Source organism: Phlebotomus papatasi, chromosome 1 (assembly GCF_024763615.1).
Source record: "Phlebotomus papatasi isolate M1 chromosome 1, Ppap_2.1, whole genome shotgun sequence".
NCBI lineage: Eukaryota > Metazoa > Arthropoda > Insecta > Diptera > Psychodidae > Phlebotomus > Phlebotomus papatasi.
In genome coordinates this window covers 74,080,923-74,369,280 of record NC_077222.1, presented here as the reverse complement: position 1 = coordinate 74,369,280, position 288,358 = coordinate 74,080,923, and the positions used below count along the sequence as shown (strand labels likewise).

The 288,358-nt window shown below is 33.8% G+C and overlaps 23 protein-coding genes and 1 long non-coding RNA gene across 55 annotated transcripts; 15 read left to right on the top strand and 9 right to left on the bottom strand.

The window, feature by feature from the left end:
- Positions 1-12,617: 12,617 nt before the first annotated feature.
- LOC129801973 (Golgi to ER traffic protein 4 homolog) lies at positions 12,618-13,793 on the top strand. Its single transcript, XM_055847491.1, has 2 exons — positions 12,618-13,039; positions 13,109-13,793. The coding sequence occupies exons 1-2, from the start codon at positions 12,695-12,697 to the stop codon at positions 13,721-13,723; spliced, it is 960 nt and encodes a 319-aa protein (XP_055703466.1). The 5' UTR covers positions 12,618-12,694; the 3' UTR covers positions 13,724-13,793.
- A 177-nt stretch (positions 13,794-13,970) lies between these two features.
- On the top strand, positions 13,971-33,451 carry LOC129801986 (mitochondrial fission process protein 1). The gene is made up of 5 exons (XM_055847516.1): positions 13,971-14,165; positions 14,258-14,271; positions 14,333-14,446; positions 14,526-14,626; positions 32,826-33,451. The coding sequence occupies exons 1-5, from the start codon at positions 14,078-14,080 to the stop codon at positions 32,941-32,943; spliced, it is 435 nt and encodes a 144-aa protein (XP_055703491.1). The 5' UTR covers positions 13,971-14,077; the 3' UTR covers positions 32,944-33,451.
- Positions 32,480-37,398, bottom strand: LOC129801978 (omega-amidase NIT2-like). Its single transcript, XM_055847504.1, has 4 exons — positions 37,257-37,398; positions 36,715-37,188; positions 33,279-33,566; positions 32,480-33,214 (listed from the first exon to the last, which is right to left on the bottom strand). The coding sequence occupies exons 1-4, from the start codon at positions 37,264-37,266 to the stop codon at positions 33,117-33,119; spliced, it is 870 nt and encodes a 289-aa protein (XP_055703479.1). The 5' UTR covers positions 37,267-37,398; the 3' UTR covers positions 32,480-33,116.
- A 3,675-nt stretch (positions 37,399-41,073) lies between these two features.
- On the top strand, positions 41,074-48,240 carry LOC129801969 (pickpocket protein 28-like). The gene is made up of 5 exons (XM_055847475.1): positions 41,074-41,718; positions 41,775-42,116; positions 45,586-45,951; positions 46,012-46,103; positions 46,185-48,240. Exons 1-5 carry the CDS (start codon positions 41,102-41,104, stop codon positions 46,415-46,417), a joined length of 1,650 nt encoding a protein of 549 aa, XP_055703450.1. The 5' UTR covers positions 41,074-41,101; the 3' UTR covers positions 46,418-48,240.
- Positions 48,241-48,617: 377 nt separating this feature from the next.
- On the bottom strand, positions 48,618-49,830 carry LOC129801960 (omega-amidase NIT2-like). The gene is made up of 4 exons (XM_055847463.1): positions 49,764-49,830; positions 49,229-49,699; positions 48,882-49,169; positions 48,618-48,814 (listed from the first exon to the last, which is right to left on the bottom strand). Exons 1-4 carry the CDS (start codon positions 49,777-49,779, stop codon positions 48,717-48,719), a joined length of 873 nt encoding a protein of 290 aa, XP_055703438.1. The 5' UTR covers positions 49,780-49,830; the 3' UTR covers positions 48,618-48,716.
- Positions 49,831-53,433: 3,603 nt separating this feature from the next.
- LOC129801810 (mucin-5AC-like) lies at positions 53,434-92,559 on the bottom strand. 24 transcript variants are annotated; one of them, XM_055847297.1, is made up of 8 exons: positions 92,166-92,559; positions 81,913-82,277; positions 71,419-71,875; positions 66,103-66,259; positions 65,795-65,978; positions 60,370-61,476; positions 60,105-60,268; positions 53,434-55,546 (listed from the first exon to the last, which is right to left on the bottom strand). In XM_055847297.1, exons 2-8 carry the CDS (start codon positions 82,256-82,258, stop codon positions 55,292-55,294), a joined length of 2,670 nt encoding a protein of 889 aa, XP_055703272.1. In that variant the 5' UTR covers positions 82,259-82,277; positions 92,166-92,559; the 3' UTR covers positions 53,434-55,291. The 24 variants fall into 24 exon arrangements, with proteins under 24 accessions (XP_055703272.1, XP_055703293.1, XP_055703192.1 ...); XM_055847318.1 differs by having other exon boundaries at positions 65,795-65,975; XM_055847217.1 differs by having other exon boundaries at positions 66,103-66,289; positions 92,166-92,413.
- Positions 91,883-112,028, top strand: LOC129801932 (transport and Golgi organization protein 2). Of its 5 annotated transcripts, none has more exons than XM_055847445.1 (5): positions 91,883-91,950; positions 107,902-108,080; positions 108,151-108,273; positions 108,356-108,476; positions 111,494-112,028. In XM_055847445.1, the coding sequence occupies exons 2-5, from the start codon at positions 107,936-107,938 to the stop codon at positions 111,921-111,923; spliced, it is 819 nt and encodes a 272-aa protein (XP_055703420.1). In that variant the 5' UTR covers positions 91,883-91,950; positions 107,902-107,935; the 3' UTR covers positions 111,924-112,028. The 5 variants fall into 5 exon arrangements, with proteins under 5 accessions (XP_055703420.1, XP_055703427.1, XP_055703410.1 ...); XM_055847452.1 differs by lacking the exon at positions 91,883-91,950 and adding an exon at positions 107,272-107,521; XM_055847435.1 differs by lacking the exon at positions 91,883-91,950 and adding an exon at positions 107,272-107,568.
- Positions 95,964-99,235, bottom strand: LOC129801923 (uncharacterized). 2 transcript variants are annotated; one of them, XM_055847409.1, is made up of 5 exons: positions 99,143-99,235; positions 97,414-97,842; positions 96,709-97,339; positions 96,393-96,642; positions 95,964-96,333 (listed from the first exon to the last, which is right to left on the bottom strand). In XM_055847409.1, the coding sequence occupies exons 2-5, from the start codon at positions 97,617-97,619 to the stop codon at positions 96,146-96,148; spliced, it is 1,275 nt and encodes a 424-aa protein (XP_055703384.1). In that variant the 5' UTR covers positions 97,620-97,842; positions 99,143-99,235; the 3' UTR covers positions 95,964-96,145. The 2 variants fall into 2 exon arrangements, with proteins under 2 accessions (XP_055703384.1, XP_055703376.1); XM_055847401.1 differs by having other exon boundaries at positions 97,414-99,231.
- LOC129801801 (RRP12-like protein) lies at positions 111,907-124,160 on the bottom strand. Its single transcript, XM_055847148.1, has 4 exons — positions 123,914-124,160; positions 123,627-123,846; positions 115,013-118,588; positions 111,907-112,162 (listed from the first exon to the last, which is right to left on the bottom strand). Exons 1-4 carry the CDS (start codon positions 124,053-124,055, stop codon positions 112,048-112,050), a joined length of 4,053 nt encoding a protein of 1,350 aa, XP_055703123.1. The 5' UTR covers positions 124,056-124,160; the 3' UTR covers positions 111,907-112,047.
- Positions 124,161-124,299: 139 nt separating this feature from the next.
- LOC129801916 (something about silencing protein 10) lies at positions 124,300-125,653 on the top strand. Its single transcript, XM_055847373.1, has one exon. The coding sequence runs from the start codon at positions 124,300-124,302 to the stop codon at positions 125,599-125,601; it is 1,302 nt and encodes a 433-aa protein (XP_055703348.1). The 3' UTR covers positions 125,602-125,653.
- Positions 125,640-130,905, bottom strand: LOC129801918 (histone deacetylase 3). Its single transcript, XM_055847387.1, has 2 exons — positions 129,827-130,905; positions 125,640-126,068 (listed from the first exon to the last, which is right to left on the bottom strand). Exons 1-2 carry the CDS (start codon positions 130,714-130,716, stop codon positions 125,666-125,668), a joined length of 1,293 nt encoding a protein of 430 aa, XP_055703362.1. The 5' UTR covers positions 130,717-130,905; the 3' UTR covers positions 125,640-125,665.
- A 5,735-nt stretch (positions 130,906-136,640) lies between these two features.
- Positions 136,641-175,247, top strand: LOC129801794 (14-3-3 protein epsilon). Its single transcript, XM_055847135.1, has 5 exons — positions 136,641-136,881; positions 157,490-157,644; positions 157,761-158,075; positions 158,262-158,442; positions 172,836-175,247. Exons 1-5 carry the CDS (start codon positions 136,818-136,820, stop codon positions 172,889-172,891), a joined length of 771 nt encoding a protein of 256 aa, XP_055703110.1. The 5' UTR covers positions 136,641-136,817; the 3' UTR covers positions 172,892-175,247.
- A 3,855-nt stretch (positions 175,248-179,102) lies between these two features.
- On the bottom strand, positions 179,103-190,868 carry LOC129801778 (VPS35 endosomal protein sorting factor-like). Its single transcript, XM_055847098.1, has 8 exons — positions 190,750-190,868; positions 190,593-190,683; positions 190,212-190,527; positions 187,107-187,431; positions 186,705-187,050; positions 186,050-186,649; positions 180,331-180,497; positions 179,103-180,267 (listed from the first exon to the last, which is right to left on the bottom strand). The coding sequence occupies exons 1-8, from the start codon at positions 190,761-190,763 to the stop codon at positions 179,220-179,222; spliced, it is 2,907 nt and encodes a 968-aa protein (XP_055703073.1). The 5' UTR covers positions 190,764-190,868; the 3' UTR covers positions 179,103-179,219.
- A 502-nt stretch (positions 190,869-191,370) lies between these two features.
- Positions 191,371-219,433, top strand: LOC129805063 (uncharacterized). The gene is made up of 11 exons (XM_055852895.1): positions 191,371-191,608; positions 191,899-192,023; positions 198,213-198,754; positions 201,256-201,792; positions 207,203-208,081; positions 208,247-208,316; positions 208,523-208,696; positions 208,776-209,019; positions 212,983-213,091; positions 213,154-213,691; positions 218,850-219,433. Exons 2-11 carry the CDS (start codon positions 191,912-191,914, stop codon positions 219,125-219,127), a joined length of 3,483 nt encoding a protein of 1,160 aa, XP_055708870.1. The 5' UTR covers positions 191,371-191,608; positions 191,899-191,911; the 3' UTR covers positions 219,128-219,433.
- Positions 202,035-208,470, top strand: LOC129801785 (uncharacterized). 2 transcript variants are annotated; one of them, XM_055847111.1, is made up of 2 exons: positions 202,035-202,281; positions 206,817-208,470. In XM_055847111.1, exons 1-2 carry the CDS (start codon positions 202,137-202,139, stop codon positions 208,085-208,087), a joined length of 1,416 nt encoding a protein of 471 aa, XP_055703086.1. In that variant the 5' UTR covers positions 202,035-202,136; the 3' UTR covers positions 208,088-208,470. The 2 variants fall into 2 exon arrangements, with proteins under 2 accessions (XP_055703086.1, XP_055703097.1); XM_055847122.1 differs by having other exon boundaries at positions 202,051-202,281; positions 206,854-208,470.
- Positions 219,434-227,712: 8,279 nt separating the features above from the next.
- On the bottom strand, positions 227,713-230,893 carry LOC129801764 (uncharacterized). Of its 2 annotated transcripts, XM_055847086.1 has the most exons (3): positions 230,373-230,873; positions 230,097-230,159; positions 227,713-229,994 (listed from the first exon to the last, which is right to left on the bottom strand). In XM_055847086.1, exons 2-3 carry the CDS (start codon positions 230,154-230,156, stop codon positions 228,966-228,968), a joined length of 1,089 nt encoding a protein of 362 aa, XP_055703061.1. In that variant the 5' UTR covers positions 230,157-230,159; positions 230,373-230,873; the 3' UTR covers positions 227,713-228,965. The 2 variants fall into 2 exon arrangements, with proteins under 2 accessions (XP_055703061.1, XP_055703052.1); XM_055847077.1 differs by lacking the exon at positions 230,097-230,159 and having other exon boundaries at positions 230,627-230,893.
- Positions 230,894-234,200: 3,307 nt separating this feature from the next.
- On the top strand, positions 234,201-239,312 carry LOC129801742 (arrestin domain-containing protein 3-like). Of its 2 annotated transcripts, XM_055847045.1 has the most exons (5): positions 234,201-234,302; positions 235,758-235,870; positions 235,933-236,487; positions 236,553-236,948; positions 239,016-239,312. In XM_055847045.1, exons 2-5 carry the CDS (start codon positions 235,771-235,773, stop codon positions 239,099-239,101), a joined length of 1,137 nt encoding a protein of 378 aa, XP_055703020.1. In that variant the 5' UTR covers positions 234,201-234,302; positions 235,758-235,770; the 3' UTR covers positions 239,102-239,312. The 2 variants fall into 2 exon arrangements, with proteins under 2 accessions (XP_055703020.1, XP_055703028.1); XM_055847053.1 differs by lacking the exon at positions 234,201-234,302 and having other exon boundaries at positions 235,539-235,870.
- Positions 239,313-239,747: 435 nt separating this feature from the next.
- LOC129804974 (uncharacterized) lies at positions 239,748-249,081 on the top strand. The gene is made up of 10 exons (XM_055852807.1): positions 239,748-240,414; positions 240,523-241,077; positions 241,137-241,646; positions 243,523-243,609; positions 244,418-245,299; positions 246,402-246,518; positions 246,583-246,738; positions 246,891-247,105; positions 248,108-248,660; positions 248,731-249,081. The coding sequence occupies exons 1-10, from the start codon at positions 240,309-240,311 to the stop codon at positions 248,964-248,966; spliced, it is 3,417 nt and encodes a 1,138-aa protein (XP_055708782.1). The 5' UTR covers positions 239,748-240,308; the 3' UTR covers positions 248,967-249,081.
- LOC129801757 (arrestin domain-containing protein 2-like) lies at positions 243,612-246,241 on the top strand. The gene is made up of 3 exons (XM_055847064.1): positions 243,612-244,360; positions 244,418-245,299; positions 246,106-246,241. The coding sequence occupies exons 1-3, from the start codon at positions 244,243-244,245 to the stop codon at positions 246,147-246,149; spliced, it is 1,044 nt and encodes a 347-aa protein (XP_055703039.1). The 5' UTR covers positions 243,612-244,242; the 3' UTR covers positions 246,150-246,241.
- Positions 249,082-249,412: 331 nt separating the features above from the next.
- On the top strand, positions 249,413-257,314 carry LOC129801734 (arrestin domain-containing protein 17). The gene is made up of 4 exons (XM_055847032.1): positions 249,413-249,710; positions 249,889-250,044; positions 251,999-252,817; positions 256,581-257,314. Exons 1-4 carry the CDS (start codon positions 249,596-249,598, stop codon positions 256,730-256,732), a joined length of 1,242 nt encoding a protein of 413 aa, XP_055703007.1. The 5' UTR covers positions 249,413-249,595; the 3' UTR covers positions 256,733-257,314.
- Positions 257,315-257,356: 42 nt separating this feature from the next.
- LOC129801726 (uncharacterized) lies at positions 257,357-263,085 on the top strand. Its single transcript, XM_055847021.1, has 3 exons — positions 257,357-257,566; positions 257,650-257,791; positions 261,634-263,085. The coding sequence occupies exons 1-3, from the start codon at positions 257,501-257,503 to the stop codon at positions 263,007-263,009; spliced, it is 1,584 nt and encodes a 527-aa protein (XP_055702996.1). The 5' UTR covers positions 257,357-257,500; the 3' UTR covers positions 263,010-263,085.
- A 4,393-nt stretch (positions 263,086-267,478) lies between these two features.
- On the bottom strand, positions 267,479-267,935 carry LOC129801719 (uncharacterized). The gene is made up of 2 exons (XR_008751725.1): positions 267,873-267,935; positions 267,479-267,803 (listed from the first exon to the last, which is right to left on the bottom strand). It is a non-coding gene; the product is annotated as an uncharacterized LOC129801719 (long non-coding RNA).
- LOC129801712 (sorbitol dehydrogenase-like) lies at positions 267,900-277,143 on the top strand. Its single transcript, XM_055847000.1, has 5 exons — positions 267,900-268,220; positions 268,275-268,473; positions 268,541-268,786; positions 275,569-276,133; positions 276,198-277,143. The coding sequence occupies exons 2-5, from the start codon at positions 268,386-268,388 to the stop codon at positions 276,385-276,387; spliced, it is 1,089 nt and encodes a 362-aa protein (XP_055702975.1). The 5' UTR covers positions 267,900-268,220; positions 268,275-268,385; the 3' UTR covers positions 276,388-277,143.
- Positions 277,144-278,573: 1,430 nt separating this feature from the next.
- Positions 278,574-286,462, top strand: LOC129801703 (FAM172 family protein homolog CG10038). Its single transcript, XM_055846989.1, has 7 exons — positions 278,574-280,211; positions 280,287-280,386; positions 280,448-280,563; positions 280,636-280,823; positions 280,883-281,078; positions 285,932-286,093; positions 286,159-286,462. Exons 1-7 carry the CDS (start codon positions 280,182-280,184, stop codon positions 286,342-286,344), a joined length of 978 nt encoding a protein of 325 aa, XP_055702964.1. The 5' UTR covers positions 278,574-280,181; the 3' UTR covers positions 286,345-286,462.
- Positions 286,463-288,358: the final 1,896 nt, after the last annotated feature.

Sequence of the window (288,358 nt, the reverse complement as noted above, 5' to 3'; positions counted from 1 at the left end):
CGAGCCTCCCTCTTGGTAAATACATCATAATGCAGTGGGGTGCATTGGGACACCCTTGGGTATTGATAATCATCCCTTTTTCCTCATTGTGTATTCTCCCTCAACGCAAGAGTATTCAATATTGGGGCAATATTGGAGGGAGCAACACTAAGAAAAAAATATCACCTTACATCGATATCACCTCCTTTCCGACCCACACATCTATTTTAGCGAGATATTTTTGCCATCGTTTTTTCTCATTGATAATATTGAGCGATTTTAGTGGCTGAATAAAAATGAGAATGAATCATAAATATTTTTGATCTATTTCCTAAATATTTTTTTTTGTTTTTTCAAATGATTGTGGAAAAATATCCCTTACAATTGGTCAACAATCAGAGTATATAATTCCCTATCCAAGAGGTTGTTGAGCATTTTATTGGATGAAGGGGGATTTCATAGGCTTAACTGTCCGGTGTGATTTTTGCAGTCTGATAACCCATAACAACACATGAAACATTCTTTTCAAAGTAGATCCCCCCGCATATACCTCCTTATCTCTGAGGTGAAATCGTGGGGAAATATCGCCAATATAACCTGCGTGATCACATATATGTATGTTTATGTGTAATTGGCGCTTTTATATTATCATCAATTGCATTTGTAACAAATCTACAAGACTATCGATCGATGTGTGTTTTCGTGTTGACTGTCTTATCAGTAAAGAAATACAAACTGAACAGGTCTAACACTGCTGGGACATTCTCTCTTTCCACATCATCCTACACCGCGAAGCCCTGTGACTCTGGTACAGGTGATCAGACAAGAGAGATTATCTAATGTTTGAATTGTGACTCTATTGAAATCATTCGAGTCAGAGAATTGAGATTAATTGCTTTGAAATATATGGGATACGTTTTTGCAAAGAAAACTTCTAATGCCGCGTAAAAATTGATAATTGGCTCAAATTATATAACAATTGTGCCTTATTTGGGTTATGTTCAGTCACCAAAGTATAATTTTCAAGGAAAATGGTCAAACTTTATTTAAAAGAAAATTAAAAATTTGTACAATAAATTTAAGAATTAAAAAATTTTAAGCAACTCATCCTGTCCGTAACCTCTCGGCCAAGCCTTGGTCTCTTTTGTTTATATGAGCTACAAAGGGTCATATAGACCTCAAAATATTTAAGGCAATTTACTCACTATTCCCTTAATTATATATATATTTATTTAATATGCACCAGACATACATGTCATTTTGTACATTATTCAATACCTTAAAACTAAAACTTAAATAAAAAGCATTACCTATTATATTTCATTAATCAAATTAATCTTATCTAGGTATTCATAAAGTTTTTTCTCAAATTTAGCGCTAAGAATAATTTTTAAGTCACTAGTTTTCAAAATATTGTTTCTCTCATTTTCAAATTTTTTACATTTACTAAGAACATGCTCCACAGTTAATGTGGAATTGTCACAGTCACAAACAGGTGGTAGTTCTTTCTTCATTAGATATGAATGGGTTAATCTACTGTGCCCAATTCTAACTCTATTGAGAATTACTTCATGTTTTCTAGGCACATCATCACTATACTTATATCCATAAGGTACATCACAGATTCGTCTAAGTTTATTTGTTAAAGGAGTTTCCGTCCATCTAAAATTTCGTTGTTTTTTGAACTGATTACTGATGAACAAGGCCATATCCTGATAGGTACACAAATCTGTATCAACTTCATATTTTTCTGTAGACTCTTTTGCAGTCTTGTCTACCAATTCATTATTGTGGATCCCAATATGACTTGGAACCCACATAATTGAAATATTTGGATAATTATCGGTAAGAACATCCCTGATTTGAGAGATAATACTACAGTTAGTAGAAGTGTGGCATATAGCATTAACTACTGATAGGCTATCTGTTAAAATCAATCTTCGTTCAAACTCATTCAACGGTATTGAACACGCTTCAAGAACTGCCAAAGCTTCTGCTGAGTATACTGAACACACTTCAGGTATTTTTTTACTAATAACTATACCATTTGGTCCAACTACACCATAACCTACACCAGTTTGCGTTTTCGATCCGTCAGTGTAGTACTCGGAATAGCCTTCGTATTTAGCTCTTCTTTCTTGAAAAAGGGCTAGAAAAGCTACAGGATGCGTATCGTTCTTTTTGTGAGATGACAAACTTAGATCAATAATGGAATTCAAACTTTTCCAGGGTGGGTTTCTTGGGGTTTCAAAATGGATTATTTTTAAGTGTGGGGTATTAAGTTCAGATGATAATCTTTTAGACATATTAATAAATGGTTCTGGATGTTTCATATCTGTTCTATATGATGAATTATGACATTCATTTGACAAAGGGAGTTTAGGAAGATGGTTCAGTCTGTTTAAATATTTATTACAAATTACTGATCTTCTCTCTTCTAGGGATGAAAAACCAGATGCAGCTAAAAGACTTTCGATGGGGGATGATCGAAAAGCTCCAAGAGCTGATCTAATCCCCGCACGATATGGAGATTCTAAAATTTTAAGTGTGTTTTGATTAGCTTGCGAATAAGCTTCACAACCATAATCTATACGGCTTAACATAAGGGAGTTAATAATCAAAAGAGTTTGTTTTTGTTTAGCTCCCCAATCTTTGGAAGAAATAGTTCTGATTAAATTAGTTACTTTGAAAATGCGTTTCCTTAATTCTAGTAAATGGGGTCGCCAAGTGAGCTTGGAGTCAAAAATTACTCCAAGTATTTTTGCTTCTGTAACTACTGAAATCGGATTGTTATATAGAGTTAGGTTTGGGTTTTGGCAAGATCTTTTTCGGCAAAAGTGTATAACTTTAGTTTTTTCAGATGAAAAAACTACACCGTTATTATTGGACCATTCTTCTATTTTATGTACTGTACTTTGCAGTGATAAATTTAACTGGTCATTTCTTGGGTTTGAAGAAAAAACTACTAAATCATCCGCGTAGAATAAATATTCCACGTCTACGCATCGATCTAAAGTTTCAGTCAAGCTATGTATCGACACTAAGAACAAAGGAACACTTAATACAGAGCCAGTTATCATTCCATTTATTTGTTCATAAAATTGGGATTCATGCTGACCTACCATTACCCTAAAAATTCTATATGAGAGAAAATCCTGAATAATATTAAACATTGAGCCTGAAAGTCCCCATTTCGCGAGTTGATGTAAACAAAGAACTCGCCAGGTTTTTTCATACGCTTTTGTCATGTCAAAAGTGATACAAGTAGTATGAGATTTATTTTGAAGATTATTACTGATAAAATTTTGTAAATATACTGTATTGTCAGCTGTAGACCGTTTATTTCGGAATCCTGATTGTCTGTCTGATAAAAAATTATTTTTCTCCATCCACCAAGTTAATCGACGCACTATCATTTTTTCCAATATCTTACTCAGACAATTTGTTAGAGCTATAGGCCTATAACTCTTTGGATCCGTAGGGTCCTTACCGGGCTTTAGAATTGGGACAATATTGGCTTTTCTCCACTCGTCAGGATAGTGACCGGAAATGAAAATTGAATTAAAAAGTTCTAATAAAGTGATTTTACTATTAAAATCTAAATTTTTAATCATTGAATAAGTGATTGAATCCGGTCCTGGCGATTTGCCTTTTGCATGTGCGAGTGCATGTTCTAATTCATCATATGAAAATGGTTGATTTAGCTCTAGAACGTCAGGTGCATTTCTTAGTTCTATTACCGTTTGTTCTAAACTTTGTTTTTTCTCAAGGAAAGTTGCATTGTCAAAATTATTATCACAATTTTTATGAAATTGTTGAGCCAGTATATCGCAAATCTCCTCTGGTTTGGTGTAATAAGAATTTTCTCTTTTAATTTGGTGGATTGTGGGTGATTTAAAATTGCCAGATATTTTCTTAACTTTATCAAATACATCTTTCACTGGAGTCGTATTTGTAATGGTACTGACGTAATCTGTCCAAGATTTCTTTTTTGCTTCTCTAACCAAATTTTTAAATAAAAGTTTACTGTCTTTGTATTCATTATAATTCTCATCAGAACAATGTCTTTTAAATTTCCTAAGTTTTCGTTGACAATCTTTGTGAGCTTTTTCTAAATCGTCGTTCCACCATGGGACAATTCTTTTTTTGGGTTTTGCCTGAGATAATGGTATATTCGCTTTGGCTGCGTTAGTAATAGTATCAGTTATAACTTGAACATTTTGATCAATTTGCAGATTATGAGAGTAAACTGATCGAAGATCTACCTGGTTGGAAAATCTGGACCAATCTGCCAGATACTCCTTCCACCTAGGTCTTCGCATTGAATCTGGTCTATGGTCTGGTAAATTGATAAAAATTGGAAAATGATCGCTATAGTGATGATTTTCACTCACATTCCACTGCAAGAATGGAACTAGTGATGGACTACATAGAGATAAATCAATCGCCGAAAAAGATTTAAAACCAGGATGCAAATAAGTAAAAGATCCATTATTTAAGAGGAATAGATTGTTAGAATAAATGAAATTTTCTATCGAACGACCTTTTGTATTTGTATCTGAACATCCCCATAAAGTATTATGGGCGTTGAAGTCTCCTAAAAGTAAGAAGGGTTCAGGCAAAACTTCCAAAAGCGTGTCCAATGCCGAAATGTCAATTCGATTACTAGGATTTAAATAGATTGAACATATTGTAAGTCCTGATAACAAGGAAGTTCTGATAGCAACTGCATCTAAATTTGAAGGCAAAGGAATTTCAGTGAATTGTATTCCATCTCTAACAAAGATACCACAACCACCGGCAGCCGTTGTATGTAGATCCTTGTTAGAGATCAAAGTGAATCCTCTTAAGGATATGGACTTGTTCATAGTTAGATGTGTTTCTTGTATACAGAATATTAAATTATTATTATCTTTTGACATGGATTGAATATCAACAAAATTATTTTCAAGACCATTAATGTTATATTGAATAATTGACATAATTAAAGATTAATTAAATCAAAAAAAAATATATATATATATAAAAATCAATTCAATTATTATATTTTATTTGAAAAATGACTCGGAACCGCACCCATGCTCACACCATCAGACGGGGAATCCTTCAATAGGATACACTGTGATGAAACACATTGCATCCATCCGGAGGAACCCCACCCAAAGTCGTGCAAACACAAATGCGATTCCGAATCATCCTTCAGTTTAGCGTGTGTCTGGATCATCCATGTCTGAATCACTATTATATAATACCTTATTTGCTGATGCAAGTAGATTTGCTGTCTCCCGCATCGTTTCTTCAATACCGGCGCCCTTCTGAGGGACGCCATCTCCGGATCCGGAGTCGGAAGGAATTGGTGCAGAGTGATGCTCTGTCCTTTTCTCAGTTGTTTCAGGCTGGGTATTCGTCTTTCCATGGAAGATGAATGGGCTAGATCTCTCCGCTTCTGCAGTGTCGGTCACATAAGGTCCCTCAGATGATCTGGATTTGAATGCAATTCCGGTTGCCTTGTTGTTCAAGTTTCCAATGGACTCATTCTCCATGTGCTCACCCTGAATAAGCTTTCTAGGATATTGCGCTGGGGGTTTTCTATTGCCACTATTGTCTGGAGAAACCCGGGAGTTGCTAGACACGACGTTGGCAAAAGAGGAGTACATCCTCTTCTTCTCCTTGAATTCCTTCTTGGCTGCAATATATGACACTTTTGTCATCACTCGGATTCTCTGGATCTCAAATTCCTCTTGGAATACTCTGCACTTCCTGTACCAAGAAACGTGTCCCTCACCGCAACTGGTGCACTTTACTGGATGTGTACATTCTCCATCGTGTTTGATTTGGGAACAGGATCCACAGATTGCTTCTTTTCCTCTGCATTTTGAGTCATGATGACCATATCTTTGACATTTCTGGCACCTCATCGGGTTGGGGATATATGGCTTGATGTTCAATGCGTGGTAGTAAGCATTGATTGTCTTGGGAAGTTCTGGCTGGTTGAAGGTCACTATAAACGACCCGGTGTCTTTGAGCACCAATTTCCCTTCCTCGACGATTTTCCTTTTTATTCTCTTCACTTCAGTGATATTGAAAGCTGCCAGTTCCTTTTTCAGTTCCTCATCAGCGAATTTCGTAAATGCAAAACATGAGATGACGCCTTTGCTCTGATTCAGGAAAGGATGCCAAGAAAATCTCACTTTTTTGCCATCGATTTCATTAATTTCCGTCATTTTTCGGCCCTGTTCAATACTGTTGACCTGAATCAACAGACTTCCATTGGACAGGGGCTGGAAGTGAGGGATTTTTCCACAGACAGTGTCGAGAGTTCTCTTCACCTTGAAGCACGAGATGCTTAAGAAGTCCGTCTTCTCGAGGCTTTCCGCAATGATAAAGCGCTTCGCTTCATGGCTATTCGTGAAGAGTTTGTTCAAATCCATTGTTATCGTTGCTCTTTTTCTTTTCCCACGCGAAAGCACGGGAAAGGACGCATCGTCACTCGGCAACTTTGACAGCTCCGAGAATTGCCGATTGCTTTCGCCGCGTTCGCCGCTGCTTGCGGCCGCCATCGCTGCTAACTTCACTCCTTCTCCTCCAGAAACGCGTCTGGAATTTTCACTTTTTCTCAACAAAGAAGCCTCCAAAAAGGGAAAATAATGTTTTCCACTGTTTAAGGGCTACACTGAGCAAATGTTTTTGTTAATTCTCACTCGAGATTTGCACTAAAATTGGCCAAAAACTTGTCAAAACACGGAGCGTTCAAGAACACGTCTGATTGCTTCCAATGTCAATTTGACACTGATTCCCTTAATTAAAATTCCATATGTGCTGAAGAACCTATAAAATTTAATAATTTTTAAAAATTACTTCTTATTAATTAAAGTCCTCTATATATTGTGAAACATTTTTACGTCAAAATGGAGTACTTTGAAATAAGTCGCATCAAAAGTTATATAGTATTTTGACCAAATATTTTTGCAAGAAGCCATAAAACAGCTGCTAATTCAAAATAATTAGAAATTCGTAATAATATGTAATGAGGTATTAAATTTAAAGAAATTTAAAGCATCTAAGGATTTCTTTGAGGTAGCATCTAATGGTGCTAATTATAAATTGTGTTATTAAGCAAAGAAATAAGACTAAAAATGTTAAGATAATATTTCGGTTATGTAAATTTTATTCTTACATTAATAATCCGAAATCAGTGTAGGGGGAGATGGCGCTATTTTGAGCATATATATGATGTATGATGATATATGAATTTTTCGCATATTTCTTAACGAAGCTTATCCTTACATTTTTCTATTTAAATCCACAACTGTTTCGTGTATCCAAATTCCATTATGCACTGAGAGAAATCCGAAAAAGTTAAAATAACATTCCGGAAATGTTTATTTTACCCTGTATTATTGATCCGAAATCGGTGTAAATATTATGCTTTTTAGGTGTATTATGGGTTAAAGTTACCCTTTTTCATGTTAATTTTACGCTTAAAAAGATGTAAAATTAACATTAAAAAATGTTGATATATTTTTACAACTAAAAAGTGTTAAAGTTACCAGGAAAAAAAGTTAATCGCACCCTCTTTTTTCTCAGTGTGTTAAAAACCCAGTTTCCTTTAGAAATATGCGAAAAAAATCATATAACAATGTAGACCCGTAGCTCAAAAGAGCCCACCTCCCCCTAAATTTCAAAATACTCTTTTAGGTATTCGGGATTACAGTTGCTCTTATAAAAAAATTAATGAAACTTAAAAAGCAGTAAAATGATAATGAAACATGGTGATATATTTTTACATCAAAAACTGTAACCGTTTGACGATATAAATTGAATTCTACTCTACTCTCTTTATTCTCAGTGTATGGGTGTATTACAATCCATAAGATCATTGAATTTAAATATCTCTTGTTAGACAGACAACTAGACTTTTTTTCTAAAGTTATAAAAACATGAAAAAGTTTGTAAAGTTTTACTAATTTCCAGAGAAGTAAAATTTACCATTTATTTTATTTTATTTCCAATAACTAAAATCAATGAAAATTTAAAAGAACGACAGAGAACAAATCCAATTGATTACTTACGATTTGCGATATCATAATGCACTTTTGAATATCATCTTAAAATTTTTTATTCCACCAAATAATCATGCCCAACACCAATTTAGTAAAGCAATTCCTAAATATTTTGAATTCACGAGACAAATTCGAAAAGATAAATTTTTTGTGGACTAGATTGCACTTACTTTTCCTGATAAAGTCAAGAGAAATGTGTAATTGATCATTAAATGAAATTATGGTAGCAATCAGCTGAAGAGGCACTAAAATTATTGAAACTGCTTAAGAAATTTAGAGATTTTTTTTTCAGAATGAGCAACCAGAATTGTTGAGTTTTATACAATTCCCCTCATAATTTTCCTGTAAAAACATAGAAGTTCAATATAAATTTGTTATCAGCAGCAGAAATTTCCATGCGATTTCTCATCTATTGACACAATCTTTCACAACAAAATTGCTACAATTCTTCTCGATTGCATCGAAGACGAGACAGCAATCCCAATCAATTGGATTACTATTTACAGAAGTCTTGACCTAAAAAAAATCACCTGCTTTAGCAACGGTAGGTAATATTGCATAAAAAATTGAGTGCCATTTCTACTTAATTGTCGTCCCTTTTAAATATATTTTTTTTAAATAAACATAGCAGATAAGAAAGTGTGTGCATAGAGAAAAGAGCGTCTCATAAAAAGTATCACACCCTTTCGACGTGTTATGATGTGGAGTTTTGGTGTTTTTTTCTCACCCGAGAATTCCACATGAAAAAGACATGGATTTGATTGGTAGAGTGTGGGGGAGATTAAATGGGTATTTTAGAGGACAATATTGACTGCTAAAATGTGCGATAAGTACAAGTGTGGGAGCTTGTCGCAGAGAGACAAAAATTACACACGAGCTCTGATAACAGTGATAATGGTAGCAATTATTTCAAATGCCGCGATCACTCAGGAGAAGACTTCGTGCTACTTGGAGTTTTTTTTCTGGAAACACTCCACTTTATACTCTCTTGACTATTGTTTTCCCACTCTGATGGTTGGAAGTTGCTATATAAATCTGAGATGACTTACGGAAGTTCTTAAAAGTATGACTGGAGATCCTTCTTGAACAAAGGAATTGCTAGTAAATGACCTCAAATTTTTTTCTCTTTCTTTAAATTTAAATGAAGATCAATGAACTATATTATATTTTGGCTTATAGCTGAATACTGAAGAGGAAAACTTCTCAAAGAAAAGCATAATTATAGAATGGTGTGAAAAGGCACATAACTTTCATTTTCAGTCATAATAATTACCACTAATTCGTTGAATAATACTGTTTTATTGCAAAATAACAATATTTCATATTTAATTACCACTAAATTTAGACAATAGATAGGATACAACAGGGTAATTTAGAATTGACCTGAATTGGAATAGACACCTATCACCGGAAAAATCGCCATCTTAAATTATTTAAGGTCAAAGGTCAACCACCCTGGAGGGCCTAATTTTCAACGGATTTGGTTAAATTTGGATCTTTTTGAAAGATTTTGTAATTCTGAACCCGACTGTATCGGTCATAATCGGTGATGGATCGGAAAAGTAACGGTAATAACTACCGTAATAGCCTGTAATAGCCTGTAATAACCGTTTAAATACTGTTTAAACGGTAAGAGATATCAACTTCCGGTCTTCGATGACCCCCCATCAAATGACCTTATCTCGAACCCAACCTCTTTATTTTTTGCCCCTCCCCTTTCATGCGTTCCCTATCCCCCAAAAATAGACCAAAAATTAGGTTTTTCTAACTTTGCAAAAAATTGGCTCTGACGATTTCGTTCATTTTGGGAAATATTTTGGAGGTAGTCCAGCTGAACATTTCGTCCTTAGACACCTATCACCGAAAAAATCGCCATCTTGAATTATTCAAGTTCAAAAGCATAATTTCCACCCGATTTGGTCAATTTATTAATTAAAAGGTTAATGACTTTTTGAAATCCTCTTCTTGAACAATTTTTAACTTCAAGCTGGTTTTGAGGTGATTTATAGACAAATTTAATTCGAAAATAATTTTATATGCACCAGAAAAATTTGGTAAAAGGAATATAAGGCAGAGCTCCTTCTCGGGAGTTTGCACAGCTCACAAAGCCTCGGACGCTTTGCCACCCCTTTTTTATTATCTTTTAGATAGGCAAAAGAAAGAAAAACTACTAAAGAAGTACTCTTCAATTCAGAGCTGTGACTTTTTCACGTTTTTCATTTTTACTTTATACTCATCTGACACGGTGACAGAATTTGAAAATTTCTTTTTAGGTGTGATATTCCAAATTACCCCCATGTTTAGAATATGTGATTCAACTGGCAAAAAAAAATTTTGACCAATTTGTTATAAATTTCGCAGCATACAATATCTTGTCATTAGTATATCTGAACTACAAGAATTCAAAGAAACTGATAGAGATCGGAATATAATCATCTCACTCATACTAATGCCCAACGCACAATGACGTTTGTTTTGTAAACATGTTTTCAAAATTTTACTAAATCTAGACTTCATTATCACGGAAAAGTCAAAAACTTTAAAAGCAATAGCTATTGTGAGCTGGACATAATTCAATTATGTTTAAAATATGAAGTGAAAAATATTTAAAAAATTAAAGAAAAATATCAAGACGTTAAATATTAATTAGAAATACTGGTTTAGCGTTCCTGTGTAACTATTAGATGATGCTAATAAAGAGTTTGGTTTTCAATGATCGATGTTTTTTTATAAGGCAATATCGGCAATATTGATTATATTGACGATACAGTAGACTCTCGCTAATTCGGCTCCTTTAACATCGGGCATTTTTTAATTCAGGCAGCAGTTAAATTTGAAAAAAAGTTTGTTGACATTTTTCAAGTTCGATTATGATTATCGAATGAAGCAACATGCTCAAATTTGCCATGCTTTGTCTCAGTTGTGAAGTGATTTTGTACTATTAAGGGGCTTTAATGAAATTTACAATTAATAATTACCCCCAGCACCATTTTGTAATAACTTTTATTTGTAAACATGTTTTCAAAATTTTATATGAGAGTCAGCGAGATGACTAGATCTAGATCTCATTCACTCTTATTGAAATATCAAAAGTATGTTTACAAAACAAACGTTATTGTGCGTTGGGCATTAATAATAACAAAAAATCGTTGCATTACAAACAATTTGATGCCCGAATTTCTGTCTAATCGCCGATACGGCTAAGTTTGCCACCCTACTGTTCGTAGGCTTTTCCTTTAAACCTTAGAAATTAAGAGTAATCTTCATCGATCATACACCATATCCGATCGGTAAAGACCATCCTTAAGTGCTAAAATTATAGAAAAGCTTACGCATTGCAAGCAGAGCAGTCACCCGCATCTACGGATTATTAGTTTCACTTTGTGCGTTTATTAAAATTTTTAATTAAAATTAGGTTGTGGGGTAAAAAATTTATGAGGTTTTTAAAATACATATTAAGAAATAATGAAACTATTCAAGATCACACTCAGGGGCGGTGACATTAGTTCTGAAAAATGCGACCAGTTTTAGTGTAAATTTTTCCCTGCTTTTGTACTCGTTTCACTAGATATCTCCAAAACTACGTAGGTTGCCAATTTGGGGTTTTCGGTTGTCTATTCTGTATTAAATTGGCTTTTACTTTATATTTGTATTATTTGCTAATTCATTCTACAATGACAAAAAACAGCTAATAAACTCAATAGTGTTTTCGGCACCCTAGAAACATATGGGAAACACAGGAAACGTCATGCCCCTGATCACACTAATGACTTTCAAAAATTCTTATCAAGATTATTTCAAGGTCATAAGCTTAATTCTCTCAAAAATTAGTATTTTTCATTTTTTGATTTTCAACCGCTGTTTTGATCACAAAATGAATTAATATGTATTTATTTATTTGATAGATTTTTGAATCCCTGGGTAGTCTTTGCTAAGCCAAAATTACTGATTGTATTAGAAAATTGAAATATAAGAAAATACAAGGTTTAAAATTTCTTAAACTTTCCACTAAAAATCCGTTTAATCGTTTAAGGATAATTGTATCATTGGTGATGCATAAAAAAATTCCTATACAACCATCTAATTATATTTAAAGTCATCTCTATAATTCAGTGGTGTGCAAGAACCGTTGAAACCGAATAAACGTCAACATAAATTTGTTCAAACAGCATTTTGACCATTGACGTATGTACAAGGTTCTGCACACCTCTGCGTGTAATTTAAGGTTTTTCTCTGAGAAGCCGGAAAATTCTTTTTTTTTCTCTGAAGTCAGATAATAAAAAAAATTCCTGACTCTTTTTAGAGAAAGGCACAACTTTAAATGGTCAGGAAAAAAATTGTTTAGAGCCACCGGTAACCCAATCGTCCTTCAAGGGTCAAAGGTTAAAGTAAAGGACTATTCATTATCACAGAACGCACAGATCTCTATGCCAGAAGTTTTGTGCTAATGTGTTTCTGAATTTGTCCCATTTCCTTCCGCGGTAATTTATAATTATCCTATTGTCAGTGAGATGGCACTATGCTCTGTCCCAGATTCCTGAAAATGCATCAATGTCTCACCAGATGACTCCCCTCTGAATCATTAAATAAATGTCAACCTTAAAATTCTCGTGGGAGAAGTTTTTCGTGAAAAATTAAAAATATTTTGTGGAATGTCTGAGCCAAAAAGTGTACGTGGAGTATCGCGAATAGTGAAAAAACTAGACAGTGCCCTAGAAGCCCAGAATTATTATGAGGCACATCAGATATATCGGTCAATATACTACAGATTTTGTGCCCAGAAAAACTATGAAGAACTCTTAGGATTGCTAAAAAAGGGGATCCAGTACTTTATAGACTACGGTCAGAAGACTATAGTGGCAGATCTCACATCCCTTGTGGTTGATGTGCTGGAAAAAACCACTCCCCGCGAGGAACAAGATCATGTGGAGTGGATTAAGAGACTGGGTGCAATTTTGAAGGAAATTGGACCAATTGTCGAGAGGGAGGCTCTTCTTGTGAGTAAAAGCATTATGGACTTTAAGGAGACGTGGTCGTTCTGAACTTGTATTCCTTTTGTCTTTCAGGCCAAGATTATCAAGTGGAGCAGTAGTGTGAATACTGGAGGAAAACTAGGCCACCCAATGGTACACAAAGTCGTCGGTCAAATTATGTGGCTAGAGAACAACCTAGAACAAGCCAAGCATCACTTTCTTCTGTCCAAGGATGGCGAAGGATTCGCTCAGATGCTCATTCAAATGAGCATTACAAAGGCCTATCGGGGAGAAATAGACCTCATCATTGCCCAGGTCATTCTTCAGCAGTTGTGTTTAAAGGAAGAACCCACAGCTCAGCAGACATTCAAGACCTACACAAAACTACATCCCAAAATTCTGGCTGAGCAGCCTCCGTATTCCCTGCCACTGCTTAATTTTCTAGCCTTCCTTCTAAAATTGGCAAAAAGTGGCAAACTGGAGAGTTTCAAGACGCTCTGTGACCTCTATAAACGTTCCACTGACCGAGATCCATCCTATGAGAAGTATCTACAGAAAATAGGGACACTTTACTTTGGAGCTCCAGTTCCGCAACAACGCTCTCATCATGGACTATTTGGCGATTTGGTCAATCAGTTCTTCCAGGGTTTGGATGATGAGCCTTCTTCATCCACAAATGCCTCAAGTGCAGTCAACGACCTGGATTAATTGGCATTATTAGCGGGTGATATTTGTATTTGGTTGCAGCAATGAAAATATAATGACATTTCCCGACAAATCGTTAAATTACTTCCAACTTTTGAAGGACTTATTGGGGCTCTTTACCCTTTTTAGGACTCTTCCGGAACTATATACTTTTGTTTTATTGTCCTTGACACGGCTACTTGCAATTTGTTTCATGATTTCGAGAAATTATAGTTTCATGTTTCTTCCTTGTTGCACTGTGCGTGCAACATTCTCTGCGCCACGTGAACCGTCAAATTACCCTCGAATGATTTCCATTTGCAAGTTATTGTGATTTCTCGCATAAAAATAAGTGTATATCCTGTGAATTGCATAAAAATGACTCTTGAGGATGTTGGAAAAATGGTCAAAGAGTCCTTTTCGAGTGACAAAGATCTCTACCGCGACACTCCTGTTCGCTATTTAGGTAAAATCTCAAATGATTTTCAAAACGCAGCTCTCACGTGTGTTATATAATTTTGTTTACATTTTATTACTATTTTTTTATCACCATCCCAGGCTACTCAAACGAGGTAAATATATTAAAATTAAATATGAGATTTGTGATATTCATTAGTTCTTGATGCTACCTAGGTTGGGGAGGCTTTCCGGCCGCTCATCAAGAAAATTTTTGTTCATCTCTCTTACGGACTTGCTGTAAGCTACGTCTGTGCTGATGTTTATGACAAAACTGTCAAAGTTTACAAGGTATCACCTTTAAATCCCTTTAATTTACCTTTAATAGACACCAGCAAAATATCTAAAATTATTTCTTGGGACATTTTAGAGGCCTTCCGGAGGTAGCAAAGCTGCTGCAATAACTGCAGGAGATGTCTTCATTTGGCAAATGCTGGCTTCTGTGATAATTCCCGGATTCACAATTAACAGGTACAGTTGCTGCCCAAAAATAGCAGTACTTAATTTTATGCATGTTGGAGATGTTTAGGGGTGACTTTATTTTACTGTCAAGGGTATATAATTCCTAGTTTCTTGAGTTTCGTAAAAAATTGTAAACTTATCTCAAATTTATTGGATAATTTTTTCTCTAGCTAATAAAAAGTTGTTCTTTTAAATTTTTCAAAATTTACTTGCGACATTTCTCGGTCAGTGTATGGGAAAGTGGGGCAGCTTTGAAATTCGGATTTTTCACCTATTTTTTTTTAAATAGAATTGAGCTTTATCATGACATTATTTAGCTGCACAAACAGATTGAGAAACTAAGATTGGCTCAGTTCCATTTAAACATAGGAAAAAATCACATTTTCAAAGCTGCCCCATTTTGAAAGGTAAACCTCCTCCCCCCTAACAATCAAATTTGGTAGGGGAAGATAGGGCAATTTCACATGCCTTACATTTTTTTTTCAATAAATACAACTAAGAATATATTTAATTTAAAAAAAAGAGATGGCAAAACGTTTTTTGTTCATAGAGTTCATTTCAATTTTCTACGGATATAAATTTGTTTTGTTAAATAAATTTGTTTTCTTTATTTGTTAAATAAAGAAAACTATTCCAATATTGAAAACTGGCTAATTTTGGGATGTTTTCACGATATACTTTAAAAAGCAACATTAAAAAATATTAGCTGTGAATTAATTTGTTGGGAAAAATCTTTTATCCCTCTCTTCTATTCCCTCCGTTCCTTCCTTCCTTCAGTTCCCACGTTCGGGGCAAGGACTATGTCCCACACTCCCCTGTGTTCTCCGGTGAGAACACTCCCACGGAGGTTGAGATGGGAATTTGGGAGAGGTGGATGTAGCAGAGGTTACTCCGGAAAGCTCAGCACTGGGCTTGGTGTTCTTGGGGGCTCCCGGTGGCTTCAGTAGCTTCAATGCTTGGTGGTGATGATGGTGTTGCTGCTGGGGATTGGGCTGGTGGAGATGGGCGAGGTGATTGATGTTGCCTCCTCGGCGGTCAGTGGTGAAAGAGACCGATTGGCGCTCTTTTACTTATCAGCTGCTGCTGATTTTTCTACCTCCTCTCCTCGTCGCTAGCGCCCTCGTCGCCTCAGCAGGGCAACACACTCCACAGTTTTAAATTTAAATATGTTGCGCTCGCAACACACACCCCGGGGTCACCAAAAAAAAAGAGAAAAAAAAAGATTTCGAACCCCCCAGGGGGCAATAAGCCACAATCTCAAAAAAAACAAAATATAACAAATCTCATTAATAACAATAACAATTAATAAGTAGTAGAGCAAAACAAAATGAGTAGTATTAGAGAGTAACAATTTCGAGAGAAAAAAGTAAAATTTAGAATTAATAGTTATAAGTCAAAAATGTTAAGGATTTCGCATCGATAGGCCGACCTAATTATTAGCGCCAGCGAAATAACTTAACTATAAGTTTAAAGTGTGTGTAAATACTTTCAAAAGAATAAGATTATTATTACTAAGGACCACCCCATTTCGATCACCAAGGCGGATCATTAATATACATGATCTAATAGGGAATTACTCTACACGAATGGTCACGATTTTATCCCCCCAAATCTCCCGCCTCAGCACCATTATAATCCGATCAGGATTTCAGCTATTCCGCTGAAGAGCATTCCGCGTAAAAATGTAGAAGCGGGAAGGAGAGTCTCAGCCGAATTACAATGTTGGGGAAAGAGAAATCCTGAAGGGCAAAGAGAAAACCCCTTTTTCCACCGACACTGCCCTATTGCCTCGAATATTGAACATGATAAAATTTTACTCGAGAAACTACATCCCGATCAGAAAAATGTGGCTGCCTCTAACTGCAGAGAAATGGGAAACAAATCGCGACCAAATTCAGTGCATCCCAATCGAAAAAAAAGTAAAATAAAATAGATAATCGAATTAAGGTGTCCGAAATTATATGTGACGTCAAAACTGACGAAGGAGAAAAATAATTAAAGTGTTGGCCAATAAAAATTGATTGGTTTTGTCGTCTTGACGAAATACCGAATCAAAATACTAGTGACAGCAAGAAGTGCTACTCACTTTAAATTCCCAAGGGACACTGCTAGCAATGTGTCTTAAAAGGGGATAACAGTTTGATGATTGAAATAGCCGAACATAGTTCGCTTCAGCATAAGGCTGGGCTATATCTGTATCAATCATCTCGATCAAAATGAACACCTAAAGGCGAACGACCATAATTTTAATTTAGGTCTATCCATAATGAACGATGGCCTACTTATGAATTTCTCCGTTCACAAGAAATAGAAATTAAATAAAATTAATAATATGGTCTCTCTACGTTACCCGCTCATACACCCGTACAAAAATCAAGTTACGTTAGATACAAAAGAAAGTTCCAGTGACGATGCCGATATTGTTGCCAAAAAAATAATCCGTCCTGCTGGCAAAAATCCCTTAACCTGGCTTGATGTCCTTACGGTGGAATACTGCCTTGCGATGAGTGTTCAGGTCTTCCAACTCGTAAGTTTGTCCGTGAACGGACAACACCTTGCTCTTCACCCATGGACAAAATTTCGCCTGAATCTTTTTATTGGCATCAGACAACACAAAGGATCGCCTGTAGACCACGTCATCCACGGAAAATCTACCCGGCTTCTTACGTAAATCGTATCGCTTTTTAGACGACTCATGGCATTTCTTCGACCTATCCATGGCCTTCTGTCTGGCCAATTTTAACTCCTTTATCCTCTCTTCGATCGATGGAATCGTATTAGCATCGGAATGCGTATACTCATCCCCATGTGAAATCATATTTTGCCCAAAATTTAAATAATACGGAGAAAATTGTGTAGTGTCGTGTACCGAGGATCGCATAGCCATCCCTATTTCGGCTAAATATTTTGGCCAATTTGTGTGTTTAGACCCTATATACGACCTGATAGCAGTAACAATAGTCCTATTTGCTCTCTCAGTAGGATTGGCTTGTGGGGTATACCCTGAGGTAAACCATTGGGCAACACCGAAATTTCTCAAAAAGGACTGAAGTTGAGCGGATTTGAAACTACTACCATTATCGGTCAGAAGGACACGAGGGACTCCGAACTGTGGGAAGACATTTTGAGACAAAATTTTGATAACAGAGTTTGCAGTAGAATTTCTAAGAGGATATAAAAGGACATACTTGGTCAGCTTGTCGATCAAGACCAAGATAAAGCGATGGCCCATAGTACTAGGTACTAAAGGTCCGATAAAATCGGCTGATAGATGTTCCCAGGGACGTGATGCAACTACATGATTACCCATCGGAGGTGTTAAATCATAATTCGGAGCCTTAGATTTCTTACAAGTTTCGCATTTACGGATATACTTGCGCACGTCTGTGCGAAGGCAAGGCCAATAAAAATATTCCGTAATTCTGCGGAAGGTTTTAAAGAACCCGAAATGTGCCGAAGTGGGATCATCATGGTATTTCTGCAAAATGGCCTGACGTTCACCCTTAGGAACACAGCATCTCCACCTAAAACTATAAGTTCCTAAAGGAGTTTTATAGCGGATATACTTGTAAAGCCGGCCGTCTTCTAATTTATACTCCGGAAGGCTGCTCGGGGATTTCGAGACTTGGTCATATAGGGACGCATACCATTTATCTTCCCGGGTCGAAATGGTATTAACGTTCCGTGAAAGGAAATCAGCTATCACGTTACTTTTACCGGGACGGTGGACTATGTCAAAGTCAAATTGCTGAAATTCCAACAACCATCTTCCTATACGACCACGGGCTTGCTTCTGGGATAAGATCCACTGGAGTGCAGAATGATCTGTCTCCAAAGTGAACTTGGTATGAAGCAAGAATTGCGAAAACCTTCGAAGACAAAATAGACAAGCCAAGGCTTCTTTTTCCGTAGTAGAGTACTTCTGCTCAGCCGCCGTGAACTTTCGCGAAATATAGCAAATAACTCCTTCCTCATTACCTACTCCCTGAACAAGGACTCCCCCCGCCCCAACATCACTAGCGTCAGCACGCACTATGAAGGGTTGAGAATAGTCGGGAAGTTTTAAAATAGGGGCAGATACAAGGAGCTGCTTCAATTCCGAAAAGCCACGGTCGGCCTCCGGAGACCATTCAATCCTTAAAGGATTACCTTTTAAAAGGTCGGTTAAAGGAGCCGAAATACTCGCAAAATTTGGGATGAAACGCCTGAACCATCCTGCCATACCGAGAAACTGACGTAATGCCTTGGGTGTTTTAGGGACAGGAATATTGCAGATGGCTTGGACTTTACCATCGTTTGTAGAGACCTGCATATCCGACCCGCACCCGACCCGACCCGCGGGTACCCGCGAAAATTTGCGGGTCGGGCGGGTTTTATCAATAAAAACTGCGGGTCGGGCGGGTCACGGATAATTATCTCGAAATTTTCGGGTATTGTTTAAAAAATTATCCGACCATTTTTTTTCGTGGAAATAATCAAATATAATTGTTATATTATTTTGACAAAGTTTGACAAAACGAACCGACAGAAAACATGCTCTTTTCCAGATTTTCCTCAAATCTTTGAATATCTTTCAAATTCATGAAAAGAATCACATATAGCATTACATATCCTCTGTACAGACATATTCTCCTTGCAAAACGAGATAAATTCTCTGGAGATTCTCATAAAGCCATTATGCTGTGAACTTGTTAAAAAATTCTTGATAATGGTGCGTTATTCGACCCTAAGTATCAATTCGAATTCAATACAATTCATTAGGATCTTCAGTGGCCCTAACTCTTATTTCAAGGAAAATATTTTTGTTAAAAGGATTGTTGTCATACTTTTTACCTTTTGAGAAAAAAGCAAGTTTCATAAAATAATTCTACAGATTTCTTAAGAGCCTCCACCTCAAGATATCACAGAAACTTGGCGTAATGGACTAAAAGTTTCTTCTGGAGATATCGTCAGTTAAATCAGCATTTGTCGTAACTTCCTTTTGACAACTTTTTAGGAGACGAAATTTTCAGTTCAATATTATTTTTCTTAAAAATGATCCCCGAATGCGATATTTTTGAGTCAAAATAATAAAAGTGGCACTAATAAACTGTAAGTTAACTCGAGAAAATCTTTAAAAAATTATTTAAAAGCTGCAATATTGAGAAATATGTTAGAAGAAACACAATAATATTTTATCGTAACTTCCATTGTTTGTAAAGCCGTAACTTCCAATGTATGAAGATTCTGGAAGTTACGACAATTTTCTAAAATGCATTATATCAATTTGAATTATTCTAGTGATAATAAGCGCCATTATTTGACTGAATTAGTCAATAATACTGTTATCCCTGTCCCTAAAAGCTTTTATTTCATAAGTTTTATTGAATAAATTTTGTGCGCCACGTCGCTTGTTTTGTTTTGAATTAATGACAGATGGGTAGGGATTTTTCTCACTTTTTTTTCTCATAAATATTGAATTAAAATGATTTCATGTTACACTATTCGCACTGTCTTTCGATATTTGGAAGAGTTTGTAAACGTTTTATTGAGAAATATTGTAATTTTGCTGCAAATTACAAGCCACGCAAGTGAGCAAAAGAAGTTACGGCAAATGCTGATTACTGAAAAATTTGTATGGAAATTTGTCGTAACTTCCCCAAAAATGGAAGTTACGACAAATTCTGATAAATTTTTCTTAATAAAGGGCACTTACGATAATTTTTGTTTAAAATAATTTTTATTGGGCTTATAAGTTTCTTTTTCACAAGTGCGTTTAATAAACAAAATTACGCTGATTCCAAATATGTATATATCTCAAAATCGCAAATTGCGCAAATTATCGCAAATTACGATAAATGCTGATTTAACTGACAGTTAAGAATTTAACTGGGCAATTCAGGAAAGTTCCAGACAAAATTGTTACTGGTTATTGTCTGTTTTCTGTGTGAAGCGAATTTCGCCATCCCGTTAAAAAGCGCGTCTCCTCGATAAAAATGGAGAGTGTGCAAGACTTTGGCTCTTGTACCCGCTGGAATTTCGGGATATATCCAGACAATTGTACCCTTCTACTCGAGACCGGGGGAGTACGTCTTTTTTTCTAAAATCTTCTGAAAAAAATATTTATTTGCATTATTTTATTAAAATAAAGATGCCTAGGCATAAAATTTTTAAGAATTTAGTAGGTTTTAAAATTTTATAAGCGTTCTGAAAAAATAGCTTTTGGGAAAGTTCATAAATAAAGGTATTATTATTAGGAACTATAAGTTTCAGATTTTCTTTATTGGTTTACATACGATTTATTTCGGATCAACTTTTTCGCCAAGTCTCTTCTACAATGATCTAAAGGGTGAAATATACATTTGTCCATAATGAACTTCCCTGAAATTCCTATGAAAGTCCTGTAGGAGAATTCTGTAATTTTCGTGACATTGTCACGCGTGAGTTTGAAACCTGACAATGCCATTCGAGCTTTTTTTGTCATATCATGAGTTCAAAAATTCAATTCATTGAATTTTTAATGAAATCCATTTACTTGATGATTTGATGAAAATACAGTATGTCTTAGTTGATTTGTTTAACTAAATTTATTGTCATTTGAATTGCCAAAAATCTCAAATATGTGACTTCTGACAATGTCACGTGAGCTGAAATGGCAATGTCACGGCTACAGAATCGCATTTTAGAAAAAACTCCTAAGATTTGAAACCAATGTGTCATATGGCATTGCCAGAGCGTACAGAATTCCCCATCCAGGGGGCCAATTCTGACCGTATCTAGTCAGACTACATATATGTAGTCTGACTACATAGCTGTACATGTACACTGCTGGTGAATGTGTATGAGTGTAGTCGAGACACATTTTTCAGTATTGCCGTATCCCTATCTAGTCTCTGGGATTCGTTAAGTTGGTTAACGAATTGAAAACGCGACAACCCCTGACTAGATAGGAGACTACATAGCCAATTTCTATCTAGGCACCTCTTGGACATGCCTAGATGGCAAAAATTTCTCTGAAATTGACCAAAAATGTCTTTAATATAGTTGAAGACATTCAGTAAATGTAAAAAATGCTAAATAATTAAAGTTTTATGAAATGTATGCACAAATTCCACATATTTAAAATTGCATTTTTTGTATGCAAAAGTCCACTCAAAATTAGAATATTTCTTTACATCTAACGTTTGAAAGCTTAGAATCGCTGTTATTTGAATTTAAAATTTCTTTTCTAAGATTAATTTTTTATGGATGTATGATTGCCTATTTAAAAATGTGCCACTCTTAAATTTTATTGCTCGAACTCAAAAAAGGGAGCAAGAATATTCTCATTTTTTTGAAAGAGAAGATTAAATTAAATTAAAAAAAAAGATAAATAAAATATTTTGATGTTTTAACTTGTTCATTTTCCTCTTTAGAAGACTTAAACATTTAAAGACTTGAGGTCTCGTGTTCACTAATCAAGATAATTAGTGAAAATAAAGAATTATAAAGATGTATAAATATAAAAAAAAGTTTTTAATCCACGAGGTTTGTTAAAAAATGACCTAAAAATTCTGCAAGCTACGTACATTTTGTCTGAAGTACTCTTACATTCTTAACACAAAAATTAGTAGAACTCTTTAATATCTCTTTAGAATATTATAACAATATTCTTGTTGTCTTTCTGAAGCATTATATCATATTAAACAATAAACAATAAATAATGATAGAGTATTTTCCAAAAAAAAAGCTTTTCTTATGAACGATGCCTAATTTTAATACTCCCTCCGTCCCGAAAAAACTCATACTTTTGCTAATACATTTTATATGAAAGAATGTACGACATTTTTGGGACAGAGGGAGCATTAGTTTTCTCATGCAAATATAATTTATAAAGAAAATATAGATAAAATTCAATCACTAATACTCAAATTTGCAATTAATTGAAAATTGTGATTTTCCGATAAATAATACAAATGAAATTAGAAAAATTATTTCTAACTTGAGAGTTTTTTAATCTCAATAATATGGTTTTAGTAAAAGCTATAAAAAGAATGCATAAATAACTATATTAAGCCTTAATGTTGCGTTCAAATTTCAAATTGAAAGGTTTCTAAAGGAAAAATCCTTTAGAAATAACAATTTGTCTTTTAAAGTTGTTAAAAAAGAAAGATATAAGAAATTATAATAGAATTTTAATAATTTTTCTCCTTGTTTTTCTCAATACCCGCAAAAGCTTTAATACCTAAATTTCCCTATGTACAGTGCAAGCATATTAAATTAACAGTAATTAAATAGTCCTATCCCATAAAAATTAATTCACCTCATTACGAATTATCGTAGACCACATTCTTGTTAACTCTAAAAAAGTTTTATTAAAGAAAAAACGTCAATTTATTAGCAAAATTTCATAAAGCTTTTCTTGAAAATAATGCAGAATTTTAGCATTTTCTATTATCCGTAAACTACCCCTCTGCCTCCATTTAACTATTGTACCACGTTCTTGTAAAAGGATCAATCTCTATTTGTTGTAAATAAATTTAAATTTAATTGAAACTGTTTTTGACTTATCAATTAGCGTTTTATTTTTTCTCTTGATATTTTTAGGATTTTTTTATAACGATTATAGCCAGAAATTAAATTATTTATCATCAAATACTACAAATATTTTGCAGGAAATAAAGGAATTATTTTTATTTCAATTTTACTTCTTTTTTAAATGAAGAAAATGGGTAATTTAATGCACCCACAATATTAATGCACCCATTCCCAAAAAAGATGCAATTTGAATTCAAATAATTACCGCGAAAATAAATAGCGATTTTTAGTCTCAATCAGTATGTCTCCACTGAATTTCGTCAATTGCGGTAGTTGTCTCAGTCACCGCCGAGTTTTCGTTGTTGACTAAATGAAAAACAACAGCTCCGCAAAAGACAGTTTTGTGCAGTTTAATCGCGGAAAAACCTATTAATTCGATTAGAATCTGTAAAATACATTTCAATAAGGTATCATCTTTTTTCCAAAGTGTTTTAGTGCCTGTATTCGTAGGTAGTAAAATCTGAAGTGGCAAAAGCTCGGCATCCTGTGGCTCACACACACAGAGACATTTCAACGAAGCTATGTAGTCTCTTACTACATAGCAAATAAACTTCAGAATTGGCCCCCAGGTCTCCAGTTCGATTCTGGGTGGTGACAGGAATTTTTCCTATCTCCACTGAGTGAGAAAAAACTGGATGATTTTTGAGTGTCACTTGCTCTAATTGACGATTTTCTGTACATAAATACAATTAACATTAAACTGAAGTTCGTAAAATTCTCACAAAAAGCATAAATTTATATTGTCAGGAAAAACCATTTTCTTTATGGGCAACTAGTGTTTCAATCGTCTTTAAAAAGTAAAATTATTGAAATTATTACTCTGAGAAGCCGAGCGCACCCTTAGAAAAGATAGGCAGTAGAAAATTGGAAACGCTTTTTCTCAAAACCATGTTTTTCAGATTTTCCCCAGCGATCAAGAAAAAAGTAATTACCAGCTAAAGTTTTCTTTAAAAACATTTGAAACGTTTTCTTGAATAATTCTTAATGCATAAAAAATGAATAAAAATATAGACATTCTTAAAAGTACTATTTTATGGACATCTTGATTGTTATTCTGAACACTTTGCTTGTAATTTTGGACAGCTGATGTTTCGTGATAGGACGCCAATTCTCTGTCATTTGTTTTCCATTAATGTCTTTTCATAATATTGCACAAAAATCATGAAAATCTTCAAATAGTGTTTCCTTTAATATCCTTTTAAAACTCTACGAAGTCAAAAATTCCATGAAAATTTTGTAGTTATCATCACTAAAAATATTGTATTAGAACTCAACAAAGTTATAGAATTTTCCGCTGACATTTACAATATATTATATTACCAATTTTTTAAGCAAAATCCTTTTGAATAGAAGGGAATAGAAAAACCACAATTAGCGGAAACTGGGGTACCACCAAATAGTGCGATTTTTCAATCGCATATTCGAGTTCAGAGTATAAGACCTATAGGAATTTATAGGCACTATAGGGATGCTTGTCCACTGAAGAAATGGTCGAGATAATCCAAGTAATTTAGAAATAATAATTAGTGTTTGGTGGTACCCCGTGTTTGGTGGTGCCCCAGTTTCCCCTACTCATATATAACATATTTCATTAGAGTGAAAATTATTTACTGGTATCGTGAGAAAAATGACTTAAATTTTTAGGCTATTTTGTCCCTATTATCCATAAAGATAAAAAATGTTTATTATTTTCTTTCTTATTGTTGATTTTCGGTCAGAAAAAAAGCATCTCGTTCTTTAAAAGTTAATCTTAGGTTTTTATTTTTGTTAAAATGAAATTTTATATTTTACTGAGTAAATTGAATGGTTTTACTTTCCAAATAGTCTAAATAATTTGTTAATCGTGTTAATGAAACAAGAATACCGTATTACTGTTTTTCGGGTTAATATGTAAAAAGACGGATAAATTTACATTTCTTGCGGGTCGGGTCGGGTACGGGTATTAATTTTTGTATTTCGGGTCGGGCCGGGTCGGATAGCACTAAATTTCAACGGGTCGGGTCGGGTACAGATCAAATTCACTGCGGGTGCGGGTTGGAAAAAACCCTAAAACCCGACCCGTGCAGGTCTCTAATCGTTTGTACTTAGACCCTGAGTGCTTAAAGTGTACCCCAGATAGTCTAACTCTGACATACAGAATTTAGACTTCTCCAGGTTGATGGAAAGATTGGCTTTTTTCAAACGACCAGCGACCTCATTTAAAATTTTCAAATGGGATTCAAAATCTTGAGTGAGAACAATGATATCGTCCAGAAAACAAAAGACATTGGGCTCTAAGTCGCATCCAATAACTATATCCATCAGTCTCGCCATCGTCATAGGACTATTTACTAAGCCAAAAGGCATTCTTCTGTAGCAGTACATCTTTCGTCCTGGGATAGCGAAACTAGTTTTGATCTGAGATTCTTCATCGAGCGGAATTTGCAAGAATGCGTCACTCAGATCAATGGATGATAGATATTTGGAGCTTTCTATACGATTAATAATGCTTTCAAGATTTGGAATAGCATAAGCATCTCTTATTGTTACTTTATTTAAACCTCGAGCATCAATGCAAATTCTAATTTTGCCCGAGTTCTTCATTTGAATATTAGGAGGTGAGTTCCATGGAGAAAAAGAAACCTCCCGAAGTACCCCCATCCTAACCAATCTCTGAATTTCAATATCCACTGCGGGAAGAAGATGATATGGGACAGGATAAGATGGTTTCCTTACGGGAGGGTTGTCACCAGTATCTATCGTGTGCTTTAAAATATCCGTGCAACCGAAAAAGTCCTCAGTAGTGATTAAAAAGTTTTTGATGGATTTTTCTAACTCCAGTCGTTCTGACTGGGAGAGCAGAATTTGATTATCCTGGGAATCAGGGTCTGTTGAAAGTGCATTCAACAAAACTGGTTGTATGCCAAGGCATGCCAAAAATCCATCCCCAAAGTAAAGGGTATGGAAATTTCAGGGACTAATAGGGTGGGAATCAATTCTGTTCTACCATTGAAAGTTATCATTAAATCGACTACTTTGGTGGATAAATAAGTTGAACCATCGGCTACACGCACAACGATATTCGAAGTTCTTGGGACTAATTTTAGAATTTTTACTAAGTTCATGCAACCACATCCTAATATACTCTGAGACGCTCCACTGTCCAATAAAGCCATAGCCTCCTCAATGTCAAAAATTTTAACTTTAATATAGGGACGATTTTCCCCGTTAGGGTATATAATAAAGGATTCTACCTCTGAGAGAGGGACAGAATCATCCGAAATTAAGGACTCATTGTCTGACTCAAATTGTATTAAATCTCCCACTGTATTTGAATTTACATTAATGGTATCAACAAAAGAAATGAGATCTTGGTCATTGGAATCATCCATAGAGAGGTTTTTTGGAGATTCCGCGACCTCAGACTCTCTGTCTACTACTGGGTCGCATTGGGTTCCCCCTGTTGAGGGTTACAAACTGGACAAAGTCCATAAATAGTGCCGATCTTACCACACTTGAAACAAAGGTATTTGGGTCTTGTTGGGCAACTTCTAACATTATGGGAATTGCTCTTACAATGTATACAAGAATTTTTTCTGGATTGTGAATTGGGGTTGGAATTGGAATTGAGATTGGAATTAGGATTGGAATTAGAAGATTGAGAAGTACCCTCAGCACCATTGGATGAGTTACTCCCCCCACCCTGTCTCTGAATTGAGGAAGAATTGGTGTTTCGCCCCCCATTCCGCCCATTATCACGTGAAGAGGAATTTCTCCCCCCACCCCTTCCAGATTGCCTGGAATTGCCCCAGGATGAGGAATTGTTCCCCCCACTTCGCCCCCTTTGATCAGAAGTCCTGGCCAGGGACTCTGAATTATTTGTGGATGATTCCTGAAAACTCCCTATCTCATTAAATCGCACATTTCTGGGACGATCGAGAAAAGCATAGGAGCGGTTCCTCTCAATAAGTTTTAATTTTTGGGATAGCTCCGCTAATGTTGGGATTTCATATAGAAGAAGAGCATTAGACAGAGAGTAATGGAGATTTCTACGGATGAGACGAACTTTCTCGACTTCCGAAATTTCTTCATCCAGCTCCTCGAAGAGAGCTAACATGGATGCAAGAAAGACTTCTGCATTCTCCCCCACCCCCTGCTTTCGATCCTCAATTTTCTTCCTAATAGCGAAATCGCTCTCAAGATTGCAAAAAGCACTTAGAAATTTCTCGCGGAACTCCTCCCACGTACAACTTAAAAGATATTCCGAAAAGGAATCATACCACGTTTCAGCCCCATCGGAAAGTAAGAGTCTTATAGACCAAACCACCTCCTGCAGAGAAACGCCCTGGATCATGGCCATTCTCTCAACATCCCGCAAGAAGATTTTGGCCTTTTTCCCCTTGCGGTCACCAGAGAACCTAATTCCCCAGTCCTTTAACTGCAGGGGTTTTAATCTACGTGGAGCTGGTGTAGGAAACGGGTAGTGGCGTGACAAATTTTGGGGTTGAGAATCCCTAAATTCCCCAGAATGGACAGAACTGGATCTGCTGGAGGATCGAGATCTTCTACCAGCACATGAGAGTCTCAATTGCTCCATCGAATCCTGAATATTTTTCAGGATATTCTCAAGACCTTTTATTTGAGCATTCTGAACATTAAATTGCTCAACCGTAACAAATTGGGATTGGGGCCTATCTTGAGGCTGAGACACCGTGGATCCAATATTTGGGATGTCGAAAGTATCCCTACGGTCTTGCGAAAGGTTCAGATGTGGGTGCTTAAGAAATTCTGGGACAAAGGACTCACTGGAGGCAGAAAGTTTAGATGTGGGCTTCTCAAATGGTACCTTCTTCTTCTCCTGGACATAACAGTCCGAAAATAGGGACTTTTTTGGGCTTTTAAGACGTTTAGTCTTTTGGACAGGTGAAGCAGGACGAGGAATAGCACCCCCCACTTTTCCCGAGGCAGCATAATTCTTCAACTGTTCCCTGAACTGTTGCCTAAAATTTGCAAGTTCAGCAAGAGCAGGACCATAAAGGGCATTTTTGGGATCTCGAGGGTCTGATGTGAATTTTAATTTATTTTCGATGTGCTGAAACATTGTGAAAATCTCAGCTTGCTTCGAAAAAAGGACCTCGATATTCCCTACTTGCTCTCTAAATTTTTTAATAACTTGTAAGGTGTCATCCCTAATTTTTTTAGCATCGCCTTCAACGGGAAATAAAGGGTTTCCGCCAGCAATAGCAACCTTTAAAAGATCGCGGGCTTCTTCTAATGAAGCTGGCCATTTAATTCCCCTGGCCTGTAATTCCCAATCCAGTTGTTCTTCTGAGAGAAATTTTGGATTGAAATCCTCCATTTCTAACAGAGAACTCCCCAAAAGAGGGTAAAAATAGCCGAAAAAAGAAAAAAAAAATCTCCCAAAAAGGGAAAAAAAGAAAGAAAAATATCCTAATACACTCCTATTCCAGAGAAAATGGATGAAAAATCCAGAAAACTACACCCAATGGAGATATAAATCACGAAAGAAAAAAAAATCTCCAACGGAAAATTACAAAGAATATTATACGGAATAAATTACACGACGACAAGTAACAAATTAACATTCTCTTCCACGCGCCAAATTTTTTATTACCCCACCGTTAGGTCAATCGCATTCACTCCTAATGAGTTGCAAAAATCACCAAAAATGCACTGATAAGAGGTCAATGAACTCTGGGGAACCGGCAAATTAACCATGGGATAAACTTGAAAATCTACTCACGATTTCCTTTTGCGTCGGGCGCCAAAATGTTGGGAAAAATCTTTTATCCCTCTCTTCTATTCCCTCCGTTCCTTCCTTCCTTCAGTTCCCACGTTCGGGGCAAGGACTATGTCCCACACTCCCCTGTGTTCTCCGGTGAGAACACTCCCACGGAGGTTGAGATGGGAATTTGGGAGAGGTGGATGTAGCAGAGGTTACTCCGGAAAGCTCAGCACTGGGCTTGGTGTTCTTGGGGGCTCCCGGTGGCTTCAGTAGCTTCAATGCTTGGTGGTGATGATGGTGTTGCTGCTGGGGATTGGGCTGGTGGAGATGGGCGAGGTGATTGATGTTGCCTCCTCGGCGGTCAGTGGTGAAAGAGACCGATTGGCGCTCTTTTACTTATCAGCTGCTGCTGATTTTTCTACCTCCTCTCCTCGTCGCTAGCGCCCTCGTCGCCTCAGCAGGGCAACACACTCCACAGTTTTAAATTTAAATATGTTGCGCTCGCAACAAATTTTAAAAAAACCTTTAAATTTGACGCTGAAAAATCAACAGAAGGAATAATTTAAAGTTATTGACATATGTGAACAAAATATTCGCCTACACCTTATCAGACAATCAAAAAAAAACCTAGAAGTCGTATTCGAAATCAACCAAAAAACATTGTCTTGGAAGAGAAAGAGGGAGTGACCCAAAAAAGGAAAAAGACTGTTCTAGATAATATTGACTTATGGGGGCATCGAAGGCCGAAAATCGATATCTATAACCGTTTGACCTTTAGCCGTGTCATAAGTTTTTAGACAAATACAAATTAAATTTGAAAAATATTCAAGAAAAATAAATCAATTGTAAGTACTTTACCTATCTATTTCCTATTAATTCCGATGCAGGATTAGAAATTTCAAGGCTTTTTCAAAAACTCCAAATTTAGATAAATTGGTTGATAAATAGGAGAAATAGGACCTTTGAAATAGTTACTTAATAGTTTACCTTTGAAAATAGTAACTTTGACCCTCGAAAATTTTATATCGAATTTTTTTCCGGCCGTAGATGTAACGAAATATTCATCTAGACTACCTTCAAAACACATTCGGAAATGAAAAAAATAGGATTCGTTGTCGAAATAAACCAAAAAGCATAGTTTTATATTGTTGTACAGGGCTCGGGAAAAAGAAAAAAATGCCTGGGGCATATTCTGCTATTCGGGGCTTTCTCACATGAGTACAAAAATCGAGAAACACACTAAGTTTACTAAAGAAAAACCAAGTCAATCTTATTAAAAAAAAAACACGCTTATCTCGATTTTCGTACTCACGTGAGAAACTCCCGAATACCAGAATATGCTCCCTGGAGATAATGTTCACTTATTGATGGGTCACCGAAGATCAAAATTAGATATCTCCTACTGTTTACGCTCCAAGGCCGATAAAAGAAGCCATAGTTTGTCCAACGCTTTGTAAAATTCTTGAACTCTGTGACTTCCATATCTGAATTATACGAAAAGTATTTTTGCATCATTTACCATTAAACAGTTCACGACCGATTTGAACAATTTTTTTGATTTGATTGAATTATCCAAAAGTTGCCTAAAAATAATTTAGGAGTTAAAAGTAATACAATAGTTTTCGGGCAATCCAAAAAACGTGACTTAAAACCTTTTGGACAATTACCACTTTCGACTGGATCAGTTACACGGAGCGGAACAGGGACGAATTTGTATGGAAATAGTTAAACCTTAATCCTTGACTATATAAAAATATATTTCACTTATTGTGGCACTATTAGAACCTGGGGCAAAATTTGGCAAAAGAAAAATTTTAAAATACAAGAATGTACAAGATTCGGTGCTTGAATTTTGAAGTGTTGTGGACAGACTTATACAAGCTTCAGACCTGAGACTTAGCCATATGGCTTAACTGCTCTAATTATTCAACAATCAGTATTTTTTGGAAAAATTTACCTTAGGATTGGATTATAACCGACTAATGACTTATTAAATTCAGAAAAAGCAATAAAATTGGTTGCTATTTAGGATTTTGAGATCTTTGGGAATTGGCCTAAACCCAAGGGGTAACTCATATTGAGAAACCCTCGTCAATTGTCCGAGAAACGCTTCGCGAAACCCGAGAAACCCACTTTTTGCATCGCGAAACCTGAGAAACCCAAGAATTGCATCGCGAAACCCGAGAAACCCAAAAATTGCATCGCGAAACCCGAGAAACCCAGTGTCTGCATTGCGAAACCCGAGAAACCCAATTTCTGCATCGCGAAACCCGAGAAACCCAAAAATCGCATCGCAAAACCCGAGAAACCAGAAATCCTTGTCAGAAAAAATGGGAATGAGTTACCCCTTGGCTAAACCTCTAGTCCGAAGACCGCTTTACGGCTTAAGCCTCTGAGGTCGAGACACTTTTCAAAATCAATGAATCGTCTTACTTTAACACTGGAAAACCTAACATAGTCTGTTTCGATGTATGTTTTGTAAGGATATGGACAAAAAATGTCCAAGAATTAAGTACTTTTTCTGATAACACCAATGAATTACAATTTTTAATCTAATGAGAAATATTATGTTATTGTGCTTTTTAATACCACGAGGTTTTTGCTTAAAAAAATTGGAAATATAAATAAAAATCATTTGTCAATTCGATAAATGAAAATTAGACACTTTTGAGTTTAAATATTTACTCTATAAGAGCAAATAGCTGGAGATTTGCAAAAAATATTCTATATTCCCACAACCTTTTACTTTACGATTACGTACATACATTAGAAAAGTAACTTGAGATACCCAGGAAAAAATATTTTCTCTATGGGGCACCGGTGTTCCAATCGTCCTTAAAGGGTTAAGCTGAGAGACGGCAATCCTTAATTATAATCAAAATATTGATTAGACAATATTCCCATCAGTTTCCTACTGAGCTGTCTCCAAGCTTAAGTTGTAAGTCTGTCTTGAGCATTACTTATACATAGTTCAGCCATCATGAACATCTTAACCTGGAGATGATTAGATCATATTATATTCTATAGAAAAAAAATTCAAACATCTCGTAAAGAAATAAAACATCTACTTTTCTGTCACATTTTGTCCCAGATTTTCCTACTCTTTAAATGTTTTCCAATTAACATTTTTTACCAATCAACTGCTCAGACTACTGTGGCTGTAGCTTTCTATAAATATTGCATGCATCAACTACCCTACCCTCCCCTTTTCTTGATTTTATGAGTTCTCAAGCTTTTAGTAAAATTTTTTATTGTTTTTTTTGCGATTGTTTGTATCCTTTGTATCACACTAGCGTAATTTTTTTGAATTTTACATATTTGAATAATAAATTCGAATGGTCAGAATATAAGTCGAATAGGGGGGAAGTGGGGCACCTTTGAAAGTGGGGTACCTTTGAAATTGGGATTTTTCTCCTATATTAAAATGGAATTGAGCCATATCACAAGGTAATTTAGCTTGCCGATCTATTTGTACACCTAAATTATGTTACGATAAGGCTTAATTTTATTTAAAAATAGGTGAAAAATCCCATTTTCAAAGGTGCCCCACTTCCCCTTAAATCGATGTTTTGCAAAATTCGTTTTTTTTTTTTTTGCTTTTCGGGTACTACTTGACACCCTCTACCTCTACCATCCCTGTGAATATTATACCGGAAAGTTAATTATTCTCAAAGTTATAGGGGTTTCAAACCTTAAAAATTCTATAGTCAGCATGTAAAATTTCAGATCGAAATCGCTCTTCTCTAAAGTTGGCCATTCGCGACATATTCGTTTTATATTCTGAGTTATCGAATTTTTAAAATTGTTCGTAAAATTCCCCATGAATCTCTCGAGTTTTGCTAAAACTTTCTTAGATAATTAGCAGGATAGCTTATGGTATGAACCATAATTGGGGGAATCATTTTTATACAACACACTTATTTGCAGGATTTGCTGGGGAACGGGAAAATTGTTGAAAATGGCTCACCAGAAAGGAGCTATAAAGAAATGGGTGCCAACTGCTGTGGGATTAGTTTCAATTCCTGGTGACTATCTCAGAATTTAAAAAAAACCGAAATGTTTTTTTGAGAATCTCTCAGATTTATATTTAACGAACAACTTCTACTTTACAGCAATCATTCATCCAATTGATAGTTTTGTGGATACTTTGATGGAAAAAACGTATCGTGTGTACATCAAATAGTGACTGGGCCAATTATTCTCGATCCTCCAGCAGTTTTACTTGATTGGGACTTTAGCCACAACCTCGTACATGTCAGTTCTGCGTTTCCTGAACACAGGGAGCTGCTCACGGGCACTGTCCGCCAGGGAAAAGTCTACAAAAAATACCAAACATTTAGTTAAGATAGTAAAATTTACAGTAAATTCTTGCCATCTCACCGAGATCCGCCTTGATGATCTCCTCATCTTCGCCAGCCTTCTTGATCACACGCGCCCAGGGATCCACGAGAGTGGTGTAGCCCCAGTTCACGAAGGGATTGGTGTAGTCACGTGATGCAGATACCATTGTGACGTAGCTTTGGGTATCAGCAGCACGAGCCCTCTGGTAAAGTTCCCAGTGGAGCTCACCAGTGTAAATTGGGAAGGCTGCTGGGTAGACGAGGAAGTTACATCCTTCATTTCTGTACACCCTGGCGAACTCATCGAACTCAATGTCGAAGCAGATACCTGGAAGGTAGAGTAAATTTTTATTAAATTTACCTATTCCTAAATTCGATAATTTCAATTGCTCATACAATTTGTGTTCTAAACGAATTTAAATATTGCTATCTTTGGTGCTTCTTAGTCAATTATTCTCAATTCTATTGTTCCTTTTAATTGGTTGTTGGAATTTATTAGTGTAATTTATTACGATTAAGGCTGAATATATCTCGAAAAAAATACAAAATAAATCTAAAATTAGAAGACAATTTTAATTCTTTAAAAAAGATGTTTTATAATATTCTTTTGTAATTCGAATGTTTAAAAAAATATTATAGATTAGGTGTTTTTTTTAGATTCTCACATAACTTTAATATTCAATGTTTCTGTTACAAGTATTTCCCTCTAAATTCAATACATATTTTTTGCACAAAGGCTCGAGAAAAAATGGTGATAATAATATGTAGCAATCTATTAAACTAGTTAGAAAATTACTTCGTTCCAAACAATTCAATTAGAAAAAATATTATAGTAGAAAACTTAAATCAAATTTATAAAAAAAAAAATGTAGAAAATAGTCAATTTAGAACATTTTAAATAAATACTCTTCTAAACTTAAAATGATTCTGGGTTTTTTGTAAATCAAATTTCCTTGTTTTGAAAGGAAAACATGGAAATAAAAATTCTTACTGTGAAGAAGTTTTAAGATTTCGCTAAATACAGATAAATACAGAATGAATACTGACAATAAATTTTAAAAAATATGTCCATAAAAATGAAGCTATTAGGGGAAGGTTTTTAGGCTTCGCAATCTGGCTACGAACACCTCATATTTTTCCGCATTCCTTTAATGAATCTAATATATTCATGGCAATACATTTCAGACTAGTAATAGCTAGATATTTCCTGAAAACAATAGGTTAAATTCATTAAAGGAATATGGGGGAAAATATAAAGTGTTCAAAGCCAGAAAGCCTTCCCCTACTTTCATTGAAAAATTTGAAGTCAAGGGGGAGATATTTGGGTGAAAATGTGTACACCACTTCCAGGCACTTCCACAATTTGTATGGAAGAGGCCTTCAAACTTCCATAAATTCGCAACACTCTTGAAAATGTTGAAATACTTCCAGCACTTCCTGCACTTCATGCACTTCTCATACTTAGAAATCAATAATTTATTTAATATGATGAAAATATATTATAATAAATATATAATATAATATATTTTCCTTATATTTTGAATTTCTAGTGCCAGATATTCTTGTATTTTTTAATATTAACTACATTTTACGAAGGGGTATCAACATATTTTGAATTTTTCTAAGATACCAGTGAAGATACTTTTGGAAAGTATTTAAAAAAAAATGTATTGTCATTTGTAATTATTGAAATTGTGCTAAAAAGTCCAAAAGTAAGAGTGCAACAACTACTTCAGCACTTCAGAAGTATGTTAACTTTTTATTAAGTTCCCCTTATTCCTTTCAGTGAAAGAATGTATTGAGCTGTTAAACATATCCAGGCTTTTCTAAATAGCAAAATACGATCTGAGTCAGGGGGGTGACATTACCTCTGAAAAATGCGACCGGTTTTAGTGTATTTTTTCCCTGTTTTCGTACACATTTCACGAGATATCTCCAAAACTACGTAAGTTGCCAATTTAGGGTTTTCGGTTGCCTCTTCATTATTAAATTGGCTTTTATTTTGTATTAGTAGTTTTTGTTAATTTATTCTACAATGACAGAAAACAGTTAATAAACTCAAAAGTTTTTCGTCTCGCTAGTAACATATGGGAAACATAGGAAATGTCTTATCCCTGATCTAAGTTATTGTTTTCCATTTAACAATCTCTTTAAATGTTATCCACAAATTTTCTTTCACTAGCCATCAATATTAGAGACAGAGATTGTTTAAAATGGAATTGATATTTCGAAGGATAGATCGAGATAGATCTTAGAGCAAAGACACGATTTAAATAAACCCCCTAAATGTTTCTTTTTTTTTAATGGAACTCCACCAGATAAATCTTTCCAAAATTAGTCTAAAATGAAATATTACAAATACACCTTTCGTTCCTCATTTTGTAAAGGTTTTTGAAGTTTTGTAAAGGATTTCAAATTCCTGTAAAAATTCAGGAAAATCATAATTCAACTGAATATTTCCTCGGAAAAATTACGACACAAATCAAGCTACAGTGCTGTCTCTCTATATGCACACTCTCTATATGCACAGCTTTTGTGTCGGTTGCATTCAAAATCAATTTGTTTACATTTTGACAAAGTAATAAAGAAAATTATTTTCTTGGTAACTAATTTTTCTTGTTTTTTTTCTCAATCAAATTCTCAATCAAATCAAAAATCAAATCAAAAACAAAAAAATCAAATTTTCTCAATTTGATTTTTTCTGTCTCATATTATTCTTAAAATAACACAGGAAATTCTGGAACAATAAAAAAATGATAATTTATTAAAAGAAAGAAAAAAACCGTTGGGAATTTCAAAAAAAGTTTTGCATATTCAGAGAGAGAACTGTCAAAAAAAGTACGCAAACTGTGCAGAGAGACAGCACTGTACAATAAATGTCATTGTCATAACCGAACTTGAAAATTTCAACAAAGCTTTCCAAATTATACTGTCGCTCGAATTAAAAATCTCAACTAAAAGTAACGTTGTCTGAAGAATACGGAGTTAGACAGAAAAGACGTTATATTCGAGTACTCCCACTTCCAAACACTTCCAAGCACTTCATTTTCAGCTGTACACCACTTCCGACCCTAATATCTCCCCCTTGTTTAAAGTATATTTTTGAGAAATACAAAATATTTTATCGTTTGCTTTATGAAAATTAATTTAGTCGTCTTTGGGTAACTCTGAACTATTCATTGTCAAGCGGTTAATTGAACCGATTAAATAATTGCCTAAATTTAATAATAAAATCTTTAGTTCAATGTGAATACATTCTTTCAATATATATTAGATAATTTTTTGAAACTAAATCTTGCTGAATCTATATAAAACTTATCTGTTTTACTTATCCAACAAAAATAAATAAATAGACGCACTTAATATGTCGTAAATCAATCGATATATTGTTCATTTACCCCGTTAATTTTTTTAATACAAAATATTAATCCCTATGATCCATATGAACTGATCAGTTAGCTTATTGTATTACTCACCAATTCCAATCTTGGCTGGACCAATTTCCACGATGGTGTAATTCTTCCCAGGAGTCATTGCTGTGGACTCTTTGAATGTGACCTTGTTGGGCACTTCAATGTCATAGAGATGTACTTTCCTGTGTTTAGCGAGAAGTTCACCCTTTGGTCCCCACACTGTACAAGTGTTGTAGAGTGTCTTGGGATTCTGAGGGTCTCGCTCAGGATATGATCCACCGATGATGTAGATACCCAGCTCCTTAGCAATTGCTGAGAGGGCTTTGCTGGTGTAACCATCGGGAATCAGCTCAGCGTACTTATCGAAGAACTGAGGACCATAGGGTGAGTTGAAGAGTTCAGGCAGAACCACTAGAATGGGCACTGAAGTCCTCTTCTCATCGGCTACAGCCGCCCGGATCTTACCCATGACATAGGTCACATTGTCCTCCTTCACATCACCGGCAGTACGGTGCTGAATGAGGATCAAACGAAGATCTGTAGAGAAATGAAAATTACAACACTTTCTCAAAATTAGTCATTTTATTGCAAATTCTCCAACGCACTTTTGGACATTTTTCCTAGCACTGCTTTTAGCACAAATAACTGAGAGACACTCTTCCCGAGAACGGATTGAAAATGACTGGCAGTGCCTGGATGAGTGTCCAAAGGCTTTATACCTTTCACTCGCCTTCGATGTGTCCGTTAATCATGTGGCTTGGGGAGATTTTGATGTTCCCTGGGGTCAATTGTTATCTAACGAGTGATAGCACCGTTTTGATTTCAATTAAAAATATGTATTTTAATGAGGCATTTTCTTTTCATTTTTTTTTGTTTTTCTTCCATTACGGAAAATAATCTTAATTAGATTTTTTTGTGCAATGAGCAAACACTTTTGAAGCCTCGGTAGATGACAATGGGGTAAAAAGGGGTAAATATTTGCCGAGAGAGAACTTATTTGCATTTACCCACAGTCATGTCATATTCGCATTAAAGCAGAGAAATTTTCACATTTAATGTTTTGGATGAATTGTTGGAAAATTATGAAGTTTTCAAAGATTTTGTGAGACAGTTGAAAATATGATAGATCTTAGTATCAGTGCCAAATCTAAATCAACTTTTTTCATATAGGGTAGAGTCAGTACTTTTTCGCCAGTAAGCACTTTTTCGCCACCTACAAATAAAATCACTTTTTCAGGGAATTATGAGCTCATGGAACTACGAAATGACTATTACTTCGTAACCTCTAGTCCAACGGATCAGAAAACCATAACTGGTGCTCCACCGACTAGATTATTTGCAAGTTAATTGAAGAAATTGTCGACAAGGTGAACAGTCACCAAAAAAATATGGAGTTCTTAATAAACTTGTGAACGTTCAGACAAATTGTCTTGCAATATTTTATGTTTTTGCAGTACAGTATTTGATATTTTTTCACTGAAAGTCACTTTGTTATTAACTAAGCTTCGCTCTAATATAATTATTTAATAATGTTTTCCAAAAAAATAAAGAAATACGGATGTGGTGAAATAGGGCTTACTTTTTTCGGTTGTGTAAGTACTTTTCGCCACTCATTTTTCCAAGCATTTTACAAGTGGCGCACCTCGCGGAATTTAGTTGAAACAGACGTAATTGTCAATTGATTTTTGTCGCAAACAAAAAATGTGCAAAAAATCATTCGAAATACTCTAATAATTGTCTAATATCGGTGTTAAATAAGAAAAGTACTGTGCAATGTACTTTTGCGGGTTTTCGAAAGCTGCTGTTTCTTAAAAATCAATTAAAAACAAGTGGCGAAAAAGTGCTTACACAGTGGCGAAAAAGTGTTTACAAAGTGGCGAAAAGTACTGAAACATGCACTGTTGCAGGAAATGTATTTTTTCAACTAGATGCCCAAAAATTCCCGGAAATTCTCCTGGTTCATTAGAGAGACAATGCTTCAAAGCACTTGTACAGAAAATTTCTTTTTATTTCGACAAAAATTGTACGAATTACAAGGGTACAAAACCTTAAGGTGGCGAAAAGGGCTTACTCTACCCTAGCATCACTATTGTGCAATCCCATTTATATAAAACAACAGGGTTTTCCTTTATTACTGTTGAAACTGGAATTTCTTGTTTATGATAATTCAATTTGTTCGCTTGTACACTTTATGGACTTAATTGTCTTAAATAAATAGAAGAAGTTTTTTTGGAATTTATTTTGTATTATATTTTTCTGCAATAAGTAGATTGAAACGTATGACCCGTATGACCATTATAAAAAAGTATCAGTTTATGCACTGAGTAAAAAAAGAGGGTGCGATTAACTTTTTTTCTTCAGAACTTTAACTTTTCTTCAGATTTCCGCGAATTATACTTTCGCATAATTTTCCAGGTATCGCTTTACTATCGATGTTTATAGATCATCAGAAAACAAATTCAAAATAGAAATTTAATTAAAAAGCCAACATTTTTTGTATTTTTTTACATCTTAACTTGAAGTAAGTTTAAAACATGGACTTGAATTTTAACTTCTGACATTAAAAAAAAAAGTAAGAATAATTGATACCATTGATTCATTTATTACCCATTTGGACCGATAGAAAAATCCAAGACCTTTCCATAAAACCAAATTTAAGCAAATCGATTGGAAAATGAACCCTCCACTCCGAATTGATTAAATTTGACCTTGAAAAAAACCCAGAATAGAGATCTTTTATGTCATATAAGTATGATAATACACTGAGAGAAATCTGGAAAAGTTAAAATAACATTCCGGAAATGTTTATTTTACCCTGCGGTATTGATCCGAAATCGGTGTAAATTTTATGCTTTTTAGATGTATTAGGGGTTAAAATTACCCTTTTTCATGTTGATTTTACCCTGCAAAAGGTGTAAAATTAACATTAAAAAATGTTGATATATTTTTACACCTAGAAAGTGTTAAGGTTACGAGGAAAAAAAGTTAATCGAATCCCTGTTTTATTCTCAGTGTATATATTTTTTTTAAGGTTACCGAACACTTGAACGTGATATCTCTTACCCTCTTACCGTTTAAGAAGGGGTTACATATGGGTCTCTCAGGTTAAAAATAAGCATATTTCTGATAATAATTTATTGTGTCGAAAATATTATAGAAATTCCAACTTTTGGGATATGAAAGAGTAAGTTTAGAACAAAATTTAAAAAATAAAATTTTTGAAAACTTGAAAATTCGATCGTTGGTAGCCAATTTTCGGAACCATTCCTCAAAAAACAGACCTTGCGGTAGGCAGGATTTCTCTCAGTAGATTCATCTAAAATCAAGAAACCAAATAATACTCTATTAGAGGATTAGTTGGACTCCTGGATAAACGAAGGGTCTTTTGATAAAAAAAAGAACAAAATTTGGATTTTTGCAAAAGTTTTTGTAAAAAAGTATCAATTTTACCCTATTTTTCAACACATTTTGTATTGTAAAAATTTTTCTAATCAAAGGGAGTGCAAATCCTTCGTTCAAGCAGTAGATAATACTTCTCAAAACAAGTATGCAAAATTTCAGAAAGATCGGTTCAGTAGACTCTGAGTAAGTTTGACTACCGCATTGTAAAACGGTGTTTTGAGAAAAACGCGTTTAAAGTTTTACAACAATATGAGCGTGCGGGCAGAATGCATAACTAAAACTGCTCTACCTCCGAGAGTTTTACTCCGATTGACTTGAAATTTTCAGAAAATATTTTTCAAATATTATACTATAAAATAAAAAAAATAAAATTTTTTTTTACCTGAGAAACTCATCATGTAACCCCTTAATTTGCTGACTCAAACAAATTGTATACCTACTGCACTTTTCATTTCATTTATTTCAAGTACTGCTTTTGAGCTAGAGCTCTTGAAAACAAAAATTTAGACAGAGATATAGGTGTACAAAGACTTCAATGTTTGTGTGATAACGGCCACCGCCGTCTTAGCGTTGGTAACCAACCTCCAGAGTAAAACGGCGGAAAACCCTTTCTCAGGTTGTATGAGCCATCTTTCTTTAAGATCAAACAGTGAAGCTCGATCAGAGCTTTACTGCTTGATCGAGTACAATCAGCAAAGATTCTGCGAATGCACATCATATTTTTCTTATTTTCAGAGTCAGAGTATGAAATCTCATAAAAATACGAAATTCTCACTGTTCAAAAATACGAAATATAGGTAGTGTAAGTAATTCAACAAAATTACGACAGTATACAAAAAAGTTAAAAAAAAAGGATATGATGGCAAAAAAAGTTAAAATGATGAAGTTCTATTCAATGGAATATTTTATTTTATTTTAAGATAAAACTTTCATTTTCCGATATGAAATTTTAAATCCTAAATAATAGAAAGTGCATTTTAATAAATCAATTTGATTTGAAAAGAGACTTCAGTGCGACTATTACTCTGATCTCAGAAACATCAGGAAAATGCTTCGTGCCAGAAAACCTATAAATTCATCCAAGGAGGAAATCATTGAGGAAAAACCAACAATCCGCGAAAATTTCCAGCATTATCTCATGAATGCTTCTCTCCATGGTCTTAAGTATATGGGTGATACAACCATGTCCTTATTCGAGAGATGCTTCTTCGTTGTGTCTTTTGTAGTGGTTTTTGTCCTGTCGGGATATTTTATTTCAAACGTCTGGCAAAAGTGGAGTGAGACTCCCATCATTATTAGCATCAATCCAATAGGAATTCCTTTGACTACTATTCCATTTCCCGCTGTTACCATATGCAATATGAATCAAGCCCGGATAAGTGCAGCTCGTATAGCTTTAAAAGGAAGTCTTGAGGATTCTATGCTGGACAGTTTATGTGGATCAAGCAAAGAATTTAAATCGAACAATAATAGTACTGGCAGGTGGAGTCAGTTGAAAAGATTTCTCATGAATGCCTCACAACCTTGCAGTGAGACCCTAATTTTCTGTCGCTTTGCTTCAAAAACAGTACCATGCATGGATATCTTTTGGAGTTCCCTAACAGATGATGGACTGTGCTGTACTTTTAATACTGTTCATCCAGATTTTATGTTCCACACAACTATGTAAGTAACAAAACAGATTCAAGAAAAACTTCAAATTGAAGGCATATTAATTTCAGAAATGACAATATGTGGGAATTAGAAGGCAGTAATGCAAATTATTCAAAGGGCGTTCCTATTGATTGGACCCCAGAGACGGGTTATCCCAAAGAGATGCCAGAAAATGCTTTTCCAAGACAAGCTGCTGGAACTGGTCATGACATGGGACTCACTGTAGGATTGAATTGTGATGTTTCTAACTACTACTGCTCCTCAACAAATAGTTATGGCTTTAAGATCCTTCTTCATGCTCCAACCCAAACACCCAAAGTCAAAAATTTTGGCTTTTTCGTGGCACCAGGTACTGAGGTGAGAGTCGTTGTGAATCCCAGAATTAATACAGCATCTGAAATGATTCGCAGGTAAATTTAAAGGAAAATTTTAAATTTAAATTTTCTCTAATGTCCTCTACACATTGGGAGCAAGTTTCGTCAAAAAAAAAAGCTTTTTTTTAAGAAAATTACCTGCAGCTGTGCAGGCAGAAAGGTCAAAATTCTGTCAAAAATGCAATTTTTGACGAAAATTGCTCCTTAACCCATTCCTTACCATGGTATTATACATCATACGCAAATTGAGTGATTTTAAATGATTTATTCCTGGGCAATTTTTATCCAAATTGAAGTCGGGAATGTATTTTTAGTAACTTTAGTTCTTCAGTTACTTGGAAAAAATTGTCCTACAGAGACGGAAATACATTTTGTTGTTCTTTTCTCGCTTCGCGGAAGTTGTGCAAAATTTTTGTTCAAAATGGCGGACGGAAAATACGACATCCAGTCGAATTTGTTAAATTTGGCCTCTTTCCTCTATCCTGATTTGAATTCTAGTTGCCTAATTGTTTTCTTGAACAGTTACTCTAAATAAATCAATAGAGATTGTAATGAATTAATGCACAGAATTTAAATTCAGTGACCGTTAAGACGTGTGTTTCATAGGGGCTTCCCGTGCCCCCATATGAGGTAAATTTTTTTTCTTTTCAAAAAATTCATCTATTAATCTGTAGAAAACTAATCCGAAAATATGAACATTCTATCTCAAGTATTTCTGGTACATTGACTGAATGGGTTAAGAAAAAATATACCACATTTTTGTACGAAAAATGTATGTGAATGCTCTGCCCTGAATTTTGCCAATTTTTCAGTATCACAAATTCAAATGTCGTAGCGACTACAGGTTTTTCCGGTGGACGCGCTAATATCTTATACAAGTCGTTGTCAAATTACTCTAACTCCATAGACAGCAAAAAATGCAGTGTGATTCTAATAGTATTCTTCTAATAGTATTATTTTAAACGAATTTACATTAACACAATTTGCATTATTGATGTCCAATACCAACAATTTTATCACAAAAAAGGCCTATAGGAGGAAGTGAGGCACTTTTGAAAGTGGGGTACTTTTGGAATTTGGATTTTTAACCTATTACTGTTCGAACTCAAAGAGAGAGAGCAGTTATATAATCCACTTTTTATCAACTTGTCACACGGCTATAGGCCAAACGGTAAGAGATATCGACTTCCGGTCTTCGGTGACCCCCCATAAATCAACATTATCTGGGGCAGTCTTTTTTATCTTGCTCCATTCCCCTCCTCCCCTCCAAAACCAGGCTTTTTTTAGTTTTTCTCGAAAACGGCTCCTATTTTTTCATTTTCGGATATGTTTTCGGTAATCAATATTTCGTCCTTGGACACCTAAGTTCGAAAACTATTTCGATATCGAATTTCCGAACATCAAAGTTTAACCACATTGGAGGGTCTATTTTTCAAATGATTTGCTTAAATTTGGATTTTTTTTTAAATACCTTGAAATTTCTAACGCGTATATAATGGACTTGATCATTAGTGAATCGGTAATTTACCCATAAATGAATTGCATTTCTCGGATTTACTTTTTTATTTGTTCGTATGCTTGTTAATCATGCTAAGATATTTTCATACCTACTTTCTTAAGCAGTTTCTTATTCCGAAATGTTTTTTTTTATTATCATTGAATTTAATCCGTAATAAAGCGGTATGTACCCAAAAATTTAGCTTCTCAATCTGTGCAGCTAAATTATATCACGGATAAAAATCAATTTTATTTGAAAATAAGTAAAAATCCTAATTTCAAAGGTGCCCCACTTCCCCCTACTGCTAGTCAAGAAGCCGCAATTTATGTTTAAATTATTAAGGGAGACCGGGGTACCATTAGCCAGGGGTAGAATTACACAATGGATTTTTCTCATTTCCCTTAAAATGTACATTGAGCAAAGTATTTTTTAATGAAAACAAGAACACATCCCCATATTCCCAGAAATATTTATAAGTCTGATCCTGTTACCCTACAATTTGATGCATTTTTATAAAATGGGTATAAAATTGTTATTTTGATGTTACAGTTTTTGGCCCAGCATTTGGTTTTCTAAGTTGTTAGTCAAAATCTCATAGTTTTACTTTATTTCTGGCTTAAAGTTAATTAAGAGGTATTTTTCACTTAGATTATAATAATCTACTTTTTATATAAGATAATAAATACTGAAACAGCCCTTGGGGCAGATATGTAGCTACTCTTCCATGGCGGGTTAAAATTATCAATGATTATTCACTAATACGCGTAATTGTTAGATGAAAATTAGGGGAGACTGGGGCAAAAAGTCACAAATCGAAAAATTCAAAATTCAATATCTTCCAAGGTAAAAAAGATAGCGGTTCAAATTTTTTTTCTATAGATAGCCTCCATAAACCTTCTTCAATATCGTAAGTTTCTTAGAATTCGAACAAGGAATATAGAAAATAAAAAATATCGAATTTTTTAGCCCTATTTTTGAAATATTTTCCTTGCCTAAGATAACAATTATTACCTACTTATTTTTCAAAATTGATGCACTGGTGAATATTTTCTAAATAATTTGCATTTTTTGAATACGAATCCGCTATCTATTTTAGAATTTCACACAAGTTCTTTTCTCCAAAAATCCTTTTAGTCGGCTAAAGTCTTTTTATTTAAGTTTAAGTAGGCTAAAATGATGTAATTTGAAACCATATACAATTTGGGACATTTGGGATTTTCTCACTGTTTTAGAGATTCAAAAGGAAAAAATCTGTTCCTTTTCTTCTTAATCGTGTTTTTCTTCTAATTTTGCGGTTTTTGTTTTCTTTTTGCTCATCTGAAACAATGAGAAAATCTCAAGTGTTCCAAATAGTAAATGGTTCCAAATTACCTCATTTTACCCTAACATATTTAGCATCAGTGGGCTTCAATGTATCAAGTTAAACAATATTTGGTATTTCCAGTTTAAAATTTCGTCGGGAAAACTGGTGGCAATTAGTACCCCAAAAGTAGCTATATCTACCCATGCCGGGTCACGTGTAGCTAATCTATCATACTTTTTTCCAATATCCTAATGCTACTTATGAAACATAAAAAAAAAACATTAGATACACCTTATCATTTTTTCACAAATCTTCCGCGAAAAAAGCTTCATTTGCTGGCTAAATGTACCCCGGTCTCTCCTATATTAATTTCTATTAAAAAATTAGTGAGAATATGAATTTATTAAGAAATCACATTATGGTACTATTTATGTTTATAATATCAACGATTTTTATGGGCCAAAACTGACTTCCCAGAATAAAACAAAATCTAAATGTTTACCGATTTTAACTGAATTCTGATGTAATAGTTTGAAAAGAGGATTCGAAACTTTGTTGGACAATTGAACTCGCGAATATATAATTATTTATTCCATTCTGAACCACAATATTAATTTATGATAAGAATTAAGTGATTTTACTAAAGGCAACAATCATCGTTACAAACCTTCTTTTCAGATTAAACTTTAATATTGATTTTCCAGGGTTCCCATAGAGCAGCGTCAGTGTGTGTTTGCTAATGAGCGGAATCTCTCCTACTTCCGCACCTACACCCAAGAGAACTGTGAAATGGAGTGTGAGTCGTTAATTGTTAGTAAGCAGTGCGGTTGTATCCTTTACTATATGCCCAAAACAACAGCGGATGCAGAAATTTGTAGTCTCAAGGATGCTAAGTGCTATGAGATGATCCTAGCTTCTCTCGTATTTAACAATTCCAGCCATTCTTGCAGCTGCCTTCCTGCCTGTTATGAGATTGATTACGAGAGACGATCCTCCACCAGTCCCCTTGGAGTAGGAAAATTTCTGTTGCGAGAGAATTTTCTCAAAAAGTACAGCAGAGATTTTGCAATGTACTATTTCTATATCTATTTAACTTTTCAATTCTCTTTATTAAGATTTATATTTTTTAGGGATAATATAGCTGTTGTTCACCTGTATTTTGTGGAAAATACCATTCATAGCTATACCAAAGGAGAGCTTATTGGATTTACTGATTTTCTATGTAAGTTTTCTATCCAAAATACCTATATAGGAGTTGTTTTGAAACAATTCGGGATTATGTGAAATTTATAAATAATTCCAGCCAGCACTGGAGGGCTATTAGGGCTCTTCATGGGCTTTAGTGTAGTATCTCTTGTTGAGATGTTTTACTACATTTCCATGAGACCACACTGTTCTAAAAGAATTCAACAAAACCCCAATGCTACCCAAAAGGTGACTCCCACTTTTGTCGCTTGGAAGCCCGATTCACTCTCTGTTAAGAGGAACCTACGAAATCGTCAGGCTGGAATGTATCTCTATCCATATTGCGAATAATTTTAGCTAATTCGTTCAAGATTTTTTTTTTCATAGATTCAATGATAACTCAAAAGAGTTTTTGCACCAATTTTCTACACTTTCTCGGACTACAACGCTTCAAAAATAACTCTGGTGAAGAGTAAACAGCATCTGTAAGATTATTTCTAAACATTCCGGCCTAATGATTTATTTTTATTTTCACTGAGAATTCTCTAAACAAGATTGAAGTATTTTATGAGCTTATCGCACCTCTTATGTAATGTTTGTTTTATTTTTGTGTTTGTTTCCTTTCTTTCACCACTGAACTTTTTTTTTAAAGTAGTACCAAGCATAATTTAAATTAGTCATGGATAATTGTGCGTTTTGCGGTGTACGAGTATGTTTTTTTTGTTTGAAAATTTTATCACAATTTTAAACTGAAAAAATAGAGTGAAGCAAAAAAATATAACACTGTTCTATGCTTAATACATAAGGGATTATTGAAAGGATTGAAAGACATGGGATATTTTCCGAAATAAAGTAATAAAGTTTCTTAGGTGGAAATTATTCATATATTCGTGCATTTTGGAAAGTTTTTTTTTAATTTAATAATTTGATTCATGCAAAATATTGTGAGATGCTGTTAAATAAATGATTTCCCTCAATTCTGAGATAAAGAACGCTTAAAATTAAATTTAGATATTCAGTAGGGTAAATGTCCTAATTCAAAACCATTTCCAGACGCTTTAACTTTGAGAAAAGATTTAACACATTAAGTTCATATTTTTTCTGAAGAGAATTACATAAATTTGCACCTTGACTCTTCTAGAATGTTATACTATTTAGTGAAAATTCTTTAGATAAAATTTGATAACTTCTTAAATGCAAGAAAAATACGCGAGCGTAAAATGTTTCTATTGGAAACATATTGATCCAAATGGAGACAAGGGAAATTTTCTAATTGGAGACAAACAGTGTAAGTGAAACCGCGACGAAAAGCTACCAAAACCTTGTTGAGTTGCTCCTGAGTGCAGGATTTGTTCTTATTCCTGATCTTTTCGCCTTTCCCATCTAAAACAATAGGAAAATCTCTCCAAAAAAATCATATTTCCGAGGTTTCCTATTGAAGCATTTGCAGACACTTCAGAAAAACCCTTTTTGTTCACGAAATAGGTAATTATTTCATTTGAAAACTTCACGTACCGCTAACAATAAAGATTAGCACTTAATTTAACTAAAATTAGCCAGAAATATGACATAAATGTTAAACAAAAACGAATAAACAACAATCACTTTATTGTGTTTTTCATTGGAAAACATGGTTGATCTATGAAAAGTTCAATGGTGAAAAGGTACACTTTTAATTTTTCTGAGAAATTAACAAATTAAAATTTGTGAATATAAATGGATTTTCCCTTTATTTGGAGTAAAATTAATTAAATAATGGAACTCAGGTATAGAAAATATATAAATATAGTAATTTAGTACTGTATTTATCATGAAAACAGTGACGTTTCCATTTAGAGTAACGAAAAATTTCCATTTGAAGCAGGTTTTGAGTTAGCTTAATTTACCCTATCAGTTAAACTTGTTCCAATTTTTAGTTAAAGACTGAGTGCTATGGTTTGAAATTTTCTCGCGATAAAGAGAGCTGCATTTGAGCTTAAAAACTTAAAAAAAATTGGCAATTTTAAATTAAAGAGCTTTATCAGAGAATATAAATTAGCTTTTAAAGATCGATTTAGAAGGGCTCAGAACTAATGGTATTATTTTAATGTATTGAGGACTTTTATATGAATTTATTATATTTTAGTAAAGCAATAAAATTGAATGAGAATAAATGTATAATGTCGTAAAATTAATTTAAATATTTTTATTTAGTTGTGCAAAAGAGTACATTCAAGTTCAGAGGAGAACAAGAAAATTTGCAAAATGTAACAAAACTACTGGCGTCGTAGAAAAACTTATTTTTTATTGGTTTAACTCTTATTTATTTGTTGATCTTACAACACCAAACAATGGCCTGAGTAACTTCTCATTTAAGAAAAAACACAGTAAAAATATAAAAAAAAAGGATAAGAACGAGATAATATGGAAATTTTCCATTTACCCTACAAATTAATGCAATTTAGATAAATTTGTATAATTGGTAATGAAACTGATAAAGCAAAAGTTGCAGAACGAGCGAAAGATCAAAAAAGTCATGAAATAAATAAATAAAAGCATTTCACCGTAAAATATCAAATTTTATCATTTTTATTGAACTTCAACTGAAATAACCAATTACATGATAGACTTTATCATACATTCTTTGCATAATATTCTTATTCCAAAAAATTTATTTGATCGGAACTTTAACGACAATATCATATAGATCAGTCCGACGTTGATGGATAACCGGGATTTGTTCTCGAACTTGATCACAAATAGTGAAATCTGCAGAAAAGGAATTGAGAAATATAAAAGATAATTGTAGATTAATTCCCATTAGTCAGCTACTCACCAACATCCGTGGCAATGAAACCTTCATCTTCCTTTAAGGACTTCACCACTTGACCCCATGGATTCACTAACATTGTATGACCCCAAGCTACATATTCATTTGCGTAGTCCCTGGCATTGGAGACCATCGTAACGAAACTCTGAGTATCATTTGCTCGAGATCTCTGATAGAGCTCCCATGACAAAGGACCCGTAGTCAGGGAGAAGGAAGCTGGGTAGATCAACAGATTGCATCCTTCATTTCTGTAGATTCTGGCAAATTCCTCAAATTGAATATCATAGCAGATGCCTACAAAATTTCAAAGAAATCCTCAGCATTTCTCTAAAATATTATAAAACTTTTCTCACCTATTCCGATCCTTGCTGGTCCAACATCCACAATCGTGAACTGATTTCCTGGCGTAAAACCGTCTGACTCCTTGAAAGTGATCGCATTTGGGATGTCTACATCGAAAAGATGTACTTTCCTGTGCTTAGTAATCAATTCTCCCTTAGGATTCCAAACTGTGCATGTATTATATAGCGTTTTTGGCTTCTGGACATCGCGCTCTGGGAAAGAGCCTGCAACCAGGTAGATACCTAGTTCTTTAGCTATTCCAAAAAGAGCCTTGCTAGTGTATCCATCAGGAATAGTTTCAGCGTATTTATCGAAAAATTTAACACCATAAGGTGAATTGAAGCACTCTGGAAGAACTACAAGGATGGGAACTGTGGTTTTCTTCTCCTTGGCCACAGCGCTCCTGATCATGGTCAGTGCACGAGTTACATTATCCTCCTTTACATCACCCACTTTGTGCTGTATAAGAATCAAACGAATCACTGTAAAGAGCGCAAAATTAGCTAAAAGCAAGACTACCAATTTTAAGTTGATGGAAGAACTAACATTTTGACGAAGACATTGCAATTCTTTTTGATAACACTGGAAAATTCTTGCTGTCTTTCACAAAGGAAAGGCTTTAAACTGGTATGAAAGATGAGAATTTACACGTATTTATACTCTTTTGATAGAGATTTAGATAACAAGTTCACGGGGTTAAATTTCTGAAATCTTTTAAAGAATATAATCGAATTGTGTTTTTTCATATCTTTCATAATTAAAAAATTGTACACAATTCAAATAAAAATATTCCGCTACAAAGTTGGTTTTTAAAATAGGCCATTTTGGTATCAACCCCCAACTGTCTTGAAAGAATTTTTTTGGTCTGTTATACAATTTGTAAGGAAATGCATGAAGTCGTATTAGACAGAATATTAAATGTAACTTTTCGTATAATTTGTGTAAAAATGTTTGCATTAGTTATGAACAAATTATTTTATTTATATGCCTTAATCTGTTAATTTTATAGTTTGTTTAGTCCATAATGCCAACTCCAATTTTTTTTAATTATTATTTTTACTATTTGATTAAAAAGAAGAAGACTTTTTAATAACCAATCCTAACAATTCAAAGTCCGAAACTTTCTTAGATCCCGAAATTACTGATATTCACTATTCGGCTGCAGCAAATTGGTAAGTATTTTGGTAAAAATGGTAAGAAAATATATGAAAAATTTTAATTAAAAATGAAAATTAGTAAGTAGGGGAAAGTACTCTCCCTTCGAACGTTCACAACTTCGAATAATGTGAATTTTCTTTCATTTTTCCTAAGAGTCATTTCTATTAAATATTAGTTTGCTTATAAACAATTATTAATAATTACGTAACAGTTATTTGTAAGTCTCTTACGAAAAATAAAAGGAATTCATATTATTCGAAGGCATGAACTTTCAACGGGAGAGCACTTTCCCCTAATGAAATATTTTATTAGCAAATTTTATTAAGAAATGAGCCATTTTCTTGCTTATCAAAATGGATTTAATTTCTTACCGCGGTTAATGAGTTTAATTTTAGTTCTAATCCATATTTTGGTCCTAGGTAACAAGGAATCTGGCGATTTAATTATTAAAAAACTCAATAGTTCTGTTCTTAAAAATTACTTAAATAAATCACGCCGATTAACAAATTTTTAGCACACAAGAAATTCTTAGCAATAATATTGTTTAAATTTAGAAAGTTGAATAAAATACTTCAGAAATCAGTCATAAGAATTTCACTTTAAATTTTCTGCGACTTTTCTTTGGAAAAAATGTTCATAAATAGACTTGGTAGAGGAAAGTATTCTCCCATCGAACGTTCATGCCTTCGAATAATGTTCATTTCTTTTAGTATTCCTAAGAGAATTATATATATTTATCACATAATTATTAATTTATTGATAATAAGCTAACTAATATTTAATAGAAATGTGTAAGTCTTTTAGGAAAAATAAAAGAAAATTTACATTATTCAGAGATATGAACGTTCAAAGGGAGAGTACTTTCCCCTAGATATTATTAGAATTAAATAACAAACAAACAACTGGTATTTTTTTTCTCTAAAAATTTTAAAATTTTTGTACAAATTAAAGACTTTGTCGGTTTCCTATTCTATGAAATTAAATTCTTTACATTAAACCATTGCAAGCACTATTTAATCTAAGAAAAGGATTTGTCACCAGGAATCCAAATCAGCAAAGCGATGGAAGGAAAATATTATGAAAGATGAAAATCGACATAAACTATGCGTATAATAGCATAATAGCGAGAAAAGGGCAATTAAATACATTTTTATCTCTATCAGGCAATGATTCAAAGATCATTGCAGGATTAAGGAATTTCTGTTCTTGTTCGTGAGAGTTTTCTCTGAATTCTTATCAAGTAATGGGAAATTGAAATTTGGGAGAATCACTTTGTGGATGGGGCCTAATAAAATTAAAATAAAAACAAATAAAATATTCAAAATATGACATTTAATCTATTTAATAGATATATTTTATTTTGGTATGTTTTCTTATAGGGGGAAGTGCGGCACTTCTGAAATGCGATACCTTTCAAATTGAGCTTTTTTCTCATATTTTCAAAAGGAATTGAGGCTTATCATAATGCAATTTAGCTTCAATATTGGTTTGTCGAGCTGAATTTATTATTGAGAAGAAAAAGCCCGATTTCAAAGGTACCCTAAAAAGATGTCCTATTACCCCAAATTCTGTCAAAGTATAGATGCAAATCTACTATGTAATCTGAAAAAAAAATGATTTTTTACCATCTCATCCTATGACCCTTACTTAAAATAAAGAACAATTGGTTAATAATACAGTATAATAAGCTGAAATTAGAACCTACTCCAAATGAAAATTATAGTATTTTTCCTTTATACAGTAGGGAAAAGTGCCCTACTCATGCTTCGTATTTATTGAGAAACATAGGAAAAATTTAGTCATTATAAAGCTTGGGATCGTACGAAGCATGGGCATTTTCCTCTATTAAATTTGTATTTATATTATATATTATCTATGTCTGATATGTTTAAATGTAATTATTAATTTCATTCTTTGCCCTCCAGATCCAGATAAATCAAAAATCCAATAAATTAAAATAAAATGTTGTCTATTGGAACAGATTCTGAATTAGGCTATTTTACCCTATATAAAAAAAATATAACATTACACTTTATCGTTGATAAAAGGGAGTTTTATTTACTGCTTCGTTTTATATTTATTCCATTTGTTTTAAATTTAATTTACCTGACTACTGATTCCCCAGAAAAGCTATATGCAAGCCATTGTGAGGAGGCGTCTACCTTGAGGCAGACCTAGGACGAGGTGGCTGAATCAAATTCAGAATCTAACCTTGGAACGCCTTGGGATCGAACCTGAACATCTTCCTGAAGTGGCGGAGGATCGACAACGTGGGCTGCGTGTATGGCATGGGCCCACGACTCCAACAGGGATTTGCCGTTGAAAATGATGATGATGATGACTGAGCGTAGGATAAGTGTGCCAAATTTCGGCATAGTTGCATGCAAGCGCCAAAGTCACAAGTTCAAAATGTAATATTTTTCATAAAAATTGATTTTTTTGTTAATTTTTCTTAAGGAGTGTTACTTAGAACCTAGTAGGCGGTTTATCGTCTTCATTTTCTCCAAAATCATTTTAAATCCATTTTAAAATGAATAAAAATGTAGACATAGCCTTGGTGGCCTATTTCGACCACCTTCATTCTTATAGTTCCTTGCCCTTCCGGAATCCTTCCAAAGTCTTTTTAACATCTTCTCGTTTATCGAAGTTACATTTTTTGTTGTTTGATTGCATAGTATAATCTCTATAACATGCAGAAACTAAAAATTCATGGAAATTTGAGGAACAAAGATGTGGCCGGAATTGCAAGCTGGCCGGAATTTCGTACACTTACCCTAAATCAATATGCAAAAAATTATCAGTAGGCAATTTTAATTTTCTGTAAAAATGGACAAAAAGGGGAAATTTTACTCTATAATTAATTACAAAAATTGATGTGATACAAAAAAATGCAGATACCTTTTTGAGGACAATCGTGGGTTATTCAAAAGAGGAACAAAACCATACTTTATCGACAGGTTAAAGTTCTCAGAAGTCAAACACCAAACAAAAATAATTCCACTTTTTGCAATCACAAAACAATAATCAGCACAAACCCCACAAAAAAAAAAACACAAAATGATATTTTTTACTTTTTTATTTAATCATTTTCTTCTTTTTTTGTTTTTCTTCTTGTTATAATATCTGTTGTGTTACATATTAATATTTATAATCTTATCACACTTCTTATGCAATAATTGTAGTACTATAGTCAATTTATATTTTTTTTCCTTAATTACCTTGTGATAAATTATGTACACATTTTTATTTCTTGCATTCTTCATTCACACATTCACATTTCTAGGCATTCGTACACTATACATTACTCCTTTTAAAATTCATAATTTGTGTGTGTGTATTTCTATATGGATATTCTTATAAAGATTTCTCTCCTTTATTTTCTCTATCTGGCTTTACTTTTTGCAACAGTACTCTGAATTTTTAGTAAGATGATAGTGCTTCCTTGTTTGACTAAAGATCTTTTTTTTCTTTCTCTTTTTATTTCACGCTCTATAGTAGAGCTATTTATACAACAATTTTAAGAACAAAAAAATTCATACTTGCTAACACTAGCGCTAAACACCTAAAATTAAATGTAAAAAATATTTATTATAAAAAAAAATTAGGTGGTAAAATGCGTTTTTTTCTCCTTGTAAGCAAAAAAAATGAGAATATAAATAAATTGTTTAGTGTAAAAAAAAGTAACTGATTTTTTTTGTAATTTGTCTCTCTCGGGACGAAAATTATTGGTATATTTTGATTTTCTGAAAATGGTTGCAGCAAAAGAAATATTGTAATAGAAATTTGTCAGTAAAATAAGATTGGACTAGAACATATTTAATACAATAATTTATGTTTTTCTTTTTTTAATTTTAAACTATTGAGTATCAGATAAATAATGTGTGCCCTACTTTTAATTATGACAAGTGAATAATTAGAAACCGCCAAGATCACCCATCACTTTTCTTCAAGAACATTGAAATGCAAAAATAAAAAAAAATGTTTGAGATTGATAAAGTATGAAAGTATAGAAATATTTTTACTGCACAATTTTTTTTAGTTAGTTTTCATCTATATCAGAAATATAAGTACAAAATATATATTTTCTAATAAAATATGATATTTACAGGTTTCCTTGTTTTTTTTTTGGATAATGAGAAACGCACCATACAGAAATATATATTTTTGTGATAGAATATTGAGAAACGCACAAAAACTTATGTCTTTTCAATTTTTTTTTAAAATACACCGTATTTGAGTGAAGCGCACATATTGTACTCCTCGCAGAATTATCAAACGAATATTTATAAAACAAAAATAATTGTGCGTATCTCATTATTCTGCGTTTATTAAAATACAAACGGAATATTTTCTATAACTTTTCTCCTTCCTCATTTTTTCTTCATTGTGACTATTAGACACTATTTTTTTCTTTTAATTTCATGCTTCTACTATTAGTATGTTCCATTTTCAAAATGTATAAAATACATTTATATTGTTATTTACAATATTTTTTCACTGTGTGGTTTTTCTCAAAAAAAAAAGAATATTATACTTTTAGTCTAAATTCCCCAATTAATCATCTTTTAATGTCCCATCTTATGAAGATCATCTTCACATTCTTTGCACTTTATATCTCGCATTTGGAATCGCTCCACTCGACCAGAAATACACTCCCTCACTGTCCATCAAACTAAAAGTGACTGTGTACTTCACAGATTACTTTCTTTTTTTTCTAATTGATATGGATCATTCTTACGATCCATTGTTTTCTTTTTATCTAATATATTCTCTTATATTTCTCTGTATGAATTTGATTTGTGATTGATTTAGAAATTAGCAAAAAAAAACTAAAAATGAAATGCTCGACAAGGAGTTAAATTTTGTGAGGAGTTACATTTTGTGTGTATGTACATAAATACCTTGTCGGCGCATTTTTAGACACCGCCACTCTCATTAGCGGCCACGGTGGTCGGAGCCGCGTGATGGTGTAGAACGACGGCTGAGGAGCTCGGTGGGAGGCCATTGGTACTGGGGGTGGCTGTGGACACTGTACAAGCTCCACTTGCCGGATTGTTGCTGCTACTGGCCATGGCGACAACCATCGGCTTCATGACGGTTGTACTCAGGTACTGAGTGCCCGGAACTAGGGGCAAACCTTGCCCATTCACGGACAGTGGTGTTGTTACGACCTATTGAAATAATCTATTATTCAAAATATTTTTCTAAATACTAATTTTCGATTTATCATTGATTTTAAATAGACTCTATAATAAAATTCAGACCATTGATAACTCTGTAACCGCTTTATCAATTGTAAATATATTTACAATTAAAAAAACTATTAAAACTTTCCCATAGATCTAAAGTTGTCCAAATTGGTTAAGAATTAGATGACTTAGAGAGGGTGGAACAAGTGATCTTCAATCCTTATAAGAATTTTTCAACGTCATTAGTGAAATACCTAAATAAAATATTGATTTTTATTTACTTGAGCTATACCGAGACATCAATTTAATCGTAATCTTTCGATTATTTAACCTTTTGTACGGGTTTCACATAAAATATTTAACCATCAATGTGGCTCAACTTCTCTAAATCTTTATTAGGCGAGATTTTTGGAAAAACTTTAATTTAAGACTGGATATTAAACCCCAAAAATAACTAAATTAAACGATTTCAATCTAAAATCAATTTAATTTTAGGACTGCAATATCTTCGTGAACTAGGCTGACCTCCAATTTGAAATAAAAATTATTAGATTTTTAGCCCTTCATCCTCCGATAACCCATTTTTTAAAGAATCTTCGCGAATCAGACGATTTTCGTGAAATGACAATCTTTGCTTACGCCCCTGTATCTTCGGAAATATTTTGAATTGGCTCCTGAAATTTTTGTGGTATATATTTGGATCCCGCTCAAAATCCCGAAAGACAAACTCCTGAAAGTCAAAATCCCGAACGCCAAAATCCCGAAAGCCAAAATCCCGAATGGGCCAAAATCCTGAATTCTTAAAAGTGTCATAGCTATAGGGGACACTGGGGCAAAACTTGTCAAAACGCATATTTAATTTATTCACGAGCTCTGAGAAAACGTAAACATTTTATAACGAGCATATTCTTATAGGAAATTTAGTGCTCTATAACATTGCAGAAGACTATTTTCCTCTATCTCGAAAGAAATGAGATTTTCGAATCATTTTCTAAAAGTCGATTTTGTGGATATTCTCAAAATTGCTGGGGCAAATTTTGTCAGTCTTCGGATAATTTGTGACGTTTTACTCTCGCAAACGTTAAAAATATCAAATAGACATATTTTTATAGGAAATTTATTCCTCTTATAACTTTGTCGAAGATAAATTTTTCTCTATCTTAACGAAAAATGTGCCTAAATTGAGCTAATCAGTATTGATATTTTCTGTAAGCCAAATATTCCAAAAATAGGGCTCAAAAATTCATTATTTTTTATTTTACATAATCCTTCCTCGAATCCCTTGAAACTTTGTAAGTTTAAAAAGGTTCATGAAGGCTATCTATAATAAAAATTCCAAGCCTCAGTCTCTTTTATTTTAGAAAATAGTGAATATTGAAATTTTCCTTTTGACAAATTTTGCCCCAGTCTCCCCTACTCCCACGATTGTAGCCGCGCTTGCTGGAGGCAAAGGGAAATCTTCTGTGTCTTGGAAAATTATTCTAAACATTTTTCCCCATATAATTTCATCCCTTTCAGGATTTTGAACATTCAGAATTTTGACTTTCGGGACATTGGCTTTCGAGATTTTGGCTGCCACCGCTTCTTAACAAACCTAGAGGTCACACGGTTATAGAGATAACGATTTCAGGAGAGCTTCCTTTTCTCAAAACTCAAAGCCCATTAATATGATATACATTATTACCCCAATCCCAATTTTTCTAACCCAAAAACATAGAAAAACTAATTTATAGAGTCGGCTACCATTTTTCAAAGAATTACAGGATAAAACAGAGGAGTGGAGAAGAATCATAGAGCTAAATAATAGCCTGGATGCATCGCTAATCTGAAGCGAAAGATTGACCTTTGTGCAAATCTTAATAAAAAATTTTAAGATCAAAAGATTTAAAAGACTAGACGAGGGCATATTTCTCAACAGATTTGCCCAAATTTGTTTTCGTTGGAAAGATTCTTAAATTGCTACAGGTTTGAATCGATTTCAGCCCTATTACAAATAATTAATGAACCGGTTAATGACCGTAATAATATTTTTTTAATACGAAAGTCAACATATTATAATTTAATTGTTTTTTAATCTTTTTTTTAGATTCCAATCGATTATTAAACGATATATAAATTCAATTATAAAAATGGCGTAAACTTGAAAAACTTCGAAATGGTCAAACGCGTGAATAAGGTATTTTTTCATAAAATGGACTGTTAAAATCATAAAAAGATAGATAATTTAATGTTAAATTATTTTTGATTGAGTAGAGGAAAGTGCCCATACTTCGTACAATCCCAATCTTCGTAATGACTACATTTTTCCTACACTGAGTGAGAGAAATCCGAAAAAGTCAAAATAAGATTTCGGAAATGTTGATTGATCAGTATTGATCCGAAATCGGTGTGAATATTACCCTTTTTATGTGTATTATGGGTTAAAGTTACCCTTTTTTCATGTTGATTTTACCCTCAAAAGGTGTAAAATTAACATTAAAAAAATGTTTTTTTTTTTTAATAATAATAATGTATTTATTCACAATAATAGGATCATCCCTTTTACAATTGTGAAAGAAAAAAAAGATAATAATAAAAAAACTAAAATAAAAAAGGATAAAAATGAAAATAAGGAGAAATAAAGAGAGAAAAGAAGAGAAAAAAAAGAAAAGATTTTCCACATCCCAAGCTTCTCAGGCCTCTATTTAAAAAAATTGGCGAATGGCTGCAGCAGAAGTGCACTTATCATTCGGTATGCTATTGTAAGCAGTAACGCCTTTAACAAACAAAGTTTTATAAAGGCAGTCACTGCCCACTCTAGGCACCAAGAGTCCCCGAACCCTGGCCGAACCCCCCCTAACCAGAAGACTCGACAGGTACTCAGGACATCCGGAAATCAATAGGTGAAACAGGAATAGAACAGCTCTCATCTTCAAAAGGGATCTTAGATCACAACCAATGAAAACGTTTCTATATGGAGTGATGTGATCCCGGCGACTTATGCCGCAAATATACCTGACACAATCATTAAAGGAGACCGTCAGACGACGAATTGTGTCACTATCCGCCGCAAAAAATAGCTCTGCTCCATAATTAAAAAAAGGAAGAAGAAGCGCTCGCGCGAGGATCAAACGAGTGTCATAGGGCGTAATGTCCCGGAAGCGTCTAAGGGTATACAGGGAATAGTTGACCTTTCGGCAAATAGAAGTGGCTTGATCAGACCAAGAGAGAGTTGTATTGAAGATTATACCTAGGTTTTTGACCTGATCAGAAAAAGGGATAGTTTCACCGTAAAGGTGCAATGGACAGGAATCAATGGTAACTCCTTTTTTAGAAATCACAATAGCTTGCGACTTTTTAGGATTCAGAATTAATCCGTTTGATAACGTCCAGCGTTCAATTTTAGAAAGATTACCGTTCATTAGGTGAAAAGCTTGGAGAGGATCAGAAGGATCACCCTCAACATAGATTTGAAGGTCATCAGCATAAAGATGAAAGGAGCAATTTTTCAATACTGAGGGTAAATCATTAATGAAGAGAGAAAAAAGCAATGGGCCTAGTATTGAACCTTGTCCAATGCCCTTATTTAAAAGAGAAGGGGGCGAAATATAATATGTTGATATATTTTTCTCCCGAAAAATGTTAAAGTTATGACGAAAAAAAGTTAATCGTAGCCTCTTTTTTTCTCAGTTTATGTTTCTGAATAAATGTGAGTCTGCAAAATATTTTAAGAACTGTACTTTTTCCCCTAAGTTTTAAAAGGGACAGATAATCCTAACCGGCTTATGTAGGTGAGATTCTTGATGTGAGCTAACTCGGAATGTATGCAAATTCGATTTAGAGCTGAAGTTGGGGGACGCCATTCACTTATCTTGAATCAAATTCGTGAAATTATACAAATTTTGTATTAAAACCAAAATATCAAGGATTTGGATGGACTGGCAGAAAAGTGATATATGGGTGAAACATAGACCAGAAAGTTCTCTATAATTTTGCCATAGAACATGATCTCATCGATTACTCAGAAGCCGACAAAAAAACACATACACATTACTATTTTATTATTTTTAAAAAGCAAATATTGTTTATTTTAAGTTTATTCAGCCAACAATTTAAAATAATTCACATTAATTGAAATGGCTGAATGAGAGCTACTTTTGAAAAGGCGTGAGTATATCCTACAAAATCGATAAATAATATTTTCCAGTACTACAGGAGGTACAAATAATGATTTTTTTCTAACTACTTTCAAAATCCCTAATCAAATTCATTGAGAATAAAGTTCACTTGCTTGGAAAATTCATTGAGAGCCCTGAAAAGCATCTCTAATATCGTACTGAATTGCTAGTTCAAATAATAGGACTTGTATTTAATCAGAGTAAATATTTATATCCCATATTTAATTGTGAAGTAAATATTTGAAACACTTCTCGAAGATTAATTACCAAAGCACATTTTCTTGAGTAAATTATACTGTCTGAGAAAATTAGAGATATTTGGGTATATTGGAAAGGATCTCAAAGACAATTAAATGAGGAGTTTTGTTTTTTGTGGTACTCACCTTTCCTGCCAGCTGTGAGGTCGAGGCTATAATGTGAGCGAGACTGGCTGCACCTTGTCCCTGAGACACCACAATGGGCGTTAGACCTGACAGTGGCGTGGAGTTGGACTGGATTGGTGTGACGACATGGACAGCTCGATTATTGGCACTGGTTGTGTCACTTCCTACGCACAAAAAACCAAAATGCAATTTGTAAAAAACAATATAAATGATCAAAAGCCCGGGGAAATTTGTCAAAAAAAAAATCTTTTGAGGCTCTTCTCACCTTTAAGTGTAATGCCATTGTTCATGATGGCCAATTTGCCACTCTGACCCCGATAGATTGTCCCATTGGGACCGGCGGGCAGAATATTGAGCTCTGCACCACCCGGAAGCCTCGCCAATTCAGGAGTCACAGATGACACTGAGGCACTGACACCGGAAGTGGATACCATGGTAGTGGTAGCTCCAGGAGCCTGTCCCGTGGCCAGCAACTTATGAAGCTGTGCTCCACCCGTCTGAGGAACTGTATGGTGTGTCTGAGCCCGTGCCGGACTTGCTGGACTGAGCTCAATGGTTGCCAGGCCATTGGGTGATGATCCAATCACCCTGAGACTCTGGGATGGCGTAAGAAAGGGAATGGGACTCACCACCAAGCTACTCCCACTCATCATTTGTGAGAGAGTAAGCTGGCTGGATGGAATGATTTTGCTCTCCTTGTCCATGGATGCCAGAGCGATGCTCCCATTGATCAATTTGATCACCTTGGTGGGTGGTTCTGTGTCCAATTTTGTGGCACTAGCAGCGGCATTTGTGAGAAGATCCAACTTTGGCTGCTCCTTGCCATTGATCACGAGACTCGGTGGGGAATTGTCCCTCAGTTCACTCTGCGTTCTAATCCCATTCTTTCCCACTAGATCCTTCCCACTCGCCGTACTGATGATCTGTAGTGCTTGGGAATGGTGGCTGGAGTTGAGATTGAGTGGCATTGTGGCATTTGTGGCTGTCAACATGCCCGGACTTAGTCCATCAGCCGTGGTAAAATTAATGGCGCCAATTGTGGCAATTGACTGGGGATTTGAAAAGGCTGTTGCTCCTGGCATGGCAATTTTCACTGCGGTCGACGTCACGAGGCCTCCTGTCGTAGGATCTGTCACCAGGGGAGCTGTTGTGGTGGAGTACAAGTGTTTCGTGGTTACCACAGTGTGAGAACTCCCTGAACTAGCCGGATGTGGAGATACAGTGGACTTTCTCGTCGGAGATGCCATCACTGGTGATCCAATCTGCCCAGGACTCGGAGATGCGGCATTTGTGATGCTAGCCAGTGAGGATGTCGACCCATAGCGTACCGAAGTTGAACTTCCCGGTGGCATTGATGGTTCAGTCGATGACTCTGTATCAAGACAAATTATCTCATTTTCATATTACACAAGGCATCCATAGTCTAACATTTTTTTTTCACTCTCTTCAGTTCATTGACGGAAAGGTGGATTGTCTGGATAAGTGAAATGCTCGACAAACAAGCAATTTGCATCGTCTCAAATATGCATTGCCATACATTATTTATGTTCAAGATGAACACAAGGCAATGTGCTCTCTACCTAATGCATAGCATTCGATTTCCATGAGTTATATCATCGCGACTCTGACGAGTTTCTCTGCAGTCGGAAAATTTAGTGATAATTCAAAAATTTAAGTGAAAACGTTAAAACATATTTTATTTGAGATTGTTTTCTTAATTTATTATTTCTCTAAAATACTTAAGTCGATTTATTACGGAAGATTAAAATATTAATATTTTGTTCTAATCCTTAAACCTCTTTACCAGTACATCATTCAAAGGCAGGCCACTTAACCCTTTAAGGACGATTGGGTCACCGGTGACCCAAAAATGAAACTTTTCCTACGGTCTTTTAAAGTAGTATTTTGCTCTAAAAAGTTAGAAAAATTATTTTTTCTGATCCTCAATTTTTTATCTTCTCGTCCTTAAAGGGTTAAGTGTCCTGCCTTTGAATGCACAAGTCTTCGAATATTTTATTTTTTAAAGTATATAGAATAGAGTTTTCGCTTTAGGATATAAGAGAAAAATTGAAATATTCAAAGATTAAATAGATTAAAGATTCAAAGATTAAATAAGATAAAAGACAATGTCGTGAAATTATTTTTCTTATCATTTCTGATAAGGAAAGTATGGCTAAATACTTGGGGGAATTCTTTTTTGAACATATCTTCGTGAATATATCATGCTATTTATCCATTTAGGACTATCTTTTCTGTGAGATAGAGGCCTTGCGGGTAGAGATAGCGACTTGGACTTTTAGAGTCCCCCTTTGATAATTCATTCTTTACAACGTGATTTTCACTTTTCATTCATCAATCATTCAATCATCCATCATACAATCATTCAAAAAAAATCCCCCAAAATAGTTTAAGAGTTCTATTATCTGTTCAGAACTCTCAAAAATTCCAAGACCTTTCCATTGAGGCCAAACATGGCACCATTCGGTTGAAAAATACCCTCTTTAGAACCTTTTTAATCTTTGATCTTGAAAAAACGAGATTAGGAATAATTCAACGGTATTTTCGTACACGATAAAAAATTTCGGCACATATTTGTTCCAAAAATTAGTTCGTACACGGACACCATAATTCTTGGCATAATCTTGTTTATTTTACGAGACTCAAAAAGATACCCAATATTAGTAACGAATTTGTTCCAAAATGTAGCTCGTCCACGGACACAGAAAATTTTTGGAACAAATTTGTACCTTCTAGGTGGAACAAAAAGATATGCAATATTAGTAACGAATTTGTTCCAATAAATAGCTCGTCTAGTATAAAATCATATCCCTCCTCCTCTCACACTCAGTCACCCATCATCGAAGCGAAGAGGATGCCAAATCTGTGGCAATTTTCGTGCTACATGGTTTCACTTTTTTAATTCAAGATTCCCTTCCCCTCCTGCTGCCAGCACTCGCATATGATTTCGTCATGCACGCGTCTGTATAAAACACTCTTAAGTTGATTTTTATTTGATGTTCCTTATAAAATTTCGCCACAGAAATCTATCTCGACTGAAGTATAGGCCTTAACAGTAAGACGAAATCACTTACACGGATTTGTTCCCGACAATGGGAACAAAAAAAATCCCCATATGAGTAACAATTTCGTTCCAAAAATTACCTCGTCCACGGACACCGAAGATTTTTGGAACAAATATGTTACAGACGTAGGAATAATATTGTTATAAAAAATATGGATCAATTTGTTCCTGAGAGTGGGAACAAAACAGCCGAGTGCAACAAATTCTGTTCCAAATTTAATGGTGCTGGCACACCTTTTCAATCGAGTGAAATTCAATCGATTGAAATTTTACCTCTTACTCTTTTAAATTGAAGTCAGATATAGCTGTCTCATTCTGTCAAATTAAAATTGAAATTGAAATTGAAAATGAAATTGAAATTTTAATTTTCATTTGACAGAAAAAGACAAACATATCTTATTTCAGTTTGAAAGAGTAAGAGGTAAAATTTTAATCGATTGAATTTCACTCAATTGAAAAGGTGTGCCAGCGCCATAAGGAACAAATTTGTATAAAACAAATTCAACTCACATTTGTAGACATTCCACAGTATCAAATGGTTCCAAAAAAACTCTCACAAAATTGTAACTGCATTTCATAACAAGACTATAAAGAAAATTTTTTGGAAAAAAAATATCTTTTCTAGGTGTAAATCGATTCCAAAAAAAAATTGTTCCAAGGAAAACTTGTTCCAATATTTTGGTCAGTGTCCAAAAATTTTTTGTTTTTACCGTGTATATGGACAAAATGTCCTCATACGACATGTTTTCGACGAATCCCAAAAAACATGATTTTGGAGTACAAGGATAGGGGCGGGCGACTTATGAGGAGGGTCCCGCGAAGGTCCCAAATCTTTATCTCTAACTGTCTAGCCTGTAGACGTTCTAATGGCCGCACGAACAGACAGGGCTAACAGCGTAATGTCATAAAATTCGAAAATTCAGATTTCTAAAATCTGCCAAAGATAAAGTATAAAGGTAGAGCAGTAAAAGAAATTACCACTTCGAAAAATTATACTCCTGGAAAACGTCTCCTAAACTATCCTTCTGTGCACGATTCGTAGACTACAAATACCCCATAAATAAATAGCCAAACATTGCATAAAAGATTCATCTTCAACATAAATGATTCTAGACGACCATAGTTTGAGCTGATCGCGTCAAGAATGCCATATTCTAAACACCAATGAGCTAAGCTTTCATACAAAAGTTACTCATTCAAATATCCGACAGCATCTGAGATATACCATCCCAAACTAGAGCCTTTGAGAGTAGATAACCTCTTCGTCGATCTTTAAAAAATCACTACTAGTGTCTCTTATCTTTTGGGCTTTTATTCTACCAAAAATAAAATTTCATGTTCACAAAATTATCACAGAACTTGAGTTTTTGAAATGTAGAATAGACACGTAGACGCAATACAACGTCAATAGCATCAACGCTTTTTATTCTCATATTCCTTCAATTTTCTATGGTAATGGTTGTTGAATGTAATGTTAAGTTAACTCGTTAAAAGTTGCTTCAGGTTCTTACTTAACAAAAGTACTTAAAAAGTTTGACATGAAATCTGGAAATTAACATTTTTTTAATTGTGTTTAAAATTTTTATAGGTTGACACGGTTAACACTAATGGAGTCGTACTGTATCTATATTATATTCTGCTTGATATTGAACAATAAACTCTTGGTGGTTTCGATCTAATTTGCATAAAACCCACAATTTTATGAAGCTAGTAAAATTTTGTGAGAGTTTTCACAAAACCGCTTTCCCATCAAATTACTAAGCACGAAACCCACGAACTGAACTTTTCCAACTTTTGATATTTTAAAATTATTTATTTTCAAAGATTTTTAATTAAAGAATATGAATCTTTAATTAAATTTCCTTAAATTGTTTCCAAGTTGGCAATAACGAAAAATTATTAGGATCTATTTTGAAAATTTCAAATTAAATTTCAATTTAAAAATGTTAAATATTTTCCAAGTATCAAAATTACATCGCAACTCTCCCTAATGGCAGGATTATATGCAGGTAGTTAAGCTTTTTAGACAATTTAGTAATGTTTTTTTTAATAATCTCAGCTAAAACATTTACACATATGTTCATCCTGGAAGGAAAGTTATAAATGGATAATAAATTTTAAAACATATCTTTAAGATTTTATAGTTAAAAAACAAATTAAAAAAGAAACAAATTAAACTACATACCAATTAATAAATATATGATCACCTGTCCAATTAAAAAACAAGTCTTATGGATAAGAAGCACGTATCCAGACGAAAAAGCAAAATCACAAGTTGTGTGCTTTTGTTAGGTCTCTCACTGAATACATCACTAAAATTTATTATTCTTAATTTTCAAATCGCGTTAGTAAAATATAACACTGGAATTATAATTTTTCCTTCATAATTTATTCAATTTGTAACAAGAAAAATCTACAGAAAATGAAAGAAAAAAAAACTATGGCTTGTAATTTTAATGTTCTTGTGTGCCTTTTAAATGCAGAGAATAGTGTGAGAGGGAAAGCTTAAGAGTTTAGTGCACTCTTATAGCCTTGAGAGGCCCAATATCACAGTAAACAAGATTGGCTGAGCCTATGAAAATGGCTGGATTTTTATAGATGAAATTACCTCGTTCACGAATACTGTTTGTAGGGGCATCTGACTCCGGAAGAATGGTAGAAAAGTCAATATTCTCATATTGTGACGACAATTCCCTCTTGAGAACAATAATCCTCTGTTGCGATGAAATTTTCTCCTTGGCCAATCTCTCCATCTCATGCTCCAGCTCCCGCTCCTTCCTCTTCAACGTCTGCTGAGTCAAGAATCAAACGAGAGAAAAAAAGGAGCAATACAGAGATTGGTAATCATATGAATTTGTCAATAAATCACTGAATCATAGTGAATAGGGGAAAAAGGTGGAAAGAGATGCAACGTACTTGGATATATCGAATAGCTGCACTTAAAATTGAGAGATTGGATGTCTTCTTCTCCTCTGGCATCTGTGGCAATTGTTTCTTCAACTGCTCAAAGCACTCCTTCAGATGTGCACGCCGATTCTTCTCCAACTTGTTGTGCACCTCACGTGTGCCCGCCCTGAGAATGCATGGGCTACGTTGGGTTCCACTGGACATGGCAATACTTTTAATTCCTAACCCGTTCTCAATTTCTTCTAAGCTCTCTTGCTCTTTTATCTTTTTTTTTTGTTCAAATTGTGCAACAAAATGTCCAATGTTGAACCACAATTCCCATAAAATTGTGTTATCCTTAAAACTATCTCAATCAGTGATGACAAAATACTCCTTGAAATTGGTACTAGATTTATAAAATATTCTAAACTTGGCCCATATCCTCAATTCTTAATCCAAAAATATTAAAGAATTTATAGGTCCTTTTTAGTATTTATGAACACAATTTCAATTGTGAATATTTCATTCAACAATTATTCTTCAGATTTCTTTCATTCTAAAGGATTTTTAACAGAAAGTTTAAAAATTACAAACATCTGATAAAATAAGAAAATCGCTTACTAACCCCGCAAGTTGCATCGAGTAAAAGTCGAGATTGTAAAGAATGTCATCTGACTACCAATTCGATAGTGCCATTTGATAATTAAAAAAAAAACTGCTAAAAAAGCAACAAATAAAAAATCAAGGTGGTGTAAAGTAAAATTTTTGTGCACTAGTAAAGAAAATATTACGCTAATATTCCTTTTTTTGCGTTAATTAAAATAACTAAATTGGCTCCAAGAGTTCATTCAACCCTCAAATAAACAATTTTCCCTTTATGTTTAATTTGGTATCAGAATTCTTATAACAAAAACACAATTTTCCGTAATTCTAAAACATTTTAACTTTAAATTTATTACTGAAAAACGTCACAAATATACGATTTTATAAACTTGGAAAATTTAGAGAAATTGCAGAGAATACAAACAATTTTTAATGAATACTATTTGCCCAAATCGAATAGCATGTCTAATGGCCTCTACACACTAGAGTAATTTATGTCCATATTGAAGTAAATTCCCTATGCTTGTGTAGGAAAAACTCTTCAATATGGACATAAATTTTTCTAGTGTGTAGAGGCCATAAAAGAAAGTGCGGTACCTTGGAACGTCGTCGCGACAGAAGCTTCGGACAACTCAATTTTTCATGTTCCTAAATTAACCTTACCCATGACAATATTTTAATAGCTAATCATGCTACACTCAGAAAAATAATCGATTAAAACTTACTCGAATCAATGTTGAATTAACTCTTTTTCGTTGTGATTTTCGATTAACTACAGTGAGAAAAAAATGGGGGTGCGATTAAATTTTTTTCCTCATAACTTTAACAGTTTTTAGGTGTAAAAATATATCAACATTTTTTAATGTTAATTTTACACCTTTTTAATGGTAAAATTTACACGAAAAAGGGTTACTTTAATCCCTAATACACCTAAAAAGGGTAATATTTACACCGGTTTCGGATCATTATTGCAGGGTAAATTAAACATTTCCGGAATGTTATTTTAACTTTTTCGGATTTCTCTCAGTATATATTTTTTTAGAGTTGATTTTACTTCTATTTAGGTGTTATATTCGGAAGAGTTCTTTTAACCTTTTTTCCTAAAATTTACACGACAAAAGAGTGTAAATAACTCTTTTTAAGACTGAAAATAACTCGTTTTCAGAGTTAAAATAACTTGTTTCAAGAGTTAAAAAAAAACTTTTTTAGAGTCAAAATATCTCTTTCAAATCCCAAAATGAATTATACTTTGCAATTTTATTTTTTATTTAATTTTATCATTTTCTTTATTAATATTTTCTTGACCTCAAGTTACCTATGTTCCGAGCGAAATATCATATATGATGTATATGATGCACTGCACGCATATGTCTTCATGAAACACTTTTAAGCATATTTTTAGTTGATGTACCATATGAATTTTGTTACACGAAAATTATCTTGACTGAAGTATATTCTTAAAATGAAAACACTTAAGCATATACTTCAGTCGAGATGAAATTTTACATCGAAAAAGAGTAATAATTACATCGATAACCGACGAAATTATTCAATTCGCACGAAGAGTTGTTTCAACTCTATATACTAAAAATTACAACGAAAAAGAGTAAAAATTACATCGATATTCGTAGATTTAATTCAACTATGCCATAGAGTTGTTTTAACTTTTTAGGTTTTTTCTTAGTGTATTAAAATCCTAGAGAATAAATTCATTAAGGGGGTCATTAACACTTCGTAGAACCCTAACTAAAAGTGTCACGGAAGGACCAAGTGGCAGCCGCTGCCACTTATCGAATTTTACATAATATTTTGATATTTTTAATTACATTTTAATATTCGGAGCTTTAGTCAGTTCTTTTCTGGTGTCTGAATCAGAAATTTCATCTCCTTGGGTACTGTATCTAAAGATTTTTAACCATTCGATGTTTTCATCTTTATCAGAATCGTGGAGTCAGGGAAAGTGGTGTGCCTTTTAATACGGCAGCCTTTGAATTTTTAATTTTTCTCTTATTTTTCAAAGGAAAAATTCTACTTTATGAACAATAGTTAATACTATTAACTATTTTCTATTAACTTCGCTTAACAAAATGGATTTTTAGCTTTGGGAAATAAGAGAAAAATTGAAGCATTCTGATTTTGACGCATTTAAAGGTATGTCACTTTTCCCTATAATTCATCTCAATAATTAGCAAAAACACTTTCAAACTGTTCTTTTAGGGCTTTTATACACTAACAATCAAGAAAATTACATCTGCAGAACGTCAAACTGCCATATAAAATGCATATGGCAGCTACTGCCACTTGGTCCTTCCGAGTGCAGTTTTTTGTTTTTGCAATATATTTACATTAATATTTAATTTTTGTTAAAAATTTTATAACGAAAAAATAGCCAGATAAATTCTGCACGCATTCAATCAGGCGTCCAGGCGAAATGATATATTCTTCACTATAAAAAATAACATTGAAAACTAAATTGGCAGCGGCTGCCACTAGGGTCCTTCCAAGTGTTAAGGAGCCGATGAGTCGGTAAAAAATAGCATATTCTCTATTTTGTTTTTTCAACAAAATAAAAAAAATCCAACTCTTAAGCATGTAAAAGTACAAATTTAAACCATGTTTACTGAAATTTTCACTTAAAAATGTTTAAAATTCAGCCTTTGTGGTAGGTAAGATTATTCAGAGTAAATTCATCTAACGTAAAAAAAACTAAATACAGTACGACTCCAATAGAGTCAACACATTTGATTATTATATATCTGCAATATTTTAAGTTATTAATTGTTGTAGTTACTATTTCACTCGTTAAAAATTGTCTCTGATTCTTACTTAACAAAAGAAGTTTAAAAGTTTAACTTTAAAACCGTAATTTTACATATTTTTCACGGTGTTTAAGTTTTTTAGGGGTGACTCTATCGGAGTCAACCATCGTATTAACAGATGGGTTAAACTTGTACTTGAATGTGGATAAAAAAAAAATAATTTGCATTTTTGGGAGACTTTTAGCCAAAAATTACCATCTTCGACGTATTTTACATTACGTTTCGTCTTATTAAATAAGTTGTGATCTGGACAACGAAAAACCCACCGTTCAAGTACGAATTTAAATCATTAGCTAATAGAAATTATTTAGTTTTGGACGTCAGACGAATTCACTCTGAGTAATTTTGTCCATTGCGAAGTAAATTTTTTAGAAAAGGGTCTTCAAAAATTAAGTCCCAACGGCTGAATTTTTAAAATTTATAAAAAAAATTCTAAAAATTATAGCTTAAATGCTGTACTTTTATATTCTTACAAGCTTGAATTAATTTTTGTTTATTATTTCGAAAAGAAAAAGAAATGAAAATATGCTGATTTTTTTAGTCTGAGAAAATGGGAGTCCGGGGCTTTGGAACGATGTAAACTTAGCAGAACTCAGTTTTTTATTTTATTTCTAAATGAACCTAGACCCATGGTAACAGTTTAATATCTAATCGTGTCATCCATATTGTCAAGGGATAGTTCATTAAGAACAAAGACAAAAGTCCTTCAAAAATACTCTATCGCTTTAGGGCAGAATCACATTGACAATAAAATGCTCGCCGTAGCCTCACCGTATTTCGTTAATTTACGCATTTTCATTGCAATTCATATATAAATTCTCAATAACCGTATTACCTTATCTCATACTCGGTGGCACTAGGTGAAAATAATATAAGAAAATTGAAGAAATAAAGCGAAAATTCGATAAACGATGAGCAAAAAAACTGTAAAAAAATTAATCGTACATTTTTTTGCTCATCGTTTATCGAATTTTCGTTTTATTTCTTCAATTTTCTTATATTATTTTCACCTAGTGCCACCGAGTATGAGATAAGGTAATACGGTAATGCAGAATTTGCGTAAGAATAGCAATGAAAATGCGTAAATTAACGAAATACGGTGAGGCTACAGCGAGCATTTTATTGTCAATGTGATTCTGCCCTTAGTCTAGAAAAAACAATTTCAGAGCAATTTTTAGCAATTTTGCTATAAATATTTTGCCTTTTAAAATTTTGTTATATCTCTATTCAAAAAGAATTAAATCAGCCTGATTTTCTGTGTATCGGGATACTATTTTCGATCAAACAATTTGAACTTAGTATTACAATATTTTTTAAATACTTAGTTTATTTTCCTCACAAGTCCAAATAGAATAAAATTAATTTCCGCATAATATTTACTAATTTTTAGCATTTAAAATCTCAATGTTAGATTTGTAGTTTTAGAATTAAGACCATTAGACAATTCTAATTCTATAGCGCTATCGATATTTGTTATTATGGATTTCTTTTCCAACTGATTGAAGAAGGACTAAATGTTTTGTTCATATTCACCTGAAAATTATAGATTTTTGGATTAAGAATTAGGATCATCGGATAAATTAAATTAAATTGTGTTATTTTACCGTTGCTACGTTTACGAAGAACAATTTAAAAGTTCTACTAAAGAAATAAGGAAAATTTATCTATCTGATCAAATTAAAATTGTTCTAGCGACTCAAATAAATCACGTTAACAAAAAAAAGAACGAATCCTTTCCCAACCCTTTATAATGAGGAAAATTTGTCTCCAAAAGAGAAACTCTCGCATGAGTCAACTTGAAATTCCGCACGCATCCCATCAGTATTAATGTAATGAAGTATATTTTGTAGAGTAATTTATCATCACAGTTCCATGTGGTGGCGGATGATTGCCCACCGAGAGCAATTCACCCACAAATTCTTACCCATTACTGTTTGTACTCGTTGTCCTTCGGCGTCCTGTCGGCGCTGCCTGAACCTGCAACTGAATCTGCTCCATGGTAGTTGTACCATTGAGTGCTACAGTTGCCACTGTCCCAGTATTGATACCATTTGCGCCAGTTGCACTGAGATTGAGTCCAGATACAGAGTTGACACTGCTACCGCTCAAATATCCACTGGATCCCCCATTCAAATTCAGGCTCGACTGCGACGAATCCTCACCACCCACCAGGACATGGTGGATGACGGCTGTTGAACCATTACTGCCGGCTACTGGGTGATTGGAGGAGCCGGATGAGCTTCGACTGCGCGACAGCTCAAACGACGACTGGGGCGAAGGGGAATGAGTGCTGCTGCCACTATGAACATGATGCTGTGGCGGATGGCTGAACACCACAAGCGGTGGGGTGGCAATTGCATGTCCATTGAGGAGTGGTTCTTCTGAAAAGGACACATCATGCATTACATTGTGACCAACGGATGAGAATGTGATCAATTGGGGAATGTCAAAAAATACGACACAATTTGTTGATATTGTTGTCAGCTCAACTATTTTCCCCTACTTGGACTCTTTCAGATAATCATGAGGAATATTTTACGCTATCTCTGTTTTAACCCTTTAGGGACGAGACAAAGAATCTTGCCAAACATTTATTTAGAAAACTTTTTTTTGTTAATTAAAATAAAGTACGAAGATTTACTGATTTTTTTCCACTATAGAATTTTAAATGTTCTGATGTAAGGGAGACCCGGGCAGATTAGCCAGCAAATGAAATATTTCTTTTGGGAAATTGTGAATAGGGAAGGACTTAATTACTCTGAATAAATAGTAGTTTGCTCAATATTCTTAATATATTCTTAATATCAATATTCTTTAGAAAAAACCTATAACTCCCCACACTGTCTAATTCTACCCTTGACTAATTCTATCTCGGTCTCCCCTATTTAATTTTTGTGTATAAAAGTTTTATCAAATAATCGTTAATGAGACTAATAATGGTCGTTTACTGCCACACTGAGAAAAAAAAACGGGTGTGCGATTAACTGTTTTTCCTCATGACTTTAACACTTTTTAGGTGTAAAAATATATCAACATTTTTTAATGTTAATTTTACACCTTTTTAAGGGTAAAATTAACATGAAAAAGGGTAGCTTTAACCCCCAATACACCTAAAAAGGGTAATATTTACACCGATTTCGGATCAATTCTGCAGGGTAAAATAAACATTTCCGGAATGTTATTTTAACTTTTTCGGATTTCTCTCAGTCAGTGCAGATATTGATTTTCATAACGAAGAGACAGCCAAAATAAACAAATAAACTAATAAATTGATTACGTGTAATTTATAAGTGAATAATATTGAAGATCCTTGGACCCTTAACATTGGTCTAAGGACAATTGAGGGTTAAATACAACCCAGTCACAACTAACAGGAAAAATTCCCATCTAATCCCCCACAATATTGCTATTAATCAAGTATGATTTCACCAGAAGTGGTTAGAGAATCCCTCTCAGCATTTCAAGGAGCGGAAGAAAAAAAAAGTCCAGTCACTTGACCTCCGTTTCCCTTGACTCTCCCCTTTCAAGTACTAGGCCAGAAATATAATAGAGACAGTGTAGAGCGCCGTCGTGAAAAATTCTCCCCAGGCACATACACACACCCAGGTCACATCGTTCATTTCCCCGCCAAAAAAGCCAGAAAGCACAACACGTGAACTCAGAGCACGCGGCTTTGGCCAAAATCAACACCACCTAGAATCAATTCTATTCTTTTTCCTCCAACACTATCATATATCTACCTTTTCTCCCACACAATTTTCACTCGATTATTTTACTTTAACAGGGATTTATGTACAAAAAAAAATTACCATGTTGCTTGATCGTACAAATGCAATATTAACTAATTTCCACTATAAGTTGCAAAAATATATGTCAATGCATTTTATATTGCACCTTAAGGTCACGTGAAGAAAAATTGATTATTATTTCCAAACTTATATTACCTCTCTGTGATCAGTGATGAAAGGACCAAGTAGTAATATATCTAAAAATATAATACCTCAAAGATTTCTTTATAAAACTTGAGGAGGGTGGGGCAGTTTCAGACACCTGAAGCCTTTTTTAACTCTTTCACGTCATTAGGGTCATATATGACCCGGGGAAAAAAGTTTTTTGACTATTTGCATTAATTGAAATCTATCTGTTTGTGCACGATATCATAATAGAAGGATGTAAGATTCTTGGCTAATTTTCTCAAGACTCCAGATATGTAGGAAAAGAAAATATTTGAGATCAAAAATCACGAATTTCGAACTTTGTGAAATGACTTCTCTTTTTCAAAATTTTTTATATTCATTTATTTTTTTCAGCAAAAAGTTCTTTAGAAACACAAAATAGAATATCCAAAGATTGTATATTGCATATTTTGATATAATAAACTACTCTCAATTTTCCAGAAAAGCGTGTAGAATTTTCCGGGTCATATATGACCCTATTGTCGGCAAGGGTAAAGGTTTATGACAGTTTTTCGTGCCAACGTAGTTGAAACAGTTGGGACATTGTTTTTCTTTGTGAAATCCAGAAGGAAAATATCTTGCTCCTGGACATTTCATCTTATATCTGACGAATTATTACATATTTTGCAATATTTTAGAGTATTCTGCAAGCGTCTTATATTGTGCAATTGTATTGTGTGTGAATAAATATGTAGATAAGTTTATTTTTGCCAAATACCACTCAAAATATTGTGACAGAGACTGTTCAAGGGGATTACCAGGAAGATTCCTTGAACACCAGGAGCACATTCATCATAACAATTCAGTTTTCCGTGGTTTTGGCCAAATTAATAACTTCAAGCAAAAAAAACTCTTACTTAGAAACCCCGTGATATAGATATTGAAAATGGTATGTATACTTCCCTTGCCGACAATAGGGTCATATATGACCCGGAGTTTTTCCGAGTTTTCACGCAATGGAAAATTTTTTTGTTCTCAAAACTATTATATTTGATCACAAAGCATTAGGAAAAACTCAATTTTACATGAATTCACTTGCTGAATAAAAGTGTGACGCGAATGAGTTAAAACATGTCAAACGTGCTTTAGCTAAATTCAAGCTAAACAAATTCAATCAGTTACTCTCGGATATTGTCTAGGGTAAATGTCCTAATTCAAAACCATTTTCAGATGCTTTAACTTTGACAGAAGATTCAACACATTAAGTATTAAGTTCATATTTTTTCTGAAGAGAATTACATGAATTTGCTCCTTGACTCTACTAGAATGTTACCGCCGTTAAGTGAAAATTCTTTAGATATAAATTGAAAACTTTTTAAATACAAGTAAAAAACACACAAGTGCAAAATGCTTCTATTGGAAACAAATTAATCCAAATGGAGACAAGGGAAATCTTCTAATTGGAGACAAACAGTGTAAGTGAAACCACGACGAAAGGCTTGCAAAACCTTGTTGAGTTGCTCTTGAGTGCAGGATTTGTTCTTATTTCTGGTCTTTTCTCCTTTCCCATCTGAGACAATAAGAAAATCACTCCAAAAAAATCATATTTCCGGGGTTTTCTTATGAAGCATTTGCAGACACTTCAGAAAAACCCTTTTTGTTCACGAAATAGGTAATTATTTCATTTGAAAACTTCACGTACCGTTAACAATAAAGATTAGCACTTAATTTAACTAAAATTAGCCAGAAATATGACATAAATGTTAAACAAAATGAATAAACAACAGTCACTTTATTGTGTTTTTCATTGGAAAACATGGTCAATCTATGAAAAATTCGATGGTGAAAAGGTACACTTTTAATTTTTCTCAGAAATTAACAAATTAAAATTTGTGAATATGAATGGATTTTCGCTGTTTTTGGAGCAAAATTAACTAAATAATGAAACTGAGGTATAGAAAATTTATATAGTAATTTAGTACTGTATTTATCATGAAAACAGTGACGTTTCCATTTGGAGTAGCGGAAAATTTCCATTTGAAGCAGGTTTTGAATTAGCTTAATTTACCCTCTTTGAAAATTTACAGTAGCTAAATTTAATATCCAGAAAAGTGTATTTTGATTGCAATGCATGTTTGATACTGCCCCACTCACTACTAAGTAAAAAAAATTAATGAGCGTTATTCTATTTCCATAAATCGATCGCTCAGAATAAGAAGCGAATAACTCGCAGTAGGTAAATTTTGAAGCTGAGATCTTACAAGTTTTGTTGAAAAGCATAACAACCCTTAAAATAGTGTTGAATCCATTTCTTCTTCGGTGAGGTAGTACAACGAACAGGCTTATTCATCTGAATTTTCGTCAAACTGTTGTGATGCTGAATATGAGCTATTTTTATGGGATTTTCAGGAAAAGTCTCCCTCCACTGAATTTTCCGATCATTTTTTAAAATTGTTGACGTTGTCATCGACTTTGTTTTATCTGCCTGATTGATCATCAAATCATCCCCCTTTGTAGCATCAACACGTTCAGCTTGAGCATACAGCCAGGAAATCTCACTATTGTCCCCATGAACGATTTTAACACCGGTTAATGTAGCCGAATTGCATTGTCTGTCTATTTGAGTAGATGCCAAAATTTCCTGTGACATCGCACCACAATCATCAACCCTATCCCTCCTATATCGATGTTCATTTCTCTTGATCACATCAGATTTTTTCTGTGCACCATGCTGATCACTAGAAGTTGTTGTGATCTTATTGAACACACTAAAATTGCAACAATTTGATATTTTAGTCACGGTCTGCCGTGTTGGCTGAGGATATAAACAAACCGAATTGTCACAATTCAAATTCACATTTCGCATTCCGACACAAATTCCAACATCAGTTATTACAGTACTCATGTAAAATGGTGAAGATGACGTCACTTCCGAGATTATTTGCGGTATATCTCGCACCAAGGGTATTGAAACTCCTGACCCTGAAATTTCAAGTCCCTTCCAAACATTTCCACCACTATCATTGTACATTTTTATATCCTCAATGTCTATTAACATCCATTTAAGTTCTCCTAAACTTCCATTGAATTTCAAACTTATGCCTATCATAAATTTCTAAGTACCACATAACTTTTCTTTAAAAAAAAATCTTCAATTTTTATTTTAAAAAAAAAAACTAACTAAGAAAAATTTAATCGCAATTATATGTCTTAGCACTAGCGATGCATACTTATCAAATGGCACCAATTGACTGATTTCACTTATTTAAAGTGACATTTCGCGAGGAAAAACTGCTGTCGATATTTCTGTGTGTGAAATTCTACAGAAGTAAGACGCGATGTGAATTTCTATACGATATATAATATATTATTGCGCACAGGCGCAAAATATTACACTCACTCATTCACTCTTCATCAGGGAAAGGCGAAAAAACCCTAAAAGAAGTTTGTCATGGAAATATATTAACCTTGATTGAGAAGTCAAAGAAGTACTCGCATCTCAAATTATATCTAAAAGTCATCATTTCGTTATTTATGAGATTTAGAAGCTAAACGATACGAGATAGCACTTTGAAATTTACAAGGAACCCCTCCATTAGTCAGTACTAAGATGATTAGCGTAACTTTTAATAGTTTTCCTAAAAAAAACTGTTTACTTTATTTTTAAAACGAATTATAACAAATAAAAAAAATAGTTTTTGTACGCATTCTTCAATGACCTTCAACTCCCCATTACTATTTTCAAGGTCATGTATCAAAAAAAAATTAAGCAATTTTTTTAACATATGGAAACAAGCTTGAAATAAATTGTAAGGTGTTTAAATTCCGCACAATTCCACATATTTTCCAAAGTAATATACACCACAGAAAAAAATAAATTTTGTAAAAATATTCGTAAATGTTTGTGAATTCCTATGAGCGAGTTATGAAATGCTCGTGAATCGTATAACCCACAAACAAGTTCGTAAAAGTTTGTACTTTTTTCGCAAACATTTTGATCATTTGACGAGCATTTTTTTACTTTTACAAACATTTGCTCGTAAATGTTCGTAAACACACAAAAATCTTCACAACATTTTGTTATTTGTTCGTAAATGTTCGTAAAATGTTCGTCAGGAAAAGAAAAATTTACGAACAAATAACAAAATTTTACGAACATTTTTTGTGTGTTTACGAACATTTACGAACAAATGTTTGTAAAAGTACAAAAAATGCTCGTCAAGTGATCATGTTACGAACAATGTTTGTGAAAAATACAAAATTTTACGAACTTGTTTGTGGATTATACGATTCACGAGCATTTCGTAACTCCCCCATAGGAATTCACAAACATTTACGAACATTTTTACAAAATATTTTTTCTGTGCACTACATTTTTTACCCGAAATTCAATTTTAGAGAGAAGTGGAAATCATTAAATCTTACAGTTTAATTTGCTTATAAATAGATAGATTCTCAAGCACTGATATCTCTAGCAATTTGCAACACAAATTTATATTGAACGCGTACGTACACGTATTTAAAATGGCTTGCGCGCTTATTCTTTAAAGTTAGATAGAGATACATGATAAGATTGACGTAAGTAATTTCTACCATTTCAACTAATTCATTAAACTCACAGTTTTTCATACAAAAATAAATGCATTAGTGTGCATGTCAGAAAAACTAGAATTTTGTACAATGTGATATCAAGGAATCAAATATATGTATAAGCATAATTTTATCACAAAGGAGAACTCTATATGTTTTTTTTTTCTTGCAGAAAGTCTCTACACAATGAAAAAGACTTTGTGCGCATTTTCTTCAAATTTTCCAAAGATAGAATATTTTAGTGAGTGGACTTTTGAAGCACAGAGAATTTCTTATGCACCAAAAAAAAGATCAATTTGAGAATGCACCTCCTTTTCACTGAATAACATTTCAATTTCAAATGCCAATCAACTGTTTGTGAAAAGAAACTCGTTGGCAAATATTATCATACTGTCAATATTGATGTTAAGTGTGAATTCATTTAATTTGCAATTTTAAGGAGATGCATTGCAAAAGAAATAAAAAAAAACATCCATTTTGAATGTTCTTTTCTTCAAATATTATAATTTAAATTTACCTCACAACATTTTCTATACATTATTTTGTATATAATTTTCCTTCTTTTCCCTTTCTCTTGTTCTCCTCTTCTTAATACCATATATATACCCCATGAGTTTATCGTACTTTTTTTCTGTCACATTTTATCTCACAAAAGCACAAAAAAGACGCCTAACAGTGAAAGAGTGTGCTTTCTGTGAGAGCTTTATCGATATGGAAAAAAAAGAAAAATCGTCGAATAAAAATATACAAAGATATTTTCTATAACATTGTATGCCTGACTAAAAAAAAAAGTTCTTGGTAAGCTGCACGCAGCAAGAAACGTGAAACGATCTGTGTCTTTTATACTGTAAGTTAGCAATTTTCCCCCTACATTACTTCAATATAATTGTCAAGAAAAGCAGTTAGGAGAAAAGTATCATTTTTTCTGTAATTTCAATTTTATCGCAAGAAAAAAAAAACAACAACACTTCTCACAAATCTATTTTTATCACACGCACACCACTACTGGCCTCATTGGAAATATTGAGAAGTGGGGTGTGATATTTATTAAAAGAAGAAATTTATATCACACAGCACAATGCATATAATACGACTTGTGGTGTTAGAGTGAGCAAAAATGGATGGCAGTACACGTGACATGAGTCTTATGGGTAGTGTATCATTTTAGAGAAATTTTCCAATATCCCACGTTTTATTGTCATTTGATAGCATAGCTCAAATGCATTTACTTGCCCCAAATTCAACTACGGAGTTGTAGATTTAAATGAATAAAACAATATGAATGCAATTGTCCTCAAAATTTCAGTATGTATAATATACACTGATATAATATTAATGTCATAATCGAGACATAAAGTTAAAACGTAACAAAAGAGTAATTCAATTCCTCCATATAAATTGACTGCTGCTGTAGACCAAAAGGTACCATGGAAATCAATAATCCTGCTTTAATGAGAGTATCTTTTTGTACTTAGAAGAATTCCACACTATTAGTATTACATAAGCTTTAGGAGCAAAAAGCTAATGAGAATTTAAAAGCATATTTATATTAAAATTTTAGAAAGGGGCACTGGTAGTAGCAAGTTGTAACAAAAGCATTAAAATATACTAATATACGACTTTTTAGCATGGCAATACTTTACTTTATTAACACCAGTGCCCAATCTACAATTGCATTGAATAATAAACCAAGTAATAAGCCAAAATCAACATTTATTTGCGAATTCGTTTAAAAAAGCCCAGATAAGCTTATGGTAGCTGAGATTCTTTACAGGTGGCTTCGAAATGTGTGCATCCCGGATTGCGTGAAAATTCGATTGTGAGTTGAATTTTGAGGGTAATGGCTCCGGCACAGCTTTTAGATCAGGAAAAATTCATGAAGTCAAAATTCGAATCTCTTTCTTGCTCACATTCTTTGCATATGTCTATCTCGTTCTTGCGCACTCTTCTTCTTCTGCTAAACATCACTCCAATTTCAATTTAGCTCAATCGAATTTAGAATACGAAAGAATGAGATGGATATATACAAAGCGTGTGAGAAGGAAATGGATGTGAATTTTGATTTCATGAAATTTTTCTGCTCTATGAAAGGTGTGCCGGAGCCACAAAGAATCGCGTCGAGCCAATTTTATCCATTTCGACCGACAAGTATAGTTTATTCGACGCGATTCTTTATGACACCTTTTAGATCAGAAAAATTTCATGAAATCAAAATTCACATCCATTTCCTTCTCACACGTTTTGCTTATGTCTATCTCATTTTTTCACACTCCAAATTCGATTGTGCTAAATTGAATTTGTTCTGATGTTAAAAAGAAGAAAAAGAGTGCGAAAGAATGAGATAGACATACGCAAATCTTTTGAGAAAGAAAGGGATTCGTATTTCGAGTTTATGAAATTTTCCTGATCTAAAAGCTGTGCTGGAGCCATTACCCACAAAGTTCAACTCACAATCGAATTTTCACGCATTCAGAGTTGCACGCATTTCGAGGTCACATGTAAAGAACCTTAGCTACCATAAGCTTATCTGGACTTAGCACTGGTTTTTCTCTGCTACAGTTACAGATAAACGATCTCAGAGGGGATTCTTGTTAAATTGTTCAAATTTAGTTAATTTTTCATGGTTTTCTCTTCTGAAGTATACGCTTAAGCGTAAATCTCTTTTAAAAAATAGAATTGATGACAACTTTAAAATATGATACTTGGAATATCGAAATAGTATACTTCAAAATAGGAATAATTTTCAACCTTTGAGCTTTGATGAAAAAAAAAACCTTTTAGGCCATGATTCTTTTAGAAGGAACCCCAGGAACCCTAAATTCTTAATAATGTGTATTCCGGTTTCATTTTTTCCAAAAATATCTAAATATTATTTAGATTAAGGCCCTTTATGCATTGTCAGGTCACTTTTTGTAGCACTTGTGGGACTTTGTTCAAGTGGTTGTATAGTACAAAATTTTGACATAGTTCCGGAGTATACAACATATTTTAAAGCAATAAAATTGATCTCCCTTACCTCGAATCCGAATTTTCTAATAAAGGACGTCTTTATAAAAAAAAACATAATTCCTAAATTCAACTATAATGCATAAGAATTTGAGTCACGAGTCACGATAGCACAGGGAAGGGGAAATATTTTTCTGGGTTTTTCATAATGTCAAAATAAGCTGGATGAATTTGGCGTTCTTCACAGTTGTTGCATAACTTTTGTAAAAAACCACAATTCAAAATCTATTACCGTTCTTTTTCCAAAAAAGATCATTATGATGGACTACACTACATGGACTACCACATTTCAATTTTCATGAATGGGGTTATCCAAAACGAGAAAAAAAGTTTTTGTTGAGGTTTAAAGGGATTGAATAGAACGTTTACTGATTAAGGGAGTCGCTTTTCCAATATTATTCCAATTTGATATCGTACACTGAGAAAAAAAAACTGGGGTGCGATTAACTTTTTTTTTCCTCATAACTGTAACACTTTTTAGGTGTAAAAATATATCAACATTTTTTAATGTTAATTTTACGCCTTCTTAAGGGTAAAATTGACATGGAAAAGGGTAACTTTAACCCATGATACACCTAAAAAGCATAATATTTACACAAATTTCGGATCAATACTGCAGGGTAAAATAAACATTTCCGGAATGTTATTTTAACTTTTTTCGTTAAAATAACATTCCGGAAATGTTTATTTTACCCTGCAGTATTGATCCGAAATTTGTTGTAAATATTATGCTTTTCAGGTGTATTAGGGGTTAAAGTTACCCTTTTTCATGTTAATTTTACCCTTAAAAGGTGTAAAATTGACATTAAAAAATGTTGATATAATTTTACACCTATAAAGTGTTAAAATTATGAGGAAAAAAAGTTAATCGCACCCCCTTTTTTCTCAGTGTTGAAATAAACAATATTAAATATCAAATTTCTTACCTGAGCCATTCCCATCAAGACGGATCAAAGTTGGAAATTGTTGATTTGGAGGCAAAAGAATGTTCCCATTATTCCCCGTGTTGTTGCTATTCAACACAGGACTTCCCAGTGGCGATGATGTCTGTTGATTGTGAACATATCGTACGACATTTGTAGGTTGATTTGTATTGTTGGACAAAATATGGGACGATGTGGATGCTCCTTGTCCACTAGTTGACAATGGTGGGAATGATGTGGCATATGTTGCTTGACCAGAAACTGATGATATGGATCGTTGTCGCGACAATTCCTCCTGCTGTTCTATAAATTTAGCTGCTTCCAAAAGTGTATCCAGCGCCGAAGTCATATTACCACAAAAAGAATATCTGCAGAGAAGATACCACAAAAAAAGAACAATATTATATATATACCAGAAATTGAGGAAAAATACTCGTGTAGAAGCTATTGTTTCTCTCTCTCTCTCTCTTACTCGCATATTTTCGTACAACCAGCAAAATAGTCTTGGGGATGTGATAAGAAAGTATAAAATATCAACAAACTTGTTCACACATCCCATCTCTCTTTCCTCTTTTCCTCTCCTTACAATTACATTTTATGTTTCGTCGCCTTATGAATACGATAGCAAGTATTAACAGTTATAATTTGTGCTAATATCCGAATAAAGCACAAAATATTCAAATCAAGACGCGTTCTCCACAGACACCAAACCAAACCACCCGTCGTACATCTTTTCTTTCGCGTTCCCAACACCTAAACCCAGGCTACAGATCAAGTACACCACAAACTCAGAGAAATTGTGTGTGTATCACAATTTTACGTTGTGATACATGGTGTTCTTGAAGAGGCAAAAAAAATCAACATTATATGTACACATTTATATGGACAGAGATATCATCACCCAAGCATGAAATTTTACGTCTGGAATATTCAAAGATGAGAACTGAACAAAAATCGCATTTCAACCATCCAACAGCATCAGAATGATTCCCATGCAACCCTACCGTTATAAACACTAACTCCAAAATTTTTTTAGTCCGGCAAACTGAAAAGTAGTTCACTATACAGATCCCGGGTTCCATCGTGTATGCAAAAAAAAAGCAAAAGCTCGAACATCCTCAATTCCGGTATTATGCGCAACCGCCCCCGCAACTTCTGCAAATCAACATTTTCCCCAACTTTGGCACCAGCTAGTGTCCTGTTTGGGTCTCTCTTTCGCAATTTACACCTATAGTTGTCTCTGTCTATTCCTGCTGCATCGCTTTCATTTATTCATTCATATACTCATCTACTACACAACAAAATACAATCATCTCCTTTCTGTTCCCATCACTATCCTATCTCTTTCAGAAATTTTCCCTCAATCATGCCTTCCTTTTTCTGTACACACGTAGTAATATATATCTGTACTCTACTACAATTCCCCCACCATTCCCTTTTCAGTGCATACAAACACCATTTCCGATTCAATAACGTGAGAATGTATTGCACAATTATGCTGTCTCTTTCTTATGAATCAACAGTAGTTGTCTCTTTTGGCACAATGACAAAATGTATGAATGACAAGGTCACCGACGCCATACGAACGAATCCGAGTGCATGAATTCGCTGAAAACACGTTTTCCCGGGGATATCAGACCATGCGCTGGATTATTTTTATTATTTATTCCACTTTCTCGCCTCAGTGTGCGCTCTAAAATACATGTGTATGCAGAAATACCCTATAGTTGTCTCACTTACACACCCATTGCAAGCAAACTTATTAAACCTATCTCTCCCTCACGCTGATTGTAAAACTCCCTGGAAATGACACAAAATTCAGAGATTTCGTTTTTTCTCTTCCAAATATGCCTCAATGCTTCCTCCAATCTGGCATTGTATTGTATAGTGTGCACCCATCCAATGGTACCCCAACCCTCACCCAAAATCCCGGATAAGCAAGGAAACTCACTTCAAGTGCAATTGTAGAAAGAGTAAACTCCTATTTATCATTTATGCATGATCAAGTATGAAATCTTGAGCATATCTCCTTTCGAGACCGAAACCCTCTATCTCTCTCAAGTTCCTCCTGCAAGCAATTTGACTTCCAACACGTAAATTCTTTGTGTATAAGATAACCCATCCTACAAATAAACTTTCGTAATATAGCATTGGAGTCTTGTTAACAGTTGTCTTACCAATTTCCTCTCAGATTTTTTTTTTGGCTAGTGCTGACAAAGTATGAGTGTAATGTGTTTGTCACAGAGCAATATTGTATGCTCATGCGTATAAGGTAGGCACTTATGGACACACATTTCTCATAAGGTATTAATTTCTTAATCAAGCGATGCGCCAAATCTATGAACTTACTCAAGTAAGCACATTCAATATTAACAACCAGACTTGCACACCAAGTCAATTGCTCTTTATAGGTATCAAATGGGCAAATTGATGAAAAAAAAAAGTTTACCGATTCCGAAACAAAGAAAGTCGCACGTACGCATTTTCCACATAAAGTGACGCCACGCCAGCAGACAATTCTTAGGCATTTTTTTTTTATCCAACACTCCATGCATATATACTACATCTGCTGTTGTACATATTTGACGTGCTCTCTATGGTGTCCGTAAAATCGTAAGTGTGTATACGTTTTAGTATTTTAATCAATCAACACAAAATATGACGCTGCGTTGTTTCACACCATGGTTCAACTAACACCCGTCATTGTCTCCCTGGTTAAAAAATCCCAAAGGCTTCACCATGCCTAGAGTCCTATAAACTTCAGCTGCACCACCTGTTCCTAAGCCTAAGCACGTCCACGGGACATACCACCGAAACCTATCTGTAAAAACGTGAGAACCTAAAACATTCCTTTACGCAAACTTTTTTTTTTCAGTAAGCGTCGTCGCTTCCAAGGTAGCCCCTTGACGTCACTGAACCATTTACCAGCCGGACCAAACTATTTCGCCAAATGAGATAATACATCACTTGTAAATTATAAATGATGGATAGCCATTCGGGGCAATATTGGAAAATTTGCATGTTCTTTTTTTTCTCCCTTTCTGTCCTTCCAATTTAATCTTTTTTATCCCTTCAGTACGGCCCACTCCATGACGCAGGAAATTGAATTGCTGCCAAGCCAAAGGCAATACTAGATAGAAGATTTGTTTATTGATTGACATTTAGTTATACTGGACACATATGTATAAAAATTTGCATGTTCAATATTATTAATAATTGAATGCAGTTGAGAAAAAAACTAGCGTACAAGTTCAGATTCTGGGAAAATGCATATCATGCCCTATACTATATTGAGTGTTGTTGGAAACCTGCAACTCAACTGCTATACCCGATATATCGCACTTTTGCGAAGAAAATGGCCATTTTTTTTACGGTTAGAAAATATTTTATTTACCAGATTGATATATTTAATATTATTATATCCGTAAAAAACCATGACTAAAGACTATCACACGGTTAAAGGGCTCAGGATAAGGAACGATCTCATTTATTAGAAACTGAAGGTCTAGCGGAACTACTTCTTCGCATTGAAAAGCCACAGCTCTCATGATATAGTAGTGTTCAGCATGTGAATGAAGTAAGATTCCCCAGAAAAACTATGCAAACCATTATGGAGGAGAATCGGCTTTGCGGCAAAAGTTGAACAAAATGGCTGGGAAAAATTCAGAATCTTGCCTAAGTGCGTCTTGGAACGGATCCCGTTCTTCTTATTATAGTGGCGAAAGATCGGCATGCATGAAATGATAAACTTAGGTATCCTAGGTTCACGACCCCTCGATTAGGAGGATTAGGATATGCTATTGAATATTATTGAAAGAATGAACCAATCGTTTTATAGCAAAGTTTGTTTTTCCAAACTAAATATTGTGCAACATTTAACAATTAATTTAAAAGCATAATCAGTATGAAAGTGTTATTCACTCGAGGATTTAGGGTTGAGGCATTACTTATGGTCTGTCCGGTCTGTCGTTACTTATAGTCTCCTCACAGAAACTTGAACGAGGCCACAAGTAATTCCGCAACCCGATCAATTGGATAGAGATTTGAAAAAAAAATTCATACTAATAAAAAATTATAATACAAGTCTAACATTTTTTTGCTAGAAAATAACCGATGACAGTATAATGCGAAACATTTATAAGATTCGGATTTAGGGTAAGTGTGCTAAATTTCGGCATAGTTGCATGCAAGCGCCAAAGTCTCAAGTTTGATATATAATATAATTAATTGAAATTGTTTTTTTTTTTCATTCCTTCTACTTAAGGAGTGTTGCTTAGAACCTTGTAGACAGTTTATCGTCTTTATTTATCTTAAAATCATTCTTAATACATTTTAAAATGATTAAAAATGTAGACATAGCTTTGGTGCCATATTACGGCCACCTTTATTCTCATAGTTCCTTGCCCTTCGGTAATTCTTCAAATGTCTTTTTCACGTCATCTCGTTTGTCGAAGCTACATATTTTGTTATTCTTTTGCATTGTATAATCTCTGGAGTATTTAAAACTAAAAATTCATGAAAATTCGAGGAACAAAAAAGGTGGCCGAAATTGCAAGCTGGCCGAAATTTGGCACACTTACCCTACTACAATTATTTAAAAGAGCCACAGTAATAGCATTTTAAAAGTTCTAATTGGGTCTCTTAATAATTTGGTTAAAATGATTTTGTCAGTTTTATTACAAAAGCGCAACATAAACGAGTTCAATCAATTGGATTCACCCTGTCTGATGCCTCGTTGATAAAAGTTTTTTTTTTAATCTTTTTTTTTTACAATGTATATACCACCTCTGCTAAAGAGTACAGCGGAAAACTCTTGCTACATATAAATGATTTTGTGCTGAAAAGACTGCGTTTTTACTACCCATTTAGCGTGTGCTGGGTTTATTGTTAATCTCTACCACCCTAAATGTACCTCTCATAATTACTGTGCAAAAACACAAGTCTTTCACTGCTGAAAAGGTGGAATTGAGGGAGCTGAGGAGAAAACTGAGGAAAATTCTTTCAAGTGCTTGAGATCCCGGTCTTACACCTTCACAACCCAGGCCATTCCCCTACCCTAACAATCTACCCCACCCATCCCACCACTCCAGCCGTTTTGCTTCCTCCGGCTACCGTCATTGTCATGTGCTCCTGCTCATGTGCATGCTATGTGGGTCTCATTACAATTTACTTGCCCCACAACCATACAATCACACACATCGTTACACACATTTAACGCTATGCTGTATGCATATGGCTAAATAGTGCGACATTGCACTCCAGTTGTAGCTCTACAATTAATTTGTATTTACAACCAGTACAGCACTTGTACCATACTAAGCCTATTCGTAATTAAATCACCTAATTTCATAAATATTCAAACCTAATCTTTGAGTGACTGAAGAGCCTGACCCTATACCGTGTACATTTTTTTTTACCTCCACCCTTCTTTCCATACTCAGCAATTCAGCCGAAAAAAGAGAGTATCATCAATACTTTCAGAAGATTTTTCACCCAGTATATCACACAATGCCAACTTTACGAGAGTGTGAAAGTTTTATTGATTGTATGCGTATTTGATACATATCTGCCTATTTCATGTACTTATAACCCTCATACATACATGCTTCCACGTTGGAAAAAAAAAGATCTAGAGAGTCTACTAGAGACTTGTGAATAAACAGCCATTACCTCAGCATTGGATGTACATAATTAGGCATTACTTCTTTTATTCTGTGAAAATAAATTATGCTCACTTATGAGTTCTACGTGAATTATTAATTCGTACAATAGCAGGGGACTACTAAAGATTGCTGACTGTATAAAAATTGTCTTTTTTTTTGTTGCCCAAGCTACCTTTTCTTTTGTGCTTCGCGCTAGGCCTGGCCTCAGAAAACCCGTACAAATTGAAACGAAGCGAGAAAGATGAGAAGAATATACCAATGCAGTCAATATCGCTGGTATTGCGGATTTTATTTCGAGGGTATTACTATACCGTGCAACTAGGACGAAAAATTCGGTTTCCGGATTTGTCCTCTACACACCCTAGGTTACATAGGTCTCAAAAGTAACTCCCCCTTTCTAGTTCCAGGCTAATAGCGCCTTTTTCTTCTGACTACTGACCCTTTCCTCCATATATTGAGTTAATGCCATATCACCAACACCTACTCATTTGGGCAGAAGGAGAGCAACCGAGAGAGAACCGCGCATACACGATTTCGCCCAAAAACCCAACCCGGTGGCACTCAGGTTCCGTTTGCTTACAACCACGCTTGATGTGTGGCACTGGCACAGCAACGAGTCACTGCTAAGAAACCCATACTCTTTCATGCTGGCCAATACATTGACATAGCGAAAAACCGGGATGTAGCATCATGCTATAGTAGCTTTTACATGAGGTACACGAGGGGAACTACATGGGGAATACCGCACGCACGCGGGGCGCGCCCGTCCTGTTGTTATACATCAATTTGCACAGACACAACTTCATCCAACCACTCTACACCAATAGTGTTCAATTGTGAAAAATACCCGCATACATCCAACCCCAACTATAAATGCGCGTTACGCTATTCCCAGGCAATGCTGTGAAAACAAGTCGTTATCCTTAAAGATAACATAACGCAAAAAAGGTACCCCCTATATTGCATACATAGTCTGTGTCATTGGTAAACCAGCCCCAATTAGCACTCAAATCTCAATTGGAACCACCAATATGTGTGATATTGCATAAAATTTCTACACGCCTATGGCATCACCATTAAATTAATCTACCTTCCACTTTTCTAACCCATACACCTATCCCGATTGGCTTTCGACAATACACTACGCATTGAAATATGTATGCTTGAAAAATACACGCTTAGTGTTCTCTTTTTTATGCTTTAAAACACATCACCAGTTTTTGCGCAACGCCACCTACATTTTTTGTCCAATCGAATTCAAATAGAAAAAGAATAATTTCACTTTCACCAAACAAGGAACCTAATCAAGGATACCACCCCTTTGTAGCGCAACCCCAATCAACTCAAACTATGCTTAGCCAACTTACCACTTCTTGATACAACACAAGAATGGGACCTTTGGAGTGAAACTGAATCAGACACTGGGCAGAATGGAAATATTTTTGTGAGCACACTCTTTTCGAGCAACGGGATGGAAAATCCACACTCTGGCAACCGAATGAGCCACACAATCAACTTCTCACAACTACTCCTGTCGTTATATTCTCAGCATAGGCACTCTCTCTCTCGCTGACAAAACAAGTCACGTGCAAAAGAGAAGTAAATAGTGTGGTCCTTACATCAATGCTAGGTCATACCGTAAAGTTAGAGCGAGAGAGATCTATCAAACTGTGTTTTTGCTACGACGCACAGCAGCCTCGCGAACACATGCTTGATATGCTCACGTGTCCACAGCCAGGTCATACCCAGCCAATAGGGAGTCTCATAACAGAAAATTACTCAGTCAGGCTTACAAAATAACTTCTAAGCATATTGTTGTCTCTTTTGCACCATGCCAAAAAATAGTACTCTTGGGGTATGGGAGAAAAGTATGAATATTGACACATACATTCAGCATGCATGCGTCACGTTGCTGATTGTTTTTCAAGCCTTGGAGAGCTCAATGTGAGAAAGAGAACAGCGCGTCGGCTGGGTTCACACTCGTTCAGAGTTGAGTGGCTTCAGAAAAGAAGACATATACCTTTTTGGTATTTTCCAGCAAATATTGCAATTAACTATCCAATTGACATATCCTTTGAGAATTATTCACCATGAAAACCATATAGACAATCCATTCAGGATACCCAAACCCAATACCCAACCATCCCAGTCACACCATCGCAATTTCATACATCATACACTATGTAGTGGTAGGAGCGAAAAAAAGCGCTCAACAAATTATATATGATTCACATACGCTATGTGCATATATCTTAACCATTGGATATGTCTATTTCTTTCCCTCTGTTTATTTTCTGTTTTCTTCTTTCCGCCTAAAGTGGGGTAACTCCCCGTAAATTGTTTTAGAGTACTGTTAAGAAAAAAGCATACTCTTGTATTTTTTTTTTTATTCATGCAATTTTCGAGCCCATTTCCTCTCACTTGCTCTCAATTTACTTTATCAGGTGATAGACTATTTGGGAGATAGTTCCACCTTTGTATCGAGTGGCGGCTTCCCATTCACATATAAGTTACACTCAGTGGAGTTGCCTAAAATATTGATGATTTATCAGAAGTGGGATGGGTGCAAGTGTGGAAACTATGCTTGGGCGGTATACTGCGTCTTTTTGGCCTATGCCTATGCATTTGAATTGTCCAGACTGGAAGAGTACTGATATAGAGAGGCTATAGAGAGCCGGCGATGTGAGTCCAAGGGACGTGGGCTGGTGGTTTAGTAGGCATTTTACATTTGTTATGTGTGTGAAATGGATGTTATATACTACATAAGATACAAAGTATCACATATATACAGAAAATAATGTATATCAGACCCCGTATACAGGAGATCTGATTCAACAAAGCACTAAACTGACGCCACAGTATAATGATGCTATATGTGCACATAGCGCATATATGCCATCATATAACTATCTATATATGTATACATAGCAACTATACAATCTATGATAGCAACTATAGGAACTCATCCAACTCTATCAGACATGGTAGATTGAATTGAAGTGCAACAATTTACACTTTCAATTGTACATAGTTGTTGGGTCGCAAGTAACCCTGCCACCCATCGACTTATAATCCTAGGACCAAATATTGTTGAACTCGGCAAACCTAAGTTATTGATAAAAAATGTCTGTAAAATTGCTCTCGCTGGTTGAAAACCAAAGCCCGAACAGAGAGACTTGTCTATATTTTTCCACTTTGATCAAGCAATAACTTGAGACAGCTCTATGGTGTGGAAACGGTATAGCTAGTCTTATTTTAGGCACACCACGTTTGTTGCGGAGCATCCAATGTTGCTGTGTTGGAGAAACACGTTCGACACAGGTTCGTGTCAAATGCAAACAAACCATCCCTATTTTCCACTATAAAATCATACCAAACATGGCTAGACTATAGATCATATTTGGTCTTGGAGATACCCAACTCCAATACCATCTAGTTCCAGCATTTTCCTCGCATTTCCACCTTTCACTATGATCCCATATTAAAATGTAACGCTGCTGAGAGAACGGGCTGTGGAAAGTTCCACTTACCTTGTTGCTAAATTTCACTTGATCTGTTGTCTTAGTTTTACAACAAAATTACAATAATATGGTGGTAAATTGATTTTTCTTTTTCACCGATTTCAACTCAAATTTGTTGCTTCTTTGTCATGTGGCATAGTGTTTGGTATTTTTTTTTCCGTCAGCAGTTGAATTGGCATTGAAAGTGTGGGTAGGCCCTTGGAGTACACTGACTTTTTGATGATACTGTTCCCGAGATTTCAGCGAAAAAATTTCTTACAAATCGTACAAAGGAGAAACTCCCCAGAATGTCTCACAGATTGCATGAATTTCCTGTCTCTTTCTTCCCCAATCTCTGTGGTAGAGCTTGTGATATGCCGCGGTCACATTCACTGTCTACTGAGATGTATTTGGTGGAATCCCAGACCTAACTGACGCATACAACGTGTCCAATACATGCAACATTGACTTACACTGTGAAATCATCATGTCACGCGTGCTCATATGATCACATGTATGGAAGCTAAGGAATCATTTACCAATCATGGATGCTTAATGGGTGGCAAATACTATGTTAGTTCGAAATTAGTATCTTACTTGTACAGGCTTTAGTTTTGGTAGTACGCGGCCAGTATACAAAGTAATTAGTATATTTCCGTAATATACATATAAAAGGTATAATTTTGTCAATATCATCCATACTTAATCTATATCTATGGGGTGCGTTGAAGCACCGAGGTTGCCAAACACATTGACAAACCTCTTAACGCGCTACAGAGCGACTTTCACAAAGCGACAGGATAGTTCAGTGCCAAATAAGTAGGAAGTTGTGGTATTACAAAACGCCAGTTTTTAATTGAATCATCCAATCTTTTCTCGTAAGTACAAAAACTGTATGGTCCAATGGCAAATCTCCCAACTAGATACTAATTGGGTAACATCAGCTTTTGGAACACACTGTACAGAGAATGAAATCACGATTTTTTTTTCCATCAAAACAATACAATGACGTGTAAATAATTTTATGTGAGAGAGACAGAGAGTTTGTGAACAAAATCCTACTAAAACCATTATAAAATAAGATTTCACTAACCTGCAAAACACACTGAAAAGAGGATCTAGGATTCAATTGTTCCAGGCACCATTAACAGATTTTTTTTTAGCAAAAAAAAGTTTCTCACAGACCACAATGTTCACGGAGAAATGCTAACCAGTTGAAGACACTTCACTTGTTCAACTTCCAACCTTACCACACACTAGGACCGAACAGTCACATTATATTTCACGAAGTGACTCCGTGCCACTTCGTTGGTTTGCGTTTTGCGGAGCAACAGAGATGGACAGAGTGACAGAGACAGATAGTGTTTATTCCGAATTATTCATAATAAGAAAAAGTACCATATTCTCCTTTCCTAGCACTCTCCAACTTGGGGCTCTTGTAGCAATAAAAGTAGAATTTGGTTGTTGCACTTAGTTGAACGTCATCTAAACTACAACCCCATGGGGAGTTTCATAAGTATCTCCGTATGCTAAATAGTACCCACCCTTTCTCTCGCAACAGCATGGCGTACGTGATAAACAAGGGTCATCGGGTGGGGATAATCGTGAGAGAGAGAATGATGCATCATCACTTTTTTTTGCATAAGTAACGCGACGCGATAATTGTACTGTGTGATTGTGCGCAGCTGGTCATGAAGCACACCATGCGCTTGTGTTTGTTTCACTTGAGACAACTATCTCTGCCTTGCTGATATATTGCTATCTCGTTCTATCAAGTGAAACAAAAAATACGTGATAAACACATAAAGTTTGTGGTTGCAGTGATTCTTATACCATCTTTTGAAATATCAATTTAGTATTAAAAAAAAGCCCAAGGTATTTTAATATACCTAGTGGGAAATTGTGAGAATCAAAAATAAATTTAGATTTAAATATAAAATTTGATCACTGTATATTATTATGCCGGTTAATACTGAATACAATTATAATGTCCAACGCACAATAACTCTTGTTTGTAAATTCATTTCCAAATTTGCCTATGGGAGAAAGCGAGATGACTAGATCTAGGTTTCATTAACTCTCATTGAAAAAAGTCAAAAACATGTTCACAAAACAAAAGTTATTGTGCGCTGGGCACAAATACCCAACGCACAATAACTTTTGTTTTGTAAACATGTTTTTGACATTTCAGTGAGACTGAATTAAATCTACATCTAGTCATTTCGCTCGTTCTCACAGAAAAATTTGAAAACATGTTTACAAACAAAATTTATTGTGCGCTTTTCATAATGACCAGCACACAATAACTTTTGTTTGTAAACATGTTTTTAAAATTTCCCATGAGAATGAGCGAGATGACTAGATCGAGATCTCACGCACTCTCATTGAAATGTCAAAAACATGTTTACTAAACAAAAGTTATTGTGCGTTGGGCATAACATACAATAACTTTTGTTTTCTAAACATGTTTTCAAAACAACCTGAGAGTGAGAAAAATGACTAGATCTGGTTCACTCTCACTGAAATGTCAAAAAAACATGTTTACAAAATAAAAATTATTGTTCATTATGGCCTGTAAACATTGGGAGCATTTTTGTCAATACGTTTTAGAAGGAAATTACCTGCAGCGCTGTAGGTGAAACGTCAAAATTCTGTCAATTGACAAAAATTACTCCCAATGTGTAGAGACCTTTAGGCATTAGTATTCTGTTAGTGATTTTTTTGCTAATTGTTATGCATTCAGCCTTTAGGGTGTTATTAAAACGGGTTCTTTGGCACCTTTTTCTTAAGGATAAGAAATGTGAAAACGTCGAATTTACGTCAAGATTTTAGCAATATTTTAGTACCCATGATGATCTTTGTGAATTTTGTGTTATGACGTCTAATGGCCTCTATACACTAGTAAGGGGCCCATCAAGCCTAATAAAAAGTGAAGCTATTTTTCATTTTTCCTTGTAAAAATTTTGTAGCTATTGCACCGCGACTTAAACAAATTTCCTCGTGGTTCTTTTATAATTTTGGCGAACATTATGAAATATGTATTTTTAGATAGCTTTTAATGCACGATTTCGAAATATATCAGACTGATAAGTCAATTCTCTTTAGGAAAAAACTTGCCAATAGTCTTCAGTGCCTCTATGCAAAAACGTATGGAAAAATGAAATGTCGAGAGGTCCCTGCACTAGAAATTTCCTTTAAAAAATGCCTTTTTAAAGAAAATTTCCCCTATTCTTGTAGGAAGAAACGTCAGAATTTTTTAAAAAAGGCAATTTTTGACGAAAATTGTTTTTAGTGTGTAGACACCATGAAAAATTTTCGTCAAAAATTGTCTTTTTTAAATTTGACGTTTCTGTCTGTAATATGATAGCGGAAATTTTCTCTAAAAAAGCGTTTTTCAATTGATCCTAGTTGTAGAGGCCTTTACTGAATGATTACTAGACATGCCTGATATATTTTAACTCCTTCATCTCTTGGGACTCTGAGTGTATCCAACTAATAATATGGATATTCTGGGAAAAAAAATTTTTTGGACTATTTAAAATTCATAAAAATCTAATTCTTATTGATAATTACAAATTATAAAGTTATCCAAATCTAGGATATTTTTTTGTATAACTAATATCAATTATTTTCTGAGCTAAGCTACTTTTGATAAAAAAAATCATGAATTTAGCTTGCTACATAAATGCTTTGGTCTCGAAAGAGTTAAGTAATTTTTTGAATAAAATATTTAAAAAAAAAATAGAGGGATCAGAGCATCAGGAATGTCTTCTATGGACGAAATGTAGTCCGTATGGTGAAGACATTAATATTTAATTTAGCTTAGTTCTCTAAGATCATTTTTGAGAATTTTTACTTAGACTTTGTTTTCTTGCCCCCCAAGGATTTTTTTACAAACATAATGTATTCTAAAAAGTTGAAGGACAACTATATTTCCAACCGGAAACCCATTCATTAAATCCTGTATACTAGAACAGTAGAAATAATTGATGAGACAAAAAAAATATTAACTGAAAATCATGACGTATAGGAACAAAACCAAGGACAGATTCTTAATCAGGAGATTCGTCTCTACCGAACATACCACACTGAGAGAAATCCGAAAAAGTTAAAATAACATTCCGGAAATGTTAATTTTACTCTGCAGTACTGATCCGAAATCGGTGTAAAAATTATGCTTTTTAGGTGTATTAGGGGTTAAAGTTACCCTTTTCATGTTAATTCTACCCTAAAAAGGTGTAAAATTAACATTAAAAAATTTTGATATATTTTTACACCTAAAAACTGTTAAAGTTATGAGGAAAAAAAGTTAATCGCACCCTTTTTTCTCAGTGCCTCTACCGAACATACCATGTGAAATCCGTCTGCCAAAAAATGTTGCCAAGTTGCATGTTATTAAAATTTTGCATGGAAGGGAGTATAGAAGAGAATTTTTAATTAAAAAAGTTCTCCAGTTATTATTTGAATATAACTTGGCCGTTATAATATATTTACTCTGTTTTAATTTAATAAAATTAATAGAAAAAAAAACTTTCCTATGCCATATGTCAACTTTGAGTTATAATTCTGTATGGCTCATGGTATTGTAGACATTACGTACGAAATACTTGTTTTAAATATAATTAGTAAATATTTGGATACAAAATTCTGATAACTATTTACATGAAAATTTTCTGAGGATTTAGCATAAATTTATTTTAAAAAATAAATCCGCGACTCGTTTACAATATCAGTGATTTTTCTATAGTTACAGAAACAGTGTAATTTATAAGTTTTCCGGCAATTAACATGTATGGCTAGGAAAGTCTTTCAAAGTTTTAATCCGTTGACGTAGTGAAAATATCCTTAAAAAGTCCCATTTTAGCAAACTAATAATTTTAAGCAGATTCTATTTGTTTAAACTGATTTTATTTTGAGATTAGATATTCTAGAATTTAAGTATAAAAACCATAGTTCTGTGCACAATAATCTATTTTTGTAATAATGAACCTGTACAGGTATGAGGTAAAATGTAATGTAATACTTATTCAGTGGGTAAAATAACACAAATTTTGTACGCAACAAATTTCCTTCCTAAATGTATCCAAATCGTACGGCATCTCGAATAACTCCGGACATACGCCTGATATAGGCAGGCCTTTTGACCAACTCTTCTGTAATCGCGTCAATTTGGGCCAGATCCTGACTCTCAATGATTTCAACGACGTTGGGAATCTCAGTAGATTTGCAAGTGACCGAGTGGAGAGTCATCAAAGCCATGCCTGAAATTCAGAGAGTTGTATTTCGGAATTTTGATTAAGAGCTGAAAATAATGCCCTACCAACGCCGTATTTCATGTACTTCTTGCAGTGTTCTTCAAAAATATTCTTGGGATATAGATGTCGTCCTGAACTGCCTAATTTATCAATGCGACGAATTAAGATATCGTGGTACTCATTTAGCAAGGCAGGTAGATGGATCCTTAGGTTCACATCAGTGCAGCAGAAAATAAAATAGCTTAAATCTAAAACAGGGGTTGTATGTCGACTAAGTTGCCAGTCTAAGAGTTTTACATCCTCTTCTACGTTATTCTAAAATTTAGAAATTCATTTCAGAAATAAATGAAGAATGCTTTATACTATTTATTCATCTTTTACCTTGAAACGGAATATAAGGTTACTGATCCAGGAGTCACCATGAATAATGGCACCAAAATCCTTCACATGGACACAAGATATCATATTTTGGGCGAAATTTGCTCCAAATTGCTCCAAATGGTTCCTATTCTTTTTATCATGTAAATCCGAAAGCGTACTGAGGCCATAGGCAATCTTTCTCTGGAGAAAATCTTGCATTTCCTGTGGAATTGGCTCAGCAAACATGGTTTCAATCAGCTTTGACGTCAACTCATTGAATTGTTCAGGATGTTGATCTTTGAAAGCATAGGAGATGGCATGAAATTTGGCCATTGTGGCTAGAACCAATTTGCATTGATGGAGATTTAGGCCCGTTGATCTATGAGGATTAAAATAGCCTTCGCGTTTCAAATCACTAAGGATCAGGTACTCCTTGGATTCCTGCAGACTTCCACACATCAAATGGGGATAATTGTGGAATGTCTCATCTTTGCTGAGGTACTGCTTCTCAAACTCAGCGTAACGCGGGAGAATTACATCATACATATACATTTCGCGCTCAAAACACAACACAGTTTTGTACAAACGACGCCTCAATAGAGATTGTGGAGCAAGTTTGACGAACAAATGGAGTTCTCTTTGATAGATGGATCTATACGACAGTTAAAAACGGTACTATGAGAATAGACGAAAAATTATTTGCAAGGACAAAATGCTCAAACCAACCTGTCTGCTGAAGCGTCATCTTCAGGAATTACCCCATCTTCACGTACTACTAAAACTCTGAAGACATCCCCAGAGAAATTATCACCGTTCTTTGATCCCTTCATGACCTTGAACTTGGGATTTGGGAAATCAAGGCTTTGAGCAATCTTCACGATTTCCTCATTTACATACTCCGGCAGTTCTATCTTAGATTCCACATCAACCATGGTTAACAGAAAAACACTCAAAACACTAACTAAAGAAAATCAGAAAAGGGACAAAATTGTCGTGTCCAAGCGCTACTTTTTTACTACACAAAATAAAAATGCCGGATTCTTCTTCCACAAAATACGTCTATGGCACGCCGCCCAGCAATTTACTAACGCCCTGACCTCCACTCCTATTGCATTTATATCCGTAGCACAAAACGCTACCCATTTGTGATTTGCTCTGTCAATGATAGATAAGTTAGTGTATGTGTCCAATCATTTCATAAATCGTTTGTGTTAAGAAAAAATTTTCCAAGTTTCCACCAACTTGAAACTCTTCCTGGGAATGCTATCTCACAAAGTATAGAATTTGGCGCTCTTTCCCATACACCTCCACGTCTGATAAAGTTCATTTTTGTGACCCAGATAAAATATTTTCATGTGCGAAAAACAACTGACTTATCTCAATTCTTATACCATTTAGATCTCATCGCAATATTGGAATATTATTTCTGAATTCCAATACATGGACATTATTGGTTTTCTATCGCAATCTCTAAATGTTTTGGGAGTCCTTGAACCCCTCCCAGCAAGATCAATCCTCTACCTATTCAAGTATTGTGCTCATTATCAGACTATAATTGTGATATCAATTCGACATCCCGTTACTAAGTTCCAATTTTAGGACAATTTTCTGCCAAATTGCAAATTTTTATTTTAAACAAATGCATTGTTGCTCCAAATTTATACTTATATCGCCAGCAAATATTGCTAAAGAATTTTATTTCTTACTAAAGAGAATATATATATTTTTTTTAATTTCCCAACAATAAATGTATGTTTGAAGAAACAATTTTCTTTAAAGTGCCAACAAAATATTAAACAATTATTCACCAATACAGTCTAAAAATATATTTTTTTAAACACCAACTTAGATTGTTAATTTTCCTCTGCAAAACACGCATTTGTCATCTTTTTCGTTGCGCTTGTTAAATATTGATCTACGATAAAATCTAATCATCAAACTGACGTGACATTGCAACACTGACGGTACATTTTGCAAAATGGAATTAAGAGGTGTTAGAAAAGTCAACGAACTCATGGACTTGGGTTTTCCTAAAAAAAAACTTTTTGAAGGTCAAGATCGCTTGTTATCGGTCAATGAAACAATGCACGGGTAAAATGTGTTAGATGATACACCGTGAAAATTGGGTCATTTAACAAGCGCCTCACACATACGCTCAACCCAACCACGTGGTATATTTTCAGCGTGTCACGTTGTTTCAATGCGGACGAGCATGATTAAAAAAGGCTTTCAGATAGATCAATTTTAGGTATATGTTCACTAATCTCTTGCCGCACATTTGGAATTCTTGTTGACAAGAAAAACGAATTCTCGTGGTCAGTGAACTTGGCGCCAAAAAGTCCCCTGCACTTGAAATGCGCATCAAAAAAAAATCTTCTAAAGGTACCGCATGAAATGAGGAAAATTGCAGTGTTTTTCACTTAGAAACACTCGCAAAACACGTTGATAAAACTACCTTGAACCCATATTGAGTGATTAATTTTCAAATGAGCAAACTATTCACGTTCTCAGAATTTACTATAATAGGTCATTAACCGAAGTCTCCACACAGATGATTTGTGTTTCAAGTGTTCAAATCCATCGTCCAAAATGAATTTGCACATGCAACGCAATATAGAAAAGTAAACTTGTGTCTGTGTATCTTTTAGAAGAGGAAGTAGTTGAGCGACCTTGTGACTCGATCTGTGTGGATTGTTATGAAAATTTTCAAGCAAACATATCTATTGCAATCTATTATTAATAAAACAACTTGTTTTATTCTGAGTAGCAACAGTTTTGTCTCTTCATTTAGACTCATGCATTTTCTATGTTCTTATTTCTAAGAATTTATTCAAGGTTAGCATTAAATTTTTTAATGAAATTAAATATTTGAAATTGGAAAGTTGCTATTATATTCATATTCTATAAATAATGTTAAATCATTTTAACCACATAACGTTACAACTAATACAGATTAAACCCCCTAACATTTTAATTTTGGAAAATATCTTACAAATCTCAGTAAAAACTTGTTTTCCATAACATTCTCCATAATTTTCAGGTTAAGATATGGTTTTTAACTTTTAAATCGGTCTATAAAGGCTGATTCGTATTCTCTGCCAGAAATCTTTATTCTTTACCTTAAAGATTTTACTAATTACAGTCGAATTTTCACGTATTCCGAGTTGCAAGCTCCCCAAGTTGCACGCATTCCTACACTGAGAAAAAAGGGGGTGCGATTAACTTTTTTTCCTCGTAACTTCAACACTTTTTAGATTTAAAGTGTAAAATTAACATGAAAAAGCGTAACTTTAACCCATAAACACCTAAAAAGCATAATATTTACACTGATTTCGGATCAATTATGCAGGGTAAAATTAACATTTCCGGAATGTTATTTTAACTTTTTCGGATTTCTCACAGTGTAGATCACTTGCAAAGAATCTTAGCTCATACATACGTTTATCTGGGCTTTTTTAAAATGTCAAATTTATTAATCTTTTTAGATAAAACGTATCAAATTTCACAATACCAAGGCTAAAAAGGGAAATGCCAAATTTAATTTTGAAGCTGATAGCGAGAACCATTTGAAACTCTTTTAAATACTGAAAGTAATTACTTGATCTTGCAATACTTGAAGCACCATTATGCTTCAATTCAGAATGGAAAATCTTTAATTTTGACCTTAAATTTTTTAGTATATTTTTTCTCAATATTCAGAAGATTGTCTACGATTTATTGTATTGGAAGAATTAATAATTAATGGAAAAATAAATTGGAAAAATTTAAAAATTAATGTATAAAATATAATATTAAGGAACAATTTTTTTTTAAAAAAGATTAGATACTCTTCGGTTGACTATAGAAGATATACATAGGACTATTTTTCGTTTAGATGACAAATCCGATCTCTAAATCCCTGGCTTGAGATATTTTGCAACAATACAAATCCTAACAAAATTCTAGGACATTTCACATCGAGTATTGAGTATGTGTACAGTACAACTCAGTTATACACTATTCGAAGTGGTTTCCAAGAGGTATGTTTTTCCGAACAATGAGCTTTATGACTGGAGAAAAATTGGTGATCACCAGAAATTCTCGCAGATATATTAAATTGTTTTGTAAATTATCATAATTATGAATAACTAACAAAATTAACAACTTCAAATGTGTCTCATAAACTGTTATCATTTGAAAGAAAATATGGTATGGGAAAGTAGATATTACAATGACATTTTTTTCTCTACAAAATTAACTGCTTTTCAACAAGTTTCGAATTGATAGTAATATATTTATACAGTTTTTACGATAGGAGGTGATACGTTCAACATTTCTTTAGTTCTAATAAGCTTCAATTGTTTTTCAAATTTATTACATTTTAAGCTATATCACTAAATTTTGACCAATTCTAGAAGTCAGAAAATTAGTTTTGAGAAGTAGTTTCATAGTTTTTTATATAGCAAATAAAATTTTATTCATATAATCGCAAAAATTTGGTTAATAAAATAAATTGAGTATATAATAAAATAAATTCAATCACAAAAGTAATGCAAAATACTTGCTTAGAAATTATAGTCATTTAATAATGTAACGCATAAAGAAATTGCTTATTTTGCCGTATTGCAAAATTTTGGACAGTTTTTCCACTAAAAATCATTTTTAATGTTGATCGATTCTTAACAAATTTAAATCGACCTACAGATTGTACAAAATCGTCTAAAATTTCAATTTGTTTAGAAGTAAATTGTATAGAGAAAATCAATTATCAGATTTTAAATATTTACACGGTCTAAGATTTAGCCACGTTATTAGGTGAGATTCTTAACAATCTCACCTACTATAATCCTAACAAAATTTCATGTCGTCCGATCGACCTCAAACTTGGCCAAAATGTGTTTCGCCACTTCCTGATCACGAATATATATGTGGCTATTTTACGTTCCCGGCCGGCCGGCCGGCCGGCCGCTCTTTGGAGCTTAATAGCTCCTAAACTAAAAAAGATATCGACTTGCGGTTTTCGGCAAAGGTTATATATCGGGTGAAAATTGCAACTTGGTGCATTGACCCCCCACCCCCCACCCCTCCTTCCGCCATTTTGAAGACCCCCCTTTTTTTGTTCTCTCAATAGCTCCGCCCCTATGGCATCGAGCGGGCTCAAATTTTAGTATGTTATAGCTGGGCCTTAGAGCTTTCCATCAATACCAAACTTAAGGTCCCCCGACCCCCCTGACCCGAGCTATAAGGGTCCAAAAAAAATTTCTTAAAATAGCCATAACTCCGGTTCTAATTGTCAGAATTTAAAAAGTGAGGGCTTTTTGGAAAGCTCTCGTGAAATGCCACTTCTCCTTCTAACATCGCAAGTTCATAAAACCACCGCTAGGGGCGCTATTATTAAAAAGAAAATTTTTAAATCTTATAAGTTAAATAACTCAAAAATTCCATCGTGCATCGGGCTAAAATTTTAGTATGTTGTAGCCGTTGATTATACCTATCAAACAAAAAAAACCTTAAGTCGATCCATAACCCCTGACCCGAGCTATAAGGGGTCAAAGTTCGAACATTGACCGGCCTCTATCTCCGGTTCTAATTAACATAGCGACCTAAATTTTACCTTTTTGGTTTCGTCTCGATGGGTACTTTCAGATGGAAGTTCAAAAAGTCACCACAGGTGGCGCTGTGATAGCGTCAAAATTCATCGAAATTCAAAGTCACTTTTCTCAAAAACGGCATTGTGCAAGTTAATGAAATTTTAGTATGTTGTAGTCCAGTCTAGGACGTTTCCAAAATGGTGCGTATGCGCGCTGTGGTTTCAATAGAACCGGAGATATGAGGGGTCAAAGTTCACGAAATTCAAAAAATCATATCTCCGGTTCTATGTGACCGATTTTGATGAATGAGGGCTTAAACGAAAGATCTCACCAAATGCTACAACTTTCTAGAATATTTGAACTTCGTGGGACCAACACCAGGGGCGCCACAGTCGAAAAACCAATTTCAATATCACATAACCTCAATTATCTCGACTGTCGCTGAACCGATTTTGATGATTACTTCAACATAATTGTAGAGCACATTTGTCTCTACATTTCGTCTATACATCATTTTCCACTCAGACTACGCTATCACTCCGATTTTGCCGTTTAAGTGTGAAAAAATTGATTTTTCCAATAATAACGCTTTGAAATCACTCAGATGCCAATTTGACTGCCTCTACTCCACCAAGACACTTAAAATAGGGGTTTAAATGGAAAGTCCCGCAAAATACAACAATTCTTTGATATAGTTGAAGTTCAACAAATGACTACTTGGGGCACTCTGGATGAAAAAACGAGTTAAGAAACAAAAAACCTCGCTTATCTTGGCTTCTGAGTAATCGATGAGTTCAAGTTCTACGGCAAAATTATAGAGAACATTCTGGTCTACATTTCACCCATATAACACTTTTCTGTCAGTTCATCCAAATCCTTGATATTTTGGTTTAAATACAAAATTTGTATAATTTCACGAATTTGATTCAAGATAACTGAATGGCGTCTCCCAACTTCAGCTCCAAATCGAATTTGCATGCACTCCGAGTTAGCTCACGTTAAGAATCTCACCTACATAAGCCGGTTAGGATTATCTGTCCCTTTAACTTCTCTACTCCACTAACAAGCAAGAATCTTGGGAAAATTTTGACTTATAGGAGTGGATACTTAACGGCAAGTGATCCATTAGATTTTGAAAAATCATTTAAATTGTATGCTATTTACAATATGTCAAGACCTTCAGGAAGTGGGCTAAACCGGTTAAACCTGTATTAGACTCGATACTACTTCTCATGGATTTAAAGACCTTTACATATCGAGACTAAACTTGTCTAAATTGGTTGAGAATTACTCTCTCCACAATATCTTTAACTTTTAACCTTGAAAATATATTATTAAGGAAATTCCAACGATATTTTCATATATATAGATGAAATATTAGTCTATACAACATCTAAAACAATCACAGAAATGATTAAAAACAGTACAAAACGTGTCTTAGAGCTATTTGCAAGAAATACATAGTTTCTGGAGTAATGGGTCGTTGACTTTTTTATATAAAGCTATTTGATGCTTACTCATAAATTGATCTCGGAGTCAGATAACAGTGCTCTGAGTAAGGGAAAGGGGAAAAAATCTAGTAATATTTATCCCTCCACACAGTACCGGATCTTATAATCCTAAAGAACTTTTTACTTTTAAGATATTTCGTGTAAGGGTCACGAGTGCAAAAAAATCCTACATGAATTTAAGTTTAAATATGAGGAGGTAGCTCCAACTCTGCAGACATATTGCTAGGAGCTTGAGCGTTCCGGAAACCCCAAGTTACTATCTCTATCCTTTTGACCCTTTTGACCTGTAGGTCTATATGTGGACAAACAGCCTACCGTAATTTTACTGCTTGAACTCCACCGAGAGATCAGTATATACATGTAAGCTCTGGATTTTTTCATCCTTCCAAAATTTCCACCTTCTACGCCTCAGAGACCACTTTTCTCAACAAATCTTCGCGTTTCGGACAATTACTTATAAATGGCGTCATGCTGTTTGTCCGGTTTTACGTATGTCTGTCTAATTCATCCGGCTCTCGCCAGGTCTAGAGCCTTTTAGGGACCCCTCCCGCAAGAGACGATCCAAGAATCTTTAACATGCCCCTAATTTTCCCCTACTCCATCTCCCATAGCTCCCCTTGCCTTACAATCTACATTTCGTCCTTATACAAAAATCCCCTTGAATCAATTTTTCCCAGATTTTTCAAGGTCAAAGCTTAAAAAAGGCCCTAGATAGCGTATTTCTCATCCGAATGGTATCATGTTTGGGATCGTTGGAAAGGTATTGGAATTGTTGATAAAACTGAACTAATTCCAATCTAAATTAACTAATTTTTAACCGAAATTTAGTTATATTACTCTTAAGTTATTTTGGGCAATGTTTTGAGCGATTTATAAATTGGATCAAAACGGTTGTGTACCGGTAATGAACCGGTTATGAATCTATAAGTAATTTTTGTCCGAAAATCAGTTTTATTACTTTTAAAACTATTTTGGGGTATTTTTTGAGTGATTTATTAATCGGTTTAAATTGGTTGAGAAGCGGTAATAGGTAAAAAATGTAGGGGAGACCGGGGAGGTTTGGGATAGTTTTTCATGTTTTGACTTTGAGACAGTATTCCAAAAATTCACGATAATGTATTACAATTTCATGCAGTCTATAGGATATACTTATGGGTATTGACTTTATAATAAGTACTCGATAGAACTTGGAAAACAGCTGAAATTTCTAAGAGAAGATAGAACTTTTAACTTGACGCTTTGTCCCAAACCTTTCCGATTTGGGGCAGTATGGGACGCAAAAGGGGATGTTTGGGACGCATTTTTCCTCGCATAATTTGCATTATTAGAGCATGTTACTTAATTTTATATACTAGATTAAAAATATTTCGAACAGTAATAAAAATGTTTAATCTTTTATTTCATACTTAGAAATTAATATCAATCTTATTTGTACAGTAGTCATTTTTTGTCAATCCCTTATTTAATGTATTTTCTTCTTATTTACTATCCTAGATTTCTTTGCTTTTTTATTCTAAATATTGGAATCATCATCATCAAATTCCTCAGGCGAGTAGATTCTTTTGACACTTTTAGTTTTGAACTCATTGGCGGATTCCTGTTTGATTTTACGACAACTGTATAGTAATTGTTTTTCCTTGTTTATCTAGATGAGCCCTCGCCTTGCCTTTTCTGAAGAACTTGTGAGAGTTATGAGAGACTTGTGAGAAATTTTCGAGTAAATAGTTTTTAACGGAATTGGGCAAGAACATCCTCAGGAGAAGAAATTATGGATTCCCAAGACATTTATGGTTTAATTGTCTCTGTAGGCAACTGCTGAACTGCTAAAGTTTTCGCAAGAGGGAGATTTCCAGTAGAAATTGGGAATTACTCTCCATTTTCAAAGTAACGATTTGCGCGCCACTTACAATTTTGTCAAAAATCAACGTCCCATTCATCCCCGTTCAGGTATCCCAACATCCCCGCGTGTAGTTTTGATATTTAAAACCTTTGAGTAAAAACCAAGAGTGTATGATCGTTTCGGGCATTATTTACAGATTGGTTTTTTCGTTTTTACACGATTATCTTTCTTTTCTCATCATATCTTTTCAATGAAATATGATCTTTACCCTATTTAAACAAAAGTTGCCCGAGTACATTTGATTTTAAGTTGCATTAGAGTCCGAAAATCAAGATTCTTTCTTCCATCGAAAATTGCTATTGTTTGTCTCACTCCCTCATTTGCTATTCTTTTCCAAACAAGTGAGTGAGAGGTATATAGAAAATTGAGGTTGCATTTCTAAAGCATTGGAAGTATAGGAAACCGACCCCCCCTGGTATGATCAGATCACGGAAACTTTTATAAAAATATGTTCCCAGATTACACTGCTAGCTAATGAGTTAGAAAAGTTTTGATTATATATAGCTGATATAAAATACAAAGAGGAAAACTGAGACGTCAAAATATACAATTTTTATAAATTTTTAAAAAATGTTCATAGAATTTAAGCAATAGAACTGAGGGACTGAGAATCCATTCTTTTAGTCAATATACATCTTATTGTTGCCTACGATTGAGTAAAAGTTAAATCCCTTTCATTTCATTAATTAATGAAAAAATCGCTTCGTCCCATACTACCCCTGTCCCAAACCTCTCCGGTCTCCCCTAGAAGTAATTTTGAGATATAACATCTAAGTCATGAGTTCATTCACAAAGCCTGGAACGCTTTGTCACCCCTTTTCATAAATCATCTGATTTGTTAAGATTATATGTCGAAAAATTATCCCTGGGCTGCGAAATTTTGAGGAGTCTTGAAATCTACAGATTATATACATTGCTCTGTCTATATAGTTCTAATAATAAAAGGATTAAATGGACAAAGTTTCGAGCTAAATTTTCATTGTGGATTAGTAGTCATTATTTGTTATCTTTATACTAATAAGGAAGGTATTTTAAATGTTTTGAAGAAAATTTCTCACTCTCTGATAAGATATATTTGTCAATGAACTTCAAAAATTAAACAAAACAGGATGTCTAAGAAAATAGGCAAAAATTACACTTTAAATAGATCAAGTGGGTTCTACAAGAGTGTGTGCATATATGATAAAAATAATAGTTTATTCTTGAAGAAAAACATCCGCTTTACTCCGTAATTTTTCCTCATTTAAACAGATATACGGTGAATTTCGTATTTATGCGAAAAGTTTTTTGAACTGCTGTTTTTTTCATTTTGGCTCCCCTAAAATGGGAGTATGAAAGAGAGATTTGTCAGAGTTAACTCTTATGCAATTAAGATTTTTTTCTTGTCTTCTTGCGAAATCAATGCCAAAAAGTCTGTATAATGATAGAAGATCTAACTCTATGTATTTTTCACGTCTTCTTGTTCATTTTTTTCTTTTTTAATTTTTTTTTTAAACAAAGCTTTGTACTCATAGCTGACTTGACAAATTAATCACTTCATTAGTCTCAGTACAAGTGAAATAAACAAAGTATGAAAATGAAAGAGAGAGATAGCGTAAAAAAAGTGCGGGAGAGACAAATAAAATTTATCAGTACGACGAAAAGTTTTAATCACTCCTCATTGTTTCACCACATAGTCAAAATCTACTGTCTCTAGTATATATCACACAAGGCACAACCAACTATAACAAATTGTGGCATTCCAAAGAAGGAATTACTCGTGAAACTTCTTCAGTAACTCGATTTCACTCAACCATAGATATTGTTGGTTGAATATTTCTAGATTAAAGGTCGGGAGTTGAGTGTGAGCTGAGGTATCGAATGTTTGGAAGTTTGATCAAAGTTCAAAATTTTCAAGATTGTGGGTGAAAAATACAGTCTGACGACTTACAATATTACTCCTTTCTCCATTCAAGTGAAATACTTTGCAAATTCACGTCGACATTCATTGAGAAAACTCCCCCAAATAAGATACTCCCCTCAACAGTTACTGATTGAAAAATGAAGTTTTTAGGCTGAGAAAGTGATGTCATTCTTAACATCTTTTCATATCGTCTTCAAACTGTAGCAGTTTTTTATACACACACTCACAACTTCTTGCATTTTCTCAAGTTTGTCCGTGTTTTTTTCCTTCTTTTTCTTTAACGAAATAACCAATTTAAATTGGCTTTTGCAACTTTTACTTCATCCCCAGCTATCAACACCGAGTCACACATTAAAGTGCAAACATGTGTATTTTATTCTTCATTGCAACTACCAATCCCACATCTGATGGATACAAACTGATATTGGCATCGAATCGAGATGAATTTTACGGTCGTCCAGCTCTACCAGCATCAAAATGGACTGAAAGCCACCCACATGTTTTTGGAGGTGAGATATAATACTTTTTAGATACATTCAATTTCATAGACTTAAGGGCAACTTTTAACCATTACTGAAGGACGCGACATGGAACCAGGCCGTGAAGGTGGCACGTGGTTGGCACTTGGCTCAAAAAATGGTGTGACAAAAATAGGTGCTCTTCTGAATATTACAGGTGAAAAGAGAAATCCAAATGCTATTGGTAAGTCTATTCACTTTTATTTTCTTCAATTACTTCTTCAGTAATTTTTTTTCTTGAATTTGTGGTCCTTTGACTAATCCAGGTAGAGGACCGATTGTCACAAATTACGTCTCTGGTGATCTTTCAAATAGCAAATATTCGGAACATTTGCTCCAAGAACATGAAATATATAATTCATTCAACTTAGTCTCAATTGAATTTGAGTAAGTATACTATTATTTGATATTTTAATTCAAAATTAAGAGTACAGTAGAGCGAAGTGGGGCACATTTTCATTTGGACAATTTTAAAATTGAGCAGTTTTCTCCTATTTTTAAATGAAACTGGACTTTATCATGATAAAATTTAGCTCCATAAATCAATTGCGAAGCTCAATTATATTATAATAGGGCTCAATTCCATTTAAAAATAAGAGAAAAAACCTAATTTCAAAGATGCCGACTTCCCCTTAACCCTTTAAGGACGATTAGAACATAATAAAGAAGTACATAATAAAGGCCCATAAAGAAAATAATTTTTCCTGACTACCTAAAGTTATTTCTTTCTTATGTCTGTACATAATTATAAAGTAGAAGGTTGAAGGAATCTAGAGTATTTTTTAATTTCGAAATGACGAATTTTTAATTTCTCAAATTCATAATTGATTTTATTTATTTTTTATACTTCCAATTTTTTAAGCAAAACCCTTTTCGCAATAAAAAACTACAATACTAATACGTAATATTTTTCATTGAAGCGAAAAATGTTATTCATTGGTATTGTCAGAAAAATTACTTGAATTTTTGGGCTATTTTTGCCCTTATCGTTCATAGAGGCACAAAATACACAAAATCAGACTCTGTTGGACTTTCCAAGGTTATATGTAAGACTTATCATTGATTATGTTTCTCAGTTTAATTTTTATTGTTGATTTTCAGTCCGTAAAAAGTGACTCGTCGTTAAAGCGTTAAGTTCTATGTCAACAAAACTAAGTGCATTCAAGTCCTCCTAGACTTCATACAACGATCAAAAACATGCTTACAAAAAAAAATAGGATACGATGGGGCAGGTTCAAGCAGCTGATTTTTTTTCTCAAACCAAATTTTTATGACCGAAAACTCATAAAAATTTAATCAAGCTGATTCTTGATTTCTCTTGCGTTTACTATTTGAAAATATGCAGTATATTTCTCATATTTATTATTGAAAAATTTAATATTTTCGAGAACCATGCATACGACGCGTTTTTTTATATTACTAATATCGTAAGTGTACACCAGGAAGCAGAATGTCGCTTCAATCCATTCGTCATAACTTCATTTTTGAGATTTTAAGATACTTATTTGAAATACAGTATCTGAAAAAAGTTTCTTGACAAACTTATATTCTAGAAGTCAGGTAGAAAATACTATTTTTAAATTTTTCTATTTGCAAATAAGTTGTTGTAAAAAACTAACTAATTTTAATTCATATAAAAAATAATTGTTTCCAAAATTTGATCATATTTTATTAGCCAAAAGTTTCTTGACACATTTGAAAAAGTTACTCAAATGTTCATACACTTACAACTAACTTCTTTTTATCTCCTAATATTTTGTCGAAAATATCAGGACGAAAAAAATTAAGGAAATAATACATTTTTTTGTTAATCTATAAATGAGGTTATAATGACAAGTTATATTTCGTTATTTTACGCATTTTCATTGCAATTCTTACGCAAATTTTCCATTACCATATTACCTTATCTCATACTCGGTGGCGCTAGGTGAAAATAACATAAGAAAATTGAAAGAATAAAACGAAAATTCGATAACCTCTGAGGAAAAAGAAACTGTACGATTAATTTCACTTACAGTTTTTTTTGCTTACTGTTTATCGAATTTTCATTTTATTTCTGCAATTTTCTTATATTATTTTCACCTAGTGCCACCGAGTATAAGATAAGGTAATACGGTAATGGAAAATTTGCGTAAGAATTGCAATGAAAATGCGTAAAATAACGAAATACGGTAAGGCTACGGCGAGCATTTTATTGTCAATGTGATTCTGCCCTAAAGGTTGAAGATTTACCTTTTTAAGGTGTTTTAAGTTTAACTGATGGACGGGACATACGGGACGTCCACGACAATCGTTTTTTAGCATGTATGATATTAGTGATCAAGGAGTGCCAAAACGTGTAGATTCAAAATTTGAGCCCGGTCTGATAAGGTCGGTTATCACCTGAAATCACAAAATCTGAGATTGTAAAGAATCTCAGCTGAAAACAAACTTGTAAGAGTAAAGATGTAATTTGTCTGACGAATTTTGTAAAATAAAGATGCTTATTATCACTAGACGAATTAAAATTGATAAGCTACTTTTAGGCAAATTGCGTTACTCTCAATATCTCCAATGAGTTTAAAGCTTTATGAATTAATTTATTAAATAATTTATTGTGCTTCTTCTGACATAATATCGCTATATCTTAGCTCGTTATTTACTAGATGTTTTCTCGAGGTATCTTAGATAATTATTAGGACTAGTATCACTATTTCCATTCAAAAGTATCGCATTCAAGGCTCAATAAGATTAATGAAGCTAAACTAAAAATTATTGTCTGCTGAGAAATTATCAAAAGTAAGTTATGGCAAACGCTGATCGAAGCAAAGAGAATTCATTGATGATGGTCGTAATTCTTAAGACGGCTGTGGCCACCCAAATAACTACGGATTACATAGTTGCCTTTTGTATTGCAACTTATATGAATAAATGAAAAATAAAATCTATCTTGGAAAGTTCTCAAAATTCAGATACGCTGGGGGTAGATTCATACGACAATATAGTATAGAAATTTTAGACAGTTAGAAATTAGCAACTTAATTAGTTTATAAATCTTAAATAATCGTGTTTTCTGTTAAACGAACTTTAGCAATAAATACGGGCAATCAACACTGTGATATTTGAAACTATGTAACATTTAATCCCAAAATTAATTATGGTTTCGAAGCTGTGGTTAAGTCACATTCTTTTTGAATAACAAATTCTAGTATATGTTTTTCAATAAATTGTAATAGAATGTATAAATAGAAATTTAAAAAAAAAATTTAAACGTATTCGAAAATGTAGTCTAAGTTCAAGTCTGATGCCCACAATGAATTTAGAAAAACTTATATATGAATTAGTCTAATTCTAATTTTAAATCTAAAATATTTACACTGCACATAAAAATATTTATGTTTTTCCAATGTCAATATCTTTCCTAGTCAATCAAGTGCCTCAATATTGCACACCAGTAACGCACCACCGGAGGCTTGTGCCTTCCCTTTGGACGAAGTTCACGGATTCGGCAATAGCCCCTACATAATTCCACTCCGGAAGGTAACTCATGGCAAAGAGAAATTTCAGCATGTTGTTAAGTCGGCCGGAAAGCACAATCTAGTGCAAGAATTAATGGAATTCCTCAAGGACGACCAAAAGTACTGGCCAGACGATGAATTAACACGAAGAGCCCCCAGATGGGCAGAGAAATTGAGTTCAGTGTGTGTAAAAATGCCCATTGAGGGCTACGGCAGTCGCACTAGGACTGTTATACTAATTGATGCGCAGAACTGTATGGATTTCTATGAGGAAACTATGGTGGGAACAGATCCCGATGGCGAATGGAAACAAACCCATATTCATCAACAATTGTGACGATATCAACATTTTGTATTTCATCCGGGGAAATATAATATAATAATAAATTGTAGGTGAGGAAGAAATTAAAGTTGATTTGCAATAATAACACTTTTTTAAAAATAATCACTTGCCTTATAAATTACTTCTTCTGCTTTCCGGCTTTCTTCAGAAGGCGATTTCGTGATCCAGCAGCAGCTCCTTTCCTAGCTCCCTGGACAATACTTTTAAATTGCCCAGCACTCTTAGCACGTTTCCTTAAATATTAAAGAAAAAACAACAATGTAGAAATATTACAACTTGTTTAGGCGTATTAGAACAGTGATTTTGTCAATGAACATTTAATTTTTTTTAGCTATTTCTAATTAGGAAGGCTGAGGCAGTTATATCTTTCGCATTTATTTTTCTATCCCTTTGAGGTGAAATCGTTGTAGTGCCTCACTATCGGAACTATCTGGTCCACTAAAATAATTAATTAACCTATATAGTTTGATTTTTGCAATTGATTTTACAAAATTCCATAACGACGTTATCACACTTGCTTTAATTGTGATTCACATTAATTGTCGCTTGTGAGCGTCCAAATATGTTATTTGTGTCTTTGAGTCACTTAATATTTTGGGTTTTTCTATTTAATGATAAAGAAGTGGACTTGGCCTGGAAAAATAAGCTTAAATTTACCTAAATCATAAATATTTTTCACATTAAAAAATTAAAGAGAAAATCGCATTAATTTTTCGCATTAATTCTATAAATCAATTTATATCAAATTTTGCGGGCCAAGTCTACCTTTCTATCAACAAATAGATCAAATTTTGAATATAAAATGATTCAAACACACAAATTACACATTTGGACTCTCACCAGCGACAATTAATGTGAATCATATTAAAATTTTAATGTGCAAGTGTGATAACACAGTTATACGGACTTCATTCTTAAGGGCCCAAATAGGCTCAGGTTGATCCTCGAGAATATTTAGCCTGTAAAATTTGACAGGAAAGATATATCCCAAACTATCACATACTGAGAGCTTAGGATCATCTATTAGAAGTCTTTAGCATAAAATTCCTTTATCTAATCCTTTACTGCCAAATTTTACAGGCTAAATATTCTCGAGGATCAGCCTGAGTCTATTTAGGCCCTAAGACTCAGCAATAGCTTAACTGCTCTAATTTCTTATCAATCAAGTTTTTCTTTAAAAATTTTAACTTAGGATTGGATTATTAAGGACAAGAGACTTATAGTTAATTCTGAAAAAGCAATAAAATCGATTGCTATTTAGGATTTTGAAACTTTCGGGAACTGAGCTAAAGGGGCTAAGGGGGCTAAGCTAATCAAGCCTAATAAAAAGTGAAGCTATTTTTCACTTTTCCTTGTAAAATTTTTGCAGATACTGCACCGCGACTTAAACAAATTTGCTCGTAGTTCTTGTATTATTTTGGCGAACATTATTTTTAGATAGCTTTTAATACAAGATTTCGAAATATATCAAACTAATAAGTGAATTCTCTTTAGGAAGAAAGTTGCTAATAGTCTTCAGTGCCTCCATGCAAAAACGTATGGAAAAATGAAATGTCGAGAACCCCTGGGCTAAACCTAGCCCAGGGCCTGAGGACCATGCTCTCTAGCCTGAGGACCATGCTTTAAATTGGTAAATAATTATTTTTGCAAAATTTCGAAATAAAAATAAATTTCTTAAACGATATAATTGAAACGAAAAAAAAGTAAAAAATATTTTTAAGATCTTTGAGCTATTACGGCTATTACAATCATTTATATAATTCTTAAAATATTTTTTTCTAAATAATTTAGATCCAAAATATGTGTCTTCCAATATTTTATGTTTCGATATTTGTTTATCGTTTTAATACTCAATTTTTATATGTTTCACTACGATTTAAAGAAAATCCATCTCATATAATGACCAGCGCACAATAACTTTTGTTTTGTAAACATGTTTTTGACATTTCAGTGAGAGTGTGAATGATATCTAGATCTAGTCATCTCACTCACTCTCATTGAAAATGTTTAAAACATGTTTACAAACACAAGTTATTATGCGCTGGGCATTATGCCCAACGCACAATAACTTTTATTTTGTAAACATGTTTTCGACATTTCAATGAGAGTGAATGAAATAGAGATCTAGTTATCTCGTTTTCTCTCATAGGAAATTTTGAAAACATATTTACAAACAAAAGTTATTGTGCGTTGGGCATTAGGCATTAGGTATAACAATAACTAAAAAAAAAAACATGAAGAAAAAATGAAAAATATGATTTGTGGCTATGAAATTATCATAGCTGAAACGATTAGGGTAAGTGTACCAAATTTCGGCTTAGTTGTATGCAAGCGCAAGTCTCAAGTTTGAAATGTAATATTTTTAATACACATTGGATTTTTTTATTCTTTCTTCTGAAACAGTGTTGCTTGGAATCTTGTAAAGAGTTTACCGTCTTGATTTACTCTAAAATCATTCTTAATACATTTTAAAATGAATAAAAATGTAGACATAGCTTTGGTGCCCTATTTCGGCCACCTTCATTCTCATAGTTCCTTGCCCTTCGGGAAGTTTTCTAAGGTCTTTTCCATGTCATCTCGTTTGTCGAAGCTACATTTTTTGTTATTCTTTTGCATTGTACAGTAGACTCTCGCTAATTCGGCTCTTTCAAGATCGTGCTACTTTTCAATTCGGGCGGCAGTTAAATTCGAAAAAAGTTGGTTGACATTTTTCAAGTTCGATTATGTTTATCAAATGAAGCAATTATGCTCAAATTTGCCATGATTTGTCATAGCGTTGATGTGATTTTGCATTATTAAGAGGTTTTCAAGAAATTTATAATAGCAATTAGCATGTAAACTCAATATGAGTATGCAGATGAACAAAAAATCGTTGCATTTCAAACAATTTGCTGCCCGAATTTCTCTCTAATTCGGTTGACATTTCAGTCCCAAATGCCTGAATTTGAAAGAGTCTACTGTATAATCCTGTGTCTACTGTAAAAACTAAAAATTCATAGAAATTCAAGGAACAAAAAAGGTGGCCGGAATTGCAAGCTGGCCGGAATTTGGCACACTTACCCTATTCCAATATGAAATCTTACCTTTTATTTAGGGTACTCTTATCTAGAGGGATGTAAGCGTAAGGATCGAACTTGCCCTTCTTCTTCACGTCTCCACGACCCTTCTTAGCCTTGTATTCTTGGCCAAATGTAGCTCCTGAAGCTTTTGTAGAGGCCTTTGAAACACGCGACGCCGATGATTTGCCCGATTTTCCAGAGTACGCAGACAAAGCTCTGTGAATTCCTATGCCTCCAGGACGGTATCCTGTCTGTCCGGACATTGCACTAAGAGCATCTTCGGCTTTCCGTTTACGTGATTTAGGAGTTGGATCTGGTTCTTCATCGCTACTAGAATCATCCATCAAGCGATTTTTCTTTGATGGCCTATCTGTCTCCATCTCAGCCTCATCTTCAGACTCTTCCTCCTCAGCATGACCACGCTTTGGTTCTTCAATCACCAAACGCCCATCTGTGGCCAGTTTGAACCCTCGATTGGGATCTTTCTGCTTTTTCACCAGAACCGACTCCTTTTCCGGACGAGAAGTTGTAATTTTTCCAATAGCATTTACATCAGCCAGATCAACAATTGTATCAGCATCCTCCTTAATAAAAGCATCCTTGGCCTTTTTACTTTTCCTCTGAGGTTTCTCCTCAACTTCATCCTCATCAAAATCTGAATCTGAATCTGCGAGAACATCATCAATTGTGTCTATTTTCTTTTCTAAAATTTCATTTTCTTCCTCCTCGTCGGTATCTTCCTTCTGATTATTCTTATCTTGTTCCTGTCGCTTCTTCCTTGCCTGTTCTTTCTTGATATTCTTCAGTCTTTTGTGGGTCACTTCATCGTTTCCTGGAACGAGTTTTATAATTGCTTCGGCTGTGAATCTTCGACAGAGACGCCTGTAGAGGAAACCCAGTTGCTTTCGGCAGTAGCGTTTGGTATCCGGGACCATTGTTGAGAGATTTTTGAGGAGAACAGGTAAATGATTGGCAACCAAAGGTACTGGGAGAACTCGCACGAATACCAATAGAAAACCAACACAGGCTGCCACAATGGACCTCTGTTTCCCTGTGACGTAGGTCAGCACTTGCTGAAGCACAAATTCAATTGTAGTCACCCTCAAACTCCCAGCGTAGTGTTGGAAAAGGAATTTGAGAACGAGGATGGTATTTGTGATTAGAACTTGATCTCCAGCCAGACCAGCTGACAAGGAATCAATCAGATCATTTAGTTTGCTGTCTTTCTCATGGAGATCTGCGATTATCTTTAGCAATTCATCAGCTACTGTCTCTTTTGTGCCGTGAAAGCTTCCGTAAGCCAGAATAAGTTCTGGAATTGTCTTTTTCACCAGCATCGATTCACTAGTGAGTTTCTTGGCGTGTCCAAACATCACAGCCAAACACGTCAGCCTGGATCCCTGACACTGTGCTGAAGTTTTTGTGAAAGTCGAGAGAAGGAGACTTCGGATATCAGTTTTGCGCTTAGTCACAAAATTCTTACATCCTAAATTCTCACTCCGTAGAATACTCTCGAGAAATTTGTAGGTTTTCTTCTGTTGCTGCCCAAAGCGATCTTCCTCCTTCACCACCATTGGATTTTTTCGTTTCTTTTCCAGCACAGGACACACGTACTTATCATAGAGCTCACTCAGCTTCTCCTCATCCATGTACAGTGCCAAGACTCTAACGAGCGCAAAGAGAGATTCTGCTGTAAATTTTCCCGGAGGATTGCCATTAAGTTGCCCAAGAGCTGTATCAAACAGCTGAATTCTCACAGGATTTGGAGTTAATTCCAGGTACGCCTTAATAACTTCCAGTGCCAATTCCCTCTGTTCAGCCTCATAAGTCGTTGAGGGTTTTGTTGTGAAAATATTGAAGAAAATTGGCATAAAATTCTTGGCAAATCTCTCAAGTTCCTTCTTGCAGGAATCCGTTGGATTTGTACAGAGTTCTTTTATTCCATCCAAAACAGGTGATCTCAATTCAGGATTATTGCTCAAGACATTCCCTAGTGTCCTTGCGACATTTTGAAAATTTTCCGGATCCACTGGTTGCCGGCAGAAGCCCGGAAATAGGCCCCAAAGTTGACAACAGAGCAGCTCATAAGTATGTGCAACAGGTGTATTTTTCTCCTCTTCATACTTGCGCCACTTGTTGCGACACTGATCAGCCAGACTGAGAATGTGATTGGTGAAAAAACTGAGCCTTGCATGTCTGATGGATTCACGCAGAAGCGGAAGAATCCAGCTGCGGTTGAGTGAAACAACTCCATTTTCCTCAGTCAGAGGAATTGCTCGGAGAACCCTTTCAGGACCCATTGTCTCAATTGCCGTGACCAGGCAGTGTTCAATTTGAACTCGGACAGAGCTCTCTGTATCATAGAGTCGTCCAACTGTGGCCACAATATCCTGAAGAGTGTCTCCAAAATGCCTTCCACAAACCTCAAAAGTAACTTTAAGGATTACAAAAACCTGTTTAGCCACATGACCAAAAGGACTCTCTGTCAACACTCTTCCAATGAATTTGATGACTTTCTGGAGTGAACCTGAATTATTGGATAGTTGCTGAGGAGCATCACAGCACGGTTGAACACAATCATATAAAATTTCCTTGAGAGCATTCGATGTAGCAGAGACAATTTCAAATTTATCACTTAACCATAAATCTGATGTGCAAATGTCCACAAAACGAGGCAGGCCCCGACTACAGAGATTTAAATCCCTCTTCGCCAGACACACCAGACCCTCCTTAAGTACCGTCACCCACACAATAGTCTGTCGCACATCTAGGCGATCAGGACGATACTCATAAATTGCAGAAATTAGTTTTCCCGTAAGTTGAGCACCAACATTCTCAGATTTACTGGCAAAGAGTGCATGAAGAGTTTGAAAGCACGTTGTCCTCAGAAGAATATTCGAAGCTGTCATTATGGACAAAATATTCTCACAAATTGCCTTGACATCTTCCTCCTTAAACACTCCAATAATTCCCTGAAGAAGTCCCAGGGTATGCAGAACAATTGTCTGAGAATTGGCCACTTTTTCCGTTTTGAATTGCATCACACAGAATTTTCGCACAATCCCACTTCCCGGATGCACCCGTATAACTTTTTCAGGAGTCTCCTCATTCAACACCATAAAACAACTGCCCATCATAATGCTAGTTATACCATGTTGGGCAGCCTTGCGAATCTTAGCTCGGGAATGAATTGTAAAACCCAACACAGATTCAAAGTACTTGATTGTGGAGGAAAGAGTCCACAGAGCATATTCCTGATTTCTCAGTAAGACACACATGCAACCTATCACATTCCTCCAAACACTCTGATTCTCCTTCTCCATAAACTCCTGCATGATATTGAAGAGTAACTCACCGGTTTCGGAGAATTTCTTTCGAAGCACTGCCTGAGGCACAGATTTAATGCCCATGGAGAGTAGAGAAAGAGCTGCAGCTGTGTGATTGTCATCTTTCACATTTCCTAGCACCTCAAGCAGAGCCACAAAGTACTCTGTGGAGGATTGAGTGCCCTTGTGATCATTCAGCACTTCAGTAATAGCTGCCAAGACGGCAAGCATGTCCTTGTGCTGATTTGAATCTGTCCGGAAGCGATTAAGAAGCCTAAGGAAATATGAAAAAAAACAATAAGACTATTTTTTTAAATAATGTCCAGTGCACAATAACTTTTCTTTATAAATATGTTTTCGTAATAGCCTATGAGAGTGACAGGGACGACTAGATCTACATCTCGTTCACACTCATTGAAATGTCAAAAACATGTTTACAAAATAAAAGTTATTGTGCGTTGGGCATAATGCCCAACGCACAATAACTTTTGTTTTGTAAACATGTTTTTGACATTTCAATGAGAGTGAGTGAGATCTAGATCTAGTCATCTCGCTCATTCTCATGGGAAATTTTGAAAACATGTTTACAAACAAAAGTTATTGTGCGCTGGCCATAATGTTCAAAACATTCAAAATAATACTGCAAATACGGCTGAACATCTCGTATGTTCTTTTGGAAGCGAGATTATTTCATTAAAACTTTTTTCTAAACGTGTCTGAACTGACCCTGACTGAACCCTTGTTTAAGTGCAGTAACAGTCATTAGATGTACAGTAGACTCTCGCTAATTCGACTCTTTTAAGATCGGGCTACTTTTTAATTCAGGAACCAGTTAAATTTGAAAAAAGTTTGCCACCATTTTTTAAGTTATCGAATGAAGCAAATATGCTCAACTTTGCCATGGTCTGTTTTAGTTATAATGTAATTTTGCATGATTGAAGGATTTTCATGAAATTTACAATAAATATGAGTATGTAAACTTAATATGACGTTATGTGTTATATGTTTGACGCCCGAATTTCTCTCTAAGCCGGGTGACATTTTGGTGCCAAATGCCCGAATTTGAGAGAATCTACTGTATAATTCGAAATCCTTTTATTCCGGAAAATTTATGATGATCGAGAAAGAGTTTTCCAGCGTTTTACTTTGAAGGTTGGTTACCAACGCTAAGACGGCGGTGATCGCTAACACACATACATTGAATTCTTTGTACGCCTATAATCTGTCAAAATTTCGCTTTCGAGAGCTCTAGCGCAAAAGCAGTATTTGAAATAAATAAATAAATAAAATAAATTAAATCTAAAAAGGATTCGAACCCGGAATACTAGTATCGCAAAGCGAGTGCTTTATTCAACCATTTAACTCTTTCCGGACCATAAGATTTCTAGAAAATAAATGTCACAATTTTTTGATCAAAAATATCTTAGATCACGAATTGATCAAGGTACTTTAGAAAATATCTTAGATTTGCACATCGATTACTATCATTTCTAAATAATCCAAAAATTGTTCTACTGCTCGATCTCCACGATAGAGCAGTTTCGCACCATTTTGACTTCCAAACGGTTAGATATCGAGTTCTAGTCTTCGATGACCCCTTCTAAAATGACATCATCTCGAGACATATTTCTTTGTTTTCTAATTTCTTTTCTATTTTTTCTCAAAATTTGTCTAGAAGACTTCGTTCATTTTTGGACATGTTTTTGAGGAAGGCCGCCGGCTGGACATTTCGTCCTTAGACATTTTTTACCGTAAAAAATCGCCATCTTCAATTATTCAAGTCCAAATTCCAACCATCCTTAAACCCTTAGTGGGCCTATTTTTCAACCGATTTTATCAAATTATGAATTTATTTAAAAGGATTTAAAATTGTCAAACTTGACTGCATCCGGTCGCAATCGGTAATTAATTGACAAAGTATCTGTACGTTTTTTTAATTAAAATAGAGGTTATTTTTTTTAATATTCTCTTGATCGATTTTGAACTTCGAGATGGTTTTATGACAATTTATTGACATATTTAAATTGATAATAAACTCATATGCATTCAAAAAATTTACGAAAAAGAATATTTACACAGACCTCTTTCTGAGAAGTTCTAGCACTCGCAAAGCCTTGAGGGTTCTGTCACCCTTTTTCTTCAAGTATCTATATTTTCCTTTGGGTATCCAGAATCTCAAAAGATGCGAAAGAGCACCCTCTTCAGAGATAATTATTTAGTGAGCATTATTAATTTTCTCAATGTTAATTTAAAATAAAAACTTAAAATGTTAATTAAGACTTTTTCTTCTATATTCAGTTTTGGTAAACAAAACCAAGCTTATTAAATTAAAATATTTTTCTAAATTAATTTTTAGCATTTTTAATATCAGTTTTGGATTTGTTTTAGTTAAGTTATTTATCTTAAATTATTTCATTGATATTATTTTGATTGTTTTGATGAAGAAATTAATCAGTTTGACATCTCAGGCATAGTTCCGGAACTAAATAAAATATTTTATTGACTATTTCGCATATTTGACTGTTGAAATAGTTTTTTTTTTAAAGATTTAATTTAAATAATTTATTTTAAATAGGGCTTTTTTTTTTAAAACAATATACAAAAATTTTTGAAGCACAGAATTTTATGTAGTCAAGGTTAATCGTTCCGTTGAATAATTTTTTAATATAAGAAATATAAAATACCAATAATTTTCAAGTATCTAAGCCTAAAATATTCAATGCCCTATCTGATTTTATTACATGCAGAATTATTTTAAAGAAATTCTGATAGGGGGAGATGGGGCTACTTTAAGCTGTGGGGCTACATTGATATATAATTTTTTCGCCAATATCTAAATGTATCTGGTCCTTAGAATTATTTTATTTGGATTCAAAATTGTTTTGTCTACCCAAAATTACATCATGTTAAAAGACAGTTTTCATTAGAAATATGCGGAAAATTGTATAACAATGTAGCACCACAGCTCAAAATAGCCCCACCTCCCTGTATCAGAATTTCTTTAAAATAAATTCTGCATGCATGTAATAAAATCAGATTAGTATTTTTATATCATAGCTATAGCGACCATAGCATTGAAGATAATTATTGCAAAAACTTTTTTTTTGTCTTTGAAACAATATCTCGTGTTGATTTCATGTCCTTGTTTCATAATTATTTTTATAAATATCACAATTTTTAGATAATTTTTCTGATAAATTTAATACTGATCGAACTCTACAGAGAGAGCAGAATAATTCCTCGTTTATTATTATTATATAATTTTGAATTTGGGACCTTCGGGAGACCTCCCATGGGACTATTAACATGTCCCTTATTTTCACTCAATTCCTCTCTTTCCTCTCCAAAACCATGTTTTTGGTACTGCTAGAAAACGCTTTCAGAAATTACTCAGGCGGACTTTTTTTCCTTGTACGCTAATACTGATGAATCATTACTAATAACGAGATCAAGGACTAAATCTAAAGTTAAAAAGGCTCTAAAGAGCACATTTATCAACCGAATGGGGTCATGTTTATGCTCGTTGGAAAGGTATTGGAATTCCTGTAAAACTGAACCGGTTCCAATCTCTTCGGAAGCGGTTACACTGAGAAAAAAAAGAGGGTGCGATTAACTTTTTTTCCTCATAACTTTAACACTTTTTAGGTGTAAAAATATATCAACATTTTTTATTGTTAATTTTACACCTTTTTAAGGGTAAAATTAACATGAAAAAGGGTCACTTTAACCCCGAATACACATAAAAAGGGTAATATTTACACCGATTTTGGATCAATATTGCAGGGTAAAATTAACATTTCTGGAATGTTATTTTAACTTTTTCGGATTTCTCTCAGTGTAAAATCGATAATCAATTTTTATCCAAAATTCAATTATATTCCTAAATTATTTTGGGCGATCTTTTGAGTAATTCAATCTGTTCAATAAATTGGTTGTGAACCGGTAAACGGTTAATGATGCGAAAGTACTTTTTAAATATAGCATGGTCTCTACACACTTCGAGCATTTTCTTTAAAAAATGCCTTTTTAAAGAAAATTTCTCTTGTTCTTGTAGGCAGAAACGTCACGTTTTTTTTAAGACAATTTTTGACGAAAATTGCTTCTAGTGTGTAGACTAGACACCATAAGGCCCTTGACACACTTACGACTTAAGCCGAGAGACGGCTTAGTGTAAAATGATAGATATGTGGTATAACCATTATTTCGAATACAATTACGCTATAAGCCGTCTCTCGGTTAATCCTCAGGTCTGTCAAGGCCCTAATACAGGTTTCAGACCTAAGAGCCTCGACAGCCTGAGGATTGCCGAGAGACGGCTTAGCGTAATTATACTCGTCATAATGGTTAAACTTAATTTTCATTATTTTCCATATGGCTTAACTGTTATATTTTCTTATCAGTTAAGATTTTTTGGAAAAATTTTACTTAGGATTGAATTATTAAAGGCAAAAATTCTACTAGATTCTGAAGACCCAATAAAATTGGTTGCTATTTAGGATTTTCAGACTAATGGGAATTGGACTAAACACTAAACATCTAGTCTGAAGACCGCTTAAGCCTCGAGTTCGAGCATTATGCCAAGCTGAGCTTCGACGCTTTTCCATCCATTTTCTGATAAATTTATTTTTTTTACTTCAAAAGGTAAAACTTTTACCTTTAAAAAAAAAGTTTTACCTTTAAAAGGTAAAACTTTTTTTTTTAGGTTTTTCTGCCTAATTTGTATAAGTTGATCATTTTTTTTTAATTGTTATATTTATCAAAAAATAAATAAAATTCTCAAAGGACACAAATTAATTTAGGTTCATTTAAGAGAATATTTTGCCTGTTAAATCTAGAAGATCTTTCCAAAACTATCATAGACACTGAGAGCCCTAAGAGCTTGAATCACCGGCATTACTGACTACAGGTTCTTTGATTATGTCTATTTGTGAAATAAGTATATATTCTGAAAATTTAGAACAGCCAATCAGAGAAATTTATTACACTAATTGCTTTATTACACTATTGGGCTTTTTTCTTATTTAATTTTCATTTACCTTCCTATACTATTGTAAATCTTTCTTTTATTTTTCTTTCTCCTTTTTTGTTGCTGTTTTTTTAACTTGTTTTTCTTTTTTCTTTATCACAATTGTTGTAAGAGGGATGAACCCTATTTTTGTGATTGAATAAATATTATTACTATTACTATAATAAATTTTGTAAAATAAAATGTACGCAATCAAATGTATGCTCAACAGTACGTAATCGCAGCCCTCGCAGCCATATAAAAATAAACAAAATGCAATCCATTGTTTAACGAAATTTTAACTTACTTGCTGAAGCTGGCATTAGTGCAGTCTGTGTAGTTTGTGGCAAAAGTCTTGAAAGTCTTCCCTGCAGACTCCGTCATCATGTCATCGAGGCTCACGGACCTCATACTCAGGGCAATATCCTTTACAGTGGGATCTGCCTGTCCGGAAGCGTATATTTGCCGGGCTTCATGCTGCATCACTGCATCCAGGGTCAATCCACTCTTGCCAGCATCTTGAGTCGCTGAAATGCAAACCAGACAAATTATTAAATCTCTGACCAGTGGCTAAAAGGTCCCCAAAATATTTACAGAGGCTCAAGTTTGGCTGGAAGAAACGCGACTTTGCCTTGCTGCGATGCTTAAAGTTTTGTGGATTTGTAACAGCTGAATGCCCTGGAGCCCATCGTTTTCCTTTACTGTGACTCTTTAATTTTGACCTAAACTTGCCCATTTTACTTAGAAATCACTAAAAATCAAAGATATTTGGGAGAAAAACAGAGCACAAAATTCAACTAAACAATGTGGTCACCAAGAATTTGAGGTTATGAACGCAGCCAACTGGGCGAATTTTCACCGAAGTACCCGAAGCGAAATCTGGCGAATTTTTAGACGAGTATTTTGGGAAATAAACAGTAGCACGTGTTTGTGATGTTTTGAAGGATTTTTCATCAGGAAAAAGTGCTAAAGATTTAAGGATGGCTGATAAAATTTATTTAGATTCAAATCGGGGCAATTATGAACTTGGTATGAGTGATTCAGATGAAGATTTCGACACAAATGATAAGTTGTTGCTGAAAAAGTACAAGGAAGCTCAGGCTGGTGGCTCAGAGAGTGAACAGGAGGAAGTGTTTGGACTGCCAGAAGATGATTCCATGGATGATGACTCGGATTTTGAGGATAAAACTGGCGCTGAAAAGTTTGAGGCAGACAGCGATATTGTGTCGGATGAAGATGACGATATTCCAGACGATAGAGCTTGGGGAAATAAGAAGAGTGTCTTCTACAATACGGACTTTGTGGATCAGGACTATGGTTCTTACAATGCACAGGAAGAGCAGCTGGCACAGTTGGAAGAGCAGGAAACGAGGAAACTGCAGCAGAGGCTGACACAGCAACTCAGTGATGCCCAATTTTCACTGGATGTCTTTATCTCTGAAGACGGAGAGACTCCGAAAACTAGAGACAAAGGCGAGGGAGAATCCGAAGGAGCCTCAAAGCATCAAGAACTTCTGCAGTTTAAGAGGGATTCTCCAGAATTTGACGCTCTGGTAGATGAACTTCTGTCCAAATTGGATGATAGTGCAAACATTCTCCAGCCTTTCCTGGATGAGCTGAAGAAACACAATCTAACTGAATTGCCCATCTATGAATTTATAGATATGAGAAACAGATTGTCCTTGCATTATGCCACAAATCTCTGTTTCTACTTAATGCTGAAGCATAAAAAAGTTTCTGTGAAGAATCATCCGGTTATGAAGAGGATCGCCCAATTCAGGGAGCTTCTTCAGCAATTGGAGGAGAAATATCAAGGTGAAGCACAGAGAGAAATGGAAAGGATTCTCCTGGATATTCGCTCTGGAAAGCTTGTAGCTGCTCCAGTAAAGGAAAAAGAAAAGAAACAGCGGAAAATGCTTGGAATTTTGAAGAATGTGGCTGAGAAACCGAAGAAGACCTCTGAGGAATCTGCAAAGGAAGACATGGAGCTTCAAGGGGAGGAAGAAGGTTCAGAATCTGAAGAGGGAATGGAAGAAATTGGAGATGGTGAAGATGACAATGATAAGCGTGCCATCACTTACCAAATGGCCAAGAATAAGGGTCTAATGCCACACAGGAAGAAGGAATTGAGAAATCCCAGGGTCAAGCATCGTCTCAAGTACAAGAAGGCCCTCGTTAGACGAAAGGGAGCTGTTCGCACTGTTCGTCGTGAGGACAAACGATACACAGGAGAGCATTCAGGAATCAAGGCGACTGTCCGGAAGTCCATCAAAATTCACTAAAGATTCTCTTTGTATTTTTTGCGAAATAAAACTGAAAATTTTGCCGGTGAAATTGCACTTTATTTCACGTTTCGGGCTCAAGTTTGTCATTATCATTTTCTCCATCGTAGAATTCATTCTTCGGCTCAACCATTCTGTCTTCATCTGCTTGGCTAATTCTCACATCCGGATCACTCTCATCCTTAATCTTGCCATCCTCTGGCAAGGCATCTTCTGGGATGTTGAACATCTGGACACTGGGCGCATGCTGACACATCTTCAGATTATCGTACACGTGACGTACTATGAGATCCAGATACTGCTTGCTATTCATGTTGTCTTGCCTCGTGACAATCTCAGGATGAAGAGTGAAGTCCGGTGCAAAGAACTCCAGATAATCATTCATTGGGATGTCATTTGATATGGTCTCGTCAATGAGAAGAGACGTCTCATACGTCCAGCATCGGGCAACATTCCTCAGTGTGTACCTGTATTCAGTCCAAAGAAAAAAAAGCCAATGATAAGCCTAGATCAACTTATAGAGTTGCGATTCCTTCATTGCAAATTTTAATTGTGGCAAACTCGAGAGATATTTTTTATAAATAAATAATGCAAAATTTGTTTAAACTGTATGTAACTTATTTTCGTTATTATTCAGGAAAATTGGATGAGAAAATCATAAAAGTGTCTGAAAATCTTTAGTCGATTATCTCGGAAACTACGAGAGATAGAGGCCTCAAATTTTACATCCGTTTAGAGCCCCTTTTAGACTTGATATGTGCAAAATTTCACTTGAAAATGAAAAAAATTGAATGAGAAATGCATAAAAGTGTCTGAAAATCTTTAAAGTCGATTATCTCGGAAACTAAGAGAGATAGAGGCCTCAAACTTTACGTCCGTTTAGAACCTCTGTCAGCGACCCGTGAGAATCCGCGAAGATATTCATAACCCACGAAAAATACGCGCCCTGCGAAAATCCGCGAAAAATTCGCTCCCCGCGAAAATCAGCGAAAAATTTCGCTCCACGCGAAAATCCGCGAAGAAATTCTCGACCCGGGAAAATTCGCGCTCTGCGAAAATTCGGGAAAATTGCGCGGCCTGCGAAAATCCGCGATCCGGGAAAATCCGCGGAAAAATATACACCCTGTGAAAATCCACGAGAAAAATCGTGCCTCGCTAAAATACGCGAAAAAATACACGTCACGCAAAATCCGAGAAAAAAAAGTCATGCCCCGCGAAAATTCGCGCCATTCGTGAATTATATAAAGGGAACTGGGGCAGTAGTAAACAGGGGTAGTTGTAAACACTGTGATTTTTTCATTAATTTTGAGACTCCAGAGTATAAAACCCATAAGCATTCATAGATACCATGGGGATGTATGTCCACAGATAAATTGGTCAATAAAATCCTAATACTTTAAAAATAAAAATCATTTTTTTCGAAAATGTTGATATTTCGATTATTTTGGTCATTTCAATTTCCACCTGGAAATTAAAAACTGTGTAAAATAATCGAAATGTAGCAATACCAGTTCTTTCCTACATCCTTTAGGATTATATTAATGCATTTACTAGAGAAATTGAGATTCTTATTATTTTAAAAGAATTAATAATTGGTCAGAAAACAGCATTTGGGGTAGATGTAAACAGACAATTTCCTTGTAATTGTAGATGTTGCGAATGTAGAATGATATGGCAAAATATTTTGTCTTCTTCTTCATTTCATTCGTTTGACAGCTCCATCTCATGGTGGGAAGTTTTTCGTTGTCCCGCGCAAAAGTTTTAGAAAGAAAACGCAGAAAATACTCTTAATTTCTTTCCTATTTCCAAATAAACATTTTCTTTCCAATTTTACAAAATCAGTAGGTAAAAGAGCGGGAAATCGACCTTTATACGAAATGTCTAATTCATTTCACAAAACTCAATTGTTTTCCAACATCCGCATTAGCCTCGATGTATTGCCTACACCCAAGGGTAAAATATGAGCTAAGAAATATTTTCCAAAAAATCACTATGTGCTTGGAAAATCACCTCAAATTTGCATCTACCGAAAATGTTTACATGTGCCCCAGTATCCCCTATGCCACCTTACAAATCTTCAAACATAGACTCACTATGTAGAGAGGGAGAGTGAGAGAGTGCTATATATATGGGGAAAGCTTCTCCCGTTTTTTTCCCCGCCTGACGCTAATAGCAAATTTTCCCTTTAAGGACGATTGGGTCACCCGTGACCCATAGAGAAAATAATTTTTCCTGACTACCTGAAGTTATTTCTTTCTAATGTTTGTACATAATCACGAAGTAGAAAGATGTAGGAATCTAGGATATTTTTTGCAAATCTCCAGCTACTTGCTATATGAGACGCTCAGAGCAGAAGTGGTCTCCTTTGTATGCATTTCCCTATTAAAACAGTCCACTTCTGCTCTGAGCGTCTCATATAAAAAATATTTGAGCTCAAAAATAACGAATTTTCAAATTTTCACGTTGGTGCTTGAATTTTAATATTTTTAATATTTCTATTTTTTTAAGCAAAAACCTCTTGGGACTAGAAATTTTAATAACTATACATAATATTTCTCAACAAAGTAAAAATTATAGTTTATTGGTATTTTCAGGAAAGTTTCATAATTTCCGTGGGTCATATATGACCCAATCGTCCATAAAGGTAAAAAAACACCGAATCTGTCTCTAGTGGATTTTCGAAGATTTGAGGTTAGACTGTTTCATGTTTTTGTTTATGTGTGCGCAAAATAGTTAATTATTCGTGTAATATTGTGTGATATATCAATTAGCTGAGATTTTCCAGTGCAATACTGACTGAAGAAGGTAGTTTTTTGATAATTTATAAGATACTTCTGAGTATATGTTGTAAATTCATAACTTTTTACTCTCGTAGATGCCTTAAAAAATGGAGAAAAAATTTCATGATCAATGAACCCGAAATCATCTACATATTATGCCCGGAAGATAGCGATAATGCCGACAATCTTGTCCTGAACGAAAGCGACATAATAATATTTGGAACAAGATGTAGATGAAGTGGACTTTGAAGTCTTCATCGAAAACGCATCAACTCCGGAAGAACTCCCGGATCCACAGCAATGTGCAACTGTACGTCTGAAATTCCCAGAGACAAGCAACATTGCACCTACCCATTACCATCAAACATGTTTCGAAGAAAACTGAGGTACACATGGTGCTATCAGAAAAAAGGATTATAAGACCAATTGTATTTGTGAGGCATGCCACATTTTATCTCTGTCCTCTGTGTTACCTTACCAGTATGCGAAATTTGTATTGATGAATATCATAAAAATTAAAAATGAAGTAAACAATAATACATTTTTCATTAAAAAAAAATAATGTTTTTGTATACCAGTCTTCAAGATTCTTTGAGACCAAAACTGGAATGAGGTTTTTTAAAATTAATTTTTGATCGTTTTAATTTTTACTCGTACTATAAATATTTTTTTAATATTACAAATATATTCAAGTTATTTATCTTTCAAAAATAACAGACCAAACGAGTAAACTAGTCGTCTGGAAAATTTTGTGCTTTTTTACCTTTAAGGACGATTGGGTCATATATGACCCATAGTTTTCCAGGACTCCTAGGTATGGGAAAATTTCTTTTTAACCGTAAATCTCTTATTTAAGCTAAAATATCGAGGGAAACTCGATTTCATTGAATTTCGCTCAGCGGAAAGCTTCTCGTCCTTAAAGGGTTAAAAATTGAAATCTTGAAGTGAATTGAAAAATTGAAATGAAATATCTCGAGAACTGTTCGACGAATGTCTGAAATTTTTTTTTAAATTGGTCTAAATTTTCTGGACTACAACATAAACATAAAAAATTCAAAATCGCATACCTAGATTTCGAGATAAATTACGAAACGTGATTTTTAACCGGTTTAGAACCGGTTTTTCAAAAAACTAATAGCACAGAAATCGTCGTACGCGCGAGTAGATATCTTAAAAAAAAAGTATGAAGATATCTCTATCCAAACCACAGATATTCCGTAGTCCGTACTACGGACGGCCGGACGGCAGCCGGACCCGAAATTACCGGCTTATGATTTTCGGCATCAGGGATGTTTAAAACATATACCCTGTGAATTTCAGCTCGATCGGAGCACTTTGAAAAAATCCGAGGATTACAATAGATGTGATTAGAAAGAATCACACCTAATAATTTAATTTAGCCCATTTAGCCCCCTAATCTAAAATCTGTCGTTTTTGAGACTTACCCTCCACCTCCAACAACCAGAGTCGGCACATTGAGATCCTTCACAAACTTCACACATTCCCCGTGACCCTTGGTGCTGAGTGAGAAGCATCCCAAGCGATCTCCAGCCAATGAATCCGCTCCACACTGGAGAACAATTGCTGTGGGCCTATAAAAGTCCATCACATGTGAAATGATGGGCTTAAAGACCTGTACATAGCTCTGGTCATCGATACCCTCCTTCAGGGGTACATTTACAGAGTAGTACCGCCCAGATTCTGCCCCAATCTCATACATATCTCCAGTTCCGGGAAAGAAGTAGTTGCCGTACTTGTGGAAAGACACAGTCATCACGCGATCCGTGAGGTAGAAAGCTTCCTGGACACCATCACCATGGTGAACATCGATATCGATATACAGAACCCGAGGATGGTACTTGAGAAGCTCCAGGATGCCAATAACAATGTCATTGACGTAGCAGAAGCCTGATGCTTCGAATTTCTTGGCATGATGGAGTCCCCCAGACCAATTAATGCAGATGTCGGCGAGATTGTAATTGAGTTTCTGGGCTCCCTCGAGTGAAGCCCCCGTGTACATGGCGCAGAACTCAAAGAGCCCATCGAATACGGGACAGTCATCACCGACATTGAAGTGTGAGAGGTACTTGGTGTAGCCCTGGATGTTCTGAGGTGTAACTCGCTGGAGAAACTCAATGTACTCCTCACTGTGAAACCGGCACATATCATGGGCACTGGCTTTGTAGGGACGATAGATCTGCATCTTCTTGTGCAGCTGGTAATTCATCACGAGACTATGGATCACAGACAACCGATGGGGCTTCATGGGATGCCCCGGGCCATAGTGAAAATTCCCAACGTCCGGATTGTAAAAGTAAAATACTTTGCGCGTCATGGTCAAAGATCAAAGTCTTCATAAAAGTACTTTTTCAGTGTGTAAATGAATAGAAGAACGAAAACAACGCATAATAATCTCCAAGTTAAACTAAAATCCATCCAAATAAACACAACTTGACAGGTGGACGCCTCGACGGAGATCCCCGCAGGGTATAAAGAGGTATCCGCTAAATTTTCCACTAGATCTCATACGCGTCTGCAGATTTATTTCTCACGCAACCCTGTAAAAAATGTCGGCAAATCTTCCAAAGATTTCGTCAGACATGTCTAAATATACTCTGCAGAGAAATACAGTGCAGTGGTGGAGTAGACACTACACATCGCTAATATTACAATTGTAGAGAAAATTCTATCTAAAACTAATATCTAATTTGAAGTGTGGTAATATATGAAATATTTTGCAAAATACTTAATAGGGTGGATTGTGGAAAGGGAGAGACTTAAAAAAAAAGTTCAATTTCAAATGAATTTTTAAGCCGAATAAATATATATATTTTTTCATTTTCTTTCCATTATGAGATTGCTTGTGAAATATTCTAACGGAATCTTAACAGTTTTTAATAGATATTTCAACCAATTAATTGGAATATTCCATCAAATTAAAAAACAACACATTTTGAAAAGATGGACAAAATTTTGGAAAGCGGGACAAAAATTTTTGGAAAGTTGGACATAGTGATATTAATGACAAAATATTATACGAAATATGTAGAAAATCAAATGTTGAGGGTTTTCTGTGTATACTTGTACATTGGATGGTTATACTCGTTATACTAATCCCTCCTTTATGTCCGGGTAACAGTTGAGAAACGCTAATTACCAAGAACTTCCTGGACGTCCAACCAAAAAGAGGTTCTGTAAATTTCACAGACGCCTCGCGCTGTCCAGCAGTTACAGCTTTAAAGAGAATGCAACTTTTTAGCACATTTCAATTCCCCATCTGCCCAAGTCCTTTTCCACTTGATTTGGGAGTTGTAGAGGCTCCTATTTGTTTTTCTTCAGGAGTTTTTGCGATATTTACTATCCATTCTGTCTTCGGAATCTGGAAATCCTTGCAGCCTTTTCCAGGAAATTTTGTCCTTATCAGCTGCTAACTGCTGTTGCAACTATTTCTCCGGATACTTAAGGATCTTTGTCATCCTTGTTAATGATTTCACTGCACAAAACCACCAAATTCATTCACAAAATCAACTTGTCCAAGATTTCATAAAACTTGTTTTGAAAGCAACACGAAATTAAATCACTATCCTTTTTAAATGTAATATTTCACAAATATTTTCTATTCACCTTTTAAATGGATGCATGTCCTTCAATTTTCACTACGGACTTAATAATATTTCACAAATTATGCCGAAAAATCAAACAAAACACTTTGATATTTTCCTAACAACTTCCATAAGAAGCAGAGAAAATGACAAGTACACTACCGTGTGAAGGTTATGAATATCACGTAAGCAATACATTTTTTTATTCTTCTTGGAAGTCACTCTTTGATTGTTTAATAACGACTTTTGCATTTTTAACTTCACAAATATTCACAAAATTAGGTTTAATAATATTTTTATCGAAAATTGAAATATTTAATTGATTTATTACCAAGTTTTTAAGGAGGTGTCTCACATTCCACACTGCTTTGTTCAACTTTCCAAACTGTCTCGCTTTAGACAAATTACCCTACGTAAATACAAAACACAATGACTAAAAATATGAACAAAAATAATTTCTGATATTACACGACTTTTAACGAACTCAGGCCTGACTTACATAATCGACTTTTTCCAACTTGTCACCGCTCTGGAGCTTAAACGGTAAAGAATATAAACTTCCGGTCTTCAGTGACCCCAATAAAAGAAACAATATCTCCTGACGTATTTCTTTCTTTTTCCCCCACCCCCTTCATCAACACCAAAACCATCCCAAGGAGCATTTATCGCCATAAATGAGTAGAGATGTCTGATATCTATACGAAAATGATGGCGAAGACTTTACAAATTTCTTCTATATAACCGCATAAAACAGGCCCATATTCGGGTGAATGGGGAATTTTTATAGCCGAAATATAACAATTTTTTATTTTAGAGTTAATCGAGTCATTATGTACGGTAAAATGTATTGTTTATGACTAAATAAAATATAATCACTCTGTCATACCAATATTATAACTATTGACTGAAGAACTGTCATTTCTTGTCAATTTTTCTTTAAGTCTTGCTCAAATATTTTCCTCAAATGAATAAATAATTATCCTCAACGATTCAGTCACATTTTTTGTGCCTCGTGCACTTTCATCGCGTATGAAAGTTTAATGCAATAATTGCTTTCCGTTAGAGGCTAAAATATTAGTGAACAAAATTTCATTCCCGATTTGAAATTCTTAAGGGAAAGCTGAGAAATTAAATAAAACAAAAATTGAATAAATTTATTGCTTTTTACATTATATCATTTAAAAAACTTATGGTTCTTAAATTTTTACTGCGTGTATTGATAGAATACAGCCCTTTGAACAATAATTTGAACAAATATCATTGCACTGCAATGTTTTGTGTATAATTTTTCCATTAATTTGAGTTTGGCGTCGCCAATTTTCTGTACTTTTCCATGCCATAATCTTCTTTTTGTTCTGATAAAATAAAATCATGATATTGTAACGCGAATAAGTAAGAAAAGCAGAAAATAAAACACATTTATATATTTTAGTGATTATATTTCTCAAGATGTCGTGTATAATATTTACATTTTGTAGACTTCTTACGACAATAATATCACTACACAGCAAAAATGTCAAAACGCTGAAAGATTACGCTTTTGATAAACTTTTCTGCATTCTGGGCACTCATTCTGCAATTTGATTTCATATCAAATGATCTGGAAGCTGTCCTGACGCTTGTACTTGCGGTACACTGCAATTAAAGGAAGAAAATATTAGCTCTCACAAACGAAGTGTTAATTCACTATTTTTTCATCATTTGTACTTACTTTGTAAAATTTAATGCCTTTTATCTGTATACTCGATTTTTCTACACACGCTGGTGCATTTCGGGACTCTAATTAATGTGAGACATCACTTTTTTGACAAATTTTCACTCGCAGATGAACTTCTGCTTAGTAAACAAAGTAGAATTTGACAATCTGGCAGTGTCATACAAAAAGAAGACAAGTTGTATATAACTTGTGTCTTTTATGGAACAAATGTAACTAAAATGTATCAGAACATGAAGTTCATACAATTTAACGACATTATGTGAACATAATGGCATGAATATGTAAGACAAATATACTTTAGAAATATTTGACATAGTTTTATACATTTTTACTCAAAAATAGATTATATTATGACTTGTTTATAGATCAAAAATGTTTGGTCGTAATTTTAACCGTGTAAACAGACGGAATTCCCACGGGAATTCCCACGAAATATTTCATTCCGGACGGTAATTCCGGATGGAAATTCCCATATTGAACTGTCAAATTTTTACCATTTGCTCTATGCGCCTCTGGTGGGCTTCAAGCGCAACACAAAAATGCTCCGAAGATTTGAATTTCAAATTGTGTTTTTTCCGAATATAAATAACGGAATATATATCTGGAAGATATTTTAGGTACTTTATTTTATTAAAATGGCTCTATTATATTACGTGTTGTCTTTTATATTCAATTATTAATATGACAAAGTCTTTAGAATAATTGAAACAGCTTTTGGGATACTCTCAAATAGATTTAGGATAATTCGGGGGGAAATCGAAGTTCAACCAGAGTTTTCTACTACTATTGTACAGGCTGTAATTCCTCTCTACAACTTTATAAGAAAGACCAGCGATAGTAAAGATCTAATTTTTGAAAATGTTCTTAACGTTGATGTTTTAGAAGGGTATAATAGACATATCCCCGGCAGACCAAGCAGCGAAGCAAATTTAAGCAGAGATAAATATAAAGATTATTTGTATAATAATTGAATGGACATTGTTCGAAAGAAGATGTCTGTAAAAAATTTTAAAACTCTATTTTCAATAAATTGAACGATAAAAAGAATATTCTTCTTTTATTTCAAAGTAATATTTTATAGCCGAAAATTTAATTTCTAAGGTTTGCGGCTATAACTGCTATTAATGAACTTCGACAGCTCTTACTATTCTTTAAGTTCCTTCTCTAAATTATTATATTCTTTACATTTTTTAATAATGGAATCTAGTGAAAAAGATATGTTTTGAATCTGCCTTCTTAAAACCACTTCTGAAATATTATTGATGAATATTTAATTCACTCCAGAAACACTAATATTTTCAAAATTATTATATTATTATTAATCGGTTTTAAATTTGCTTTCAAAAAATTTTTTTGATCACTATAGTAGATTTTACAAGTTTTTTCATATATTACTTGCTCAAAAACACCCCAAATAAAGTTTTCGGAATTTTCCGGAAGCAAAAAGCTATCTCGAGGGAGATAGCTTTTTGCCATTTTAAAAAATTGAATATTTCACCCTCCAACGGAAAATTTCCATTTGAAATTCAAAATATTTCAAGACATTCGGGCAGTTTCGTGCACTTTTGCAGAGGGCGCTTGTATAGCAAATTTACCATTTGCTCGTGGGAATTCCCGTGGGAATTCCGTCTGTTTGCACGGTAAAAGGGAAAATAACAATATTTTAACTGGAATTTATCAAACAAAATGTATTATATGTATTAATAGAAAATACCTGATATTTTCTATACAATTTTTAGTCAAGTTATTATACTGGCGTTCAACGCACATAATTTTCATATAATTTACATCCATTGTGTTCATACATTATATTTTAAAGAAATAGCTCGATTACGTTGAAAATATGTTGGTTACATTTGAGACATACATTATTTGGATATCAAATGCCCCTTGGGTATGTTTTTTTTAGTTTTTCTCAAATTTGGCCCAAGTTTTTTCAATGATTTTCGGATATGTTTCAGAGGTAGTCCAGACGAACATTTCATCTAAACATACCCTGTGACCGGAAAATTCGCTATTTTAAAATGTTGAAGGTCAAAAGTCAATCACTTTGATGATTTGTTTAAATTGGATTTTTTTGGAAAGATCTGGTTCTGGACTTTTCTTATCAATTCTTTTAATTGGTCAAGTAATCGTGATTGATTTATTTTTCCGGTTTATTGATAAATTTATGTCTATATTGAAGCAAATTCCCTTGTGTAGGAAAAACTCTTCAATATTGACATAAATTTCTCTATTGTGTGTAGAGCCCATTAATCTGGAGATTTCTGTATAAAGAAAGTAATACATCTTTCATCGTCTGATTATTTCATGAGTATTTCTTTTTGGCCCTTCCATTATAAGGATTATAAGCAACAATAAAAATATAAGAAAAATATTTCCCGACTAAGTGCCGACATTTCTTTGAATTGTCTGTAGACAGTTCCACCTAAATATAAGAATTTACGTATAGCAAGAGCAAGAGCTGAACAAATACTTTTTGATGGGATGATTACCCCGTTAAGTTTCGTAAATGGATAATTTTTGGAAATTCTGGTCAATGTCCTTGTATTTCTAATATAAAATAAATTTAATATATTTAAAATTTTAATGATTTCAATGTATTATAATTAGGAGATTATAAAGAATATTTCAAAATATTTAGAAATATCTAATAAATTTTAATTAACTTTGATGTCAAGTTGTGTAGTGTTTGTAAGTAAATACAAGAGACGATTTTTATAAGATAAAAAGCTCATCCATAAAGTTGTATGCTTTCAAATTTAAAGAAAATTATCAAATAATAGAATTATAATTAATAAATTTGATTTTTACTTCAATATTTGTTTCTGTTGTTTTCCAACGAATTTTGAATTTTATTTCCCATATTGAACACGTTTAGAGGGGAGCCACTGTCGCCGTAACGAGATTTTTGTGTGAATGCAGAGAAAAAGTTACTGGGTCGCACTTTCATCTCGCTCGCACCACACGTTCTTTGGCAATCGTAGAAGAGACATCGGCGTTAGCAACCACCAAGTGAGAAGAATCGAGTCGGCGGGCGCGGCCATATTGATTAATTTGTGTTAGCCAGTGTTCAGTGTATTTTGTGTTTGACATAGAAATCCCAAATCATCGAAAATGGCTGAACGTGAAAATAATGTCTATAAAGCCAAATTGGCTGAACAGGCCGAGCGCTACGATGGTGAGTGTTGATATTGGATAATTGAGCAGTAGAAGATGGTGAAAAAGCCATTGGAAAAAATGCTAGTGTAAACCTTTTGCCAATGGATGGTGTTGAAAAAAAAACCGGGGACGACGCCGCTGTTTTCGCCAAATGGCGCTACTAGTGAGCCAGTACGGGCTCCAAAAATGCATATGGGGCTATCAGCGGTGCTCCCCGGAACTTTATGTCGGCTATATGTGTGCATCTGATGAGAAAAAGTGTGCAAAATGACGGAATTTGTGTGCGGTGCGTCAAGTTGGGGTTTGATCGATGCGTCATTTGTTCCATTTCGGATAGAATGTTCTGGCCACAGAAAAAAATCTTCACATCTCCCGGATGCGGTGGCATAATTGGTTCGCATCCCGCTCGTGAATTGTGTCCCTGGCCCCCAGATTGGGTGGAAGTGGGAAAAACCTTCCTCTCGGGCGACATAGTCGTCGCACAGGGACGAGAAAATATCGATCCAGTGGCGGTCATGGCGTTTTTTCTCAATCCATCTCATTCGCTCCCCAGTCATTGCCCAATTCTGTATCTCGCTCTGACTCACGGATTTTTAGGGGAACAGTCTAGACTTTGGGAAAAATTGCAATTTGCTGAAGCAAATTTAGTAGGCTTATTGCTCACAATTGTTCCGGGAATTGCTATGGATAGAAATTTGCTCTCTCAAATCATCAGAATCACATTTCTCAGCAGTTTTTTTCATCATCCCATTTCACCATTTGCTCTATCTCTGTCTCCTTCGCACGCCAGGTAACTTTTCTACCTTCCTCGCATTAGTAATTCCGGAGGTTTTTTTTGCGCCACCGTGCTTAGCACTTGTGTTTTTTCCCTGATGTGAATTAAATCTATATAGGAGTAATGAAATTAACACTCACTCCGCGACGTGAGATGGTGGATGCCCCCGGGGTACTACTCGACATCTCTCTTACTCTCTCTCTCTCTCACCGTCGGCTTGGCCAAGACACCCACGATTCTGGAATCTCTCCACCTAAGTTCGTCTCATTCGCACACTTGTCTTTCCGTCAAAAGTGCACGTTTTAGATACGGCTAAATGTGGATTTGTTGGGTGACTGGAAAAGTCGTCCTTCAGCTTTGAGAACTTGCCAAATAGATATGTTCCAGGGAGAAAGCTGTAGGTTTCCCAGAATGCTCAAAATTCAAGCAGACGGTGAGGTCAGGGTAGCGGTAGACATAGTTATATCACCGGTTGCGATGGCTGCAATGTCATCACGTGAGATTGATTTTAAGATTAAGAAAATTATATTTAGACTTTAATTAGGGTTATTGTGTATATGAGATCAATTTACTGATTTACCTTTAAGTATCTTTTTAATTCTGAAATGAATTTTAAAGTTTTCTTTGAATAGAAAAAAAACTTGATAAGTTCAGACCGAAAAATATTTTAGGAATTAATTACTAACCAATTTTTTACTGCCCTAGGGTAAAATAACCAAATCAAGAATCTGTTTCAGATGGGATTTTATTCTTTATTTAAAAACTCATCAATGCGAACAGATTTTAGATTTTTCTGTAGCACAAAGAATCAAATAATAAGATTGTCCAAGGATGCCCGCTTTGTGAAGCGCTTCAACTTCTAACTTCTTAGATCCGGTGGCAGCCAAAATCCCGAAAGCCAAAATCTCGAACGCCCAAATCCCGAACAGGCCAATATCTCGAAAGCCAAAATGCTGAAAGGGATGAAATTATATGGAGGAACACCTTTAGAATAATTTCCCAAGATACAGAAGATTTCCCTTTGCCTCCACCAAGCGCAGGTGCAATCGTGGGAGTAGCTATGACATTTTTAAGAATTCGGGATTTTGGCCAATTCTGAATTTTGGCTTTCGGGATTTTGACCGGGACCCCTTAAATCATAATTTGATAGAATTATAACAATTAGTCAGAAGCGGATAGAATGTGAACTTTTTATGATATAACAAATTTGAGGGATTTTAATATTGCTTACTCGGTAGAGTTCGAGATGTAAAAAATTATGTAAAAATATTATTCTTTTGAAACTATTAGTCTTGTCAACAAATTTTCATTACGGGTTAATGTGGGTCAAAAAAAAAACAAACTCCTTTTTTATTAAAATTTTTTAACATAAATAATTTTCAATTTGAATTCAAGTTCTGAATTTTTTATTTAAAAATCTTAAAATTTTAGTCATTGGGGCCTGATTTTCGTAATTCTTAAAAAAAAAGTAATATAGACAAAATATCTCAAAGTATCATCTGAAATAAAAAAAAACAAATATTTCTTCTTAGCAAATGAATTAAACTGGTACTTATTCATGTTTTTAATGAAACTATGATTTTTGAGATAGCTTAAACAACAAAAATACCATTTTTGTTATACCATCAGTATATCATACCTTCACTATCTAACAGGAAATATTGTCCAACGTAAAGTTTTTTTTTTCAAAAACAGTCTCCAAAAATCACGTCCCAACAACTGAATTTTTGAAATTTAAAATGAAAATAAAAAAAAGTTAAAAATGTCGTACCTTTGTATGCTTAACTCTTTCGCGTCCATAGGGTCATATATGACCCGGGGAAAAAAGTTTCTTTTTGGCTATTTACATTAATTGAAATCTAACTGGAGTCTTGAGAAAATGAGCCAAGAATCTTACATCCTTCTATTATGATGTCGTGCACGAACAGATAGATTTCAATTAATGTAAATACCCAAAAAAAACTTTTCCCCGAGTCATGACATTACCCTATGGACGCGAAAGAGTTAAAAGCTCAAATTAAATAAATTTTTTTTAATTATGTAAAAAAAGGAAATAGAAAAAAGTTTAAAATTTGATAATTTAAGACATTTTTTAAATTTATGATTTAATGCAAACTGCTTGAAAAACCGTTTCAATATGAAAAGGGTCTGATTTTTAACTGCTCGAACTCCAAGAGAGAACAGTTTTCACAATCCAATTTTTATAATTTTTTTTAATGAAGTTGTTTTTGTAGAGAATTGATTAATCCAGTTATTTAGAAAAAATACATCGAACTTTAGAAAACTAATTAAAATCGCAGGTGTATTTTAAATTTAAATAGGTAAACTACTCATTAACAATAATCTTGGGACTGTATAAATGAGCAGAAAAGTCTCCGGTACACCTTTAGATCAGGAAAATTTCATAAAGTCAAAATTCGCATTCCTTTCTTTCTTAAAAGCTTTACATATCTCTATCCTACTCTTTCGCACTCTTCTTCTTCATCTTTTAAACATCACACCAAATAAATTTAGCTCAGTCCATTAAATCCGAAAGAGTGGGATAGACTTATGCAAATCTTTTGAGAAAGTAAGGGACGCGAATTTTGATTTCATGAAATTTTCCTGATCCAAAAGGTGTGCTGGAGTTATTAAGAACAGTGAAATAGTTATTTGTTTTATTTTATCGGCAACACGGATAATTTAATTGTTTTTATCTCTGATCAATTTTAATATTTCACTGCAAATTAATTTTTTTACAAAGCTTTTTTTACGGAGTACTTCTATTATTATTATATTACAAATCAATTGTCGTCTTGTTATGACTAGAAAAATTAGGTTTTTGATTAAATTTTTGTTTAAATTGTCTTTAATTGTTTGTTTAAATGAAAGTTGTTTGATCTTCTTTTTTATAGAAAAAATAAATCCAAATAAATTCTCGTCACAAACGTTAATTCGAATTATTTATATATTTAAATGGGTTCTCGCTGTACAGAAGAAATTGACGTAAAATACCTATTTGAACTTATAAAAGAGTCACTTATAAAAAACATTATAAGATATTTTTCTCTATTACCTTATAGACAAGTTAGTAAATTGTATTTGAACGGGATATATTTTTTTTTCAGCTAAATAAGAAAACGAGATTCAATTCCTTATGCGTGGCAAGGTCCATAACGAAATTAATTTTATAAAACGATCACCCAAATGATAAATAAAAACAATATAATTTTATGTTATTTCATTAAATGTCCAATTTCCAATTCATTGAATGAAAGTATAATGTTTCACCTAATTCTAAAATCAATAGGTTAATCTAGTATATATGGCTCGCCCGATGACAACCGGAGGTTTGGACTAATAAAAGGTGCCCACCTCAAAATCGGCTTTTTTCCATTTCAATAGACACTCACTATGAAGAGGCAATTGCACTATCATTAGAAAACTGAATGTTATATAAAGATGCATTGAAAATCAATTGCGTGAATTACAGGTCAACATATTGATGAAGCCACTTGATCCATCAAGTTGGTAGATTGAATTACAAATGACTGTTATGAGAAAGTCAAGTAGTGTGGATTTTATTTCAAACTATATCCAGTATTTTGTGTAAATCATATGACTGTGCGATCACAAAATGTATGATCGTGAATCATCACCTGTTGGCATAGAGCTAAAACAAGACAAAAGAAGATGTGATAGTAAGATTGGAAAGGAAAAAGTAGCAAGTCTCCTTGAAAAAATCCATGATACCTGTAGAATTGAGTACACATTTATGCATTATTTAGAGGGGTTAAACAGAAAATCTACCTCAAATGGACTTTTCAATTTCTTACACTTCATGCTTTTTTTTTCTCTCTGCACACTTCTATATGAAACTCAAAATTTGTATAATTCTGTGATTCATACAAACCAACACAATCTTGTTGAGCTTTTATTTTCACAGAACACACTCCCATTGCCAGCCACTCTATGCGAAGTGTAGACTTGGAGGGAATTGCGATAATCTGACAATCAATGATTTGCCATAGAGATTTACTCAAGAGTGAAGGTTAGGAAAAAATGGTAAAGATATATATAAACCATTTCTCAGTGGTCTCTCTCTGGATATTTGATGGAGTCGTTATTGTGAATTATGGTTTAAAAGTCTATTGTACAAAAAGCTGCATCTTAGATTCCTACGTTATAATAATATGCAAAAGAAATGGGCCATTTTCCTAGCTGTCGCTATCGGCCTTAAAATCATTTGTCAAGGGAGATTTTTGAGAGTAAAATGGGGAAGCTTTTTACTAAGCTGCGAGCAATGTTAAAATTTTTGTAGCTTTTGAAATATTACTCTTCGCTATTATCACAATATGAGTGACATTTCTGTTGTGAAAGTGGTGAGTTTGAAAAGCGAATCCAAAGAAATTGTTTTCAAATTCGTTTAAAAATAAGGGTAAATTTTGATTCGCGCTGATTTTCGTAGATATTTAGAACGTAAAATAGCCTGGGTCTATTTGAAGGTTTACCCCTTCGGGACTACAGCATATGCAGCAAGCGCAACAAGCCAAAGTGTACGATTTTTTGATCAAAAATATCTGAGCTCAGGAATTAATCGACGTCACACAAAAAGTATCCTAGATTTGAACATTTTTTAGTTGGTTATCTCTCACAAGAATTAGATTACTATCTGTTCTAAATAATTAAAAAAATTCCAGAAGCTATCCATTTTCCTTTGGTTACCTGGAGGGGAATTCTGTAACTTTCTGGCAATGCCATATGACAAATTGGGTTCGAATCTTAGGAGAGCTTTTTCGAAAATGCGATTCTGTAGCCGTGACATTGCCATTTCACCTCACGTGGCATTGTCAGAAGTCACATATTTGAGATTTCTGGCAATTAAGATGACAATGACTTTTGTTAAACAAATCAACCAAGATGCACTGTATTTTCATGAAATCATCAAGTAAAAGGATTTCAATAAAAGTTCAATGAATTGCATTTTCGAACTCATATGATATGACAAAAAAAGCTCGATTGGCATTGTCAGGTTTCGAACTCACGTGTGACAATGCCACGAAAATTACAGAATTCCCCTACTGGAGTGCCAAAAGACACGAAAGAGTTAAATCATTGTTATAGATGTTTGGTTAATGATTTATAAAATTAACCCCTTATAAGGAGCACAGACTAGTACACTCGGTTTTTAAAACGAAGGAGTCATTTTGTGTGCATTTACCTATAGCCTTCTTTTGCTCTGCGTTTGAACTTAGGGTAAGTGTGCCAAATTTCGGCATAGTTGCATGCAAGCGTCAAAGTCTCAAGTTAAAAATGTAATATTTTTAATACAAATTGAATTTTTTTATTCTTTCTTCTGAAAGAGTGTTGCTTGGAACCTTGTAAAGAGTTTACCGTGTTTATTTACTCTAAAATCATTCTTAATACATTTTAAAATGAATAAAAATATAGACATAGCTTTGGTGCCCTATTTCGGCCACCTTCATTCTCATAGTTCCTTGCCCTTCGGGAATTCTTCCAATACCTTTTTCACGTCATTTTGTTTGTCGTAGCTACATTTTTTGTTATTCTTTTGCATTGTATAATCTCTAAAGTACGTAAAATCTAAAAGTTCATGGAAATTCAAGGAACAAAAAAGGTGGCCGAAATTGCAAGCTGGCCGGAATTTGGCACACTTATCCTAATTGGGAAATATCAGAGTATAAACGATCTGCTAATTTAGGTGACGAAGAAGTAAAGAATTTTTTTTATTTCAAGCGACGAAAAATAAAACGAATATTAGATATTTCATTTCACATTCATTTTTATGATAATAAATTATATTTTATAAATTTCATGATAAGAAGTTATATTAAGTTTTAAATTAAAGAATTTCTGTAAAATTTGGAAAAAGGACAGTTCCTTGATGCTGCAGCATCACAGTAAGTCTGATAATAGGGTTATAACTAGAACAAATAGGGCAGTAGTAAACGTGGGGTAGGTAGTTGTAAACATGGATTTTTTTATAACAAATATCCCAATAGTTTAGATAAATTCATAAAGGTCTTGTCTTCTGAAGTACAATTTAAACAAAAAATTACAGTATATACAACTACCCTATGTTGCTTACTGCCTCAGTTTCTCCTATGTCAAATTTTAAAGAATTACGTCTAAGATGAAAAATATTTGATCTATCGTATTGTTTATTCAATATATTTAGTTGTATACGAATTCATTTCTTGAAAATTTTTCAAAGTTCTTTATAAATATCTTCCAAATTTTATTCGTCTGTTCCACAGCACATTAAATAAATACTTGCTACAGCATTATAATATTCTTGAGGCAGACTTTCATCTTTAACGTGATACAATTTCCTTATAATTTATTCAAGGTGTCAAAGGCTCTTGTTACAAGTATCCGTCAAAATGTCATTGGTTCCATGATGTTATCATTTGGTGTAATTAATATTATATAAATATTATATGAATTCATTGTGAAAATGAGGATATTACGGTTCAATCTTTTGAATCTTACATACAATTTGTATTTATTATTTAGAACTTATTTAATAGCAATAAAATCAAATGATTGTTTTCAACTTCTCTCACAAATTTCTTGATTGAGATTAAAATAAATTCTTTAAAGAACAGGCTGCCGCGTGATGTATATCAGAATAAATACTGATGAATGGAAGTAAACATAGGTCATTTGTTCTTTTTCAAACACTTTTCGTCGATCGATAGCAAATCTATTTCTTTAAAATCCTTTGAATTCCTGATGAACAGAGCAACCCTAAATTGATTAGGTATATTCTAACGAATGCTTATGATTTTAATCGAAATATATTAAAAGTATAATATGAAATAAGAAACCCTTGCTGAATTGTACGACGGAATTATTTCTTCATTTTCAAATCGAAGGTATAGGAATTGCCGAATACATCTATGATAAAAGAAAAAAAAATGAAAAACTGGTAATTTGATCCAATATTTCTATGTGATCCTTTTGCGTTCAAGATTGAGCGGTATTTGCGTACAGACAGAGAGCAGTCTGAATAAAAGAATAGAAGAAATAGAATTTCCTTATAGATTTGAAAGAAAGTGTATATATTTGTCGGATGACATTGAGGGAGGCCCACTCAACATCGATCGTCACCAGTGGCCTTCCTCCCGCATGTCTGGTGCTACTTCTAATACATGACAATTATAATCTATTATGTATATTACATGTACGCCGCACGACTATCTAATTGCATTGACATTGATAAGAGGCCATGTACTCACGGGTGCTCCACATGGAGCAATATGAAAGTTTAAAAGTTACACAGAGATAGTAGGACAGTGAGAGAAACTGAGATAGAGGGTTTTTGGGGTATATGATAAGGGGCAAAAAGGAAAACTTTTTCTTTACATGTCACTGTCGTAGAGCCACTGAATTGAAACTTTCGCCACTCCAATACAAATATTTGAGCAATTTGGCTATTTTGGTATACCAATTTCTCGATTGGATATCATGATTAGTTTATGAATACAATCCAATCAATTGATATTTCCATCAGATAGACATACCATCGTAATACAATATAGGTGATCAAAATATATGTTTAATAATTTGTTAAGAATGTCAACCTAAGTGTCTAGGTGACATGTGAACAAATTTCCCGCATTTGAATGAAGTATTTCATTGAGGAATGCATCAATAATGCAGCCAAGTGATGAGAAAATAGCAAATATAGCTAGTTTTTTTTTTAGTGTACGTCTACGTTAATACAGAAAAATAATCCACTACTCTTACGGTTTTGCAAGATTGTTCTTCTTTCTTTCTTTCTTCTTTTATCGGTAATAAGAAATCTGCAAAAGAGATGAAGAAGAATATCTTCATCAAATACATAGCATTTAGCAAGTGAAGAAAGAAAGAGAAGTATAAAAAAAATTTAAAATAAAAGAAATAGCATAACCATACTATAAATGGTACAATGGAGAAGTCTTTCTATATACCTTGAAACGTATTGAGTGTTTGCGTGTACGATGACCTCATCCATATGGTTGTAATTCCAAAGAAATATAAACTCTCTTGTACAATTCATCATATATTACTGGTGTGAGCCTCCATCCTCAATTATATTATCTTTAAATTCTCGCACATATTTGCGATGTGACGTTTTCTCTTTTATATATCTTCAATATTTGTATTTTGTGTGGATGTGGTAAAAGAGAGTCTAGAATTGAGACAGGGAAAAAAAATGTTGGAAAGAATTTTTATGTATACTTTCCGGTCACATTTTATTTGCAGAATTGTTACTAATAATAATTCATGGCACACGAAAGCACAGTAAAAAAGTTGGTTGACCATTTCTCCCCCTGTTTTTCACCCTTAAAACTCACAGTCTACGTTCATCCTCGAGTTCTGTGATAAAAGTGAATTCAATGTTGACAAGGGAGGTGGAGATAATTGTGTCTATAGGCACATATTGGTAATAAATACAGCTAACGGGAAAATGGCAAAGGAAATTGTGTAATAACGTTAAATACACCCTCTCTATGACAGGGATACTTTCTTTTTAGCACATTGTCGTGGGTGACAAGTGAATAAAAGTGTTGAGGCGGTACCTAAAGTAGGAAATGGGGATGAAAAGTGGGGTTTTTTCAAGACTCTTGGGAGAATTTACTACGTGTCAATGATTGAGTTTGAATAATGCCTGCTTTGCAAAATTGATCAATTGGTATTAAATTTTGTAAAAACAACAATAACATAAGAAAAATAGTGTGGTATGTGGATCAATTTCTTAAGTACATTTTATTTCTTTATAAATTTACCTGTATCTCATTCACATTTACAGGAACACATGTCGATTTTGAAGTTTTTTTTTTATAATATACACACTATAGAACACATGGTGAAATTTCGATTCGAACTTGAATTGGAATTTTAAAATTTTCTCACTGCTTTAGATTAGCAAAAAGACAAAAAAAAAAGGACACGAAGTAGTAAAACCCAATATTGAAAAGTAGAGGGGGGGGGGCACCTTTGAGTTTTGGTATCTTTGAAGTAGGGCTTTTTTGTCCTATTTTTAAAATTGGAACTAAGCCTTACTAAAGTACGTACCATTACTATAAGGTCACTTTCCAGAACTCATTTTTTCTGTATTTTTTTATTTATATTTTTTCTGATAAATACATTGAATTAAATTCATTTACAATAGATTATTGTAATTGTTTGACACTGCAACGTCTAAAATTTCAATTTCGGAATTGACGACTTTGATGGTTTTTCGGCGTATCATTTTCTATAAGGTCACTTCTCAAAACTCACATTTTTTTCTTTAAATATATTTATTTATTTATTTTTTTATTCGGTTATGATGGTAGTTTGCCTTATTGAAGGGTTGCCATGAAACTCACAATAATTTTGAGTATGTAGATGAACATAAAATCTTATCAATTTAAACAGTTTGACTCCCAAATTTCCGAAATGCCCGAATTTGCAAGAGTCTAGGGGGAAGTGGGGCACCTTTGAAATCGGGATTTTTCACCTATTTTTAAATAAAATTGAGCCTTTTCGTGATATAATTTAGCTGCACAAACAGATTGAGAAGCTAAATTACACTATGATATGGCTTCATTCCACATAAAAATAGCAGAAAAATCCCAATTTCAAAGGTGTCCAACTTTCAAAGGTGCCCCACTTCCCCCTATTGCATTTTTTTTTTTTTAAATATTACACTGGTAAAAATAAAAAGGTCACCGATGACCCTTTGAAAGGGTCACTGTTTTGACATCTATTTATCTCTGGAATAAACGAATAAAACAATGAAAAAGTCATCTTTGGTGTTTGCTCAGATGGTAGAGAAATACAATAAGTATAATAAATTTACGATAAAACACGATCTATTGTGATAAATATGCATACAAAATTTTAAAAGATTCAAGTAAACCTTTCAAACACTGAGAAAAAATGGGTGTGCGATTAACTTTTTTTTCCTCATAATTTTAACACGTTTTAGGTGTAAAAATATATCAACATTTTTTAATGTTAATTTTCCACCTTTTTAAGTGTAAAATTAATATGAAAAAGGGTAACTTTAACCCCTAATACACCTAAAAGGCGTAATATTTACACCGATTTCGGATCAATACTGCAGGGTAAAATAAACAATTCCGGAATGTTATTTTAACTTTTTCGGATTTCTCTCACTCAGTGAAGGATCAAATATGATCCATTTTTGTTGAAAAGGGTCAATTTGACCCTTTTATTTTTACCAGTGTAATTAATGATTAAGTCTTATCAGTTTTTACTAAATATCTATAAAGCAAAAAAATATTATTTGCATTTCTTGCCATATACGCACGGTTTCTTTTTATTTGAATATTTTATTCTTTCACTATAGAATTTATGAAATTATTGCCATTTATTTGCATATCATAGATATACTTTTGTCTGTTTTTCTCCGTGTTACAAAATACTGTAGATATAATATTTAATTTGTGTTTCTGTGAAATATGGTGTGTTTTGATGTGAGAGAAAATTCCGAAATGTACAAATAGAAACATTAGCATTTGGCATTCTCTTTCCTATTCAAAATTCTCCAAAGTTTTGTGCTTAGATTATCTCTGATAGTAGTTACATATACTACAATTTTCTCAAGATTGCATAGTATTTATGGAGAGAAAGATAAGAAAACATTTTCTTCCATTGACAAGAGTGTTTATTGTTTCAATTCACACATTTGAATTAAATTTAATATAAATGCTGGCACTGTTTTATCCTTCATGTTAAATTAGTGGAGCAAAAATCTTTTGTGGTTGATGGAAAATTTTCTATATCGCGTATATAATATATTATCATCTGTGTCAGTCTTTTGTATGCGATATAGGCGGAAAATTATCATAAACTTGTCAATATTATTTGTTTTAACTTAGGAAGCACATGTACAATTCGTCCATTTAGATGTCAATTCACATCTTTTATATGAAGATAAGTGCAAAATTCATTTATTCTCTTCATTTCCCATATATACCAAGAAAGGGGATATTTTGACAAATTGTGTTATTTCCAGAGAAGTGAACAAATTTAGATAAATGGACGTATGAGGGTGAAATCAAATTCCATGTTAAGAAGAAAAATAAGAAGAAAAATCTCCAGGGAAATTTGAGGTTTTCATATTCTTAGGATCCTTACTATGTTAACCACCAATTTGTGTTGAAATTCCCTCTTCGTCTCACATTTGTGAAGATGAAAAGTTACTAACTAAAAACACGGAATGTGCATTGGATAGTCCATCGTTCTCACTTTATTGGGTAACTGGTGTAGATGTGATTTTATTGGAAAACTATTTTCTGAAACTTGTATAAAACTTGTGAACTCTATATTTAAAAAATTCACAATAAATTTATTTCTTTTCGTAATTTTCTCTTATAGAATATCATACATTTAAAACTAAACACACTACCTTAACTTATAATTGTTTTTTTTAATACTAATATCATATACGGGTTGATCTGGTAGATGGTCTCTGATACTCTATAGAACTATTAAACTCCTATATATAAAAGTTTTCTGGACCATTGGAGAATTTGATTCATACATATATACAGAAAGGAAATTGACCAAATGAGATGAAAATCTCTGTTCAAAGTTAAGGCAAAAAGTCACGGTGACTTCCGGATTGAATTTCAAAAGGTGAAAATTGATGTGAGAATCCCACGCAAAACTAGGAAATTGTGTTGAAAAATTTTCCATCAATTTTTTTGAGATGACGAGAAAAATGTTCATCCAAAATTGACTCTCTTGAAGATGTGTGAGGGTGAAAATGTGAGATGAATACTTTTTAGAGAGCTAGAGAGAGATTGTGTGTAGGAGAGACAGAGAAATAAAGTTGGGGGTGGTTTGGAGCTTCAAAAGGCAAAAGAGTCGAGTCTCATGGATCGATATTTGACTGTCCTAGCTCTTAAAATGTATGAGAGAGAAAATTTTCTATTGTAGCACGGTGGAGAATTCAGTTTGTAATTTTTGTCTGGGATTTGTTGGTTTTTGTAGAGTTGAAAGGGATTCTTCAAGATGATTTCTTCCATGCAAGTCTTGTTCCGTTAGAGAAGACTTTGCAAGGGTTCTTGATGGTGCAAAAGGAAGATGGATGTGTACTTCTCGAGAGGGATGGAATGATTACTCGACGGAGCATTTGCTAATATTACTTAGAAATTTTGCTTTCTTGCGTTTTCTCAACAATCTCGCACTACCATTCTCCTTTCCACACAGTAAAATGTTCTGTCGTATGGCAATTTCAATATTGTTGCCGGGAGTGCGTGGATGTTCTCTGGAGAAATTGAATATGGAGCGAAAATCAGAAAATATTGGATCTCTGAGATGTTGTGAGTGAGAGGAGGATGAAAGTGTGGGAGCATCTGTGATGAAGGAAAGTTCGAATAAACAGTGTATACAACCCAACAATAAGAAATTGTGACTTGCATGAAATGGATGATGTAGGCTGGAATGATTTTTAGGGTGTTATCTTGCTTTTTGATAAAGAGACAGGTGAGAGAGCAAGTTGAAGTAGGTCCTTGAAGGGGAGATGTTTGTGACTGAGCGAAGGATGAACGAGAAAAAATTTGGACAGAGAATAGGAGGATTTTCTAATGAATATTTAATGTTATGGGAAGTCTCACTTTCATCCTTGTTGTTGACTTTCTATGTCACTCTATATTTGATATTTCTCGCAAATGAGAGTTTGTACAGGAAAAAAAAAATACAAAGCGAAACTCACGGTGAATGGGTTTAGTTATCAATTTCACCTAGTCCCGGGCTCTCATCGTATCATCATTAAAGCCACTTTTCCCCATATTACTCATATGGTGAATTTCCTATCTGCAAATTGCTTCATGTCTAATGTGTTTTTGCCGTTGTCGTCAGTGTAATGTAATGTAGATAATTTTTATATGTTGTGTACATTTTTCTCTCTCTATTACCCCATGTATATGACGCTCTGAGCTAAAAGCACCAATACTGGTTTATTTTTAAGTATTCATGGTACAAGAGATGCGACAAATTAGTTCAATTGAATTATTTATGGGTAGATGAAAGAGATAAAAAATTAAAAATTAGAAATTTTCTAAAGGGGTAAATTGATTAGGGTATAAAGAAGACAATGAGGGAAACCAAAATTTATGTTTTAGTCCAATTTAATTTATCATCTTTCACGCTTGGTTGAAATTTTCCATCCCTCTGTTTTGACATATTCTAAAAGAAAACAATTGACAGTTGGCCATGACATTGAAATTATGCCAAAATTTATCAGTGCAAATATATTTAAATTTACCAACTGAAATTAACCAAGTAGGGGAGAATGGGGCAAAACTTATCAAAACGCCTATTTAATTCCTTCATGAGCTCTGAGAAAACTTAAACGTTTTGTAATGAGCATATTTTTATAGAAAATTTACTGCTCTACAACACTGCAGAAGACTATTTTCCTCTATCTCGAAATAAATGTGATTTTCGAATCATTTTCTAAAAGTCGATTTTGTGGAGATTCTCAAAATTGCTGGGGCAAATTTTGTCAGTCTTCGGATAATTTGTGACGTTTTACTCTCGCAAACGTTATAAATATCAAATAGACACATTTTTATAGGAAATTTATTCCTCTACAACTTTGTCGAAAATAATTTTTCTCTATCTTAACGAGAAATGTGCTTAAATTGAGCTAATCAGTATTGAAATTTTCTGTAAGCCAAATATTCCAAAAATAGAGGTCAAAATTTCATTATTTTTTATTTTACATAATCCTTCCTCGAATCCCTTGAAACTTTGTAAGTTTAAGAAAGTTCATGAAAGCTATCTATAATAAAAATTTCAAGCCTCAGTCTCTTTTATTTTGGAAAATAGTGAATATTGTAATTTTCATTTTGACAAATTTGCCCCAGTTTCCCCTATATATTCTAATTTTAATGTCGTTTTATATGCGTTAACCCTTACTTAAAAACTTTTGGGTGTCATGGTACTGAATTGATGGTACTGATGGCGAGACCAGAAAGTTATAACATTGACACTAGGAAGGGGGGGGCTACTTTGAGCTGTGATATACTTTTTTCGTTTATTTATAAAGGAAATTATTGATTGAAATAAATAATAATAATATAAAATTGATTTTTATATTACGAAAAACTAGTGCAATAGTAAACACGGGGTAGTTGTAATTGTAAACACTGTGATCTTTTTAATTAGACATTGAATTTCAATGGACGAGACCTACTTGAATTTATAGACAGCAGGGTAAGATGGGCTAATTTGGCATCATATTTTGGAATTTTGAGATTTTCTCACTGTTCCAGATGATAAAAGAGAAATGAAAACCACGAAGAAGTACAAGACTTTACATTCGAGAGCACTTCTTCATTGTTTTTAGTTTTTGCCATCTAAAACTGTTAAAAATTAGACATAATTTCTGAATGTATTATCGACTAAGTCAAAGTAGTGTAGACATAAAAATCAGTATTTGCAACTATTCCGTGTTTACTACTGACCCAGTTTTCTCTAATCATACTTTAATAAAAAAAAAACCTGGTGATCATTTAACATTCAACCATTACTGCTTTTACTTTTCGTTTTGAAGTATATTAGGGCATCTACACATTGTGAGATATATTCGTCAAAATGAAGCATTTTTACGGAGTTATCACACACATTAAAATTTTAATGTGATTCACATTAATTGTCGCTTGTGGGCGTCCAAATATGTTATTTGTGTCTTTGAGTCGCTTAATATTTGGGGTTTTTTTTATTTATTGATAAAGAAGTGGACTTAGCCTGCAAAAATAAGTTTAAATTTACCTAAAGCATAAATATTTTTCACATTAAAAAATTAAAGAGAAAATCGCATTAATTTTTCGCATTAATGCTATAAATCAATTTATATCAAATTTTGCGGGTCAAGTCTACCTTTTTATCAACAAATAGATCAAATTTTGAATATAAAATAATTCAAACACACAAATTACACATTTGGACTCTCACCAGCAACAATTAATGTGAATCATATTAAAATTTTAATGTGCAAGTGTGATAACACAGTTACACGATTTACGTGTAAGGGAATGCTTTCAGGCTTCGCACACAATCTGGCTTCTAACACTTCATATTTTTCCCATTCCATTAATGAACTTAACCAGTGGATTTTATAAACCAGTATTAAGAAACACATCTTCTGAAAAAATGAAGTCAGATTTATTAAAAGAATATGTGAAAAATATCAAGCATGTGAAGTCTGAGTATGTGCAAAGCCTGAAAACCAACCTCCCTTCATATGCAAGAGATTTACAGCAAAATGCTCAATTTTGCTGTAAATCTCTAATGAAGAAAATGATTGAAGAATGATGAAGAAAATCGTTGAACCTACAAAGACCTTCTTTAAACAAAGATTGTGTTTTATTTTAATTCTAAACAGTACAAGAAAGTTTACCAATTGGTTTACCAGACTCTGTATGGACATTAAAGGGTTAATAAATAACTTGATTTGCGAAGCATGCTATATGCGAATTGAATTGATGGTTCGTTTTTGAACTTCAGCTACAGCATCATAAATCTCAACTGTTACATACTTTCGCTGAGAAGATGTGTGTAGGGTTTGAGTAATTTTCGCTTTGACTCACTCGAAATGTCTCATATAGAATAAAGAAGAAAAAACGAGGTACTAAACTCAATTATGAGGAAATGATGAGTCACCCGAAATTTCTGCTTCAATAGTTGAGTGACAAAAGTAATATTTATTTTAAGCGTCAATTCAGTTGTAATTTTATATCGGATTTTTTTTTTTGTAAAAATTCCAAAAGATATACCGAAACAGTAAATTTTAAAAATAATAAAAAAAGATAATGAAATGAAATGAATAAAAATTCCTCTACGTGACAATGTTTCTGGGCACGCGTATGTTCAGTTTTACCATAACGATTTGTACGGTGAATTGGAAGTAATGTTTCTTAACATTGTTATCTAGCTACCCAAGCTACAATAAAACATTATGTTTCTTTCTCGTAGGACTTTTTGGTCTTTTGCATATTGTTGGGAATTTTTCTTGATATATCTCATTGCTGCATTTGAGGAGAAAAAAAAATGTGTGCGCAGGTTTTACTTTATATGAATTTAACTACAAACTTGTGGTATTTTCTCCTGTTTACTCCTTTCTTCTTTCACATTAAACTCTTTTACATAAACTTACCACGCATATGCCTCTTGTTTTATTTGTTCTGGTATATGTGTCGCTGTTTTACACTTTCCAGTGAGTGAAAATAGATTTTCCATGGTAATTGGTCTCTGTTTGAAATCTCACTCAACGATGAAAACTCTATCATTGGACGTTTCTACCACTTCAATTTTTTTTTTTCTCTCCACCAACAAATTAGCGTGTTAAGAACGGTAGACACTTGTCGTCACAAGAGGAAGAATAAAACGGAAATAGATTTCGGAGATTGATAAACGTTATACTACTTACAAGCAACTATGATTTAATTTTCTTTCAATCTATTTCTATTTTTCCCTCTCGTTGACGCATTTTTCTTCAATTTTATGTTTCTCCTTGATAGATTGATTTTTGCTGAAGGAAATTCAATTTGAATGAAATATGTTTCTGGATAGTTTTATGAATCAAAATAAAATTATTTCGACAAGTTAATAATTCTGAGTCATTTTCGGGAAATGTGCCAAATAAAGTTAGACAAAAACGTGGAGAGAGAAAGTTTGGGAAATAATGTGATGAAAAAAGTGCAATGAAATATAAAAGCTGAGATAAGACTTTGTGACACTTATGAGAGAACATTTTGTCACTCTTAATTAATTTAAAAATTAATTTATTATCTCTGTCGTCTAAGGAACTTTCTCAACCCTTCCAGAAAGATGAGATAATACGGAGTATATGATGAGATAACGAGGGAGGTGTAATGTTCAAATTTTCTTTCTTCGTCATCGCCTTTTTCTTTCAATGAATAGCCTGATATTTTTTTAGTGAACAAAAGGAAATGCTCGCCAAGATAATGAATAAATAAAACTTGGACGTTGACTTTTCCTAATTGAATAAAGATATCTTTAATGCCAAAAGTTTTTTCTGCCAAGAGGACTCTTCGTGATAAACTTTGAGAAGATGTCCGTGTGAAACTTTTTACTTATTTAGATTTTTATATCCCGTTACACTAATAAAGAATCATTAAGTTATCTCTTAAAATGAATATTATGTAATGATATATGCTTGCTATATCTGGTGTTAGTAACATTTTTCTAACGTTTATTTTATTATTATTATTTTTTGCTAACTCATCATTGACGTTTTTGCAATTCCATCAATATCATTTAATTTCCCTGCTAAAGGAAACGCAAATCTAAAAAACAATATTGTAAGTTATGAGAAAATAAACGTTTTTTATAGGGTCATCTGGCCCAGTTCCAGTGTGACAAATTTAATTTAGGTTGCCTTGGCTTTATAACAGTTGGAACAATATTCTGGAACAAAGTAAAGGACATTAAGGCAGAGCTGGTTTTTTTCGCGAATTTATTTTAATCTAAACTACTTACTTTATACAAAGGAAAGCTATTGCGCAAATGAGAGGTACAGGGTTTCCCGGTATTATGCATATTTTCGGGACCGAAATATGCATAATAACGGGTTATGAATATCACGCATGCAATACATTGATTGTTAGCATTTTTAACTTCTCAAATAATCATAAAATTAGGTTTAATAATCTTTCTATCGAAAATTGAAATATTTAATTGATTAATTATCAAGTTTTTAAGGAGGTGTCTCACATTCCACACTGCTTTGTCCAACTTTCCAAACTGTCTCTCGCTTTAGGCAAATCATCCTAAAGCAAATAGTTAAAGACTTGAAAAGATATGCTAGATTCCTACAAAATTCTACTTTAATATTACGTACAAACATTACAAAGAATTATGTTTGGGTAGTCAGGAAAAATTATTTTCACTATGGGTTACGGGTGACCCAATCGTCCTGAAAGGGTTAAGCACAGGACGTACTGGATAGTTATGTGGTAAAATAGTTGATATTCTCAAAACTGTTACTGCAAGCAATTTATATTTTGTATTATATTTTTTATATTTTTATTGTATTATTTTATATTTTTTTATTTTATATTTTATATGTATTATATATTTTGTAATATATTACATATATTATAATCAATTTATCTGCATTTTTTTCATATTTTTTATCCTTAACAAGATCTTGGATGTTAAACTTTCAACAGATCTTGTTAATTCAAATTAAATACAAAACGCCGATTTGCGATTTAACCCTTTAAGGACAAGAAGGTCAAAAATTGGGGGTCGGAAAAAAATTATTTTTGTTGACTTCTTAGAGCAAAACACAACTTTAGAAGGCCGAAGGAAAAATTTAATTTTTGGGTCACCGGTGACCCAATCGTCCTTAAAGGGTTAATATCAATCGTTCGGGTTGACTTTTCTTTTACATAGGGTAAAGGCTTATAATTTTGTACAGTCTGCTTATAAGCAATTTCAACTCAAAATTTAACGTATTTAGTGTTAAAATCTTCCAAAAAGAACAAATATTTAGATAGAATTCATTATTCTTCAAATATTGAAATTTAAATCCATAATTTTAATCAATTTATTTTTAGTGTCCAATTTTATCCTCAAAGTGTCCAAAATAAGAAACTGGACAAAATTATGAGCCTCTACCCTAAATACAATTGAATTCAATTCGTAAAAAACCACTTATTTAAGCATCATCCTTAAATGTTACTTTTTAAAGCTGAAGTATTAAAAGGAGTTTTTTGATAACACCATATGCAAATCATATTAGAAACATACTTGATGTTTATGTTTTATAAGATTGTGTTGCATTAGAAAGAGAATTTGAAAACACTTAAAAAATATAATGTTTGTCCTTTTTTTATGATTAGTTGGAAAACTTAGTAAAAGATCCTGATAGAAACCAGAAATAGTTGTGTATAAATATTGATCTTCGAGATTTTAAAGTATTTTTATTTAGAATTTACGAACTTTAATACGTTGGTTGGTCTGAGACAATAATGGAGTAAAAGGGATGGAAATCCAACATTCTGATTTACACAAATTTCTTTACTACTAGAAACATCCTGTTCAGAAGACTGTTTTCTGAACTTCTTATAGAGATGAAGGAAGCCAATGTTGGAAAAGTTTATTTCCTCTTATTAGCCTTTCAAATCTCACTCAGTCTGTTTATTTACAACTTCGTGGAATTTGAAGTTGTAGATTAATTTGTGTGAGAAATTTTGCTGCAGATATTGTTAGTAGTGTGCTGCTGCTTAGAGCAAAAGATAAAGTTTCTGTCAATGGGAATCATTTCAGATAAGTCAGATAATGTATATTATGTATATACAGCATTTATATAAATTGTTTTTAGAGATTTACAATATAATAATAAAAGACTTGGTGGTGTAATACAGTTCAAATCATAGTATCTAAATTCTTCTGATTTTTTCACGTATATGAAACATTTGCGGTTCTTGCAGTTTTTTTTTTTTGTGTTTCTTACTGTTCCCCAAAATATGGTAGTATTATATAGCAGGTTTTCTCCATTTAATTGGACTCTTTCTCTCTTGTGTCTCATGGTATTACTTAATGCTGAAATTCTGTTCTTATGTATATTTAATGCGGGTGGTGTGAGTATGTATGTTTTGTATGTGAATGGAATTTTAATTAATCTAATGTGTGTGTACACATTTAGTTTTTTTTTTTGTGCCTTCGTCTCTCCTAATATGATATTTTTTCTGCAATATATTGTATTTATTGCTGAAAAAGAGATCCCGTGGAAAATATTTATTTTACAGTGGGATAATGAAGTGGCAAAAATAAATATGTAATGTGGCAATTTTTTTTTTCATGTACCTTGCAGAAATGGTTGATGCCATGAAGAAGGTCGCTTCCATGGATTTGGAACTGACGGTGGAGGAGAGAAATTTACTGTCGGTCGCCTATAAGAATGTGATTGGTGCACGACGAGCATCTTGGCGCATAATCACCTCTATTGAACAGAAGGAGGAGAATAAGGTAAAGGGATTTGAGAGATTTGTGAGATGTCTACAATTGTTTGAGAGTTGATTGATTTAATGTTGATTTATGACTGTAATTTTTTTCTATAAATATTTTTTGAAAAAAAAATATAGGGCGCCGAGGAAAAGCTGGAGATGATTAAGAATTACCGTGGACAGGTGGAGAAAGAACTCCGTGACATCTGTTCGGATATTCTCAATGTTTTGGAGAAGCATCTCATTCCCTGTGCTACAACTGGTGAGGGTAAAGTATTTTACTATAAAATGAAGGGTGATTACCATCGCTACTTGGCGGAATTTGCCACGGGAAGTGATCGCAAGGAGGCTGCTGAGAATTCTCTTGTGGCTTATAAGGCGGCCAGTGACATAGCAATGACAGATCTTCCACCAACACATCCTATTCGATTGGGTCTGGCGCTGAATTTCTCAGTAAGTCTTATTGCCAATCATTTAATCTCATTCTCTTATTTCCTTCTTTATTTATATTGAACATCAATTGCCACCGAAATGACTGTTGAGTGATTGGACAATAATGTGTCAATGAACTCTTTCTCTACTTTCACGTGTCTCTCTCTCTCACTCTTTCTCTCATTACCTACTCTACAATCCGCTTAGGTATTCTACTATGAAATTCTCAACTCGCCCGACCGTGCCTGCCGCCTAGCAAAAGCTGCATTTGATGATGCCATTGCGGAACTTGATACCCTCAGCGAAGAGAGCTACAAAGATTCAACGCTAATAATGCAATTATTAAGAGACAACCTCACACTTTGGACATCCGATATGCAAGGAGACGGTAAGACAATTGAATATTAATATACAGATCAGTTCAAGACGTACACGTAACATCAAATATATTTCCAAGAATTATTTGTATTTCAATTTTAACATTCTAATTAGGAGTTTTGTATTAAGGCGGCGTCTGAATTACAAGGTCAAAAATTTAATTTCTTATTGACTAAGCCGATAGATAAATTATCTTATCTAGTGTTCTTGTCGGCCGAAATGGATAAAATTGTTTCGACGCAATTCTTTACCTCCTAAATTCCACTCACAATTGAATTTCCGAGCATTTCGTCGAGTTGCAAGCACCCAGTGCACGCATTTCGAGGTCGTCTGTAAAGAATCTCAGCTACCATAAGCTTATCTGGGCTTATCACTGGTAATTTTCTATTTTAAATAGTCTGAGTGCGGAAAGCCAACCAAAAAAAAACAAAGTTCATTGAAATCGAATAATGAACATTAGAGATAGAGCCCAGTCCATTTGGATATAGTAAGGCTCGGGGTACAGTCGGGGAGGTGGAGTAGGGACGGATGGGGCCCATCATTAATAAGGTCTCGATCTCAGATGAAAAATATACTAAAATTTCATTGAAATCGCTTCATAAACACTGAAAATATGGTCCGGTCAAGACATTTTCGATTATAACTCAGGTCAGGGAACATCGAGGAATTAGTGCGACCCACCGTTGGAAAGGCCTAGACCTCAGTTACAACATACTAAAATGTAAAGAAAAAACATCGTCTAGTTTTCGAATTACAGTCAAATGTGCTAATCCGGGCGCTTCTCTATCTGGATCGTTTATGACTAGGGTAAATTTCCTAATTCAAAACCATTTCCAGACGCTTTAACTTTGACAGAAGGTGCAACACATTAAGTTGAATATTTTTCTGAAGAGAATTACATAAATTTTCTCTTTGACCTTCTAGAATATTACTGTTTAGTGAAAAATTCTTTAGATATAATTTGAAAACTTCTTAAATACAAGAAAAATACGCGAGTGTAAAATACTTCTATTGGAAACATATTAATCCAAATGGAGACAAGGGAAATTTTCTAATTGGAGACAAACAGTGTAAGTGAAACCACGACGAAAGGCTTCCAAAACTTTGTTGAGTTGCTCTTAAGTGCAGGATTTGTTCTTATTCCTGATCTTTTCTCATTTCCCATATAAAACAATAAGAAAACCTCTCCAAAAAATCATATTTCCGGGGTTTCCTATTGAAGAATTTGCAGACACTTCAGAAAACCTCTTTTTGTTCACGAAATAGGTAATTATTTCATTTGAAAACTTCACGTACCGTTAGCAATAAAGATTAGCACCTAATTAAACTAAAATTAGCCAGAAATGTGACATAAATGTTAAACAAAACGAATAAACAACAGTCATTTTATTGTGTTTTTCATTGGAAAACATGGCCGATCGATGAAAAATTCGATGGTGAGAAGGCAAACTGTTAATTTTTCTGAGAAATTAACAAATTAAAATTTTGTGAATATGAATGGATTTTCGTTTATTTGGAGCAAAATTAACTAAATAATGAAACTGTTGTATAAAAATATATAAATATAATAATTTAGTACTGTATTTATCGTGAAAACAGTAACGTTTCCGTTTGGAGTAGCGAAAAATTTCCATTTGGAGCAGGTTTTGAATTAGCTTAATTTACCCTAATCCACTTAAAATAATATTTTTTTTTTATTTCCGTAATATAGTCACTACAGTAACTTAATATAACTATTCAAGTTTGAGAAAAACCAAAATATAATATTTTTATCCATTAAATAAGTGTGCCCGGATTAGCACACTTGACTGTAATCGACTCATTTCAATCTTGTACCAGCTGGGTTCTTCATTAAAAATTTTCTAGCAGTGATATTTTCGCTAATGACAGCTGGTTGATTGAAAACATTTATTGTTTTTTTTTTTTTCCTTGTGAAAAAAGTATTTTAAATCCAAAGGTTTAATTAAAAGTGTATTAGCGAAAATAATACTTATTTCAGTATTATCATTATTTTATAAATTTTTTTTTAATATTTTTGATATCTTTTTTATATTATGTTTCTGAATGAAACAATGAATAATTCTATGAATTTAGAAAAAGTAAAAAAGAATTTCATCAGTCCAAAAACAAGCGTTTAAGTAGCACTCTTCGGAAAACGATCCAGTTACCTCACTTTACTATGTTCAAAATCGAAATTTCGAAAATCGGTTTTTCAATTATTCAGACCTCTGATTAAATCGGATGAAGTTTTGCTGTCATAAGGGTTATAGTACTCCACAAGAGCTTTGCAAAACATCAAAAAATTTTTAAATTCTGACAATTAGAACCGGAGATAAGACCATTGGGAAATTAAATTTTTGACCACTTATAGCTCGGGGCAGGGGGGCTTAATTTTTTTCTAATCGAAAGCTCTTAGGTCCAGCTATAACATATTAAAATTTGAGATCGATTGATGCCATAGGGGCTGAGTTATTGAGAAAACAAAATTTGGGGGTCTTCCAAAATGACGTAAAGGGAGGTGGGGGATTGATCTCATATCATTAACTTCTAGTCTCCGTTCTCTCTCCACAACCGGTTGTACTCCGGACGGGACGGGATGGGACGGTACGGAACGTCCACGAACATCAATTTTTAGCATACTTGATATTCGTGATTTATGAGTGTCAAAAGGTGTAAATCCAAAATTTGGGCCCGATCTGACGAGGTTGAATTTCAGTTAGGACCACAAAAGCTGAGATTGTAAAGAATTTCAGTTAATTGTCCTCGATATACGTGCATAAGATATAATTTTATGCATAACTTCGGACCTGCAGAAATATTAAGACTTAAATAAAAAGATCATTCATTTGGATTTTCTTTTTTCAAACTTTTATACAGGCTTCAGAACTAAGGTTCGTCCGCGTTTGTTCATTTGGTTTAACTATTCAACTTTGATATCAAGCGAAGTTAGTATTGTATCTAAAGCCCCAAAGAGACTCAGTCTGATCCCTGAAAAAAACTTAGTCCGTCAAATTTGATAGTAAAGGATCAGGTAAACGGAATATTTGTGCAAGGAACCTCAAATCCTTGGTTGAAATTTCTCAGTGTATGTTAGAGTTAATGGAACATCTATTGGCACTTTAAGAACGCGTATCATGGCCTATAGTCATACTTTATTGTGTCATTTGGGACAGGAAGTTTGAAGACTTATCCTTATAGGAAACTGCAGATTAATAAAAAAAAGTATCTTTAGAGAAAAGTATAATAATAATAATAATTCTGGCACAACATTGCATGAAGGAACAAGGCCTTCCCGCAAGGGGATTTCTAGACATAAGAGGGAAGTATGGCACCTTTCAATTGAAGTATTTTTAAAATTGAACTTCTCTGCTATTTTTAAATGAATTAGGACATATTAAAATGTAATTTAGCTTCACAATTAGTTTGTGGAGCTAAATTATATCACATTGTGGTTCAGTACCGTTTAAAAATATAAGAACAATGCCCAATTTTAAAACTACTTCAATTCAGAGATGCCCCACTTCCCCCTATTTGCATTTTATTAAATTACATTAAATAAATTTTAATATTTTGGTGGAACTACCAATAAATGTTTTCTGTGGAACAGGTGTTCCTTCGGGCCTTGACAGACTTGAGGATTAGCCGAGAGACGGCTTAACGTAATAATTTTCGAAATAATGGTTAAAACACATTTCTATCATTTTCCACTAAGCCGTCTCTCGGCTTAAGTCCTAAGTGTGTCAAGGACCTTCGCCTCTAAGTTGGGGCTGATCCTTTATCGCCAATTTTACGAACGAAATATTAGTTTTAGCTTGAGTCTTAAGTCTCTAAATTGTAAAGTCCAAGGTTCAAGAATTGTCAGCTGCGCAGATTTTTATTACACTATCAAAAAAGGACTAATTCAAACAACTTAGGATGCATAGAAAATATATTTCTGGGGATTTAGGAAAGATTTGTAAATCGTATTATCCTCTATAGGGGGTCACGGCCTTATGCACTAGATACACTTATGTCGGCTTCAGACTGGAGGCTTATCCCAGTTCCCGAAGGTCTCAAAAATCTAAATTACAAGCAATTTTGTTGATTTTTCAAAATCTAATGTATCTTTTGCCCTTAATATTTAATCCTAAACAACAATTCCCTAAAAAATCAAGCCAGATAAGGAATTAGAGGAGTTAAACCAGATGGCTAAGCCTTAGGTCTGAAGCCCGTATTATACGGGTTTCAGACCTAAAGCTTAGCTATCTGGCTTAACTCGTCTAATTCCTCATTAAACATGTTTTTTTAGGAAATTGTTGTTTAGGATTAAATATTAAGTCTTCCTCTCTGTCATTTTCACTCTTCACCAGAAAAGCCTATTGTAATTAAATTACAGATTGCTTAAATAAATTATGACACAAAAAAAATTAAATATTAAGGGCAAATGATTCATTATATTTTGAAAAATCAATAAAATTGCATGTTATTAAGATTTTTGAGACCTTCGGGAACTGGGCTAAACCTCCAGTCTGAAGCCGGCATTACGGCTTAAGCCGAGAGGCGGTTTAACGTAAACCGGATTATAAAATCAAAATTGTGATCAGATTATATTTTCATCAGTTTCTGACTAATCTGTCTCTTGAATTAATCCGAGAAACGGCTTAGTGGGAAACTGATGGGAATTTAGTCCAATTATTATTTTTATTATAATTAAGTTAAGCCGTCTCTCGGGTTAAGTCTAGGGTATTACGTACATTTTCGGGACCGAAATAAAACTCGCAAATTGGAATGATGCATCCAGAAATTTTGCATACCCGCAGGAGAGTTTTTTTTTCGCGCGGCGTAAAAGTAGTCAGAACACAAAGATTCAACTGTTTAAAAGAAATGCGGTATAGGGTAAGTGTGCCAAATTTCGGCATAGTTGCATGCAAGCGTCGAAGTCTCAAGTTTGAAATGTAATATTTTAAATACAAATTGATTTTTTTTAATTCTTTCCTCTTAAAGAGTGTTGCTTGGAACATTGTAAAGAGTTTACCGTCTTTATTTACTCTAAAATCATTCTTAATACATTTTAAAATGAATAAAAATATAGACATAGCTTTGGTGCCCTATTTCGGCCACCTTCATTCTCATAGTTCCTTACCCTTCGAGAATTCTTCCAATATCTTTTTCGCGTCATCTCGTTTGTCGAAGCTACATTTTTTGTTATTCTTTTGCATGGTACCGTCGTTGCGGGTGACTTTGCACGTTTTTTCGCTGTTTTTCAACTTTGCTCTCTAAAAGTGGATAGTTAAAGTGAAAGGAGGGGGGTTTTTGAGTAAAATTATTTGTATTCAGTTGTTAATGAATGGGTTTTGTGCCACTAGCATTAATTTTATAAAATTTTACTATGTTTAAAAAAATCAAGAAAAAATGCTTGCACTTGGGATAAGGTGCGGGTGACTTTGCACTTTTTAATAAATACTAAAAAATCAACAATTTCTGATAATAAACGACAATGAAGATCTTCACATCTAAGGGTAAGATGCACGAGATCTACAAGATGACATGATCGCCATCTTGATTTGACGTTTCTGTCCGCTATTTTGCATAACTGTCAAAACCTAAAACTCGCCCGATTGGGTTGAAATTTTAGTATGTTGTTGCTGATGTCAAGACCTTTTCAGAACGTATCTATGTTCCAGTCTACGTCAATTATTTACCTAGATACAGAGGCTCAAATTTTAAAATTTTGAAATATTCATATTTTGGCGATCTTTATTTTCTAATCATTAATTTTAAAACCTAAACGAAATGCCTCAGTAACCATTAAAAATGGTTGAGGCTTTTATTTTTTATATTTATTTACTCTTACATAATTTAAAAAAAAAATAAATGAAAAGTGCATTTATTTATTTTTATTATTTTTTCATCTTTGCAAAACAGTTTTTCAGATCTTCAAATAATATGCTGTTATAAAGAAAAACATTACTTTTCTTTTTGTTTGTTATTTAGATCTCATCGCCTAACGATAGTACTGTCTTTTTTGTGATGGTTTCGATAAAAGAAGCCCTCTGTAGTTCTGTTTTCATGAAAGTGTTAAAATTTTGAACTTGGAGCCCCAGTATCCAGACAATCGCTTGACATAGATCGGATGTTATATATGTTCTGAAAAGGTTTTGACATCAGCTAGAACATACTAAAATTTCAGCTCAATCGGATGAGATTTTTGTTTTGACAGTTATTCAAAATGGCGGACAGAAACGTCAAAACAAGATGGCGACCACACCATCTTGTAGATCTCGGTCATTTTATCTTAAATTATCAAAAAATTGGATAATTTTTAGCCAAATACTTACTGGATGAATGCTTACTCGAATTTCTCCTGGACTCAATGTCTTCCTGGGCGTTTACACCACGGCCCTCTTCTTTCGGTGTGTTGCCTAAACCGGTTAACAGACTCGAGTCTACCTTCCTAGGAGAGCGTGGGCCTTCTTCTGTGCGCCTGTCAAGGAATAAGGTACCCCAGAGTTTAAGCAAGAAAGTTTCTTGGGGGCCTCGTGATGACTTGAGGATTGAGTCATTAAGTCCGCTTCTTCGTCAGATCCGTGATTCATCTGCTGCAGTATTATCGGCGACTGGATCTCCGCCTCAGTCTGGTCCATTGCCCTCGGCATTGGATTTTCGTGGCTCTACGGTTCCTGGTAAACCAACGCCAAAGGTTGTGTCTCCTAAACCAGCGCTGGATGCTGTGAAGGATACTCAGCCCTCTCGTTCCCGCAGGGATCTTCCTGTTGTGATTGGTCGAATGAAACGTGACAATCCCCTGTCTGCGGTGACCAAGGCCCCCTTGCGCTGGCTTTTCGTCTCTCGACTCGCAAGGGATGTCACTGCAGCTATGTTGAGGGATTTTTTGTCATCGAGATTGACCTCTAAACGCAAACCTGTGTGCATTAACCTTGTCCGAAGAGATGCCAATAGACGAGTGGGCTCTTTTAAGGTTGGGCTTAGGCCTGATGAATTTGAGGAGGCATTGAGTGCTGATTTCTGGGATGAGGGAATCCTGGTCAAGGAGTTTGTTCAGACCTGTGGTCGTTAAAAGTCGTGTAATATCGGAAATTTTGTGTTGATAGTTCTAATGGAAATTGCAGATAGACGTGCTGGTAACACTAATCCCGCTCATTCACGGTGCCATGATAAATATTTTTGCGCCAAAAAGACATAACAGAAATAAAAACTCATATAGAAAGAAATTGTCTTCTTCATATCTTTGTCGGAAGACGGATAGTTGTTCACGACACATCCTTTTACTTGAATCTTGCAGAAATACAAAGAAATTAAATACAAATATCACTTCAAATGGAAAGTTCTTAAATCGCGCGCAATTCAACTCGAGAGAGAGATAGAGACACAAATAACTCACTTTACAAACTTCTGGCGGCGCTGCGGTTGCAAAAAATCTCTAAAATTCCACAAAATATTTTCTTCTCTATTTTATGCTTCTTAGCAGATTGTGTACCTTCTAATATGTACTTTTGCATTCCTTATTAACCAAAATAGTGTTGTACCAAAGGATTTTTCTCAAACCTATCCTGAATTTTGAGACATGAGTCTTCCAGCTCAAAATTTCATCCCAATGTTTTTCTTTTAATATCGACAATTATTCACAATTAACCCAAAATAACTGTATTCAAATAAATTATTAAAAGGAATTTCTTGTGAAAATGACTTAACTCTAACAAGGGAAGTACTCGAGTCATCAAATTCAGAAAAATCTGAGGCTTTGCTCAACTACGCATAAAGGCATCAAATTAAACGTGGTATATTCAAAAAGTGCGAAATCGGGTTAATTTTTTTTTTTTAAATTCCCCAAAGTTGAAAATGACACCTTACGCAGCACATAATAAAGAAAATTCGTATGGGACTGCATGCGGCGCTGGCTCAGCGGTAGCGCACCGAGCGTTCAACGGGAGTGCCGCGGGTTCGATCCCCTGGCTCCGTCTGTTTTTTTTTCCTTTTGATATCTTTTTTTTTTTCAATTAAAAATTCTATTCTTTATTAAGTAGTATTATTGTAGTGTAAATTGCTTATCTAGAGTGCTGAATTAAAATCCCCAACAAATTTTTAAAAGCGATGAAAGTGCATCCCATAATTTATCAAATAATCAATTTACTACACTGCTGGCAATAATCATAGCTCCACTTTTTCATACTGAAAAAAAAAATTTTTTGGAAAAAAATAAAAAAATCATTTGAAGGTATTTTCAAACCAATATGAAAAATTGCCATTTGAATTTCATATCGTTAGAACTGTGAGTACTGTGATAGAATCTTTATCAATATGGCGATTTTCGGGTGGCAATAATTATAGCTCCACTCAATAAATTTGGCTTCAGGGTATTTATTTTCAATCAGTGAAGGTAAATATCTTTTAGTAATTCAATTAGTAACTTTGTTAAGCTAATTAGAATCATTTTTATAAAGTTTTTCATGAATTTTGCTGAAATTTTGTAAGAAAAATGTTTAATGAACAAAAATAAGGGATTAATTAAGGTCTTGAAAGGGATGAAAATTGACAACCAAAAAATTTCCATAAAAATGACAAGATCCTATCACCTTTCATCCGAATTTGTCCATATTGCCGATATATATGCATTTTAAACCACTCCCAGGGCTAAAAATCTCCTTTTGTTAGAGGCAAAAGTGTTCAATTTTCCGTGTTACAGTCGAAAAAACAAGTTTTCTACCGAAATTTGATGTAAAACAATGCTGACTGCTTAGTCTCATCATGTTTTGTTGATCCCGCCCCAAAACAGAATTCCAAGTGACTAAGGTGGTCTTCAGAATAATGAGATAAAAAATTATCAAAAAGAAGCTTATTGCAGTTTGATGAATAGAAAGTATTTTACGTCATTTAAGTGGTTTAAAATTATTTAAAAATTTGTTGGGGATTTTAATTCAGCACTCTAGATAAGCAATTTACACTACAATAATACTACTTAATAAAGAATAGAATTTTTAATTGAAAAAAAAAAAGATATCAAAAGGAAAAAAAAACAGACGGAGCCAGGGGATCGAACCCGCGGCACTCCCGTTGAACGCTCGGTGCGCTACCGCTGAGCCAGCGCCGCATGCAGTCCCATACGAATTTTCTTTATTATGTGCTGCGTAAGGTGTCATTTTCAACTTTGGGGAATTTAAAAAAAAAAAATTAACCCGATTTCGCACTTTTTGAATATACCACGTTTAATTTGATGCCTTTATGCGTAGTTGAGCAAAGCCTCAGATTTTTCTGAATTTGATGACTCGAGTACTTCCCTTGTAAGGAATTAAACAATTTTCACATTAAAAAAACCTGTCATTTTCTCTACGTGAATTTTCGCGGCATTTCGAAGAATTCCAACTGGCACCACCAAATTCACTTCGGCTTTTCTTTTAGCTCAGGTCTGAGTTTGTTGATCTTTTTCGTGGGCGACTTGAGCCCACCTCGGCCCCGAATCCTGCCGTTGCTCCGAAGCCCGATACGGTTTCTGAGCCCATTACGGCCGCGAAGTCCGCTGGGGCCCTCGGGCAGGACCGTGTTGGAGCACCTGAGGCTTCCTCGTCACTCAACGGTTTGTCTTCCACATGATCAGTCATGTTCATCTGACCGTGATCTGATGCTGATGATTGCCCCGTTTTCCGGTAATTCTCCTGAGTGCCCCTCATTGGATGTTTCTCCCGTGGCTGTTGCGAACGATTTGAATCTGGATCTAGGTGCTAATCTTTCCGGCAGCACTTTTTTCTGATGACGTCTTGCCTGCTGCTGTGAACTGCTCTAAGAACTTGAACTTATTTTGTGGGTCATCCCTCTCTAATTCTTTGAATTCCACTTTTTCGTCTGATAATTTATTAAGGGTTAATTTTAATGATGCTTCTTTACTTTCTCAGATTCAGTCTGAAGATGTAGATGATGTGGTAATTAATTCTCTCTCTATAAGCCAGATTCAGATCACTACTGACTCTCGCTTTTCTTCCGTCCTTGCTCATATGAATGCCCGTAGTGTTAGACGGCATATTGATGAACTGCGGGCTCTTTTGCATAACTCTGCGATTTCGGTACTGTGTGTTTCCGAGACCTGGCTGAATTCCTCCGACTCCATGGAATCGGTTGGTGCTCGGGACTTTCAATTTTTCAGATGTGATAGGTCTGGTCAGGGGAGGGGTGGTGGTGTTGGAATTTACGTCCGCAGCTGCCTTAAATCTTCTCTACTCTGCTCCGGTGCCTTTGGTAGGCTTGAGTACATAGGAGTTTGTGTTGTATCATCTGGTGTAACCATCACTATGTTCTCCTGCTACAATCCTCCCCCAGTGACGAGTCTTGCTGAGTTAGAAAGCTTTTTAGATCTAGCTCTTTCATATGATAATTTTGTAATCATGGGTGATTTTAATGTCAACCTCCATTTGAACAGTATTTTATCAAAAAAATTCTTTGATCTTTTATCGGCACGCTCTCTTTTTTATGTCCCTTTTAACCCTACTAGATTGGGTTCACTGTTGGATCTAATGATTCTACCCTCTTGTGATTCTCAGAGGATACTGCAACATAATCAGGCTCCTCTTCCAGGAATCTCGGATCATGATTTGATTTATGCCTCTTACAATTTACGTCTACCTAAACCTGTTAACAAATATAAAATAATTTATGATATTCGTAACTGTAATGGCTTGGCTGCCCGAGCTTTGGCCCTGCAGGTGGATTGGGGAGACATTTACTTTGAGGCCACTTCCACAGGAAAGGTAGAACATTTTACAAACACTATTAATGATTTATTTGAGAGAGTTGTGCCCAAGAAGCGCTCACTCATTCCGCCTTTTTCCACCCCCTGGATTGACGATAACGTTGTGTCAATGATTAAGCGCAGAGATTTTGCATACAAGAAGTGGAAGCGATCTGGTTGTACAAGTGTTCATGTTAATTTTAAGCGCCTACGAAACAAAGTGCGTAACCTTATCAAAAATCGCAAGAAGAAGCACTTTAATAGTTGCCTAAATCCAATGCTCCCCCCAAAAACTCTCTGGAGCAACATTAAAAAACTAGGTTTGCGCCCTTCTGTTTCACCTAGTGATAGTTCTTCCATTACTGCTCATGATTTGTGTACATTTTTCTCCTCTTCTTCCGCTGCGACTGTGGCTTCCCCTTCTCTTCCTCTCGCGCTCTGGGAGGGTTTTAGCTTTAGCTGCGTCTCGCAAGCGGACGTCGTTCATGCTATCTCCCGTGTCAGGTCAAGTGCCGTTGGGTGTGATGGCGTTTCCCTTGACTTCTTAAAAATTCTTCTCCCGGTGATCACTCCAGTGCTCACTAATATCTTCAATCACATCCTTACAAGTTCAACTTACCCGGATACTTGGAAGCGGGCCCTTGTGGTTCCAATTCCCAAAATTTCTAATCCCAAATCTCCTTCTGACTTTAGACCTATTAGCCTTCTCCCTGTCCTTTCAAAAGCTTTTGAATTTATTCTGCATGAACAAATCTCTCAACATCTGACTGACAATGGCTTTCTCTGTGATTTTCAATCGGGTTTCCGAAAAGGTCACAGTACCACCTCCGCACTTCTCAAGGTAAATTATGACATTTCTTCAGCTATTGACCGTGGTCGTTTTGTGATTCTAGTTCTTCTAGATTTTACTAAGGGCTTTGATAGTCTTCCTCACAACCTCCTTTGCTACAAGTTGTGTAGTCTCTTCAAATTTTCTTCTTCCGCTGTTGCCCTTATTCAATCCTACTTTGTTGGTAGGTCACAAATTGTAAAATTTGGTAACAATAATTCACCACCTGCATTTCTAAGCAAAGGCATTGGCCAAGGTTCAATACTCGGCCCTCTTTTATTCTCCCTTTTCATCAATGATTTACCTTCAATTTTGTTAAATTGCCTATTCCATCTCTATGCAGATGACCTTCAAATTTATGTGGATGGTGATCCTACCAGTCCCTTGGGCGCCTTTGAACATATGAATTCCAACCTTTCTAATATTGAGCACTGGGCGTCTTCGAATGGTTTGCTTTTAAACCCGAAAAAGTCTCAAGCCATCGTTATTTATAAGAGAACAGCTTCTTTTGATTTTTATCCTCTACTCCTTCACGGAGAAATTATTCCCTTTGTTGATCAGGTAAAAAACCTTTGTGTAATCTTCAATTCCTCTTTGTCTTGGTCAGATCATGCCACATCAATTTGCCGTAAGATGAACTATTCTTTGTACACCCTTCGACGCTTCCGGGACATCACACCTTATGACACTCGCTTGCTCCTCGCGAGAGCGCTTCTTCTTCCTTTCTTTAACTACGGAGCAGAACTCTTCTTTTCGGCGGATAGTGACACCATCCGTCGTCTAACAGTTTCTTTCAATAATTGTGTCAGGTATATCTGCGGCTTAAATCGCCGGGACCATATCACTCCCCATAGAAATGTATTCATTGGCTGTGACCTTACTTCACACTTAAACTTAAGAGCTGTGCTCTTTCTATTTAATTTGTTAATATTTGGGTGTCCTCAGTACCTATCGAGTCTTCTGGTTAGGGGGGGGCTCGGCCAGGGTTCGGGGACTCATAGTGCCTAAGGTCAGGAGTGACTGTCTTTACCGGTCATTATTTGTAAAGGGCGTAGTTATTTTTAACTCCGTTCCAAGTGATCTGCGTAGGTCTGCAGATGGCATCCGACGCTTTTTTCAGGCTGAATCTTAAGAGAACACATATTGGATTTTTTTTTCTTATTTAATTTTCATTTACCTTTCTTATACTATTGTAAATTGTTCTTTTATTTTTCTTTTTCCCTTTTTTTTGCTGCTGTTTTTTAACTTGTTTTTCTTTTTTCTTTATCACAATTGTAAGAGGGATGAACCCTATTTTTGTGATTAAATAAATATTACTATTACTATATTAATACTTCTATAATAAAGCTTAAGAAAGACCATTACATGCATTTTTATAATATAAATCATGCGTTCTTAGGAAGATTGTAGTGAAAAAAAAATATTTTAATAAAAATAATGAACAAAATCGAAGTGGATTATTCTAGCCAGATAAATTTAGAATAGATTTGGGCAATTTACTTCTCTGAAATCGGTTTTGGAATTGCATCTTCAGATAACTTTTTCGCGGAGTAGTTTTTTGACAAAATACCTATACTAGGATTTCATTGACTATTACTGAAACTACAAGAATCCTTTTGAGGATCATTGTACCTTAATTGGTACTTAACATATCCCTATATACTTTGATATGGTAGACCGGATCGGCGAAGACTATCAATAAGTGCTAGAATTGTTCAAAGTCTCACGAACAGCAGAGTGCAAAGTCACCCCCCGAGTGCAAAGTCACCCCCCGAGTGCAAAGTCACCCCCCGAGTGCAAAGTCACCCCCCGAGTGCAAAGTCACCCGCAACGACGGTATAATGTCTAGAGTACGTAAAATCTAAACGTTCATGGAAATTCGAGGAACAAAAAAGGTGGCCGAAATTGCAAGCTGGCCGGAATTCGGCACACTTACCCTAAATATTACTTTTTGGTATCAGTTCTTCAATACATTGTTAGGATATTCAAAAAATTACCTTGATAAAATAAATAATTTTTTTTCTGATAAATAACCATAAAGTGTTTTCCAACATAATTGTCACATAATAGTATACATTTTCAAGTAATAGTATACATTTAGGGCGTATTTCAAGAATTATTTCACAAATTGGTCCGCAATTGTAGGCAAAAATGCAAAACTATGTTCGAATAATCCCATCAGATGTATAATCCCGCACAGAAAAAAAATATTTTGTAAAAATGTTCGTAAATGTTTGTGAATTCCTATGGGGGAGTTACGAAATGATCGTGAATCGTGTAATCCACAAACAAGTTCGTAAAATTTTGTACTTTTTTCACAAACATTGTTCGTAAAATGATCATTTGACGAGCATATTTTGTACCTACTGTGCAGGTCTTTTTAATCTTTTTTAAAACTTTTATTCTAATTCTACAAAAAAAAACCTTATAATATTTTTGAGACGTTGCACAAATTCAAAAAATCCATCCGGATTACAAAGCGGGCACTGTAAAACTTATTTAAAACTTTGAACATTTTGCAGTCGACTAGGGATACTATATTTTTTTCCGCCACAATCTATCTCGATAATGCTTGACTAAATTGAATTGAATGTTAATCCATCTTTTCGATAATTAAAATTTGCATCACACGCAAGCTATAAAAATTGTACAGATATAATCGTTTTTAAATTTATGTTCCGTGTAAAATCAATCGTAGTTATTTTAGTAATTGTACTAGAGTGTTTATTTTCATGATCAAATATATTGAAAAACAATTAAACTTGGAAATATATTTAAATTAAAGAAACACTGAGATAGGGGTATAAAAAACAAATTTTTGAATGTGGTTTTCTTTTTTTTTTTTTTGAATTATCAGGTGAAGGAGAGCAAAAGGAACAAATTCAGGACGTCGAAGACCAGGACGTATCGTAATTTAGGTGTTTTAATCCTAATTAATTATAATTATAAGATTAATAAAAAATAATAAAAAAAGAATAAAAAATAAATTATTAGTATAAGCATTAAGTAAGTGTAATTGTTTCATCTTAATAGACACAATCCCAAAATAAGAAGATAAAAAAAAATCTTAATATAAATTGACAAGAAAAAAAAACATGGTGGAAAATAATCATACAGAGTAAAAAGCAAATTAAAATTTTTGAGTAAAAAAAAACAGCAACAACACATCATCAGCATACAATATTTACTATTAAATTTAAAAAAAAAGTAAAAAAAAATTGGAAGAGAATGGCAGAATAAAGGAATAAATGCGGAGAAAACACATTGCATTGCAGACTTTGTAATAATTGCTATAAGGAAAAAAATATAAATATATTACTTTGAATTACGGCATAATGAAGATAAATATATATTACTTACACATTATTAAAAGTTATTTTTCATGAATGAATTTGTAAAATTAATAGTGACAGCTTATAAAATATTGAATGAGAATATAATGTTTAAAAGAAAAATCATCAGTCGTAGTGAAGACAAGATAGTAAAAAAGCGCAGAAAACAAATGAGATAATCAGGCATTAAATTTGGTATTATAAATTATTAAAAAAAAAAGTGGATAACATGATGAATAAAACAATGGTAGAGAATTTGGTGAAGAAAACAGAAAACATGCATTGCTACTATTGTTAGGTTACAATGAACTTAAGAAATTAACAGTGGTATATGTCACAGTATATACTAAATTAAATATAATGTATTGAGTATAAAAGGTAAAAAAAAAATCAAGTAGAAAGCATTGCCGTCTCAATTTTTTTTTAATTTATATGTTTTTTTTTAGTTGATAACTGTAACTTTGCAAATAAACTTTTTAAAAGGATAGGAAAAAAAAGATACAAAAAGCAAACGATGAACAGTGAACAACGTGTAGATTATTTGTTTATTTCGTAACAAGTAATTCTAATATTTAAAGAGAAAAAAAAGTGAAAAATAATGAATGTGGAAAATTAATCCTAAAAACATCAGTTCTGCATTTCATCTCAATTTAAGCGGTATTTTACATCTATTATAACTTTATAAGACCTTTTACTTTTTTTCTTTGTTCAATTTATACACTAACTATCAAACACACATTTACAGCAAAAGGGACGAAAGATATTTCAATTAGAAATAACAAAAAAAAAAGAAACAATACAGAGAAGAATGAAATGGACAACAAATAAATTTGAGAAAAAAAAGCAAGAAATACATTTTTATCTTTAAAATGAAGTGAGAAGAAAATGCTTTAAACACGGTACATTGCCAGAAAATTTAATTGAAAACATTTCCTAATATATTTTGTGTATGTTTTCTTGTTCAATACTTAAGGACTTTTTTATAAGACGATAATAATACAAGAGATAAAAAAAGGAAAATAATACAACTCTCAAAAGACACAATATATTTCAATGAAATCTTTTAAGCACAAGATCAATTTTTACATAGAAGAGACTTTCAGTGTATTTTTAACTTAAGATGATTATAAACGTGAAGGATGAAAGGAAGAAGAAAAAAAAAACAAATAGAACAATTACCAAGAGCTTGTCGAATTTTAAGAAAAAAAAAGTAACACTTTAAAAAAGGATGAAAACTTATGATTCTATTCTTAAGTTATTTAAATCTTTTTTTTTTTTTTAGAGAGAAGCATTATTTGATACAAAAGTGAATGGGATAATGATGATAAAAATGTACCATAATCCTTCGGAAATTCATGTATCTTTCTATTTTACTCTTGTTTATTCCATCTGTTATTTATTTTTGTTACGAATACGATGGCCCCTCCGTGGTTAAAGTCAGAAGAAGAAGATGAACAAAAAAGTTATCATTCCCATTCTATGTGGATTGCTTGAAAAGGAGGGTGTAGAGGAGAGAGGGAGAAAAATTTTTGGTGCAATCCAGAAAAAGTTTGGGGCCAACGAATCAGTAAAATCTTCTATAAAAGCATGATTTTTTCGAAGATGACTCTGAGAATGACTAAATTTTAAAGTGGATAATAAAAATGTATGATAAATCATTTGTTCTGTGACTTTTTTTGCTGGATTTATTTTCTGCAAATTGGCTGATTTTTTTCATTGATTTTTGTTTGTTTTTTATTTTTATTTAATAATTTGTCTCACTGAAACGCGATCCTTGGAAGAATTGCAGGAACTTCTCAAGACCAAAAAACTCAGTCTCTTATGCAACTTCAAATAAATGTACACTCTCGATAGCTGAATTAAGCCATCTGCATTTAATTTTACACTTATTCATGTCTGAATTCTTTTCGAATAAATATATTTGTAAAACTTTAAAATATCACTCTTGTTTTAATTTGTCAGAATTCTCTGAATTCTAACTTCCTTATGCTGCTATAGGGGTTCTATTAAGTCAGTTTATTTTATCTGACGGAGGAATACTGACAAAAAGGACGTGTAGAGCATTTTTCTAAAAAGAAAGTAAAGCAAGCTCAAAAATCAAATCGAGTTTGCCTAATTCACGTGTGTTTTTTTATTGTTCTTCAGAGTGTTCATAAAGTTCGCTGAACAATTCTTCAGACAAGAATGAACCAATAATTGCAGTGAATCGTGTTTAGTGATAAAGTTCAGTTGTTTAGTGAAAAATTCGAATATGAAACTTCAGGTTAGTTATATTATCCGTCTTGAACTTTTTTTTTTGAAAAGCACTATTTTATTTATGTTTTTCCACAAAAGGAGAAGGACATCATTCTCGATTTTTTTCTGTGAGTGAGTATATAGGGGAGACCGGGGAGTTTGGGACAGGGGTAGTATATGGGACGAGACGATTTTTCATTAATTATTGAAATAAATGTGATTTAACCGCTACTCAATCGTAGGCACGTTAAGAGAATCTACGTGCCTGAGGAATTCGATGATGATGATTCCAATATTTAGAATAAAAAAGCAAAGAAAGCTAGGATGGCGAATAAGAAGAAAATACATTAAATAAATGATTGACAAAAAATGACTCTATTTGCAAATAAGATTGATATTAATTTCTAAGAATGAAATAAAAGATTAGACATTTTTATTTCTGTCAGAAATATTTTTAATCTAGTACTTAAAATTAATTAGCATGCTCCAATAATGCAAATTATGCGAAAAAATGCGTCCCAAACATCCCCTTTTCCGTCCCATACTGCCTCAAATCGGGAAGGTTTGGGACAAAGCGTCAAGTTATAATGAGCATATACTTATAGGAAATTTACTGCTCTACAACATTGCAGAAGACTATTTTCCTCTATCTCGAAAGAAATGTGATTTTCCAATCATTTTCTAAAAGTCGATTTTGTGGAGATTTTCAAAATTTCTGGAGCAAATTTTGCCAGTCTTCGGATAATTTGTGACGTTTTACTCTCGCAAACGTTAAAAATATCAAATAGACTCTTTTTTTTATAGGAAATTTATTCCTCTACCTCTACAACTTTGTCAAAGATAATTTTTCTCTATTTTAACGAGAAATGTGCTTACATTGAGCTAATCGGAATTGATATTTTCTAAATATTCCAAAATTAGGGCTCAACATTTCGTTATTTTTTATTTTACATAATCCTTCCTCGAATCCCTTGAAACTTTGTGAGTTTAAGAAGATTCATGAAGCCTATCTATAATAAAAAATTCAAGTCTCAGTCTCTTTCATTTTAGAAAATAGTGAATATTGAAATTTTCGTTTTGACAAATTTTGCCCCAGTCTTCCCTATCCTATAGACCGCCTGAAATTGTAATAAAGTATCGTCATTTTTTGGAATTCTGTCTCAAAGTCAAAACATGAAAAAGTGTCCCAAATCTCCCCAGTCTCCCTTATCATCCAAAAGACATCAATTTATTTTAGTGAATTAAGGGGTTATAAGCGGGCAAAAAGGACTAAAAAACAACACATTTTCTCTACCTTTTTTTTCAACTTTAATAAAACATTTAAGTCAAATTGTTAAGCAAAGTATAAGTACAACATTTAAACTGCGTTTTCTGAAATTTCATTAAAAAAAGAATTTAAAAATTCAATCATTGCGACTTGATTTTTGGAGACTTTCCTTGAGAAAAACTTAACCCATTCAGTCAATGTACTAGAAATACTAGAGATAAGAGTGTTCGTTCATATTTTGGAATTATTTCCTTACGGATTAATAGATTATTGTTTTCAAAAGAAAAAAATCTAATGCCTGCGCGGGGAGCTGTTGTCTAAACAGTCACTGAATTTAAATTTTGTACAATAATTCGTCACAAACTCTATTGATTTAGTATTTATTTAGATAGAGTAACTATCCAAGAAAACAAATTGGTTACCAGAATTCAAATCAAAAAACCAATTCGACGGAATGTTCTATTTTCCGTCATGTCTATTGTCGGCAAGGGTAAAAGTTTATGAAAGTGTTTTCGTGCCAATCCTACAGCGAAATGTAGTTGGGACATTGTTTTTCTTTGTGAAATGCAGGTGGGATATCTTGCTCCTGGACATTTCACCTTATATCTGATGAATTATAACATATTTTGCAATTAGAGTATTCTGCAAGCGCCCCATATTGTGCAATTGTATTGTGTGTGAATAAATACAGTAGACTCTCGCTTATCCGTGGACTCTTTTTCCGGGTGACATAAAAAAATCCGTGAGACAGTTGAATTTTCAAAATTTTGATGACACATTGTTCCCGTTTTGGGTTTTTTTTATTAAGCAAATGTGCTCTATCTACTGTAATTCTTACTCACTGTAACTTTTTTGGACAGTACGCATGTTTAGAGAGACTGCCGGATTCAGTCAGGTCAGGATTCACTCCATAAATTTTCAATGTAAACAAAAAATCGTTGGATTTCAAACAATTTGATGGGTATGACTCAAAATCCGTATGACATTTTGGTACCGCTCTCACGGATAAGCGACAGTCTACCTACAGTAGAGTCTCTCAAATCTGAATCTCTCAAATTCGAACGCCGTTTGGATTCAAAATGTCAATTGTGAGGTTATGTTAGAAGGTCCGTATTCTAGGTGAATGAAAATCATATTTATGTGCTTCTTCCTGAATGTTTACATACATTATAGTCGTGTAAAATGAAAAGGAAGTATGTTACCACAAAAACTTGCGAGAAAGTACGAGAATTTGATTCAAAGTACAATTTAATCTCACACAAATTTCGTTAGTTTTGAAAAAATCGTTCGAATTTGGGAGGTGAGAAATGTCAAAAATACCCCCCGAGCGTTCGAATTTAGAAGACTCTACTGTACTGTATGTAGATTGTAGATAAGTTTATTTTTGCCAAATACCACTCAAAAAATTGTGACAGTGGCTGTTCAAGGGATTGCCAGGAAGATTCCTTGAACTCCAGGAGTACAGTGTTCATCAAGACAATCCAGTTTGCCATGGTTCTGGCCAAATTAATAACTTAAAGCAAAAAAAAACTCTTAGAAAACCCGTGATATAGATTTTGAAAATGGTATGTATACTTCCCTTGCCGACAATAGGGTCATATATGACCCGAAGTTTTTCCGAGTTTTCACGCAATGGAATTTTTTTTTCCTCTCTGAACTATTTGATCATAAAGCATTAGGAAAAACTCAAATTTACATGAATTCATCTGCTGAATAAAAGTGTGACGCGAAAGAGATAAGAGATAAAAGAATCTTAGTTTATTCATTAAACGCTTTAAAGTTATATTGACTTAGACCAAGTCTCAAATCTGGCTTGGTTTTCTGAAGATTTATTAATCAGTTTTTTAAATCAATAGAAAATCATTACGTACCTAGAAAACAAGACACCTTATAAGAAAATTAGAGACAAAAATCTATTTTGAAATATTTATAATAATAATTTTTCCTGTACCTAAATTCTAAATTAAAAAGTGAACTATATTATAAAATATTTTGCATTTTAAATCCTTACTTAAAGTTTTGCAATAAATGTGCAAATGCATGACTTGAAATAAATACAAAACCGCAAAATAAAACGAGAAGTTTCCAACACATTTTGCGGAAAACTTCATTTTAATTTTCTACCACAGGTTCCGAGAACTTAAAGTAAACTCACTGGAAAAGGATTTCCTGGAATATTAAATTATTATAGAGTAAACTTTAATTCTTTTAAAATTAAATTATTCCATTTCTGATTCAGGAATAAAAAAACATATTGTAAGGGATTTGGTATTTGTATATTAAAAAATCCTTTGTTTATTTTTTTCTAATAAATTTATTATCAAATTGGTTATACATAAAGAGCTGAGAACCAATGAAAACTCGTATAATTATTCCTAACTAATAATTTTATTGGTGAGTTACATTGTTACAATTTATTTCTCATGCGCATCACCAACTCTTCGAGACGCTTCCCCAAAACTGTATTCCCGTGTGCCTTCCTCGTCTGTTCAACAATTCCCAGAACTCCCATTAGGGCCTTTCCATCCAAAAGAGCCTTGTTCTTCGTTACTAAATTCCACAGATTCACTGCCAGAGTGAATTGCTTGTCTCTTGTGATATCCGTGCCCCTAACGATGCGAGTAAAAAGTTCCAGTGCTAGATTGCTCTGTACCTTGAATTGGCCTTTGTCAGCCAAGATCTTCAGATTAATTAGAATTTGATCGGCAATTTTGCTGCTCAACCCATCAATTTCATGGATGAACTTGGGATCGGAACCATACAGCTCATCATTTGACACAATTCCGGGAATGTGATAGGGGTAAGAATCCTGAGCTGCTGTCGACAGCATATCCAGGACACTTAAGTAGATATTAGTGAGAGTAGCTTCGCACTGGGAATGAGCTTCGTCAAACTGGTAAAGTTTGAGTTTGTCCAGAAGGAGTCTCAGGAGGAAGAGAACACCCCTGTCTGGACTATCTGGGACAATGATTAAAGTAGATAGAAGGGATCCAATGTAGCCTGTAAGATAATTTTCTGTGCTCTTGAGCTTCCCATCGACTTCCACGACAGCTGGAAGTTCTGGAATCAGTTCTATTGCAGCTTCTAGGCAGGAATCTGCTTGACCCAGGCACAAATTCTGCAGGGCCACGCTTCCAGACACCAAGTAGAGATCCATCCTTGTGGCCACTGCCACAATGCTTGGAATCGTGATAAAGCAATAAGCTGCACAGGCTCTTACAAAAGCTGCAGTCTTTCGCGAATGCTGGCCACGGATCATTCTCCTAGTCTCCATGGCTAAATTATTGACACAGTGAATGAGAGTAGCATAAACTGTGTCCAGATTTAGAAATGCAGCCCGGGCATCTACATAAAATGCCAGTTGAGACTCAAAGTCTCGCCCAAAATCAACTTGCTTTATCATGTGACTGATTAAACCCCCAATTTGGCGTCTTTCGTCCTCCACGGTCAAAGCGCTGAAAAATATAAAATTCAGTAAAGCAGAAAATAGCAATTTAAAAGAACAATCTAGAACTCACTTGACGGAGTCATTGAGCACCCGACAGATGTACATAAGAGCATTTGTAGTGACAGGATCATTAGTTTTTCCCTCGATTTTATCTTTGTACACCATCATAATATTCCGACAAACGTCCATTTTCACAGACTCTTTCTGAAAGAGATCCAGGACAGGCATGAAATTGTCCTGGAAGCATGCAATTTAAAATGTTAATATTATTATTTACCATATTCTGTTTATTGTGCAACGATACAATAAGATATTTTGTAGCTATGAGAGAGAAAATTTGCTTTTACTGGATTCATCTCGATGCAGAATTGATTTTAACTGCTCGAACTCCAAGAGAAAGCAGTTTTCACAATCCATATTATTTTCAAATTCTCATCATCCTGGCTGCTAAACGGTAAGAGATATTGACTTCCGGTCTTCGGTGCCCCCCGACAAGTCAGCATGCTCTAGAGAAATAACTTCACCAAAGTACCCTTCTATCCCTCCAAAAACATGTTTTTTTGACATTGCAAAAAATTGGCCCCACCGATTTCAATGATTTTCGGATATATTTTGTAGTTAGTCGAGCTGAACATTTCGTCCTTAGACACCTTTCACCGCTTAATTCGCCATCTTGAATTATTCAAGGTCAAAGGTGAACCACCCTGGAGGGTCTAATTTTCAACAAATTTGGTTAAATTTGGACATTTTTGAAAGATATTTTAATTCTGAACCCGACTGCATCGGTCATAATTGGCGGTGAATCGGTAAAGTAAGGGTAATAGCCCTAATTTAAAAATACTATTTTTTGCACTTTTTCAGTCTTTTGACCCATATAAAATTCAAACCGTAAGAGATATCGACTTCCGGTCTTCGATGACCCCTCCTCAAATGACATTACCTTATGTAGATAGTCCAGCTGTTCATTTCGTCCTCAGACACCTTTCACCGATTAATTCGCCATCTTGAATTATTCAAGATCAAAAGCCTTATTTTCACCCGTTTTGTTCAATTCATTAATTAAAAGGTTAAAGACTTTTGAGACCCCCTCTTCTTAAGCAATTTTCAACTTCAAGATGGTTTTGTGGTGATTTATAGACAAATTTAATTCCATAGTAATTTAAAGTAATTTAAAGAAAAAATGACCAATTAAAAAAAAATACAATTCTAAAATGGCTAGTTAAAATATCAGATATTCTTATAGTTCTTGAGATTCTAATTAATACACTTCGGAAATTCTTGTGGCACGAACGGAACCCATACGAATTCGATTGTAATTTAAAATTTCGAGCATAAGGTAGAGTATCGTGAAAAATGTTAAGGTGATTATCATTTCCAGTCAGATAATCCCAGATAAGGATATGGTAGCTGAGATCCTTTTTAAGCGACCTCGAAATGCGTGCAACTCGGAGCCTTTGCAACTGGAAATACTTGAAAATTCGACAGTGAATTGAATTTTGTGGGTAAAGAATCGTGTCGAGCAAACTTTTCTCAGAGACTGAAACGGATAACATTGGCTCGACGCGATTCTTTACGCCCAAAATTCAATTTAATATCGAATTTTCAAGTATTACGAGTTGCAAGGACCCCAAGTTGTACGCTCTTCGAAGTCGTCTGTAAAGAATCTCAGCTACCATAAGCTTATCTGGGCTTAGCACTGGTCATTTCATATTTTAAATATTTTGAGTACACAAGGCCAACAAAAGAAAAAGAAAGTTGATTAAAATCGGTTCATAAACATTAGAGATAGACTTCGGCCACGTACGATGTAGTAATCCGATATGGTCAAGTTCGATATGGAGTTGGAACGGATGCGACCCACGTATATAATATATACAGTAGACTCTCGCTCAATCGGCTCTTATCTTGATTCTTTATAATTGAATATTTTTTTGTGTAATTTGCAATGACTTTGACGCCCGAATCTCTCGATAATTTGGATGACATTTTGCCCCATATGCCCGATTGAGAGAGAGTCTACTGTATACTGAAATTTCACCGAAATCGCTTAATAAACACCAAAAATAAAGTCCGGTGAAGATATTTTTTATTATAGCTCGGGTCAGAGAACATCGGGGGCAGAGTGAGAGTGCGACCCACCGTTGGAAAGGTCTCGATCTTATCTACAATATAAGGTAAATGTACCAGCGATCGTCAGTGTTCCTCGGATCGGAAGGTTGTTCCGCGTATCGGAACCCCAAAATAAAATGTGCTTTTGAAAATTATTCACTGTATTTTAGTAACTTTCTTTAGCAAGATGCATCACGTTAGTTCATATTTAATCTACAGAAGCAATTTTCACGTCGAGTTTCAAACAAAATTGCTATTATTTACCTATTTATTGAATCACTGTATCAGAGTCTTAGCAAAAAATCCGCTATTCATCACTTTCTTAATATTTCACGTGAGAATTTGTCTGCAAAAATATGAGGAATTATCTTTGATTAAAATGATTTACAAATCTGTGGTAATTAAAAAATTAATATTAAGAGACTCTAATTTCACTATCAATACACTTTTTCAATTGTTTCGGCAAGGAATATTGAAAATAAATTATTTTTTGCGTACAAGTACGTTTTCTTTCATCTGTTCCTCGAATCGGCACATTTTTTTCGTGGAAAATTGCGCTCAGTGCGCTCAGCTGTCATCTTCACAGCCATTATTAGATGTTTTTGTTGTGATAGAACAATTTACTAGTGAGTTTCATTAAATTTAACAATTTTAGAAGTTGTATCATGTGAGTACATAGTGCACAGAGTGTAAGAATGACAAAGAAGCTTCAATGAAGCCTTGTAGAATGATTTAGATGCCAAGTAAGCAGGAGAATCCTCATCAAAAACGTCTGCCGATCCGTGGCTCACCCCCTTCCGATCCGTGGAACACCTGATTAAGTCCCTTCCGATCCGCGGAACACATTGCGTCGTTACAATTACACCTATATATTATTAATTTCCGTAATTGGCAAAAGTGTCAATAAACGAAAATGGTTAAATGGATCACTAATATATCAATTGGCATGTAAAAAAATGCCAAACAGTGTTTTGGAACTCATTTATTCAACTAAATATGGAGCACGTCTCTTAACATTCCGATCCGTGGTACACTTCCCTTACTAAAATTTAAAGAAAAAGCATCGTCTAGTTTTCGAAATATTTGAAATCAATTTTTCAAAGTCGATATTTCGAATAATCGGAACTTGGAGTGTCAAAAGGGTTGTAGTACTCCACGAGAGCTTTCCAATACATCAAAATTTTTCAAATTCTGTCATTTAGAACCAGATATAATGGCCATTTGAAAATTAAATTAAATTTTAATTTTAATCAGCAATAAAAATGAAACCGATAGACAAAATTGGTAAAAGGTCTCACATCTAACCTTAGGAAATCCAACAGAGTCTGATTCGGTTTATTTTTTGCCTCTATGAGCAATAGAGACAAATATAGCCCAAAAATGTAACTAATTTTTCTGACAATACTAATGAATGATAAATTTTCACTTTAATGAAAAATATTATGTTTGAGTATTGTAGTTTCTTTTTCCAAAACGATTTTGCTTAAAAAAAATTGGAAGCATAAAAAATAATTAAAATCAATTTTCAATTCGAGGATTTAAAACTTCGGCATTTTTTAGCTTAAAAATTTACTATATAGAAAATGGCTGGATGCTTGCAAAAAGTACCTTAGTGTAGAGGAAAACTTGAGGTCCATTTTTTTTAGAATAAATAACATCCATATCTCATCATTTATCCGGTAATGTTCCAATTTTTTCTCTAAAATCCTTGATTATCATTAATGCCTCGAAAAGGATAACGTGATAGGATTTACCACTTAAAATAGTATATTCTCCTTGGAACAAAGAGCTAAGGTTCGAAATGATCATAAAATTGCAAAAGCAAGATTTTTACAAAACAAAATTCTAAGGTCTTCATACTAAAAAATAAATATTTTTCTTGTAATACTAAGATAAAAAATTTAACAATTAAGTGTTAATTCCGCACAATTATTCGAAAATAAGTCATACTATAGTCATTCAGAATGGAAAAATGCCATAAAACATTTTTTGCCAGGTTTTTGGATATTCTGCCCCACTGTGCGCCGATTGGCCGAATCTTAAAATAACTGTTGGAAATTTTCGAACTCGCTCTGTAAATTAGAAATATCAAACCGATCACCAAATTAGAGGATTACAATAGCTGTGATTATGAAAAAAATCACACCGAAAATTGGGTTAACCCTTTAAGGACGACTGGGTCACCCGTGTCCTATAGAGAAAATAATTTTTCCTGACTACCTGAAGTTATTTCTTTCTAATGTTTTTACCAAATCACAAAGTAGAAAGATGTAGGAATCTAGGATATTTTTTGAAAATCTCCAGCTATTTGCTATATAAAAATATTTGAGCTCAAAAATAACGAATTTTCAAATTTTCACGTTGGTGCTTGAATTTTAATATTTTTAATATTTCAAATTTTTTAAGCAAAAACCTCTTGGGACTAGAAATTATAATAACTATACATAATATTTCTCAACAAAGTAAAAATTATAGTTTATTGGTATTTTCAAGAAAGCTTCATAATTTTCATGGGTCATATATGACCCAATCGTCCCTAAAGGTAAGAAACACCGAATTCGTCTCTAGTGGATTTTTTAAGATTTGAGGTTAGAATGTTTCATGTTTTTGTTTATGTGGGCGCAAAATAGTTAATTATTCGTGTAATATTGTGTGATATATCAATTAGCTGAGATTTTCTAGTGCAATACTGACTGAAGAAGGTAGTTTTTTGATAATTTATAAGATACTTCTGCGTATATGTTGTAAATTTATATCTTTTTACTCTTGTACATGACTTCAAAAATGGAAAAAAAAAATTCATGCACATGGTGCTATCAGAAAAGAGGATTATAAGACCAATTGTATTTCTGAGGCATGCGACATTTATCTCTGTGTTACCAGTACTCGCAATTGTTTCGATGAATATCATAAAAATTAAAAATGAAATAAATTAATACATTTTTTCATAAAAATTATTGTTTTTGTGTACAAGTCTTCAAGAGTCTTTGAGACCAAAAACTGAATGAGATTTTTAAAAATTATTATTATTATTATTATTGAGATTATATAGGCACGCGACGACATTGGCCATATGCGCCCGTTGACCGATTTTGCGATCCTCAAGAGTGAGGTGGCTCTTTGGTTAAAAATTAATTTTTGATCGTTTTAATTTTCACTCGTACTCCAAATATTTTTTATTATTACAAATATATTCAAGTTACTTATCTTTCAAAAATAACAGAGCAAACGAATAAACTAGTCGTCTGGAAAATTTTGTGCTTTTTTACCTTTAAGGACGATTGGGTCATATAAGACCCATAGTTTTCCAGGACTTCTAGGGATGAAAAAATTTCTTTTTAACCGTAAATCTCTTATTTAGGTTAAAATATCGAGGGAAACTTGATTTCGTTGAATTTCGCTCAGCGGAAAGCTTCTCGTCCTTAAAGGGTTAAATCAGGAGAATGTCTGTTGATATCCCGATTTGCAATTCTTACTTAAGACCTTTAATTTTTATCAAAATACTAGCCAATATTTCTGAAAGTTATTGCGAGACAATCTTGGATTAAACCTGTTTGAAGGACATGAACAAAATAGAACTTAACATTTTCAATATGCATCAATATTAATGCTAAAAATGCCTATAAACTCAATAAAATTAAATAAGCTGATTACTAAGAAAAAAAAAAAACAATAATTACCAGAGTTAGCAATCCTTCCAAATCCTTGCTATTGCACACGATTTTGTCCACCACGACCTGCATCTCTGCGTAGTGTTGCTCAAAGACACGATTCTGTCCCATATGCGTCAACAAATCTTCTAGAATCGCCGCCACATGGCTCAAATTATAGGAGCTGCTCGTAAATTCTGCCCATGATTCAATTGCCAGGATAAATTGTCCCGGAACTTTAAGTTCTCCAATGAGCTTCATAGCCTCCACCCAAACTTGCTGCTTCTCATCAGGGACCTGAGTTGCCATCACGAGGCACGAACCCAGGGCACGGAGTAGCTGAGCTTGAGGAAAGTCTTCAGCTGAGGCATTGTCAGCAATAGCACGGAGGAGTTTTGTAGCACGTTTGGCTAAAAAGTTACAACTGAAAGATGCCATAACGGAGTTTAGGAGCAGCCCATTGTTCTTCTGTCCCAGGCATTTGTCTAAGATCTCATCGAGAACCGGCTCTGGGGTATGAACAGCCATTCCCTGCATGATCCAGTCCAGGGCTGGAATGTAGAGACTGAGGTATGTGGGCATCTCTAGGCGTTGTCTTGTAAGTTCGTTCTTCAATCTTGGGCTGAACATCTGCCGAAATGTTGGGAATTAGGAGGAGTAATGAAAGACAGTGGGATTATCTTACTGTATGATAGACCGTGAAGAGATCAGTCAGGTTCTCCTTGATGTACTCTCTATCGGATGTTACAGTCATTCCTACGCGACAGAGATAGCAACGAGCATAAATGGACACCAGAGGATCACCAATTCCACGAATTATCCGAGTAAGACGAAGCAGGGCGAGATTGAACTCCGTGGACGTGAGGAAGCTGTAACACTTGAGAATTGCTGCTTCAACATAAAATCGTGGTAGGAGTTCTCTTATCGAAGCTATCTTGTAAAACCAATTTAGGCAAGTCTCCTTGGCCATTTCTGGTACCATATCTGGAGTAAAGTTGTCTGGAAGAGCTGCTGGATTGGTGCTTCCAGGTCTGAAAATTTTATTTAGTTTGCTCAAGAAGCACATCCCAGACTTTTATCAATTTACCTTATATACCCTGCCTTGACTTTCAGTCTATCGTAAACCAACTTTCCAAAAATATCCAGGATATCTGTGATAAGGACAAATTGGCTAGGATAGAATTGCATGACTGACGTATCGGCCAGGAGCTTAGAACATTGGATGGCAATTTTGAGGGCAGTGACACGATGATCATTGTTCCAAGCCTGAACCAATTCCAGATTTAATTGCTCAATCCTCGATACGTATTCCTGTTGACTAACATCTTGCATGTGATAAGCGGCATCTGTAAAGTCATCCAGTTGCTCCAGGCGATGCTTTACCTTCTCAGTCATTGTGGTTTGGGCTTTAACTGGAATTTATTAAGGATTGCAAGAGTAACACGGTAGAATTTTTTGGACACTGACCAAAATATTGGAACAAGTTTTCCTTGGAACAAATTTTTTTGGAATCAATTTGTACCTAGAGATGATATTTATTTGTTCCAAAAAGTTTTCTTTACACTTTTGTTACGAAATATTGTTAAGAGTTTTCTTTTGGAACCGTTTTGATACGGTGGAATGTCTACAAATTTAAGTTGACTTCGTTTTATACAAATTTGTTCCTGAAAGTTGGAATAGAATTTATTGCACTCGGCTGTTTTGTTCCCACTTGTCAGTAACAAATTGGTACACTTTATTATAACAATATTATTCCTACATCTCTAACATATTTGTTCCAAAAATTTTCAGTGTCCGTGGACGAGGTAATTTTTGGAACGAAATTGTTACTCATATGGGGAATCTTTTTGTTCCATTCTCAGGAAAAAATTCGTGTAAAAGATTCCGTCTTACAGTTTAGGCCTATACTTCAGTCGAGATGGATTTCAATAGCGAAAGTTCATAAGGAACATCAAATAAAAATCTACTTGAGAGTGTTTTATACAGACGCGTGCATGACGAAATCGTATGCGAGTGCTGGCAGCAGAAAGGGAAGAGAATCTCGAATTAAAAAAGTAAAACCATGTTGCACGAAAATTGCCACAGATTTGGCGTCCTCCTCGCTTCGTTGGTGACGAGTGACTGAGTGTGAGAGGAGGGATACGATTTTATACTAGACGAGCTATTTTTTGGAACAAATTTGTTACTAATATTGGGTATTTTTTTGTTTCTCCTGGAAGGTAGAAATTTATTCCAAAAATTTTCGGTGTCCGTGGAAGAGCTACGTTTTGGAACAAATTCGTTACTAATATTGATTATCTTTTTGAATCTCGTAAAATGAACAAGATTGTGCCAAAAATTTATGGTGTCCTGGACGAGCTAATTTTTGGAACAAATAGGGTAAAGGCTCATAAATTTGGACAGTCTGCTTATAAGCATCGATGTTCCAAGTTGGAAGTGCGATATTTTCAATACTAATTGACTTTTTTTGTTACTCTCTTTTCAGAAGGGTTGTTTAGAAACTTGGCAAGCTATTTATAGTCTTATTTTTACTAAAATTAGTTTTAATACGTTTAAAAATGAATTGATATGTAGAGGTGAATTTGACTGTTATTTTGGACAACTTGGTTATTAATTTGGACAACTTGGCTGTAAATTTGGACAGCAAATCCGTCTCAACAGGATGCCGATTGCTCTTCATTTCATGAACTAATCTTACGTAGAATGTCGCAAGAAGCCCGGAAGCTTTCCATATCATTCAATAAAGTGAGTTGACTTCGGTACTCCAAGTACGTGCGGATTCGCTCATTCCCTGGCCTTTCCGGGAGCCTTTCAAGGCATTTCTCGCTACATCTCTTTCGTAGAGATGATGCTCCTTTGTTTCTCCAGGCATTTGTCCAACCTAGTCATCACAAAAGCTAAAACTTCACGAAATTTCGTGAGAAAAACACCTGTCCAAAATAAGGAGTATCACCCCACTGGTAAATGTTTTAAAAAATTTCACATTTTCACACGAAAAATCTAATTCACAAGGCAAATCTCACTTTATATCGAATTTAAAAATCACCACTAACGTGAATCAACACAATTTTCAATGAATATTCAATAATATCACTCAAAAAAAGCGAAGAAACATTGTTAGTACATCATCACAGCTAAATAAGACTGAAGTAAATACGAAGTTCTGTCATACAGTAGACACTCTCTCAATCGGGAATATGGGGCGAAATGTCATCCGGTTTATCGATAGATTTGGGCGTCAAAGCCTTTGTAAATTCCACAAAAAGCGCTCAATTATAAAGAATCACGATAAAATAGGAAGAACTACAGCGAATTTGAGCGAATTAGCTTTATAATTAAACGTGAAAATTGTCAACAAAATTTGACGCCCGATTGAAAAAGAGCCGATTGAGTGAGAGTCTACTGTATTTCTCGTAAGCAATTGCTCACACTGAATTTTGAACAAAAAAAATTTTAACTCAAATCATATTCAAAATTTAACGTATTTAGTGTTAAAATCTTCCGAAAAGATCAAGTATTTAGATGGAATTAATTATTCATCAAGTATTGGAATAAAAATCCATGATTTCAATCAATTTATTTTTAGTGTCCAATTTTATCCTCAAAGTGTCCAAAACAAGGGGTAACTCATTCCCATTTTTTCTGACAAGGGTTTCTGGTTTCTCGGGTTTCGCGATGCAAAAAGTGGGTTTCTCGGGTTCCGCGACGCAAAAAGTGGGTTTCTCGGGTTTCGCGATGCAGAAATTGGGTTTCTCGGGTTTCGCGATGCAATTTTTGGGTTTCTCGGGTTTCGCGATGCAAAAAGTGGGTTTCTCGGGTTTCGCGATGCAAAAAGTGGGTTTCTCGGGTTTCGCGATGCAAAAAGTGGGTTTCCCGGGTTTCGCGATGCAAAAAGTGGGTTTCTCGGGTTTCGCGATGCAAAAAGTGGGTTTCCCGGGTTTCGCGATGCAAAAAGTGGGTTTCTCGGGTTTCGCGATGCAATTTTTGGGTTTCTCGAGTTTCGCGATGCAAAAAGTGGGTTTCTCGGGTTTCACGAAGCGTTTCTCGGACAATTGACGAGGGTTTCTCAATATCAGTTACCCCTTTGTCCAAAATAAGAAACTATGGTCAAAATTATGAGCTTTTCCCTTATCTGCAGAAATTTTTTACCGTATAGTCACATATTAAGGGAATTTCCCTTTCATGCCCTTACTTGACTCATTTCCTGACACAAAGCTCGTCACAATGGACAGCCGTTCTGCTGTAGTGTACTTGCTGAGAATTGCTGATCTCCGGGAACTCCATGGTTCAATAGCCTCTTCGAGGGGAGAATCTGCCTTCATGACCCCACTTGCACTCAGCTCATACTCTGCCGCTATCTGGGACAGTGGATCCACTTCCAGAGATGCTTGCCTTGCAAACTGACTCAGGGGATCCGAGCCATCGAATGCTTGGCTCAGAGGATCAAGAATTCCCATTGCAGAACTGCTGGATGACTTCCTATTCCTTGTTCCCTTGCTTTCCAGCACCTGAAATCATCCAATTCTATATTAAATATGATTTCCTATTTTTTGGGAATCTAATGGAGCCCTACAGTTACTGTCATCTGCTTCAGCGGATGAACTTCCGTAGAATCCACCCTGGTCAGTGGTGTCACTTCCACCGGCACCTTTTCAATACAATGCCTGCCAAAATATATATCCAATTAAGAAAAAAAGCTTCACCGGAATATCCTCTTGAGTTTTACGTACCAATCTGTAGTCATTTTGCTATGGTTTTCCTGGTAATTCCTTCTAAAAAAGCATTATTTTGTGAGCTAAGGGATGTTTACGATGTTTACAAATTAGAATTTTCTACAGGGGAAATTGACGTTTATCGAATTTGAAAATGTCTGTTACACTTGTGATATTCAGAAATTCAGAATCCATTCAGCTAGAGTTCTAAGTGAATCCTCAAGCCCATAGTTTTTATAACCTGGCTTAATATCCTTTAAAACGTTAAATGATTTCTAAAATTACCTTTGCAAAGGACAATAATTTACAAAAGTTTAAAAAAGATATAAAAATCGTCAGACAAATCAAGACAACTCCGCAGCTCCACGTTCATTTTTTGTAGAACAAAATTTTAGCTCTTTTTATTTCACGTCTTTGTAAAAGCCCTGCAATGGATTGGAAAGTGAATTTTCTTCAATTTTGTCAATACCGGCAAGAAAACTTCCTGGAATAATCGTAAATTTTGCATAATAATTCTCTAAAAATTACCATTTTCCACTAGAAACTTCTTATTTTTTGGCGCCATCTCTTTAGATACCACCGTGTTAAATCTGCAGAGACTTTCTGATTTCTGCAGATTTTCTTATGGAACCACCAGAATGGGAGTGATTTCGTCATAATTTTTGTCTCGAATTTCCGTCCTCCCGAGTTCACTTCTTCTCTAATTTCCTCCTCAAATTCAATTTATTTCTCTGCTTATTCCATTAAATTTCTGTTGTGGAGATACTCGGTGTATTGTTGTCGAATTGGTGACTATGGTAAAATAAGTGCCTTCAAGTGAAAAGTGAGAAAAAATAGCTGATTCGGTCTTTTTGTGGCAAAATCCAAAACACTGACGGTGAGGAAGTTTATTTTTTATCTGGATAGTTTTTTGGGCAGATAAAGGGATTTTCTGATATTTTGGCAAAGCATTAAAAGTCTGCTGATTGACTGTGAGGTTCAAGGGGAAGAAAATAAGTCATTTTGCAAAGTAGTTAAACTTTCAGTAAAGTCAGAGAAGTAGCATCTATTAATAGCATAGCGCATTCTTTGTGACTCGAGTAACAAACACTAATTGTTATGGGTATTTAGTTTATTGATCACGACATAATTTTTAATTGAATTTTCTCTATTCTAATCCATTTACAGCTCAAATTCTGCAATGTCGTATTCCTGCAACATTAAATTCAGCAATCCCAATGATGTGGTACACCCAGGCGAGAGACTACTGGGAGAAGTTGAGTTGATTCTGGATAAACCAAGGAAATACAAAGGTACTATTTTCCGGGTAACATTTTAGGCACTTTCAGTCCTTTCCTTTACCCATAATTAGAGCCCCTTATCAACAAATCTCTAGCCATTAGCATTAACGTAATTCTCTGGTACTTTTTGGCTAATTGAGCAACTACAAAACCTCGTGAAAGCAATGAATCATGAGCCACAAAACTTATCTCTCTCTTGCACTACGGTCCTTATCAAAGACTCGCCGGCAAAATATCACTCCGATAGGGAGTTTTTCTAGATTGTCCCCATCAATTTCATGTAGTGACTCAGCTTTTTAGTGCTCCCAATGGATCACTACTGTGCGTGCAGTTTTTAGTGTCCAGCTGGGAAGGGCATTCCATTGGACTCTGGCGTTAGAGAACATGTCGAAGGGAAGGGAGACTATAAGCAATTTGATATGCGAAACCCACACAAAATTCTTAACCCACGCGTGATGTCGAAAGGGTGAGACGGGCTTCAGCAAATTCCGTATCATTTTCAGTTTTAATAGCTCTTATAGCATGCCGCAAAGTGCAGGGTAAATTTAAATTCCCATCGGTTTGCCCCTAAGCTTAAGCTTATGCTTTAGCTTGGGAGCAGATGAAAAGAATGTATGACTCATAACTCCAAGAGATCTCTTTGTCTCAAAGTCTCAATCTTTTATTGACTTTGAGAGTGGGCACTCCTAATAGTTCTTCTGTAAATAATTTGTTATAAAAGACAGTTTTTCTATTTGCACAAAATCAACAAATCACAAATTTTAGATTTATTGGCCTGTAATTCTATTTGTTTCTCGGGCATTTAATAATAATTGAAATCCCCCAAAGCAAAGGACCTTAACAAATTTATTGGTAAAGTGAGAAAATGATGTGGTTGAACTCTTTTGGAACCGCAGTTACATGCTGCAAGACAATTTCATAATTTTTGATAAAAAAAGGGGTGGCAAAGGGTCCCAGGCTTTGCGAAATGTTCGAACTCGTGACTTAGATGCTATACCGCAAAAGTACTTTCGCATCATTTACCGTTTACCGGTTCTCAACCGATTTGAACCGATTCATAAATCTCTCAAAAGATCCCTCAAAACAGTTTTACAGTAGACTCTCTCTCATTTGGGAATATGGGGCAAAATGTCATCCGGTTTAGCGATAGAATTGAGCGTCAAAGCCTTTGTAAATTCTACTAAAAGCGCTCAATTATAAAGAATCACGATAAAATAGGAAGAACTACAGCGAATTTGAGCGAATTAGCTTCATAATTAAACGTGAGATTATCAAAAAAAAATTTTCGCCCGATTGAAAAAGAGCCGATTAAGCGAGAGTCTACTGTAAGTCAATCCCACTCTTTCGCACTCTTTTTCCTCTTTTAAGCATCACACAAGGATAATAAATTTTGATTTCCTGAAATTATCTTGATCTAAAAGGTGTGTTGGAGCCATAATTATTTGATTGCTTGATTTTGTAAGTGGAAAAACAAAATAAATCATGAGCTTTATATCGCTCTTTAGAAAATACGAGAAGCTAACTCAATTTTTTTGCGATTTTGAGTTTTTAGTGCACTTAAAAAAAAGAATTTATTAAATTTTCGGATGATATGTAAGTCAAAAAATTTCGTTATTAGAAATATTTTTAAAAATTAATTCTTTTTGAGTGCTTGCATAATTTTGTTTGAAGTAAAGGGGCACAATAAAGATTTTTGTTCACACATTCGTGAAACAAGGGACTAACTCAAGCAAGTTGATCTCTCGCCATTTTAATTTAAGGAAAATTTATCCATCACTTGATATATGAAATTTTCAATGTTTATATTAATGCTCAGACCAATAGAAAAGAAATAAATTATTTTTGTTTCAGACATTAAATTCAGATAATTAAGGTAAAGTGCCCTCAAGTCGACCGGTTCCTCCATTCGACCGGTAGAGTTATTTATTCAATTTATTTATATTTGCACTAATATTTGGCGTATGATCTAACATTAATAGGTCAATTATTCCATAAATAAATACGAATCAGTGATAATTTTATAGAAATTCACCATGAAAGCATTCAAATATTGACCACCGGTCGAGTCGAGGAACCGGTCGACTCGAGGGCACTTTACCTTATTTACATGATTTACACCAAATTGAATCCTTTATGCTATCTAATCAAAAATGGCTGAAAATGAGTTAGTTCCTTGTAATTTCCAAGGAGCGATATATTTTTTTGTAGAATATGAACAATAATTGAAAAAGTGATTTATTATCTATTAACTGTCTCTTTAACTCATATCTTCACTAGAGATTATTTCATCCTTTATTTTCCAAATAAAATATATACTATTCATTAATTCATTTCTAAAAAGACGTATTTTGACAATTAATTCATAATTCACCTTTTGGTTTTGTGTTGTTTATTTAACCTTTTTTAAAAAAGTCTTAAAAGGACTGCGGTATAATGCGGAACAAATACAACAAAAGTTGTGGAATTAGGACAAGAGATTGTTTTATACAAAACTTCTGCAAATATGCCAAGTTTGTGGAAATTCTCGTAAGGTTTGCTTTTATTGCATCTTTTTTAAACAATTTTCTTCAACAACAAAGTCTCAAGAATTACAACAATGGCATATAAGTTATTGAAAAGCTTTTTCATAAACAAAAATTTCCTCGAAAATGTATTTTGCATTTTATGTTTCCTTTAATCCAAGGATTCTAATATTGTTGGATATGTTGTTTTAACATTGTTGAAAATACCTAAAAATTCTTACTATTCTAAATGCACAGACTATAGATAAAATATAGTATAGGGAAAGTTTTTGAGGTTTGGCATATACTTTGGCTTCGAACACTTAATATTTTTCCCATTGTCATTTAGTGAATCTGACTTGATTTTTTTTTCAGGAAATGTGTGACGTAAGATTAAAATATATTGCCATAGGTCAGATTCATTAAAAGAATTTGGAAAAAATATGAATTGTTTTAAGCCAGAGTATGTGCGAAGCCTGAAAACCAGCCTTCCTTTACTATATTATATGTAGGGCCCAGCAAGAAGAAAAAAATATTTAATTTTGTGTTGGTATTTTTACACTTTTCCACAAATATTTCTCTATGGAACTTTAGAAGAGAAATGAAGAATTTCAATTCAATTTTTATAAAAGCCTGAGAATTCTGAATTATCCATTGTCAAAAGCAAGAAATTCTATAGCTACCCCGGAAATCTTTTCATCTCTCACTTTCAATCTTTGGCATTGCAAAAATACTTTAAAGTGCCAAAGTTTTTCTTTCGTGGAAAATAAGTTTCTGCTTATGACATTTAAAGAAAAAAGTTTAAAAAAAAACTATTGCTTATTATTTCATTTTTACAGATTTAATAAACAGAAAAACAAAAGCACCGCTGTTAATAAAACGCATAATTGTTGGTTATATGTTTATGTTCCTTAACCCTTTAACGACGAGACACTTTTCACGGACTGAATATCCACAATAAAAATTAAACCGCTAAACAAAAATTGTGAAACGTCTTACATCTAACCTTAGAAAGTCCAACAGACCCAAGAAGCATTTTTTTTTAACCCATTCAGTCAATGTACCAGAAATACTTGAGATAGAATGTTCATATTTTGGGATTAGTTTCCTACAGATTAGTACACTCTTAGAAAAAATTACTTAGGAGAAGCTCATATGCAGTTATTAGAACTATAAAATATAGTAAATATAGACCCAACTTCATATGTAGTTCGGGTAACTAAATGAAATAGTTGACCAGAATAAGTTGAATAACCCTGCGTAACTCTTGCAAAAGTTGACAGAACTATATAAAAATATAGGCTCATGTATTTATATTGGTAGTTATGACTAAATGAAATTCGTTACTGATATTAGTTGCAATTATCAATTTTATTTAATTAACACAACCTTGTAATATTTTGTGAAATCTATATGAAATAATTGCCATAACTTATCTACCTAAATATTGCCTTTCGTTCTTATTACTAATAAAATTGTTATGAAAAAAATATTTTATGATTATTGTAATCATTTTAAATTAATATGGCAATAATATCCTATTCTACTATTATACATTAGTAATCATGTCTAAACTTTTCTAAGAGTGTAGATGAATTTTTTGAAAAGAAAAAATTTTTATCTCATATGGGGGCGCGGGGAGCCTCTGTCAAACACACGTCTTAACGGTCACTGAATTTAAATTCTGTGCATTAATTCATTACAAACTCTATTGGTTTAGATCAGAGGTGTGCAAGAAACCGTTGAAACCGAATTAACGTCAAAATAAGTTTGTTATAGTAGCGTTTTGACCATTGACATACATGTTTCATTTGACGTTAATTCGGTTTCAACGGTTTCTTGCACACCTCTGGTTTAGATGGAGTAACTATCCAAGAAAAGAAATTGGCAACTAGAATTCAAATCAGGAAAGAGGAAAGAGGCCAATTTTAACAAATTCGACGGGATGTCGTATTTTCTGTCTGCCATTTTGAGCAAAAATTTTGCATGATCTTCCGCGAAGCAAGAAAATAATAACAAAATGTATTTTCATCTCTGTTGGACTATTTTTCTCAAGTAATTGAATAACTAACGTTACTAAAAATCCATTCCCGACAGCAATTCGGATAAAAATGTCCCAGAAATAAATCATCAAATATCACTGAATTTGCGTATGATGTATAATACCATGGTAAGGAATGGGTTAATATAGTCTTGTATAATTCCTTGAGTAAGGCACTATAGAACCAAAAATCTTTTTATTTGCTTATAACACTCTTGGTTCCATCACTGAGATTACTATAAGTAAAGTGGCGCACCCTTAAGGATCTTAAGAGCTTCTATAAGAATTTCAACAGAAAGTTCTCACTTTAAGACTTTTAAAAGTGCACTAAAAAACTTGTTTAATACTTGGTTCTATAGTGGGCTCTCGCTTATCCGTGAGAGCGGGACCAAAATGTCATACGGATTTTGAGAGTGATACCCATTAAATTGTTTGAAATCCAACGATTTTTTTTGTTTACATTGAAAATTTATGGAGTGACTCCTGACCTTTCTAAATCCTACAGCCTCTCTAAACATGCGTACTGTCCAAAAAAGTTACAGTGATTAAGAATTACAGTAGATAGAGCACATTTGCTTAACAAAAAAAAACCCAAAACGGGAACAGTGTCATCAAAATTTTGAAAATTTAACTGCCTTACGGATTTTTTTATGTCATCCGGAAAAATAGTTCACGGATAAGCGAGTGTCTACTGTATAAGGCAGCTATTTTGCTTCTTGGGGAATCTGATTCGGTGTATTTTTTGCCTCTATGAAGGTTAGGGACAAAAATAGCCCAAAAATTTAAGTAATTTTTCTGACAATACCAATGAATAATAATTTTCACTCTAGTGAGAAATATTATGTATAAGTATTTTAGTTTCTATTCCCAAAACGGTTTTGCTTAAAAAAAAATTGGGAGTATAAAAAATAATTAAAACAAATTTTCAGTATGAGAATTTAAAAATTCGTAATTTTATAGCTTAAATATTTATTATATAGCAAATAGCTAGAGAATTGCAAGAAATATCCTAGATTTCTTTAAGCTTCTACTTTGCAATTATGCACAAATATTAGAAAGAAATTACTTTAGGTAGTCAGGACAAATTATTTTCTTTATGGGACACCGGTGTTCCAATTGTCCTTAAAGGGTTAACAGACAATTAAATTCCAAAGAATAATCTTTCCTAAACTTCTTTTTACTTTGCGAACTTTTGGATTTTTTTCTGCATGAGATAGAACTAATCATCATAAAATAACCCTATCAACTTTATCAATATGTTTTCACACACACTTTAAATATTTATCTTTATACCAGAAGAATATTTTTATCTTATCACGTAAATGTTTTGATTAGCAAATTCGTATTGTTTTTTTTTTTATAATACCGGGGGAAAGACCTTCAGAATTAAGTAATCATCATGAAAACTGATAAAATATTATCTTTGTACACAGTTTCGGATTTCTTTTCGATCTTTTATTTTTATTTCAATGATTTCCTAGATAGACTAACTCGGAATTCTATTTGAGCCAATAAACACTCTCTATTTAAGAAATAAAAAGAATTTGATAGTTTGTTTTGAGTCTCAAACTATTCAATTTTGTTTTTAGATGTACGTTTAAGCGATAAATTAGGGTACAATTGAATAGATTGCTGAAGATGTATTATTTATGCTTTCAGGCATTTATGTTGTGATCACGGGCTATTCTGAAAGTGAATGGCGCGAGAAAGAAAAGACAGAGGTGGATGGAGAGACAAAGAAGAAGCGGGAACACTACAAGGGTCGTTTGGACTATTTCAATGAGATCTACTATCTTTTGGCACAGTCAGATGGGATTCCTGTGGAACTTCAAACGGGACAGCATAAATTTAATTTTGCTTACACATTACCGGCCATACTTCCACCTTCTTGGACAGGAGAATTTGGCCATGTGACGTATCGTGTAAAGGCTGTTTTGGATCGTCCATGGCGTCCTGATGAGACGCACAAGAAAAATTTTATTGTGATGACGCAGTTTACGATAACACAGCAACATTTCTATCCGCTCAAACTTCAGGAAGTTGAGCAATTATGGTGCCTTCCGTTTCACACGATGCCTTTCACAGTGGAGGCTGAAGTGGCTAAGACTGGCTTTTGCCTAGGCGAGGGTGTTCCAGTGATTGTGAGGATACAGAATGAGAGCAATTCCACCATTCATGAGATTAAATTTCAACTACGTCAGGTAAGATTTTTCCTAATTGAAAATTCTTAAGATCATGGCTGCAGAAAGCTGTAACTGGATAAGTTCCACTTGAAAAGAATTTTAGGTTACGCCCTTTTCGAGAGATACAACTGATTTAAAATATATTGTTTTTCGAATTTTCAATAATTTGCAAGGGCTGCTATTCTTTTATACAGATCAAGTTAAACACATTTTTGAGAGTCCGAACTCCTTTGCCTTTTAAAAAATAAACCACGCCTCCAATAAGTCTTGTATATAAATGGACAGATAATGATATCGAGCTAATAAGATATTCGAGCTTTAGATGGAGATAATACAAACGAAACGGGCATAATTTACGAAGAGGCAGAGAAGCTGTAGTTAACATTTTATTACTTCCTAGGAATAAAAGCGTAGCTAGAATTTTAGTAAGAGTGGAGCTGAATATTTTAGGAAGATTATCCCCGAAAAGAAACATTTTTTGAACACAAAGATCAACGGTTTTCTCGAAAAATCGCAATAAAAAATAATTTTGATCCTTTCTTAAAGAATTTAACCTTATTAAAACATCAAAACAGTCCTTTATCAGAACTTTAAATCTTTAGAAAATGGTTTTGAAAAAATCTTTTTTTTATCCAATTCTGCACCGATTTTGATGAATTCTGACAAAGGTACAAAAACGTTCTCATGGATCTAAGTTTTTGGAGGAGATTGCGTTTTTAATTTAAAAATAATATTCCGAAAGAAATGTTCTTAGATTGAAAATGTTTCCGACTTGAAAAAAATTTGATGAAATCTATTTTAATTCAATTTTGATTATTGAATGTAGTTCGGATAGTTGTTAAGCCTTTTTACTAGTTTTTTATAGAGAAAATATATGCTTTTTCTGAGATAAGGAAAAGAGATAACAAAAGTAGCTTGAAGTTTTTTTTAGAATTTAAAAAAAAATAAAAACTTTCCATTCAAATTCAAATAATCTGTAAAAACGAGAACACTTCCACCAAATGTTCTCTAAAATATTCCTGAATGATGAGCTTTTCTTAGTGGGAATTTCCATAGAAGAAAATTCTTTTATGCATTTAAAAATACTAGTTTCAAACTTTGTCTTGATGAACCTTGTAGATTTCGTATTTTGAAAGCTTGCTAAAGACGTCAAGGAGACTTTAAATACTGCGAAATCGATCAAAAATTAATTGGAAAATGGTTTTTAGACCCTGAAAACTTTTTCCGATTTTGTTTTTTGTGGAAGATGCGGAAGGTTTGAAAGATTCCATGTAAGCTCTTCTAAGTAAAAAATTGCAGTTTTATTTGAGGAAATTTGATCAAAAGTTTTCCCAGAAAGTTCTCTCAAAAATCCACTTTGAACTTTTAATATTAGATTTTATGAACATTTAAAAAAAATTGCCATAAATATATTTATAATCCAAACTGAATGATTGTGGGCTATTTTAGAAGATAATAAGATTCAAGAAAATACATTTATATCCAGTAAAGGCGCTTTTCTTTGGCGAAAATGTCCCTAGGATGAACTATACAAAGAAGCTATTACCGATTCTACTATAAGGCCAATTACAGTCTTTAAGAATCAAATCGTAAAGTGGTTATATCTTGGGTTCTAATTGTTAGAATTTAATGATTTTGGGTACCTTGGAAAGGACTCATTTAATGCTACAATTCTTGTAAATGTTCTGACTTTCTAAGATTCTAGAAACTTGAAGAACCGATTAATCGAAAAATCGATTTTTGGAAAGGATGTAAGCTGAGGTTAAGATTTTTTCAGAAATGTGTAACATTCCCCCAGGTTAAAAATTCAATTTTTCTGAATAATTACAAATTATCAAATATAGGAGTCCAAATCTAGGATATTTTTTGAAGAACCTTAATTAATTCCTGAGGTAATATATTTTTGATAAAAAAATCTGATCAAAAAAAAAAGAAAGAGTAAGGAGGAATGGCTTATTTTGATTAGGAAATACACTCACTGAGAAAAAATGGGGGATGCGATTAACTTTTTTACTCATAACATTAACGCTTTTTTAGGTTTAAAAATATATCAACATTTTTTAATGTTAATTTTACACCTTTTTAAGGGTAAAATTGACATGAAAAAGGGTAACTTTAACCCCTAATACACCTGAAAAGCATAATATTTACACCGATTTCGGATCAATACTGCAGGGTAAAATAAACATTTCCGGAATGTTATTTTAGTCCTTTCCTGAAATAAAGTTTGTGGCAATAATAACGTTTACATTGACCGTTGCCGTATCTGTATCTAGTTTCAATTTTCCGGTTTTAATAATTGTTTATAAATTTAATATTTAATTCATTCAGAATCTGATGTTTTTTCAAATCTAGATAAATAAAATTGATTGTTTAATTTCGAAAAAAAGAATGAATTATAGATAAGTCAGTTTGTCCCTTGAAAAATGTATGGGAATTGAAAAAAGTTAAGCTTTCCGTAGCATCTCAGTTTTAAGGTGAGAACTTTAATTGACAATAGATATATTTGTGTTTGGTAGATAATTGCTTTCTACAGCATGACTCCTAGACGTCAGAAGAAGGAATCAATTAACAAGATGGTTGATATTCGATGCAAAGTGATGGATTCACGGAAGATTGGCCTCTTCCAGCGAACCCTCATGCTTCCCCAGTTGCCCGTGTCTTTTGACACAAAAACTGATCTCCTGGGGATTGCGTATGAGGTGCGCATTGAGGTGAAAGTTGGGGGATTAAATAAGAATCCAGTGGTGAGAATTCCCATTTCTGTTGGAAATGTGTCAACTGAGCCAAATGCACCAGCTGCTTCTCCTTCAATTTATCCAACTTTGGGGCATCATCAGAGTTTTTCCAGTGGAAGTGCCATTCTCGACACATCCCTGTGGAATGTTAGTCAGCAAATGGATATTTCTGCCACATCAGATGTCTCCAATCCAAGTGTCAGTTTGTCCAGTGATGCAACATCAGTCAATGCGAGTGCTCCTCCACCATCCTATGATGCTGCCATGTCCACAAGTATGACTTTCTCGGAGACTCAAAAGCAAGAAATATCTCAAAAATCATAGAAATTTTATTTCCGAAATTTATGAACAAAAAAAGAACAACTTTTGGCCAAAGTATTTCTCATGCAGGAACAAAGAGAGTGGCAAATGAACAAAAAATACCGTAACTATTGAACTTTGCACAACAATGTACTTTTTTTTAGAAATGTGTTGAAAACATGAATTTTATCTAAAGAACTAGTTTTTTTTGTTAAAGATTTGGTGTCCTCTCGCAAGGAGTACTGTTAATTTCGATGGGAATATTTTATCCACTCTCAGGGAATCATTGACTTGCTGTTCGTTGTCGTGATCGTACATGTCCTATTTGTTCTTTTTAATTGGGTGTCTCAAGTCTTTTTAAAATGTCTCACATAACAATGTATCGTGCTAACATAGAGAAGGAGGACTTCAAAACCCTATTCTACTTCGACGAAAAAATGTATTTTACTGGAGATCGGATGGAGTGTGTGATTAAATTGGATCCATTGGCAAACATCTCAGTAATATGTAAGTACATTTTATTCTAAATAACTTTCCTTAATTTCTTAAAGTGTGCCGCTATATATGAATTTCATAAAAGATTAATAAGATTATTCGTCTTAATAGCCTAAAATTTTTTAAATCAAATGTAATTTCCAAGGCAAAAAAATTGGAAAAGGCTAACAAAAGTTGTACAATTAAGGAAGTACAATATGAATCATATCAAGTAAACAAATGATAAAGACGAAAAGTTAAATTTTCTTTCAAATACATTTTTCATTTTCATTAAAATATTCTATGAATTAAACTGGTAAGAGGTGATACTTTTCACAGGATAAATTAATATTCCATGTAAAATATTACTGAGTGATTTTAGTGTAACTTGGTCTGATTGACGATTTTCTGTACATAATAATACAATTGATATTGAACAAAAAGTTTATAAAATTCCCACAATAAAAAATATTATCCCATTTAGAGTTTGATCCGTATTCTGCATTTGTGGCATTAGCCTTAAACGTAAATATATTACAAACTTTACATAAGTACAATATCGGAATTAAACTCAATTCTGAGTTAAAAAGCTTAAATATTTAATTTGTTAATATTTTTAATTTTGTTATAAAGAGTAATGAAGATTAACTTATTTCTCCTGCCTAACAATTTTCTGTGCATTTAGAGATTAAAAAAAAACTATAAGATAAAAAAAAATTATATAAATATTTCTATTTCAGTTCTTTATTATCTAATTTGAATAATTCAATTTAAAAGTTTAAAAAAAAATTTAAGGCTTCAAGAATCGATTTAAAGATTTAACCGAATAATTGCTTTAAAATTTATTGCAGAATTGAGTGCAAGTTATCAAATTGTCTTTAATTTCAAAATTTTTCACCAATAATGAAAATGATAAGTCAAAATTTTAAAATATGCTACAAAACATGAACGTCCATAATTTATTTTTATTTTGAATTATAGTAAAATGCTTTATCATAGTAAGTAAAATAAAATTGATAAAAAATCACTTAATTCGCAAGGATTACTCTACAGTCGAGTGATCTGTATTTTAAATAGTTTTCCTGAATTACAATGCCAAAAATTAGTTATTTTTCGCGATTTTTTTTTGGAAAGCCAAAAGAAACGACCAAGCTTCTTGAAGTTCTCGATAAATTTTTTATTACATATTTAATGTGCTTAAATAATATTTTTCCAAAAAAAAGATATTACAAAATGGTTTACTAATGAGTAGTTCATACGAACTACTTGTTCCAGCAGTCCTTAATTGGCGGTAAATGTGCATCTCGTAATTCTTGTTTGATACAAAAAAAACATCTAAAAAAATATAATTGTAAGAAATGGAATTCACAGTAAAATTAAGAAAATCCGACGAAAATAATGAAGTCGAAACATCTTTTCAAAGTAAAAAAAATGATTTTTTGGGACAAAAGTTTGACTTAAATATGATGTAAAATATTTCAACAATTTGTTTCATTTAAATTAGAAGAAAATTTGATTTGAAGTGAGTAAGGCTTTAATTCGTTTCATTCGGTCAATAAGTTTGTTTTGCTATCTTTCCTGCCAATTCGACAAAATTGGAAAAATGAGAAGTAAAAAAGTTTATGGTGTTCGAGGAAGTGCTCGCAATTGCATTCCTTTTGGTTTTGCTCCTTTTCTCTCGAATATCCTTTGAAGTTAATCTGCAGAAAATATAATTCGAATTAGCTACAGAATTTCTTTTAATAATTGTTGGATAATTTATCTACCGTTTTAAACAATTAATAGAAAAATCGATTCCTTTCACTTTGTAATTTAGAAGATATCTTTGACCCATTAGAATAATGTAAATATAAGAATTAAAAATATTTTAGATAGACTGTTAATACTTTGGAATTTGTTCCTAACAGAATAAAATAAACAGGGAACGGGAAGATGTTATCAAAAATGCATATTAGGTAGGAGGCGCGGGATACCTTTGAATTGGGGTAGCTTTGAAATTGTTTTTTCTTCTAATTTGTAAATGAAACTAGACTTTATCATGATATAATTTAGCTAACACAATTTCAAAGATTCTTTAATTTAAAGGTGCACGATTTCCTCCTAACGGCCCCTAATTTTATTTCTTTACACAATAATAAACCCAAAAAACACCAATTACGTACAGAGTGTAACTTTTTAAGAAGAAACAAGAGATTTCAAAGCGTCCCAGCTTTGCGGAATGCTCGAATTCACGAAATAGAGCTAACTGTGAATTATCTTTTTGCATGTGTTTCGGTATTTACTAAAATATTTATTCACAAATCTGAATTCAATTCTGAAATAGAAAATTGGCTAAGAATTGTGCATTTTAGAATGTTCTTGTCATTAGTAACATGATTACGCGTAAATAAAAAAAATATTCGAGAAAAATAAATCAATTACGCTTACTTCACCAATTCATTACCTATTGGGACTGATAAATCTTGATAATAAATGTCAAGATCTTTCCAAAAAATACAAATTCAATCAAATCAATTAAAAAATAAGCCTCTAAAGTTCAAAGTGATTGACCTTTGACCTTCAATAATTCAAAATGGCAAATTTTCCGGTCATAGGTGTTTAGATAAAATGTTCATTTGGACCATCTGGACTAACTCTAAAAAAACATATCCGAAAATCATTGAAAAAGCTTTCGCCAATTTTGACTAAAATAAAAAAAAGATATTTTGTAAGGCTCAGAGGGGAGGGGCTAAGGGAAAAGGAAAAAATCTGGAGATAATGTGTTTTTGAGTATTTTGGCTTTCAGGATTTTGGCGTTCGGGATTTTGGCTTTCGGGATTTTGACCGGGACCCGTTATATAACCCGCTTTTTTTCAAATTGTCACCGTTTTAAAACTCAAACGGTGAAATATACTAGCTTCCGGTCTTCCATGACCCCCCCCCCCTCAAAAACCCATTATCTCCAGATTTTTTCCTTTTCCCTTAGCCCCCCTCTATCCCTTACAAAATATGTATGTTTTTTTTTGGTTTTAGTCAAAATTGGCCAAAGCTTTTTCAATGATTTTCGGGTATGTTTTAGAGGGGTCCCGGTCAAAATCCCGAAGGCCAACATCCCAAATTCTTAAAAGTGTCATAGCTACTTCCATGATTGCACCCGCGCTTGCTGGAGGCAAAGGGAAATCCCCTGTGTCTTGGGAAATTATTCTAAACATTTTCCTCCATATAATTTCATCCCTTTCACGATTTTAAACATTCGGGATTTAGGCTTTTGGGATTTTGGCCTTTTCGGGATTATGGCTTTCGGGATTTTGGGTGCCACCGTTGAGTTCGAGCAGTCAAAATAGTAAACCAGAATTTAAATCAGAAAAAGTAAGAAAGAAAATCAAAAATGATATGATGTGAAACTTTCTATATACCTATACTTCGTTTATAAATTTTACATAAATCCACGGAGCGAGAAAAGTGCGAGAAAACTTACTACGTGAGATTATTATTAACTTCTGTCGGTTTATTTTCCAAACGTTACTGAAGAATTAAAGTAAATATTAAAGTCTTTTCCTGATAGCAATTCGAATATCAATTGAATATAAATATATGATCGAAAGTTGTCTGGTTTACGATGTTCTTGTAAATATAAACTAATGATATGTTATCAGCTAAAACAACACGATTATTTTCAAGATGAATGACCTAATCATCTTTACCTAAAAAAAAACCATTTTATTATATGAGTGAGAAATAAATATAACTATTTCAAAGGAAAAAGCGATATTAATGTTGAGCATTTTCACAAAAAGCTTTAAAAAATGCCGAGTTTTCTATGGAGGAAAAATTTAGGGCTTGTGAAATTAAATAAATAAATTCAAACACATAAAAAATTTGCTTAATGTTTAACTCTGTAGGGGGAAGGTGCCCCATTTCCCCCTACAGAAAGTGGGAAACCTTAGAAATTGAGATTTTTCACCTATTTTTAAAAAAAATTGAGCCTTATCGTGATATAATTCAGGTGCACAAACAGATTTAGAAACTAAATTACATTGTGATATGGCTTAGTTTCACTTTTATATAGGAGAAAAATCCCGATATTAAAGGTGCTCCACTTCCTCCTATTGTCCATATATTTTAAAATTTAATCCCATAAAGTACTCTAGTTCCATATCGTGCTCTGATTGGTTGGAGCTTTCAATGCTTTCAAGCTTCAGCCAATCAGAGAGCACGATAGGAAAAAAATGACTAAAATATTTAATATAAATTTATATTTTTTATTAAATGCTTAATAATATTCAGTAATGCTTAATTTGGGTTTGGTAGTTATTATTCTGTATTTGATTTTTTTTTGTAATTTGTAAGATTCCTAATTCATTAGATAAACCTTTAAGCTTTTAGTCTTGAAATTGGCCTTAAAGAATCTAATTCTTTTAAGCTAAAGTTATCAAACTTCAAAACTACTGATATAAAATGATAGATCCAATTGAAGCCAATTTAAGGCTAATTGAAATTCAAAGTATATAAATGCACGCACACTTAAGAAAAATCAGTTAATTTTAATTTCAGATGTTTCAGTGTATAATTTTAATCTATCTTTTCAGGGCTGAATGTTAAAATAATTGGAAAATTTTCTTATAGATTCAATCCTCAAATGTGTGATGAACCTATTTTCCGTAGAGACCTCTTAGATCATCAGACTTTTAGTTATGGAAGAAAGGGAGGTGCAGCCCATTACTTGGATCCATATACCTTTCAGATAGCCTTTAGGTATCTCATATCACGTGACCTACCAACAAGTTTACGTTCTAATAACGGAAAAGTTTTATATTTCGTGGAATTAAATGCTTTGAGATCAAATAATCGACAGTATCAGTTACAGTGTCCCTTCAGAGTTATACATCGTGTTGAGTTGCCACGTGAACTTTTACCGTCCCAGGATATGGAAAAGTATATGATGTGTTGCTGTAAGACCTATTGCCATTTAAAGTTATCAACACCGCAACAGGCATATCTCAGAGGAGATGAGATTTCCCTAAAGGTAGAAGTTACGTGTCTTCGTCGTGGTCAATGTCGATTAAGAGATATTCGTTACACACTTGTGCGATACTATGAGTACAAAGTAATACTTAAGGAGGTTGTTTTAGAAGATGTAATACTTCATACTGAGCATGGTTTCAGTTACATTATGTCTAATCAATCTATCGGCTATGGAGACACAAAGACTTACGTCGGCTGTGTCAGAATTCCTGATGATTGTCTACCGACCTATGAAAACAGGAATGACAATTATTGTAAATACATGAGGATCACGTATGCCATTGAGTTCAAAGCTAAGCTGCGCAAATGGTTGATTAACTTACCCGTTGTTGCTAGATTACCCATAAGAATTTGCACTGAAGTTGAAGAAGGTTCCATGCGATCTGATGAATATCCATTCCTTCATCTTGGACCACATCCAATACGTCCGATTCCTCTGTCTGAATTAGATGATGATACTTTAGGTGGAAGGGGTATGCCCGTTGGAGGAGAGATGATTCCTATGAAGAAGCTGACTACTGTCCAGGAAGATACAGCTGAAGCTTCATGTAGCAACAGTGTACAACAAGATGTGATGTCAAACGATGAGTCTCAAATGAGTAGTCCTGTTTTACATGAAGTAAATGTTGCAATGCCACAATCAAAGGATGACGATTCTTCTGAAAGTAATGCACCGGAAGTTCATAATATTGTTGCTACCGTTCATCACTCAAAGGAGGTGGAATCAGAAGAAAGCTCAACTCTGGAATCAGGAAAGGATGATGAAACCAACCATCAAGAAGTAGGTGCTGATGCTAAACCTGCCGGGGATGATCTGGCAGAGACTACGGTATAAGATATATATACATTAATTGATCGACAACGGATTTACATCCAAACTTGAGAACATCTGACCAGCTCTCCTTCCATTCATTCTTCCAACTTGAATCAGGGGAAATGTGCAGAAGAGAGACAACCGGACACAAGCTAGTATGATGTATAAACGACAAAAGAGCACGAAAGGCGGAACAGTGGTGGGAATGTGGCCTGGAGAGTGAGCAAGAGGGTGACGTCACTCGCCCAAGGTGGGGTACAACGAGGCCTTTCGATAAAAGTAAAAGTACCATGAAATACCACAATAGTGTCTGTAAACATTTTGTCAGGCATTTGCCAAGAAATCTACCTCATAAATTTGTAATTTGTATCATATTGATCAAGTAAAAAAGAGATTGTCTCAAACTTCTTGAATTTTTAGCATCCCTATCAGAGCTTTTCTAAAAGTGTGCATAAGTGAAAGTTTCAGTGGTTTTTGTAGTGTTACTTGCAGTGAGACTTGTGAATAGAAAATTCTACGAGATGGTCAACTGTGACATCAAGTTTAGCTCTCCCCAGGGAATTTACTATTCTGGACAAACGCTTTCTGTCCAGATAGCGCTGAGGTTCGATAAACCCAAGAAATTCCGAAGTAAATCATTGATTTGTGAATTGTGCCAGTCATTTTGTTTGAGTTTTTATATATCCCCACTTTCTCCCCCCCCAAAAAGGCATCTATGTAATTTTCCGAGGAAGAGCCAAATGTTTTATTGCGAAGAATGTTGGAACGCACACGAGGCGCCAAAGGGTCGTGTATAAGGGTGAAGAGACTTATGTAAATTCCACTAGCTATCTCCATGGCAGTGAGACAGCTGAAGCTGTGGAATTGCCGGGTGGAGTGCACAATTTTACAGTGGCATGTGCTCTTCCTGACCAATTGCCCTCCTCCTTCGAGGGAGATCACGGCAGCATCAGGTATGTGCTTTAGAGCTTTAAAGTTACACATTTTCGCGGAATTATTACTTCATTAACTAGGGTTTGAAATTTTCGGGAAATTTATAATTTTGGTAAATTTCAATTTTACTGGCATTCTGAGGACTTAATTTTTTTTTAAGGATATGTGATTGAGATTCAGTACTTAAATGTGATTGAAATTTAATTTTGGAAAATATTTTAGTCGCGTTGCGTTCTCTGATTGGCTAGTGCTTTCAGGGCTTTGAATTTTTTGAAGCTCTAGGTCTAGCCAGCCAATTAGAAACCTGATGGTATTAAATTAATTTATGGGATGAAATATTATATTTAATTACATGTTGGAAATTTTTAAGTAAATAAAACTTATAATTAGCATTTGAATTTACATGATGTTTGTTATATATTTTTATACGAATTATAGTAAAGGATGAGACGGATTTAGGGGAGACCAGGGTACTTTTAGCCAACAAATGAGGCTTTTTCTCGCGCAAGATTTATGAAAAAATGATAAGGTGTATCTAATGTTTTTTTTTATGTTTCATAAGTAGCATTAGGATATTGCCTATATGAAACAGCGCAGTTCAAAGCTCTTAAATCCTTGACTTTTTCTAGAGAGGATAATGAAAAAAGTATGACACATTGGCTACACTTGCCCCGGCCTGGGTAGATATAGCCACTTTTGGGTAATAATTGCCACAGTTTTTAAAACGAAATTTTAAACTGGAGTTTTAAACTCCCCTACTCAGTTGAAATATTTTTCACTATTATGCCCGACGCACAACAACTTTTGTTTGTAAATATGTTTTCAAAATTTCTCATGAGAATGAGCAAAATGACTAGATCTAGATCTCACTCACTCTCATCGAAATGTCAAAAACATGTTTACTAAACAAAAGTTATTGTGCGTTGAGCATTATCTTGCCAAAAGAAAACAAGTTTTTTTTAAGATATGCTACTATGTTTTTCGTTCTTATCCTGTTTGCCTACTTTGAGCTTTGATTATACAAAAATATGTATTAAAATTCATAGATAGGGGAAAGTGGGGTACCTTTGAATTGGGGTAGTTTTGAAATTGGGCTTTTTTCTCCTATTTATAAATGGAATTGAGCCTTATTATAAAGTAATTTAGCTTTGCAATTGGTTTGTGGAGCTAAATTTTATCATGATAAGATCTAGTTTAATTTACAAATAGGAGAAAAAAGCCCAATTTTAAAGCTGCTCCAATTCAAAGGTGTTCTACTTCCGTCTATCAATTAAACATATAGAAAACTGTATTAGGTGGAAGCGGGGCACATTTGAAAGTGGGATACCTTTGAAATTGGGATTTTTTTTACATATTTTTAAATAAAATTGAGGCCTATCGTGATATAATTTAGCTGCACAAATAGATTGAAAAGCTATATTACATTTTGATATGGCTCAGTTCTACTTAAATATAGGAGAGAAAAATCCCAATTTCAAAGATGCCCCACTTTCAAAGGTGCCCCACTCCCCCCTAGGTGGAAGTGGAGCACCTTTGACATGTGGTACCTTTAAAATTTAGGTTTTTATCCGATTTTTGGATGAAACGGAACCTTATTATCAGATAATCTAACTAAACAAAGCAATTGTGAAGGTGAATATTGTATGATGATAAGGTTGAGTTCCATCCAAAAATGTCTCCTTACTGCACGTTTTGTGTGTGAAACTGAACCCCCCTTTTTCTTGTAAATTAAGACACAAAATGTGGCCACTAAAAAATGTCAATTTTGATAAATGACAATTAAGACATTTTTATCGTCCATATACGATTAAAAATTAAGCATAAATAATTTTAAAAAAATATACACAGGTGTTAAGATTTATTGAATCACATACTAAGTAAATAAAAATAATATTTTAAAGATAAATTGCCGGATAAATTTTGAAATTTTCAACCCTACACTACTAGCTGGCACGCTGCCAAATAAATGGGGCGACTTATTTATTTATTTCTCCATGTTTTGAGTATCTGTTCATTGAGTGAGTGTTGCAAGGGTAATAATTCCATAACCGCATGTTAAAAAAAACTATGATAATCAAGAAACTCTCTAAAAGACAACAGAAGTTAAAATAAAATAAAGTTGTTTTAAATATTTGTCTGCAATCAAGGGTGAGTAGTGCAGAAACCGTTTTCAGTTGACTGAGAAACTTTTCGCGAAACCCTCGAAAACTAATAAACCCTTACAAGTGAAAATATGAATGAATTATCCCTTTACTGTAACAAAATAGAAATTAATTAATTTAATTTTATTACTATTAAATAATTCTGATTAATATTTGTTTCTATTTTTTAAGTTATCATGTATTTAGATAGATAGATAGATAAATTTATTCATCAACAATGCTTTCGAAGTACAGTTTCGTTTCACTGAGATCCCGTGTAATTTTTAGCGTCCACCGCCGTCTTAGCGTTGGTGACCAACCTTCAGAGCAAAACGGTGGAAAAGCTCTTTCTCAGGTTGTATATGCCAGTCATGTAAAAACATGTTTGAACTTTTTTTTCCGAATACACAAAATTCCAAGGAAAAAGAGAAAAAAACAAAACATAAAATTCTGCTCCGTCGAAACTGCACTGCTTTGCAGCATTGTGAGAGGTTAAAAATGTCTAGCTCTTACTGAGCTGTAAACCATTTGGGACAAGGTCCCATGATAAAAAGAAAAGCGAGATGAACAATAATCTTGAATGGAAGAATCGACAAGTCTGGACAAAGTTTTCCGCGAAATTATTAAAATGATAAGCACAAAGTTTACAGAGTATTGAATGAAATCAAAATAAATAAATAAATAAGGAAAAAAAAGACGCCAGCGAAAATCTGTGGACCGTTTCAAGATAGAAGATTTATTATACACATGGAAAAATATTTTAAGTTAAAAATTCTTGAAAAGTAATTTTGTATTATTTATATTACATTTGTATAATTTGTAATCAAAATTAAATATTTTAGACATTTTACGAATATTATTTAGAGAAAATTGCAATAGATATTCGAATTTTTCATTTTGTTTGTACGTGGTAGATCCAAATAAATTAATAAGTGCATTCTTTATGATTTCATTTCAATGCCAAAACCATGTGCGAAATGTAAATTTAATTTATTTTTGTAAACAAATAAAGAGGTCAAAGCGCCAATTTCTAAGTTGTATCGTCACCCCAATTAACACAAAGAGTTTAAACAGAAATTAGACAAATTAGTGAGTTTACGGTATATTGTAATATTCATATTTTGATCACTTAGCTTTTTTTTGTTAAGATATATTTATAAATGAAATCTCGTAAAAACAAAAAATCGATCATGCAAATTTAAAAATATGAAGTTTCTGACTAATATCGAATTTTTATCTATTTTTATAATATACTATCTTTTCGATTTTGGTTTCAATGGGTTTAATATCTAAAAAAACAAAGTAAAAGAAAGGATAAATTTAAACAAAACTAAATAAATATTTCTGGTGAATTTCTTTCAAAACCTGTTAATAAACGATCAGGTAAAACGTAAAAGTAATTAAAATGTGTTGGTTTTATAAAAAAGAATACAGTTCGTTCTTACACTGAGAAAAAAATGGGGATGCGATTAACTTTTTTTCCTCATAACTTTAATCCTTTTTTAGGTTAAAAATATATCAATATTTTTTAATGTTAATTTTACACCTTTTTAAGGGTAAAATTTACATGAAAAAGGGTAACTTTAACCCCTAATACACATAAAAAACATAATATTTACACCGATTTCGGATCAAAACTGCAGGATAAAATAAACATTTCCGGAATGTTATTTTAACTTTTTCAGATTTCTCTCAGTCACATCTTAAACTTCTGAAATAATCTTGTTTTTTTGTCGTTAATTTATTCATGAAAAAAAACTTTTGCCGAAACCTAATTCAGAATTAAACTAATACACTGAAAATTTCTGCAGAAGTAAAAAAATGATGATCTTATTTTAACAGGTACAGCGTTAAAGTGGTGGTTGATCGTCCTTGGAAATTTGATCACACATTCGAGGAAGCTTTCACGGTGCTGAAGCAGTATGATTTGAATTTTGACTCATCGCTACGTGTAAGTATTAAATATCTTTGGAATTCTTGGAGTCAACCAATGAAATCTCGCTTCATCACCAGCTGCCGTTTGAGCGACAGAAAGTCTCAACTTTCTGCTTCTGGCCATTCCGCTCCGGACCAATGCAAATCACTGTAAAACTCCCACAAACTGGCTTTGTGCCTGGTCAGGCAGTACCAGTGGTGGTTGATATTATCAATGATTCTGGTACTTGCATCAACTACTTCCGGTTGCTACTGAAGAAGGTTGTTCTGTATCATTGTACAACGCCTAAGCCGAAGACGCGTCGACAGAAGGAGATTGTGGTGAATAATAGGGTGGAGAAGAAGGCACCGGGATCGGGTAGTACTCAGGCGGTATTATCCTTGGAAATTCCATCAGTTCCGCCCACGAACATCACACACAATCGTGTCATTCACATCACATATGAGTTGAAAGTTTGCGCCAAAACATCACGGTGCAGCGATGATGTGGAGATTAGGGTTCCTATAGTGATAGGAACTGTGCCTCTTATGTCTGGAGCACTTGGCATGGCATCAACCTCTGGTGGTCCTGGTGGACCTGGTGGACCTGGTGCGCAAGGATTTAATCCAAATTTACGTGAGTTAATGCAAATGCAGATAATTGAATTTTCTCTCAAATTACTCTCAATTCACACTGTTAATGTGAATATAATAAAGCTCCCCTACATTCCCACGCATTTAATACTGATGGAAAATCCTATAAGTGGATTTAATTTTTTCCTCTAATACCTTTTAATTTCGCGAGCGAAAAGCTCGAATTTGCCATTGAATCACTAAATGAATTAAAATTTGCTTTTGGAGGTTTCCAACATCCAAATATTTAACCAGAGAAGGTCGCATGCATTTTGCATAAATTTGTATAATGCCTCTATTCATTGCGATGTTTCTACTATCACTATACATTTTCTTTTCATTCACACGGAGGCAGTCTAGCACAATTCAATTTTAAATAGCCAATATTGGCTTTGGTATTAGTGGTAGTCTGATATCGTGATTCAGTCTAATCTTTGCGATACTTCATGCGTCACTATTTCAAGACTTCCTCAAGATTCAATCCAACTGAGTTATGAATTTTAAATTCCTAAATTTATTTCTTCTACTTTATTTTCCCAAGAGAATTAACAAAGACTTATATTTTTCAAAAGCTTATTATGAAGAATAATTAAAAAGTGTGGGCATCATGCCAACCCATAGCTTTTTGACTATCTCAGTGGGAATTAAGCGGCTTAAGTTCTAGAAAAAGGATATATCATACTGTACTGGGAATTCGAACAAAATACCCTGGAAATGAAAATTCAGAGGAAAACTCCGTGGGAAAAGGAAATTGAAAGCATATATACATATATTGCGTGGGATTTCGTAATGAAAGCTTGCAATTATTATGCAAGGTGTATTTACTTTTGCTATGCATAAAATGTTTACTGAATGCTTTTAAACACTAATTTGGGTTTTAATAGATCCTCATTCCCTTACTCGGTAATGAAATTTTTTGAGTATAGAGAAAAGTAGGGCAATTCCATGCAGTATGACTTTTTCACTTTTTTTTGCTAACCGAATGTGAATTGTACTAATGTTTAAGAATTAAGCCAACAAAAAGGGGTGGTAAAGCGTCCCAGGCTTTGCGGAGTGCTTGAACTCGTGACTTAGATGCTATCACCAAATGTACTTTCGCATCATTCACCGTTTACCAGTTCGCAACCGATTTAAACCGTTTCATAAATTATTCAAGAGATCCCGCAAAATAGATTTAAGTTTAATAAAATTGAGTTTCGGACCATTATTTTTATCGATTACTTATAACCAGTTCATTACCGGTACACAACCGATTTGAACCGATTTATAAATCACTCAAAACATTGGCTAAACTACGTTAGGAGTAATATTATAATTGAATTTTGGATAAACAATTCGTTTTCCCTAGGAATGATTGAAATCAGTTCAGTTTTATCAGAAATTCTAATACCTTTCCAAAGAGCTGAAACATGAAACCATTCGGTTGAGAAACATGCTCTCTACAGCCTTTTTAACCTAAGACCTTGAAACACATTAGGATGATTTAACAGTATTATCGTAAAAGGAAGAAAAATCTCCAATCTGGGTAATCTTCAAAAATAAAAAAATATATAGTGGGTCCTCGATATAGTCCACTAATTATTTCCAGGCCTGTTGACTCTATTATGGATTCGTTGACTCTATCGGAGCCCGAAAAAATTAATTAAACTGAAATTTTGTTATAAAGAGGTAATATTTTATGTTTGTACTAGATTATTGATAAATTCAACACGATCGTAGAATATTTAATTAAATTAATCCATAAATTCTATACCCTCTGGCCCAAAAAAGTCGTGTGTTTAGGCAAAAGTTGGAGATTAAGGAATGATTTTTTACACTCAGTCCCGGAATTATGCACATTTTCGGGACCGAAAATAACGCGCTAAATGGCATTATGCATCAAGAAAATTTGCATACTCACAGGCGATATATTTTTAATGAATTTGCTTAAAAATTTTAATTTTCTGTTGCTTATTTTTGTTTTTGATCCAAATTTTCTTTTGATATTGATATTTTAATTTAAAAATGTAAGTTAGAATAAATTTACACGTTTTTCTTTAGAAGCGTAATTTTTATGATCGTTTATCATGTACATTTTTTAAAGAAGTAAGGTCTTTAAAAAATTCGAATAAATTTAGAAAAGTTTCTTCACTATGTTATACTCAATAAAACTAGCATCCTGTACGTTTTCTTGTAATTTGAGTTCATATTTTATGTTTTTAACATATTATTACTCGCTTACGAATTAATGATAGCTCAAAATTCCTTACATTGTGATCATAGACCTAATCAAAAAGTCTTAAGACAAGAAAGAAAAAAAACAAGAGAACTTTCAATCGGCCAAAAAGCTTAAAATCATGTTAAAAAAAATATTATTTTGTTGAAAAATGATTACACGTTTAATATACCTACGAATTTTATCACAAAATTACCATGTCCTTATATTAATATTTTTTATTGTGTTCTATTTGTTACGTTGATACACAATAAGACTGGTTTTTATTTCGAAAAGATTATAATAAAATCATATAATATTATCAGTTTAATAATACAAGATAAGTTGACTCTATCGGAGTCAATTTGGCCCCAAGCTGACACTATCGGTGGTCCCTAGAGTAAAAAAAAAAGCTGTTGACTCTAATGGAGGTTGACTCTATCGGGGGTTGACTCTATCGAGGTCCCACTGTATATTTCCCACTGTATATCGCTCCTTGGAAATTACAAGGGGTCAACTCACTTTTTTGCGATTTTGAGATTCTAATGCATTTAGAAAGGCAATTTAATAAATTTTCAGATGATATAAGTCATTAAATTTCAACATTTTAAGCTTTATTGTATATTTTAAGCTTTTAATTTTTTCAAAGTTTTTCAAAATTTTAAGCTTTTTTATTACTTGCATAATTTTGTTTGAAGTAAAGGGTCACAAAATATATTCATCGTTCAAATTTTTTGTGAAATAGGGGACTAACTCAAGCAAGTTGATCCCTTGTCATTCTGATTTCAGCAAAATTTGCACATCATTTAGAACGACAAGGAGCTAACTTATTAAAAAAACATATTTTGAAAGGTAAAAATATAAAAGTTTCGATGTTTATATTAGTGCTCATACATATAGAAAAAAAAATAAATTGTTTTTGTTTAGTCGTTTGAGATACTTATTTACACAAAGTTGAATCTTTCATGCTGTCTCCTGAAAAATGGCCGAAAATTAGATGGCCCCTTGTAATTTCCAAGGAGCGATAGGTTATATAAATATATTCAAAATGAAGGAATTATATACTTTTCTCCCTGTAGAGTTCAAGCAGTAAATATTATGTTGTATAATCCTTTAATTCAATTATCATAAGAAATATGTTTTACAAAGTTATGCGTATGTGAAACTATCCCACCCTCCTCTAATTTTTTTTATAAACATTTACTTACGATGCAATTTCGATGTTCTTGAAGCATTTTTCACAATGGAGTTTCAATGTCACAAGTTTAAGATACATTAGAGGATATATTTATCAACCAATTTGGTTAAGTTTAGCCTCTTTGGAAAGGTCTTGGAATACATGACAAGCTTAGTCGATTATATCAGTCGATGATTAATTTTTATCGTACTTTTAGTGAAAATGTGATATTCGCAAAATTATGTTAAAATATGAGCCCATATGAAAAGTATTATCATTATACTATATATTGGATTTTGAGCGATGTTCTACACCTTATCACTCTTTAAAGGGAAAAAGTATAATGTGTCCCTATATGGCGGAAGTGGCCAAATTTTTGGGTATCACAAACTCGAGGGATTATAATTGCTCTTTGTGGAGTTTGAGGAATAAAAAGTAAATCTGAATCATTTTATCGTATGATCTTGTCATTCAATAGACGGATAAATCAACAAGCAGATAAATCGTGAGGTATCACATTTCTGAAAAGCCTCAATTGACACAATTATGACCTGAAATCGCATCTGGGCCAATGGGAGGATGGTCTAATTGAAAAATCGATAGATGGTAATATTTCCAATCTCGCGAGACACCATCAGTTTCAGCAATAAAATCAATCAATTTCCCTCGTAAAATGGTTCCATCATTGAGTTATTTGCAATAGCTTATCGCATGCTACCCTAATTCTCTAAGCCGCAGTATTAAATCGCTTTCAATTTTTTACATAGAATTTCTTTTACCTCGGAAAAAGATGGGTACGCTTTATAATATGATTTTCAATGAATAATAATATTTTCTTCTATCCAATTTTCATAATTGGAAAATTGGCTGTGATTACATTTAAAGTGTGTTTGCTGTCACAAAATTTATTAATACATGGAAATCCTATTTAAAATTCTGTATTAAGTTCAAAATCCCACGTCTTTTAAAATTATCGCTCTCTCTACGCTGCGCGGTGTTGAAAAAGTAAAATGGTAATTAATTCTAATTGACATTGACCCTTTTGGATAACTTACCAAATTTCAACAATGCTATGTAATGAGATGCTTTTAATTAATATATTTTTAGCGTCATTTCATTAACAAATGAAATTAGAGATTTGGTTTTTTTGCAATTTTTTTAGCATTGCGAAAAGAATCAAACTAAGATTATGTTATAGAAAATTTTAAGGGTTTCTCAGAAAAGAAACATTTTCGATAATGCTTGTTTACTGTTGACTTACGAGTACAAACTTCCTGAGTCTGTCGAAAATAAATTTAGCAAACTCTTCCTTTTAATTTTAAATTAGATTTTCTCAAGAATCTCTACAGAATTAGGTCAATTTTGTTCACAAAGAACAGTCTATTTTATAAAGTGTCTGGAGAATGCTTCTCAAAGAAAATTAATTATAGAACTTAGCTAGTATTGGATTAAGTGCTCTCAATCACATTCCTTAAGCTTTTACCACTAAACTATAGTAAATTTTCTTCGTGTTTGCTAAATGTGATAAAGAACATAAAATACAATTAATAGGAAACTTTGTATCTGCATAAGAAGATTTTATGTAAAATGGATGCATTTCGATTGCTAATGGTAAATATAAGTACTGTACGAACACGAAGTATCAACGGGATATAATTTAGTTTAGAGTTACGGACCTTGTTTAACTTTGATGTATAGAGAGATTAGTTACTCCCACAGTTCTTTTCTTATTGTACATTAATTTGATCTATGAACTTTTCAAGAGTTTTCCAACTTTTCCATCTCCAATAGCTCCACCTTCGTATGAGGAGTGTATTTCAGGGAAGTATGACATAAAGGAGGACAGTGATGATAAAACCAACAGCAAACCTTTTGCACCGATGTATCCAGTCTACAGATACGATGTAGCACCTCAATCCACAACACCACAATCTCCACCGCCGCAGACATTTTATCCAAATCCCCAACAGCCACCATATCCAGTTGCTCAAGCCACGGATATCCCTATGGCTGGATCAATTGGATTCAGCATTCCGCCCAAATCTCCGCCCAAGGAGAAAACCACATAAGCAGAGTCGGAAATGGATGGGAATGTCATATGGATCTATCCGCATAAATTAGCATCACTTTATTGATGGTTTTCACGGAGATTTTCTACTTTAATATTTTTCCTACTCAATATGAGCTTTTCTTGAGAGGAAAAAGAGAAAGAGAGGAATTTTCTTGTACAATCTCAGATAAAATTCTTTCATCTTCAAATATTCCTGGAATGGGAATTGCAATTGTAAGTATATAGTCTACATAATACTCGTTTATATGGATAGTATTGCAATAAGTACTGGAGAATTTCAATAAAAGCTCCATTCGATGTAAAAGGACAAAAAGATGCTTTTTGTTACTAGAGGGTACTCTTGTGCAATTTCCCTTGATATTTCTGCTGCATCCACCCCCGCATTTCTGGCCACAGTCAATAAAGTGCTAAATTGATGCATTCATGTGTGAGATGGATTGGAAATATACAGCAATATGGGCTGCTCACAGGAGATTTAAGTTTTATTGCAAAATGCAGTTTTCGCGGATAAAATGGATTGTTTTTCAGCTCTTCATTATTTATTTAGACTTTAGAGGTTTAGAGCAATCAAATATAAGTGTTGGACTATTGTTGAATATCCTTTTATATTTTTACTTTAAATATTATTGAATACTTAATTGGCTCCTAAAGAATTCAAATATGTTGCATTATCCAGATTAGTTCTTATATAACAATTTCATTGGATTGTTTTTCCAAGTTAACCCTCTATTGGGTATGACCGTTAGAAGATCCGGCCGGACCGTTAGTAAGATCGGCCACCACAAAAATCACATAATGATGGACGGATGGTTTTATTAGGGGTCATTGGATTATAATTACCCTAAAAAACATTATCTGTTTATGAAAATTTATATTTATATTTATATTTAGAGGGTCAGTTAACCCTTTAACGACGAGATACTTTTTCGGACGGAAAATCAACAATAAAAATTAAACTGAGAAACATAATCAATAGTAAGTCTTACATTTAACCTTGGAAAATCCCACAGAGTCTGATTCGGTGTATATTGTGCTTCTATATGAACGATATGGAAAAAAATAGCCCAAAAATTTAAGTAATTTTTCTGACAATACCAATGAATAATATTTTTCGCTTTAATAAAAAATATTACGTATGAGTATTGTAGTTTTTATTGCCAAAAGAGTTTTGCTTAAAAAAATTGTAAGTATAAAAAATAAATAAAATAAATTATAAATTTGAGAATTTAAAAATTCACCATTTTTGAGCTTAAATATTTACTACATAGCAATTAGCTAGAGACTTGCAAAAATATTCTAGATTCCTTCAACCTTCTACTTTACAATTATGTACAGACATAAGAAAAAAATAACTTTAGGTAGTCAGGAAAAATTATTTTCTTTATGGGACACCAGTGTTCCAATCGTCCTTAAAGGGTTAAATCACTTTTACGTTTGTGCATTTTATTTAATTTTAAAAGTTTAAATTATTAGACAGTTTTACTTATTTCTAGCCAATATTACTTTATTTTATTCTGTTTTATCTAGATTCATTAAAAGAATCTCGTAAAATTATTTTAGTAAATCCCAAAACAACAGTTTTTTTTATTAAATAAATTAATAGTTGATATTTTGTCAACATACTTTAATTTTTTTTGTCAAATTAATAAGAAAAGTTTGTTCTTCAATACAGAATATGGAAAAGTTTTGTCAAAACGGCGGTCAACTGGATTTTGTTAAGAATATGTCAAATGAATGTTGTTCCATACAAAATGTAAGAAAACGTTTTGTCAAACTGGTAAAGAACATTATTTTAGCAAAATTTGAACAAGATCCATTTGTTCGTTTAACAAGATATTTTTTCAGAGTAGCAGTGATTACTTTAGTGTCAAAAAAATTATATATTATTTTGGGATAATAAATTTATTAGTGGAAATGTGCTAAGTGTATTTTCAAATAGCTTTTATAATCAAGAGAAACTTGCCACATTCTGTTAAGCTTGAAACATTCTTAAATTTTTTGCAAATGAGACTTAAAAGACGCTTCAGCAGCATGAAAGTACTTCTTTTCGAAGCTACTTAAAAAACGAATTTAAACTGCTCACGATAAATAAAACTATTATTTTTGATACGTTATAGAGCTCGTTGAGCAGGTCCGAATAATGGTGTCACACTTCAAAATCCATAGGTAATTCTTTCCAGAAATTTTTCAATTCCATTCCGAGATTGCCTGTTGCAAAGAATCTCAGCAGCCATACAAGCTTTTTTAAGCTTACACAAAAACTATATATAGTAAAGAGAGGTAATCCGGATACTTTTCATAGAGTGCGACTTTAATGCTTGTTTTTGGACTGATGAAATATTTTTCCCCATTCCAAATCAATAGAATTATTCTTTGTTTAATTTAGAATCATAATAGAAATAGAATTTTAGCAATAATATTGATGAAAATTAATAAAATTACGATAATATTAATATATGCGCAAGAATGTTACTGCGACGCTTTTATGTAACTCCGTTGAATTCGATCAAACTCGGATGCTCATTTTAAGGAAAAGTTTAATGCATAAAAATGAGAAGATATTATTTCAAAAACATTTTTTTAGAGTTTTATTCCATCAATTCATTTCATTAATTTATTATTTAATTATATATATTTTTATTTATTTTAAGATTGCACTCAATTCTTTGATTTTTCCTCGGTTTTCTTGGCTGACTTCCTCCCACGTTTTTTCTTTTCAGCTTCAATTGGCATTTGAGCCTTTTCCTTTACCATGTTTTTCTCCTTTAGTTTTATCTCCTTTTCTTCTGCCCTTATTTTTTTGTTCCTCTCTCTGGTCAACTTCCGTTCAGCAATTTCTTTCTTTTTTTTTGTAAATCCTGCCTCAATTTTTCCTCCTGTTCCGCGATAATTTCCTCGGAAGATACAATATACTGGTGTTTGACATTGCTGGCTTTGACCCTCTTCTTCTGACGACGTTTTGGAATTTCTCCTGGCCAGAAATAGCATTGTTTTAGTGTGTCGAAGATCGGTTGAGTCTCAGAAGTTGCAGAGAGTTGGTTTCCAGGGATGACTGGATCATTTGAAGGATTATTGTCGGTGGCCTGATCGTGCTGGTTATTGATAATGGACTCCTCTGAATGTTGGAAAACAATTTTCGGGAAATAAAGACCAGCATAGAAAAGTGGCCCATCCATCCAGCTACTCTGTGGTGACGTTCCCATTTTCCATCCTTCTGCGTTGTGAATGGCAATTTTTGGAGTAATGTCAGTTTTATGAACAGCCATTGGAGGAGCAAGTTCGCCAGTAGCTGACACCATGAAGAGTACTGTGATACATTGCTTCGGTCCTGAATTTTTAAGAGATGGAACTACACGTGAACCTCTCCTGGACAGGACATTTCCATCTTCCGGTGTCAAAAAGAAGGCACTTTCGTCGCAATTAAAAACACGGTCTGGTGAAATGCTCAGAAGGTTGTGTTCTGTGAAATATCCAAGACAATTCTGAAACCATTCCGTGAGGTCTTCAGCAGTAACAGTAGCTCTTTCCAATGAGAAGGATTTTGGCTTGCGCATGCTGAGCTCTGGATGACGCTTAAGAAAATTCCTGAACTAAACGTCTCCGGGTCTTCCAGCTGTAAAATGGTTTGGAATTTTGTAGACCTCACAGATGAGTTTAACGCTGTCCAGAACTTGTTCCTTCCCGATGGGATGCCAGCCTTCCGCACATCCCAGGATCCATTTGACAAGCTCTTCTTCTTGTTCTTTTGTAAGCGTCGTTTGGCCTGCCATTGGGGCACTCTTCCGGGTATCTGCCAGTCAATTTGTTGTGCAGTGTTGTTCTTGGGAAATTAAATGTTTTGGATGCATATGCTATGGTAGAACCATCTCGTACACACTGCAAGGCATTCCTAAGACCTTCCTTAGAGTAGGGCTTGTCCTTATAGGTCTTTTGTTCCCTTTGGCATCTGAAACAGAAAAAGAGTCCTGAACAATGCAAATTCTGAACCAAAACATTGACTTTCACCGCATCCGACTTGCATCGAAATGTAAACATTCACAAAAATCACTTATTTCTGTATGAATTATTAATATGTTATCAATAAACTCTTACTCACCTTGTAGATCAATAACTACACTAACTTTTATTGATAATTTTGATTGCAAATAATGTTTTATTATATAGAAAAAACACTAAACTTTTTCCAGCGACGAGCTGTCAACAGCAAAATTTTCTCAGAAATTAAATTTTTAGTACACAACCCAGCTGACCCGAGCTTAAAAAAATATTTCTTTTACCCACTTATTAAACCGATAAAAATATAATTTTTGGTTTTTCTTAAAGTAGAATAGTTATATTATGATACTTCAGTAATTAATTACAGAAATAAAAATATAAATTATATTTTAAGTGGATGTATCCGAGTTAAATCGGTCGCGGCATCCGAGTTTTGCAATCGTCGGAGTTACATGGCCTTACTATATGAAAAAAAAAATCACGCCTACTAGAAGTTGATTTATTTATGACTATCACTGGCTTCTTAGTTTTTGTTATTACCTCATGGTGATTGAGGTATTGGTTAAAATTGATTAAGAAATAGAAAATGGTAAATATTTCCCGGAATACTTGAATTTTGTAGCTATACGCTATATCCGTGGAATTGATTTTGCAAAAATGATGAATCATCATCAAAACAAAAATACGAAACCATTTTCCAGGACATGACATGCAATTCCATGAAAAAACTTCTTGTGGCTTGTTAATTTCCTTTTTTTTTTGGTTAGCTCAGTTTGAATATAATTAATAAGTAGTCTTTAATACTCTTATCCGTTTTTGTACTATATTAACGCCTCTGTGAGTAGCCCTCTCTGGTTTTACTGTTGCGAAATAATGCTTCCCTCTCCTCACCCTCAACCCTTGATTGATATGCGTGATAGCAAGCGCGCAATAGTCTCGTAGAATTACAAGACACAAAGACATTACCCTACCATTCATTCAGTGGAATTCTGAGGAAACCTCAGGGAAAATTGTTGAAATGCATTAACACCTTTATTCATATTTCACCTTCATCAGTATTAATCACTCTGCATTCTGCATTTCCACTTCATCTGCTTATGACAATATCCTCTGAGCTTTAGGCACCACTGATTTATTGTCTACGAAGGCATTTTAATTAAAATCCTGCACCGTAAGCCTGAGTTATATTCATTGAAAAAATGTTCAACAGTTCCCCTTGAGGATGAATAGAGCAAGGCTTTCTTCTATTTTCTTGATCGTTGAATAAGGGGATAAATTTTCATCAATAATTCAGTTTTTAGCACATAATAGTCTTTTCGATGACCGTAGGTAGGGTTGTAGCATCAATGGTTAGCTATCTCAGAGTAAATTGTGATAAACTCGTTTGAGCTTATGGGGGCTGAGATTTTTTCCTTTCAATATTTTAAACACGATTGGGTCGCCTGTGACCTATCGATAAATTTTTTTTTCTGATTACCTAAAGTCATTTCGTTCTAATGTTTGTACGTAATCGTAAAGTAGAAGGTTGTAGGAATCTAGAATTTTTTTTTGATAATCTCCAACTATTTGTAATATAGTAAATATATAAGCTCAAAAGTGACGAATTTTCAAATATCCGCATTGATAAATGATTTGTATTATTATTTTTTTCAAATTTTTTTATGCAAAATATTTTTAGGAATAGAAATAGAGTAAAAATTATTCATTTGTGTTGTCAGAAAAATGATTTAAATTTTTAATTTATTTTTGTCCTTATCGTTCATAGAAGCAAAAAAAAACTCCGAATTAGACTCTGTTGGATTTTTGAATGATAGATGTAAAACGATTCATAGTTTTATTTTTATTGTTGATTTTCGGTTAGCGAAAAGTGTTTCGACCTTAAAGGGTTAAATTTGGTTTTGAATTTAAACAAAATATACAAGTGCAAAAGGTATTGTTGTATTTAAGTACGAATGGTTTCAGGTCTGTAATATCTAAAAAACGTATGAATTTAATACAAGTGAGCTTTATATTTTTTTTTGAGTATTTTTTTCATAATATATACTTTAACGGTGTTTAAAAATATTTATTTAAATTGATAAAACCTTGTTTTTTTTAAATCTGCTATCAGGAGGAGATTCGTAATTATGTTTGTCCGGTGATGTCCGGTGATGTATTTTTTTTTACTTCTTAAATTTTAATTATGAGACTTTGTTCCCTGTTGTTCGTAAGCTTTTCTTTAATTTAAGCACTTAAGGATGTTTTTCAGTGATTGTATATGATCAAATTGGTGAAGACCATTCTTAAGTCCTGGAATTAAAGAAAAGATTGGGACGAGAGGATAAGCAAATCACCCCCGGAGAGTGAAGGCACTCTCATCTACGATACTTGGATTTTGGAAAGATCTGGGGTGACATGATAGCTCATTTTCGGTACTATCGACTGTCGATTCTGAAAATTTTAAACGATAGTTCCACTTCCTGTATCCAATATAGATGTTTATCAACAGCTTCATTCTTTTAAGAATGTTTCAATGAATGGCCCAACCATTCGTAAAAAGTCGACATTCATTTAATCTAATAGATATAGATTTATCAATACTATCGATTCGATCGTATTGAAAAGTCATTATTCCACCCCTGGAGTAGGTCTATAACTTGCACTAAAATTACAGAATAGTTTTCGAAATAGCATAGGGATAGTGAATAAGAGCAATTTATTACGGTTTTTTCATAAATTTAAGTTCAGAAGTGGTTGGCTTTGAGTGTTTTCACCCCTAAAAACGGGCTTTTGAGAATATTAAAAAAGACGTAAGCCATATCACTAAACCTTAATTGTGAAGGCAGTATAAGCCGTATAACCATCAGTGATAAGCAGAAAAACATTTAATTCCTAAAGGCTAAAAATTTTCATTTTCCCGTCTATGTCCTAAATAGACACATTAAGATTTTTTTATCAAATAGTTTTTTCCAAAACTTTTAATGTACTACAAAATATAAAATTGTCAAAATTTCTTTAATCACAGAAAAAACATTTGACTTTTTTCGCTTTTTAGACGTTTCCTATGTGGTTCAGGCTATTGCAAAATTAAATTAAAGTGACTGAAATTGTACTATTCACCCCATATTTTTCTGTGGGCTTTTTTCTACTTCGCACTTCGTACGCTTTTTTCGGCTGTCGTTATCAGACAATCTAGTTATTATTTTTCCCCAGCTTCTGTGTATAAAAAAAGATGATGTCGTCAATTGGAATAAAATTAGAAGGATGTTCCAAAAAGTGAATTATACGGACAATGGAACGCTTGAGGGGCGGATAGCTGTGAAATTTTGGGGGAAGCTGAATGGTTGTCTGATTGAGAATCTTTTGTAAGGCATGGAGTTTTAAGCTTATTGTTATTTCACAATTTTTTTTGCAAATTTCAAAGCATTTTGATAAATTTAATCCTCATATAAATAAAATTGCAGATTAAAGCTTTAATTGAGAGAACTCTGCAATATTTTAATTACCGTGTTTATTCCACTTTGAAACTGATTCCATAGAAATTTCCACTCTCGTTTTCACTTTGTTGAGAATTGTTTCAGGTAATTTTATCTAATTGCACTTTAGTCCAGCAGTTCTATATAGTGGAAAATTAAATTAATGTTTAATATATGGTGCTGTATTTGTTTAACTTTTCTTGACTTTAAAAAGAAAACTTTTGAATGTGAATTCTATGTGATTGGTATCAATATATTTCCAAAGCTCGGTTTTGTCATATGAACTGTGAAGCTCTACACCTTGGTATTCTGTTCCATTGCGATATTCAGAAACTTTTTTCAATAAATCACACAACTTTTTCTCTTCTATATGAACAAGATCAATGTTCTCAACGATTTTTTTGGGGAAGGTGAAGAAGTGTTATTGAGTTTTGTAAAATAAATCCTGACAATAAAATATATTCTCACGTCTATAGCAGTTTTTAAAGTTTGAACTGAACCAAATTAATACAGAAAGTATATGTTGTTCTAATTGTTTTAAGGACAGGTTTGGTCATCTACGCTTAAATTTTGAATGAGCGAAAAATCTATACATAATTTAGATAAAGTAAATCGACTTGTCGGTATTTAATATCCTGTGAGTTTTGAAGGAGCTTTAAAGGATTTTCAGCTCATCAAACTCTTGAATGTTGGGGTTTAATTTAATAGTTTAATGGCAACCCTTCCAGCTTAATGACTTCTAATGTGTTCATTAATGTGAACAAATAAAAATCACACCACTTACAAGCTGAATAGTGCTTATGATGTGGTTTTTGTTCATCCGCCCACAACCAACCCCGTGACATTTCAATGGTAATATTTTTTCCCAAGAAGTATCCTCAACATGAAGGGTCATTAATCATCCTGGAGAGTTAATTCCGGAAGTCAGTTCGCGAACATTTGTTGCATGTGCCCTTTCTCTTATCTACTTAAGATGGTAATTCATACAAAAGTCCGAATTTGTTTTCATCTTAGGCTATTCTACTGTGCCCCATAATAACCCATCTTGTATTCAAGTCAGGAAGCAAATTAGCACAAGAAATATCGACCATAGGAAGGAAAAAAATAGGAAGCCAGAGAAAAAACAATTTGGTTTAATTGATTTAAGAAGTTAAATTTATTTTTTTCATTTTTTTTCTTAGTATATTTTTATATACTTGTTTTTAAATAGTTTACAAGGAAAAATTATTGTCTCTTGCTACATATATTTACTACGTTTTGGATCTCCTTTATCTGTATTTTTTTGGCTTCAATCTTCAATTACCATTTCTTCTTCTAACAATTGACGGGTATTCTAAACACACTTGTTATTTTTTTTGTAGATTATTGTCATAGTTTACACTTAGGTACTATATCGTTTTTTTTTTAGATTTTTTTTTGTGGCTCATTAAGCAGTTTTACCCTGCATCACACAACATGCATACATACATTGTCAAAAAAAGGAGAGTAAAATCCTTTAAGTAGTACATTTCATATACTAAGTTACAAATGGGGGTTTTCATGGTACTGAAATGTATATTATTGTCTTTGATATAGGGGATGAGTTTCCCCAGATTCTTTTAAATATTACACTTTGAGCAAAAGTTCTGTCTTTGCGCACATCATTTTTTTTTACCATAAGAATATACCAGCAATCATAAGCAGCTCAAAAGTATTTGTAAAAGAAATTCAAGAATGATATAAAGGTATAACTTTCTGGTATACCGCACGTTTGAGTAATATTTCAAAATTTTTCTTCTATCTCAATATAATTATTCAAAATATTTCTCTTATATGATATCTCTTCTCTGCTTTGATTTCATTTTTTTTTGATATTCGGAAAAGATATGTTTTCTTGTTCTAAACAATATGAGTTTGTCTGGAAGGCAAATGTACAGTCTACTGTGGATATATCATAGTATATGTTTCCTTGGAATATTCAAGAAAAAAATTATGAAAAAAAATCCCAAAGTTGTAGGGATTTTTGGGTTTGTAATTAAAAAAGTTTCTTTCCAAAGTTTAACAAGTGCTTTGAAAAGAATAAAGACAAATACAGTAAAAATTTGGCTTATTTCATAATTAACCATGAAAACTCCCGTAGCCATGCTTAAGGGTTTTGAATACATTGAATACAGAGATATATTTGATTCTTAAAGCCTCCTTGATTATGTACGTCGGATCGAATATGATTTTTTAGGATTTTTTTTTATTTGAAAGCTTTCAGGTTGTTGACTCATATACTTAAAACTTTGACTTACAGATTGTGTTCTGAATAAGAATATTACAGGGGATACCCCTAGTGCGAGACAAGCTCCTTTTCAGGCCACAATCTCTCCCGGAATGCCATTTAATAATTTTGTTTTAAGCCTAGCGATAGGAATTGCTCACTTGCCTCATTATGGCCCGATTCCGTTCTCGAAAATGCGACCGTGGTTGACCACTCATTAAGTATGCTGACGCCGCTAGAGGATTGTCCTGAGTTTGCCTCACAACGGGAATCCCCTGATCGTAGTCTAGTCTTTGATTATTGTCATCATCTAGATTGGCCATATTGGACTTTTGATATGTGCTCGTGATCGAATGACTCTGACCATTGGCTATTTCCCTGAGGACAGCAGCCCTAGCTGCAAGTTCCTCGGCGCGACGCTGCTGTGCCAATTCACTCGCCCTCTGCGTCCATACTAGCTCCTTGAGCCGTTGGAAGCTACCCTTCTGAGGTGTCAATGAATTCTGAATGGGCCCGCTGCTGGTCATCTCCTTGGGGGTACCCTCAATGCCTTTACCCATATCATCTTCACGATCCGGTTTCCGGAAGATAACCGGAAAAGGTCTACGTTGGGTGGCATATTTCCCATTTCGTAGCGATCCACGATTGTCTGTGCCCCCATAGGTTCTAGCCACATTGTCGAACAATCGATTTCTAGCTGCCAAATCTCGAATTCGGGCCAAAGGCTCCTTGTGCCTAACAATTCCATAGACAGGTCTATTTCCATCGCGATATGGTGATACCCTCATACCGCCAACACTGCGTGTTTTCGGGAACATTAAAGGTTCCCACACGTTAAATGCAAAGGGATCTCGGTATGTGGGGATCTCATTTGTGATCTCCGCTGCTCGCGATTGGCGCTTCGAGAAGCGCCACATGGCCCTCAGTTCTTCACAGGTGGGTTCATGGGCTGAGCCCATTCTCTGCATTGGTATTACCTCACCACCTGTACCACCACCACCCCCACCCCCATTAACTGTTCTGTTCACATCGCTGCTACTTTTGCTGCCGTCACCCGTTGATTCCGATGAGAGGTAGTCATTACCTCTCACTTGAGCCCACACGCGCTCACCATTTAATAGAGCAAGCACAATACCGAAACTTATCAAGTTCCTCGTGGTGACTGGATTCTGCAATGACATGGTTGGGAAAGAGAAAAGAAAATACTTGTCATTCACCAACAACCCATCCTTCCAGTATAAGAGTAGTAGCGCTCAGTGGGCGAGAGAAACCTGTTGTCTGACAAAGTAGTCACCAGAAAATGTGATATGGGCATGGTCATTCAGTCCCATTAACTGGTTACAATAGGATATGAAATGAGGAAAGAGACACATTGAGTATGTATATTCGATGTGGGATATATAAATTTTTGGGCATATGAAGAAAAAGCTATCGCAATTTCTACCCTTCACATTCCCATCCTCAATCCACTCTACATACTCTCATTCATGGTTGAGGACAAAGAAAGCTGAATGGAGAAATTTGCATTTCAGCATCTATATACATACTCAGTAGGTCTAATATTTCCAAACACAACAAACACTTTAATTATACTATTTTTTGAAACTTTTGCAGACAAAGAGATTTTTTTCTTTTTTTTCAATTTTTTCTGTTTTTATTAATTTTTTTTATGTTTTTTTAGGAACTCCGAATACGGAAACACACAGTCCTTTTTTATAATATTATTTTTCTATTAAATTTTTTTTTGGTAAAAGACCAGCAAAAGAAAATTAAATAACTTCACTTAACGCGAAATAGTTACTTTTGTCCGACGGAGGAAAATGAAGCTGTTCCACTTTGTATGAATCCTATGAGCAATGTAATATGGTGTCCCAAGTCGAGCCCTATATATACCCCTCATTGCCAGCCACGAACTCATTCAACGAGGTCCCTGCGGGAACACACTGTATAGATATCCAACAGTTTGCCTCTTGTCACAGCCATACTATACTGGCGCTTGCTGAACCTCTACCATCAGCAATATAGCCATGCTAGGTTGAAGCATCTGAGCCCCGCGCCTCGATTTCCCCAGCCGAAAGCGCGTTGAGCTGGAAACCTGCAAATGTCCCTGTACAATCGATGCCTGTTCGCGACAAAGCGCCAAATTTTCGGCTGCGCATGCGACAGCCCACGCCCAGGCTGCCTTAAGAGGCAATTGTACCAGTGAAATTTTCGGCATCATTCGACCTTGCGTACATTCATTCATACCCACAAGTTCTACCGTTTCTGCACTGCCACTACTTTGTCCCTATCTCACTTGCTCCTTCAGCGTTTGTTGTTTTTTTTTTTTTTAGTAGGGCGCTTTGGCGAAGGAAGGGGTTGTACCGATATACATTTGGGATTGAATTGAAACCCCGAATCGGCAACCCACAGCCTGTTTGATTCATGCTCTGACTACTGAATCGTGAACGAGGTTGTGAATGACGTAAATGACTGGGTATAGGACTCATAATACGCAAGTATGGTTGAATTGAAAGAAGGTTGCCTATTGAACATGTCGTCATTTTACCGAAAATCCACAATATATCATAAAATGTGCCTTAGGGACTTTTTTTCAGCTACCCTACATAATATTGTTTGCGATAAAATTACATATGTGTGGGGAGCTTTTACACAATGTAACATCATAAATAAATATCAATGAAATTTTGATGGAAACCCATGTGAATATCCCTAGCCTTATCGGTGTTGCCAGTAACCTTTTTAGCACCTTTTTCACCAGTTGCTTTCATAGGCCATAGGCATATATTTACATATTATTTCAGGCCAAATAATGGAACTGCGATGATTCATGGCGCAGAACTCAAAAAGCCCTCCATTTCATAAGATTTAGTATTTTAGGATGGGAATAATCAACAAATATCTTTTTCAACAACCCCCTTCTATATTGCACTGAAGATTGTACATAATCACACTTGGAACTTAGTATGAAAGGTTAATCCATTCTTGTTGAATAGCGCACAATTATCTCCACAGGAAGTACACGTATTGCTATTGGTTTTCAAAAGGACAAAAGTCCTAAATTCCACAGAACAATGAACACATTGTGAAATTTATTAGAGAGAAAGCATGAATATGCCATTGATGTCATAATACAGTCATATATGGAGCTTCCTGCCATGTGCATAATACTGGAAAATGGCAATAGAAGTGAAAGGACATTTCTGTTTAATTTTGAACAACTATTATATTAAAGCTGGAAAGGTGTGGGTGTGGACTTGCTCTATTTGATTAGAGTTGAAAAGATAAAATTATGAAGTGTTGAAAGAAGATGATAAAACTTTATCAAAGTAATTATTTTATATACTTTTTATACTTTGCGAAATTCACAGAGCGAGCACTTTGGAAATCTGAAATTGTGAGATTTATCTGTCACGATATTTTTTCCGTCTCTTCATCCGTTTGTAAGTTATCACCTCCATAGACCAACAGGTTAAAGATAGCGACTGGGAACCTTCGCCGGGCCCCTCCCTTTCCGTAATTCGGCCTATGTATCATTAGGGTCCCGGTCAAAATTCCGAACGCCAAAATCCCAAAAGCCAAAATCCCGAATGGGCCAAAATCCCGAATGGGCCAAAATCCCGAATTCTTAAAAGTGTCATAGCTACTCCCACGATTGTACCCGCGCTTGCTGGAGGCAAAGGGAAATCTTCTGTGTCTTAGGAAATTATTCTAAACATTTTCCTCCATATAATTTCATCAATTTCAGGATTTTGAAAATTCGGGATTTTGACTTTCAGGATTTTGGCTGCCACCGGTATCATTAATATGAGCTTTATTTTTCCACTTACCTTAATACACTACATTGAGTAATCTTGTCCATAGAAAAATTAGTTTTTTTTAAGGTCTCTTAAAATCAGGTATGTAATGGTAACTTTTCGATAATATTGAATAGATAGTATATTGATAAATCTATATCTGTTAGATCAAGTAAATTTTGCTTTTCTACGATTTATTGGACCATTTCAAATGAACACTGACATACTTAAAAGAATTTGATTGTTGATAAACATCTATATAAGTCATAAGTCGCAAAAAGTGCAGCTACAGTAGACTCTCTCTCAATCGGGCATATGGGGTAAAATGCCATCTGAATTATCGAGAGGTTTGGGCGTCAAAGTCATTGTAAATTCCACAAAAAGCGCTCAATTATAAAGAATCATGATAAAATAAGAGGAACTACAGCGAATTTGAGACAATTTGCTTAAAAATGAAACGTGACATGTGAACAAATTTTTTCGCCTGATTGTAAAAGAGCCGATTGAACGAAAGTCTACTGTATTGTTAGAATTTTCAGAATCGACAGTCGGTGCTATCAAAAATAAGTTATCATGACATCCCAGGTCCAAAAGCTGAATTTTTGTTTTTTTTTATTTTAAGAAAATATATTTTTATATGCTAAAGAGATTTAATAAAATTAAATTTTTTATTGCGTTAAAAAAATAAAGAAAATATGTTTTTTTGCCTTCTTGACTCACGAAGCCAATGAAATTAAAGTTAAAAATGAAATAAAGTTTAAAACTAATCGTGCATAATGTTGTCAATTAATCCCGAGCGTCTAAGTCTAAGGTGTAACTTAATTGTGCTTTACTGTTCTGCTGTTTAGTAAACCAGTGTAAAGCTCAAACAGCTGACAACAGTATATCAGCTAAACTAAATCTTCAATCTATTTTATGTGGCAACTGCTCAATTCTGTTCGGTAGGGCCTGAGATAGAAACATGATAACCCAAACTATGTAGAATGGTTAAATATTTGAGGGGTACGATAGTGGGTGGTTGAAAAAAGGTGTACAGCTCAATTATCACATATGTTAGATATTTAGCTTAGTGACTCTATATTCATGACCTTTAAAGCTTTTGGGAAAAGTTTTTAACATAAGTTCTCTGGTAAAGAGCTTTCACATCTAACAACAGTTGTAGCATTCTTGTGAACAGAAATTTGTGGAATTCTCGGGATGACAACTAAAATTTATAATCCCCCTTACTTCGTTTTAGCACGAATTAGGGATTATTTCCTTTAGAATATTTGTTAAGTAAATTCCTGAGAGGATATTTTGAAAAGTGTTCGGTTGTTATTTTCACTAAAGAATGTTAATTAATGGAACCAGATACAAGTTCATGCTAGGAGTTTTCTAGTACATATAGTTCGTTTGTGGTTGATACTCAAATATAGAGGAAGTGAAATCAGATTGAATATAGTAGTAGTGTGTCGTAGAAAAGCGTTATTTGGCGGGGAAGTGATGTGTAATGACGCCACAAGCAACGAATTTTCATTCACGGTTTTATGTCTATTCGCTCTTTATTATTCTCTTGTATGGCTTACACATAGAAGTCAGTATAACTGACGATTTTGTCTTGAGTAGTTGAATAGTTTTGTGTGGTTTTTCTCGCTTTCTATCATATTTAAATTATTTTAGACGCATTTGCTAAGTTGGCAAGTAATGAAAATACTTTTTGAACTATTTTGGAAACTTTTTGCTAAGTTTCACGTCGATTAAGTTCTATGAAAATTGTAAAAACCTTTATTTTACTTGTCACTCAATGGAGCTTAAGTATTTGTGGCGTCTCTCTTTTGCCCCTCTTTTTCGTGTATTTCCAAATCACATACATACAGAACGAAAATACAGTCTTGATAAATATACTTACATCATACATAATTATAATACCAAGACGTTTTTATGCCGGGTGGTTTTGTGATTAAAAGCTCTTTCGAAGGAAAGTTAAGAGATAGTTCTCAGAATTTTTAAGGGATGATATAAACAGTCTAAGCGCATCAACGACGAGGAAAACACATTTTTTCTAATAAATAAAATATTATTATAATTATTTATTTAATTCCAATGTTCCGGGCTTTTATTGCCATTTTGTACATTGTTCAGTTTACAAATTTATTATTAATAAATAAAACATATTTCGCAAATTGTCAGAAAATTTTTATTAATTTTAGAATCAGGAAAATATTTTTTCAGTAAAACTCTCTATATCTATAACATTTTAAACGCTTTGAAAGATTTTCAATATTAAAAAATAGGTGTTTTTTCTCAATTAAGATAATCGATCGTTTTTTTACTTTAAATATTTTTAACAATTTTCTAGTAAATGAAATTTAAAAACTTTCCACTATTTAACTACATTTTCGCTACCAAAAATATATCGGATAATTTGGGGATATAAGAGTTTTCCAAGTTGTGAAATTTGCTTGAAAAAGATGATTTTTTTTTAAATTAATCAGTAACAAGTTTTCAAATAATTTTTTCGATTATTATTTTATTATCATTTCTAGCTATTGTCTCAATATCTTCCTGATTTTCAAGCACTAGGAGCAAAAAATGAAGAATTTCTTTCATTGGTTCTATATTTGCTTCCTAACAATAGTGTTTTCAATTTTTAAAGGATAGGCCAGGGGTTAAAGGATCACTTTTAGAACAAACTAAAAATAATCTACTAAAGGGAAACGAGTTTTAAATTTCTTTAAGAATACTAAACAAGTACATATCTTCAGACTTTTGGTGTTTTATGATAAAATTGACATAGGGGAAACTGGGGTACCACCAAACACTAATTTTTATTTCTAAACTACTTGGATTATCTCGACCATTTCTTCAATGGAGAAGCACCCCTATAGTGCCTATAAATTCCTATAGGCCTTGTTCTCAGAAGTCGAATATCTGATTACAAAATCGCAGTGTTTGGAGGTGCCCCAGTTTCCCCTATTTGATTAATTGCAAGTTTGTCAATCGAATATAAATCACTATTATGTGAAATAATTTAGTTTTACATACATTCAATAAAAAATTTCACAGAAATCTTACTATTTGAAAAGAGATTTAGAGAGAGACTTATGAGATCTCATGGGAGAGTTTTATTACATTTTATTCCAAATATATTTGAAGGTTTTAAATCGCCATGAGCTGCGAAATAATATTGGACAAAACAAGTTACGTGGCTGGTGAAAATCTCACTGGTCGTGTGGAAATTGCAAATTCACAACCAATGACTATTCGATGTAAGTTTCAATATACTCTACTTCCTTTAAAAAGTCATTCTCACTTATATTTTTACATATAGACATAGCATTGATGATAAAGGGCAGTGCTGATGTTCACTGGACCGAATCAAAGTCACATACGGTGAACGGAAAAAGGAAGACCCGTACAGTAATATATTCTTCGCAGGAACAATATTTGAACAGTCGAACAATATTGTATGGGCAAGAAGGAGGACCAACCATCCATTTACCAGCAGGAAATCATTCTTATACTTTTGCATGTGAACTTCCTTATGCACTACCGGGCTCTCTTGTTGGCGCTTATGGAAAAATCACATATAAGGCTAAAGTTAAATTTGATATTCCTTGGGCATTTGATGACAAGTATGAAAAGGAATTCCATGTGATAGCCACACTTGATCTCAGTCAGAATGTCTCTTTGAGAATGCCAAGTCAGGTTGAAAAAATTAAGGACTATTGCTCTTGGAAGTGCACCACTACGCCAGCTTTTATAACTGTAACAATTCCAAAATCTGGATTCCTTGTAAATGAGGAGATTCCAATATCTGTGCGAATCTCAAACAAAAGTACCGTTGATATTGTCAGTATTCAAACGAAATTGGTGAAATCACTTGGTAAGATAAAAAAATGCCCTATAGATCACTATATAGTACAAAATATTCTATTTTATCCTATTTAGTTTGCAGGAGTACTACACCAAATATTAAAGAAAGGCATGAGACTAATAAAATTGCCCACAATACTTATGATTTACATCAGAAAAGTAGTGATCGGGAAATCAGTATTGAGTCTAAACTTACCGTGCCCTATACACCAGTTACATGCAATGTCTCTTCCAACATAAAAATTTCATATTATGTGGAAGTAGCTGTCTATGTAACTGGATGCCACAGTACTGCACGTGTTCATGTTCCAGTGACAATCGGAACCTTTCCGATTTATTCCAATGTGAATAGCAATACAATTCTACCTCAGATGCCTGTTCCTAATGCCCCAGTTTCACCTTTAGCAATGGCTCCACAATTTGAAATGTCCATCACAAATATACCGACAGCTCCAATGTCTGATGAAACAGGTAGGTTAAATAAAAATTGTCAATTTTTCATGCATGTAATCCTTTTACTAGTTATTTCCTAAATTTGATCCGATAGAAAATAAAAATAAGCAATATTAAAATGAAAAATAAAAATAAGCACAAAATAAGCAAAATTAAAAATAGGCAACTAGGAAATATCAGTAAAATCTCATCATTTAACCTATAATTTTTTGATGTAAAAAAAAATTAAACTGATAGTAAAAACAAACCATCGGTAAAATATGATAATTCCTTATGCTTTTTATAATTCAATTTTGGAAATGTTATTAAGAAGTGGTTTGGAAAAATTAAAATTGGGTAAAGAGTCAACACTTGTTTATAATATACTTTTACATTATGCATATTTGTCTTTTTAATCAATTATCAAATTTAAAAATTGCATTTATCTTTTGCAAAGTCTCTTTTACGTTTATATGAAGAAATAAAAAAACTCTCCTGTGAAAGTATATTATTGTAAAGGATATTTTATTTTGATAAATTTCATTGATACAGTGCTGTCTCGCTATATGCACAGTTTGGGTACTTTTTTTGACAGTTCTCTCTCTGAATATGCACAACTTTTTTTGAAATTCCCAACGGTTTTTTTCTTTCTTTTAATAAATTATCATTTTTTTATTGTTCTAGAATGTCCCGTATTAATTAAATATAATATGAGACAGAAAAAATAAAATTAAGAAAATTAAAAACAAGAAAAATTAGTTACCAAGAAAATAATTTTCTTTATTACTTTGTCAAAATGTAAACAAATTGATTTTGAATGTAACCGACACAAAAGCTGTGCATATAGAGAGTGTGCATATAGAGAGACAGCACTGTATATAATTTGATTATTTCACGATCTAAATACCGCCCCCTTTTATTATATGCTACGTTAACTGCAACGGATGTAGTATTAGTCATAAAAGTATATAAGGCAGTATATTAGCAATAAGAATGATAAGATAGGTATAGTTTAAGTCTTTATCTGTAATAGTAACAACACTTATAAAATCAACATTCTCAGAATTAAAACTCATTCGTTTCAAAGGTTTAAAAGTTCTCAATAAGAAATTTATGATGAGAAAGAATTATGCTCTTTAATTAGTATTTAAATATAAATGACAAAGAAGAAAAGTTTTTAAAAAAGTGTTGCAGGCATCAGCTAAAAGTTTAGAAAAATTATCTTAAAATTGAATATTCTACTATTTTACAATTATCCACAAGAACCAAATTCTTTATAATTCTAAATAGAGATTAAGAAATTGTTTTCTTCTTGGGTACCTAAAGTCTCATAAAAAAAATACAAAAGTGTTAAAATATAGAGTTATGTAGTTTCATGAGTATTTTTTTTTAAAAATAATTTTAAAAAGATTTCAAACTCAATTAATGGACCGCCTACAAATGGTGTCACAAAAAAATATAAATTTTTTCTTTATTTGTGCAGTGAAGTTTTCTATTTGACAGTATTTTATATATATATATACAGTGGCGGCTATAATAATAGAATCAGCTCCGCAAAAACCACTATTTTACCATGAACATTTTTGTTTATTCCAATCCGTTGAAATAATTTTGACATAAAAATGTTCAAATAATTACCTTACGTCAAATAAGTATTGTTTTGGGCGCTAGAGGTCTCTATTTTTCAAAGAATACATCAATAGTGAAATTTGGTTTGAACAACACAATAGGACCACTTTTATTTAAATTAAACAATGTGGTCTATAAATCGAATAAGTTTAAATAAAACCATATTTAAAAACCATAAATGACAGTTTTTCAGTTTTTTGGCCAAACTGTATTTCACTATTGACGTATTCTGTGTAAAACAGAGACCTCTAGTGGCCAAAGCAACTCTTATTCTACGATTTTAATAATTTGAAGATTTCTACTGCAGAATTATATCAACAAATTGGGAAAAAATACAAAAGTTAAAAAAATATAAGCTTTTCAAAATGATTCTATTATTTTGACCGCCACTGTATATGTTCTAAAAAAATATTTTATTTATTTAAAAAATATTTATAAATTAATTTTCAGTACTAAAGCATCTTTTCATATTTTCAGCGCCGCCACCTTCATATTCAGAAGCTGTCTATGGCTGGAAAGAAGATGAGAGATCATTGAACATGCAAAGTGGTCCTAAGTTTTAAAAATCTGCAAATTATTGCGGTTGTGGGCCAAAGAGAATTTAATAAAATTCATAATTTTGGGGAAATTATTGAAAAATAATTTCTTAGGGTGGGAATACTTTCCTATAAATTGATGAAGAAAAATTTGCCTTCATCAAGGAATTATTTTTTTTTAAATTTTTTTAATGTATAAATATGTTATAAAAATGGAAAATATATATGGTATATCTTACGTTTTTTCTGTTTTTTTAACCTTTTTTTTTATTTTTGCGCGATTATTATCATATCTGTAAAATATTCTCTTTTGATTTATATTTTGTGTTTGATAGTTGCTTCTGGTTCCAAAAGAGTTTTACAGTGAACATATTGGAAAAATATAATTTTTGACTAATGGCGCTAACATTGGTATTAAATGCAAAGTTTTCATTTTCAGTTTATATTCTAAATATCAATACTTTAGCAAAGAGGTCATGCTTATGTGGTGTCTTGGATTTGTGTTGAAAGTGAAATTAAATCCCAATATATATGTTGCGTGGACGAAATCGTTGGTTGGTCTGGTGGAGAAGTAGTTGTAATGTAATGACGCCACAGACAACGAATTTCATTCCATGCTTCTTTTTCTTTTATTGTATGGCTATGGCTTGTATGGTTTACATACAATATTTTCCGGTGGCATTGAAGTTAGTATCTTTGACGTTGTAGTCCAGAGTAGTTGGTGGGATTCCTGTTTATTATATCTATCTTCTGCTTGTTTAAATTTTATTTGTTGTTTCTGCAAACAGTTAAATTGTTTATTGAACGATTTTTAGAAACATTTTGTGTAGATTTAGGTATAGGAAAACCATAGAGTTCTAAATATATGTCACATTGTTGTGCTTAGTATTTGTGGCGCCTCTCTTGGACCCCTTCTCTCTCAATATAGCCATTCCAATATAAGGGAATTGCGTGTATAGGAAGAGGAGTATCAAATAGATGTGTGACCTATACAAATAGTTATATATAATACAAATTGCCGTATTTTCGACGCCGACTCGAGCTCCGGTCTTACTTTTTTTTTATAATAGGAAAGCTTTTTTTAGGGGATAACCTTGGCACTCAGCAATTATTAACCAGCTAAGACGACCGAAGCTCTTAAGCTATTCAGTGCCAATTGAATAAAGTTTTGTATAGGTTTGCTTTTTGGTAGTTTTATTTAGAGTTTAGAAATTTTCTGTTCTAAAGTAACACGATGAGTATGAATTGCTTAATAATATTTGATAAGACAGAATTTGTGGCTGGAGATAATGTGACAGGTCATGTAGATATAACAAGTCCTCATCCAGTAAACATTCGCTGTAAGTATCTATTTATTGTTGAAATATTCCTGGAAGGAGAAGTTCTTTTTATTCTGTACAATTCACCCCATACATTCATATTGGTTTCCGCAATGTTTACTCACGCAGATATATCACTGACGATAACGGGCAGTGCTGATGTTCACTGGACCGAATCAGAATCATACGAGGAGAATGGAGAAAGAAAAAGTCGAACAATTACATATTCTTCGCACGAACAATATTTGAACAGTCGAACAATATTGTATGGCCAGGAAGGTGGACCAACCATCCACTTACCAGCAGGAAGTCATTCTTACAACTTTCTCTGTGCACTTCCAAACGGACTGCCAGGCACAATGTTCAGTACTTACGGGACGATTGAATACACTGCAAAAGTCAAATTTGATATTCCATGGGCCTTTGATGATAAATTCAAAGAAAAATTTCGTGTGGTGCCCAGACTTGACCTAAGTCAGAACCCTTCATTGAAAATGCCAAGTCAGGCTGAAAAAGTTAAGAATTATTGTACTTGGAAATGCTCTACATCGCCAGCTACAATCACCGTAACACTTCCACAATCTGGATTTGTTAAGAATGAAGAAATCCCAATATCTGTTAACATCACAAACATGAGCCATGTGAAAATGTCTGGAATTCAAATAAAGCTGGTCAAATCTATTGGTAAGATAATTTAAAAAAAAACTACTTTCTTTTGTTTCCCTTATTAACTTATTTTATAGTTTGCAGGAGTACTACCCCGCGTGTTAAAGAGAAGAGTGAATCCAATAAAATTGTCTATGAGAGATTTGATTTGGATGATAAATGCAATGATCGTATTATCAATATTGAAGCGAAACTTACTGTGCCATATACACCTGTAACGTGCGATATCTCCTCCAATATTAAAATCTCATATTACATGGAAGTAGCTGTTTACGTGTCTGGATGCCATAATACTGCACGTCTATATGTTCCAGTAACTATTGGAACATTTCCAATTAATTTCAACGGGGATACCAGCACAGCTTTATCTCAGATGTCGTTCCACGCACCAGCTGTACCAATTGCTTCATCAGTGGTCCCTCAGGCTAACACGGGCATGCCTGTGATGCCACCACCATTACCGACTTACAGTCCTGGACATGTTCCAGCTCCCATGCCAGGCATGCCGAATATGCCAGTTCCAATGCCAGTACCAACAGTACCTACAGCTCCTACTCCGGATCAAACTATGAATGGAGATCTAAAGAGTAATATGAATTTTCAATAATTTTTGTTTAATAATCCTTTTTAAGGCATCTACACACTGTGAGCAATATTTGTAAAAAATGTTTTTTTTTTAAAGAAAATTCTCTCTATCATTGTAGGCCGCTGCCATCAGTGTGTAGATAGAGGCTATTATATTAAATTTGTAATCGCTTTTCTCTATAGTCCTAGTCTCTAGTATTGCGTATTTACCGGTTTGTTACCGATTAGAAGAGGTTCAGAATTTCATTTAGAAATTATTTCGAAATTTTATTATTGTATAAATGTGATTATGAAGGAATCACACCCATCACACCTAATTGAAATTTAGAGGCCTATTACCATTTTGTCTACCGTTTTAGCTGGACTAGATTTCTTTGGAACGTTAAAACTTATTTAAAATGATCTAATCTTGAAACACATTGTTTTGGAAATGTGCATTTTGGTAGATTTGGACTTCAAAATCGTTGAAAAGAACAAATTGGGATAATAGATACATAATAGCATAAACAAATTATCGAGATGTTTAACTTGACCATCTCTAAGACAGTTCCCAAAATATTTCTGGGGACTTGTTTTTGAGAGGAGAAAGAAAAAGTTTCTAGAAAATATTTACGTTTATCCAGTGAAGAATGAAAGTTGATACGTATCTGTTATCGTTTGGCAGTGAATAGTAAATAAATTCAAGAATGTAAAAGGCAATAAAAAAAGTTACTGTTTTTGCGAATGTTCAAAATACGAAAATTCTATTACTGCGAATATGCGACAATGGAAAATTCGTTTAGCGGTCGGATATGTTGCATAAGTTTTTCTCATTTATAATTGTTCTTGTTATTAGTTGCTTCGTAAAGGGTCCTTATTTAAACGACATCAAAAATTCAACATATGATTTTTTTTAGGTTTTCTTGTAGTTTTAAATTTTTAGTCATTTAGTATATTAAACAACGGGGGCTTTTAACCGCTTTTAACCTTTTAAGAACGAGAAGGTAAAAAATCGGGGGTTTGAAAAAAAATCGTTTTTTTCTGGTTTTTTTCTAACAAAACGTAACTTTATATGACTGTAGAAAAAAAATTGTTTTTGGGTCTCCGGTGACCCAATCGTCCTTAAGGGGTTAACCCTGAAGTTGAGATCAAATAATTTTTATGCAAGTTGAATCGGTTTCACGGCTTAAATCTCTACTTTTGTTTTGAATCCCTAAAGACTGATTGGGTAAACAATGTTCCTTGTCCTTAATAGGGTTAGCCTTCTGGAGTGGGATGGAGTCAGATCTGGAAGTAAGCAATAATACATATAATCATTTTAATCTTTCAATGTGAATCTTGTAAAATGTTTTAATATCCAAAATTTTTAAAAGTTAAATATGTGATTTTTTACAATTTTCGGAAATTTTTACTCTTGAAAATTAAAACAGCTTTTAGATTTAAGACATCAAAACTTCTAAAACCTGCCAGTATTTTCCAAAATAATTATTATACATTAAGATTTTTAGTCCTTATTGTAAAATTATTATATAAAACACTTTTGCTCATTTTGACTAACTCGATAAAGAGTTTAACTGAACTGAACTAAATTGAATTGAACTTGAGTTTATTATGTTTCATAAATTCAATTTATTTCAATACGCAATACAATTTTGGAAAACCGCGTACATCTTGTAATGAATAATTACATTGTCACAGTTTTTTGTTCAGTCATTTTTCTCTTGTGTCTCAATTTTGAGTCCAACCATAATCTGCCACTTGATGAAGATATACCAAATGGTTCAAGTTATTGCGAAAGAATTGTGTTGGTGGAGAGATATTGCAGCCCTCAATGATTGATGACAATGCTGGTGTTGGTTGAGCAGAATTTTAACTATAAAATCCTGTTTATCTTTTCAGCACCACCACCCTCCTACTCAGATGTGGTCTATGGCTGGAAAAATGATGAGAAGCCTTTCAATAATTCACCAAGTGCTCCAGGTTTCTAAAAATGACCAATTAATGTGGCCTCAATCTGAATTCGATGTACAATTTCTTTTGTTAAGGATATTATTGTAGACGCGACATTTATAATATAGAAGATGTATACAGACAAAAAATACAAAGTGTGGGAGTTTTTTTTAAATATTGCATTAACACCTGATGGAAAAGTGTGTGTCTAATGCAAAATGGTGTAAACATGAAATTCCTCATTCCCGCCAATTACCGAAATAGATGCACGCATACAGAGATGTACCGAAAGATTTTATCTCATGGCTTGAGATTTTGCACGAAATGGACTTTTCGTCTAGGTGATCATTTTCATTCTCTGGTGTATTTCCTCAGTGACGAAACACAGTCAGTGAGATATTTTTGGTGCGAGAAGTCACAGTGATTTTCATCTCATTTTCCTCAATGAATTTTTCGAATAACCAAATTGTGAAGATCATTGAGGATCGGTGGATTTCTCAGTGAACAATTGCTGTATTTATTTGGATGTGCTTTTGTTGATAAATACCGTACGAGGTGAATTATCTGTGGGTGACGTCGTGAAGGAATTCCATTGTCACCAGCGTCGCCAGTCAGTTGATCTTGCGATCTTTAGAGACGGCATCGGCTTAATTGAGCGAAAACCACCGAATGCCGATCAGCATTGAAGTTGAATTAACGCCGGTCAATCCAAACCATGTATACCAATCTGGCCAACTTTTGGCGGGAAATGTACGATTGATTGTGGAGCGCCCCAAAAGATTACGCGGTAATTATTCAAGTAATTGTGATTAATTTGAGCTCTCATTGAAGATCCTTCTTTTAGCCATATGTGTTTATATAACGGGCAGTGGTCGTGTGAGTTGGACTTCTTATACTACAATAGCTGATAAGATTGAGACTGTTGAACATTCCGGCAATGAGGAGTACATTAATTGCCGCACATGTGCTTACAATGCAGCTACTGGGTCATTCTTTGAACTACCGGCTGGTGTTAATGTCTACTCCTTTAAGTACACTCTTCCCATGTGGCTACCATCGTCCTTTGAAGGTACTCATGGATATATCCGATATGCAGTGGACGTTGTTCTCGAAAGACCATGGAAATTTGATACGACGTTCAAGAAGCCTTTCCCAGTGTGTCGCACTCTTGACCTCAATCGGGATATCTCTCTTAAATTGCCCGCTCAAATGGACTACAGAAAGCAATTTATATTGTCCAGCACATCGCGTGGTATCCTCGCAATTACAGTAAATGTTCTCAAGACTGGATATGTTTCTGGTGGTTTCATTCCTATTGAGGCCATTGTGGCCAATAATTGTGGCTACAGCATTAACCAAATTGTCTTTTCAATAAGAAAAATTGTCACATATAAGTGCACATATCCCTCAAAGGCTGATAAGGACGAAGTAACGACGATCCGAGAGAAGCTTGTAGACTGCCTAATTGAAAATGACCAGAGTTCCTTCATGGAACGTCTTGAGATCCCTGAAACACCCCCAACAACCCTCCATTTCTGCAATGTTCTCAACATCACCTATGAAGCAAGAGTGGTGGCGGTTATCCCTGGCATAACAGTCAATCCTAGTGTGGCAATTCCTATTGTAATCGGAACGGTGCCATTTGCCAGCAACCAATCTCCTTCAAGTCCTTCACAATCAATGCAGTACCATGAGGAGGAATTTACGTCTGAGATCGATGATCCTCGTAAGTTTTCTATTTTAAATCTACGCAGATGGTATTAAGAATTATTAATTAATATCGGCGCATGCAAACATTCGGTTTTTAAACTTTACCTTTTTACGTCTAATTGACTTTATATGCTTTTATATTTCGACTACAATTGAAATTCGATTTAATTGAAAAATTTAGAATATCTGCATCAAATGGGAGGGTTGGATAGTTTCATGAAAATATTTTCACTTTACTATTGATTTAGGAGAAAACGTGCTAAAAAATTAATCTTCTAAAAATTGATTTTTATTAATATTTTCTATAAGGCCAATATTTTAAAAAGGGGGCTAAAGATTTAAATATATAATATATTTTTATTTTACATATTTCTTGTTCAAAAACCTTAAAACTATGAATGGTTAAGAAGGTTCATGAAATTTTATCTATGGTAAAAAAATAAAGCCTCTGGTTGTTATAAATCTTGGAGGATTTCGGATTTTGAAATTTTCGACTTGTCATATTTGGTCAAGGTACCATTAGTCAAAAATATCAGAAATATTTTGGAGATATTTTTTAATTTATTAACATTAGATACGTTTCACGCTATTTTGAATAAAAAGAATAAATATTCTTTTCATCTGTTCTTTCAATACTATCTTTAGTCATCTAACAAAATTTTATATTCCACGTTTTTAATATAAAAAATTAATAGAATAATGTATTAGGAATTTCTAATACTTTCTAGTTATTTTGTTCATAAGGTTAGCTGCTCTTTTAAAAACGCACCCAAATTAAACAGCAAAACAACAAAATTACCTAAACTTTTTTTTGTCTTTCAGCCCCGCCGTCCTATGAATCCGTTTATGGGAGTTCTTCACACTAAACCCACTAAACTTAAATTGCAAAACAATGAACTACATCACTTATTTGCTGTGAAAGATATCACTTTATTTATCATTAAATGTACACAATAATTATTACCTTGAATTATTTCTCCTTTCTCGCATATTTCCACTTTTTTGTTGATTTGCAGTTAGTGTAATCTAATCTAATCAAAAAGTGACGATTTTTCAATGCGCGTCACAAAAATGTTGGATAAAATCCATTTTCGAAGCACTTTCAATCAGTCTTTGGTGAACCATGTCAAAGTGTGAAGTAAAATTCGATAGAAATCCATACGGAGTATACTTGGCAGGACAGACACTGTCTGGTCAGGTTGAGCTGAATATCTTCAAGAACAAGAAAGTAAATGGTAAGTTCAATGACCTAGAAGATCACTCCTTCCAAAAGTGATATACGTGATTTTTTTTCCAAAGCTGTGACTCTGAAGATCCTTGGATATGCTAAATGCCGCTGGACAGAGAATGAGTCATATCATAATGGACACCATACCCATACAAGACCCAGGGTTTATCAAGGAAAGGAGGACTACTTGGCATCATCCACGGATCTGGTAGGACGTTCGCAAGATGGTGAGATTAAGTGAAAATATCAAAAATTCACTATCTAAAAATTTTTCTTATCACTACGTATTTTGCAATTTGTGTTCGCCCCCACCTGTACCTTGTAGATAGTGTAAGCTCTTTAATTATTGTAGCTGTTTTTCCCCTTTTTTTTGTCACAGGAAGTACAATAGAACTGGCGCCTGGAATGCATTCCTATCGATTCACGTGCGATCTCCCACAGCAGTTACCAACATCTTTTGAAGGATCCAAAGGATATATTAGATACTACGTTGTGATATGTCTTGAGCGACCATGGAAGTTTGATCAAAAGTTCAAAGTGGCCTTCACAGTGCTGAAGCAGTTTGATTTGAACTTTGATTCTCCAATCTTGAGGGTGAGTTATAAACTCTGTTGTATTGAAATGGTTTCGCAAGGTTCGTTTGGATCTGCAGGGGCCTCTCGACATTTCATTTTTTCATACGTTTTTGCATAGAGGCACTGAAGACTATTGGCAAGTTTCTTCCTGAAGAGAATTGACTTATCAGTCTGATATATTTCAAAATCGTGCATTAAAAGCTATCTAAAAATATATATTTCATAATGTTCGCCAAAATTATACAAGAACTACGAGCAAATTGTTTAAGTCGCAGTGCAATAGTTTCAAAATTTTTACAAAGAAAAGTGAAAAATAGCTTCACTTTTTATTTAGGCTTGATGGGCCCCTGGGATCTGTCTATTTTATGTCTTTAAGTTCAAGACTTCCAAACTTCAAGCAGAATTTCCCTAGGAAGCAAGATTTGTCCAATTTCGATTTATTTGCTTTTCTTATCTTAATAAGGTAAAGTACCCTTACTTGACCGGGTTCCTCTATTCGACCGGTGGGTCAATTTTTGAATATTTGATGGTGAATTTCATCAATTTCTATGAATTTGTCACTGATTCGTATTATTTAAAGAATAATTGACCTATTAATGTTAGATCATACACAAAATATTATAGCAAATATAATTAAATTGAATAAATAAATCTACCGGTCGAATAGAGGAACCGGTCGAATAAAGGGTACTTTACCTTAATTCATGCATCTAATTTATAAAATCGGATATAGATAGGTCAATCTAGGCCCGAATTATGAAGTGTAATACGCTTTGTGAAATGATCGAATTAGTGAACTTAAATGTTATTGTTATTTTTTCTTATATAATTGTACGAGATAATTCTTAATCTATCACCTATCTAAGTAATAAACCTATTACTCAGCAATATACCTTTCTAATTTGAAGCTCTGATTCATTTTTTTGGTTTTAATTTAATTTTTCTGAGGAAATGGGGAAGTACTAATACAATCAGCGAAGATTTTCGCTAGTACAGAATTATCCTTGTGACTTATTTTCAGCTTCCGTGTCAAGCAAATGTAGAAAGGGTTTTCTGCTGTGGTCCCTGTAGGACAGGTCCAATATCCATAATTGCACATACCCCACAATCTGGATATGTACCTGGTCAGACAATTACAGTTTACGCTGAGATTGCAAATTCGAGTACAGTGAAAATGGATGAGATTCGATTCTCTCTCAGGAAGATTATTCGATATACCAGCCAGACACCAAAGGTAAAGACCAAAGAAGAGACTCTTACAATTGCTGAAGCAAGGATAGCTGGTCTGAAGAAAAAGCAAAGTGGAAAATTTGAGCAGCATCTTCAAATTCCACCACTACCTCCCACAAGTCTAACTCTATGTCGGGTCATCACAGTTTCCTACGAAGTGAAGATTGAGGCAAAGGTATCTGGAGCTCACCTGAATCCTGTAGTCAAGATTCCTATAACTCTTGGCACAGTTCCTCTAAGGGATAATGTATACGACGCTATGCCTGTGAACGGAAATGATGTCCAAATCCAAATGGAGCCCATCCTAAATCCTGTATTATCACCAGACGCCGATCATGATTTACGTAAGATCCTTGATAAATTTCCGTTCTTCTCTTACTTATTTGAAAATTTTTCGTTTAATTTTAATTTTAGCTCCACCTTCCTACGAAGAATGCATTTTTGGAGCTGTTCAGGTGAAGGATGATGAAGATGATGAGAAAACAGTGATGTCGTGCACAGGATATGCTCCGAGATATCCAGTTTACAATTGCAGTGATTGGCCTAAATGTGGCACCAAAATTGAAAATAAAGCCATTGAACCTCTTGTGCTTCCAGACATCCCAAGGAACGATGAAATTTCAGGGGTTAATGCTAATGAAAAATATTGATGAATTTATATATTTGTTTTCAATATAATGTATCTCTATTCCATCCATTAAGTGACATATAACTTTGTGCAATTAAATACGGTAATAAATAAATTGATTGAGCAATAAAAACAAATCTATATTTGATGGGGCCATTTCATTGAAAAATGTAAGAAAAGAATTGAACATATAGCAGAATACTTTAAATCGTAATCATGAAAATTGCTTTGCTTTAAATCAATTTAATTCTATAGCGCTTGAAATATTCATGTGATGCAAAACTCTAATCTAAATTCCCAAGTAGCATTTTTAGATTCATAATTTAGTTATGAAAATTACTGTTATGTTATGGATACAATTATAAAATAGTAGAAATAAAAATTAATTTTTTCCCGAGTGTAGAATGAGTACTAAAACATGTTGGTGAAATTGGCGGGAGATTTCTTGTTACGTTACAATCTGCAGAGTTTCGAACAGACATGGGCACCCCGCTGATGGGTGTGATCTGACAGCAGCGACGTCACATTCCTCTGCCGTGTGAACAGAATTTTCTTCTCTTGTGAGGAAAAGCCGGATTTCACTTTTATCCACTTGAGTTTTCCCTATTGCTCTAGTTAGTTTCCTTCCTTGGTTGATTGCTCTAAGCAAAAATGGGTCTCAAGGGATGCCAAATTATTCTCGACAACCCCTGGAACACCTACTATGCTGGCCAGACAATCAATGGCAAAGTTGAGTTCACCTTCGACTCTCCCAAGAAAGTTCGTGGTGAGTGAGACTTGGGCATTTCTGGGATTTAAAAATAAAGTTAGGCAGCTGTTGGGAGGGAATTTTCTGAAACAATTCAATTGATTTTTGGCTCATTGTGGGTCAGTGGCGTCATCACTTCCACATTCCAATAGTCTCTTGAGGGAATTCTCATGAGGTTTCTGACCTTTTGCCACAGGGATTATCATCCGTTTTCTTGGGGAGGCTAATACCTCATGGGAGGAACGTGAAAAACGCCAGGATAGTGAGGGAAAGGAGACTGAGGAGGTGACTCATCTAAGTGGCCATGAGGAATACTTCCAAATTCAATACTACCTCCTTGGTGGAAAGAATAGTAAGTAGCTTCTCACTATAAGTATCTCTTATTACATTCATGAGTCACATTTTTGATACAATTTTAAAAAATTGCACTCTGTACCGCTAATTCATATTCTAAATCTAATCTAAAAGGATACTTACTCATTACAAAGAAGATGTTAAAATTATTGGTTTTAGGTTCGCATGATTTACTTATTTTTTATTATCGTATTTCGTATTGGTGAGATCTTTAGGATGTCCTGAGAAAACTCTGATTTCCTATATTTAGTATGCTGGTTTCCATTGTTGTAGAGCGAATATAATCTAAAAAAACCATTTAATAGAATTGGGCTAAGAGTAATAGCAAGTCCATCACCTTTTTTGAATGACTCCTCAATTGTGAAATAAACTTTTAAACTTTAAATCTTTAACTCGGCATTTAAAGACTTTAAAAATTTTTCATTTTAAACTTAAAGTGTAATTTTTTTTAAGTCTTGAATCTTTAAATCAAAAAGTAGCAAACTTTATAATAACGGAGCTGAGATAGTAATGCCGAACTTCTTTAAGAGTTATTTAACTTGAAAGCTGATTTGGAGGACCTTTTAAACCAGGGGTGTACAAAGCCGTTTGAAACCGAATAAACGCCAAAATAAGTTTGCTCTGGTAGCATTTTGACCATTGACTTACACATTTCATTTGACGTTTGTTCGGTTTCAAACGGTTTTTGCACAGCTCTGCTATAACCCTTTAACGCCGAGACAGTTTTCGCGGACCGAAAATCAGCAATAAAAATGAAACTAATGAACAAAACTAGTAAAAGGTCTTACATCTGGCCTTGGAAAAGCCAACAGAGTCTGATTTGGTGTATTTTTTGTCTCTATGAACGATAGGGACAAAAATAGCCTAAAAATTTAAGTAATTTTTCTGACAATACTAATGAATGATAATTTTCAATCTAATGAAAAATATTATGTTTGAGTATTGTAGTTTCTTTTCCCAAAACGGTTATGTTTAAAAAAAGTGGAAGTATAAAAATAATAAAAATTAATTTTCAGTATGAGAATTTAAAAATTCGTCATTTTTGAGCCTAAAAATTTACTATATAGCATATAACTGGAGACTTACAAAAAATATCCTAGATTCCTTCAACCTTCTACTTTGCAATTACGTACAAACATAAGGAAAAAGTAACTTAAGTCTTTATGGGACACGGGTGTTCCAATCGTTTTTAAAGTGTTAAACGTTTTTAGGATCTTCAGCCTTTCACTCAGAATCGTAAATCTTTAATTTTGAAACTAAATATTTAATAATATATTTTTAAATGTTTTTTTTATCTCTGATTTGATGAGATACTTGCTTACGTGTACTAATTTTCTTAGTTTTGATGGTCAATTCGTTTAATATGTACTGTTTTATTCGTGTTATTTCTTAAAGCAACATCTTTCATAAATTCGTAATATTTATCTTTTATTTGTTAATAGAGTGTTTGCAACTAATATAGATTTCTCGCAAGAAAATTTAAACAAGAACTGAAGCTTTCTGAATTCGTATTTCTTTTCTTTATTAAAAAAAAACAATTTTAGGTAATTTCTGAATCCCTTTTAATATTTTGGGGAATTTTTTTCTCAGTCAATGTCCAAAAAAATATATTGTTCAACTTTTCACAAATTAGTTGATCTTTTTGCTATTCTTGAAAAAGTACTACAAAAATATCCACTACGTCAGTTTTATTCGTTAAAATAGAATATCTCATGGATAGAAACTAATACGTAATTAAAGGTCAGTCTTTCATCCTTTTGTATTTGTCGTCAAGATAACATAAATCATAAATATTACGCCGTTTTTTTATAGTCACTGGAAAACAATTATCTAACAGAATTTACTTAATGATTTACCTACCTTTTATTTAACGTGAAGAAAACTAGAATAACTCTATACTTTTGTCACTATTTGCTACTTGGGTCTGTGCTGAAAATTTACGGGATTTTCAGGTGCGGAGGTTGAACTTGAGGCTGGCACACATACCTATCCTTTCACTTGTGCTCTTCCACCAACCCTTCCGTCTTCCTTTGAGGGCGAATGGGGCCATGTACGCTACACTGTAAAAGTTACACTCGATCGACCCTGGAAATTCGATCAGGAGAGCAAAATGGCATTCACGGTGATCTCTCCGGTGGATCTGAATCTCAATCCGCGCGTTAAGGAGCAGTTCAAATTGGATCTGGAGAAGTCTTTCTGTTGTCTGTGCTGTCGCTCAGGTCCCCTATCCACTATTGTCATTGTTCCCGTGACGGGATTTGTGTCTGGACAGGTGATTCCTATTACGGCCGAATGTGACAATGCTAGCAATGTGCAAGTAACCGGCATGAAGGTTTACATGCGTAAGATAATCTCCTTCCACACCCATACACCTCGCCGAGAGACCAAGAAGGACAAGGTAAACATCTCGGAAGTGTCTGGAGGTGCCACAGAACCCGGTGGTTCAAACACTTGGACATTCAAGTTGGAAATTCCACCACTTCCACCATCGAATTTGGTCAATTGTGGCATCATTGATGTTGATTACGATCTCAAGATTGTCGTGGAAGTGGCTGGAGCTCATAGAAATCTCGAAGGAAAGATTCCCATAACTCTGGGTACAGTTCCATTGGCGGAATTTAAGTCCCCTGCACCCTATAAGGACGAACCACCGCAGGATCCATCGATGTTGCCTACTCAGCCCGTGAGTCCAGCCAGTCCTCCAGAGACAGGAGGAGCACTCGGATGGTCAATCACTGACTCTGGCGGTCATCAATTATATCCCAATATTCGTAAGTTTCTTTTCAATAATTTTAAATATTGTTTCTAATTTCTAATTAAATTACAGTTCCATATCAAATGCGTAAGTGGGCTAGTATATTTGAATTTCGTGTGATCTCAAAATTCTGAAGATTTAACAGGAAAATGCAATTTTGTAATTTAACATTAGATTTTTTTAAAGCGATAATGACAAGAACCGCAAGAATTAAGCATTATTAAATACCTTTTTTATGATTTATTTTGCATTTCCAGCACGTAACTTTATATCATCATGCACTAATGGCCACAAAATACAACATTATGTAGTCGAATAAAATAATAATGTGTCACAAATGACTGCATATGGCCTTGCTTAAAATAGTTTGCTAAAAAAGCCCCTCCCTATGTTGGTATACATTATACTAGACTAGTACAGAATATTAAATGAGTAATATTTTCGAAATTTATTAGCAACTATTAATTAAATATCTTCACTAAATTCTTCTTTTAGGACGACTAGGACTAGTTCGCTTGAAATAGATCACAATTACAAGAGCTACCGATTTATGAATGATCTCAAATTGCATTTCACCTTCTCATTTATTCATAAATTACACTTTGAAAAGGGAAAATTTAGCATTGGCGTAATATTGAACTTCTTGAAGAAGCTAGACTAGACCCAAGGAATTACAGATCAGGCATTTTTCAGAAACAGAAAGTTATTGCCGCCTTAATTAAAAAATATAAAAATTAATCTTAGTCATTCTAGTAAACCAAACACTTTCCATAAATTTAAGCGAGAGATGGGCAAAATCGGACCTATCACTAAAAATTAAACTCCGCCTATCGTAAGAAGTTCATTGTCAAAATATAGTATTTAATCAATTTTATTATTAAAATATTTCAGTGAAATTTCAAATAAGCTCGAGAGTTAACTAAAAGTATTTGGAAAATTTTCTTCTTTTCCGTGGCAATATTCACATATGTGAATATTGCCATCACTAACGTAATTCTTATTATTTAGAATACGTTTAGGATATGTTTCTATGTCCAGGAAGATGTTCTGTCTATAATTAAATGATTCTTATATGAATTTTTCTCTATAGAAGACTCATTTTCCATAAGATTGAATTTTTTATAATCTTACGGTATACAACACATACAACATAAAGGTTAAAAGTTTAAAGTGAAGATGGGCGTGGCTTTTAAACATTTGTAGATGTGGTATAATAATTTTATAGTTTTGTTTACTGTTATAATAATGCTGGCACAACATTCCATGAAGGAACTAGGCCTTCCCGGAAGGGGATTTCTAGACATGCATTATTATTTTTTTCTTGTTCGGGATGAGGTTGTCAGTCCCATGCCCGTGGAATCAAGTGCAGTGAAGCTCACTGGATGCAATCCGAACACCCTTAACGCTAGAAAAATTCCTGGTGACCTAAAGGGGATTCGAACCCGGGGCACTTACATCATAGATCGAGTGCTCTACCACTTGACCCATTGAATGCCCTTTTGTTTTGTTTACTGTTATGAATTATATAATTTTCCAATAGTCTCGTATTTTAACAAAATAAAATCTCGTTTTAGACTAAATAGATATCTCAGAAGTAGCGATATTCACTATTAAGGCTATATAGATGTAGACTTTCATATATAAGTACAAGGGGCGGGGATTAATCTTTTAGATCGCACGATTACAATTTTTTTCCTTATTAAATTTTCCAGGTATTATTCGTAAATTTTTGTTGAAGATTAGCTTTAAAAATTATGTCAAACCGTTCTCGATTTGCGTACTTAATTCTTGAACTTCACAAAACAGATATTATACCACGGAAACTTACATGATCATGTTATCATATGATCACGATGTTGAGCATTTTACATAGTTTTTATCAGCTGTATAAATTTTTCTAAAGATTTACTAGTTAAAAATCGGTTTTAAGCGATTTGTAGAACATTTAAAATATGACATTAAATTCCGTAAGAGTTCTAAACTGAATTTTGAATATTGAATAATCGATTTATTACTGGTTCACAGCTATTTCAGATTCGTAATGAATTTAAGGCATTTTTAATGAATACAATATAGTCTTGATCGGTTGATAAATGCGATTTCTAGAATCTTTCTGACTTGACCTTGAAAAACTTGTACCAATGATGATTCAAGCACATTTTTTGTATATGTCTACTTTTCTAAAAATACGTTGCAAAATTACGTAGAAGTACTAAACTGAATTTCGAATAAAAACTACCGATCAGTTCCGAATTGGTTTACAGTAGAACCTTGCTATAGGCCATCGCTCTATAGTCCACAATTTATCGACCGTTGATTTCAAAACACTGATTTTAAGTTAGGTTATGTTTTTTAGTACGCGACATGCAATGTTGTTATAATTATTTTAATATTTTTGACAAATTTTATTGAGTAGTTTTGATAATTGTGATCCATAGTGAAGAGAGCGAGGACAAGTGCCACAATCGCAAAGAAAGTGGAAGCCGTCGAGCAATTTCAATACTAAAAGTCATTGATAATTTAAAAAAAAAATGACATGGACTTTAGTGCGACCCAAATGTCAAATCTGAAACCAAATATGGACTATAGCGAGGCTCTACTGTATTACCAGTTCATAACAATTTCAGGCTCGTAATGATTTCTTCAATGGCTTTTCAACGAATACCATTTTAACTCAATCATTTGATAAATACGTTATCTAGAGTCATTGTAACTTTTGACCTTGAAAAACTAGCATTAATAATGACTCAAGGACATTTTTAAATACGGATAAAATATTTAAAATGTTTGCTTGAACAATAATCATAACAATATACGGGATGAGATTGTCAGTCCCATGCCACGTGAAATCAAGTGCAGTGAAGCTTACTGGATGCAATTCGAACACCTTTAACGCCAGAAAAATTTCCTGGTGACCTAAAGGGGATTCGAACCCGGGACACTTGCCATAGAGCGAGTGCTCTACCACTTGACCCATTCAGTTTCCTTTGCTTGATCAAACCCTTCTTAAATATTCGAAATATAAAAAAATGCACGACGTGTATTCGAAATGTCCAAAAACATTTATAGGTGAGCATGGGGTGTCCATGAAGATCTCAAGTCACTATCTCTAATCGTTTGGCTTCTAGCTCTCGTAAAAATGGGATGGGTGAATGGGCAAACAGTGTATGATACTTTTCCAGAAAATTTACTTTTACTAAATTTTAGAATTTTAGGAAATTTGAGGGTCAAAAAATAAAAGAATTCTTTGTATAGCTGTTCTTCTGGAGAATAAAAAAATACAGAAGAAATAATAGAATAACAGAATGATAGAATAAATAGATTATAAAAAGTATAGGGGAAAGCGCGCTACCTTCAGACGATTTATGTTTCGCACAAATCCTTTTTCTCAGGTTATAAATGAATTTGGACCATTATAATATTATATTTTAATAGTTAGTCTGTCTAATGCCTCAAATTTTTATACATACAATTTTTTACATAGAGAAAAAATTGAATTGTCGAAAGCTTGAGTGGTCCGAAGGTAGAGCTCTTTCCCTTAATAATTTCGAATTGGAAAATTGCATGATTTATATTTTTTAAAGAATATTCTTAGCTAGGTTTTTAAAGTAAAATTTTCTGGTGCCATTTAGTCAATAAATTTTCCCTTAGCCTAGTTGGTAAACCTAGCCTTTAAGATCAATAAAAACACGCAAAAATATAGAGTGGCTAATATTTTAAGCACGGAACTGTATATGATGGATCTCAAAAACTCTTAATTTAAAATGCTATCTTTACAGCTCCGCCAACATTTGCCGAGAGCTCCTACAAATCTCCAAGTATCGCCAACAAGGAGGACAACGAATACACAAGATTCGTGGGTGATAATTTTGCTCCCAGATACCCAACGTATGCATTTAATCCAACTGCTCCTCCTCCAGCCAATCTTTAAAAATCTCAAAACTCAACGTCTTTGTATTCTTTCTTTATACTCATTTTGAGGTCTATCTCTTAGATTTTAGGCTAAAACTTTACCTTTAAATTGCACAATTTACTGCACAAAGTGTCCTCAAGGTGTCCTCGAGAGTGTACACTCATACACACATAATTCAACAAAAGTTAATTATGATTAGAGTTAAACGAACGAAAAGTTGATTATGTCAGCAGAATGGTGTCTTTTTCGCTTCAATCAAATTTGGGAATAGGATCTATTATTTTTACACAAGAGTGCTAACAGTAGTGATTAAGAAAACAATTAACAAGATTAATTATTAAAAAAAAAAGATACATTACCGAAATCTTCCGTTACTGCTTGATAGTTCTTATTTGATGAGTGCCTCAAAAAACGTTGAATAACAATTCGATGATAAATTACAACTTTGCTAGTCAAGAGATATGGATATTTCATAGAGATATGAAATTTACAATTTTTGCAATAACATTTTTGGATACGATCAAAATTGCAGAGAAATATTTGTTGTTTATTCTCATAAAAAAAAACATTTGTAGAAAATAAAATAAAGAGTTAAGAGAATTACCGTTTGAATTTGAATTGCGATATATCGAAGGATGTGTCTCTGCTAAGTTTAGGAACTCTTTGCACGCCACTGGAAATAGCAGCAACGGCCGCAACACATGGCGTAGTGTTTTGACTTTGTTTTTCTGGAGAAAGTTTATACAAAACATCCTTAAAAGAAAGTTATTTTTGGAAAAATAAATCATGGGGAAGCTAAAAGTTCACAAGTTGAAGTACATGACGAAGGAGGATTTCAGGATACTCACTGCGGCAAGTAGAAAATTTGCAAGAGAATATTCATAACCTCCATTGAGATAGATACGGAAAATTTAAGGTTTTTCTCATTTTTGCAGATTGAAATGGGCATGAAGAATCATGAACTTGTTCCTGGACCCTTGGCAGCTTCCATTGCTAATCTCAAAGCTGGAGGAGTCAATAAATTGCTGCGTGATATGTGCAAAAATAAACTTCTTCAGTATGAACGAGGGAAGCAGTGTAAGTATCTTCCGGAACAGTGCCAGATTTAGGTGGGTTCCCCGAGGCTATGGCACCGGGCCCCCACATTTTAAGGGTTTCCGCATTTAAGAAGTTTAATATAGTCACAATGGCCACAAAATAAAAATTATTACAATAAAACTACAGTTTAACCTGCTTTAACCCATTCAGTCAATGTACCAGAAATACTTGAGATAGAATGTTCATATTTCAAGATTAGTTTCCTACAGGTTAATAGATGATTTTTTTGAAAAGAAATAATTTTTATCCATTATGGGGGCGCAGGGATCTGCCCTCAAACAGGCGTCTTAACGGTCACTGAATTTAAATTCTGTTCATTAATTCATTACAAACTCTATTAATTTAGATAGAGTAACTATCCAAGAAAACACATTGGCAACCAGAATTCAAATCAGGAAAGAGGATGAAGGTCAATTTTAACAAATTCGTCGGGATGTCGCATTTTCCGTCCGCCATTTTGAGCAAAATTTTTGCATGACTTCACGTGAAGCGAGAAAAGAACAACAAAATGTATTTCCATCTCTGTCGGGCTATTTTTTCCAAGTAATTGAAGGACTAAAGTAACTAAAAATCCATTCCCGACAGAAACTCGAATATCAATTGCCCTGGAATAATTCATCTAAAATCACTCAATTTGCGTATGATGTATAATACCATGGTAAGGAATGGGTTAAGTATTAAAGACTAAAGCATTTAATATACAAAAATATAAAAAACGTTGGAACGGCTTGCATTTTGGAAAAGGTTTTCCTTTTTTTTCGTCCTGAGGGCCCCACTCAAAATCGTTATTTTATTTATAATATTGTTAAGAATCGCTAAATGATATTTCAATGATATTATATTTCACTGAAGTTGTCTGATACAAGTGGCGGATATAGGGGGAAGCAAAGAGACAATTTCGCTGGGGCCTTTCCCTTGAGCAGCTCTCTTAAATAAATTTGTAAATACGTTTTTTTTTTAAGTTTATAAGACACCTAAGACACTTAATTTTATCTATTGGATCCACTGAGCCTCTTTAAGATCAGTATTATAACCATACATTGGTTTAACTTATTCAATTTTTTTTCAATTGAACTCTAAGTAAAACAGGTTACAAACCAGCCATTTTTATTGTAATTTGAAACTTTTTAACTTTACTGAACAAATTTTTATTTTGAGAAATAGTGATTTTAGAATCTCAATATGGGAAATAAATTAAATATTTACAATTTTAAGCCATATTTGAATATATTATTGCTTCTACACATTGTGAGTATTTTTTGTCAAAAAATTCCATTTTTTAACAGAATTCTGATGTTTCCACCTACAGTGCTGCAGGCAATTTCCTTCAAAAAAGCAATTTTTTTGACGAAAATTGCTCCCAATGTGTCGAGTAGAGGTCGTTAGACTAGACTTGACCTGAAATATTTAAATCACATTAGAGTGGAGTAACCACTTATCGCCATGTTTAGGAAAACGAGAATTAACTTTATTATAACTGTTGAACCCTTATTAGAAGATAACTCAAATTTCACACAAGGTTACTTAAATGTATTGGCTGCAGATACGTGAAAACAATAGTCCTCCAATTTAACTCTGGACTACTTAAAAACTGATTTTTATTAACAATGCAAAAATAACCACTTCGTCGCCACTTTTTACCACTTTTCGCCAGTTCTGTAACCACTTCTCACCACCCACTTGAAAAGGTCCGAACTCGAATACTTTAGGCAATGTTATGAAAAGAATACATTCACAATTTCTTTTTCCTCATGAACATTTTATTATTACTCACTTTAAATGATTTTTCTTAACTTTTATTTGAGAAATCAAATTAAAGGACTATTCTAAAAGGTAAACAATGCAGATTTGACAACTGAGAATCTACGAAGTGAAGTTAGCGTCGCTCTTTGAAAAGAGATGGCGACAGGTGGTAAAATCATTCCAAAATATTACCCTTTTCGCCATGCCTCATTTTTATATAAATATAATATAAAATGAAATAATAATTAACTAAATAGTAATTTTATCTATTCCACAAGTGTAATTAAATATTCAATAGACAAATAATTTATCCAAAAAAGTACATTTTGCTTGATGAAAATTTGATGACACTTAGTATATTGGACAAGAAATATTGGATTCGATGCACTTGCTTAGAATATTGCTCTAAAAAATGCTCAAAATCGTAAATTCTAAACGAATAATTACTCTTTTTCGACTCTATACGTAGCAGCAGTAAAAATACATGTAACTTTGCGGCTCATTTATTTCATAAATCGCGAAAAATAGCGATTTCAATTTAAGTGGCGAAAAGTGGGACACTGGCGAGAAGTGGTGATTCCACCCTATAGTATTTTTTTTGAAAACTTAATTTTTTGCCAAATTCTTGTGCAAAACGTGCAAAACCTAATTTTCAAAATCTTCAAAATATGCTTTTAAAGGAATTTTGGGTAAAATTTTGATCAACTTTTCTCAAAGGCAGGTACGATGTTGCCTTCAAAGAAGTATTAGGGAATATCTCGCTAAAGCTTTCCTCATTGGGCCCTAAACTAAAATAATCAAAATAGGGTTAGCATTGAATTTTTGAAAAAAAAAATCAAAAAAGCTTTTGAGATTCGTAAAGAGCATTTTCCATTCCATTTTTGATCAATTTCCCATAATTTTCTACAAGTTTTCTTGGTGGCTTTAGCAAGCTTTCAGCTTACAAAATCCTCCGAAAGATTGAATTTAATTTAAATTTTTAATTTTAAACACATAAAAGAACATTTTTTCTTTATCCGGATTTACCACCTAGGAAAGTCATGAAACAAAATAGCTGTCTTATAGAACCAAGGCTTCACAAATCTTTTAATACACCTTTACAAGGCTTATAATGAGAATTTTATGTTCAAATTCCTGTAGAGGCTCATAAACCCATTAAGAGTTCACCACTTTACTTTTAGTAGTCACAGAGACGACTCAAGAGCGTTATAAGCAGATTTTATGAATTCTAAGTTCTATAACTCGTATTACTTAGAGAATACGTTTTAATTTTAAACGTTCCAGAATTTTTTTAGAGAAATGTTCTCGTTTGGGCCTTTTACCTGTATCTGCAACTGTCATATCATAGTCAAAAAACCGAGGGAGTGTACTGTATGTTAGTTTTTTTTCGATAGAGTTCGAGTCGTTTCGAGTAGTAAAAGAAAAGTCGTAGGTCTCACGTACATTTAAAGTTGCTTAAATTTACCTGTAGCATTGAATAACGATATAGGGTAAGTGTGCCAAATTTCGGCATAGTTGTATGCAAGCGTCAAAGTCTCAAGTTTAAAATGTAATATTTTAAGTACAAATTGACTTTTTTTATTCTTTCTTCTGAAACAGTGTTGCTTGGAACCTTGTAAAGAGTTTACCGTCTTTATTTACTCTAAAATCATTCTTAATACATTTTAAAATGAATAAAAATATAGACCTGGCTTTGGTGCCCTATTTCGGCCACCTTCATTCTCATAGTTCCTTGCCCTTCGGGAATTCTTCCAATATCTTTTTCACGTCATCTCGTTTGTCAAAGCTACATTTTTTGTTATTCTTTTGCATTGTATAATCTCTAGAGTACGTAAAATCTAAAAGTTCATGGAAATTCGAGGAACAAAAAAGGTGGCCGGAATTGCAAGCTGGCCGGAATTTGGCACACTTACCCTATATTATATAAAATTTTAAAGTTGCGATATTTGGGGTCCCCACAAATGGGCATTGGGCCTCCACATTTCTAAATCCAGCCCTGTTCCGGAAGCCGGATTTTTTTTTTTGGATTCTTTGGTAGAATCTCTCAGAGGGGACTTATTTTCTCTGTTTAATTGCAGATGATGGCTATCGCCTGACCAACATGGGCTACGATTACCTGGCTCTGAAAGCCCTGACACTGCGAGGATCTGTGGCATCTTTTGGCAATCAAATTGGAGTGGGCAAAGAATCTAATATTTACACCGTAGCTGACTCTGAGGGCAAGCCCCTCTGTCTGAAACTTCACCGACTGGGTCGTGTGTGTTTCCGGAACATTAAGGAAAAGCGTGATTACCATGGACGCCGCAACAAGGCTTCCTGGCTCTATCTTTCTCGGATTTCTGCCACCAGGGAATTTGCTTACATGAAAGCCCTTTATGATCGGGGATTCCCTGTTCCCAAACCAATCGATTTCAATCGTCACTGTGTTCTCATGGAGCTCGTGGATGGCTATCCGATGACAAATGTCAAAGAAGTCGAGAACGTTGAGGCTCTCTACGATGATCTCATGGAATTGATTGTATCTCTGGGAAATTGTGGAGTGATCCATGGTGATTTCAATGAATTCAACATAATGGTGACAGATGAGGGGAAGCCCATCCTGATTGATTTCCCGCAAATGGTCTCTACGTCCCATCCCAATGCCAAGTATTTCTTCGAGAGAGATGTAACAGGAGTCCGGGAGATGTTCAAGAGGAGATATGATTACGAAAGCGAAGATTATCCAAAGTTTGAGGATATTCTACGCGAAGAGAATCTCGATGTTGAGATCAGCTGCAGCGGATACGGATTTACCCTGCAAATGGAGAGGGATCTGATGAAGGAATACGGGATGGAGAGTGAAGATGACGAGAGCGACGAAGAAGAAGTTGCAGACATAGATGATCAGGAAGATACAGAAGATACAAAGATTGAATGCACAGAAGAGGAATTGGGCAATTTGAGGCATCATCTGGAAGAGGAAGTGCAATTCACAGAGCAGAAAGTCCAGGATAAATCTGCCCAGAGTCACATTGAGAAGTACATAGCATCAGTGTCTTCTCATCTGGCCAGTTTCTCGCTCCAGCATCCATCGGACGAGGAAGATATCTTTGAGGATGCCCAGGGAGAGACTTCCCAGCTTCCAAATCCCTCAGAAAATCCCTTCCAGCCTCCAGACATTCCAGAATCCGCCACAGAAGACAGTCTTCAGGGCCTAGATCCTACCTCCCGGATGTTTCGCCTGAAGATGGTGGAGAAACTTCTGTCAGATCGCCGTAGTATGAGGTCTTTCTCCACAACAGCCAGCACAATTGCTCCCAGTGTTATTGCTGATCGTCAGAAAAAAGAGATAAGGAAGCAAAATGCAAGGGAAGAACGCAAACGCTGCTCGGCCAAGGGCGATGCCAATGCGGCCATGAGAAGGCGTCATGAGAACAACTTCACCATCAAACAGTATGCAGGATGGGATTTTTAGTGACACCAAATGGGCTATTTATAGTTCCAGCAAAAAAATCTGTACAGGATATACAAATATAGGCAAATTGCAGAAATTGCCCTGTCAAGACAAATTGCTGAACCATTTTGGTCGATTGGTCGCCACGTGACGCGAAATGTGACCCACTTCGAGGAGCGTGTGCTCGTTCACAAAGAGGTAAAATACTTGACCGCGAATTTCCAAAGGAAAACACAAGGTAAGCCATCCCAAGTGCTTCAATTATATCCGCCCCCAATTGAAAGAGATCACCTGCGAATTCGATTTTTTTTTAAAAATTAGCTTACGTGCAACGGAAACACTAGGTAGCAGAAAAATATGAACAGATTGCCTAAATAGAATACAGTAGACTCTCGCTAATTCGGCTCTTTTAAGATCGGGCTACATTTTAATTCGGGCAGCAGTTAAATTTGAAAAAAGTTTGACTAGGGTAAGTGTTCCAAAAATTCCGGCCAGCTTGCAATTTCGGCCACCTTTTTTGTTCCTCGAATTTTCATGAGCTTTTAGATTTTACGTACTCTACACAGTAAAAAAGAGATGAAATTGGCTAGTTGAATTCTATTAGTTGAATTGAACTGGTTGAAATTTCGAATAACAACCATTGAGAAAATCAACTTTCAATTGAAAAGGAATCAATTAAATTGCAAAACTAGTAAAATTCAACCCTCGATAATGGCCCAAATGCAATAAATAGTAGTAATAATTACTATAATAGTAATAAAATGAAGCAACAAAATGGCATAAACTTCATTCAACGTCTGATTGAATATTGCTACGATTATCGCGTGTAATAGAATCAATTCGATTTTCGTAGTAATTTTTCAATCGATTATCGCAGCAAAAAGTTCAACTTTCAACTAATTTCGTTTGAACTCATTCTTCTTCTTTTTATATTTTGTGTAATTTCAGTATAATTGTTGAAGGAAAATTCAACTTACTTTGCTTTTCAACTTCGAAAATTCAACTTGTTTGCTTTTCAACTTTGCTTACTACGATAATCGTTGCAAATTTACTACAATTATCGATGCTCTCCCATTACACGCGATAATCGTAGTAATTATTTTTTACTGTGTAGAGATTATACAATGCAAAAGAATAACAAAAAATGTAGCTTCGACAAACGAGATGACGTGAAAAAGATAGAGGAAGAATTCCCGAAGGGCAAGGAACTATGAGAATGAAGGTGGCCGAAATAGGGCACCAAAGCTATGTCTATATTTTTATTCATTTTAAAATGTATTAAGAATGTTTTTAGAGTAAATCAAGACGATAAACTCTTTACAAGGTTCCAAGCAACACCCTTGCAGAAGAAAGAATAAAAAAATCAATTTCTATTAAAGATATTGCATTTCAAACTTGAGACTTTAGCGCTTGCAAGCAGCTATGCCGAAATTTGGCACACTTACTATAATCATGGAATAAAGCAAATATTCCAAAATTTGACATGGTTTGACTTAAGTTATGTCATGATTTTGCATTATTATGAAGTTTTAATGTAATTACCAATAAAAACGAGTATGTAAACTTAATATTAGTATGCAGATGAACAAAATGTCGTTGCATTTCAAATAGCTTGATACCCGAATTTCTCTCTAATTCGGGTGACATTTCGGTCCCAAATTCCCGAATTTGAGAGAGTCTACTGTACCGACAAAAAATAAGTTTACCAAGCTGAAAACACTGGCAATTTTGAGTGGTAAAGTACCCGCTGCATTTTGCAAATGTCGAGTATTCAAAGTTTAAGTCTATAGCTTTAGGACCCTAATTAATTTTTTTCATAGAAATTGTAAACAACACAAATTTAGCAATGGAAAACAACGCCGATCAGTCATTTTGATCGGCTGATCAGTGCCGACTTAGTTCCATTGTCGGCTGATCACTCGGATCAATCTCCATGATTGACACTAAAAAATTAGAATACAGAAAGTTGCAGAGGTAGCCAAAACGCCAAAATCCTGAAAACCGAAATTGCGAAAGCCAAAATCCCGAAAGCCAAAATCCGAAATCCAAAATCCCGAAAGCCAAAGTCCCGAATATTCAAAATCCTGAAAGGGATGAAATTTTTTGGAGAATAATGTGTAGAATAATTTCCCAAGACACCGAAAATTTCCCTTTGCCTCCAACAAGCGCGAGTGCAATCGTGGGAGTAGCTATCACACTATTAAGAAATCGGGATTTCGGCCTTCGGGATTTTGGCGTTCGGGATTTTGGCTCTTGGGATTTTGACCGGGACCCATAAAGTTGATGCATTTGGTAAGATATTATATTTGCTTAATTGTTTTTGTACTTTGTGTAATACAAAAACAATGATTTGCATAGAATTCACATGAATACTTTGGAGGAATCCCCCATATTCCCAAGCGTATTCCATAAGGGATTAAGTTTGAAGATCTCAAGACACTGTTATAATATTAAATTAAAATAAATATGTTAGAATGGCGCCTAGTCAGCTTCATTTAATTCCATATTGCTCGGAACTGATAATACAGTAAATGTAAATGCTCGAAACATTTCATTGTCACCGATTAAACCCGATTCATAGAATTGAGGAGATTGGGGCAAAAAATCACAAAACGGATATTTGATTTTTTTTATAAGCTATCCAAGTGCCCCAGAAATTTCTGATTAGCGCAGTTTTATAAGAAATTTACCGCTTTACAACATTGTGAAAGCCATTTTGCTCTATCTTGTAATCTACACCTCTGTAGAGCAGGGTTTTCTCTATCTGTACTAGAAAAGCGCCTTTCAAGTTATTTTCCAAAGGCTTTTTTTGACAAGAAAATTGTATTCAACCATTCTGAAAAGGCGACAATGGCGAATTGGGCGAGATGAATTAGATGAAATCGTCACTTCAGTGCATAATAAAAACAAAAGAAAAAAAATATTTTAAGAAGTGTTTTATGTTCCTTTTAAACTAAATATCTTAGATACAGTAAAACTCGACAAAATGTTTTTCCTCCAGAGAGCAGGTATAAATACAGTAGACTCTCGCTAATTCGGCTCTTTCAAGATCGAGCTACTTCTTAATTCGGGCAGCATTTAAATTTGAAAAAAGTTTGTTGACATTTTTCAAGTTTGATTATGATTATCAAATGAAGCAAATATGCTCAAATTTGCCATGGTTTCTCTTAGTTCTGATGTGTTTTTGCAAAATTAAGGGGTTTTATTGAAATTTACAATAAATATGAGTATGTAAACTCAATATGTGTATGCAGATGAATAAAAATTCGTTGCATTTCAAAAAATATGGTGCCCGAATTTCTCTCTAATTCGGGTGATATATTGATTCCAAATGCCCGAATTTGAGAGAGTCTACTGTATATTGTGTTGTGTGTATTGTTTAATTTTTTCGGATCTCTATCACCATAACTGCCTCTATAACAACAAGCGGTGACACATGGCAATGACGTTTTTTTTTGCAGTGAGTCATTAAAAATTGCTTCGGTTTTTGTTACTTTTTGCCCCACACCTTTTATTACTTTTTACTCCAAGTGATTATTTTTAACAAAAAGATTACTGGAGAAAAGAATCTTTAGAAAATGCTAAAATGAACACCAGCTTCGTACTCAAAGAATCCAAATCATTTAGGAAATATTCATCAGTGCATCAATTTTAAACATGGATTTGGTAAGGAAGGGGATGATTGAGGGAAAAGTTAAAGCCATGTTAAGGGGTTACATGAGTCAAGAAGACTATAAAAGCATAATATATTCTCTAAATTTATTTTAGCCCAATAAAAAATTATTTAATTCAAGCTCTTAGGCATATATTATAGTAAAAACTTTTAAATTATATTTCACAAAATTTTTATTTGAAAATTTCAAATATTCAGCCATGTAGAACTGATTTTTGGAGAATGTTTTTGGAAAAAAAATATACTTTACGGTGGAAAGATTTCTCGGAATTGATTCATCTGAAATCTAAAAACCAAAAATTTTCTGTTGATGAGTTAAATCAATCATCAAATTGAATGAAATACATTAAAAATGGTATTTTTGAGATTAGTTTATCTCATCAGCTAACGGGAAACGTTAAATATTGTACTTTTATATGCCTGATAGCTTGAATATTTTTTTATTATATTGAAAAAAATTAAAGAAACTATGTTTTTTTGGTGTTCCTAACCCTTTAAGGATGATTGAAACACCGGTGTTCAAAAATTTTTTTTCCTACTAAGGGCTTCCGATTTAGAGTTCTATTTGACTAATCAATATATTTTATAATTAACAGATGGGAGAAAAAGATTTTACACTTTTTTTAGTAAGAAAAAGTATGCGTATTGTTAAGTTTTAAATTAAGAATTTTAATTGATTTTGCTTTTAAAGAGACGAAATTTAATAAAATAATAAAACTAAGCATCAATAAATAGCAAAATCGCATCACAGTTCATTAAATCACCGACATGTGTAGTTTTTTCTTGAATGCACATTAATTTATTTATAAAGAATTTATATAAGGAATAAAAAAATGTACTTTATTTGTCACAAAAAAATTATTGGTATTTTTGTGAATTAAACAAGTGGGAATCAATACGAATGTAAAAAAAAAATTGAGTGTCCCTATAATTTTGCAACAGAGTGTAATATAAATGCGAGGTCCTTACAGTATTTCCCTAAGGATGCGAGAGTGTAACACACACGGATACTGTATTTTGCGTTCATCTGCTGAGGATTCTGTGGGTAGAGTTAGTGGTAGGAGGGGTAGGAGAGGTGGAGTCAGTGGAGTTATGTTAAATTCAAATCAACAATTTTCGATAAACTGCTTTGTCCGTTACATCTTGAAGATAAAAGAAAATTTATCATTAGGAAGGTGTCCTTAATTTAACCGTAAGGACATGACACTGACACTGTTCCTGAAACAGTCAGCTGGTCGAGAAAAGGAGCTGTCAAAATTGGTTTGTTGTCAGAGCCTATCCCTTTAGCCGTGAATGTACAAACCCTGCTGCACCTGGACAGATCCACGCTATGTTCAGGGGCAGAAGTTGTGGGGGACTTCAGAGAGTGGTGTGAGAAAGTCTTCCAATTGCACGGAAAAGTTCCTCCTGCTGTGATTTTTCTGATACAGGCGTGGAAGAATCTCGGAGAATTGATGTTTGTTCTACCTGACTGTGCTCTCTCAAATACTCAGTTAATCCCCATGTGCAACGCGGATTAGGTCGCGGTTGTAACGTGATGTCGCTGAGCAGGAAAAAATGTGAGCAATAAGCCAAAACACTGATAGTACCGTAATAAACACTGATAGCTTTAGTCAGTGGAGAGCTGCCAGAACTTGGTGAGATAGTCAGTTGAGCTGCTGGCTTTCGTGTGAGATCATCTTCTTCATTGAGTTCTCTCTCCTACTGCAATAAATACTGCTGAAATGGCCAAGGACAATCTAACTGCTGTCCTCTATGGGATTGAGGATTTGCGCCTTGAGCAAAAGCCCATTCCTGAAATCCGGGACAATGGTGGGTATCCTTACAATGAATTGCGTTTTTGCATATCACCTCATATAATTCAATCTTTTCCTCGCAGAGGTCCTCTTGGAGATGGATTGCGTGGGAATCTGTGGATCAGATGTTCATTATCTCGTGGCGGGTAGAATTGGTCCCTTTGTGGTGGAACAGCCTATGATTATTGGTCATGAAGCATCGGGAATTGTGACGAAGCTGGGAAAGAATGTGAAGACTCTGAAGGTTGGAGATCGTGTGGCTATTGAACCGGGAGTTTCGTGTCGAGAGTGCAGATACTGTAAAGAAGGTCAATACAACTTGTGTCCAGGTAAGATCGATATTCTTGCCCCTAACAATTTATTTGCATACACTACCTCGGAACATTTTCCATTCTCTACGCTTGTAGACAATTCTTTTCTTGCTATTTCGGCAACGTGGCTAGCCGCATGAGAAAAATTGTGTAGGAAATTTTCAAGGGAAAGCAGGGCAATTTTGAAGGTCAAAAAGTGTAAAAATTGTTTGTTGTAAGTCGCATTAATAACTTGGTTATTTATTAATTGAGAGGTGAAATGCATTCAAAAACTGTACAAATTCCTTTAGAAAAAGAAAAAGAATTCAAAATGCTTGAAGTTACCCTGCTCTCCCCTATACAGAAATAAGCACACTACATGGTTTACATTTATTTGAAAGTCATTCGACTTTTCTAAGGTCGTTGAAGATCAGTAAAACATTTTCTTGCTTTTTACAAATTATCTTGATTACGTAGTGTTAAATTTTATTTGCTCTCTTGAAGTTTATTTGCATTTATTTACTTATTTATGATGGTTTTTTGCAAAATGATAATTTTTTTTGCTCATTAAGTATCATAATTATATATTTTTTACTTTAATGAAAGCATTTGCTCTTTTCATTTCCTCTAAAGACTTATCAGTTTTCCGGCTATTATTAGCAAAAGTATGCAAAGATATTCTTAAATGATTTCTTAACCCATTCACACAAGCCCACGGAGATATTTGTTATTTTTTTTAATCTTAATAGATTAGGAAGATTTTAGAGATGATAAATCGCAGAAGAAATATGCAAATAAAGGATGTTTAATTCTAATATTCTAATGGATTCTTAACTTCACCATTTATTTGCATAACAATCATGAAATATTAATATAATTATGTATATAAAGATTTTATTAATCGAACTCCACAGAGGAAACAAATTATATACAGTAGGTGTCAAAAGTTTGTTGCCTCACGTATGTTCGAGAAACCGGTGCAAAAAACGATAGAAAAAATTACTTTTTAAATTTTTTCTTTTCGCAAATTAGTTTCCTGTAATCCGTAGATCTTATTTATATATTTAAAAAAAAAATTATTTCATATAAAAAATTATTGTTTTCCAAAAGTTGGTCATTTTTGATAAATCAAAACTTTGTTGCCTCATTTGAAAAGTTACTCAAAATGGTCAAAAACATGCAACTAACTTAAAATTAACCGGCTATATTTTGAGTTTATGTCATAAGTCACTTGAGGCCAATGGTGGGTTTGGACATTTCTAAAGTTGTCTATGGTAAATACATGTGTATAAGAGTAATGATAAATAACAAGAAATAATCTGTTTTTCGATAATTCATAATTTAGTTTAAAATGGCAAGTTAAAAGAAGTTAAAGAGTATGAAATCGTCCAGAGATACTGCCGGAACGAATCTGCGTCGTTAGTTGCTAGATTTTATGAAAAATCACGAAAGATTATACATAAAATATTCAAATATAGTAATGAGGTACGAGTACATCCGAAAAACGCTATTGGCAGGCCTAGGGTATCGACTCAGAGGGTTGATAACAGCATTGCAAGTATCTCTGATAGTGACCCAATGATGTCTGCTTCATAAATTGAGAGACAGTTGGTTGCTTAAGGAACACAGGTCCTTACTGTTACAAAAACAAGCCCATATTGAAAGAAAATGGTAAGAATGTTTGGGTGGCTCGCATTATTCCATTGGTAAACAAGATCAATCTGAATAAAAGGTTGTAGATTTACTTGAAACATGTTAAACAAGTAAAACTACAGCCATTTATCCAGATTAGACTAGCTAACCAATGGAATATTGGGAATATTGCTTCTCTCCCAAATATTCTGACCATTGTCAGTTGATTTTTATAACAGTAGGAACTTGTGTCCTTTCAGTAACCAACTGACTGCGAATTTTTGAAGCAGACATCGACCTTCGACATCGACCTTCTGAGTCGAAACCTTAGGTCCGCCAGTAACGTTTTTTAGATGTGGTCGTACCTTATCACCGTATATTTTGGCGATTTTATGTATATTTTGTAGAGATTTTCCATAAAATTAAACAATTGATGACGAAGATTAATTCCGGCAGTATATCTGAACAATTTCCCTCCTTTTAACTTTTTGTAATTTGCAATTTTTGACCTAAATTATAAATTATCAAAAAATATATTATTTCTTGTTATTTATCAATACTTTTGTACACATGTATTTACCATAGACAACTTTAGTAACGTACAAACCCACCATTTGCCTTTCAAATGACATAAACTCAAAATGTAACCGGTTTACATTAAGTTGGTTGCATTTTTTGATCATTTCAAATAAGTTCTTTAAATGAGGCAACAAACTTTTGATTTTTCAAAAATGACCAACTTTTGGAAAACAATAATTTTTTATATGAAATAAAATTAATTTTTTTTTTAAATATATAAATAAGATCTACGGATTACAGGAAACTAATTTGCAAAAAGAAAAATTCGAAAAAGTAATTTTTTGTATCATTTTTTGCACCTGGTTTCCCGATCATACGTGAGGCAACAAACTTTTGACACCTACTGTATATTTTCTGGACTTTTGAAGTTTACTAAATAAGTCATATACGAGAATGGCCCTGATTTTCTTTTATTTACTTCTCAACATATCTACTCATTTGAGCAAATTTGGTTTTTTTTTTGGAAAGGTCTTTGAGTTCCAGACAAGACTGAAGTGCTTTTAGTCTGTCATGTACCGGTAACGAACTTAGAAAATTGTAATCCGAACTAGTTCCCAGACCGGCTTCTGATTCTGTTACCCGAAATTCAATAATATTAGTCTTATAATTTTGGAGAAATATTTCAGGTGATAGAGGTGAACTATAAATTGGCTCAAATGACTAGACTCAATATACTTATACTTGGTCAATATCTCTTCAGTTTTTCTTTTCTACTTTTCAATGTCAGTGAATTTCTTAACAGTGGCTTTTATTTAAATGCAACTAGGGGAGATCAGGGCAGAATTAGTCAGCAAATGTAATTTTTCTTTAGGTATACAATTTTTGAAAAAAATTAAAATGATATTCAATGAATAGGAAAGAAAGTATTAATTCTGAATAAAAAGCGATTCGCTCAATAATAAGGCAAACTATAATGTCCCACTGTTTAATTCTAACCTTGGCTAGTATTTGCTCAGGTTCCTCTGTTGTAAAAGGGGTTTAGAAGCACTTCTCTCATTAAAATTTAGGAAATTTGTCTGCAAAAAAGAGATAGCAAAGCGTCCCAGCTTTGCGGAATGCTCGAACTCACGAGATAGAGCTCACCGTGAATTAACTTTTTGCATAATCTTTTGGAATAACTTTTGGAATTTTTGCAAAATTGCAAATACCGCATTTTTTACCTATTTTTGAGGGATAGGGAACGTGTGAAAGGGGAGAGGGAAAAGTAAAGAGTTTGGGTACGAGATAATGTCATTTGAAGAGGGGTCATCGAAGACCGGAAGTCGATATCTCTTACCGTTTAAGCTCCAGAACAGTGAGAAGTTAAAAAAAGTCGATTATATAACTGCTCTCTCTTTGAGTTCGAGCAGTAAAAATTCTTTCATTTGACAGAGCGTATGAAGGCCTCTTTACACATTGGGAACAATTTTTTAATCAAATATATTATTTAATATTTTGCTATGAGCGACTGAATTGTGAAGCTCAATTCCATTTATAAATAGAAGATAAAAGCCCAATTTCAAAACTGCCTCACTTCTCCCTATGTCTCGTTATTTTCTTTTGAGTTTTTGCTTTCTAAAATTACGCAGCATAATTTCTAGATGGTATTAATTGTCACAAAAATACATATTTTCGAAAGTAATGCATGCGTGAAACACCCAACCCTCTTCTTTAACCCTTTAAGGACGATTGGAACACCGGTGTCCCGTAAAGAAAATAATTTTTCCTGACTACCTAAAGTAATTTTTTTCTTATGTCTGTACATAATTGTAAAGTAGAAGGTTGAAGGAATCTAGAATATTTTTTGCAAGTCTCTAGCTATTTGATATGTAGTAAATATTTAAGCTCAAAAATGGCGAATTTTTAAATTCTCAAATTCATAATTGATTTTATTTCTTTTAAACTTTTTTAAGCAAAACTCTTTTTCCAATAAAAACTACAATACTCATACGTAATATTTTTCATTAAAGCGAAAAATATTATTCATTGGTATTGTCAGAAAAATTACTTAAATTTTTGGGCTATTTTTGTCCCTATCGTTCGTAGAAGCACAAAATACAACGAATCAGACTCTGTTGGAATTTCCAAGTTTCCCAGTTTGCTTTTTATTGTTGAATCGTCGTTAAAGGGTTAATAAATGCCTCAGCAATTTTCAACAAGTTAATTATGTAATGTGTGTTTTTAAAAATGAAAAAAGTTAACTTTGAATCGTTATCGAGACAAAAATAGAAAAAAAATATTTATATTTATAGATATAACTCAATTGCTCAGCCTATCTTCTACTTACAAATTAATCAAGAGAGCTGAAGAGTTTGATAATAATTCTCCTAATGAGTTGTGCATTTTACAATATGGCCCGATAACATTTGCCTGAAGGTCATGTCCTCTTATTTTAACAACTTCCACTTGAATTTAAAGTGTTCAGTTATCTTTTGGACATTAATGGAAATTTACTAAGCCCGAAGAATTGTGGACAGATTCGAATTTCTAAATTTCCATTCATGACTGTTTACTAGAAATTTAGTATTGTTTTGCCAAAAATTAGTTTGAACTTTTTATAAAGCAATAAAACTAACTTTTATGACGACTTTTGTAAACTTTGTTGATTAAAAGCGGATTTTATTATCTCTTTCCTTTTTATTTACACAAAAAAAAATGTTTTCTAAATCTTCTTTTGAGCACAAAAAAATATAATTGCAATTACAACGTACACAACGGGGGTTCTTATCATCATTATTAATTTTTCTTTTCTTCACTCGTTGGAACCTTTGATAGCAATGTTTCTTTTTAAGCTATACCACGATTTTCTTCTTGCTTAACCCTTCAACGACGAGACAAAATTAGTAAAAAGTCTTACATCTAACCTTAGGAAATCCATCGGAATCTGATTCGGTGTATTTTGTGCTTCTATGAACAATAGGGACAAAAATAGCCAAAAAATTTAAGTTTTTTTTTCTGACAATGCCAATGAATGATAATTTTCGCTTTAATGAAAAATATTACGTATTAGTATTGTAGTTTTTTCCCAAAACGGTTTTGCTTAAAAAAGTTGAAAGTATAAAAAATAATAAAAATTAATTTTCATTCTGGGAATATAAAAATTCGTCATTTTTTAGCTTAAAAATTTACTATACAGCAAATAGCTGAAGACTTGCAAAAAATATCCTAGATTCCTTTAACCTTCTACTTTGCAATTAGGGGAGGGTGGGTCAGTTTAATGATGGGGCAGTTTCAATTTTTGCATATTGTTCTTATCCCTTTGAAAGGAATGGGATTCTTATCCCTTTGAAAGGAATGGGAAAAAACCTTTATGTTATTGAAGAGATAACTGAGACCCATGTTCATAAAAATAATTAATTTCATGACGCTTCTCGTTTGAATTCTATAATTGATTTTATAAAACTGCATCAAAATGAAACTTTTTGTAATGTTTTATTTTCAACAATTTCTGAACTATTGCACTTATCTATCGAAGTAACATAATTGTATTAAATTACCAGTGGTTTTATGATTATTATAAGATATTTAGCGTTGAATGAAATCTAAGATGACTCTGACAATTTTCATTTGAGTTCCGAAAGTTCGTGAGGGGCAGTTTCATGCAAGCACACGGAGAAGTTTCCAGTGTCTAAAAATTTACTTTTTTAATCAAAATTAACTTAAAATGATCATTGAAAACGTTTTGTAGCTGTTTTTATCGATAAGGTTCGAAATTATGCAAAGTAGTATTTCCTAAAAGTTCATAAAAAAAATTTTAAAAATAATCTTTCAGTGTATCTAAAGTGCTTAAAAATGATGAATTTAATTGTTATAATATATTTTCAGAATGTTTTCAGCAAGATATTGTAATTTTTTTTAGTATTATAAAAATTCCAGACTTTAAAATACTATTATAAAACTGTTATACTAAAAAGGACATGTTCTAAGGCAATGTAATGATCCAACAATGTACAGAATTAGTTTATCACTACAAAAGACATTTCTTTCGTATAAGAATTCAAAGAAAATTGCTCAATTAATGAGAAATAGGCTTGGAAATCTTTGGCGATATTTTATTTTCTCTGTATGATAAATTAGTGTCCAAATTCTGTTATAAAGTTCTTCGTCGATTATATTTTTAGGTTTTAGAGTCTAAGAAGACTTCAAAAAAGTAATTTTGATCAATTCTGGTATCGCAAGTTTCCTATAAACACGTTTTATCTTTCTCAAAAACTGCCTAATATTTATCTTGAAATTGCCACGCAATGGGGGACTTTCACACATTTTGACTTTCAAGTGAAATGAATTTCTCCACAAAGGACTTATGAAATTAAAGGATTATGGTTCTTATTTTTATTAACCCTAAACCCAACTATTATTCAAAGAATATACAAAGTTTTACTTTTGTTTATCATCTTTTTGCAAAATGGTCCCAAAATCCATTTTGCAATTTAGGGGTGAACTACCCCACCCTCCCCTACGTACTAACATAATAAAAAATAACTTTAGGTAGTCAGGAAAAATTATTTTCTTTATGGGACACCGGTGTTCCAATCGTCCTTAAAGGGTTAATTTGAATTTTTCAAAAAAATCCTTTAAAGATTTTATAGATAGAATTGTAAACATTCCATCTCTAATTTTATTTCGAATAGAAATGATTTTCTGCGCCACTCCCCCTTGTCACGGGAATCTTACAAAATATTATGCTCACGCGGCGGATTTCTGCTTTAAATTGCCTGACCATGTGACAATGGAAGAGGGAGCTCTACTGGAACCCCTCTCTGTTGGGGTTCATGCCTGTCGTCGGGGCAATGTGAATGTTGGCTCAGAGGTGCTCATTCTCGGTGCTGGCCCTATTGGTTTGGTCACATTGTTGACTGCCAAAGCCATGGGAGCTTCCAAAGTTATCATAACGGATTTAATAGCTAAGAGATTGGATGTGGCTAAGGAACTGGGCGCTGACTATACATACCTGGTGGAAAAGGATGTGTCTGAGGATGACAATGTGCGCAATATCCATAGGATTTTAGGATCACAGCCGGACAAAGCGATAGACTGCAGTGGGGCTCAAGCAACTGCCCGTCTAGCTATGTTAGCTACCAGAAGCGGAGGATGTGTGATTCTCGTAGGCCTAGGACAGCCGGAAGTCACCGTGCCGCTGGTAAATGCATGTACCAGAGAAGTTGATATCAGAGGAGTCTTTCGATACTGCAATGAGTGAGTTTTGGGAGTTATGGGAATTTAAGGAAGCTTGTGATAAAAATCTATCCTGAAATTTCAGTTATTCGGCTGCTTTGGCGCTCGTAGCGAGTGGGAAGATTCCGGGTCTTAAGAAACTGGTTACTCATCATTTTGATATCACAGAGACTGCAAAGGCCTTCGAGACATCTCGCTATGCTCTTGGGGATGCCATTAAAGTGATGATCCACTGCCAGAAGAGAGATCAGAATAATTCAGTTAAATTTGAATAAAATCAATCAATTAATTTTGCGTGCCGATATGTACAGTTTTTGTGGGTTTTATTACTTTTCACAGCTATTGCAAATTGATGAGAATATTAGTTATAAGGATTTTTTCTTCTTCAATTTATTTTTCGGGAAATTCCGAAGTAATATTTTCATTGTGATTGAATAATTACTGATTGCAAAATATAACTGAGTAATACGACATTATATCCGAAAAAAAGCTTTGAGATCGGACTAGAAACAGTAATTTTAACAAAATCATTTCTTAAATGCACGAATTTGTAAATAGAAATAATGTACAAATTTTGCGCAACGTACAAATTTTGCATAATGTACAAACATGTTACTGGCCTAAATGGTTAGGAATAGCGATTTCAGGTTTTCAGGGAACCGTCCTCTACATGGACTTGCTCAAAACAAAAATAACGTTTATTCTAATATATCGCCACATTTTTCCCTCACAGAAATGTTGTAATGGCGGTTTTCCAGTGTCAAAGCACTTTTCAAGATCCATTTTACAATAACTTTAAATGACATTGGAATCAAATAAAAATTTTCATCTTTTTGTTATAGCATTTTTTTGTTACTTTTATGCCATTACGAGAAATTTTCAATTTTTTTATTAGCGTAGTGTAGATAGACTTAAAACTATACCAGCTGAATTGATTGCTTAGCTGGGATGTACATAATGTATAAATCTTCAAACATTCAGTTGTATTTATAGACAAATAAATTTTTGATTGTATTGTAATCGCAACTGAACAAGAGTTTATTAATCTCATTTTTTTTTAAATATTCCTCTAAATCTAAATATTAAATATTCCTATGTGGTGGATTTCAGGCCTTTCAAGAGTTCAATTATCTTCAGGATGCATCAATGTTTTATATATTGTAAATTGTATGTTTTGTCCTTAATAAAAAAACAAATGGTACTGTACTAGTGATTCAGAGTCGGTATATTCGAAACGAATACATTGAATAAAAGAGGAGAATGGTGCAGCTTGGTTATTCCAAACAGCAAAATAAACAAGGGGTAACTCATATTGAGAAACCCTCGTAAATTGTCCGAGAAACGCTTCGCGAAACCCGAGAAACCCACATTTTGCATCGCGAAACCCGAGAAACCCAAGAATTGCATCGCGAAACACGAGAAACCAGAACCCCTTGTCAGAAAAAATGGAAAAGAGTTATGAAAATAAATGTTTTCACTTATCGCAGGTTTTTGGGCAACAACCAGTCGCTTTATGTAAGTATAATACATATTGTAAGTAACAAATGGAATTGATTTTAATATAATTTGTTCATCATTATATTTTCAGTGTATGCTTAAAAACTGAGTCTTATAATTGTATTTTTATGTGTAGCCTGTCCCAGGATTAGTAACAATGCGCTTTTAATATGTCATTAAGTCACTTGTGTAGTATTGGAAGCACCGATGCGACGTTTGTAAGAATTACTGAGTTTGTTTGTCTTATTCAAAAGATAACTCTCATGCGATGCGTGTGCAATTTTTACTAACCTTACAGATTAGTTGAGAATTCAAATATTGGGTCTAATCGCAAGTTAAGGACTTTATCTTTATTACAGTGCAACGAGTTTAGTTCCATTATTAAGTTAAATATTAATTTTAGGTCTTAAAATTAAAGGTGTATTTCAAATATCATGTTCCTCCTCAATCCGACTGGTCGACAAATCACTGTAACTGAAGTATTTTCCACTTGAGTGTTTTTCTCTTTCTGCAATAATTCATTAAAGTTAGTTTTAATTTTTTTTAATAGTTAAATTAATTTTAAGTTTTATTCATAAAGTGTTAGAAAGCCAAAGTTAAATCCATGACCTTATAGTTTTGTGGTTTATTTAATTTTAAGAAAAAATGGGTGGTCGAGAAGAGTAACCCCATGTGGTCGAGTAAGGGCCTCTCTGATATCACAGTGGTCGAGTAGAGGAACAGTTTACATTATTGAAACAGTTTAGTTTTTAGTAACTTAAAATCAGATTATGACTAATTGAAGTTCACAATTAGATCGATGAAGATCTATTCTATAGTTTTAGGTAAAAATCCTATGAAAAAGTACAAATTATAACTGTTTTTCAGTTATAGTTATAGTTTTTTCACAAAATCTATCCTTAAAGTGGTCGACATAGGGTACTTTACCTTGCAAAAAAAAATCTAGGTAACAAGATGTAGAGGGGATGAAGTTGAAGTAAAATAGATAATTGATTTAATTAAAGCACCAAGGCACAATTTTCGATAGGAAACATTTATTTTAAACTTTACGATCACTTTATCGTTCATAAAAATTTATATTTTAAGCAAAAACTAACGACTTGTAAAATCGACCACTTAGAATATAAGTCGAACAACTCGATTTTTTACAAAACCGTTTTATTCGGATTTTTGGGTAATTCTTTATACTCCTTAACCTTCCCTGTACTGTAAATATTATACTTGAAAGATAATTATTTTCAAACTTAAAGTTATAGAGATTTTAAATCTCAAAAATCTTTTTTTTTTGTTTCCCTCCTTTAATCCCGGTTAGGTCTTAGGCAACAAGCCTATTTTGACCGCTTGCCCAATAAAAATAAATAACTAAGTAAATAAATAGATAAATAAATAAATAAATAATCGCTTAATAATAAATAAATGAATAAAACATACTTCGTACACATAAACACTTCTTTGAGTGAATAAAGCTGATTACCAATGAATTTAAACGTTAATTCTGTTTCTCTTTACGAATTTGGCTATTATTTTCAGTGGTCCAACTAGCTTGCGCTCTATACTCAATGCTAATATGTCCCTAACCTGGAGGTTAGAGTTAGAGGGCAAAGCATTGCACAAGCTAACAAGCTCTTCTCTACCATCCCTGAAACGAGGACATCTGAAGAGGACATGATCAATGTCCTCATACTTGCCACAGTAGATCTCACAGAGTGGGTCCTCGATAATATTTACTCTATGGAAATGGGCTTTAAGGACCAGCGCACAATAATTTTTGTTTGTAAACAAGTTTTCAAAGTTTTCTATGAGAGTGAACGAGATGACTAGATCTAGATTTCGTTCGCTTTCACTGAAATGCCAAAAATATGTTTACAAAACAAAAGTTATTGTGTGTTGGGCATAAGTTTATTGAGTTTGCATAAGTGAGTGGTTTGAGTTCAATTTACTTATAGTGAAAATGGTTTCCCTATTTAAATCTCCAATCATCTTAAACCTAGATTGTGTATTACAATCGGGTAAAATTGAATGGCAGTATCTTCCGAGGTCGTCCACGTTCCAAGCCATCTTCCACTGACACAGACACTCCCACCTGGTCAATGCGAACCAATCTTCCATTCTTGTTACTTCTTCTTGGACAACTGACGAACGCGCTCCCTGCCTCGCTGCTGCATCCGCCATATCATTGCCGACATCTCCTACATGCGAAGGAACTCAAAAATCTTATAATCTGCATGTAAAATCTCAGCTTCAAATCCATTCAAATCGCTCTTCTGTAAAATTTGCTTACAAAAAGATCAATGAATTTTAAAGTGAAAACTTTAATAAATTTAACATTAATACTGGACATGCAATCATGTAGGCAGGAACGTCAATTAAAAAAAGGCAAAGTTTGACGAAAATTGCTTCTAGTTTGTAGACTCCATTATAAGATACAACAGTGTTTCTTTTTTAATTTGCAAAATATTTTGAAGATGGTGAAAATAAGAATCAGTATATCTTCAAGTACTTTGGGATTAATTCTTTCGATATTTTACGCGATATATCGCTGTTGGGGTCGTGTAATAAATAAAGTAAATAAATGTGGCTGTCAAGCAGAAAAACATTATTGGTCTGTGTTTAAAAATCTCAATTAAAATAGTGTTTATAAGTGCAAAAATTTACGCGTTTGATCTATTAATTGTAGCTCTGTACTTTGGTGTTGCGTTTTAAGTTGACCAACAGGGCAATGCATCACGCAAATTCCGTAAAAACACTCGCCGACTTTGGATATGGTTTCAACGAAGGTGACATTTTTGCTAATTTTTTGGGTCAATCACCTGAATTTTCAATATTTTTCCAATTTAGCCGGCCAATTGAGGCAGATAAATCCTGTCAGTGGAACTCTAACTAATAAGCCATTTGAATTTGCTATATTTGAGAAGAAGGCCCACAATCAGAAACGCTATGAGGAATTGGGAGAAGTAAAAAAATAATGTCTCAAGCGGAAATTGAATCAAGTATTCACGGATGGTTTCTTTAAATGCATCTTCCAGGTCATTACGGATTATGTTTACAACCTTCTGGAGGCAAGAGGGATGATAAAGCTTCCCATTCCTGTTGATGCACCTCTGGGAAGTGGCACCTTCATTTACTCAACCACTAGAGAACTTTGCCGACCAGAGAAACTAATGATTCTTATCCATGGAAGTGGAGTTGTTAGAGCAGGCCAGTGGTCGAGAAGGTATCCAATAAGTTTTCTTTTCGAAGAGAACAGCCCTTAATGATATGGTGTCCTTTTAGCCTCATTATCAATGATTCTATTTGGAGTGGTACGCAGCTCCTGTACTTAGAGGAAGCAAGAAAGCAAGGATATGAAGTTATTATAACCAACACAAACGACAACTATCGAGACGAGAAAAGCATTCCCGGTAGCGAAGACTCAATCTCGCATGCGATGTACGTCTGGAAACATTATATCATTCCTTCAAACCCAAAGGTAAGAATCTTCACTGAAATTCTATGAAAAATAAAAATTTTAGTCGCTACTTTTTGGGTAAAATAATTAATTTGAAAAACTATTAATCCAATTTAATAAGAGAATATTCAAAAATACAATTTTGACTTTATTAACAGCTTTCTTACTGTGTTTATCACACTTGAACATTAAAATTTTAATATGATTCACATTAATTGTCGCTGGTGAGAGTCCAAATGTGTAATTTGTGTGTTTGAATCATTTTATATTCAAAATTTGATCTATTTGTTGATAAAAAGGTAGACTTGGCCCGCAAAATTTGATATAAATTGATTTATAGCATTAATGCGAAAAATTAATGCGATTTTTTCTTTAATTTTTTAATGTGAAAAATATTTATGCTTTAGGTAAATTTAAACTTATTTTTGCAGGCCAAGTCCACTTCTTTATCAATAAATAGAAAAACCCCAAATATTAAGTGACTCAAAGACACAAATAACAAATTTGGACGCTCACAAACGACAATTAATGTGAATCACATTAAAATTTTAATGTGCAAGTGTGATAACGCAGTAAAAATCATTTATGTGTTACAATAATTAATTTGCGTTATTGTTTTTCATCAGTAAACAACCGTTTAGTTTAGACAAATTTTATTCTTATATTTAGTTGTCGATCTGATTACACAAAGTATAAATCTATTGAAAACTTAAAAAAATAATTATCATTTGTCAAGATATTTTTTTTTGCTTTCATTAGCTTTTATTTGTTATTGTTATTGCAAGGCTCAAAATATTGGAAAATATTTTTAAAAATCAATTTATAAAATTTGGGATTGGGAATCCTTGTTTTTTCCATTTTGTTCAGTACACTTTTGTTTTTCCCGGTTTGTCTTTGGAACCTTTGTCTTCGGTAATTTTTGTTTTTTTTTTTGGAAATCTTGCCTCTCATACATTTTTCAAAAATATCGGTAATTTTACACATTTTATAACTTCCCACGAATTTCCCTTTTCTCAGTAATTTACACTTTGCCCCAACGGGCGATACTGATAACTTCCCAAAACACAGAAAATTTCCCTTTGTCTCAAATGACGAAAATAAAAACTCCAAAAAAGAAACACCGTTGTAACTTTATTATTTTATTTAATAAAATATACTTACTTGTGTAAAATATTATGAAAGACAAGATTTTCTAAGATAAAGTTTCCAAAAAAAAACAAATAATACCGAAGACAAAGTTTCCAAAGACAAACTGTGAAAAACAAATGTGTAAAAAACAAAATGAAAAAAAACAAAGATTCCGCTAACCATAAAATACAACTAAAAATTGAGATATTTTTGAATAATAGAAAAAACTCAGAAAATTCAAAATTAGATGAAATTAAACTTAATTCGGGAAATATGGTAGAGGAGACTGGGGCAAAAAGTCACAAATCGAAAATTACAAAATTCAATATGTTCCAAGATAAATTAGATAACGGCTTAAATTTTTTTCCATGGATAGCTTCCATAGACCTTCTTCGATGTTGTATGTTTCTTTCGAATTCGAACAAGGAATTTAGAAAATAAAAAATATCGAAATTTTTAGCCCTATTTTTGAAATATTTTCCTTGCAGAAGATAACAATTATTACCTATTTATTCTCCAAAATTGATGCACTGGTGAATATTTTCCAAATAATTTGGATTATTAGAATGCGAATCCGCTATCTATTTTAGAATTTCACAAAAGTTTTTTTTCTCCAGAGATCCTTTTATTAAAAATGGCCACTTGGGGTAAAAAGTAACAAAAGGTATGGAGCGAAAAGTAAGATAAACCGAAACAATTTATGATGTCTCACGGCAAAAAAACATCAATGCAATGTTTCGCCGCTTGTTGTTTGCATTGGTCAAAAAATTTGCAGTCTTTTGTGTGTTTTTTTCTAAACTAGCTTGAAAAGCGTTTTTATCGTTCAGATAGAGAAAACGGTGTTTTACAAAGGTGTAGAGGAATAAATGTCCTATGAAAATATGTTATCGAGGATTTTTTTTTAAATTTACGGAATCCCGTAAAAAAGCGAATCAAAATGTGATAACATCCCATGCTTGATACTATTCGCCCCAGCATTTTTGAGAATGGTCACAAAATTACGTTTTATAAAACGGCTCGATAAATGTATTTCCTTACAAAATAGAGGAAAAATACTTTCAGAAAGTTGTAGAGCGGTAAATTTCCTATAAAACTGCGCTAATTAGAAATTTCTGGAGCGTACGAGTAGTTTGTAAAAAAATAAAATATCCGTATTGTTACTTTTTGCCCCAGTCTCCCCTACTATTATCAAGAAAATTATTTTTTTATAATTACTTAAAAATGCTTAATTTAATGATATTATTCGACTGAAAAAATTCAAATATTTTTTTAATGAGAATAATGTGTCAATTTTTCAATATAAAAGTCTTTAAAATTTATCTCACAATTGAGAGGATATTCATAATTGAAGGTAGAAAACGTGCATTTAAGTAAACTGTCGATTTTGATTTTATTGTTTGAACCAAAGCACTTCCATAAAGCAGATTAAGGTAGTTCCGCGGGGTTCAATTTTTTTCCTAAAATTTTTACTAAGTAAAACTGCCACATATGTAGGGTGAAAGGAACACCTATTGAAACTTTAAGAACTCGTGTCAGGACCTATTGACATCCTACTATGCACCATTTCGAATGCGAAATTAGGACACTTATTCATATCGAAAAACGTAGATTAAGGAAAAACGCCATATTACTTACATTTTAATAGATACCTTAAATTAATAAATTTCAACATTTTGACAAAAGTGTCAATAGGATTTCCCTGACGAAGAGGTGTTCATTCGACCGTAGTGTTTCTTATAAACATATAAAGGGATTTTAAAACTTCGTATTTAACATTTCGTATTTTACAGAATTGCAATTTTATAAAATCATGGGAGCTATATGCCTCGGGTCTGAGTGTAGAGTCGAACGTCATGCTTTTTAATTACTGATTTATTTTATATTTTATTGCTCAAACTCAAAAAGAGAGCAGTTGTATAATCCACTTTTTTCAACTTGTGACACACCTAAAGGCCAAACGGTAAGAGATATCGACTTCCAGTCTTCGACGACCCCCAAATAAGTCAACATTATCTAGGACAGTCTTTTTTTCCCCCGACCGCCTCCTTCCCCTCCAAAACCATGTTTTTTTGCTTATTTCGAACAACGCTCCTTCGATTTCTTTCGTTTTCGAATAGTCAAGACAAATATTTCGTTCTCGGACATCTATTTTCGAAAACCATTTCGATATCGAATTTTCGAAGATCAAAGTTGAAACACTTTGATCTGATTAAGTTTGTCAGATGAATATATTCCAACGTCCCGACAAGTATGTTTTTCCAAAAAAAAAAATGTCTCCGAAAATCCATTAAAATGAATTTTGTAGTAATTCCGTGAGTTTATTTTGTGTATTTAGCATGAAAACTATTATTTTTGTGAAAAACGCTGCTGGCTACTTGAACTTTTCCAAAACAGTTTTTTTTAAATGTATTTTTAATCTTTCTACGAGTGTTCCTCCTTTTAAAAAATAAATTTATATAGGTTTATGTATACGCTACCTTCGGATGATTTATGCTTCGCACAAATCTACCTTCGGATGATTTATGCTTCGCACAAATCATTTTTTTCAATGTGTTATAAATTAATTTGGTTCGTTATAATATTATATTTTAATAGCTAGTCAAAAGGCTCAAATTTTCAGAAAAGAGCTATGGGTGAAATCCATAAGGAACATAGAGAAAAAATTAAATTGTCCGAAGCTTGAGTCGTCCGAAGGTAGCGCGCTTTCCCCTAGACGTGATTCCTACACAATCACACCTATTTTTGATGCACCATTTTCTTTTAGAAAGCATATTTTTTTTAAATTAGCTTCTTTACATTTGAAAGGCCCTCGCAACTAGAATAAGTGTTTAAAATTAAAGACGCATTTAAGAAGTTTTTTTTTATACAGTCTTCAGATTTAAGGTTTACCCTTGTGGCTCAACTTCTCTGATTTTGGGATAGTTTTGAGTTTGTATTGAATGTTAAGGCCAAATTATCCGTTACATTTTTAAAAACCTTTCTCTATTAGTTATTTAGGATTGCAAGAGATTGGGGAACTGGGCTAAACCGACAAAACCTCTAGTTTGAAACCTGTATTATATTTTGTACTTATTTGTTGAAAGTTTTAATACATTATAGCTCATTAGTTTGACACTTTACAATTAAAGATTTTTATTGGACTACAACTTACATGAATTGGCTTTCAAGGTTGATTTAGACTTATAGAGTTTTAATAAATTAATAATTTATCTCAGAATTGAGGAATATTTCTCTGAAATTATTTTATAAAAATTTATTTTCTTTGTCCCAAAACATTCTATAAGATTTTCCTTAGCATAATAACTTGTTTGAAAGCGAACTGTAATACTTTCATCTAATTATAATGTTCATCGATTTATTATCCCCAAATATTTGTTTTGAATCTTCCTAGATAATCAAAATTGCGGATATTTTGAATATTTCACGCCCTCATAAAATGTTTCAAAAATATTTTTGACACAAACAATCTTATCTATTTGATTTTGGGTTACAGAATTTTCCATGAGACAAACTCTGTTTATAAATTTAGTTCATGTTTTGAATTTCACGTTAGAATGATCCATTTAAGTTAATTCTTAGTCCACAATATGGACACTAATGTGACCATGAGAAAGACAATAGAAACAAAATCTAATTTAAGCGTAACATTAAGTGTTCTTGCTTCTCAAGTCCATGTCAGAATATGATTTCAGGGGTTTTTTTTGCATAATTTTGCATATATTGGATTTTTTTTCATTTTGTTGCAGGCTGTGGCAATTGTGGCTCACAGCTATGGAGGAATTGTGACGATGGAATTAGCTAAGAAGCACCCTGCATTCTTCAAGGATAAGGTCTTTGCGATCGGTTTGACGGATTCTGTGCATATAGGAATAAAGGGTTTGAAGGATTTCAAGGAGCATATTAAAAAAGTAAGATTGGATGAGAAGGGATTAATTTTTTAAGGGGATTTTGAATGTGGAATTGTTTGTTGCAGATTTCGCGAAATTGGGTGCGTTCGGAAAAGCCACTGGACACGAAGCTGGAGAGTGGAGATCCCAATGATGTCCCTCACTATTCTGCTGGACATATGCAGCACGAATACACGTCGTCTACGTGCATGAGCGCTCTGTTTGACTTCTTCAAAGATCGCTATGAAGCTAGCGAACGGCGTGAGATGTGAAGTTGTGGGGGCTTTCGGAGTCGCCCCATTTGGGGTTAAACGATCAAAGGTCCCCAAAAAAGTGTATGTGGCGTGTATGCTGAACATTGATTTGATAATAAAATTAATAAGATACAAATTGTGCCTTAATCGGACTGCACGGTGTCAAATAAGTGGCAGACCTCTTGTGTATGCCTTGGACCTATGGCTCCGATGGGTGTTGAAAGTTGAAGCCCCCGGTTGCGACCCTAATTTGCGGGGTGAAATATTTTCAGAGCGATTTGAATTTGTTTGTTTTCATTTCACATCCAACAATATTTAATTTAATTTTAAACGCCACAATCTTATTCAATTGTGGAAGTCTTGGTGGGCAGTGTTTGTGCCATCCATGTGACTTTTGGAGCACTCCAAGTGTGACCCCATGACCCTCAGAAAAGTCCAAAACAAACTCCGATGCGCGCCAAGGCGGGTAAAAGAGACAGAGTTTCGAGTGTATTCCCCAGCAATACGGTATTCTTTTTCCTTCTTATCTCTCGTAGACTGTTTTATTTTCCCCGATTGCGTGTTATTTTCCGATTTGCAATTCAAAATTGAGGAAAAAACAGAGTCATTAATTAAAAATTATTCCTTGTTTATTCGATGGGGAGTGCCAGTGATAAGGCGTTGAGAATGAATAGAAATATTTCATTCTCAAAACTCTCGTCTCTCAATATCAGAATCCTCCTTTTTTTTCTGCACAAATCTCACTTCCCGATAATGAACATCTCCTTATCAGGCTCAATAGAACATACTTGGGATATTTTTATTCCCAAGTCACCATCAACATCGTTCACCAAGATTATTTTTATAATCCCCATTTTTTTTTCTTCAGCACAAAACTGGAAATATATTTTGAAGGGATAGAATGAGATGAGATTCCGTTAAGCTCTGGACAGTGTGTAATCATTCGCGTTCCTCAGGGGTTATCACTCCACGATAACTTCGCATCATTTCAGACATACAAACTCGAAAATGATACATTGAGCGAGGCACCAAGAGAATCTCGATGGCATTTTTATGTATCCCCTTCATTTTTTTTCGCTACACTCATTCTATTTTTTTTCCTGAGCTGTTCTGCGTTCTACAGAGAGGAGTTCATTTGTCAAAAAACTATACTTTCCCTGTGGCTGGCTTTTTCGCCCAGCACTATCTCCAAAGTTGAGGAGCGCAGAGTGTTATCGAGAGAGTCATAAATTTCACATCCATACTCTTATTAAAGGGCGATGGATAGATGTTAAATGCAACAGAGCACTGCATTGTTTATTGTAAATATATAGCAATTATTAATTAATTAAACAAAGGTCAATAAGTTCACATTTTTTCAATTCTGAATATTGTAAATACATATTTTCCATAAAGTCTTCCACTAAATGAAATTGAGTTTCATTTCATAATACGAAATAATTTTCCTGCAAGTAAAATTGTAAGTTCAGTAATGTAAATTTATACTTTTTCTGATTGTGAAATATTTTGGTTTGCATTCAAAATTCTGTTTTACGTTTTACGAAATAGCTGATATTCTTTTTAATTTACAATGGAATTTAATAAGTTATGTGCTCTTAACAAAAATTATATATTTTTTGTTTGTTTTCTAACAAACCTGTTGAAACGTAACAATTTTACATTTACAATTAGAAAAATATCATACTATATACCTCTGTCTGTCCCAGAGAAAAAGTGCATTCTGGGTTTTTTTTCCAAGAAAAGTGGTGTTTTCGAATAAAATAATTGAGAATGAGGCATCTTTTACGGTAAATCTTTAACCCATTCCTTACCATGGTATTATATACATCATACGCAAATTGAGTGATTTTTGATGATTTATTTCTGGGCAATTTTTATCCGAATTGCTGCCGGGAACGGATTTTTAGTAACGTTAGTTATTCAATTACTTGAGAAAAATAGTTCGGCAGAGACGAAAATACATTTTGTTATTATTTTTTTTGCTTCGCGGAAGATCATGCAAAATTTTTGCTCAAAATGGCGGACGGAAAAT

Coding starts and splice junctions, on each gene's coding strand:
- LOC129801794 (XM_055847135.1), top strand. CDS start 136,818: ATGGCTGAACGTGAAAATAATGTCTATAAAGCCAAATTGGCTGAACAG. Junction 158,076..158,261: donor GTCTGGCGCTGAATTTCTCA/GTAAGTCTTATT, acceptor CAATCCGCTTAG/GTATTCTACTATGAAATTCT. Junction 158,443..172,835: donor ATCCGATATGCAAGGAGACG/GTAAGACAATTG, acceptor TTGAATTATCAG/GTGAAGGAGAGCAAAAGGAA.
- LOC129801734 (XM_055847032.1), top strand. CDS start 249,596: ATGGGTCTCAAGGGATGCCAAATTATTCTCGACAACCCCTGGAACACC. Junction 249,711..249,888: donor CTCTCCCAAGAAAGTTCGTG/GTGAGTGAGACT, acceptor CTTTTGCCACAG/GGATTATCATCCGTTTTCTT. Junction 252,818..256,580: donor TCAATTATATCCCAATATTC/GTAAGTTTCTTT, acceptor CTATCTTTACAG/CTCCGCCAACATTTGCCGAG.
- LOC129801916 (XM_055847373.1), top strand. CDS start 124,300: ATGGCTGATAAAATTTATTTAGATTCAAATCGGGGCAATTATGAACTT.
- LOC129801801 (XM_055847148.1), bottom strand. CDS start 124,055: ATGGGCAAGTTTAGGTCAAAATTAAAGAGTCACAGTAAAGGAAAACGA. Junction 123,847..123,913: donor CCAGCCAAACTTGAGCCTCT/GTAAATATTTTG, acceptor TTTGCATTTCAG/CGACTCAAGATGCTGGCAAG. Junction 118,589..123,626: donor ACTAATGCCAGCTTCAGCAA/GTAAGTTAAAAT, acceptor ATATTTCCTTAG/GCTTCTTAATCGCTTCCGGA.
- LOC129801764 (XM_055847077.1), bottom strand. CDS start 230,743: ATGAGTTCGTGGCTGGCAATGAGGGGTATATATAGGGCTCGACTTGGG. Junction 229,995..230,626: donor TTTTCCTCCGTCGGACAAAA/GTAACTATTTCG, acceptor ATGTCATTGCAG/AATCCAGTCACCACGAGGAA.
- LOC129801742 (XM_055847045.1), top strand. CDS start 235,771: ATGAGCTGCGAAATAATATTGGACAAAACAAGTTACGTGGCTGGTGAA. Junction 235,871..235,932: donor ACAACCAATGACTATTCGAT/GTAAGTTTCAAT, acceptor TTTTACATATAG/ACATAGCATTGATGATAAAG. Junction 236,488..236,552: donor GAAATTGGTGAAATCACTTG/GTAAGATAAAAA, acceptor TATCCTATTTAG/TTTGCAGGAGTACTACACCA.
- LOC129801932 (XM_055847445.1), top strand. CDS start 107,936: ATGTGTATTTTATTCTTCATTGCAACTACCAATCCCACATCTGATGGA. Junction 108,081..108,150: donor CCACCCACATGTTTTTGGAG/GTGAGATATAAT, acceptor CCATTACTGAAG/GACGCGACATGGAACCAGGC. Junction 108,274..108,355: donor GAGAAATCCAAATGCTATTG/GTAAGTCTATTC, acceptor TGACTAATCCAG/GTAGAGGACCGATTGTCACA.
- LOC129801785 (XM_055847111.1), top strand. CDS start 202,137: ATGTCTCACATAACAATGTATCGTGCTAACATAGAGAAGGAGGACTTC. Junction 202,282..206,816: donor GGCAAACATCTCAGTAATAT/GTAAGTACATTT, acceptor CTATCTTTTCAG/GGCTGAATGTTAAAATAATT.
- LOC129801918 (XM_055847387.1), bottom strand. CDS start 130,716: ATGACGCGCAAAGTATTTTACTTTTACAATCCGGACGTTGGGAATTTT. Junction 126,069..129,826: donor CTGGTTGTTGGAGGTGGAGG/GTAAGTCTCAAA, acceptor GACTGAATACAG/GTACACACTGAGGAATGTTG.
- LOC129804974 (XM_055852807.1), top strand. CDS start 240,309: ATGAGTATGAATTGCTTAATAATATTTGATAAGACAGAATTTGTGGCT. Junction 245,300..246,401: donor GTCTGAGATCGATGATCCTC/GTAAGTTTTCTA, acceptor TCAGTCTTTGGT/GAACCATGTCAAAGTGTGAA. Junction 246,739..246,890: donor GGTAGGACGTTCGCAAGATG/GTGAGATTAAGT, acceptor TTTTTGTCACAG/GAAGTACAATAGAACTGGCG.
- LOC129801810 (XM_055847183.1), bottom strand. CDS start 76,499: ATGATAGGCATAAGTTTGAAATTCAATGGAAGTTTAGGAGAACTTAAA. Junction 71,876..75,676: donor GATTCAACACTATTTTAAGG/GTTGTTATGCTT, acceptor TGTCCTTTTCAG/AAGAACCACTCCTCAATGGA. Junction 55,547..60,104: donor CCTCACAGCTGGCAGGAAAG/GTGAGTACCACA, acceptor TTATTTCAATAG/GTCGTAACAACACCACTGTC.
- LOC129801960 (XM_055847463.1), bottom strand. Junction 49,170..49,228: donor ACCAGCAAGGATCGGAATAG/GTGAGAAAAGTT, acceptor GAAATTTTGTAG/GCATCTGCTATGATATTCAA. Junction 48,815..48,881: donor TTTCATTGCCACGGATGTTG/GTGAGTAGCTGA, acceptor CCTTTTCTGCAG/ATTTCACTATTTGTGATCAA.
- LOC129801726 (XM_055847021.1), top strand. CDS start 257,501: ATGGGGAAGCTAAAAGTTCACAAGTTGAAGTACATGACGAAGGAGGAT. Junction 257,567..257,649: donor ATTTCAGGATACTCACTGCG/GCAAGTAGAAAA, acceptor TCATTTTTGCAG/ATTGAAATGGGCATGAAGAA. Junction 257,792..261,633: donor GTATGAACGAGGGAAGCAGT/GTAAGTATCTTC, acceptor GTTTAATTGCAG/ATGATGGCTATCGCCTGACC.
- LOC129801986 (XM_055847516.1), top strand. CDS start 14,078: ATGACTCTTGAGGATGTTGGAAAAATGGTCAAAGAGTCCTTTTCGAGT. Junction 14,447..14,525: donor AAACTGTCAAAGTTTACAAG/GTATCACCTTTA, acceptor GGGACATTTTAG/AGGCCTTCCGGAGGTAGCAA. Junction 14,627..32,825: donor CCCGGATTCACAATTAACAG/GTACAGTTGCTG, acceptor ACTTATTTGCAG/GATTTGCTGGGGAACGGGAA.
- LOC129801712 (XM_055847000.1), top strand. CDS start 268,386: ATGGCCAAGGACAATCTAACTGCTGTCCTCTATGGGATTGAGGATTTG. Junction 268,474..268,540: donor TCCTGAAATCCGGGACAATG/GTGGGTATCCTT, acceptor TTTTCCTCGCAG/AGGTCCTCTTGGAGATGGAT. Junction 268,787..275,568: donor TCAATACAACTTGTGTCCAG/GTAAGATCGATA, acceptor TATTTCGAATAG/AAATGATTTTCTGCGCCACT.
- LOC129805063 (XM_055852895.1), top strand. CDS start 191,912: ATGTCGTATTCCTGCAACATTAAATTCAGCAATCCCAATGATGTGGTA. Junction 192,024..198,212: donor TAAACCAAGGAAATACAAAG/GTACTATTTTCC, acceptor TTATGCTTTCAG/GCATTTATGTTGTGATCACG. Junction 198,755..201,255: donor TTAAATTTCAACTACGTCAG/GTAAGATTTTTC, acceptor TGTGTTTGGTAG/ATAATTGCTTTCTACAGCAT.
- LOC129801778 (XM_055847098.1), bottom strand. Junction 186,650..186,704: donor TCTTCACGGTCTATCATACA/GTAAGATAATCC, acceptor ACATTTCGGCAG/ATGTTCAGCCCAAGATTGAA. Junction 180,498..186,049: donor TGGAAGGATTGCTAACTCTG/GTAATTATTGTT, acceptor GCATGCTTCCAG/GACAATTTCATGCCTGTCCT.
- LOC129801969 (XM_055847475.1), top strand. CDS start 41,102: ATGCTTCGTGCCAGAAAACCTATAAATTCATCCAAGGAGGAAATCATT. Junction 41,719..41,774: donor TTTATGTTCCACACAACTAT/GTAAGTAACAAA, acceptor TATTAATTTCAG/AAATGACAATATGTGGGAAT. Junction 46,104..46,184: donor TGGATTTACTGATTTTCTAT/GTAAGTTTTCTA, acceptor AAATAATTCCAG/CCAGCACTGGAGGGCTATTA.
- LOC129801703 (XM_055846989.1), top strand. CDS start 280,182: ATGTGGCTGTCAAGCAGAAAAACATTATTG. Junction 280,564..280,635: donor GCTATGAGGAATTGGGAGAA/GTAAAAAAATAA, acceptor TGCATCTTCCAG/GTCATTACGGATTATGTTTA. Junction 286,094..286,158: donor TCAAGGAGCATATTAAAAAA/GTAAGATTGGAT, acceptor TGTTTGTTGCAG/ATTTCGCGAAATTGGGTGCG.
- LOC129801923 (XM_055847409.1), bottom strand. CDS start 97,619: ATGGTTGATGTGGAATCTAAGATAGAACTGCCGGAGTATGTAAATGAG. Junction 97,340..97,413: donor GATGACGCTTCAGCAGACAG/GTTGGTTTGAGC, acceptor ACTGTCGTATAG/ATCCATCTATCAAAGAGAAC. Junction 96,334..96,392: donor GTACATGAAATACGGCGTTG/GTAGGGCATTAT, acceptor TCTGAATTTCAG/GCATGGCTTTGATGACTCTC.
- LOC129801757 (XM_055847064.1), top strand. CDS start 244,243: ATGCCGATCAGCATTGAAGTTGAATTAACGCCGGTCAATCCAAACCAT. Junction 244,361..244,417: donor GCGCCCCAAAAGATTACGCG/GTAATTATTCAA, acceptor TCCTTCTTTTAG/CCATATGTGTTTATATAACG. Junction 245,300..246,105: donor GTCTGAGATCGATGATCCTC/GTAAGTTTTCTA, acceptor TTTGTCTTTCAG/CCCCGCCGTCCTATGAATCC.
- LOC129801973 (XM_055847491.1), top strand. CDS start 12,695: ATGTCTGAGCCAAAAAGTGTACGTGGAGTATCGCGAATAGTGAAAAAA. Junction 13,040..13,108: donor TCGAGAGGGAGGCTCTTCTT/GTGAGTAAAAGC, acceptor TTTGTCTTTCAG/GCCAAGATTATCAAGTGGAG.
- LOC129801978 (XM_055847504.1), bottom strand. Junction 33,567..36,714: donor TCCAGCCAAGATTGGAATTG/GTGAGTAATACA, acceptor TCTACCTTCCAG/GTATCTGCTTCGACATTGAG. Junction 33,215..33,278: donor GATCATCAAGGCGGATCTCG/GTGAGATGGCAA, acceptor TATTTTTTGTAG/ACTTTTCCCTGGCGGACAGT.